The sequence below is a fragment of the Dermacentor silvarum genome, chromosome 1 (genome assembly GCF_013339745.2).
Source record: "Dermacentor silvarum isolate Dsil-2018 chromosome 1, BIME_Dsil_1.4, whole genome shotgun sequence".
In the NCBI taxonomy this organism is placed as follows: domain Eukaryota; kingdom Metazoa; phylum Arthropoda; class Arachnida; order Ixodida; family Ixodidae; genus Dermacentor; species Dermacentor silvarum.
Window position 1 is genome coordinate 188,262,196 of NC_051154.1, and position 285,508 is coordinate 188,547,703.

A 285,508-nucleotide genomic window follows, 5' to 3' on the forward strand; every position below is an offset into this window, starting at 1 on the left:
TGAGAATGTATGTTACAACAAAACATTCATTCTCTTTGCAGCTTGTCTAAATGGAGAAAGAAAATGAAACATTCAAAACTTTGTCCTCTGCTGTGGGCAGATAACCTTGCCAAAGCCATTTTCAAACAATCCAAGAGAGTAATAAAGACGGATCGTGTGAAATATGTTTATTTGCATTAGCTGATAAGAACACTAGTAAAATGCTAATGTTCTTTCATTGCTGAAAAAAGCTTGGCTCTATAGTAATCTCCTCAAATGGTCTACATTGCCACACTAGTTCACATCATAATGTATGTGAGCATGACACGTACATTACGTGGCATGCATAAATCGAATGGATTAGTGCAGCAGTACTGAAGCCTTGTCTGTTGCGGACAGCCAAGGCCTCATGAACCTTTCACACATTGACAATTTTTCTTTATAGTGAGAAAGCATTTATAGTGTTTTGGTGCATTTCTTGCACCAAGTTCCTCAAATACAAGCCAAGAATGGCACCTAAGTAAATGCAACAAGTGATGGCAAGAAAAGCATGCAGGATGGGGAGCAAGAGGCACAAAACTTGGCAGCCTTGCAGCTTCAAAATGTGAATGCAGTGGTATACAGCATTTGTCAAACTTCCCTAAGTTCACACAGAACCACAGGCAATTATGTACACTGCAGGCCAGCCTAACAGAGCTCAGTGAGAAAGCATCACGTTCATTTGCAGCCCACCACCCCATACAATTTGTTGCTACAGTTAATAAATAAGTTCAAGCATACAACACACCACTTGCTTGGTCATAGCACAAAGAAGATGCACATGCTCCACAGTCTCTGGCTCTAATTTCCAAGTGAAAAGGTTGTATTAAACACAAACTGCAGCTAACAATGTTCACCACCGGCAACAAATGCGAAGTGCCAGAACTTGGGCGTCCCAGCATCCATGGCTTTTCATCACAAATAAGGAAGGTATAAATCTAGTTCTTCCCAAACACAATTTTTTACACCATGAATTGAGAACAAACACAGTTTGTGCACTTTCATGCACATTGACATGACAGTCACTCGGGAAGTAGAAAGGCTATGTCTATCACCAAAGTTAGCAACAAGATCACATTTCTTGGTCCACATCATTCAATGCAGCACTCTTCATTGTTCTTGGCTTATTCAATAAAAAGGGAACCGTTGACATATGAGCATAAGCGAGCTGTTGCATGGACATGGACTGGTCTCACTGCCTGTTAGCAACTAAAAAAAATGGGACAACTTCATGGGCTTGGGTACTTCAATTTCAATAATGTGAAACCATTTCATGATTTCGATCAAGGCGGGAAGATAAAACTGAATTTTCGCATCAACTGTGCTTTCACAAAGTTGCCCTACGGCACCAGTTAAGTTATCTACACACTTTTATTTAGTTGTTAAGAGGTGGTGAAACTAGTCCACATCCATGCAGCAGCTCATTTATGCTCATATGGCCCCCCAGTGGTGTTTGCAAATTTTTTCTAGATGAACCAACCAAGCAGTGATGCCAAGTGTTACATTGAACAATGCTGATAAAAAAATGCTATTTTGTAGCAAAACTAGAGAGCAAACTAAGGGTAAGCATGAAATATTTTTGAAATTAAAACAAAGATGCAGATCACAATTTTCTATTGTTCCTGCTCAAGAAGCATGTTTCTCTAGTACTAGTTGCTCAAACAGGAAGGCTCGTCTGCCATTTCTCCATTATCAGGGGGCTTGTCTGGCAGCAGTTCAGAGCCCTCAACATATTAGAGAATGTGTTACCCTTGCAATTTTCTGGCACACTGAAGAAAAACTCGAGTGCTTCTACATGCGTGAGCTATTTCTCAGATTAAGAAATGAAAGTACACCTGGCCATATTTTCATTGAGCATATAAAGAAAAGAAAATGTACCTAGTCTTTTCTTGTGCATGCTGTAATGCAAGGAAAAAGTATTTTAGTCAAAAGACAGTTTATTTATCTCAACTAGAGCTAGAGAAGCGCTTGGAAGAAGCAGCCCAGGAGAAAAATAAACATTCAGTAGAAGATTCCACTTCACAGATCAAGAAAAGTTCGAATATGTTCCCAGGAACTGTGCAGAAAAATATTGACAAGCATAACAGCAATTATATTTTACAGTGGCAGCACAGTGAAGCTGACCTGAGAAGTGGGAAGCGCAGGTTACACTGTGACAAACTGTTCAATAGAGGTTCCGAAGCAACAGTTTCACATGTCGCATCCATAGGCAACATCAAGAATAAGAGTGCCACAGTTCTTTACTTCTGTTACAGCAGAAAAACAAATTTTTTAGGGATCTATGAAACAATAATTTTACATTTTATCACTATAGACTGCTTTTGTATATAATGCAGCATTATAACTTGTAGAAAACTAATTGGTATTTCCAAATACGTAGGTTGCAAGGAAAAATAATAAATAGATAAATGTTTGCGAAGCCAACATTTTTATGGCCGTTTGAAAAAGATACTATAAAAATTGATATATCTACAAAAAAACCTGATGTAAAAATTAATTCAGAATAAATACATTTCACAGATAAATGTTCCAAGAACACTTCTAAAAAAAAAAACAGTCAGCACAGGAACTGTTCTTTTAGTACGAAACACAAAAAGGTTAGTCTTTCCCATGGCCATGCCATGGAGTGAAGCAGTTCCTCTACTCTGTAGGTTAAAGGGCCCCTCACCAGGTATAGTCATTTTGAACTGGAGCACAGTGCATACAAAACGCGCTGCGAAAAGAGATGAAATTTCAAACCAAATGCCCTGCGCCCTTCTCCTCGCCGGGCGCCGCACTCCAAGCCAGAGAGTCAACGTCAATCACACAAGTGCGCCTACGTAGTTCGCAGTACTGCGACGTCACTCACAGTGGCACGTGACAGAATTAAAGGCAACAACAGTTATTTTTTTGATCTGTTGCTTCAATAGACGAATTAAAGTTTAGAGAAATAATAAAACCTACAAATTGAATGTCTGCTTGTCTTTGTTTTACTTCCCATGGTAGCAAGAGAGATGTACTTCCATTTCGTCTGCTTGTTCCCATGTTGTGTAATTGTGTGCGCAGGGAATAAAACTGTCATTTTCTATCGTGTTCCAGCGCGCGATCATGCTTGGTGATCCACTTGTGCCTGCCTCACTGTTGGGTGTTATCGTGCACACCACGCACAATCATGCGCTGTGTGAAATGAGACAAATGCAACAGCTTACGCACGAGACCATCGCCAGAAGTGCGCCGTGCAGCAAAAAAGCAAGAAAAAAAAAAGGCAGGACCTGTGACATATGCCTCATGCGATCCTTCAGCTCCTGTATGGGAGAATGCAGGGAGGGAATTTTACTTGAATTTTACGTGGAGAGAGTGTCTATGTCTATGCTGGTGGTAACGCTCGCCTCCTGAAATCATGGGTTCATAGCACTTAAAATCTTTCTATCTTGGCTATTAATGAACCACTTTGCAAAATTCTTGCAGTAGGACTTTTTGCAGCAAAAATTCTTGCAGAAGAACTTTTTAAAAATTCCTGCAGTCTAACTGCAGGAATTAACTGCAGGGCACGTAACAACTTCCAGCGTATAACCAAAATTTGCTATGTGGGCTGGTGAAGGGCCCTTTAAAGGTAGACAGTGCATTTCTGATTGTAAACATTTGTTTTTTGATAGACTTTGCTCCAGACAATAGATCTTGCCTTACTGCCTCTTGTACATCTTCCTGGGTTATTATTGATGACCTGGCACTGGTTTTAGAGCAAAAAGGTCTTCATGATCTTCTCTGTTAGGGCTTAGCAGCTGCTGCAGGAGCTCAATTCTCAACAACTAGCCGATGTTGGGGTTTTATGAAACTGCAGATGTACTAAACATCATAAAAATGCCCAGTTCTGCATGTTAGACATGTGGCAGACCTTTCGAAATGTGCTTGAGAGGAATAAAATGGTTAGAGTCGAAACCTAAACTTACTGGTGGAGAGCTACCGACATTTACTTCGAATTACCACCCTTCAGCGATGCGAGATTGTTAATCGGACCATGTACAGTGTAGACCTCTTATAACGTAAGTCGCCGGAGTCGTGAATATCCGCACTATAAGCGGTACCGCACTATAACCAACAATTTTCAAGGCCCGCACATATGCAAGACATGCACCGAGCCGCCACGCGTATGCGACAGTTGAGCATTGCGGCTAGAACGTTTGCATTCAATTTACAGTCGAATCTCGTTAATTCGAACCAAATCATGCGGCGGCGCCTCCGACCGGCTTTGCTCCGGCACCGCCACAGAGTAAAAGCTTAGGAGAAACCCCTCAATGTTGCGCACGAACAAAACAAAAAAAAAAGAAAGAAAAACCGCGGCGGAAATTTCACCCTCTTTCAAATGGCAAGGTCACCGATTCTGCGTTGTGCCGGAACATGCGTGTACGTGCCAACGTCTCAGCCACGCTACCGTAGCCACGCGTAGAAAATGGCAGTGAACCCTTCTTTCTCCTTTATGCTTCCTCTATTTTCTAGTCACGTGCTGACCTTGCACGCTGCGACTACAGCGCAGAGCGAAGCAGCGGCGCTGTCCCAGGCCGGCCAACGAAACTGTCCACGCTGGCAAATGCCCGCTTCCCGATAACGGCAGAAAACGAAACTTCGGGGAGCTGGCGCCGGGCCGGCTGGAGCGGCGGCGCCTGCACGGAGGCGGGCGCGCACGGTGACAGTCGAAAGTGAGAGAGCTACGAGGCGAGGGCGAGGGGAGCCACCAAAGTGGCGGAGTTGCCGAGGCGAAATCTGCTTCCCTGCCGCCCTGCTCCCTCACATTCCATGGTTACCACGGTCTCCGCGTGCGCCCTTCGCCGTGTCATGCCGGCGTCGCCCGCTCCCTGAAGTTTCATTTACTGCCATTATCGCGAAGCGAGTGTTGGCCGGCGTTGGCTCGCTATGCGCGCCGTGATATTTCACGACTTGCACTCAAGATTCTGGTTTCAGCCTCACTGGCTGTTCATTCGCACCACGTGCCCTTCTCCTCCACTTCGGGCGTCTCTCTTTCTTCCTCGAGCACTCCTTGGGGCGCCCGTTTGAGGGGAGCATTCACCGTCTCCGCTGACTTCCGTACTCTCAGACAGCCGCACTGTAACCGGTATTTCGTTTCCCGCAACTGCACTATAAGCGATACGTGTATACATGGAGTGCTATGGGGAAATTAACGGGTGTCTGAAAAGACCGCACTATATCCTGTCCTGCACTATAAGAGGTTACGTTATAAGTGGTCTATACTGTATTGTCGTTTTAAGACTTACTGTTGATCTGCTGATGCTCTGATCACTAAAATTCAACACTGAGGGGCCATAGTCACAAGCTGCACGCAACTATTTTTTTTTTTCTAGGAAGTGGCGAAGGGCAAAATTTTGTCAAACACATTTAAAAGGTGCGCCAAAAATCACAGAAAAAAAAAACATTCTTAAAGCCCTTTTCCTTGACTACTTAATGAATATCGCTATGTATCTGAGAAACTATTTCAACATGCTGAAATTAGCGGTCGAAATCGTCAATCACCGGTGATAAGATTCGAATAGGCAGGGTAACGAAAGAGCTAAGTAAACCAAAAACATATACGAGTGGTAAAATACAGTTAAAAATCTGCTGCAGCTAAAAACATCGAACATCATTGAGCAAGTAATATCTCTGGTTCTCGACTGACATAGCAGCTTCACAGGTCTGTGCAATGCCACTTGGCTTCACACAGTTTTCCGTCATAGCTATATGAATGTCCAAAATGGTTAAAACTAAAAGCATTTCTCTGTTAAACATTTATATTGTTTATGCAACAGAAGCTAAAACAAGTGGCTTATTGTTCCACTATTTTGTACAGAACTACAGTATAGACCGCTTATAACGTAACCGTTTATAGTGCAGGACCGGATATAATACGGCCTTTTCAGACTCCCGTTAATTTTCCCATAGCACTCTATGTATATGCGTATCGCTTATAGTGCAGTTGCGGGACACGAAATACCAGTAACAGCGCGGCTGCCTGAAAGTTCGGCAGTCAACCTAGACGGCAAATGCTCCCCTCAAGCCACAAATACCATATTTATTCGAATTTAACGCACACTTTTTCCCCGATAAAACAGGTCCAGAAATTGCATGCATGTTAGAATCGAGTACGCCTCTAAATCTGTGTTACCATATAGCCGTCGGCATTTCAATATGGCCGCCTCGCACGCGCGTCGAGCGTAGCTACCGTAGCTTCCTCCATGTGCTGCAGTACACGTGCTTAGGCAATAGTCTGCCGTCTGTCTTCACGTTCTCTGCGTCTGCTCTATCAGCATGAAGTACCGAGTTCATCATGATGCCGCATTTAAAAGGAAAGTGATCATGTGTTCGGAAACAGACGGAAATCGGGCCCCATCACGGGCGTTCGGAGAATCCGAAACTTGCGTTCGGGACTGGCGCAAACAGAAGGAGAGGATTTTCGCCAGCAAAGCAATGCGGAACGGTTTCAGTGGACCGAAGCAGGACGTAATCTGCGACGATCCACTTCGGCGATACGATCGCCTTGGCCCTATCTTGAAAGCAATCTGCGACGGGAAAAGTCCACCGCGCGCCGTGTTTTCGCAGCTTATAGGTCACGTTGAAGGGAGAGGCATGATAGCACGAAAGTCAATTCACTAGTCACGCTTCGTCACTCGAGCGTTTTGACAGTTCGTTTCCGTTGTCAACGAGCGAGATGTGTTCATCTTTGCTTGTGCGCGCGTGACACTGTGCTTTAGTAAGCGAATACGGAACCTTGAGCACGGTAACAGCGACGGCAGAAATGCGCCTGGAGTATCCATTATCGCAATAAAATACTTGTTTTGGTTATAGTGCGGTACCGCTTATAGTGCGGATATTCGCGACTCCGGCGACTTACGTTATAAGTGGTCTACACTGTAGCTCTCCAAAATGCCAAATATGGGTGGTTAGCCCCTAAAAATGTTTTTGTTTGTCATACTTTGTCATTTTGCATTGTGTGATACAATTTTTTTTGCACCTGATGTACCCTTATGTGTTACCTTAGTTGTATAAATGTTGACACTGTACCATGACTTGTGCCATTGTTTTTTTGTTTTTTTTTTACGCTCTCTTCTCTGCTGTGAAAGATAATATTTTCTCGAAATGTTTCGAAGTGCAATATTGTGTAATGTACATCGGCCTGCGTGCCGAACTGTAATAGGAGCAGAGGTCTTTTGTCAGGCTATGTAGCCTTTAGCCTCTGCTTCCGTTCCTGTAAGCAGGCAGGACAAATAAACTTCAAACTTCAAGTGCCTGTACTAGTGCAGAAAGTACACCAAAATCGAGGAGATTGCATTCGTCAGTGTGTGAATAGTAGAGTTGGTTGTGCATAGTGGGGAAGTTTAAAAACATTTCCATGCACTCTAAAAACATTCATACACATTGTACACTGTTCTTGAACCCTCCCTTCATAGGTCCTAACAGCATTGCAGTTATGAGTATTAAAAACTGCTTGCCAAGCTAATACATGGCAATAATTGTGCAGGCATAGCCAATAGTGCCAAAGCAGGTGCAACTGCTTTGAAACACAACTGCAAGAATACAGCTCCCTGAGAGCTAAAACTGGAAAAAAATACTTAAATGGTCTGTAGTCTCATATACACACTTAGTTTAAAAATATACAGTACTAAACGACTTGTGCAGGTGTGGTACAAAAGAACTACTTTTTAGCAACTCAAGATAGCATGCGTCAATGCCTGCCAGTACCTATGAATCTGGGCTGTAAACATGACCACAGAGCAGTACACAGCACAAGTGGTCAGTCAATATTTGGTTGAGCCTTGTAGCTAACTTCGACTGCTGGCACGCAATTTAAAATCACCAAGATGCCTGGTCGCAACCTTTCAACCTATTCAAAGTCTCTGAATGCACAGGCCCACACAAAGGTTTTTGGGCACGCCCAAAGATTTGCTTTCACCAGTAGTGTGCCTCGTGCTGTGGAAGTCTTACAACACCGACTCCACCTCCAAGACGCCTGTAGTTCATACTTCCGCAGAGTTTCCACTGGTTCTGTTCAGGGTCGTACACTTCAATTGTCTTCAGGTATGTGGTGCCGTCGAATCCACCCACAGCATAAAGAAGTCCATTCACTACTGCCAGTCCAACCTGCAAAAGTACCACATCATATGGTGTAGGGGCTGTATAGTTTCTATGGCTCCTACAATGTCTGAACAATAACAGTGGTACACAGAGGTCAGTACCAGAACTGTGAGCAAAACACTTAGTGTTGCTATAAACAAGAAGCAGTTCATAAAGTAAATGCAAGAGGCACATCTTGCAAGATCTTGAAATGTTTCAAAGCACACAAGGCTGAGAAAGTGCTAGGGTGCCACTATCATGGCCTTTCTATCCAACAACAGTATTTCAGCTCATCTGAAAGCATCACAGTTTTGTGGATGCCTCTTGCATTCCACAAGTCGTATAAGGTGCTAATCTGGATACACTCATGCAATTTATGAGAGGGAACATGGGATTGCGGAGCTCTTGATACAGTAAAATTCATACTTGCAAACAACCTTCTGCGACTATGCAGGCTAAGCTACAGAACCGAAGCACACATGTAAGACAGCTGCTGAATATAGTCCCGAGTTTGATTGCAGCTCTTAAAGTAATAAACATAAAATGTCATTTAATATACTTCTAGTACCGTATTTACTCGATTGTAACGCGCCCTCGATTGTAACGCGCACCCGTTTTCCGTGACCAAATAAAAACCTTTTATACAGAAATACAACTTTCCCTCATTTGGAAAAACAAAGATTTACTACCAATGCACTCAAATTGCGATGAATAAAAATAAGTCACAGTTTCGCCAGAAAGGCGAAGCATCGATTGCGATAGCAAATCAAATTAGTAGACCAAATTAGTAGACCGCTATACAAAGTAAGAATAGCAGTTTGATCGGCCGTATAAACTTTCAAACATTCGCATACTAAATAAATTAACAAGCACGGTATCACGTGCGCACAAGCAAACATGAACACATCTTGCTCGTTGACCACAGAAACTCGCTGTCAAAACGCAGGAGTGACGAAGCGCGGCGAGCAAATTGACCTTCGTGCTAGCACGCCTCTCACTTCAACGCAGGTCGACCTATAAGCGGCGAAAACACAGCGCGCGGCAGACTCTCCCCCGAAGGCAATTGTATCACCGAAGTGGATCGTCGCGGAATACACCCTCTGCTTCAGTCCACTGAAACCCTTCCACGTTGCTTTGCTGGCGAAAATCCTCTCCTTTTTGTGCCAGTGCCACACGCAAATTTCGGATTCTCCGAATGCCCGTAATATGGCCCGATTTTCGTCTGTCACCGCACACATGATCACTTTCCTTTTAAATGCGGCCTCATGATGAACTCAGCACTTCATGCTGATAGAGCAGACGCAGAAAACGGGAAGGGAAGACAGATGGTAGACTACTGCGTAAACACACGTACTGCAGCACATGGAGGAAGCTGCGGCAGCTAGGCTAGAGTGTAGCACACTCGAAGCGCGTGCGAGGCGGCCATTTTGAAATGCCGACGGCTATATGGTAACGCAGATTTAGGGTCGTACTAGATTCTAACGCGCACGCAATTTTTCAACCTGTTTTATTGGAAAAAAAGTGCGTGTTAGATTCGAGCAAATACGGTATTTGTGTAAAAATTATATGCTACTGTTCGCTTTTTTTTTTGGCTTAAACGCAATGTTGCTAAAATAACTTGCGCATCCAAAAATGAGTCTCAATGAGTAAGACTCATTGCAGCACCACTCCCTCCTGCCTAACGATGAATTTGCCGTTGTTCTCGGGGTGTGCATTACATTCACAACATATTAATGAAACCACAGGCCTTTCCATCCAACCTCTACCATAAACTCTTAAGTGATAACTTACTTTTGAAGGACGCATCGCAATTTCCAGCGTGACTAGGCCTAGTGACACTTGTCGCCATGAAAACATGCGTTGAGATATAGCCGTATTCCAATGTGCAAGTTCTTTTTTTTGGTCTAAAAACATTTGAAACTATTGCGGAAGTTTTTGATAAGAGCTTTGATATCCACCATGGTAGCTTAGGGGCTATGGTGTTGTGCTGCTGAGCTCGACGTCGTGGCTTTGAGCCTGGCCGCGGCAGCCGCATATCGATAGGGGGAATTGCAAATGCTTCTGTACATAGATTTAGGTGCACGTTACCAACCCTACTATGGTATGCCCCATAATATTGTAGTTTTGGCATGGAAAATCCCAGAAAAGCTTCAACTTTTGGTCACAGTGACATTAAGTGGAGAAACCAAAACTGAAAGTGACATCAGACTACTTGGTGCTCTAACACAAGTGCAGAACCTTCGTTCCCATAGCCTTGCCTTGACACAGAAGTTGTCTAGACTTTCTTTTATTTTTTTTATTGACAGTATGGGTAGTGCTGCCATGAGACTATGACTGTTTGAAATTGGCACACACTCTGCACAAGAGTGTTCTGCTAAGCTTGCTGTCTGCAGCACGGTGCAGCTGTGATAAATCTGTTCGATCGCCATGATGGGTGCTCAGTGAAAAAAATTTTCCTTTAAGCACAGTGAACTTTAAATGAGTGACAGAGGTGGCTAAAGATACAAACGGTCTAACTTTTTACATGAGTATGTCTATAAAAATATTACAATGTGTAGTGGCCGCGAGAAGGCCACTACGTACAGGCAAGGGCGAGCAGCGAGCGCAGCTCCGAAAACCGGTTGCACCCCGCGCCCCCGTGTCCTCCACTCTCCACCAATGGTGACGAGTGGAAAGGGCAAGCAGCCCCAAGGGCGGCTGAAGCAAAAGAAAAAGAAAATCGGTTGATAGTTGAGATTCACGTCGTCGAGACGTCTCTCTCTCTCTGCTCTACGCGTACTCGCGTCCCAACAGTGGTGACCCGAACGAGGCTTAACGACAACCACATATCGACGCCATGGAGACTACAGCTGACGCACCAGCCATCTCCGCCGTCGACGCTAAGCTACCACCATTTTGGACAGCCGACCCAGAACTCTGGTTCCTGCAAGTGGAATCGCAATTTGCCGCCCGACGCATTACTGCCGACCAGACAAAGTACCACCACGTGGTCGGCAGCCTTCCACCTACAACAGCGAGCGAAGTACGATATCTACTGGTCGCTCCACCTACAGTGAGCGCGTACACAACGCTCAAGCAACTGCTCATCAGCCGCCTCACGCCATCAGAGCCTCAGCAACTGAAACAGCTGCTACACGGCGCTGAGCTCGACGACCAGACCCCTAGCCAATTGTTGCGCCACATGCAACAGCTGCTCGGCACGACGACCACCGACGTGGACAGCAGGCTGCTTCGCGAGCTCTTCCTGCAATGGTTCCCCACAAACGTGCAGATGGTCCTCGCCTTGGCTGCCGACAAACAGCTTCCTCAGCTCGCCGAACTCGCCGACTTAGTAACGGCAGTGGCTTCGCCATCCATCGCGGCAGCGCAAACATACATGGGAATCCACACATCTACCAACGAGCTGCAGGACATAAGGGAGCAGATCTCTCACCTCGCCGACACCGTAGCAGCCATACGGGACAGCAGCGCGTGCGCGGAGCACCAGCGTGCCGCAGCGCAACCCCAGCAACTGCGACAGAGAATCTGTTGGTACCACAGGAAGCACGGCAACGCGGCCTGCAAATGTATTCCACCTTGCGATCACACGGGAAACGACCGCAGCCGGCACTGAGGGCGACCAGTGTTCCGGATACCTCAGAGCGTTGTTATGATCGGCTTGGAACTCTGCATCTCAGTTGTGGGAAACCAAACCCGCGCACGTTCCCGTGTCGGTGCAATTATCTTCATCCCCAAGAGGCGGTTATGATCTTCCTGGAGACTGTACCTCTCAAATGTGGGAAACAAGCCCGAGCGCCTTTCCTGTGACGAGATAATCCCCTTCATCCCCGAGAAAGCGTCACACCTCTACGACCTGAGCAGACGCAAAAGGCGAGCTACCAAAGGAGAGGACCCGAGGGGGAGGAGGTCGTCAACTTGACCACCCGACAGAGGACTGACACTTCCACAAGTTCCCCAAAGGAGACATCGGCAACCACAAGACCACGAGGGGTTATTTAAGGCCGTCCTGGCCCCCGTGTTAAGCAGAACCGCTCGAGACTCGGATAGAGTCAAAACCATGTACCAATGAAGTGAATACAATCTTTTTTATTTTTAATCATCACGACGCCCGCCTTCATCGTCGTCTCCTGATTCTTGCAGTGACGACCCACCTCACCCAGTCGAGATTATATCAGCGTCGTCCTTCAGTGTTCTTTCTCATCGACCGTGACAGTGGCCTGCGATTCCTTGTGGACACCGGGCCTGAGGTGAGCATGGTGCCGGCTTTGTCAACAGAGCGCCGTGTCCCCAGTGCGTCTCCCCTTCAGGCGGTCAACAATACCACCATTGCCACTTACGGATATCGCTCGCTGCCACTGGATTTAGGTTTGAAGAAAACATTCCAATGGATTTTCATTGTGGCAGAGGTGAAATTCGCTATCCTGGGTGCAGACTTCCTTCTGCACTTTGGTCTTCTCGTCGATGTGCGCAACAGACGACTCCACGATCCCACGTCGCAAGCGACTGTGCAGGGCCACCCCTCAAAACACCCTCCGTTGAGTCCTACGCTGCTCGGGCCGGCCCGCGCCGAACATTTTTCTCGCATCCTGCACGAATTTCCTGAACTGACGAGGCAGCCACCAGCCGGCTCTGCGGCGAAGCACGCGGTATGCCACTACATCTCCACCAGCGGCCCGCCCGTGCAAGCGCGGCTTCGCCGTCTGTGCCCGGAGAAGTTGAAAGTCGCCCGGCAGGAATTCGACCCCATGCTGGAACTGGGGATCATCAGGCCCTCGTCGAGCCCCTGGGCATCGCCACTTCACATGGTCCCTAAGTCGACACCGGGAGACTGGCGCCCATGTGGAGACTACCGTGCGCTAAACCGGGTTACGACACCAGACAGGTACCCGGTACCGCATATCCATGACATCACGACGAGTCTGCACGGTGCTACCATCTTCTCAAAGATAGACCTAGTGTGGGCATACCATCAAATTCCCATTGCTCCGGAGGATGTCCCGAAGACAGCCATCGCGACGCCCTTCGGACTATTCGAGTTCCTTCAGATGCCATTCGGCCTCCAAAATGTGGGTCAGACTTTCCAGGGATTCATGGACGGCGCCTTACGCGGCCTCAACTTCTGCCACGCTTACCTTGATGATCTGTTAGTTGCAAGCGGCACACCAGAAGAGCATATAAGGCACCTGCGCATCGTTTTCCAGCGCTTAGTCGAGCACGGGGTAGTCGTGAACATAGCCAAATGCGAGCTTGGTGCACCTGAGCTGTCGTTCCTAGGACACGTAATTTCTAGCTCGGGCGTTCGGCCTCATTCCAGCAAGGTTGAAGCAGTGCAAGGATTCCCGCAGCCAAATACAAAGCGCCAGCTGCGAGAATTTCTGGGTTTAGTGAATTTCCACTGCGCCCAAATCCTCCAACCTCTTCACGACCTGCTGGCCACTTCAGGAAACTGCTCGAACACCCTTCCCTGGTATGATGAGCCAAGTGAAGCATTCTGCAAGATCAAGGACGCCCTGGCAAACGCCGCACTCCTCGCTTACCCTAGGCCCGGAATTCCGCAGTGTGTGATGGTCGATGTCTCTTACACAGCTGTCGGTGCTGTCTTACAGCAGCTCGTCTGGCGCCCGACATCGGTTTTCTCGAGGAAGCTAACCCCCCCTGAGCGCCGCTACAGTACTTTCGGGGGAGAACTGCTGGCCATGTACGCGGCCATCCGACATTTTCGCCACTTCCTGGAAGGCGTGGAATTCTTTGTCCTCATTGACCACAAGCCGCTTACATACGCCCTGCGTTCGCTAAGCTCCAACGGTGGCACGCACATAGCGCGGGAATAGCGCCACATGTCATATATATCTGAATTCACGACAGACATCCGCCACGTCAAGGGGGGCGACAACGAGGTGGCAGACGCCCTTTCCCGGAACCCTATAAAAGCCATTGTATCCACACAGCAGGTTGATCTCTCCACTTTGGCAGCAGCTCAATGTGAAGACGACGAGCTAAAGAGCCTGATGACCGCAACCACTGCCCTGAAGCTGCAGTGGCTGCCAATTCCCAGATCCCAAGACAGAATTTGCTGTGACATAAGTATCGGCAATGCTTGCCCGTTTGTGCCTTCCAATCTCCATCGCCACGTGTTTCAATCGCTGCATAGACTCTCTCATCCAGGGATTAGAGCCACACAGAGACTGGTGACGGCAAAGTTTGTCTGGCCATGCATTAATCGGGACGTCTGGCGCTGGGCACGTGAATGTGTAGCCTGCTAGCATTCCAAGATACAGCGACACACCTTGACAGCACAGGGAGCACTCCCAATCCCGGACTCCCGATTTGATCATGTTCACCTGGACATTGTTGGCCCACTACCACCCTGCCGTGGACAGACTTATCTGCTGACATGCGTGGATAGATTCACCCATTGGGGGCCATCCCTATCGTGGACATCACTGCTGAAACGGTTGCCAGTGCATTCCTGTACCATTGGGTTGCCCGCTTTGGGGTGCCTTCCACGATCACAATGGACCGTGGCCGGCAGTTCGAATCCGCCCTCTTCACTAGCATCACTCAGCTCATCGGTGCCACTCGCATATGTACAACAGCATACCATCCCATGAGTAATGGCATGGTGGAACGCTTTCACCGTCAGCTTAAGGCAGTGCTCAAAGCAACCGAAGAACATAGCTGGGTGGAGGCGCTCCCGCTCGTCTTTTTGGGCATACGGTCCACTCTAAAAGCAGACATTGGTTGCAGCGCCGCTGAGCTGGTCTGTGGCACGACACTCAGGCTGCCAGGAGAGTTCTTTGTGCACGGCTCAGACGAGACACCTACGGCTTCCAGTGGTTACGCACTTCGTCTACGCGATATGATGAGCAAACTTCGTGCTGTGCCCCCGCGGTATCCAGGGACGCGGGCTGTACATGTCGACCCGCGGCTCACATCGTGCCCATACGTGTTTGTGCGACATGACGCTGTTCGGTGGCCTCTTCAACCACCATATGATGGACCGTTTAAGGTCTTCCGCCGTGGGGACAAGCATGTCACAATCGATAAATGCAGCTGCCAAGAGGTTGTGTCGCTTGACCGTGTCAAGCCAGCACACATGGACAGTGACGCCGCCGCGGTGTCTCCGTCAAGAGAGCCCCCCACCTTCGCCAGGGCCCCCAGCTGCAGTGCAAGCTCCAGAGGTGCTCACGTGACGTACGCAAAGTGGACGGTGCTCAAGAGCCCCTATTCGCCTAGACCTTTGATCACTCCGTTCGGCAACTAACCACCATACCGGTTGCACTCCGTGTCCTCCACTCTCCACCAATGGTGACGAGTGGAAAGGGCGAGCAGCCCCAAGGGCGGCTGAAGCAAAATAAAAATAAAATCAGTTGACAGTTGGGATTCACGCCGTCGAGACGTCTCTCTCTCTCTCCGTCCCAACAAATGTATGAAACATTGAGCACCTTACATCAAGAGCAAGGAGTACGCTACAATGAGAACTGACCATCTGATAGGTAATCTAACTAATACAGTCCAGAAAACACATCAACACATCTCCGCCACCCCTCCGAAAAATCTTTTGACTGGATAATTTATTTAAGCAAATCTCCTGCTATACCATAAACACTGAAGTAATTCTAGTGACATAATAGGGTATGCTCATATTAGCAACGCTAGTGTGCAAATGCCTCTTGTCGCTACAGGTGCACTGTACTTGTAGCAGCAAGCTTGACAGACAACATGCGAGAAGGCGTTCCCTTATCATTATGTAGCCTATCATACAATGACTTCAGGTAGTGGTGCCATAGACAGTGCATAAGTTAGCAGAAACATAATCTACACATTGCCATATGCAAATCTCAAGCAACATCCAAAATTACTGACCCCAGAGCGCCGTGAAGTCATGGCCACGATTGGCTGCCACTGGTTCAACTGTGGATTGTAGCGTTCTGCGCTGCTGAGCTCTGTAGTGTCATCACGACCTCCAACAGCATAGATCATGTTGCTGTAAACAGCCGAGCCCAGATGCTTGCGCCTAGTGCCCATGGATGCCACAGAACTCCAGCGGTTGGTTCGTGGGTCATATCGCTCCACTGGAAAAAAAAAAGGACAAAATCCAAAATAGGGAAATGCAGAGAAACATTATTGACTTTCAACTGTGATGGCAGTAGCAGACCTGCCAACCTTAATATGTAAACAATGCTACTGTCTAAGACAAAGAATAAAATTTGGTGAGAAAAATTGTTTTTTACGTAAGACGTGTACTGTTTATTAGAAAAGAAATTAGCTGACTTTGTTCAATAGAGACGCTGTGAAAAGGCACGCTGCTCTATATTCGTAGCAAAAGTTATCAGCATCACAGAAAAAAAGAAATGTCGATGATATCAATTTATGAAATATCCATGTACTGGCAGCCGAAATATCACCTGCTGTTTCACTAGGGACACTGCTGCAGTAGGTCCAAATAATAAAAGTGGTTGCAAAAGTTAGGCTCTGAAAATTCACTCGATGACTGTATTTGCATTCTGTTGAAATCAGTTCTGCCCTGAATAGGCCGCGAATGAAAAATTGTCAAATTATTGGCGTCAATACAATTGGAAGCGACCTCTGGAAATAGAGTATTTTACGATAAAATCATAGAAGTTGGCAAGTCTGCACAACCAAAAATCCTTGTTTAAAGGCAGGTTTACTAGCTCCCAGCTTTAACACAAAATTGCTATGGAGTGTCAACTTCCATTAAACTTAATAGAAGTTCACTGATGCCAGTATACGCTCTTAATTTACCAAATTTCACAGTGCTGTATTGCCAGCACCATGATGATTCATGTGCTGTGGGGGTCTTCCCCAACCCGTAGCGTGTATAATCGCAGCTACGTAGGGTTCGGGCGACTAAGGCAACAAGTGAGTCAACTCAACAACGTTTATTGCTGTGGGAAATAAAACACACTTGCAGAGGTAAGTCCGCTCTGTATAATAAGTAATAAAATAGGCTTGCCTCGTCGCATGTGGTAGTCACGCAAACGAGGTCACTCACGGGTTGCAGCGGGTATATCCGTATGGGCAGGTAGGTGTAGCGAGGTCAGAGCGGCCCGGGGGTCTCTCTCGCGCTCTTTTATACCTTTTTACCTTTTCGCAAGGGGAATGTCCTCCTCGCCCGTTGGATACTTTCCCTCTTCCTGCGCGGGCACACGCGTTGCGAGAGGCGAGAACCGGGAGAGGGCAAAGTGCATCTCTCCTATGTTCACCCGGCTCCCACGTCCACCGCACTATAAGCGGTACCGCACTATAACCAAAGCAACAATTTTCAAGGCCCGCACATATGCAAAACATGTGCACCAAGCCGCCTCGCGTATACGACAGTCGAGGAATGCGGCTAGAATGTTTGCATTCAATTTACCAGTTGAATCTCGTTAATTCGAACCAAATCACGCGGTGCGCCTCCGACCGGCATTGCTCCGGCACCGCCATAGAGTAAAAGCTTAGGAGAGACCCCTCAATGTCGCGCGAACAAAAAAAAAAAAAAAAAAAGGACGCGGCGGAAATTTCACGCTCTCTCAGATGGCAAGGTCGCCGATTCTGCGTTGCGCCGGAACATGCGTGTACGTGCCGACGTCTCAGCCACGCGTAGAAAATGGCAGTGAACCCTTCTTTCTCCTTTATGCTTCCTCTACTTTCTAGTCACGGGTTGACTTTGCATGTTGCGGCTACGGCGCAGAGGGAAGCAGCGGTGCTGTCCCAGGACGGCCAACAAAACTGCCCACGCCGGCAAACGCCCGCTTCCCGATAACGACAGAAAACGAAACTTCGGGGAGCTGGCGCCGGGCCGTCTGGAGCGGCGGCGCCTGCACGGCGGCGGGCGCGCACGGTGACAGTCGAAAGTGAGGGAGCCACGAGGGACGGCGAGGGGAGCCACCGAAGCGGCGGAGTTACCGAGGCGAAATCCGCTTCCCTGCCGCCCTCCTCCCTCACATTCCACGGTCTCCGCGTGCGCCCTTTGCCGTGCCGTGCTGGCGCCGCCCGCTCCCTGTAGTTTCGTTTACTGCCGTTATCGTAAAGCGAGCGTTGGCCGGTGCTGGCAGTTTCGTGGCCATCGCTCGCTATACGCGCCGTGACATTTCACGACTCGCACTCAAAATTCTGGTTTCAGCCTCACTGGCTGTTCGTTCGCACCATGTGCCCTTCTCCTCCACTTCATCTCTCTTTCTTCCTCGAGCACTCCTTGGGGCGCCCGTTTGAGGGGAGCGTTCGCTAACTCCGCTGACTTCCGTACTCCCAGGCAGCCGCACTGTAACCGGTATTTTTTACGTGTATACATGGAGTGCTATGGGAAAATTAACGGGAGTTTGAAAAGACCGCACTATATCCGGTCCTGCACTATAAGCGGTTACGTTATAAGTGGTCTATACTGTATAATGAAGTTGTACTTGCAACGAAAAACTGTTAAATCGTCAATTTCGTTTATTTGAGGTTTTAAAGCTTCAGCAGTAAGAACAACTTCACAAATTCCTAGAGCATTCTTGGTGGATAATATCTTGTCAGTAAGCACTTATAAACAAATCGCCATAAGTTTGGGCCATAGTAGTGCGGTTATAAGTGCCACTGCGTGTGGTGCAGATCGCACCGAGAGCAATGCATTGGCGTGGCTCATGGCATCCGAGATTTGCATGTGTTTTATCACGCCAGCACCTTAAATCTTTTTTTTCTTTTTAATACCATGACTTACTGCCTTTAGTGCTCGCAGCCCTCATCAGATGGTGGCCACAAATTAAAAATAGAAGTGTAAAGGATACAGATATTCGTCCTGAGAAAAAAAAAAGTCAGTTTCGTGAAAGGCCGAGTATTGATGACAATAGCAAAGTCAACTATATGAAGTAAGGTTTGTAGTAACGATGTCACGTGCGCTCAAGCAAACATGAACATATCTCACTTGACGACCACGTACTTGCTGTCACAATGTGAGCCCCTCCCACCTAGCGTGTGCTTGACCACATTCTGCGCGTTCACCTTCTCCCCACCCCCCTTGCAGATGAAATCGTCCCCTCTAGTATTCCTCTGAGCGCTCCGCACTGCCCTACGCCCCATAGCGTCCATCAGTTCTTCACCGAAGTGACAAATGGCACAGCGGTGTTTCCTGCATACCGAGCCCTGGTGCGCATGCTTTCACTACGTCTTTGCCGCTCAAATTTTTTATGTGGTAGGACAATTTAAATAACTTTTGCCTTGGCCAACAATTCTAGTTTTTTGCTAGATTTACTAACTATACAGGCTCATAGCACATGCTTGAAATCAATGAAAACTTCATTAAATCGAAACCGTGTCACGAAATTACTTTGTTAAATTGTGAAAAAAAAAAATACATGGTTTACAATGGAACTAAGATCTGGAAATGAAAATTTGTATGAACTGTTAGGGCGAGTACAACTCATGCATGAGAGATGGGGTTAAAATAAAATGTTCTGTAAATTAAGTGCCAGTAGCGCAGAATTAAAGTGGTTTTATGGGCATGTATACAGTGTGCAATCATAAGAACGCAGATCACAGAAACTCATTTTTAAGCCCAATGTGCAATGAACAGCAGTAGGTATAAAGCAGCACTGCAATATCTTACCCGTGTTGAGTGGAGATGTGCCATCTGAGCCACCCATGGCATAAAGATAACTGCCCAACACTGCCACAGCCACCCCAAGCCTCTTGGTGCTCATAGGTGCCACTTTGGCCCATCGATTTGTCTGTGGGTCATACCTGTAATCAGATTGCAGTGTCTTCACAGTACGCCTTGCCATCATGTGTAACAATGAAGCAACAAAGAACAAAGGCAGTAAATGTTAGCACTATATAGAACAACTCACAGAATCTTCCAATTCTAGTACGCATCCTAAGTTTATGCAGAATAGGATCAGATACATCAGCAAAATGCACTTGGCTGTCATTTCATTTAGAGAATACAATGCCAGAATACATATGACCCACATTAAAAGTCAATTACCTGGCACAAATAATATGCTTGTTGCCCCAGGAACCACACACACTTTCTTTTTCAATGCTTGTTTTCCCACTAAATGATTTAGCAATGTTTCAATAATGATACGCGGCACAGCCACACCGAAGTTTGCTCAGCCATAAGCAGGGCTGCAAAGAAATTTCACTGTATGGTGAGCTGGCTTGACAGACTTGGGACATCAGAAGCAGAGGTACAACAAAGAAGGTACCGAGATGAGCTGGTAGGGCCAAGTGTTATACTGATATGCTAATACCTTAATCGTTACCATACTTGTGCACGTGAGCACAGCTCCTCAAAGAAGTTTTCTCGTTTGTGCAACACAGGGGACATTTATCATTTGTCCGCAGTTCTAGACTTATTGGTACTATATGCACTACAAGGCTTGTAGATAGTGTCTGAATGAGTAACAGCATGGTGTTGTTGGCCTCACTGGTTTTTCAAGACAGTGGTATCCTTCATAGAAAGTAGCTGGTTGGTCCACATTGCAAGAGAAGATAAGAAGCATGCAGGTGCACAGTTTTTTTAGGCAGTGAATATGAACTGGAGTGCTGGTCTGATGAATGGTAGAAGGAATATCTGAATGCTGGCAAATGGGAGGCTCGTTATGATATTATGAGTCTATGAAGCTGCAAAGATTTGTTTTAACTTTAGAAGCTGTGGTTAGAAATGTAAAGGCAAATGGTATCACATGGTAAAGCCCAACACTTCTGATTTTATTATTTATTGACATTTGGTAAGTTGTCATGAACATATGACAATCAAAGGCAGATGAAGAGCAGTTGCAAATAAACGATTCAGGCTTTCTAGCTAGATTATCAACTATATCAGTAATGAAAGGGTTAACAGGCCACAATCACTCACGAAACATACTCATGGAGCATATGAGAGTGTTATGAAATGTTACCAAATGAAACTCAGTTGTGCAGCATCTGATAAAACATCTGGGGCTGCATTACTACTAACAAACAAACGTTTGTTCTTGAATGTCCAGTTTGCATTGTACCATATTTACTCGTATAATGAACCGATTTTTTTTCAGGAAAATTTGCGTAAAGTTAGGGGGTGCGTTCATTGTGCAAGATAAAACTTTGAGCGATTTCTTTTCGTGGCCACCTCTAAAAAGGAGACACGCGGTACGATCGGCATTCGATACAGCATCTGACGGACCAGAATGGCAGCCGGACCTGAAGTGCTTTGCCTTGTCGTAATGCCAGATCAGATGCCGGGTGTGCGACAAAAATAGGAGACACACAGTGCAATTTGGCTATGGTTACGGGTTATGGTCCGATACAGCATCCGACGCTTCAGAATGGCAGCCAGATTCGAGATGTTCGCAGGCATCCGATCTGGCGCTACAGCACGACAAAACGCCTCAGATCCGGCTGCTGTTACGGCACGTTGAACGCCTTATCGAACGCCGAATTGCACTGTGTGTCTCCTACTTCACAGCAGTAAGTTCGGGGTGCGATCATTACGCGAGAAAAAATAAATAAAAACACTGATAGAAAAAGTGGGGGTTGCATTCATTACATGAGTGTGTTAATTATGCAAGTAAATATGGTAACTTCTAAGACATCAATAACATGTCTGATGCGACTTATAATTCAATCAGATTGCGAGTTGGTGAGTGGCAATTCATCTCCTAACAGCGAAAGCTGGTTGATATGTATGTCCGAGTCTGATGCATCTGAATGTGCACATCCGTTCACGTCACCAGGGGGGGGAGTCAAAACACCCCTTCCTTTCCTCTTCCAACAGAACAGAAAGTTTCAAAAGGCGAGTGCCAATTTTCCTTATCAGCAATCAGAAAGAGCCACATGCATGAAAGGTAATTAAAGGTTCAATGCGAATGCAAGTCGAGGGATAGTAGTGGTCCAAAGGGGGTGTTGTCATGGGGAAGTCCTCTCTCCCATGCACACAAACAAAACGTCTTCGCCCTCGCGCCAAGAACAAATAGGAGAAAGGTGCGGCTTACTACGCGTCTGCATCAGCTTGCGTCCAATTGCGGAAAAAGTGACTACATATGTGCTTGTTGGAAGAAAAAAAGAGGAATGTGCTGGCAGCACTGGTGATGGCCAACACCTGAACATTGGCCAGAAAGGGGGGGATGGTGCAATGAAGAGGGAACAGAATTGGAGACAGCAGAGTGGGAACAAAAATGTACAGAGGGTCCATTTCCAATAATTACAGTATTTACAATAGTGAATATTATTGTAATTTACTGGGACATTTTGCCTCCCATGCAAGGGACACACCGGCTAGTTGGCATGAATAGGGCGAGCAGACAATTAAGAGAGCCCATTTCAAGACGCGCAAGCTGACGGGCCATTTCGTCTAGTAAGATTTCAGAAATTTTGGGGGCCTTAGCTTTGTTCACGGCCGGTGTAGAGCATTTTCAAAGTGAACACACAAGTTCACCTGCGTCGCCACTCCCCCCAGGCGTGTATACCTATGACAGGCCCATAGTGATTATGGGAGCGGAGAGAGAGAAAAACTTTATTAAAGAGAAAATCTACAGGCTTGCAAAAAGCTGTCTGAAGCAGCCGCATATTTTTCCTTCTTTAAAGAATGATGACTTTATCATTCTCTGGGGAATGACCACCTTTGCTTTGTGCCTGTCACCAGTTACACACACAAAGTACACCACTGATGAGGTCCTCAGTGGATAAGAAATACACAGCCTGACGTTGCTGCTTGTAAAGATATGTGCTGCTTGGAACCATATTTGAGGAGTGGACAGAGAGGCGATGAACAAAAAATCTTCAGCAGTAGAAACCCCCCTCCCCTGAATATAATGTTTAGGACTGCTATGTTTAGGACCACACTCCTTGCGCAAATGGGCACAAAAAGTGTGCCGCTTTCAGAGAGAAAAGAAGGAGAAAGGTGGTGTTGCCTGGCACCTGTAATAGACAGAACATTGTGGCCACGGTGTGCCTCTACCTCATTTCGAATCGTGTTAACTATAGACGAGGCAACCTAAAGTTTGCCCGCGCGGCACCAACGCCGATTGCTCCCCTGGCGGAAGGATGGAAGTGTCGAAGGTCGTCGCTGGGCCAGTGCACGCCCGTGTTCTCTACGGCACAAGCGATCGTGTGCATTCTTTTCGTGACGGCGAGCGCGACCTCATCAACCAGGAAAGGTGGCATGCGATACTGCTGTGTTGTTGATTGCCACAACAGCCTCGAAAGGTCGAAAGCCGCCCATGAAGTCCTACAGCATTCCAGGGAGGTGGTACGAGAAGAAGATGACAAGCGTGGATAACTGCAGTGCGCGGAGTCAAGTAAGTCACGTACTTTTGCATTTGCGTGCAATATCACGGCCACTCGATAAAAACGCAATAGTACTGTGCCTGTATTTAGCGCATGGCCGTTTGTTTAGACGTGTCACGTAGTTGAATCGTACGGTGACATCCGCCGTGTTAGCTTAGCGGTAAATGCATACGTGCTGCGCTGCTAAGCTCGACGACGCGAGCTCGATTCCCGGCCACCGTGTACTTTGATTTTTGTGCACGTTAAAGAACCCCCGGTGGTCAAAATTATTCCCGAGACCCTCCATTACAGCATGCCCCATAATGATAGTGGCTTTGGCACCTAAAACCCCCGAATTTAATTGATTGTACTGCTCGTTCACTCGCGATCGGCAAGGACGAGCACAAGAGAATGATATCCCTTTTCCAAACGCTGCAACTTAAATTGTCAGTTGTGCAAGCAAGTTAGCAACAAAAGGGTCCGCGCGCTACTTGTCTTTTACGTGGTGGCAATCCGTATTTAGTGCAAGCTGCGGCCATCGCGTGCGTCGGTAAGCGGCAGATCAGAAAGCAGCAGCCCGAGACATGCGCGTTATGTTTGTTGCCTGGCCATGCTTTCTAGGTTCACAATATCCAAGCATGCTTTAAGGGGGGACGTGGCTTTAAAAATCAACTTCCTGATTTCTTCATGGATTTTGATGAAAATTGGCACAAATGTTTAGAATGTCTCCCTGATACTTCCATAAAAGTTTCAGAGTGATACCTTGAGAACATTTTATTGAGCAGAATTTTTCTCTCTTGAACTTTCTGGAGGGCCTGGGGAGCTTAAAAAACATGATGGAAGGCTCGTTGAGTATTGACTGCATAGCTCAATGCGTGCTGGAGGTCGTGGCAGTCTTACTTTTTTTTTTTCACAGCCCAAATTTTTTAGATAGTCATTTTTCAAGTTACCTTCGCACCAAGCACACTTTCGGGGTGAACGAATTGCCTAGGCACACCATAAATTTATAAAAAGTCAAGATAAAAATGCAAGACTGTCTCGACCTGCACTGTAGTCCAAGGAACGTGAAAAAAAAAAAAAAACAGAATCAAAATAGGCTAAACGGTAATGAAGAAATCAGCTCCAGAAACTGAGCAGAAAGGCGAAAAGACAGTTTTGAGAAAACGGCTCTCAAAGTTTCAACTTCTCTTTAGTTCTCTAAAACACACCAAATTTGTAATCTTTGATGTGTTTTGTGATGTGGGGCTTGGACATGTGGCCTGTGGTCTGCTGTGCCTTCGTTCTGCGTTTTTCATGTTTGTATGGCATTCTTTACTGCTGCTCTACAAAGAGCATGGTGCCTGGGTTTCAAACCAAGTGAGGTGCAGAACTATGTGGGTATAAATATACAGTAGTACTAGCATTGTACCTGCAGACTGGCTCATTGATAGCAGTCTCTAGTACAGTCAGTGAGGCATTGTTTTCTTTTGGTAGAATCGACCATGGTACTGAATGAAGGCTCTCAGCAGCGTTTTGGATCATCTTCCATTGACAATGGCTATGGAGGTTAGGAGAGCCACTGATAGATAGGCAGCAATGCAGCTGCTAGGTGCTTTCCAGCCTGTACTTTTTTTTTTTTTTTATGATGCCTCACTTCTGCAGCCAGGTGTCTGTGCCAGCTCAAGTGGCCTAGTGAACAGAGCATATGATGAGGTTCTCCTTATGAAGGGGTGGTATTATAGGTATTGGTACGAGATATCGTGGCAATACGATAATAGAGTCGGCGCGCTATGTGCTAAGTTGCGGGTCTGAGGTGCCGATGTGCGAAATGCCTGGTTGCGGGTCCAAAGAATAGACGCTCGGTGAGCTCAATCGCGCAGTCCGAGGTGCCGACTCGCGAAATGCCTAGCCGCGGGCTCGAGGAGTCGACGCTCGAGGTGCCGATGCGCGAAGTGCCTAGCCGCGGGTCCGAGGAGTCGACACTCGATGAGCGATGTGCCGACGCGCGAAATGCCTAGCCGCGGGCTCTGGGAGTCGACGCTCGCGATGTCTACGCGCGAAGTGCTGAGCCGCGGGTCCGAGGAGTCGACATTCGATGAGCGATGTGCCGACGCGTGAAATGCGTAGCCGTGGGCTCGAGTAGTCGATGCTCGATGTGCTTAGTTGCGCAGTCGGAGGTGCCGATGCACGAAATGCTTAGGCAAGGATCCGAGAATTCCGCGAGTCAGAAGCGCCTACGCGCGAAAGGCTTAGCCTCATGTCCGATGATTCCGTGCCCAAAGCTTAGTTGCGAAGTCCGCGTCGCCGATGCTCGGAATGCCTAGCCACGGGTCTGAGACGTCCACAAAAAGTGGGATCGGCCACGCTACTGCGATGTCCGCGTAGCGCCCGTTTTAACACTCGTCGAGATTAAGGAACGCGAGGAGACCGCAACCAACGCCTCCAACAAGCGGTGCAGACGACGCCATCACGGAGCGAGCACCGGACCAATGGCGAACCGCGCTGGAGTCACGTGGCGGGTGCGGCCAATCGGTGACTCCGGCACGACCTTCAATCATTTGCTTTTTGTGTGCTCGTTTCTGTATGGAGGAGATAGCTGAAGCGGCAAATTTGAAGATGGAGAAATGCGCTTTTCAACGAGACCAAGATGGCGGCGCTCGGCTACGCCATTCCAGAGATATCGTGGCTTGAAAAACGCGGTTCTTAAGCGATTTCCGCGAAATTTTTCGGCACCTTGGCTGATATAACAATTTTTTTAGAGCACTTCTACATGGTTTTCAGGGATGATATTTTGGAATCGGATAGAATAAGAGTTGTAGAAACTGAAAATTTGATTTTCAAAAAATCGATTTTTTTTAGCCATTTTTCGCAATGCGAAAGCGTTGTCCCCCCTTAACCCTTTGCGGTCCGAAACTTTTACCCACTTTCCGGCTGTTCCGGTCTGAAACTATTTTGCCAGTTTGTGGCGCCGCTAACAAAACCACCAACTGTGGAAGAAAAACTCACAGGATATATATTTTTTTCTCTTGCATTCTGCAGGCAACACCTCTACGTATATTTGAGCAGCGTGTGATACCGCTCGAAGCATTCTCCTGGGTGCAGGCCAGGGTTGTTACTGCAGGTTTTTTGGAAAAACACAGTTTCCCTGCTGCCTCCGTTTGTTTATCGATCGGTACAAGCGGCACAGTCCTTGCTGCTTCGGCCTGGGAACTTGTAGACGAAATGGCTCCTCCGATCTAGCCTTTCCTCGCACTCCTTCCGCGCAGACGGGCCTCGATTTTTGGCTCTAGCCCTTACGTCGCCCACCAGCTGTAGGATGAGGTTGCGGCGGTACTGCAGGTGTCGCTGTTCTTTCTCAGCATGATTCGGCAGCTGTGTGCGCCTCAAAATAAAGTGATTGACAATGGAAACCCCTAGAAGCTTTCACTAAATGCACCACCGTAAAATGCATGCGGTGAAAATGTGGTCATGCTTCTCAGCGAACCGCGCAAACGTGCGGTTGCGCGCGGAAGTGAGAACGCTCTGGTATCTAGAAGCCGTGCTGAACATTGTGCTGCAGCCTAGTGCAAAGAGAAGTAAACTTCAACAAACAAAGTTTATTTATCCCTCAAAAGATGGCGCATCATGTATACAGAGAATGCGCACGAATCACAGTGAGAAAAACCGCGAAATTTAACCCCCGAACACCCTTGTCGGGCGGTGCCCGACAGCGGACCGCTACGGCCGTGTTGCATTGTCGGGCCCTGCCGGACAACGGACTGCAAAGGGTTAAAGTAATTGCCATTTTGCACATTCTTCCACCCTTCCTGCCAAAAATCTTCGTTGCGTGTAGTAGCCGGCCATCGGTGTGGCGGGGCGTTCGCCCGATGAGAAAGTAGATTTGCTTTGATGAGGTATGTATTGCTAATTCTTGCGCTCGTGCTATGGTCCCAAGATAATCGCCAGTTACCGTGATCTGGGTTCATTTCACGGAGCAGTTTGTACGAGCGATTTCTCATGAGCAGTGAAAAGATACCTTGCTCACTAATGCAATGAGTTGCCATGACTAACATCTGCATTGAATAAGGCAGGATATACATTAAATATTTATACAGCATGATATAAAGCATTATGCGCATATGTAGTACTTACATCGTTAATTTTATTGGCTTATTGGTGCCTAATGCATGTGTTCTTTCTGTGCTGACAGTGCTGATGCCACTCATTGGGAGCAAAAATAAGAGCAACCGTGTGTGTGCACCCAGCTGCCAACGAAACCAACGACAATCGTCACCGTCTCTGCACATCTCTGCAAGCATGAATGACCGCTTTGTAACTGCACCAAAGAGAAATAAAAGTGACTAAATTACTGAACTCGGTGTGTACCTCTAACTCGATGTCGTATACAATCTTGTTGGACCCCTCCGACACGCACTTGGCTTTCACTGTCACATCACCGCCCACAATTTGTTCCAACGCCACACATGTGTGGAAGCAGACGCTCCCCTTTCTTCAGGTTGCCGCCACGAAAAAAGCTGTCGGCGTCGGCAACCTTCTTGAAACCGCATTGCAGTCTTTGCATCGCTGTTCAGCAAGCACGCGATCTGCCTCCGTAGAAAACGGAGCGCCGTGAGCATGAGCAGCGATTTATGCGTGAGCACATTTACACATTAGGGGCGCTGTCAGGAGGCGCAGCAGCGCCTTCTGGCGATCGTTTTCTCGTCTATATAACTATTGAGGGCGATCAGCGCTACAAGTTACACACACAGAGAAAGAGGGGACGAGCGCGTGCTTAAAACTTGGGGGCATTGTTGCTCCCCACCAGGCCTTCATGTCGTCGAAGAGCTTCTCATTTCTGGTACTTGACCGAATCGTTGACCAGACAGCACTGCACGGAAGAAAAGGATTCCGAAAATATTGCGACTTGCCTGTCTAGAAAACGCATAAACCCCCCCTTCCCCCCCCCCTTTTTTTTCTTTCCCTTGCCTTTGCCTTTCATTACGTAAATAAACTTGAGAAGAGTTCCAGTTAATTTTGGGCTTCAATGCAAAAAGCGACATTTTGTTAAGAACCTAACTGGAACGCCAATGCATTTCTCCGCAAAGTTCGGAATTAACATCTCGAAACTGGTGTCATCCCGAGAATTCGTTCCAAGTGGATCCGCCTTGCGAACTCCACGGCTACAATTTGTAAATTGCAATATGGGCCATCAGGTAATTAGTTCAAAACTTAATTAGTAAATTTTTGTTAATTAAGCAATTGTGCATTTCAATTTCTTGTGCATGTAATGTCCGCCTCTTCGAATAGACCAGCTCATGAACTAGAATTGTGCTATCTGCCACTGGCAACCTTTAAGAATTTTTGAAAGTGTTCGCTGAAACACCCTGTGTGTGCGTGTGTGTGCGTGCGTGCGTGAGAGAGAGAGATAGAAAGGGGAGGAGGAGATAGAAAGGGAGAGAGATAGGGGGTGAAGGAGGGGAAGGAGTGGTAGTGGCCTATGAAACCCTCCCCCTCCCCCCCCAAATAAATTTTTGGCTACACCACTGTGTACATCCTTACGTTTTAAGGAACAGTGGTGAGTTCTTGCTTCCTTGTATGTTGCTTTCCTTCATACTATCCTACCTAATGACCCATTGTCTTACTGGTCTCATAAATGTACACAAACAGGCTCTACGAATACACCTTGTATGCGTGAAAGTTACTCAGAAGCAGTAAACAAATAAGAATGAAAATGTTGCTCAGCAAACTATCATCACATGTTTGGCGCACTCATAAATTTTATCAAAATGTGTCATGCAAACAGGTCGAAGTAGAACACGCACCTTTCAACAAAATTGAGACATGAGACACCATCTTGACCTCCCACAGCATATAAGTAACCATCAAGTACAGCCACTCCGACACTTGTACGGCAGGAGCTTGTCGGGGCAACATCACTTGACCACTGATTTGTTTGGGGATCATACCTACACCAAAGTTGAAATGATGTATTAGCAGGATACAAGTAGAGCTCTCAATATAAATAACAGTGTAAATGACAAACCATGATCGCTTTTCATTCATGCCCAAAGGGCCTGTCAAATATACTCTCAGCATAAATCCAAATGCAAACAAGTCAAATTACTAGCTCTGAATGCATTTCTGCACTTCCAGGTTTGCTTACATTTATGACAGTGGTTTGTTCTAGGCTCCTAAATGTATCTAGACTGCAACATGTCTGCTGGCTACACAGTGACTGCACATTGCACTCTTAAGTAATTACACATAAAGAAAGTGTCCTGGGGCCGTATTTTGTAAGGGTTCTTTCCCTTCAATTCTATTCACTTCATGTTATCTGTCATGCCAAGTGGCCAACCTCTGCAACAATGGCAGCACAGTGGTGTGTGAACCAATAACAAAGCTGGTGGGTTTCCAAGACGTATCCACTTGAAATGAATCTCCAGGATGAGACCAATTTAAGATACTATTTCCCAAAGTGTAGAACAAAAAACATGGACGGTCTGGTTACTATTGTGCATTAATGCATAAATGAGCGTTTTGGTATATAAGGGGAACAACAGTGCATTTTTAAAGCGAGTTTAATGGCACATACCTCCAAATTGGTATGATTCTAGAAATTCATTTCAAGTGGATACACCTTGCAAGCTCACCGGCTACAATTCGTAAATTGCAATATGTGTCATAAAGTAATTATAAGTTAATTAGTGGATTTTTTAAATTATTTGAATATGTGTTTCGATTTTGCGGGCAAGTAATGTCCGCCTCTCTAAAGAACCCAGCTCAAGGATTAGAATTATGTCTGCAACAGGCAATTTTTAAGAATTTCGGAAAACTTAAAAATGATCATCCTGTGTGGCATAGCACTATGCACTCCAGTGCTGAAAAAAAATATCACATACATGAGAGTTAACAATATTAATATACAGCAGCCAATTTGGTTATAACCTGACAAGCAGTAGTTGTTAAAAAGTAAGAAAATCGGCATATATCATCTTCTTCTTCTTTCTGGGGTTTTACGTGCCAAAACCAGTTCTGATTATGACGCACGCTGTAGTGGAGGGCTCCGGATTAATTTTGACCACCTGGGGTTCTTTAACGTGCACTACAACGCAAGCACACGGGCGTTTTTGCATTTCGTCTCCATCGAAATGCGGCCACCGCGGCCGGGATTCGATCCCGCGATCTTGTGCTCAGCAGCGCAACGCCTTAGCTGACTGAGCCATCCCGGCGGGTCGGCATATATCAAAGCTTATACATTATATCATGGGCGATGTGGATGGCGCTAGAAAGGGGCTCGCATGGCATTTAGTTTCTTCCTGGCTTGTACAGTTATAGAGCAGTGGTCTGTGCACATGCTATACAGGACTTTAAAAGGTTTACAGGGTGTATTATTTTATTGTTAACAGAATTTTAAAGAATAAGCCGTCGCAAGTAGCACAATTCTACTCCTTGAGCTAGGTTACACCCAGAGGCAGACATTGCTTGCACGAGAAATCAAAGTGAATATTTGACTAATTACTTCACGCATAAATTTCAATTTCCGAATTGTAGCCAGTTACTTCTAAAGTCATATCTACTTAGAACGAATTCTGAGGATGACACCAATTTTGAGATTTGCATTACCAAAGGTTGCGAGAAAATACATTGGCCTTTCAGCAATTTCTGAGCTTCAATACACAAAAAGGCATTTTGTTAAAAAAGTCAACGGAACAACAGCGCATTTTTAAAGGGGCCTTGAAACACTATTTTCCGAAGTCGAGAAATGCATTTGAAGTTAAAACAGACTATTTCAGAAATACTTTGCAGCAAAAAGTACTTCAATGCGTTCAAAGTACTTCAATGCGTTCAGTAGAAACGGAAGTAATCGCAATCACAGATCAGCTTTGATCCCCATCGCGGTGCTCGCGCTCCTTCTTAAATGCCTTTAACTGCGAAGGCTATGGTGCAGAGGGGCGGTGCCCACAACACTGCCTACTGAACATCACCGTAGCGCAGTTCAAATTTGACGCCGTAGCAACTAATTTTATATGTAAGTACTGGCTGCAGTAATAGAAATAGCACTATTTCTAGGTCAACATCAGCACAGGCACATTGTTGCATTATGTAACATTGCTTTGAGAAAACCAAGTATCTTTTCATACACACTGGAATAAAAAGCACAGTATTCTCTGTTCATAATTTTGTAATGATTCATTAGCATGCAATTTGCCAATGCTACAAATTATGCATTTCATTGTGCATACAAGCAACAAAAGCAATACAAGTGCTTTTTCTGTTCACTTTTTGTCCGTTATAGGTCACCATGATAAGCACAGATAATACAACAAACATGAAAATTCTAACCGTTCGATGCTGTTAAGATATGACTGGCCATCATGACCACCAACAGCATAAAGAAGGTCATTCAACACTGCAACACCAACACCACACCGACGTTTGCTCATGGGTGCCACCATTCGCCACTCGTTAGCCTGAGGATCATAGCGTTCCACACTGGCAATAGCATCGCCACTGCACCATCCACCCACTGAAAGAAAATAAAAAATTTATTTAAGTAGCCAAAATAACTTCTAAGTGCTTCGTGTACTAAAGCAAAAGAAAGCGTACAACACATAATTTCTAACCAACACAATGGGCTACTTTAAACTCGAATCTACACAAACTGATTTACAAAGTCTCAATTATATCAGATCACTGGTAATCAAATCAATAAAACATTTGAGTGATGTTGTTAACAAAGATAAGTCTTGACTACATGGTAATACAGACAGAACTACTTAACTCTGCACCAATGGAAGCACAGCCTGAGGTACAGCCCATTAGTTACCATAGCAAAGCACCAGCTGAGCAACAAAGGTATCAATGAACCCATGCAATTATAATACTGCTTATACTGCTCTTCTAAAGTTACTTGACCATATATTTAATTTATGTATAGTGCAACCAGGATAAATGAAATAGTGCAACCAGGATAAATGAAGAACATGTACTGCCCATAACGTTCAGAAAACACACTCTTACTCGTCTTATGAGGCGGAGACAAAATAAGGTTACGACAGAGGAACGAAGACAGAGCTAGAGTGAGTGAGATACTTTTACAAAGTAATTGCTGAAAAGAAGATCCTGTAACTTAGCAAGCCTGCGCTCAAGCAAGTGCAGCTTTGCACAGTGATAGACACTGAATGATCACCAAAAATGCTGCTATGGTTCACGGCACTGTCTTTGTCAAGTTTATAAGCTGCTGTGCCAGAGTGGTCTAACACATGAGCGGTGGCACTATGTTCAACAGCAGTACAGTTATATATGATAAAGAGGGTGCCTTTCACCCTCATCCTATTGCTTAAAGCCCAGTTGCACTGGCTGTACCACATAAGCAAGAATACTGGTAAGAGACAAGCCCTCAAGCAGAGTTAGCCTCACAAAAGATGGCAGCAATGACCTTCACATCTGTCACATGGCGTATGTGTCACAGTTCATCGAGTTCACAGATGTTAAAAAAGATACCACAAGGACATGAAGTCAGCACTGTCCATAAACTAGTGGTAGACAGAATTTTATTAACCAGTGGCTGCCAACAGCCTAGTGGCCTATGCGACAGCAGACTACATCAGACATATTTTGTGCACATCAGAAGAATAAACAAAACTGGAAAGAAAAAAATAACACAATAAAGATATCAATAGCAAGAGTGCAATGCACAATCGTACCACAAAGACAATCATAGGAAAGAACATATTTCGCCCATCACAATTGTTCCTAGTCACTGCCAACAAGACACCTTCATAATTTGAATGCTGCAATGAACCAGCGCAAACAGCTTGTGCGTTACCGCACAACTTTACCAGTCAGAACATATGACTAATTCCTTACTAAAGTGGATATTTGTACTTTCCAAGTTTCCAACAGAAAGTTATTTTTGGTAACCTGCTGATATAAAAGCCAAATGCAACAAAATTCCACACAGCTGCAAAAGCCTAAGATAAAAAAAAAAAAGGTTTTCTGCAAAATTTCCCATACTGTCAAAGGAAGTTCAAGTGAATGCACCACAGAAAGCTAAAAAAATCACGTTTGTGATATTACAACTGAAAAATAACGTTAAATAAAATAATGAAGGAAGTGGGGCAGACCCCAGACCCTCTCCGACCCTGTCTGAGGTGTCTGCTAGTTCACAAACAGAGCAAGTGTTTGTTTTGTGTTCACAATGTTTTTCAGATTATTGGTGGTGATAAGTGCTAACTAGTAGCACAATGGGCTTTGTAGATACAATATATTATCTGAATATGCACCATTAAGTGCTAAGTGACGGAACTTGTTCACATTTTTGATGACGTTATCACTGCTCAATGCTTTTCTGGTCATACCAGTGCTTCTTTCTTTCCTAGCAGGCAAATGCAGCTTCTGCATCAATGTGAGCTGCTCTCACCAGCACACCTAAGTAGCCATGTCTGGCTCTACAGACCATATCTGCCTTGCGCCACATAACACCAGGTACTGGCAGCATCTACTAAAGGGCTATTTAAATGCTATTAAAGAACTACATGATTATAAGCTCGATAGATCTGTCACATGAATGCCTCGATAGCTACTATGCTAAAGTGTTCAAGTGCAATAAAAGACACAGATGCGCTGAGTTGTCACACAGAAGTGCTTGTGTGTCCACACCCTTCATCAATGTCTCTTATTGCGCTTAAACGTCTTAGCATGTGTCACCAACAAAGTTAAACCTCTAGGTTCATACTTTAAACATGTGGGGATTGAGGGAGGCGCTGGCGCCATTGCGCGGGCTTCACCTGTTCTGCCGTCCCCTCACCTATCCCCGCCCGCTCCCAACTGGTTCCAGCGGTGGCGCTCCACACGCGGTGGCTCGCGGTGAGGGCGGGGGGGCGCTGACCTCACTGCGCGGCCGCTCTTCGGCTGCTAGTTACTGAGCGTGGCTCTCTTATCTCCAGGACCAGCGCAGGGTACATACATGCTTTCCTCTCGTCCGCTGACACCTTTTTGACTAGGACTTGAGCTCGCACACGGTGCCTTTGCCCATGCGGGGAGTGCGTACTTGGGCTGATCCCTTTCCCGACGCTAAGCCGACGAGCGGTGCCTAGTGCTCGCGTGAGGTCGTACCACGCCGAGCCGCACTTGCCGAAAGCCCAAGCCAAAGGAGATTGCCCGAGCTCTCGCGAGTTGACCCATTGGTTATCGCCAGAGCAAGTACCATAACCGCCGGGACTTTTCCCAGCGGCGTGTCCCAGCTTGAGCCTATGCTCTTGCAGCGACGTGCTATAGACGCCCGTTTCTGTATTTTCGCCCTTGGTGCGGGACCCCTTTGGTTCCCCGCCCCGACTTTACAATGCTAGTCGGTACAGCGGGGGCGTGGCACTGCGGGTCTCATGACTTCCGCTTGGAGGGACCGCCAGTAGTTTGTGTGCAGGCGCGCGTACAAATGGGTGCGAGAGAGAAAATCTGGGGGCTTTTGCTCCTTGAATTCTGACTTTGCCTAGGTACTACGGCGAAGAACTTTCTTTGGTCCTTTTGTACAACTGTGGCTGCTGTTAAGGGATCGATGCTATAACTAAATAAACGCATCACTGTTTTGATGATCCAAATATAATCTCACTATCAGGGAGGGAGCAGTCTACCTGACTGGAGCAGTATTTTATTTATTTGGGGTGTTGCGGAGCGCAGCGTAGCAACACCCCAACTGACGCTTCGCGTCAGCGCCCGGCACCACGGCTTCCGCCACGGCACCGGGGCACAAACGAGAGCAGTGTCCGCTTGCGCAGACAGAGCCACCTACAGGGTGCTAAATGTGTTTTAACTGAACACGTAGAAGTGCTTTCGTTCACGTGAATCTCCTGAACGGTGCACTACAGTATGCACTGATGACAAATACATGAGCATGGAGTGCTTTAGAATTAAAGTTATCTGATTCGTCCTCAATCTCACAGGTTCAATGATCCCCTCGCGACTATCGCACGATTTCCTATGTTACCGTTGGACCAAAAAGACGCAACAAACTCACCAGAAACATCGTAGGAGCACAAGAGCAAAATATGTGCACAGCGTCATCAACACAAATGCACATGCTGGCTAGCCTAGGGACAAATGCATATAAAACGAGCAAACTAAGTTTTCCGCCGTAGTACCTAGGCAAAGTCAGATATGCAAGGAGCAAAAGCCCCCCGATTTTCTCTCTCGCACCCGCTTGTATTTGCACCTGCGCACAAACTATACTGGCGGTCCCTCCAAAGACCGTCTCGTTCAAAAGCCTACATGCCACACCACTACTACTGCACGGCTTTTCGCCACTAGAACAAACGCTAGAATAATAAAGCGCGGGCGGCGTGGCCCAGACACCGCCAGACATACAACGCGTCTTGTAAAAAGTCCCTAAATGATTCGGTCCCTAGGCACCTAGGAGCTGCGCTTGGCAAGGTCGCTTTGTCGCTGAGTCTCCATGATTGCCATGGCAACACGTGTTAAGCGGAAGTCACGGGACCTGCAGTGCCACGTGCCCGCTGTACCTACTAGCAATTGTAAAGTCGCTTCCCCGCCACGCGGGCGTTTGTGCAGTGCTGGTGCCAACGGCTGACACGGACGGCCCTGTGGCTTGTTAAGCTTGAACCCGCGGTGGTTGGTCTAAAAAAAAAGTATGGGGTTTTACGTGCCAAAACCAGTTCTGATTATGAGGCACGCCGTAGTGGGGGACTCCGGAAATTTGGACTACCTGGGGTTCTTTATCGTGCACCTAAATTTAAGTACACGGGTGTTTTCGCATCTTGCCCCCATCGAAATGCAGCCGCTGTGGCTGGGATTCGATCCCGCGACCTCGTGCTCAGCAGCTCAAGCGGTGGTTGGTCTCCTGTGAGACACGAATAACCCACAAACAACAGCATGAAAACTGCACTGGACGAAAAGAAGGCAAGACGGACAAAGCATTGATTTTCAGCACTTTGTCAGTCTTGTCTTCGTCCATCAAAACTCTGCTATCAGTAATAGGACAAGGGTGAGAGACGCATTCTCATTGTCTGTAAACATGCCTCCGGTGAGTGCTGGTGAGCACAGCCCAGCTGCTTTGGTAAAAGCCCACTCCAGCCATGTTCACAGTGGCCTGCAGGCTTTTGCAGATAGGACATAAATGCAACAATGGCCATGAAGAATGATGTAGTACATATAACCAACAAGGCATTGAGCAATGTAGTCAGGGTTAATTTCAACTGAAAAAGTAATGCTTTTAACAAAAAAAGAAAAGAGGAAGAAAGAAAATATAACCAAAATACAAGTTCTTTTGCAGAATTTAAAAAAAAAGAAAAACACGAAAGCTTTACCTGCAAAGAGGACTTCACCTCTACGCACAGGCTTCCTAGGCCTAGTGCGTGGGCCCTGCATGAGTGGCCTTTCCTGGGGCAGCAACAGGTAATTCTTGGCTTCATCCACCAAGTCGCGACACACTTCATCGCTTTTAATGAGAAGGTCTGAGCCCACTGTGCCCACAAGAAATTTTGGGCTGAGCAAAGGGAGCCGAACATGCTGAAGCACCTGCAAGAATTTGTAGTGCCAGTTTAGCGCCACTATTCTACAGGTTGCATCAACGCCTAAACAGCACACAGCACTTTTTATTTTATCAACCTTAAAAGCAGATTTTGTGCTTACTGCAGCTTCATTCTTACTGACATTTCCCAACAAGAAGCATCTCTTGGTCTACATGTTCGATAATAAGTTTGGCACCTTTTCGTGTCTGGTCTACCCAGAAGAAAATGAAAAAGCATCACAAGCACCCTTTGTCATCAGAAAAGCAAGTTGTTGCAGAGATGTGGACTGGTTTTGCTGCCTGCCAGCAACTAAGAGTCCCGACGAGTCAGGCAAACAATGATACCAAGTGTTCTATTGAACAACGCAGACCGAAAAATACAACCTCATAAAATTTCAGTGGAAACAAGACACAGGGAAGTGTAAAATATGTTGTTTAAATAAGAACGCAGGTCACTGTACATGGCTTAATCTCATGATCGACGCTGAAGAGTGCCCTATCAGGTGTACTACTTAGAAACCAACTTGTTTTGCTAGGTATAAAGCCAAATGCTTTTGTGCGCATGCATAGACTAAAGTAACTCCTCTGACTATTTAATTATCAAGTTAGCACTAAAGATGCATTCACACTGGTAATTGACACCGGTCGCACGACCAAGGACAACACAAGACTAGAGATGTTCACACTGGCAAGCATTACCTATGAGGTGCCACCTCGGATGGGTTGTTAGTGCTGTTATGCCTGTTCATGTCGAAGTATTTTGCACCTTCATGATTAAACAGCATGAAAGAAAGCACGGGTCACCAACAGAGACATGTCTGCTTGCATCTTGTTCACCTCCTGTAGGCAAAAATTTTTGGAATTCACACCATCTTGCTGTGCTCGAATTTGTGTTTGTTTCAAACGTGCTTGCCTCGCTTCATTTCACTTCTGTTATTCTCTGGCTCTTGCCACATACAGTAGAACCTCGTTATTACAATCTTCACAGGAACCGGAAAATAAAGCGTATCCATCCCAAAGTCGTATCATCCAACGTATTATCCAACCAAATGATATATTGGGGGGGGGGGGGGGGGGACCACTTATCCCGAAACACGTATTAATTGTATCAAAGAGGTTCCACTGTATTTTGAAGATGATCTTACTGCACTGTCTTAAAATGTACCATGATGGTGTCAGTGTTGCAAGGGACAGACAGACAAAGAACTTTATTGGTGGTCCTGAGGAACCACTTTAGGGAGTGAGCAGCTCTGGCTGCTCACTGCCTTGCAAAGAAAGAGCAGCAGTGGTGGAGCATCTCTGTTCTCGGGAAGTTGTATGTAAAGTGTTAGCACATTCCAATATCCTCTTCCAACACACTGCTGACTGGTTTAGCTGTTTTGAAGCTTAGGTCACAGAGCTGAAAAATTGAGAAGAGAGCTACTGTAAAAAAAGCGTTGCTTTTCAACCAAAGTAACCAATTGCTACCATCACTTTGTGACCAAGCTGGGCATGCGACTTGTGCAACTCACCAGTGTGAATGCCTCAAGTATCGAATGCGTGGAACATATTTTTACCATGTGTTCAGTGTGGCACTGGCTTATCTTGGAGTGCCCCGTTTACATTACAGAATGACCACAGTATATTTTCAGGTGAAATGTGTTCGGTCTGGTAACCAGCTGAAGTGAATACATTGGATACCCCTAAACACCCCATTGTGTAAATTTTGAACGTAATATAGTGTCCTAATCACGTCGCAGGAGGCTGATGCATCAACACTACATAATGCCACGCTGAAAATGTGCTGGAAATATTTTTCATGCTGTTGTTATTTGAGTGTTTTGAACTAAGAAAATTCTGAGAAGAAAAAGTTTACGGAAAAACCATATGCAAAACTTTAAAAAAATTGTGTGTGTGTGTGTGTGTGGGGCAGGTGAAGGGGTATCAACACAACTTAAAAAGGCCACACCATAGCATACAAAGTGAAGTACAGAAATGCAAGTGAAGTAAATATATAATTTGATATTTAAAGTAGAAACAAAGAGGCAATGTAATTTTAAGCTGCAAATGTGATGCAAGCAAAAAATAAATGCCATCACCAGAGCCTATTAATTCTTGGAATTTGGCACAGACCTCCTTCCAATGCAGTGTATGTATGGCAACAGGCTACTCTAATCAGCAACCTCATAAGAAATGAATGACGTATTTTAAGACAAAACATGTTGCCTCCTTCACTCTGTTGGCAACATATTCGGAATGCGACACACAAGGTACAAGGAAAGAAGCAATGACACAGCGCTTGTGCTGCCACTTCTTTCCTAATCCCTTGTGTGTCATGCTGCCAATTTGTTGTTATAGAATACCAACTCGTCCAGCATTCCCTCACTTTGTTAGGATGATTACTGTGCGAAACCACAATGGGAAATATAATAATGCACATGGAAAGGGTGGTAGTGGAAAAAGTTTGGGGTGAATTATTTAATTGCTGCACCAGCAGTGTGCCATGAAATAAACTGTGCAGTTCCATTCTACACAAATTTTGTGATGTTTATGTCTGATAGAGGCATCGGAAGATGGGGTGGTAGAGTAGGCAATGATTGCGCTACTAATCTTGAGGGGCAACTGTTGCTGCAAACATTCAGGTCAGACAGTGCAGAAGCAGCTGATCCTCTGTACTACTACATTTATGAAATGCTTTCAACACCCTCAGTGCTTATGTTGAAGCCAGGACAGAATAAACATAACATGCATTTGAAACAAGTTTTCAGATGTCAACCATGTAATAGTAACAAAGTGCATGTTTTCAACTTGTATAAAATATTTCTTTAATGTTGAAAATAGTTTTCTTTAACGCTTCAAATACCGAAAAGCACCGCCTATTACATTTTTTTTTTTTCATATGAATATCACACAAAAATGCCTGAACAGAAGAATGTGTAACTTTGCAGTGTTTTAGGCATTGGCTTAAGTTAAAATGATTTATTTAATTTCAGTGCATGGAGAAGAAGAAGAGAGAGCATGTAAGGAACCCTACATGTAAGGGCAGAATGGAAGACGGGGAGACTGGATGGTGGGGAGACAGGCAGCCCATCTATTGTCACCTCCCTCCCTCCCCCCCCCCCCGACACACACATTTGCTTTGCCCATGGTGCCAAACACACAGCTGACTGAAATTTAACTATCTGCAATTACTGTCATTTTTGTCTTCATGTAAAGGCTGGGTAACTACATTCTGTTTGAAATGCGTCAGTATGATAGAAAACATTACAAAGTTCAAACAAATACTGCCAGTGATGGGTTTGTTGACTATTTTGTCGGATAACTTCAGGAAATAAAGGGGTATTCATACCAGGGAGAAATCTCTCTGCTGCGAGGATAATGCACCACGTGACCACTATGCCACACCTTCAAGCGGTGCGGCCCCTCGGAGCTTCCCGTGGGGATGGGCGTGTGTTTGCTTGGGAGCTACAAATGCTCCCCCATCCCGGGGAGGGAAAAGTGCCCAGCCTTTTCAGCGGCAGCGCATGATCTTGGTGCTTGCGGGGGGAGGGAGAGGATGTTCGCGGGAAGCGACGTCATGAATGATTCCTTCCCTGATCCCCGGGAGAAGTCCCTCGCATGAACACTAGCTAACATGTTGAACACAATGCCAAGCCATGGTGGTCACTTTTCAACTGAAAGTTGGCACGTAGACCAAGTGAAATAATTTACCAGTACACAAGCATTTTTGTGGTTTCGCTTTCAGGCATTCGCGAACTGCTCATTGAGTACACAACATTACAGAACGATAATAAAGCTAAATTGAAGCAGCATAATGGGACAAAAAAAAAAAAAAACATGCACGCATGCATACACAACTGGCCTAGTGCCGTTTTGCATGCTTTCTGTCCTTAATCCCATTGTGCTGCTTCAATTTACTTTCAACATGAATAGACTTGTGAAACTGACAAGCTGATAACCCATATCTAAGCCCTTCTTGTACATCAAAAGCCTATGTTCCTTAACTGCTCTTTGTCTTTTCTTGACCTTTTCTCAAGTGAAAAAGTCCTGGTGCGAAAGGAAGAGCAAGAACATTGACTGCCCTTCTATGCCTAAAATACCTTACCTTTATGTCAAAGTTCACAAGGCCCTTTAGTTTACTTTTCTGTATCTCTTATTGAGCTATAAAAATGAATTAGCAAATGCTTATTAGTGTTTATAACACATGGTTAGTGAGCAGATAACAGCTTTCTGCAGGATGAAATGCCTTCTCGTTGATTTAAGAGAGACAATAAATGCAATGACTGCATTGATCTAGACTGTTGCACTAGTCTTCTTGAAAGCTTGAAAAAGCTGTTTTATGTGAATTATGCAAAGTGATAACTTTAGCACAAAGAAAATTGTGACCAAAGGAGCCTAACAATTCCACAATTCAAGTTGCTGATAAGAAATGGGAAAATTTACATGGGATCCTATGCAATGTAGGTGACCTTGGAGGTCATGCTGGGTTCTGCCACTAGCTTTGAGACAGCGCCCCAGCAAAGTGGCACCAAGCTTCCACAAATAGCACTGACAGAACTATTTGTGGGAAGATCTAGCACTATTAAGGTTTGTTACAAATTTCAATAAAATTGGCCAAACTAAGTTACCTTCTGTGTTGTAAGTGTAATATCCCCCCCCCGAGTGGTTGACAAAAAATGAGCAATTATATATGGAATATTTATTGGGGCTGTTACTATATTTTCAAGGTGGCAATCACGATCTTGCCCTATGTTTACATCATTTTCCCACTTACGAAAGCTCTATTGCAGACAAAGGTGACGCTTTGAACATCTCGTGTCACTAATCTACCATTCTTGCTTGACTAAATGTATTAGTGTCCCTTTAAATGCAATTTCTAGCCTAGTTAGTAGCTTAAAACATTAGGCAGATTGAAGAATGGCAAATTAATACTTTCAGCCTCACCTGTCCCAAGTTCTGTCTCCTTTCTGTAACATTGTATTTTACCCAAGACATGACTGCTGAGAAAACCTGTTCTTCACTGCGGACGTTGAGTTCATCGCTGGATATTATGTCTACCAACTGGTTGACTGGTAAAAGAAGGAATTCTTCACTTTCCATCACCTGCAACATAAAACAATGCACAGGTAAATACAGTATAAAAATAAAATCAAACTTGCAGTGAGACATTCTAACAGTAACACTGCAGAGATTGCAGTGAGACAATCTAGCAGTAAGCTTAGAAAATAAAGGGCATAAAAATTTCAAGGAAGTATATGTATGGCTCTTTTTCAATTTTTTTTTTAGGAAATCCTAGAATTTATCAGAGAAATCCAAGACCCATCAGTTAAGGGCACCAAGTGCTCTCATAAGTATACAAATCAACATCTAAGATAAGCATATATGCTAATGCTACAAATCCAAAGGAGAGGACTTGTTGCAGGATTACACAGCAAGTATTCTAAATGCACATGCCTCCATAATCCTGTGTGTGTAAGATATCATAAATAGGCATGCTTCAGTACACCCAAGTCCAGTGCAAAAAGAGGTAACAGCGACTGAATGCTGAACTTGGTAGCCTGGTATGACACATGTTAGTAAAGACAGGCCACTCTGCTCCAGCTTTTCTGAAGCACCATAGTTGCATCCCTCAATTTTATTCAAATAGTTCTTGAGAAGGAATACCAAATCCTATCCACCCTTTTCCTTCACAAGCACAACACTGCACTGCACCAATAGTGCCACAGCACCATGTGCCACCTGCTCCCTGTCATCCGTTTCTTATACTATACTGTACAAATAGATAGTACAATGCAAGTATGCTCACGTATCTACTCTTCCCTGTATTTCATCTTTTTTGTTTGTGTGAACAGATTAAAGAAAACATGTTCACAAGCCTCTATAAAATAAGGGGAATGCTATGACAAGGCCTGCTTCCAACAGCTTAATAACTATATTCACATTTACACATGCACATTTTCTTTGTTGTCAAGACCGATTTCATCCCTGCTCTGTCCCAGACAGCTAAGTTGTTTCCCATTAAATGCCATATGAAAATATAGACATGGCTACTCTATTTATAGCCTACAAGGAAGTGGAATGGTTCCAGTTATTACAACTACAGAACACAGCTTTATAATATTAGTATGAAAGAACAAGCATAAGACTGAGCTCCTTCCATCAATATACTGAGAGTGAAGCATATTTGAGAACAAATGCCTTACTGAAGAAAAGCGGTCACGCCTTTCGTGAAAAACAATGTGTTTGTACCAAACTTTGTACACATGTCACCAAGTCTCTACTACTCGAATTCATTCAATCGCACTACTATGCTCAACGATGGCTTCGATACAGCCCCATGACCTCCTGCAGACCTCGATAAGGTGGTCCTTTTGGCAGTTGGTCATTGCATCGAAAATGGAGTCTTTGGCACTCGGTGAGTTTTCTAGTTGGACTCTCTTTCAACTAAAGCCCACATATAATAGTCCATCGAGTTTAAGCCCAGAGACATGGGGAGGGGGGTACATTATAGGAGTGACGTGGTCATGGAAATTTTGGACATCCAATCTTAACATCATTGAAGCCATGAGTGCAGGTCTTATTGTAAGACATGTGGTCATCCTTAGGTGACATGCTCAATCCAAAGCTGCTTACAGAACTTCAACATGTTTAGCAGGACTGAGGCCTTGAGGTAAGAAGTGGAGCGACATGATGTGATTCTTGCAGCTGACAATTCCCAAGACCATGACAGATTACGGAAACTTGGTTTTCGTAAGTGGAAAATTTCGTGGGGCTAGAACAAAGCGATCTGGCAAATTTTTTTCTCTTCTCCACTTAATCTTGCAAAAAGCTATTTTCATCTCAAATAACTAAAGCATGTCTTGCTCATCAGGGTGCTTGAGCTTACTCAGCAGGAAAACTTTGTCCTCTCAATCACGAGCTGCCCTCCTTTCATGTTGTAATGTTGTAGGACTTGTAGTGGATGTCTTTTTCCTGATGGCATGCATATCAAATCTAACTTTTTTTTGCAAAACTGTTCTCATTGATTTAGTGGGGTGGTACTTGATGATCTTGTGATATTACTTGACTGACAAAGTCACCTGTCCTGACTATCCCCTTGTTGGCAATGCCCTTTTGGCCACAGAAGGCAGATGGCCTTCCGAGTTGAGCAGCCGTTTTTCACTTCAAAAACAAATGATCTTGCCACATTTAGGAATGCTGCAATTTCCAAATTTATGTAGTCGGTGGCAAGTATGATGAACAGAGCATGCCTTCTCATTTCCTGCTTGGTGCTGGAGGCTGCCATCTTAATGTGAATAGATAGGATGATATACAAAGGCTGTTGAAGCCCGTGGGGGTCTGAATCCCCACAAGCCAATCCAAGAGCAATAGACAAATGTATGCATTTCACAGAGTTAATGGTGCAACAAATGTGTTGTGTTTTTGAATACCTGCTGCACCCAGTAAACTATACACAGTACAGTAAGCGACATGCACAAACTTACAATTCTCCTTGCACGTTTTTACAAGTTATGAGAACTTATAAAACACGGTGCTTCGTAAACGACTGTTTAACGTCTGAAAGCTACACCTGGGTTTTGGGGGATTTCATGATGGAGAGCTCTGAAGTAATTTTAAACACCTCGACTTCTTTTTTTCTTCTTTCTTTCTGGGGTTTTACGTGCCAAAACCAGTGCTGATTATGAGGCACGCCGTAGTGGAGGGCTCCGGATTAATTTTGACCACCTGGGGTTCTTTAACGTGCACTACAACGCAAGCACACAGGCGTTTTTGCATTTCGCCTCCATCGAAATGCGGCCACCGCGGCCGGGATTCGATCCCGCGATCTCGTGCTCGGCAGCGCAACGCCTTAGCTGACTAAGCCACCGCGGCGGGTAACACCTAGAGTTCATCAATGTGCATTAAAATCATGCTACATGGGTATTCTTGCACCACTCTCCAATTTGAATGGGGTCACTACAGCCTGTAATCAAAGCTTTGACCTCATTTTCATTAGCCAAACACCACCAAGTCATTGTAGCTAAAGGGACACTAGATACAACTTTGTATTTCATTTTACTGCTTCCAAAAAGTTGAATTTTATGGGCTCTATGTTCGTTCAAACAAATCTTTGTTATAAACACAGGTTCAAGAAAGCTCATTTGTGCTTTTTATGCTCCCAGTGACGCAAGGATAGCACCCAATTGTGAGCAAAGTGCTGACGATATCACAATATGTGTTACCGCAGCCACGGGGAGCCTTTGTCTTAGCTTTATGTTAGCTTAGCTAGGTAGCATTGCTGAAAATGGAGATGGATAAGGCAATGCCTGCATGCGAAGTACTCAGCACATGGCCTCTTCCTTGAAAAGTTTGCCCCAAGTGCACACAAGAGCCAGAGACCGAGTGTGGTTTCTGCATACTCCAGCAGCTCACGAACTATTTTAATCTAGCATGCACAAATAGAGGCTACAGTTATCATCCCTCCATGCCATGGCTCAACACACAATTTAGAATTCAATAACGATGTTTGCCACCACTGACCAGTTAATGCTTCTATCAGCTTTGAATCCCGGTGTCTCTGGAAGGTCGACGTTCCCTACAGTTCTCGTCAGATGGATTGCATTACATTACAATGTGCCGAGTTATTTCCAGATAAAAAATATTTGCTCTTATGATGTTTTTGTCCTCAGGCAGCCAGCTTGGGCCTCAAAAAGCAAGGCGCTGCTTTCTGTGCTATCATAAAAATTTTCTTTCTTGATTTCTTATTTGCCATCTATGTAAAACTTCATGAACAGTTTTTCTTTCCATTGTTACTGTCTCCGTTTCTGTCACTTTCTTTTTGCTGACTGCAGGTTGCATACTTGTACAGTCGGCGTCATCCTTTTGTAGAGCGAGGGAACGGTGGCCTCTGGGGTGCTCCGGAGGCCGCCAGTGACTTCTAACACTAGCTTCTGGGTCCGACATCTAACGGTAGCTGCTGGGCACGTTTGGGCCCAGCAATTACCGTGAGACGTCACTGGTTTCCCCCTTATTGTTGAAAAAGTTTCCGCAAAATATTTTGCTTTTCGTTGATTATGCTTATTCTCAATGTGTTGTGCACATTTTGATAGAAAATAAACATTGTTTTCGCATATTTATATGTGCCGTCCTTAAAGGGTTACCATCCACAAATGCTGGATTGCATGTAACTTTTCTCAGCCATTTAGTAACTGTAAACTGAGGTTTCATAAAGTAAGAATTTTGCAGATCATATGCTAAGCCACACTTCCATTAAACTGCATGCATGATAAGGGTATAGTGGCCACAAGCAAGAAACCATAAACATGCCTCTTGAAAGTTGTGTTGTGTAAACTTGTCCGCTATACGCAGAAGTTCACGACACGAATGTGTGTCAGCAAATGCACGGATGCCAAGGCAGTTGGTTGGGTCCAGTTGCCTTTTGAGAAACTCGCAGCAGACATCCTGTATCTCTGCCATTTGCAAGAGGCAGGCCGCTGGCAGCAGCATCTGCACGTTGCCTTCCTCCACCACAATGTGTGATGTGTAAGCAAAGTCCATGAGCAGCTCCATTGCGTGTTCATCTATATCTCGTATTGTCACCTAGATGAAAAGAGTGAGGACATGAGCACAATGAAGCCGTCACTAAATGCAGTAAAGTTAAGCATATGAGAATTCTTAACTGCTTCTATTCAGGAGAACACAATCAGAAATAGGTTGTAGCAATTCGACCATGAGCATACTACTTTAAATACTACACCGAACAGTTGCCAAAACCAATAGCACTTCCGTCAAAGCAACTTGAAAGAATTGCAAAATATTGCAATGAAGAATGAACAACCACTAATTGTGTTGATTTCTCAACATAAAATAGATATACAAACTAGTAACAAATGCAATTAATTTAGCCTGGCCAACTTAGACGGGAACAAAATTTTGTTGGATCTGCGAGCGCATGCCGAACTGCATTCTTGTGCCCTCTGACGATGCAAACTCCTGGATTTGAGACATGGAATAGTACATGTGCATCCTTTGTGCTCCTGTGCCTGCAAATTTGCCCACTTCTGGAGAGAGTGTTGCCAGAATCGCGAAAGCTGCAGAAGACGCTTGGCGCCAAACGATGCCGAAAATAAAACTGCCGTGGCACGGTTATGTCACATGCCGTGGCACGGTTATGTATGACATATTTAATGCCTGAACTGTTTGCACAGATGTGCCTTTGGCTGTCATTTTGACTTGTGACCTGCGGTAACATATAGTTTCTTGCCAATATTCATGGTGCTTGGGCAACAATGCAAATCCAGGACATGGGACAAAGTAACACACGACAAGGACAAGTGATGACTGCAAACTGGTGTGGTTTTTCGTGAATGGCACCGTTAATATCCTGAAAATAAACCAAACAAGAAAAGGTAGAAGCAAAGTAAAAAAAAAATCACATGATTGCCATTACCCCTCATGCATGCTTGGTTTTCCAAAGCATCAATTCGTTGTCAGAAAAAGCTAGTAATCTTCTCGCATCTATAGCATCTCGTCTCAAGTTACTTTTCCATGATTTTTTTTTCTGTGGACTGGCCCATGTAAGAGGAAGTTGTTAAGTACATCTGCGTGTTCTCTTACACAATGTGTCTTTTCCCCCAAAAAATGCAATGCACAGCCCGCTTACAGAAAGACCTATATTCAATGGTCAATCAACAGTCCCCCCCCCCCTCATGTGAAGTGCGAAAAAACAGCCTCTCCAGCAGTTGCCAAGGCACATGCATTGATGAGTGGACTGCAGCACATAAGCTGCGCTGTCACGTGCCAGAACCGCTGAACACCAAGCGTTATCTTGCGCAGTGCTTGATATTCTGACAGCATGCTGTTTGCAAAAGTTCAATTGGCAGGCATGTGGGCACAAAAAGGCACACATGCGCTGTGCCATGCCTCGAAGCCAAGAGCACAAGAACGCAATTAGGGACGCGTCCATTGGCAGCAATGAAATACTTATGCTTAGAATGGGCTGCATATAAAAATATAAAATGAATTAATTCATAACAAATAATCTTGGAGATTAAGAACATGCAACTACAAAGACCAAGTCCTTTAACCTCCCTCCTCTAGTATACTTTTAACTTTACACGTCGTAAGGGCAGCTGGTTAATGAATTGAGACGAGTATAGCATTTTTAGTTTAGCACTTAAGGTGTTTCGCGCAATATATGGCTGTGAACGTCCTGTTGCATTTTCAGGGCAAGCCGTTTTCTCCATAAACAGCACTTGGATAGCAAAATACTTCTGCCCCATATTGAACGTTTACAAGCGAGCTTGAAACACGATGCGTGATCGATTTAACTGGCCGTGTAGCAGCGCTCAATCTGCGTTGAGCGTGTCGTACATTGGTTCAAACACGGTTGAAAGTATTTGTGCGGCAGGGATATAGGTCTTCAGATGTCGTATTCTGATGAGTGCAAGTCACCTTGAAGGCACATTTATGTAGATTGACAATTCTACCCATTGCACATGTGTTGCATAGGTAACGAAACCGCAACCCTTACCTCAGTCTGCCGACTTTCCGCCAATTCGCCGGTGAACATTGCGTGAAAATATGGGCTGCATGCCGACAGCACTATTCGGTGAGCGAAGATCTTCCGGTTTCCCACAAGCAAAACAACGTCGCAAAGCTCTCGATGCAGCCGGAGCAGATTGATGGCTTCGAGCGTGTGCCTAGAATGCTTTTCGGAAGTATACTCCAGCCTCGCGGGCGACGTTGAACTGTCCAGATCCGTGTGCAGTATTTCGCCCATGGTGCTTCGAAAGCAACGAATATCGTTCATATTCCTCAGGTCTTACATCGCACAGCGCACCCCTCCGTAGCCCTTTTGGCGTTCATTCGGTAACTTGAAAGCACATCAAATGAAACCACGTCATATATAGTTCCTACGCCCGAAAGGCTTTCCTTTCAGGAATATAGTTCCTACGCCAACCTCGCTAGGACGGTGGCCAAACAAGAGCAATAGGTCAACGCCTCAGACTTCCGGTGCCCCGAACCACAGGCTGACACCTGACACAAAAGCTGTACCACATTGGCTGTACGTCCACACCTTGACAAAAAGAAAGCTCGCGAGAGAAATCAGATAAATTTATACTTCGTCGGCCAATAAAACAGCTGTCGCGACATCACTCACGTAAGTTAAAACACACGCACGACCATTACATTTGCTGGCAAGAAAACCAAAACCATAGAACTACAAAACCAGCAAAACACAGGTTGCCAATCGCTCCAGTTTGCAAGTTCGTAAATATAAATTTAAAAAATTAAGTGAAAGATATAAATAACCTTTTACTGCGTAAAAAAAGATATAAAATAAGTGCTTCTTACAAGGCTTTTTGATCATGTGTCATCATAAAGTAAGTTTGTGAAGCTAGTGTCATCAAGCGGCGCATGCGAAAACAAAAAGTAGAACCAAAAAAGCGCGGCGCCAGACTGAGAGCGTCGTTGCACGGCCGGTGCTGCGGATTGACCTCGCCGAGTGTCGCCATTTTTCGGTGATCAATACCGGTGGGTATCTCACGTTCGCCCTCGAAAGTAAGTTTGCGCTATTTGAGAAGATGTTCTGGGAGCTTGCGTGAAAAATAACGTGTCCCTCTGTAGTAGTGATTTGACAAGTATTGGTAGCGTGAAGCAGTAGTGTAGTTTGTAGAGGTGATAGCAGTGCGGCTGGCAACGCCCTGATCGGAGATGTTGAGCTCGAGCATCCGCATTAAAAACCTGGCTTGTTGTGCTAAAATAATACTAGTGATGGCTTGGCCACGCGGCAAGCTTTTCAGAAGTATTACTTGATCTGTTTTCCTGTGCGGGTAAGGTGCTGGGGTGTGTCAAATCCACGAGGACTCGCTGCAGTGACCTTACTCGCAAGTTGCAGAGCTGTAGCTGAGCGAAGCTTCGCTCTTGGCGCTCCATTTTGTGAATCCTTATTTCTTGTAACTGTGTTTAGTTCTCTTATGAGTAGCCTTAAGGAGCTTTAGAGACGGAGAAATTAACAGCTGGTGGAGGTAAAAGATTAGTTTGGCAGCGTGGAGGGGCTATTTTGTGCCGCAACCATGTAACGGGTCGTGGCCGGTCTTCCGGGATCGTGGTTGGGTGCTCTGCAACTTACCCGAGGCGGAAATGCGGTCTTTGTGACCACGCTGTAGTTTATCCGTTTTTAATTCAATAGCAGAATTTCTTTTTCTTTTTTACACGGTCTGTTCTCTTTGAAGTAAGGTCTAATGGTAGCAAGTCTTGCGGAATGCATTAATCGCTTGCACCATCGCACACGGTGCGGTGTTTGGGGTGTGTCTTTGAAATTACTCATCCGCTTGGTTTGAGAGCTTGCGCGTAGATTTATGACCGTCTGATTTAGTTGCTAATGTGTACAACTAGCACTGTATGGTTTCCAAAGTATTTTCGTATCGGCAATCGACCACATAACTTATCGATGGAAAGTAGAGCGGATGCCGCAGCTTATCGCAGTCTTAACCAGCACAAGGCTTTATTTTCAATTTTATTGGTTTTGAATTTATTTTCTGTGATGTGTATAACGTAGGTTGAATACCTTATTCGGTTTTCTCCGCGATAAGGCCAGAGATAAAGCGATCGGTAGAAAACCCGCTGTAGATCTGAACTCTGGCCGCCGTCAGGAATGTCGCCGATGGGAGTATCCTCCCCAGCCTTCTCTCTCGTGGGTGTGTCAGTGCAGTCGTCGCGTATTCTGCGGTTGCCGGTGTAGGCGCACGCGGACAGATTAGGTATAACTTGCACAAATGTGTGTTTCAACTGAAGTATGAGAGCTGGTGCTTGTCTGCGTTTTAATGTCTTCCAACTACTGCATTTTCCAATCAAAGGATTGTGGTGGGAGTTGTGTGTTAAGAGGAAGTTTTACCTCTGAAGCTCCATGAGAATGGAGAAGTTATTTTGTTCAGCATTCACAGAACGAATTTGTTGAATTATTGCATTTAAAAGAAAATTTTTGCAAACATAATTTTGCGGAAGCTGTATCACATTGTATCATACTGTATCATATTGCATCACATTTCGCCACTTTAGATTATCTAATGGATATAGTTTACTGAATTGATATATTTTTGATTCGGAGTCAGTTATTAAACTTTTGCTTAATTTTCTGAAACTTTACCAACTATCGGCAATTTTGAAAATGATTTGATGTCCCAAATAGGAATTCTGCTTCCAGAAGTTGGTAACATACAACTTTCTCTTAAATGCAACAAATTTCATTCAAATCGGTTCAACGGCTGTCTAATGATAGCATTTCTGCAATTAACATGTACATAAACAGGGAAATCAGTTGACTTTGAGCTAAACTGTTCTCTTAAGTTTTCGCAACACAATTGACTAATTCAGCACCAACATATAGCATGATTTACACTTTATGGCCTCAAAATAAAGTTGCTGAGATAAGGTGGGGTTTTGGGGATGGTGATCAATTGTACAGGCCTTGTAACTGTTGATGAGCACTTGAATGCATAATGTACACATTAGTAACAGTTAAAGCTTTACTCGTGAGCAGCATTGGGAGAAGTGAGAAGCAAGCTTGTGAAATTACTTCACTTAATGAGCTCTTGATTTCTCTCAACTGTCCTCATTTTCATTGCATTGTGATGACCCCAGATCTGTCAGCATTCCTTCGTGCGATGCCTGCAGTTAATATAATGTACAAGTGATTTTAGAGGCTAGGTTTAATGGGGGGAGGGGGGGGGGCAAACAACTAATAAAAATGTTGCCATAGCTTACTTGGTAATTCACAGCATACGGCAGCACACGGGGATTGTGGCTTGTGCACCAATGGTTTTCGTCTTGTCTTTTCACTTTATCTCTGTTCTGAACAATATGAATAGGTCACTGCGATTAAAACAATCAGCTCTGCTGTGCATTTCTTGGTATGCATATTATTAGCCAGGACCCGTTACTATACAACTTATCAGCTTCATTTGCCAGTGCTAGTGGTTCTGCACATGTTGAAGGCGACATGCTCAAGCATTTATTCGATTTACAGCACGTCAGGCATTTCACTAGGCTAACATCTCAAGCTCTCGCAAGCATTGTTACTAATAATTGTCATGTCTCTACAGTATGTGCCCATATAATTTAATACTGTTAGTTGTGGCATGCTGGCACTGATATCAATACCACTGGTTGCAGCAAGCAACATTTGGGCACCTGTGTTCACTAAACTTGAAAACGTAGCTGAGCACGACTTTACATGCTGTGGAATGATAACTGTGGAAAAATGACTACTAAAAACATCATTAGGCTTGTTCAAAAATGCCTCAGTTTCACATTCGAGCTTGCGAGTCCTAATTTTCTGGCGTATTTTCTGCTTTAATATACTATGTTTAGTGTTGTAGGGAAGATAACCGATGGACTATTAGTTAAAGAATGGGTTCCAAGAGAAGGGAAGCACAGTCGAGGACGGCAGAAAACTAAGTGGGGTGATGAAATTGCGAAATTTGCAGATAGAAACTATGGTGTGCTTAATGATCAGATCGTGGTTTTGGCACTTAAGAGGAAGCTTTAGCTTGGGTGCTCCTATCTAAATACGAGTAAAAGGAGATTCATTTTTCTCAGCAACCACTGCACGAAATTTGATGAGGTTTGTTGCATTTAAAAGAAAAACTTAAAATCTAGTGACTATTCGTTTCGAAATTTTGATTTAGGTCATCAATTTTTGATTAAAAATTGACAAAATTTTCTGAAAACGAAACTATCAAGTTAAACACTCTGTAAATCAGCAATGAGAAATGATATCAGAATTCTGTGAATTGCATCTAATAGTACATCTAAAGCAGACAAAATCGATGTGTTACACATGAATCTCAAAAATTTAGTAATATGAAAATACACTGTTTGCAGAACCCTTGTACACAATGTACCAAATTCATGTAAGATATAAATTGACATTGAATTTGTCCGATTTAAATGATGTAATGGATGCTGTTTACAGAACCGTGATATCTGTCCTTGATGCAGAGCTATTAATTTGTAAACTTCATGCTTCTGTTTTTTTTTTTTTTTTTTTGAACTTTCAAATTAAAAAAAATTCTTTAAAAAATATTCAGGCCATAAAACGAAATTCCGCTTCCAACAGTCACTAGAATTTAACGTTATCTTTTAAATGCAACTAATTTCATTAAAATCAGTCCAGGGGTTATCTCAGAAAAGCGTTTCTGCATTAAGTTTCCCCTAAATGCATTTTACATGTATTTGAATTGGCCGCGTCAGAGATGGGCCCTAGCTGAAGCTTTGTCTTAAAACCCCAGAATTTACTTTTTATTTTTATTTCAACCTCGATTTTACAAAGCCCCTTTTTATGAATTTACAAATCTTATAAATTTTGATTCTCCATTCGTATTTCATAGACTTAATATATATTTTCAAACTCAATTTTAAAAGTACCCCTAAGTCAATGCCAAAGAAATTTGCAAAAAGACATGGTAAGGTGTGTTTGCCGGTGAGTCGTGTGTGATGTAGGACCGCAAGACCCTTTATATAAACACAATCTGAACCTGCAAATCCAATCATATCTGATTAAGCAGCACTTTCTTGCATTGGGCTGTGTTTATTGCTGTTCGCCTGCATGACTTGCTGCTTTGTGAGCATGTCTTGCCATAAAAATAGAGTGAACCACCTAAGAAAAAGTGAAAGCAGTAGAAAAGTATGATTATTCTCACCGTGATGGGCAAATTGAAGAAGTGTGTTGTGGTTGTAGAGCACGAAATTGCGTTGAGTAGTTGTCTGATAATTATGAAAGGTAAGTATGCAATCCTTGAATCTAGTTCAGCTGCATGTGCACCAAAGAAGTCGCTCAGGACCGCTCCGCATTAAAAACTAGAAGCTCAGACATATGTTTAAGAAACCTTTCATTTGGTGGGGAAGTGTTTCAGCAAAAAGCACATTCATTGTTGGGCGGTGATGAGCTCGGGGCAAGTTCTGGTTGGCTGACACAGTTTACAAAGTAGCATGGGATTATGTGCGAACTAGTAGTGGGCAAATATTAACTTTTTTTAATACTAACAGTAAGTATCGAATATTGAATCAAATGTCAAATGGTCAAGCAGACACATTTATTTACAGCAGTAATATTTATTTCGGTATAATTAGGTACTATGCGTTTACTGATTAGTGAAAGAAAAACATGTAATTATCAAGGACAGTTAAGATCAGATTTAAACACAAGATTGTTAATTGTCATTAAAATAACTGCACTAATAGTCTCTCAACATCTTTAGGGCCGGATTTCAAACAAGCTTTCCAAGAATGAATGGCTGCTGTATGATAAGCTTTCCAAAAACGCTAAATAAATGGTTGGCAAAAAAAAGATCAGGAGTTGGGAAAAGGCTGCTGAAGGACTTGTGTGCTGTAGACACATGTAAAATGGTCCATTGCAAGGAAAACATCACTGGTTGTAGTGTAAGAGGTAAAACTGCTACGTGCATGACTAGACTGGCAAAAACACTAAATGACCGATTACAAGGAAAAATAGTGGGTTGTTATGTGGGCTTCCGCCGCGAAACTGAAAACAAAGCTTGCATTACCCATTTCTGCATTGCTTCAAAAACTTTTGTCATTGTTTAACTTCTGATGATTGCGATTGCGATACAAATAGTGTGTAATATTTGATTTGTATTTAAAAATATACGCCCACCCCTACTGCTAACCCATTTGTGGCAAGATGAGCAATGTGAACAGGCTTGCAACAGGCACCGGTTGATGGAGATGGTAACTTTTCGTTTTACGATTTTACAAACTAATGCGGGGTCCCGTGATTAGTAAAATGAGGTTGAACTGTATTGGAGAAGTAGCAACCTGAAAAAAAAAATTATAATAAATAAATAAAAAAAACTGTTTACTATTACAAATGGGTTCTGCTAGCTTTGATTAAAATATAATTTTAATTGTTTCGACAGGTGACACACCTGATATTTTTAATACTTGCACCAATACTACTTGTACCTATGACACCATATAGTTGCACCAATAAAATCCAGTACTGTTTACTTGGAAAACGTTCTGAACAGTTTTTTGTTTTTCTTTTCTGTATTTGTGGTGGGCACTGTTCGCTGCTCATGCCTTGCACTTGTCTTTATGGTATGACACCTAATGGGGTCAGACTGTTGTCCGTACTACCAACAAATAAATCAAGCTATGTTTCCTCTTCTTAAGTATAAATACATCTCTTGCACATCTTTTTTTTTTCTATTTTTAAAAAACTTGTAGGACCTTGAAGAAAGGGAACCGAGGGGCCCGATTTTTAATAAGCATATCATAATGAGCCAACAAACAATAACACCAAGGACAACATAGGGGAAAATTACTTGTACTTTATAGTTGATTTAAAGAAATGATAAATTAATTAAAATGGATGAAAAAACAACTGTCCGCAGGTGGGGAACGAACCCACGTCTTCGCATTACGCGTGCGATGCTCTCACCATTGAGCTACCGCGGAACCGTTTTCCCATCCACTTTCTGGGGTATTTATGTTTTTACAACTAGAACTAACCCTGGGAGTGTTAGCCAGCCTGGTTTGTGAGTGGTGGCGCTGGCTAACACTCCCAGGGTTAGTTCTAGTTGTAAAAACATAAATACCCCAGAAAGTGGATGGGAAAACGGTTCCGCGGTAGCTCAATGGTGAGAGCATCGCACGCGTAATGCGAAGACGTGGGTTCTTTCCCCACCTGCGGACAGTTGTTTTTTCATCCATTTTCATTAATTTATCATTTCTTTAAATCAATTATTAAGTACAAGTAATTTCCCCCTATGTTGTCCTTGGTGTTATTGTTTGTTGGCTCATTATGATATGCTTGTAGGACCTTGCGTTTCAAATTTTACGTCATGAGCTTCTGTACTTTGGAAAGAAAAAGCCACTTAAGCTAAACGCATGCTTGTAGTCACTACAGTCTTGTTGCCTTGATGGAAACTGGATAGATGATTCCAGTCCAATTTTCAAATATCATTTGGCTAAGATTATTCAGTGATACTGTGCCTTTAAAGTTTTTGAAGTTTTATTGCTTATAAAAGACTACTTGAGAATAATTATTGTAAATAATCTTATTTTCACATAAATATTGAGGAGTTTGATGTATGTGAATTGAATTTTTAAAACGCATCAGGCTTCTAGTGAATGCCATTATTATGCTTTTCTTAGAACTGTCATGATTTTGCTTGATAGAAAACATTGCTTACTGATGGTCAAATTGAATGCAAAACTTCCTTTCATAGTGCATTCTGTGCCCAAGCTGTGGGACCTGCAGTGTCCTTGCAGCTTCTCAAATTTGGCAGTGGCAGTGTTTTAATGTACTTCAGTCTTTCTTCATGCAGGAATAGTCTACAAGAATTAGCAAGCTTGTCATTTATCTGAACAAAAACAAGGTAACTGGGCTTGGCTAGACATTGCCATGATTAACGACATCACAGGTGTCAAGGTGGTGTCACCAGCTGTCGTCCACTTTGTTGTTTTTTGACTCAAATAATGTCTGCTCTTGCTAAATATTGTCTTGTTGCTATTCCAGACGTCCAGTCTACCTAGCTTGCCTAACTAAATATTTTGACTCTAGTGTCCCTTTAAGCGCAATGTGCTCTTCACTTTACCAAAGGCACTTGTTACTTTCCATCAGTAGCTGTTGCAAGACAAGCCTTGCTCACTTTTCTAGTGAATGGCATTATTCTGCTTTTCAGGTGATCCCCTGGCAGGCTGAAGCCACCAGACGCAGGGAGCCATGGATGTCCAACCAAGGGACATCAAGATTTTGGAAACGGTGGATGACATCCAGGAGAGGCGTGAGCAGGTCCTGGGTCGTTATTCCCAGTTCAAAAGTGAGGCCCGCCACAAAAGGGATCGACTCGAGGAGTCTCGCCGCTTCCAGTACTTCAAGCGCGATGCTGACGAGCTCGAGTCTTGGATTCACGAGAAACTGCAGGCAGCCTCGGACGAGAGCTACAAGGATGCAACAAATCTTCAGGTTGGCATCTGGACATGGCATACTGAGCGTTGTAGTATTACATAACGTGAGCACTTAATTCCAGCATCAATGCAGTTTACAGCCTGAAGTGAAAAACACAGTTGCTCCTTGGTAAAATAAAGTTGTTTGTTAAGAACAGCTAGCTACTGCATAAATTCTACATTTGTCATGCAGGTAGGTTAAAGGGTTGTGCTGGAGGCATGAATATTGAAACTCTTTGGACTATCGAAAAAGTCATAAAGGCTCCTCAAGTCACTTCAGCTGTAGCAATGTGCCTTGAATTTCTTGTAATCTGCTAATACATGACGCATTGTTCTGAAAAAAAGTCATAAAGGCTCCTCAAGTCACTTCAGCTGTAGCAATGTGCCTTGAATTTCTTGTAATCTGCTAATACATGACACATTGTTGTGAATTAGTTTTGAAAGTTTGTGCAAGACAGCCATAGGCAGAAGGCATATCTCACAGTTGTCATAATGCTAGGATTGTATCCCATGTTTCCAATTTTTAATCTGCTACAGCTGCACAGATCTGTTCAGTCTCATCATTTGGCAACTTTGCTAAACCGAGTTTCACACCTATTGTCATAATTTTTGCTTTGTATCGCCACTAGAGACAGTGCTACTGTCAACATGGCGTTCTAGGTAGAATCACAAGATGATGGCTTGTTTGCGACATGCCTTACAGTGGGAGCAAGTAACGAAAAAATGTCTGTTGTAAAGCTACATTCTAACTGCATTTGTTTGTTTCTTGATTCCATTGATCATGACTCATTTGTCGCTTGGAGGTTTGTACCAGGCCTGCTTGTCAACTGCCGTCCGGTTCAAGCTTGAGGAAACAATGGCCGACAACCACGTGTACACTTTACAAGCATTTATTATGCTTGCAACTAGTACTTTGAGCAGCCAGTTAGCTATATTTAACTTCACTGAAGAACTTTCGAAGACATTACGGTTGGTAAAGAGGGGTTCCAGACTTACCGACTGGGGTGCTGGTGGCCGCGGCAACTGCCACGGCAGAAACATGGCTAACCATGCACACAGAATTGGGAGCGGTGGCGGTAGTGGTAGTAAAAAACCATTTATTGAAAAGAGGACGAGCTTTCAAGCTTGTTGAGTTTCTTAGCTCGCCATTGGGTAGGCTTCTTAGTCCACAAGGTCTGCAGCAGCAATTGCCTGCTGTGCCTGCCCTACCAGCCGGAGCTGGTTGTGCGGATCTGAGCCGGTCAGCGCTACTTCCCACTGGTCAGGGGTGGGCTTGAGAATGGGCAGCAGGTTGGATGTATGTGTGCATGCCCACACTGTGTCATACAAGGAGGTGTATTCATCACAGTGAGGACATCTATAAGAGTATAGAGTGCGATGGATAGCATGGTACATATAGCTAAGGTGGGGATGAGTATTAGTCTGAAGTTTTAGCCAGGCCACAGCCTCTTAGTGTTTTGTGTGGGGGTGGTAGGGTACGATGAGTTAAATGATATTGCTGTAAGAGATGAGCATGGGTAAGTGGTAAAGGTTCCAGGTAAGTCTCGGCCAAGATCTCTATCTGCAGTGCCCAGTTGACGTGTGCTCAGGCGCAGGCACGTGCCTGCTGATTGCCGCATAGACTCGTCACCCACCGGAGTCCATAGGAAGACAATAGAGAGGGTTAGTGTTTGTAGTGAGTTGAGTATGTGGTGAGGTTTGTTAGAAATCTTGCTGCTGGTGTAGTTGCAGCATGCTGCTTGGGAGTCCGAAAAATAACGCAGTCCCATTGCGGCTGAGCCACTAAAGCTACCGCAATGGCAGCCTCCTCCATTTCCGTGATGGATGTATTTCATACTGTGGCTGCAACAATTTCTTTCCCCCACCATCTACTACGCTCATCGTGTGTGCTGAGAGTAGAGAAATGGTAGCAGCATACACATGGAGGGAGTTGGGGTGGGCTCTGTATTCGTGAGTGAAAGCTAGTGCTCTAGCTTGTCTTCGACCAGCATGATGTGTGGGTTGCATTTTTCTTGGCATGGGTGGGATATGCATTTGACTGCAGAGATGAGGTGCAATCTTGAGGGGCGTGATGGATGTATTTCATACTGTGGCTGCAACTATTTCTTTCCCCCACCATCTACTACGCTCATCGTGTGTGCTGAGAGTGGAGAAATGGTAGCAGCATCCACGTGGAGGGAGTTGGGGTGGGCTCCGTGTTCGTGAGTGAAAGCTAGTGCTCTAGCTTGTCTTCGACCAGCATGATGTGTGGGTTGCGTTTTTGTTGGCATGGGTGGGATATGCATTTGACTACAGAGATGAGGTGTAATCTTGAGAGGGGCGTGATGGATGTATTTCATACTGTGGCTGCAACTATTTCTTTCCCCCACCATCTACTACGCTCATCGTGTGTGCTGAGAGTGGAGAAATGGTAGCAGCATCCACGTGGAGAGAGTTGGGGTGGGCTCTGTATTCATGAGTGAAAGCTAGTGCTCTAGCTTGTCTTCGACCAGCATGATGTGTGGGTTGCATTTTTCTTGGCATGGGTGGGATATGCATTTGACTGCAGAAATGAGGTGTAATCTTGAGAGGGGCGTGATGGATGTATTTCATACTGTGGCTGCTACTATTTCTTTCCCCCACCATCTACTACGCTCATCGTGTGTGCTGAGAGTGGAGAAATGGTAGCAGCATACACGTGGAGGGAGTTGGGGTGGGCTCTGTATTCGTGAGTGAAAGCTAGTGCTCTAGCTTGTCTTCGACCAGCATGATGTGTGGGTTGCATTTTTCTTGGCATGGGTGGGATATGCATTTGACTACAGAGATGAGGTGTAATCTTGAGAGGGGCGTGATGGATGTATTTCATACTGTGGCTGCAACTATTTCTTTCCCCCACCATCTACTACGCTCATCGTGTGTGCTGAGAGTGGAGAAATGGTAGCAGCATCCACGTGGAGAGAGTTGGGGTGGGCTCTGTATTCATGAGTGAAAGCTAGTGCTCTAGCTTGTCTTCGACCAGCATGATGTGTGGGTTGCATTTTTCTTGGCATGGGTGGGATATGCATTTGACTGCAGAAATGAGGTGTAATCTTGAGGGGCGTGATGGATGTATTTCATACTGTGGCTGCAACTATTTCTTTCCCCCACCATCTACTACGCTCATCGTGTGTGCTGAGAGTGGAGAAATGGTAGCAGCATCCACGTGGAGGGAGTTGGGGTGGGCTCCGTGTTCGTGAGTGAAAGCTAGTGCTCTAGCTTGTCTTCGACCAGCATGATGTGTGGGTTGCGTTTTTGTTGGCATGGGTGGGATATGCATTTGACTACAGAGATGAGGTGTAATCTTGAGAGGGGCGTGATGGATGTATTTCATACTGTGGCTGCAACTATTTCTTTCCCCCACCATCTACTACGCTCATCGTGTGTGCTGAGAGTGGAGAAATGGTAGCAGCATCCACGTGGAGAGAGTTGGGGTGGGCTCTGTATTCATGAGTGAAAGCTAGTGCTCTAGCTTGTCTTCGACCAGCATGATGTGTGGGTTGCATTTTTCTTGGCGTGGGTGGGATATGCATTTGACTGCAGAGATGAGGTGTAATCTTGAGGGGCGTGATGGATGCATTTCATACTGTGGCTGCAACAATTTCTTTCCCCCACCATCTACTACGCTCATCGTGTGTGCTGAGAGTGGAGAAATGGTAGCAGCATCCACGTGGAGGGAGTTGGGGTGGGCTCCGTGTTCGTGAGTGAAAGCTAGTGCTCTAGCTTGTCTTCGACCAGCATGATGTGTGGGTTGCATTTTTCTTGGCATGGGTGGGATATGCATTTGACTGCAGAGATGAGGTGTAATCTTGAGGGGCGTGATGGATGTATTTCATACTGTGGCTGCAACTATTTCTTTCCCCCACCATCTACTACGCTCATCGTGTGTGCTGAAAGTGGAGAAATGGTAGCAGCATCCACGTGGAGGGAGTTGGGGTGGGCTCCGTGTTCGTGAGTGAAAGCTAGTGCTCTAGCTTGTCTTCGACCAGCATGATGTGTGGGTTGCATTTTTCTTGGCATGGGTGGGATATGCATTTGACTGCAGAGATGAGGTGCAATCTTGAGAGGGGCTTCAGAAATGTGTAGAGGATATCTTAGTTGAAGGATGTGTCGTCCGGTGGTGGATTGTTGTAGTCTCCTTTTTATTAACAAGGTGAGCCTAAATAAGTTCTTGGGCAGTATTCTGAACTCTAAGCACTTCTAGTCGGAATGTTGCCATTCTGGGTGGCAGTCAAAGTGCCTGCTTGTAGGCTGTTCGCAAGAGTATGTTGAAGTCGTTGAGATATACTGTCCTCACTGGGAGATAGGGGATGGAATATACAAGGCGACTGATCGTGAGGACTTGCATGAGTCTTGGGATGTCATCCTTCTTTAGGCCATGCTTCCTGTTGGTGATGCGACAGACCATGCGAAGGACTTGCATAATGAAGTGTTGTGGGCATTGGAGAGTATGGCCCGCTCCACCAGCGGTCTGCATGTGCAGGCCAAGGATACGGAGTTTGTTCACCAGGGGGATTTGGTTGGTGCCTATGTGGAGTGTAATATCAGTTGGTATCGGGCTTACTTTTCCTCGCAGTTTGCACATTAGGATAAGGAGTTCCAATTTTTTCTGGGTCGCACTGTAGTCCACTGGGCATGGCATAGTTCTGTACACTGTTGACAGCATGTTGTAAGGCATCTTGTTGTGCACCCACGGAGCCACCATTTGTCCATATAGTAATGTCATCCGCATAAAGGGCATGTTTGATGCCTTGGATGGCATTTAGTTGGGGTAGTAGTCCATTCATGGGGATATTCAAGAGTACTGGTGAAAGCACTGCGCCTTGCAGTGTGCCCTTGTTGGCTGTGCAGACAAATGGCGTCCGCAAGTTGTTAGGGCCGATGGTAGCTGTACGGTTGGTAAGGGAGTCCTTGATATAGTTATACGTGGTGTTCTCTGCAGTTGGTGTTGCTCAGATTCTCTAGAATGATATGGTGTGCCATCTTGTCAAAATATCCCTTGTGATCTAAGGCAAGAATGGCTTTTGGGTTATTGGGTGTGACGGGGTCGAGGACTTCACGTAGATGAATTAATTGGTGGTGGGGGCGTGGAATGTTTTGGGGGTTGTGGTTGTGGGAAGGCAGCATTCTGCCCAGCTTGCCTCGGGGGCCCCAGCCGTGGGCGTTGGTCAAAGTGCATTAGCAGTTTCTGGGAGCAGCTGTTGAGCATGTCTTTTCTCAATGAGTGCTGGTGGTGTTCAGCAGCAGTGGGAACTTCTGTGCTCGCTGCTTGCTGGGTATCAAAAAGACTGGCGACATTGGGTGGATCTCGCATGGCTTGCCTAGCTAGCCTGCTTGAAGTATTTGTTGCAAGTGCAGTAAATGCTTTCCAAGTGTGACGTGATTGTTGACCATTGTTCCCTCGAACTGGAGCTGAACCATGATTGTCAAGCAGGGGTGCCGAAACCGCTGTGCACAAAGCGCTGAGGTGTAGTGCTGTCTATGACAGTGTCCAACATGAAGCGTTGGTATAGGAAATACTGTATAACCAAAGCCAGTGTTTCACAAATACTCAAGACTATACTATGTTTCATACATAGCAGGCAGCACTGCAGAAGCTATGCTAGTAGTGCGATCATAGGGGTCTCACTTCATGTGTTTCGCAGTGCAGTTTTTGATCTGGATTTTTTCTACGAAAGAACTACTTCATATATTACGACTACAACTTGTAGATGCAAGTTTGTCAAATTTACATATTTGTGCGTCTTTGTGCTTCCAGTATGTGGCGTACTATGTTTTGGTCGCGAGTGCAAAGAATGCACTGTGGCCGCTGGTTGCAGAAACAGTTCGTTGCACTTGTTCAGTGATAAATAAGGTCAGACCTTCGATGTATTTCATGGGATGAATGTAATATTTTACGACATTATAGTATCAGAATTAAGTTTCGTAAGGCGTGCCTTTATTTTTCTTTCGTATGTGGCACACTATTTTTTGGTCGTGGCCGCGAACAGCGAGGGCAGTCTGTCTAGCCTTCGTAGCATTGACTGCTATGTGTGAAATGGAGTATAGATGCCATAATAAGCTAGGTTATTCAAGCTGGTAATTATCTTTTCACTATAGTTTGAGGAAACTCTTCCATGTGAATACTTCGCATAAAAGTTAAAAGCTAACGTGTAGTACATGATATAAAGTTAACGCATGTGCATTAGCATTACTGCGCGTTATGCAGCTGACAGAAGTTCACTTGCAAAGATTAATAAGAATTAAAAGCAGTTGAAGTATTTCTTTGCTTGTATTAGTTACTATCGCTGATCTTTTGAGCATGGCCTGTCCATCTTATAAGCCCATTGCAAATTTAGTGGCATAAAATTGGTGGGTGGCTGTTATGGCTCATGAATTCAAGATGCGCTATTATCTACAGTGTCTGTAAAGAGAATAATGGTGCTAAGAAAATACAATAATTCATCATTGTGATGCGCTTTATTTGGCAGAGCCCTTTTATAGACTAGCCACAAAAGATATTTGCCTTTATAAATCTGTGAGCCCCCTTTCTCACTTGCAGCACACTGAGCACTTTCAATTCATAAGTATTGCACATCGCCCTTGTATACACAGCCGTTTTATCATGAATCAATATAAACTAAATTCTGCTTTCAGTTCTGTCACCTGTTGCATGCTAAAAACCCAAAGTCGTGGCTGGTGCTACAAGAAAAAAGCTTTATTAAATGTCTAGTTCAGTCATCTTTGTGGATATCCCGCTCCAAGCTTCATTACTCGCAATTTGTCGAAACTATTGACCACTTAAACTGTGTGGCAAGTGCTTGTTGTCACTTTCACTACCACTGCAATGAAATGACTTCTAGATGTGCAAACAATGCGCATTTATTTCACATTGCAATAGTGGTCACCTCCTTTCCACAGAAGCTAGAAATTCATGGGGCTGCACTGCTCCAACAGTTTGTAGATGCTGCACTCTGTCGACTCAATGCGTGCAATGCACAGAGTGTTTGCACTGTTTATAACAGGCAATTGAGTAGTGAGCCATGTAATGGTTGCAAAAAAACTTGCAAATGTTTGAGAAAGCTGCTACCCCTGTGTGATCAAATTGAGTTCACGGTGTGTAGACTCAGCATCCTACCTACTGAGCTTTGTTCTAGTGTCCAATTTGTCACTATAATGTTAAACTGAATGCAGAATGGAAGGTAAAGAGAAGCTGTTAAGACTTGGACAGTACTGTCGCAAGTTTTTTCTGCAGTGGATGCTGAAATGTCTTCTAACATGCGTAAATTCACTAGGGTAGTTGTGCTTTGGTACAAAATAAATGTTGAAGATTTAGGTAAACCTGACGAACCTCATGATTGACTTAACTGCCTGATAGGTGTGACCCTGCTTCCTATGTGCACGGAAAATGTGGTTGCTGATAACTGCTTAGTGTTGTCTGGACAGTAGTTTCCTCATGCTATAGCAAGTGTATGTGAAGCAGTGCTCAAGGTGGTGCAAACCATTGGGTGGCTTATCTTTCTAACGTCTTTACAAAGATGTTGCTGAATGCTACCTAATGTTGCCTGAGTAGTAGCTGCCTCATTTTATAGCTAATATATATATCTAAAGCAGTGCATTAGGTAGCACCAACAGCATACTTATTGTCTACAATGTGTAATGCACTGTCCCTAATAATCAGTCTCTGTCTAAAACAGACTTTGCAACAGAGTTGGAACAATGTGTAATGCACTGTTCCTAGTAATCGGTCCCTGTCTGCCAAAGCAAAGTCATTCTGAAGCACAGGGCATTAGGTATAGATGTCAAATATTCATTGTATTCTTGTGAAGCCGAGTATTCAGTTGCTTTCTTTTTTGCAGGCGAAAATTCAGAAGCATCAAGCTTTCGAAGCAGAAGTTGCTGCTCATGGCAACGCCATCGTGGTACTCGACAATACAGGAATGGAAATGATTGGCTATGGTCATTTCGAATCGGAAAAGATCAAGGTATGATATGCTTTACAAAGAGTCAGTGATATGCATTATAACAGACATGTTTGCAACAGAGTTGTAAAAGTCGCCTGTTCTATGTTCTAAATATACTGGGGGTCATGGGAGTGTAATAACCTGTCTACCAAGCACTGTGTTGGTCTAAATAGGCCAATTCCTTTAAACCATGCTTTGTTTCTTATGGCCTGCTCAATGTAAGTTTCTGAGCTGTTATCGTTGTTTGGAAGTGCCTTGCAGGTATAAAATTTTATTTGCAAAAGACCTTTCTTTTTTCTTTGTATCAGTATGCTTCTACACTTAAATATCTGGGCCAACATGCTGCAGAATTTCAAAAGGCGATAGTCGAATCCCCCTACAACGAATGCCGCTACAATGAAAGTTCTGCCACAACGAAGATTTTCCGATTATCCCCGTCAGCTGCCCATAGAAAGTAATAAAAAAAAAAGTCCCTTCATAACGAAGGCATTTTATTCGGTATTTCCGCTTCAACGAACTTTTCGAGAACGAAACTGGGACTGAATTGAAATTGGAACTGCCGAGTAGTCAAAATAGAAGGCCCTTCCAAAGCTGTGACGATCGTATGTCCGCTTGAACGAGGTTTTCGGGAACGAAATCAAATTCAAAGTACCGATTTAAGCCACCGCAATCCATAGCCACGCGCGGTCATCACGCGCCTGCGTGAGACTGCAGGGGATTGCCGCAATCGCTGCTGTTTTCTTTGGTCTGTGTCCGGTCGAAATGGCTACAGCAATGAAGAAGCGTAAATTTCACTCTCTCGAGGAGAAGGCACATATGATAGCTGAGGCAGAAATCGGAAGGAAAATATGTTTTACCCGAAAGGCGAAGCATCGATTGCGATAGCAGATTAGTAGACACCTATACGAACTAAGGATAGTAGTTTTATTGGTCGTATAAACTTGTAAACATTCGCTAACTAAATTACCAAACACGGTGACACGCGCGCACAGGTAAACATGAACACATCTCTCTCGATGACTGCGGAAACCCGGTGTCGACACGCTGGAGTGAGAAGGCGCGGCAGCGGCGAATTGACCTCCGTGCCATCTCTCGCTTCACTGCGAACTAAACGTCGAAAGCCCAATGCACACGACTCTATTGGCACTAGTTGCACTTTGTCCACGTTTCAGATGGCTTTGAAGATGCGGGCCCACGCGGGCGCTCAATTTGTGCACGTCGCAGATTGCTTTCAAGATAGTGCCCGAGCGGCCGCGCCGCAGCCGTTGTCAACAAGATGCTAACATCTCGTCATCTGGAAAAAATGACAATCCGCCAGACCAGGGGTTCTCAAAGTGGGTTCCGCGGAACCTACGGGTTCCGCAGGCCCCTGCTCGGGGTTCCGCGAGCCACTGATAAATTTTCCCTGGTCCCGCTCTCGACAAGTGTCTAAAACGGCGAACACGAGGTGCGCTTGATCGAAAGAACCTCCATTATCCATGCCCGAGTGTCAAAAAGCACATCACAGTGCGTAACAGCAACGCGCGAACTGTGCAATAAATACGCAAGCAGCTTTTAGCCACCCAACCTCTGAGAACGGGCAGCGCGCCTAAGCTTTCACACTTGAATCTCGGAGGCCGTAGCTTACCACCATGCGCGTTTCTCCTAATTGTAGATAGTGTCGGTGCCGATAGTGTGCGCACTGACGTATACGTTAGAGGGAAAAAAAAAATGCGCGGAGCTCCGCAAATGCGCGCCGCAGAAGAACAAGAACGACGTAGCGTCCAACCGAAACGAATCGGCGTAGTCCGCATCGCCGTGGTCCTCAGCGGCGATCGTAAGCGGCACGTGACTGACAGCAACGCCGAAGCGCTTCGTGCCTAACATTTAAAGCCTTTATTCTTGCGTTTATCGCGGCGCGCAACACCGCGTTGGCGGCGAAGTGCGTAGTCGCTATCTCTAATCGCGTCGATAGCCACCGCAGTTTCGTCCGCCGCGGTTGCGGCAAATAGCAGTTTCGTTTTCACTCGATGCGCGCATCGGCTGCGTGCCTTCACAACTGCGCAGTCGCCTCCCATGGCAGCGTCGATAGCGACCGGCCGCAGTTTCGTCCGCACTTCTTGCAGTGAACGGTAGTTTCGTTTTGACTTTGTGCGTGTGTCAGCCGCCTGCCTTCTGAACCGTAATGTCGCTGTCCATGATCGTCGATAGCGGCCGCGGTTGTTTCGCTTTGATTCAGTGCAAAGCTGTCGAAGATAAAAAGCACCAGCTACATCGCGATGGACGGACAATTTGTTGGCGAGCAGCTGAGTGGCGAAAAAATAATCGAGATGTGCGCCCGTTGGTGTGCAATGCGCGTCTCAGATGAAAACGCGCGCCGCGAAGGATGTCGCGAGGCCTTCGCCGCTGCTAGCGCTAATCAGTCATGATATGAAGAGAATTTCAGCTTCCGCACTGGTATTGTGCTAAATAGAAACAAGATTTGACGATTCATTGAGTAAATAGAAGCGCGATGACGTAGTGAAGTATTTGTTTATTGTTTTCTTGATACCCTCGTTAACTCGACATTCGGTTAATTCGGGGGGGGGGGGGGGGTTCCTTGGCACTTTATGGAGCTTAGCAGGGTTCCGTGGGATGACTGTACTTGAGAACCCCTGCGCTAGACACACAGACTCCGGTGACTGCTTTGAAAGTAATGGATCATTTTCACCTCATCAGAAAAGTTATCAGAACCCACGACAATGGCATTGTGATTGCTCTTTTAACGGACTGTGAGACCTGCGTAACGCCTTTGCTTGCCGTGAAGCGTAAGAAATCCAGGCTGACCGACTTCTAGAAATAAAACTTCCAGTAAGCACAAGCTTGCCAACTTTGTCATAAATATGCAGTGAAATTGTGATAATTCAAACCACCTCATTGCGGCGGTGCATGTGCCGCAAAACGAGTGTTTTGTGATTAGCCGGGCACGCGCGTTGAGTTAGGTGTCGGCCGCAATGTACGAAAAATGTAACAGCGGCGAGAAACGCATCCTCTCATGAAGTTCGCACTTTATCGACTGCCTTCGGTACGTCTCGCCCTTTGCCCCCATGTCATCACGAATATTTCCCGGACGATGGTTTCGGCTTCGTTCGCGGCTTTGCCGTTTGGCGTACGTACATGCCAATTTCACGTCAACGAAGTTCCGCCACAAAATTTTTCGCGTGTCCCGTGAATTTCGTCGTAGCGGGACTCGACTGTACAGTTACCAACCAATAATTTGGACATGTTTGATTATTTGAACAGGTCCATGTCACCGCCATTAATGTATAAGGATGACCGAAATTTCGGGACACCTTGCAGCATGCTGTGCGATCATTCGCAATCCAACTGTATGACTGCATGCTAATTTTGCCGCCTACTTGAGCAGAAATAGCAATATTTTTGTTTTCCTCAGAGCTGAAGTTAGTGAAGGCTAGTTGGTCTATACTCCGTCTCGGAACTCGTTTGTAGCACTGCCAAAGGTACGAGGCATACACAGGCAGTATCCTTGCGCAGTGGTATGTAGTTCTGGGTGCAACTGTCTGATTGATGGCGGGATTAGAAAGTTTTGTTTTTGCTTCGTACATAATACCTTACAGCGATACATATGACGTGTCAGAACCTTTGCGCATGTACTTGGTGTACCGCGAATTACTGTGGTGGTTACTGCTGGTAACCTTAATAGCCACCCTAACCGGGATTATGTAGCAACATGTCGGCGCTCATACAGCGTAGACTGCCTGCTTCGATCCGAATACGCACTTGTTACTGGTTCTCCGCCCTGAGAGCAAGAAATAAGTGGTAAAATTTGTCATCACTTAGTCTCGTCTCACGCCGAGGGCAAAGCATTAGGGATGTTTTGTCGTAATTATTGAGATCAGCTGTTCGTTTTGATGGTGCTATGACTACGGAGGCATCGCAAGTCATAAAAGGGTTTTGATAACTAGTTCACAGATGGCGCCACCGCATTAGAGCTGGTGATGCATTGACTATGCAGAACGCTGTAAGGGCCTAATTGTTCACTGCATCATTTCTTGCTCCACTCTAGTACAGTTAAACCTGGATATAACAAAATTGACAAATTCCCGGAAAACTTCGTTCTAAAGAGGATTTCGTTATATGCAGGTTCGGCTCGAAAATTCGAAAAATAAACGTTTACCGTATTCACTCGATTCTAACGCGCCCTCAAATGTAACGCGCACCCGTTTTCCGTTTTCGTCGAAGCACTCATCCTCGGAATGTCACACCAGGTACCGGATGCGTGGACGCGTGTCGTTTTGCACAAGCGCGAGGCATCGGATACGAAGAGCGAGCGTCACGATGGCGTCGTAGCGTCGTATAGTGTTAAACGTCGTATATAGTAGAACCTCGCTGTTACGTTCCCGGGGGCTGCGTTTTCCCGGCTGTAAGTCGTTTTTGACCGGTCCCGGCACAGCTCCCTTAGAACTCAATGCATTGGTAACCCCGCTGTTGCGTCGCAGCTGTATGACCGTTCCCGCATCATGCGTTGCGAACTGCCTTCCCGCGCTGGCCCGAGCGGCCATTTTGACTTTTCATGTCGCTTGGTGGCTTGACGATGGCATTGGCCGCCCAAAGTGCCGGGAGCGACAACTATGACGTATTTTTGGTTTCCGCCAGCAAAAGTATGGCCCTTGAGATCCGTATTTGCTATATAAAGATGGTGTCCATGACGTGTTGTGGCTCTAAAATTGGTTTTGGCTCATAGATATTCCGTATATAAGGGTACGGCCACGCTAGCGGCAAAAAACGCGCGGTCATGCAGCGAGCGGCAAGTTGCCACCCGTCAGCGGTCAGCGCCTTGCCGCGAGGCCACCGTGGCACGCGCGTCTCTCCGAACGGGCGAGCAACACCGCGAGCGCTCGTTGCTTCATGCGAGAGACCATGGAGGTAAAGCTTTATTGCGATAGCAATTATATGGACACTTCCACCGGATTTCTGCCGTCGCCGTGAGGTTCCGTATAGATAAAATCTTCGCCGCGCGCCGTATGCCCGAGCGGAAGCGTGCGGGGACGCACGCTGTCACGGAGAGCGAACGCACTCAATCTTCCACGCGCAAGCAAGGAAGCGGGAAGCGAGCGCCGGAGGGAGCGGGGGGCGCATTTCTACTCTGCCAACAACCGCGCTCGTCGCTCGCTCGCACCGTCTCTTATCTCCACACGGCTCTGACCTTTATGCACTGTGCATTCGCCGCTCAGTTTCCGTTGAAGCGATAGACCGCACGTACCTTCGCCCGCTGCGGCGTATATGCGCTTGCTGCCAGCGTTTTCACAGTCGTTGTCTGCAGTCATTCAGTGTGATCTATTCATGTTTGTGCGCGCTCACACGACAGTTAGTAATATTCGGGCCACATTTTCCAACGCGCGTTACACATGCAATGCTGCCCGGATCGGCAGTGCAGCGCTACAGGTGTGTCCCTTCGCACGCGCTGCCCACGGGCAGCGCTTCTCATCAACACCACCGTTTCACACGCGCCTTCTCGTGGTCATCAAATCTCTTCATGTCGGTCTACTTACGCCGCAGCACACATGCTTACTTAATCAGCTCATTTTTACTACAATTCATATTGCTACCAAAGCCGCTCACCTTACTTCGTATGACATTGCTGTGTTGCTATCGCATTCATTGCTTCACCCTTAGGGCGAAACTGTGACATTTTTTTTTTCCTTCCTCCATGCGAGAGACGACGATCGTCGATTGAAAACCCGGCGCGGACCGGCGTCGTTCCGGTTGTGATGGCTCCGTGACGTCACCCTTGTCGCTCTTGATTGGTTCTTCATCTCGCGGCACGCGGCATTTGCCGCAGAACCATTTCGCGCGGCACGCCGCAAGACCCCCGATTCCTGCCGCTTTTGCTGCGTGTCTTTGCCGCCAGCGTGGCCGTACCCTAAAGTCCAAGGGCGATAACGCAGTCGCCGCGCGCCGTATGCTGTATGTGCGAGTGAAAACATGCGAGGGGAGCCGACGAACGCGTCTAAATCTCGCGCGCGCAAGAAAAGCAGGGAGGAAGCCCGCCTTCTTCCGTTGCGCTCGAGGGAGCGAGGGGGGAGAGATAGCGGGGCGGCACGCGGTCCCGCAGGCCGTATCTTGAAAGCGATCTGCGTTGAGGCAGTCTAGCAGAGTAGGTGCGTCGGCGGCTCGTAACTTTCTGCGTGCTGTGTGTTCTCGGCGCTCAGTTTGCGTTGAAGCGATAGACAGCACGAAGGTCACTTCGCTCGCTTCTCCAGCGGCGCTTCCACACGCCGCCAGCGTTTGACAGCGCGCGCTCATCAAGTCTGATGTGCCACAGCGTGTACCAGCGCGTCGGCAACATCAGCTGAAAAAGGAGAGAGTGCCGGCTTGGCGGTCTAGGCCAGCTGCAGCAAGCGGCAGGATCAGATTTGAATGAAGGGAGGGGGAAAGGTCACGCCCGCGGCGACAAGATCGCCGGGTCGAGGGATGCAGGACCGCCTCGCACACGCACGCACGCACACGTGCGCTCGCTTCGCATTCCATCGCGGCGGAGAAGGTGCTTCCGGTTGCTGCTCGCGCAAAAATGACAAAATTTGGGGCGAAGTCTTTAGATGGTCGGAGGGGAAAATTCGTTATATCGAGGGGGTCTCCCGCTGCCACTTCGTTACGTAGAGGTCTCAAATACATGTGCTTCTATGGAGTAACGGCGGGGAATCGAAAAACTTCGTTATATCCAGGAATTCGTTATATGGAGGTTCGTTATAAGCAGGTTTAACTGTATGGTATGAGATGACGGTGGCTAGCAAACGCCATAGACGCCTAGCAGATGATGTGGCACGGGTGAACATATATAAGGGCATTTGCCCTTATTACTGGCCAAGGAGGCGACAAGGAACTGCTGAGAAAGCATATAGATGAAGCAAAGCCTAACTGTCGCATTCATGAGAATGTAGCTTTTGGTTACAACGCCAAAACATTCATTGCGCCAATCCACCAATCATGGAGCATGTATCGACAGGATGGCAAGCAGACGTTGTGGCGCTGATGAACACATTTCGAGGGGCATTTGGCCATCCTATTCGCTAAAGCGTCCTGCAGGTTCCACAATGCTGAAACCGCAGGACAAGCCAGGCCACTAAGTCGTAAAGGCCGCATTGACGATTTTGCGATTTGTTGTGCCAGTTTTGCTACACGTGTCCAGCATTCTTAATTTACGTGTGAAATAGCGACACAGCCCTGGGCGACTTCAAGCAGTTGCAAGTGGCACCGACTCCACCGTCAATGTCTGCACCGACGAAGGCGGCGAGGAAAGTGCCAATTATTATTGCAAAGAGACGTGCGATCATTCCGCCATCACAGTGCAGTCTACTTTTGTTATGTTGTCAGGGGATGAAGATTCGGTGTGTGCATTGACTGTAATTTTGTTGCTCTTGTGGCAACAGCATGTCGAGATATGTGCCTCAATTCTGTAGCGATGCCTTCCGCTCGATTCTATGCCACTTTTATCATCCACTGTTCATGGCCGGCTGATTCCATTAACGCCGGCTTGGTGACTACTGATGAAGCGCGAAAAGTGGGAGAAGGAATTGCACAAGAATGAATTTGAACCACCAAATTTTGCATTTTGGACGCATTAAAAACTCAAGGCAGCGATGCAGCCTACTGCGTGCCAGCAGATTTAAATCTGCATCAGCCAATAGGAGCACTTCCTGTATGTGTGGCAACAGCAACAAATCGCGATGCCAGTTTTTCCTCTTCTCGCTTGCTTCTTTTGCTTTTAGTTTTGCACGGCAAAACTTGATGCTATGGTACCAAAATGTTGGTGTTTCGTCACTGGAAAGCCGCAGGCCACGCGATTCCTGTTGGAGTCACTTCCTAAAGCTTGATTTTCTACCTAGTTAGTTTTGACAGCACACTAGAACAGTGGGATTTTCAAATTCTGCTTTAGGTTTTTTACTAATTCCACATGTGATCAATGAACACCTGGGAATTGCAAAAAGGAAAGAAAATCAGTCATTTTGGTCAAATCCATCATTTTAATTGCGGAGTCTCCCTTCAAAGGGTTGGGCGGTCATTAGGAATGCTATACACAAAATGTGGCAGGAATTCAATCAATCAATCAAGTTTACTTATCTCAAGAAGAGAAAGCAGGTAATGGGGAAAACCCTGCGTAAATTGCAGCTTGACTAACGCCGGCCTCCTAAGGTACAATTTGGCAGTGGGCAGCACTTGCATAAGTACAAGGTGGTGTGCAGTAAATGCATTCACTGCATAAAGAACACAAAAAGTGAGAAGAAAAATATAAGACCATGTAATTCAGCAAGAAAACATACAGGTGTGATAAAGGTTTAGCTAAATAATTACAAAGTTTTCGTTACAAAAAGAGAAGAAAAAATACAATGGCAAGAAACTGAGATGCAGACCAAAAACGGAAAAGAATTAAAGAATCACACTGCCAAAGGATATGCACATCTTGATAGTGAATTTGGGAATAAAAGAGCACGAAGACAGAATCATCCATGTCTTTCTTGTGATAAGAAATCAATGGAAAAGAAACGTGCGGATGCAGTTTATTGGTTTAGTCCAATAGAAATTGGTGTGTTTAATAGAGCAGCAATGTGATCTGATACCAATTGTCGCCCGTAATTTGTATGAAAAAAATGTTCTATCCAAATGTCTGTATTTGTTGTTTTACCTAAACCATCGCGCACTAACCTATAATACAAGCTCATGTAACTATCTCTTTAGTAATGTGGATCTCTACATACACGCCAGGTGACATGAGTAAATATATTCAACTGACATTATTTCGTATTCGAAAAAATATGAAGTGTGTTCTCTAGAATAAATATTTGCTATAGCACGAGTAGCATATTTTTGACATATCTTCAGCTTATTGATGTTTTCGTTTTAAGTGGTTGCCCATGCTAAGTGAGGATAATTTAATGTAGGTAGAAACTGAGTTATACACTGTTAGTGTCACAATAGTGGTAAAGACATGTCAGTGTCTGTGTAATATTCCCGTGGTTCTATTTAGCTTACTGTAAATGATCTCAAGATGTTTGTGCCAAAGTAAATTTTCTGAAAATATTGCTCCTAGTGTTTTGAACTTACCTAAAATTATAATTTGCTCATCATTTATGCTTAGTGCGAGAGATTATGGCTTGCCTTTCGTTGGAATTAATTCTTAAACAGTTTCTTTCACGCCAGTTAGAAATTTCGCAAATTTGCGAAATTAATGACTGTTCAGATTTGTGCCCCTGAAAAAAAAGTCTGGTATCGTTGGCGTATGCAATTAATTTCACGTTTTCAGAAGTAGATAAAGTATCATTCATATAAGAGTTGAGGCCCAAGAATGCTCTCTTGTGGCAGACACTGTGAGGGATAAATTTAATTTTTGAGTTTAAGGGGAAACGTGGGTCCTAAAACTACTAGCTTTGTTAATTTTGGTGTGAATTGGATTATATTTAACAGTATTGTTGGGGTTTTACTGCTGATTGCAAATATCTAATTAGATATTGTATATCTAAACTAGAACAAAAGATACCAAGTTTTTCATACTGAAATTCAGTTGATTTCTTACGAGACTTTAAAAAAAAAATTCACTTTGTCAAAAGCAATGTATATGACCAGAATGCCGGAGAGTTGTTCTAGCCGGTGATGGCTAATTTTATTGTTCTCAGTGCACTTATAATGTGAAAAAGCAGATGTAAACTTGATTTCAATATTTTGCTAATATGCATTTATAATTTCTGGCAATTAGAATTTAGCAAACAACTTTAGAAATACATAAATAGCATCACCGACTAGATCCATTCAATACGAATATATTGATGCCAGACTTTTTGCTGGTACTTAGAAAGAACATGTGAAAATGCTCCGTGAGGCAGTGTGTGATGTTCAAAAAAAATGAAACTGAGAAAAACGAATCCGAACTTTCAGTTCACTGTAACTTTTATTGGCCTTGCAATATGGCATTATGAATTGCATCAACATGTAGCCCTGTTTTTTAGCAACAAGTTCATGACATATGTGGCCACTGTGCAAAAATAACGCTGAGATATTTGTTGTAACATAATGCATAGTCGTTACCAGCAATGTGAGAAAGCTAGCACCACCCACTTTCTCTTTTAGATCGTTGAAGAGGAGGCACACAAATGGCATCCCTGTGCAAATAAAATTGCGCAGACTTCATGGCCACAACAAAATATGTCCTTTGTACAAAGTTCATGGCCACAACATGCAATCTGGATGAAATCCCAGAGGTGGCAGCCACATTTCTATGGAGGCGAAATGCAAAAAAAAGTTCCTGTACTTGCGTTGTAGTGCATGCCAAGTGGTCAAAATTAATCCAGAATCATATCAGGGGTTTTAGGCACGTAACATCCCAGAATTCATTCACACAATTGTGCAGGGCCTATGGTAGCCCAGGGCCTATGGTAGCCCAGGGCCTATGGTAGCCCAGGGCCTATGGTAGCCCAGGGCCTATGGTAGCCCAGGGCCTATGGTAGCCCAGGGCCTATGGTAGCCCAGGGCCTATGGTAGCCCAGGGCCTATGGTAGCCCAGGGCCTATGGTAGCCCAGGGCCTATGGTAGCCCAGGGCCTATGGTAGCCCAGGGCCTATGGTAGCCCAGGGCCTATGGTAGCCCAGGGCTGTAGGCAGTCTGTTGCTGGTTTTTGCGTCTTTGCAAGCCTGCTTGTATGTCTAAATACTAAGACCAATACTGGAGATAAGGCTACAAGAATTTGTTGGCATGGCCCCATATTCCATGTTGGTCAAGCTTAGCTAAAAGTACAATATGGTGAATGCTGTCAAATGCTTTTGTGAGATCTACATATATGCCTAAAATTACCTCTTTTGCATCAAGAGCCGCACTCATGAACTGCTTTTGCGTTAATAAGGCTAGTTCTGTTAATTATGCCTTCAGGAAGCTGTACTGTGCTTTGGAAACAGGCGGGCGTTAGTCTGAAAAAGTGTACAGTTTCTTGTGCATAATTTTTTTCGCAGACCTTTGAAAAAAACAGTAAGATGGAAATTGGCCTGGAAATTATATACATCATTTTTGGCACAACCCTTGTGGATTGCTATCGCCTTTGCAAGCTGCATTTACATAGCACTATTATTCACCACATTATTAAAATAGGCTTGATAATAAATACTCTTCAGTTTGGAAAGTTCAAAGAAAAAGTAGGCAATATATTGAATGACACTGTGGTCTGACTGTTGCGTGTAAAGGAATATTAGGCTCAATTGTTTGTGACAGCATTGTATTGTGACTAAGCAGGCTGATTTACCATTTTAAATAAACCCGCTGTGGTGGTGTATTGACTTTGGCATTGCGCTGCTAAGCTCGAGAGCCTCGGGATAGAATCACGGCCGTCGCGGCCGCATTTCGATAGGGGCGAAATGCAAAAACGCCTGTGTACTGTACATTGGGTACATGTTAAAAAAACCCCATGGGGTTAAAATTAATCTGGAGTCCCCCATTACGGTGTGCCTCATAATTGTATGGGGGTTTTGGCATGTAAAACCCCAAAATTTAATTTCAATTTACCATTTCAAAGAAAGCTTAAAAAAAAAAGCTTAGTCTAGTGTGAAGGGCTGGGCTAGAATTTGTTGTCGAATACATGAATTTGTGCTACAAGAAGTTCGAGGTAGAGTTCGTGAAGGTTCCATAACAGTTGTGATCAGCTAAAGCTATGGCACTACAAGGATAGTTTACATGCCGGGGATCGTTGGATTAAACTTCAGTGCACAAAACGTACTTGGTAGAATTTGTGCAGTGCTGAGTGTTCCTCCATTGAAGCTGCAACAGACAGAGCTGTGCTGATTGTGAAAGACTTGTAACTTACTGACATGCAAAGGTCTCACATGTTCTGCATAACTTAAATGTGCAGCCTATAGTATCTGCTCATTGTGCTGCATGGAGAACGGTCATGGGAAGAGCAGATGTTCACTGCTTTTTTTTTTTTTCCCTAATGTGCTAGCAATGCCTTGATGAGCTTCATCGGCTCTGGGAGCTTCTCCTGAGAAAATTGGCAGACAAGGGACAGAAGCTGCAGCAAGCATTGGTATTGGTCCAGTTTCTGCGCCATTGTGACGAAGTCATGTTCTGGATCAACGACAAGGTGAGTGTGTGTACCATGTGTGCTGCACTATTCCCCTGTAGTGTTTGTTTTTCTGATGGCCTGAATATTTAATTGAAAGCCCAGACTACAAATACGCTTGCCAGCTCACCGCTATTCGCTTGCTGTGCCTCGCGAGGAATGGCGATTAACATCTACAATGGCAGTATGGGCTCACTTCTGGATAGGCATCTTGGCAACATTGCTTCGTATGGAGCTTATAATATACAGTCGAACCCACTTATAACGATCTATTGGTTATAATGACCACATTTCAGTGCATTTACGATTTTCAGACCCTCCCTATGGAAACTTTTCCAGATATAACGAATGTTTTTTAAACTGCCATACTGCTACAATGAACAGTTCGAACCCGGTTGTGGTAAAAAGAGGGCACATGCGAAGTGCCAAAGCACGGAAGTGCAACCACATTGGGCGCACGCAGCGAGCGCACCCTGCTCCAGTCTAACCGCGACGATGATGCGGCCTTCGAAATGAGCGAAGAAGGTCAGGCATGGTCAAGCATTTTCAAGGCACGCCTCCAGGGTGTGGGTGTGCCGCGTGCAGTATAAACAGCATAAACAAATGGCGCGTGCACTGGTGCGATATCGGATGCCACGACGACATCACTCTCATTTTTGTGCAATTGTCTGGGCTGAACCATGTGCATTACACCTGTTTCAATGTTTCGGAACAACCATCTACACTCCTAAAGAAAAAAAAAGTTCACACTCTTTGGGACTTATCTTGTCCCGCAACGATATTTGTCATCTACCTTGCTCGCATTTTCTTTCTTTAATGCTGCAAGCCTGATACTTCCAGGTCACGAATTACATGCTCGTTATCAGCGTGACATAGCATTTTCGACAAGAAAGTAGTCAGCGCAGTGTTTCAAGAAAGGATATGAAAAGCAAGGCAGAAGGTGATTGTTTTTGTGAGACAAGATAAGCTCCAAATGGTGCAGTTTTAAAAAATTATCTTTCCACTGTGGGAACAACGGCCGCTCAAGCGTTCCTGTCGAGACGGCCATAGTCGGCCATAAGGGTGCACGACGTGCTGCCGCTACGCAATGTTGCAAAGGGTTGGCAGTTACTACGCTAGTTATCAAGAGATCACGGTTCGGCGGCGCTTTGTTTACGCGTTTGCAGATTGCTGATAACGGTTCGCGGTGACGTTTTACCTTTCGAACATCGCATTTTTTTTTTACCGAAGCAACATGGCATTACGATCTGAGACCATGATGTCCGGGACCTTCGTAGACTTGCAGCATGCCGCAGTAGTTTTCAAAGTTTACCCTTCTGGATAACTAGAACGCTTCGCTTTCATGTGCAGAATACATTCATGTCCCGCTGGTAGTAAAATATATCGCAAGCTCTCGAATAAAAAATGCCGGTTGCGCTTGCAGTTTCGAAATGACAAGTGATCGGAACCGGCCGTCGTTTTGAATGAGCTACACGACACCGCATTTCGTTCTTTAGATAATCGTTTTCTAACGGAAGTTTGCAGCTAGATGCGGAAACGCACCGGGAACAGAAATGACACTGAAAATCTGGTTTTTGAACCAAAGTGCTGCCGAATTGTAACTGCTGATGCCAGCTTCAGTTCAGTTAATTTTTGAGTGTATTTAAGGGAGAGTCCATATATAAGGAACTACTGATATAAAGACCATTTTTCGCGGAACTATCGAGTTATTTATAAATGGGTTCGACTGTATAATGCTTCTAAATGTTTGGCCAATTAAATGTATAAATTTTTTAACTCAGCATAAAAAGAAAGAGTGCTTCCACACATGCATAAATTCAGCTAATGAACAAAAACGTTGGTCTGCACCACACTGCAGCTACGTAGCTGCCGCTATGTAGGTGAGTCGCCACATTACCCTGGTGAGCCTTCTTGCCGGGGAGACACTCCAACAGCTGCGATTGATCTGTCAGTTACACGGCTTCAGGCATGGGGTGGCATGGGCCAGCATGAGCACTTGTCTCTTACTGGCTCGGGTGTCCACTCATGGATGTGTTCTTGTGCTCATGAGCCATCTTGCATTGCCCATGGATGCACATGGTGTGTAGACACTAGTGCATGCTGGGCCAAACATGCGTAGCCTAGGCCTAACTTTCAAGAATGAAATGGGTAGAGTGAAATTATTCACCGCAGTAAAGCTGAATATCACTAACACTTTAGAAATGTGAGTTGGCTTGAAAAGGCAATTTAAACTTAGTTTCTGCTTAGGAGTGTAGCTGTAGTTCAACAGCGCTTGCACTCATGCAAGTGCCAGTCCAGGTCGTTTCTGTGTTCCTTTCCTGTCTCCATTTTTATTGCGCTGCACAAGCTTTGTACCATTCTTTCAGTTGTGTTTGCTGATAAAGAGCACCATAATAGGGACGTTATTGTTGCTGAATTTGCTTGTTGTTTCTGTACCTGATTGGGCTTTCTGCAGGAAACGTTCGTGATGGCTGATGAGTTCGGTCAGGACTTGGAGCACGTTGAAGTCCTTCAACGCAAGTTTGACGAATTCCAAAAGGTGCTGTGTGTGTTTCTTGCAAATTATTTGTCTATTGTTCTCTTCACATGTCTCCTTGTGATATTAATTTCTCAATGCAAGATACGCATTAAAAAAAATTTTTTTTTAGGACATGGCCAGCCAGGAGTTCAGAGTGACTGAAGTGAACGAACAGGCGGAGAAGCTGATCAACGATGACCACCCCGAACGAGAAACGATCAGAAAAAGGCGAGAGGTAGGAATGTCTGTAAAACAGATTTTACTTGCACTTGAATTGTGAAAGATGGATTTTATGAGATGTTAGCTTTTTGTTACAGTGGTAGTTCGTCTGTTCAGATTTAATGCATCATTTTTTGAGACAGTACTGCAATTGCTCCAGTGAGCTATTAATTAATTGATAGTTTAGGCTGTCATGTGTGCTGATATTAAGTATTTGATTTCAAAGATGTTTTTTTTTTTTTCAATTGCGTAGCTTGCATTAGTGGCGCAAGGCTAAAGAAACAGCAGAGCTGATCAGCACCTAGGTGGTCCTGGCCTTACGGGTTATGCTTTTCTGGAATTTATTGATTCTTGATCGATTATCGATTACCTATTGATTGGCTATCGATTGGCTATCACAAGGTATTGGCCACATATTTGGGCTCGGCTAAGCACTACCAAATCATCCCCAGCATTTTTTTTCCGGAATTTATTGATTATTGATCGATTATCGATTAGCTGTCTATTGGCTATCACAAGGATTTGGCCACGTATTTGGGCTAGGCTAAGCACTACCAAGTCATCCTAAAGACTTTCTGGAATTTATTGATTATTGATCTATTATTGATTAGCTATTGGCTATCACGAGGTGTTGGCCACGTATTTGGGCTAAGCTAAGTACTACCAAGTCATCCCCAGCATTTCCCGGAATTTATTGATTATTGATAGATTATCGATTAGCTATTGATTGGCTATCGCAAGGTGAAGCGAGGCACAGCTGTGCGCAGTGACGGCTAGGCGAGTATTTGCAAACGCTACGCGGGGAAACGAAAAGCTTAAACAGTGCTGTTAAAACTGGTGGAAAACTTTGCTTGCCAAGGGTTTATATTTGAGCTCAGATCTGCAGAATCTGAACAATATCGCAGGGTATTTTTAATGTGTAAAATTATGGTAATGTAAGTCCCAATTGAATGGATACTTGAAGCACTAGAAGCAAGCTTCATTACACAGGTTAGTACTACAGGTGACTTTCGTTAATTTGACCCTGACAGGACCAATGAAATTGAGTTATCTGCCATGTCGAATGAAACAAGATGCAGATAAAACACAAAAACAATCGTGGATTCATTTGGCAGTATTTGCTCGATTCTAACACGCCCTCGAATCAAACGCACGCCCACTTTGTGTGTGTTTAAAGTAGAAAACTCGTGTAGAAATGACATTAAAGCTGCTAAACAGAGCAGAAATCTAATATGTACCCGATTTTTCTAGCAAGCAAAATGGGCAAGGGTCTAATTCCCAAGTCAGATGAGCAAATTTAGTGACACTTCGAGCAAGTGCACTTCGCCTCGCTGAGTGCCACTTCGGTGGTGTGTGCTAGACAGCAAAACGAAGTGTAATTCGGGATTGATGACAATGAGGATCTATGAAGCCATAGAGGTTGATATGATTCTCAGCAATATAAGTTTTAGTACAAAAAACAAACTGCTTTGTGCAAGAAATATTGTAATTCTATTAACACATCTATTTGTTTTGAGCCAATACAAGCAAGAAACATATTCAAAATCCACTGGGTCAAAATGGCAGAATCTGCCTAAAATGAACTTTTCAAGCTTTTTTTGGCTTCACTGGTGTCACGAAGACACTCAAAACATTTGCAAGGAGCATTCAGTTATTTATTCTTCAAGCATTGCTATCGAGGCTACACACTTGACACAGTGAAGTGAGTTCCTTAAACACACACACTGGCAAGTGCACTCCACAGCAAGTGTCACTCAACCTTTTCGTCTGACAGCCTGCAAGTGACACTAACGGTGAAGTGCACTCGCTCCAAGTGCCACTAAATTTGCCTGTCTGACTGGGGTAAAATATGCATTGCACGGCTGCCGGTTTCCTAAAGTCAGCTTCTCCGCACAGTTTTATTTAAGTCAGCTTCACCACAGTACAGCCATGTTATGCAGTAAAGCATACAAGCCGCAATCTCGGTTTTGGTTTCATATCTGATTGCACCACGCAGGCATTTTCGTCTCAATTTTCTTGGTAAAAAAAATATGCGCATTAGAATCGGGTAAATACTATTATCAAACATTATGAGCTACCGTTATTGCTTCAAAATCTTCCTTGCGCAGGCCGAAAATAGGCGTTCCTATGGGAGATGACAGGGTTCAACGCATTTGCTGTCTTCTAAGCTCCGCAAAGACATAGTATCGCTAAAGGAGTCACAATATGAGTCGGGCACATTCATGCTGACTAGTCAAGTTTTAATTATCCAGCAAAAGCCAATTTTAGGATCGAAATCGCAAAAGTCTGGGTTACATGGGTTCCAGCCACGATCTTTGATCGGGATCAAATCAAATGGAGCCTAATAAACCTTAAGTCTACTGTATATAGAGGGTGCTGCTTTTAGGTAAGCTTTCTAAAAGTTAAGAAGAAAAAAATTTCCTGCTGTCACTGTCCAGTAAGGATTAGCTTTCATTGGGAATTTTGCATATTTTTATACAGATGTTCTCCCTGACAGAAGCAATCTGGCACATGCAAGACTTCAAAAGTGTGTAGAACAAACTTAAATAAAACATCGTAATTGATATAGTGTCTATGCAGCATGTGCACATAGCTCAGGTACTCTGGCACTACGAAGTGTTTATCATAGTTGCTGCGGTCAGACCAATATTCCTGATATTATGGTGCTAATAGCAGTGCACATCTTCACTCTGCAGCTGCCTCTAGTGTGCTCCTCCCACAGTTTTCCTTTTGTCTGCCAAAGCCCTTTTATCACATGCTTTCAGAGCCTTCATGTAGCTAATAACCCCAACTGGGATGATTGTAACAGTAGCAGTCTAAAAAGGCATGTCTTCCAGAGGAGTGGCACAGTTTATCAATTGGGACGGTGGATGAGAGTTAATTGTAAGCATGCAGTGTTTATACACTTTTACAATACTCTGTGCAAAATTATACCTTCTGTACTTTCAACAAGTTTACTATTGATACATAACATTTGTCTTTGTCATAAGAAAGCAACTGTGTAGCTGTACTCCAATGAGCCATGTATCGAGACTTCTCTTTGGAGAATGGTCAAGTCATGTGTAAGGTTACATGCAGCATTAGCATTCTTGAATACAGCTTTTAATTGTGAACAAATGATTTTTCAGTGCTTATATCAATGCTTGTAGGCAATACTAATTTGCTTGTTGTGTTCAAGATTGTCTTGGTTTCTTTCTATTATTATTATTACAGCGAAGCTGTATATCGCTAGGTTCTGACCAAAAGTGCATGCGTCGACAGAGTGTAGAAAAAAGTCACTTAAAAAAATTTAATCCACAGTAGCCTATGTATGCAAGTTCCTTAACATAAGTGTCAAAATCAGTGATGGATGACCATTATGTCAGTCTACTCACTAATCCACCCTTTAAGGTGGATGGAGGATTAGGGTATTAAGGTGTATTAAGACGGATGAGGGTTGAATAAGGTGGATTAGGGTGCATTAAGGTCGACTAAAGAGCAAAAAGGACTAGAGTGTATTAAGGTCGATTAAGGTGTATTAAGGAGGATTATGGTTGATTAAAGAGGATTAAGGTGTCTTTTGTCTTGATGCTTTAATTGCATATACAGGGTGTTTAAAGAAATGTATCCAAAAATGGCAAAAATTAGAGAAATACAATATTTGCACGCTACCTTCGGCATTACCTTTTCTGTCGCAGCAGATATCTTAAGATGAGTACCGACATATAATTATGGTAGTAATTATAAAAATTTAAATTAACTTTTTAACCAGGGGAAACAGGCGGTAGGGTCAAATGGGAGAATTGAAGTCCTTCCTGCGAATAGCCCATAGCTGCTTTGAAATTTCTAAACAGCAGCCGCTGGCAATTTTTGCAGCCTGACGAAAAATGGCCAATTTAATTGGCGAAACCGACACGCCAAAGAGCACACTTGCCATACCCAGGGTGCGTACAGGTCCTTGAAAACCCTTGAAATTGAAGAGTGCATTTTCAAGGCCCTTGAAAGTCCTGGAATTTTTTTCCTTCCTTGAAAATCCTTGAATTTCGTGAGCAATGAACTTGACGTTGCGACCTCCTTTCTGTGGTATATCGGTGTCGATCTGACAAACTCCCCATTTCAGAAACAATACGCTGGCGCGAGCACACATGGTTCCGTTTTGCAGAACTGTGCAGAAAAAAATAAAAGGCTTCGCTGCGTCAAATTGGGAACGGAGCGAGATACCCGTGCCGCGCTTCAATGATGGCTCGGCCTGGCACACTGCTTTCCTCACCCTATCGTTTATTTCACTCCTCGCCCGTCGTTCTGCCTTGTCCCACTTATACTCTTGTGCGCGAGATGAAGCTAAAGAGAGCTACCGTATACACTCGTGTAAGGGCCGCACGTTTTTTCCGTGATTTTGATTGGGTGCGGCCCTTCCACGGAAATGTGAAATTTTTGTTCAATTTTCGAATGACGTATGGAAAAACCGCCATATATACCTAATGATCGGATATCTGGCATCTAGCTGCGGACATCCTCGCTAGATGTCTTCATCGGTATCGCTGCTCGGGCTCGGCTCCTCGCCACTGCTCGGGTCATCCTAACGTTCATGTATCTAATCGTCCTCAGTGCCGTCCATGGCATTGGAAATCCCGGTGACCTTAAAACTCTTCACACTAATGTCCGTGGACACCGCCCTCCTTAGTCGTCTGGTTTATATTTTCTCGTATGAGCTTCTGCAAGACGAGCCTTCACGCGCTCTGCGAGGCACGTCGGCAGACGGCACACGAGTGTGCCGTTTGTTGGCGTGATATTTTTTTATTTTTTTTTTTTTCAAAATTTGGACTGCGAAGTTGGGGGGAGCGGGGCCCTTACAAGAGCGCGGCCCGTAGTCAAGTTTATACGATATACGGTATAGTGGAGCAACTTAACCACTGATGCTCAGTGCCTTTGAATGGAGGTTTGTTATAATATTTATGATAATATATGTACAATAACAGTCGATTTAATCAAGGATGGAAGAGATATAATTGAAAAGCTTGCGGCCCTTTATACGCAATGCCTCACAACTTCAAGTGTACCAGAGAGCTGGAAGAATGCCAACATTATACTAATCCATAAGAAGGGAGATGTTAAAGAATTGAGGAATTATAGACCCATTAGCTTGCTTTCAGTATTGTATAAAATATTCACCAAGATAATTTTCAATAGAATCAGGGCAACACTTGACTTCAGCCAACCAAGAGAACAGGCTGGCTTCAGGAAGGGATATTTTACGATGGATCATATCCATGTCATCAATCAGGTAATCGAGAAATCTGTGGAGTACAATCAACCTCTCTATATGGCTTTCATAGATTATGAAAAGGCATTTGATTCGGTAGAGATACCAGCAGTCATAGAGGCATTGCGTAATCAAGGAGTACAGGAGGCATACGTGAATATCTTGGCAAACATCTACAAGGATTCCAAGCTACCTTGGTTCTCCACAAGAAAAGTAGAAAGTTACCTATCAAGAAAGGGATCAGGCTAGGAGACGCAATCTCTCCAATGCATGATTAGAAGAAGTATTCAAGCTATTTGACTGTGAAGGCTTAGGAGTGAGGATCGACGACGAATATCTCGGCAACCTTCGGTTTGCAGATGACATTGTCCTATTCAGCAACAATGGGGACGAATTACGAAAAATGATTGAGGACCTTACCCGAGAAAGTGTAAGAGTGGGGTTGAAGATTAATATGCAGAAGACAAAGATAATGTTCAATAGCCTAGCCTGGCAAGGAAAAAAGAATTCAGGATCGCCAGTCAGCCTCTAGAGTCTGTAAAGGAGTACGTTTATCTGGGTCAATTACTCACAGGGGACATAAGAATAAAATTGGGTTGGAGTGCATACGGCAGGCAATCCCAAATTCTGACTGGGAGCTTACCACTGTCGTTGAAAAGAAAAGTGTACAATCATGCATTCTACCGGTACTAACATATGGAGCAGAAACTTGGAGGTTAACAAATAATTTCGAGAACAAGTTAAGGACCGCACAAACAGCGATGGAACGAAAAATGTTAGGCCTAACGTTAAGAGACAGGAAGAGAGCGGTGTGGATCAGAGAACGAACGGGGATAGCCAATATTCTAGTTGACATTAAGCGGAAGAAATGGAGCTCGGCAGGCCATGTAATGCGTAGGATGGATAACCAACCGGTGGACCATTAGGGTTACAGAATGGATACCAAGAGAAGGGAAATGCAGTCGAGGTCGGCAGAAAACCAGATGGGATGATGAAGTTAGGAAATTTGCAGGTGCAAGTTGGAATACGCTAGCGCAAGACAGGGGTAATTGGAGATCGCAGGGAGAGGCCTTCTTCCTGCAGTGGACAAAAAAAATAGGCTGATGATGATGATGTGCGGTAACATTATCGTTTTTTCCGGTCTATAATTCGCACCTTTGTATAACACGCACCACCCTCAAAACGGCAGTTTTTTAGAGTATATAAGTCGCATCGGTGTATAAGACGCACCTATTCTTTCGGTAATCGAATTAAAAAGTTTGTGATGTTTCGCTCCGTGAATGTGGGTTACACGCAAGCGCATGGGTGCCATATACTTCCACTCCAGGCGCATTTCTGCCGTCGTCGTTGCTGCGATGTTCCGTATAAAGTCCAAGGGCGATAACATCGTCCCCGCGCGCCATATGCTGTATGTGCGAGTGAAAGCGGGCAACTGTGAGCCGAATTGCGCAGAAAGGAGGAAAGCGGGAAGGCAGCCCGGGAGGGAGGAAGGGAGGCTGCCTGTACTCTCGTAGTAACTGCATAGTTTGCGCAGCGGCGCACGCTGTATCTTATCTGCAGATGTGACGACTTCGGGGTAGATCGACTTGTAGTCGGCCTACTGCCGTTTGCGTTGCTGCTCCATCCTCGCATGGCGCTCGGGAACTTGATCACGAGAACCCGGCACCTCGATAGTGCGCACAGAACTCATATCAATTAAGTCAACCAGCACGCTTCGCATGGCCATAACATCGGATTCGATTTTGACGGCAGCTTTTCCGGAAAAAAACGTACCTAGGTCGCACTGTTCTATAAGCTATAAGCAACCGAAGAAAAATTCAGAAAAAAAAACTGCGTCTTATACACCGGAAAGTACGGTATGCTGAATGTTTTGGAAATATTTGATGAACCAACCCAGCTAATACTACAGAAGCCTGAGCAGCTGCTGTGAGTGCTCGTTGTGTTAACTTTTATAATGCGGAATTGGAATATCCATCTATTTGTTATAATATAATGGATGGTGTAGCAAGACTACACTGAATGGTTTGGAAATGTTCGATAAACTTGCCCAGTTAATACTGGAGAAGTCAGAGTAGCTGTTGGGAGCATTCATTGGTATTGTTTTGAACTTGCAAAGTGATCCAGGCTAGACATTATTAACGTCATTGGGATATACAGTTATTTATTGTACCGTATTTTCCGGATTACAAGTCGCACTTTTGTATAAGACGCACCCCTCTATTTAAGCATGTTTTCATGAAAAAATTCATACATAAGTCGCACCCTAGTATAAGACGCACCCCTTTTCCGCACGATCAGCACAACTAACCGTGACGCGGCATGCACTCCGTTTCAGATGCAATGTACTTACCTATTCCGGATCAACCGAATCCCCCTAACGCGTCAGTCAAGGTGCCACAAGTTACGGCAAGAATGCAGTTAATTCTTGTAAGCAGCAAAAAAGATTTATTATACATTGCGCGTTATTCAAAACCGTCAAAGGCCTCGTCCTCCGATGCGCTGTCGAACAGTTCGGCCACTTCACTAGGCAGGGCTGCAGAGACATCGTCATCTTCAGAGTTGCTGCTGTCACAATCGCTAGCAGGCGCTGAAGCAACAAGGCCAGCTTTTTGAAAGCCTGCAGTTATCGTCGACACAGAAAGGGTAGCCCACGCTTCGTCGACCCACTTTGCCACCTCGCCATACGTCGCGTGTCTCATGCGTCCAGTGGCCGTAAAGCTATGTTCGCCCTCAGTCATCCAACTTTCCCACAAACGCCGCAGTACAGCTTTGAAGCTGCGGTTGACGGAGATGTCTAAAGGCTGCAGAATCTTCGTCATACCACCTGGAATGACTGCAGGCGTGCAGTTGACAGCCTTTACCTTCCGCAGTGTTGAGTCGGTAATATGCGCACGCATACTATCCATGACGAGCAGACTTTTTTTTACATGGAAAAAGCCGTCTGGTCGTTTAACAAAACACCTGTCAAGCCAAATGCTCATCATGCTTTCGTCCATCCATCCCTTTTCATTCGCTTGGATGAGGACACCTGAAGGGAAGCTGTCCTTTGGCAGTGTCTTCCGCTTAAATATGAGCATCGGTGGCAGTTTGGTTCCGTCGGCGCAGCATGCAAGGACAACCGTAAAATGCGATTTTTCATGTCCTGTTGTTCGCAGCAGCACCGACTTGTCACCCTTTTCCGCAACAGTTCGTCCCATCGGAATATCAAATGTCAATGGAATTTCGTCCATGTTGACAATGTGCTTCTCCGCGATCTCATTTTCCTCCACTTGCTTCTTCACGAACGCCTTGAAGTTATCCAACTTTTCGGCGAAGTCTTCGGGCAGCTTTTGGCAAAGCGTTGTGCGCGCTCTGATGCTCAAATAGTTGCGCCTCATAAATCTGAAGCACCAAGAAGTTCCACCGGCAAAACCAACAGCTCCCATCTCTTGAGCCCACGTGCACGCTTTCAGGCGCAACTGCACAGTTGACAATCCCCTGCCTTCCGCACGTTGTTCTAATACCCACGCGCGCAGGCGGGCTTCGTTCAGGCCATCGGGCTTTCAATCCTCGGTCAGCTTTCTTCGTGCTTCTCATAGCCCTCAGCTTCTCCTCCGACTTGCGCCAGTCGCGCACCATCTTTTCACTCACACCAAAGTGTCGCCCAGCGGCACGGTTACCATTTTCAAGCGCAAACTCAACCGCTGTCAACTTGAACTTTGCTGTGTAGCTCTTGCGCGATTGCCGAGGCGGCATGGTGGAACCAGAGAAACGAATACGCACTTGTGAAACGAGCCGCACAAAGCGAAGATGGCGACAGAACAGCCACAGACCGCACACACACGATGGGCAAAGAATGGCAAAGAATGGCAAAGAACATACTAAAAAGGCCAAAATAATATTAAAACAAAAAGAAAAATAACTTCGTGGCTCGCAAGTACGAAATTTATTGGTTGTTTTAGTAGCTTGTGCGAAGTACAGCAGCCATTACCCGGCGACCCCCTCGCCTCCCCCCTTTTATTTTTCAGTTGCGTTCGGTGTTTTGCGACCTGAATCTTCTTGTTCTGGCTTCAACTGCTCACTCAACAACCTGACATTCGTTGCCGCAATTTAAAAAAAAATAAGGAAACAATTTCGAGAGTGAAAGGGGAAAAAAAGATATATAAGTCGCACCTTTGTATAAGTCGCACCAAAGAAAAACTCAGAAAAAAACCGCGTCTTATACTCCGGAAAATACGGTAATTGCAATAAAATTGGTCATTTTTGGAAATGCTAGAGTAAAGAAATCATACTTTGGATGCCGCTTTGAGTCCTTGAAAAACCTGTTACAGGTCCTGGAAAGTCCTGAAATATCCTTGAATTTTTGCCTTGGAAACCTGTACGAACCCTGCACACCCTTCGAAAAACCCGAAACAGCCAGAATGACGACACTGTTTCCCTCACACTGCGGGGCGGGGATGAGCGAGCGTGATTATGAATGATCGATCTAGGTACTATGCTTTGTCGGTGTGCGGACTGCGCTTGCCATGCGCTGCCACGAAGCGAAATGAATCGATGGTTGAAAACGACGCTTGCTCATCCCCGCCCTGCAATTTTAATTTCCAATTTCTATTTTTAAAATTTTAAGTTAGTTTTAATTCCTATAATTACTGCCGTAATTATGTCTGTACTCGTCTTAAAATGATATCGGCTGCGACAGAAAAAGTAATGCCGAAGGTAGCACACAAATATCGCATTTCTTGAAACAGGGTGTCCCAGCTAATAGTAGCCAATGTTTTAAAAATGACGGAGTGTGCTAGGAGGCTTAAATCAACTCAGTGGTGTTGAGGATTGCGGGTCCTAGTCTGCGGTATTTTTTTTTCGTTTTGCAAAGTCAAATAATTGATATATACTAATTGCTTAACTTTTTAAATATTGGCTTCACCAAGAAAGTGGCTATACGAAAGTTGATCACATTTAAAAATGGCTGACTGAATTGTTTGCAACTAAGTACCATGATGGAGCTTCATGTAATTGCCTTTAAAGAAAGCTGCAAAATACAAAAACAAGCGCATCATAGCACCACTATTTCAGTGCTTCCAGACGACCGATCAAGGAACTAAATCCGCATATCTGTACAACAGTTCCAGGACAGGCTTGGCATTTCCGGTGCCGCAAGGTACGCACCAGCAACTCTCGCTAGCAAGATAGGATAGCGAACGAATAGAAGAACATGACAATTGCATTTTTCTCCCGATCAAAGAGTTTTGCCCTCAACATTTACTCAAGCCAAAACTTCCTTATTATTTTTATTTATTTATATTTTTTCTTGCCTTGTGTGTTCGAGTTCATTCCACAAGTGGAGCGAATGAAATGTTTATGCCACGTCACCTCGAAGCCCGACACACCTTCATCACCGCCACTCGCTGTGTGTGCCCGATCGCGACAGGGCACGCGAGTGAGTCTCGAAAAAAAGCATGCAAACAATGTCCTTTACTGGTCGGTCGTCTGGGGGCGCTGAAATAGTGGCGCTATCACGCGCTTGTTTTTGTATTTCGCGAGCTTTCTTTAAGGGCAATTATAAGAAACTCCATCAATGGTACTTAGTTGCAAACACTTCAGTCGGACATTTTTAAATGTGATCTACAACTTTCGTATCGGCACTTTCTTGGTGAAGCCAATATTTTAAAAGTTAGGCAATTAGTTTATACTAATTAATTGACTTTGCAAAACGAAAAAAATACCGCAGACTAGAACACACGATCCTCAACACCACTGAGTTGATTTGAGCCTCCTAGCACACTCCGTCGTTTTTTAAACATTGGCTCCATTTAGCTGGGACACCCTTATCTAGTCATACGTATATGCAATTTCGTCATTTTAGAAAAACGCATAACAGCTTCGCTGGTCGTCGTCTTTCAGAGTGTAAGGGCACTAAGTTTTTCATTGCTTTTCTAGAACTTTCAAGGCACATTTGTTCATAGCTTTTCAGTACTTCGTGCCTCAAGCTGTACAAAGTGCAGTATTCATGTATTAAAACTGCATGTTCTACCATCGCTTCCAGGAGCTAAATGAGGCTTGGAACAAATTGAAGTCCCTCACTTTGCTGCGGCAGGAGAGGCTGTTTGGCGCGCACGAGATCCAGCGCTTCAACAGGTCAGTGCGTTGTCTCATGTTAATTGTGAAGAAATACTACAGGGAATTTGCATTTGTATGTTTCTTTTGTACAATGAAAAATCTTAAAATTTATGAGACTTAATGACTCAAAATTGCACAGTGGGCTCTAAAGGATGCTTTAGTGTAGAGCTCTCGAATAATTTTGGCCACCTGGGGTTTTGTTAATGTGCACCAAAAACATGACTCACAAGTATTTTTACGTTCAGCCCACATTGCGATACATCCACCGTGAACCCTCAAACCTGCTACCTCATGCTCAGCACTAAAGCACCATACCTGTTGAGCCACCACTGTAGGGGTTACAGCAGTTAAAAATCTTATACTGTCTATTTCGGGTATATCTAACCCTGATATATCGAATTATTGTTTATATGGAACAGTTGCAAGATCGCCTTGGAAATCCCATGTGCAAAAGTATACCACTATGCTACGAATATGTCGACCTCCCGTTTACCGCACATTTGATATATCGAACGCTGACCTGTGCTGCGCCCCTGCAAGTGCACTTCTCCTAATGACACTGCAACCACTCCTTATGTCATTGGAAATATTAATGCCAACAAAACGACACTGTTTTCACAGATGCAGTCAAACAAGGCATTGAATCTGACGGGCAGCATACCACGGCTTTGCTTTAGTAAGCTTCATCGCAGCACAGTCGTGTAATGCGGTGAAGCATACTAATAAAGGAAAGAGCCAATTGCCGTGCAGTGAAACATACTACCTGCAGCCAATTGTTATCGAAAAGATTGTGGGTCACACTGCTTCAAGATTGTAAAAAGCTTCCCGGTCCGATACGCGCATTCTAGAAAGCATGGATGGCACTCGATCTTTTCACTCAGTGGCTCTGGGCATGGGATGCTGAACTGGAGATATTTGCACTGCCAGGTTTGTCTTGTAGAGTTTCCGCGAACACTGTTTTAGTGTTCCGTGAGCAGCCAAAACGACTCTGACTGAAACCCCCACTTAGACAGCTTTTTCAATTACAGTTTAGATTTAAATTAACAAAACTCATGCAAGACTCATCGTTGTGCGATTTGCGGGCCCACAGTCCACGCTGATGGCAATTCATTCACGCTCGCAGAGTTGCACCTGAGTAGGAATGAACTCGGATGTTCAGCAAGCTGAAAGCCACTTTCAACTCTAGCAGCATAGGCATAGGCCTGGTCGCCTCATTGCCGGCATATGATAATTGGCAGTTTAAACGGCGCATTGTATGGACACGCGGGCCAGCCTTGTTCATGCACTATGTGCAGTACAAGTGCACTGAATGTGCACTTGTACTGCACATAGTGACCCAGCGCATGTTCATACAGGCTAGTCTGCTTCCGCACTGTGTCTATTTCTACCTTGATACTTCCACGCGAGCGAGGCGCACCACAGTTTCTCTGCCAGCTGATGCGAGATTTTATGGTTAACGTTGTGATCCGTTAATGACCATTCAGCAATGTGAGCGACCCCCGACATTCGTGTGAGGGGAGTAAATTTTTGATAAGCTTCAGATAGGCATAGTTTATAGTTAAACATCAATATAACGAAATTCTCGATATAACGTTAAATTGTTATAATTTCTTGTACATAGAAAACTATGTATTTTGAACCTCCATATAACAGTGTGTTTGGACATGCACTGGCCATGGTTGCTTAGTGACTTGGGCGTTGCGCTGCTAAGCACAAGGTTGCAGTATCAAATTACGGCCACTGTGGCTGCATTTCGATAGGGGCAAAATGCTAAAGCGCCCGTGTACCGTGCATTGGGTATGCGTAAAAGAACCCCAGGTGATTGAAATTAATCCAGAGTTCCCTACTACAGCATGCCTCATAATCAGATCTTGGCAATGGCACGTAAAACCCCAGAATTTTCTTTTTTGTTTATGCAAGATTTTAATATAATGAAATTTCACTGCCACCACGAAAAAATACTGAGACAATAAATGGAAAATTCCGCGGATGCAAATGGTCAAATGGTTGAATTATTTACAGCTGCTTGGGAATGCACCTCTCAAATCGCACACCTTATGACCAAGAGCTACCGCAAAAGCGGAGCAGTGTAATGTTTTGTATAAAGTTTAAGTGCAATTAAGATCCTATCGCACACTACAGCTGTATGCCTAGAGCAAGTGTTAGAGTGAAAACCAAGAAAGATGGTGGCTTGATGAGCACGGTCTTCCCGCACAAGCAGGAAATTGGGGGCTAAGGGAGCGAGCTTGCGAATAGTGTGATCATGCACGCTCGAGTGCAGGGAGATTGGCAGTTGACGCGAAAACGTGACTAGCTTCGCTTTTTACCACCGATTTTAAGATATTGTCTGCATGGCATGAAACCGTATCTTTCGTTGCCGACTTTCCAATTCAACAAAGTGATTTTTTTTCTCATTCAAATATACCTTTTCTGATTGCCCGATAAATAGGAACTTGCGGACCCTTCCGTGTAAGAAAATTTCATCAGCAACTGTACTTATTTGCATAAAAGATCCAATTTTACTATAATGAAATTTCAATATTAGGAAGCAAATTGCCGATTTTACTGACTTTGTTATATCGAAGTTCAACTGCATTTGGAATTATTGATACATTGAACTATTTCGCTATCCGCTTTGAGTTGATATATCAGAGATTGACTGGATCGTCAGTTTCCTAATGTACTTAGCACCACTTCCACTGTGGCTCTTGGAACTTCATGTTTATCTCTTATCTGGAAGAGGTGCAAATACTATTACTTTAGAGTGTTTTCGCTTTAATTATCTTGATTTCTCATTGTGCAAATGTTGATGCTTGCAGAGATGCTGACGAGACAATTACATGGATAACCGAGAAAGATGTAGTGCTGTCATCTGATGATTATGGCCGGGACCTGGTGAGCGTGCAGACTCTCCAGCGCAAGCATGAGGGCATCGAGAGAGACCTTGCTGCCTTGGAAGACAAGGTATGATTGATGCATCTTTTTGAATAAAAGTCATAGGGTGTAGTAAATACAGTCAACGTCCAATTTTTGAGTCTTTCTAGGGGCGGCAAAAATGTCTGAAAAAAAACAGGCGGTCCGAAAAAATGAATGCATGCCTTTTATTGCCCCCAAGGGCTGAACTCTCCACAGGCACCTCCGAAATAGCTCTGAAGGCCTGCTAGTACACTTATTAGGTGTATTACACTTATTAGGTGTACTGTGACAGGATTGAGGGGATGCATGCGTGCATAATTGAGCAATACATATTGTGTCCTGTGACCCTGGATGACAAAGCCAAAGTCGGCGCCATTGCTGACAGTGTCGAATTTTTTCAGACACACGGCACCGAACAGCAGGAAGCTTAGTAGCAAATTTCGAAGCAGCTAGGCCTAGCGTTGCCGCCGTAGGTACGGCTGTCTGCAGATGGGTGTGCGAGAGCACTTGGTACCGTACAACGAAGCAGCTAGGCCCAGCGTTGCTGTGGTGGCTATGGCTGCCAGCGGGTCGGTGTGCGCGAGTGCTTGGTAGTGAACGTCGAAGCAGCTAGGCTTAGCGCTGCCACGGCCGGGCTGCTACTGCTGACAGCGGATTGGCGTGTGAGAGCGCTGGTTCTAGGCGGCGAGATAATAATAATGGGGGTGGTAGTGGCTTTGATTAATGCCATTTCGGATCTGCAGTTATGGCAAAAGAAGTAAAAAAAATCGGACAGCGAAGGGTTTTAGCATACAAAATTTCAGACATTCTTATGCATTGGCTCTAGGGGTACACGTGACGGTGCAACGAAGGTGTCTGAATTATCGGGTATATCTGAAAAATCTGTCGTTGACTGTACTGAAAGCTGCAGATTTCTGTTTTTCTTCTCAATTAGTTTGAAGTGCCTGGTGCAAGTGGCATCACATTTATTATAGGTGATGACCTTGGGCCAAGAAGCTGACAGGCTCTGCAGCATACACAGTGACCATGGGAATCAGATAAGGGGAAAACATGCTGAAATCATGGCCACTTGGGAGATGCTCAAGAGAAAGGCAAGTGAAGCCTCTGCTTGCTCACTGAAACTGTGCTTTTTGCCTGTTAACTTGTTCTTTGCATGCCTTTAGAATTTGCACTTAACTGGTAGTAAATAGGAGTCAAAGTGTAACATACTTTGCTGCTTTTTGCAAAGTAGCAACATTAATGACTTGCTTTAGACAAAGTATGGTACAATGAAGCTTTACACAGTAAAATTTTGCTATTGTGAACTCATACTTGCTGCGAAAAACTTCACTAAAAATTGCTTCACAAGTTCCTAGAATAGCTGTGGTGGACAGCATATTCTTGGTAAAAATTTATGAATATCGCGCAGGAAACTAGAACCTAGAAATTATTTTTTATTCAATTTGGATGAGGTGAGAAAAGGGAGAATTCAGACTGTGAATTGTTGATGAATGCAGTGCTTAGATTTGTTGCAAGCAGGCAGCTGGATGCTTTCTATCACTGTAATGTTTTTCTAGCTGGAAACCTGGGGCAGTTGTACGTCTCCATTCTAAGGCTTGCAATAAAAAAAAATTTGTTGAGGCTTTAGGATTCACTCTCAAGACATTATGACTGCAAATAAAGGGCAAGACTAGTAATACAGAACGCAGTTGTATTCACACATTCTGTATTAGCATACTGATTACAAACTGCTCAATGTGCCTGTTCTGTCCCATCATTGTGAGGTTCATTTTAGTTCTGACTGTTTTGTATAGAAAAAATTTTCATTTTCCCTCTAACGTTGATTGAGATGCAGTGTTTTGTGTATTTTTTGTACTTCTGCTGTGCCACCCTATTGTTTGCTATGTCAGCCTCAATTGTTACATTTTTTCTAGGCCCAAGAAAGACGGCGACGTCTGGACGAGTCTTACCTGCTGCACCGTTTTCTGGCAGATTTCAGAGACCTTGTGTCATGGATTCATGACATGAATGCCATTATTTCAGCAGATGAATTGGCTAAGGATGTTGCTGGTGCGGAAGCCTTGCTGGAACGTCACCAGGAGCACAAGGTGCTCTGTGCTTTTTAATATTTTATGGTCTTCTTTCAAAGTGGAGCATATGAAGAGCTTCATGGCCAGTGTCAACGTTACATGTGCTGTGTGGTTTCAGGGTGAAATTGATGCCAGAGAGGACAGCTTCCGTTCAACTGCTGAAGCTGGGCAGATCCTGCTAGACCAGAAACACTATGCTGTTGATGAGGTAAAAGAGAAGGTAAGTAAAATTTTTTACCTTATTTACATATTGCTGCTGCTTTTGTGTCTGTTTTATATATCTTGCCGATTGCCTCGTGTAGGTTTCATGTGCATTGGGCTTCAAAGGTTTGAGCTAGTAATATATTGTCATATTTTCTGGATTGTAACTTGCGCCTTTGTATAAGTTGTACCCTCCACTTTTCACTAGTTTCGAAGAAAAAATTGGCATATAAGTCGCACCGGTATATAAGATGCACCTATATTTATTCGGTCGGCATAATGAAACTATGCACGCATGTACTTAATGAAATGCCGAACTTGCCCATTTCATGGCACTAAATTTCTGTAAACTAATTTTTATGAGCTGCAAATTCTTGCAGAAAAAAAATTTTCAACACTCCTCTTCGGCGCAGTAAACCAATATTTATTCCACCTAACTGGAAGCCATCGAAGGCATTGAACAGACATGCTGTAGTTATTCGGAGAAACTAGAGCACATGTCTTTAGAGCAAGTGCACTTACTCTCAGTGCCCATTGCTGTGTTGGAAATACTTAATAATGCTGCGTGAGAAACGCCGAGATCACGTAAACGAAATTTTACAGCTAAATCATGTAGGCTGCACATGAACACTAGTGGCAAACATGCCCTGGCAATACCAGGCAGAGGCAATGGATTTTATGACAGAGAAGCTCACGGCAAAGCCATGACAGGAGAATACTGGTGGCAAGCATGCTGTAAGAACAGGCTGCAGGTTATCACAGTCTCTTGAGACCTGACAGAAAGAGAGACCGCAATAACGCTCAGCCTGTTCTTACCGCATGCTTGATGCCAGTGCTGGTTATAACAATGTAATTTTCATGGTACTTGAATGTTGTTATAAGTGGGTTCGACTGTATAAGACTCACTGGCGAAAAATATTTAAGGTGAAAACGCAACTTATGCACCAGGAAATACAGTACCTGTAGATTAGTTCGCAGAATTGCACAAGATTTTGGATGAGGCAGCAGTGTGGTTCCCGTTTGCTGTTGAAATTGTAGCATGATTGACCTGATGTGTGTTGGTCTCCCAAACTAAGTTGTATTCTTCACTTCCTACATGCAGTTGGGTGTCCTGGAAAATGAGAAGAGTGTCCTCTTGGCTCTTTGGGAAGAGCGGCGCATCTTATATGAGCAGTGTATGGATCTGCAGCTGTTTTACCGGGACACAGAGCAAGCAGACACATGGATGGCTAAGCAGGAGGCCTTCCTTGCCAACCAAGACCTTGGGGACTCTCTTGATTCGGTTGAAGCTTTGTTGAAGAAGCACGAAGATTTTGAAAAATCTCTCAATGCACAGGAGGAGAAAATCAAGGTTTGGCATGCCTTCCTGTATTTGTGTCCTATTGATGTTACACATATGCATATTTTTACATGGTCACTAGAACAATCTGGAGCAGTACTAATTAGCCAACCTAGAGCATGGTAAGGTGGGTTGAAAAAGACTTATTGGCCGGCCTTTCTGTTTTCCTTCAGGCGTTGGACGAGTTTGCAACCAAGCTCATTGAAGGGCAGCATTATGCCGCAGATGATGTTGCTCAGAGGAGAGCTGCTGTAAGTGTTTCATTGTTATTTTTGATGAAACTTTGTGGATATGGAAAGCTGTCATGTTGTATTCTCTAGCATTTTTAACCGCAAACTGCTTCTCTGTACTGTTTTCGTTTCATAGCTTTTGGAGCGAAGGAATGCGTTGCTTGAGCGCTCTCACACTCGCCATACCATGCTGGAGGAGTCGTATCGTCTGCAGCAGTTTGAGCGGGACTGCGATGAGACTAAGGGTTGGATCAATGAGAAGCTCAAGATTGCCATGGATGAAAGCTATCTGGTAAGATGCGATTCCCTGCTCCATGGTACACCAATTTCATACCCATGTGTTGGTTTTCCCTCATGGTACAGAAATTCAGGCTTGCAAAACACACTCTAGCACGAGAAAAACAACACAAATCCCGACTATCAACTGAAAGGTTGCACAGTTGATAGTCAATGTTTGTGTTGTCCTTCCCATTCTTGTGTCCGTGTTTTGCTGCCTGCATTTATGTACAATGCATGGAATCGGTGAACTGTTTATGAATTCTAAATTGGAAGTGGGAGAAAATGATGACGAAGAACCAGCTTCTATATAGCATGAAATGTCTGCTAAATCAACAACAAAAATAAAAACCCTGCAGGGGCTGAGGAGCAGTACACATTTTTTAAAATAAAAAAAAAAACTGCATTCGAAGGGTTACAGGGGAGGGGTACTTACATTTTTTCAACTAATAATTTCTTGCGTTAAATGAAATGCCTAGACCTTTAAACCCTGAAAAAAATTGACAAGCCTCGGACCGCCGTTAATAATTTCATATAACAGCTTTTCTGCACCCAGTTTTGGTTTCGTTTCCAGAATGATACTGTGTCATGACGCCATGACACAGTGTGTGTGGGAGCAGGATATTGTGACTTTGGCCCTGGTACTGGCTCGCTCAGTCGCCTCATATGCTGCCACTCAATGTAAGAGCAGCATAGCAGATGACCAAGAAAGCCGGAGCGAGTATCAAAACGCCGCAGTGTCTTGCCTGTCATGTGACCACGTAGTACTGTGTCGTGACGTCACGACACAGTATCCTCCAGGGAAGCGAAATCGAAACTGACTATGGAAAACCTATTACAGTCGAATCTCGATAATTCGAACTCGAAGGGGCCCGAAAGTTTGTTCGAATTAAAAGAAGTTCGAATTAACGGAAGGACATATTTTTGAAGTATTCGAGCACCATAGCACGATGAACGAACGGTGCGAGTCGGGAAATTTCGCGCCGCGCAAGCGCATAGCGAGTTGCGCCCACGCCGGCCAACGCTCGGTTCCCGATAACGGCAGAAAACGAAACTTCAGGGAGCGGACGGCGCCGACATGGCGACGGGTGCGCACGCGTAGACCGTCGAAGGTGAGAGAGGATGGCGGCAGTAAAGCGGATTTGGCGCCGCTTCGGTGGCTCACCTCGCCCTCTTTCTCAAGTCCCTCACAGCTCCCTCACCTTCGACTGTCTCCGTGCGCGTCCGCTGGCACCACCGGTACAGCCGGTTCGGCGCAGATTAGCCTCTTTGAAGTTTCGTTTTCTGCCGTTATCGGGAAGCGAGCGTTTGCCGGCGTGGGTGCTGACGCCGCCGGTACGGCCAGCTTAGGGCACGGCCATGCTAGCGGCAAAAAACGCGCGCGTCATGCCGCGTCAAGTTGCCGCGCGTCAACGCCTTGCCACGAGGCCACCGTGGCATGCGCATCTCGCCGTGCGGCAGCGCGATAAGAACTCCCGCGCTGCGCGAGCGCTCGTTGTTTCATGCGAGAGACGACGATCGTCGATTAAAAACCCGGCGCGGACCTCCGGCAGCACTCCGGTTGTGATGGCTCCGTGATGTCACCCTCGTCGCTCTTGATTGGTTCTTCATCTCGCGGCACGCGGCATTTGCCGCAGAAATGGGTCTCGAACCCATTTCGCGCGGCACGCCGCAAAACCCCCGATTCCTGCCGCTTTTGCCGCACGTGGCATGACGCGTTTCTGCCGCGCGTTTTTGCCGCTAGCGTGGCTATACCCTTAGGCCACTCCCTGAAGTTTAGTTTTCTGCTGTTATCGGGAAGCGAGTGTTTGCCGGCGTGGGGCTGTTCGTTGGCCGGACTGGGCCTCCGCTGCTGCGTGAAGAGGTCTCTCCTAAGCTTTTGCTCTATGGCGGTGTCGGAGCAATGCCGGTCGGAGGCGCCGCCGCGTTATTCGGCGCGCTGCTGAGAGCATTGTAGGTCCGCAGTATGTTCGAATTAACCATCGCAAATGCTTTCGCGTTCGAATTACCGAGCGTTTTCGCCCATTGAAATACACATAACTTTGACGGGACCAGAGCGTCAGTTCGAATTAAGCGTGTTCGAATTAACGAAATTCGACTGTATATTATTTACGGAACTCTGAGGCTTCTCACTATATTTTCTAGGATATAAATCTCTAGGTCCCTAATTTAAGGTAAAAAAAAATGAAAAGTCAAAAATGTGTCAGTAAGAAACAATTTGGAAATTACCACTGCTGTTGCCCATGCTTACTTTTGTGAGCATTGTTACAGAAATAAGTTATTGCTCAAACATGTTATGATTGGGCATGCATCCTGCTGAAATGTATTACAAATGTTACTTGTACCCATTGACAGCATTGTTTCAGTAGCATGACCTAGTGCAAAAAAAAAAAAAATATGCATTTTTTAACCTCGGCTTGTAATTATGTATAGTTTAAAACTTGGTCATGCAATGTAACTTGGGCATGTGACAAGTTTGCTTGTTTTTCTGTATTCTTCATTAGCATCTTCGTTAAATCCTTTCAGGATCCCACCAACCTCAATGGGAAAGTTCAGAAGCACCAGAACTTTATTCAGGAGCTGAACGCCAACAGAAGTCGTGTGGAGGACATCACAAGTACTGGACAGGAGCTGGTTGATGCGAACCACTATGCATCAGACCGTATCAGGTTGTTGCTTTGAGCAGTTTCACACTAGCTTGCGTTGTCTGTTATGCCACAAACCTGTAATTCATTCTTGTGCCTTCCTCTGCCAACTTTGCTGCTGATAAGCTGGCTTGGCGATTGTCCTCATTTTGTTTTAAACTCAAGTGATCATGCACTTTGACTGCTAAGAATATGAACTACGGTATTGTCAGATATCCACTGCAAAAAAAAAGTATGGTCACACATGAGAGCTTTGAACTGTAGCCTGTGTTTCACCATTGGTTGAATTTAAGCTATTGATGCACTGCCTGTGATCCTTGGTATTTATTGCATATTTCTGCAGAGTGTTAATTTATATTTCATTTGTGCTGCTTCTTTAGCTATGGCACCAGAATTCATGGGCCTCATCAAGTAGGCCGAATTTCGCAAGAGATGCAGGAAATATGAGAAATTTTTCTATTTATTGGAGCCTAGAAGTTGATGCATGTCTCTGTCGTCACAAACATGTCGCCACCAAAACGTTTCCTCCAAAATACTTTCTCCAAAGCTTTATCACAAGTTCCTTGGAATTAAAAAAATCTTTCATATACTATTTATGTTTACAGAAGCATTCACCGTATTTATATCCATCCGCAGTTTGCTTTGCAGATTTCTAAAGGGTTAATTTTAACTACCGTATTTACTCGAATCTAGGCCGACTCCGATTCTAAGCCGACACCCCAAAAGTTCGAAGCCAGAAAAAAAAAAAAACTTACCTCGAATGTAGGCCGAACAAAAAAGCGAGGACAGCATTCGCAAAATGAAACGGCATTTATTACCGTATTTATTCGAATCTAGGCTGATAGTTTTTTGCAAATAATCACATCCGAAACTCTAGGGTCGGCTTAGATTCGAGGATTTTAAAAAATGCGCCAATTTTTAACTGAAACTGATCAATACGGTGCATAGTTAGCGCCATCTAGAAAAGTCAGTATCGCAGCCGCTACTAGCCGCGCCAGTAGCCAACTGAAGTACACGAGCGGCGTCGCCATTTTGACCTGCGTCGTATCGGTAGTATCGGTATGGTGCAGCATCGGCGCGCGGTGTGGCGTTATCGTAATGGCACCAAATGGGCGATGCCACTATAGTGCCGCTTTCTAAACGAATACTGTATTTACTCGAATCTAACGCGCACTTTCAACACCACCCTAAATCTGCGTCGGCATTTCAAAATGGCCGCCTCGCACGTGCGTCGAGCCTAACTACCGTAGCATGCGGAAGCTTCCTCCGTGTGCTGCAGTACACGTGCTTAGGCAATAGTCTACCGTCTGTCTTCACGTTCTCAGCGTCTGCTCTATCTATAAGCATGAAGTACCGAGTTCATCATGATGCCGCATTTAAAAGCAAAGTGATCATCTGTGCGGAGACGGACGGAAATCGGGCCGCATCACGGGCGTTCGGAGAATCCAAAACTTGCGAGCGGGACTGGCGCAAACAGAAGGAGAGGATTTTCGCCAGCAAAGCAATGCGGAACGGTTTCAGTGGACCGAAGCAGGACGTAATCTGCGACGATCCACTCCGGCGATACGATCGCCTTGGCCCTATCTTGAAAGCAATCTGCGACGGGTAAAGTCCGCCGCGCGCCGTGTTTTCGCCGCGTTAAAGCGAGACGCATGCTAGCACGAAGGCGCGCTCCGTCTCCAGCGTTCTGACAGTTCGTTTCCGCAGTCAACGAGCGAGATGTGTTCATGTTTGCTTGTGCGCGCGTGACACCGTGCTTGTTAATAGCGGTCTACTAATTTGCTATCGCATTCGATGCATCGCCTTTCAGGCGAAACTGCGACTTTTTTTTATTCATCGCAACTTCAGTGCATCGGGAGGAAATCTATTTTTCCAAATGACAGAAAGTTGTATTTCTGTTTGAAAGCATGAGGTGCGTGGCACTGTAAAGGACTTTTTTTTTCCTCCCGGAAAACGGGTGCGCGTTACAATCGAATAAATACGGTAGTTGTGTTAGCCGTAGAGGCATCGTCAAACGTTCAAGCCAGGCGGAACTTCGGCATCGGTCTGTCATTGGAGGGGGCCACGGGAGATGATTTTTGCGTTCGCCGCAACGTGCGCTCCTTCCAAAAATGCAGCATCTCTAATGCGCTGGATGGTACTGAATATAGCGCACTGTTTGAAGATGTCAGCAGTAAGGAAGATAGCAACGAGGCTAGCAGCGATGGTGACATAGAATGAGCTCGGCATGTTCAAATTTAATAAATGTTTCATTTTGCGAATGCTGTCCTAGCTTTTTCGTTCGGCCTACATTCGAGGTAAGTTTTTTTTTTTTTTTTTTTTTTTTTTTCTGACTTCAAACTTTTGGGGGGTCGGCTTAGAATCGGAGTCGGCCTAGATTTGAGTAAATACGGTAAATACGAACATGCCGAGCTCATTCTACGTCACTGTCGCTGCTAGCTTCGTCGCTATATTCCATCTTCAAACAGTGCACTATTTTCAGTACCATCAAGCGCATTAGAGATGCTGCACTTTTGAAGGAGCGCACAATCAATGTTTGCCATCCTCATTGCGGCGCACGCAAAAAGCATCTCCCGTGGCCCCCTCCAACGGCGGACATTTTTCTTATCGAGTTTCGTATATGATTATTTGAAAAATACTATCAGCCTAGATTCGAATAAATACGGTATAAGGGCTCCATGCTTTCAATGTTTTTGTTGCACACAGAATCATTAAACTAAAATCTTGTTTAGTCTTACATGTAGAAGTTACAAGGTAGCTTCTGAAATCTATGAAGTAAGCCAGTAAAATGCAAATAGATGAAAGCTACCAGCCTGAAAATATCTGACGACGTACATTGCCTTTCTGTTCATAGTGTTACTGTACTGTCAAGAAACCTTGTTGGATGCACATATTATGGCTACTTCTCTACCACTGCACTTCAAGGCAGCCCTGCAACACTTTTATAAAATGTGACTAGTATTAAAGGGCATCACTTCCGTGATCTTGTCCTACAATGGTTTTGGATACGTCTTTTATTACCAATTCAGTTATCTATTAATGCTGCGGCCATGTCCTTGCAGCCTTCTCCTCTATTTTGTTGTTCCTACTGCACCCGAAGCTGCACACTGCAGCAGCATGGAATGATGCCCACCACAAGTTGCCTATCACTGCACCGAGCTTTCGTATTGCCATGGCTAGGATATCATGTAGCATGAACCTCCATCGCATTGCCTGATCTCTGAGGCCATGATATTAGTACAGGGTTACCATTCTCTGCCACATATGTTGCTACTGCCCCACCAGTGATAAGACTTAGCTGCCCTTGCTTTTGCTGGAATACCTGACAAGTCCTGACATTTTTTGAAATCTACCTGTAGTGATTGTGCTTATGCTTGTGTAGGAGTGAGGAAAAAAGTGGCAGGTGTACAATTGACGGAAAGGGCGTGCAGCCCTTTCCATGTGCAGGAGTAATTATTTGGCTCATATTCATGGTAGTATTGCCTAGCAGCTATGCAAGTTTGTTAACCATGATAAAAAAAAAGGGGGTTGCGAGGACCCTTCAATTGTTTGCACACAGCCCACTTCTTCCTTAGTTTTTTGCATTTTGTAATCATGCAAACTGGGGTGTGTTTCTAGAATTGAAGATATCTTTTTAGCACATGAACACTCACATTGTTAGATTAAATGTTAGGATAAACCACTGGTGTTTGGAATAGTGGTGTTTTCTTGTATAGTACCTGGTGCTAGAAACTGAAGAATTATGTTGCAAGCCACTTAGGTACTGTAGTTCTCTTGTTACGATCGGTTTGGCTACATCTAAAGGTTTGGGCATGTAAGAGAGAACCTAACGTAAACTTTTCATGTGTTATCTGTATCGGAAATTTACAATACACAGAAAAGAAAGATAAATTTCCACAAATTCTAGGTGCAAAGCCTGAAATTTACATTTGCAGACCGTAGTAGTATACATGACAAGCCTTCTACTCATTTTGGTGATGAAAGCAGGTGTAAACATTTAACATTGACTTTTAAAATGTGGTGCTCAAGGTACAAAAATGCTGCAGGCCACAGGGCTCCCTTTGTGCCACTGTTTGTTATGTGTGCAGCAAGAGCTAGGAAATTGTTCTGTAATTGCTGTGCATTTCAATGATGGTGTGTTTTTGTAGCCATGTATCAGAGTACAAATTGAGCATTCCTGTCTCATCACAGCCAGCGCATGGAAGAAATCATTACCCTGTGGCAGTCTCTGAGCAAGGCTGCGGACACCAAGGGAACGAAGCTGAGTGAGGCTTCAGCTCAACAGCAGTTCAACAGAGGAGTTGAAGACATTGAGCTTTGGCTGTCCGAGGTTGAAGGACAACTTATGTCCGAAGACTGTGGCAAGGTACTATAATTAAACAGCTCCATGTGACCATCTTGCGTGTACAGTTAAACCTCGATATAACAAAATCCTTGTTATAACGAAGTACAGTGGAACCTTGATTATACGGCCTGTGGTCATGCGACGACCCGCATTTTACGATGGATTGGTTTGGTCCCGGCAAAACGCCCATAGAAAAAATGTATTAAAAATCTCGATTATAAGACACAATTTTAAGCCGGCCCCGCCTCGTACGACGCCTTCCTCGATACTGTACGAAAAAAAAACCTAAGCAGACGCAGGCTGGTGCGTGAGCGCAGTGCAGCCGGCTGATAACGGGTGTGCCACACCCTATTTACCAAATTTAATGTGACCGTGATTGTAATGCGAGGGGCGGCTTTCCAGTCACGCGAAATAATAAAAATAAAACCGCGAATGTAACGCGAGATGAACGGAAGAGGAAATGGTTCCTTTATTCAAGAAACTGCATTTCTGAAACTAGTTCTTCACACATCATCATCGTCATCTGAAGAGGAGACGGGAGCTTTCCTTGGGCAGTATTCTCGGGCGATCACTTTCGTAGTTAGTTTCACTGTCATGAAATTTCGCGTGACTCAGTACTGAAAGCATCCCCACCAGGTGTTTCTGGTGCTGTCCTAAGCACGCTATCAGCGCCAAGAGCACTGTCGGCCATATACTTCGAGGGCTTCAGGGCCGGGACTAGCAGTCTCACAAAAGCGAAGCTATCACCAAAAGTGATCGCCCGAGAATCAAGTCATCTTTCGTGCCAGCGAGCTTGTTTGAGATACAAGTACTTCTTAAAAGACCGCACAAACATTTCATTCGGGGTCAGTACCAAGCCGCTTGTTCCACAGAGCCTTTCTGACTGGCCTCACATTTAAAGAGGGCCTGCCGCTAGTCCCGTCATCCATAAATTGTCGACTCGTTGACATCGAGACACTGAGTCGCGGCTGACTTTTCCAGCTCCTCGGCCATCAAAATTGCTTGTCTCTCGAAGCAGCCGTCATGCCGAATGTACTGTGTCGCCATAACATTGCAAATGAGCAGAGTTCAACCGTAAAAGGCCATAGGGTATTGTGATATTGTAACCTGTCACAAGCACAGCGAAGACAGCGTCGATTCCAATCAAAAAGATCAGACTTCGATCGACTTGTCTATGGATCAGATCGAGACGTAAAGTTACTGGTTGCCAACGTAGCACTAGAAATCACTATTTAGAGCATTTGTTTTAAAATGGACAATTTTGCCGTTATTCAAATGTAACGCGAGGGTTGAGTTCAAGCAACGAAACTGAGGAAAAATATGTTCATTACAATCAATAAATACGATAATTTTTTCATAATTTAACTTCCTTGGAGCACTGCAGGTGTGTACCGCGGGCTTATTCAGGCAGTCTGTACCTGTTTTTTGGGCAAGACTGAGCGTCACTGCCTATATTCTTCGTTTTTGGATTATACGACGGTTTTGCACGGTCCCCTGAAAGTTGTATAATCGGGATTCCACTGTATTTTACTTTTTATAACTTCATGTCCACAGAACATAATGTATTTTTAACCTTAATATAACAAAGCATGTTTATCCGCAATTTCAATAGAGCGAAATTTCACTGCAGCCGCAAAGTAAGATCGAGGCTTATTAATAAATTGAAACTGCGGTGGGTGCCAGGTAAAATGGTTGAATTACATGCGGTTGTTTCCTAATGCATCTTTCAAATCGTGCTCCGCGTGTAAGATAGTGGCTGCCAAAGAAGGCAGCTGCTCCACTTCAGCAGCTACAAATTTAGCTGGTCGTGTCCTCCGAGATGCGCCAGCAGACTTTGGACGCCATAAGCTGGTGAGTATGGCGTCCATCAGAGGCAACAGGTGGCACACGTGTTGGTCCATCGTATGCATATCGTGTACTCTATGCAGCATAGTTCAGTATTCTGTGCGTGCCTTGCGTCAGCATCCAATTTGGGGTTTTATAGGAACACTCCAGGGGCATGATCATGCGATTCTCGTGATTCATAACAAATGTAACACAGGAGGGGACTTTGATGTGTGGGAAAGTTTCTTTAGAAATCGTTTCTATTATAGACAGTTTTGTTGAGATGCTGCTGTCCTGCGAGTGAGTGAGGTCAAAGCAGAAGTTACTATCAATTCATGTTATGGGAGTTTCATATTTGGGATATGCTGCTAATGTGGGGCTGACATTTTACTCAGTTTTTAGTTGTCAGGGCTTTTTGTTTATATAGTACAATATACAATGAAGAATATGCAGTGTACAATGATCTTTTGCTTATGGACAGCAGACACAGGTTGCTGGTAGCATATTTTATTTTATGCTAAAGGGGATATGTATCCAAAGATTTCCCTATGGAAACTTACGGGAATGCAGCAATGTGCAGTGACTGACGGCTTTGGTATTTTCTTTTAGGACCTTACAAGTGTTCAGAACCTTCTGAAGAAGCATGCACTTCTGGAAACTGATGTCGCTTCTCATTCCGTGAGTAGCTTATATTTCAACTTGGACTTTCCATCTATCTTTCATACCAAAAACCTTCTTTTGCTTTTCAGCCTCCTTGTAGAATGCAAGTATTTGTTTTGAAAGCTATATTATATTGCATATGGGCGTCTTTACCTCCCGTGTTGCAGACTTGATTTAGCTTTTGAGCATTGCAGTCATCAGTTTTCGGGCAGAGGCTTTCCGAGTCTGCTGCTCAATATGTCAGTGAGCCTGCAGACTCATTTTGCATTGCCAAATGCCAAATTAACATTCCTGTGCACAGCAATTGGAGAATTTTGGGATGCCCATGGATGACTGTGCATTTTTGTCTTCAGAATAAAGATAACATGGAACAAATATCGGATTAGTGGCCCGAGATTTCACTCATTAACTTTTCAACCGGAGCTGCTTTCCGCCATAAGATTGTTCTGTTTCAGAGAGCAATACTGCCTTCCGCTTGAGCAACGTGTTCCTTGTCCAGGCATTTGCACTGCCAGATGCACATGATGCACTTTCATAACACTTCAGACGTCGCGAACGACTGATCATATGGGCAAGATGGCGCCCCTGTGTCTTTGTTTAGAAAATTGATTAGAAGCACGACGTCATAGCCAACTTTATCCAAAGTGGACGATGGACCTTAACCCTTTACCTAATGCATTATTTTCAAAGAAAGGTTCTTGGAATAATGCCTTTTCTAAAGTTAAGTAAAATCGGCCCACCTAGGCAAGTACAAAATTTTTTTTAAATTAACATTTCTATTTGGAGAACAGACTAAGAAAACCCGCAGTGGTGGCTTAGTGGCTATGGCGTTGCGCTGCTAAGCACAAGGTTGTGGGTTTGGTTCCCGGCCGTAGCGGCTGCATTTTAACGAAGGCAAAATGCAAAAACGCTCATTTAATGTGCATTGCGTGAACCCCAGGTGGTCAAAATGAATTCCGAGTCCCCCAATATGGCGTGCCTCATATACCGTATTTACTCGAATCTAGGCCAACTCCGATTCTAAACCGACCCCCCAAAAGTTCGAAGTCAGAAAAAAAAAAAAAAACTTACCTCGAATGTAGGCCGAACGAAAAAGCGAGGACAGCATTCGCAAAATAAAACAGCATTTATTAAATTTGAACATGCCGAGCTCATTCTATGTCACCATCGCTGCTAGCCTCGTCGCTATCTTCCTTACTGCTGACATCTTCAAACAGTGCTCTATATTCAGTACCATCAAGCGCATTAGAGATGCTGCATTTTTGGAAGGAGCGCACGATCAATGTTCCTGGGTAAATGTCATTCTCGTTGCGGCGCACGCAAAAAGCATCTCCCGTGGCCCCCTCCAACGACAGACCGATGCCGAAGTTCCGCGCGGCTTTAACGTTTGACGATGCCTCTACGGCTAGCACAACTACCGTATTTACTCGATTCTCACGCTCACCTCGATTATAACGCGCACCCGTTTTCCGTGAGGAAAAAAAAAGTCCTTTACAGTACCGCGCACCTCATGCTTTCAAACGGAAATACAACTTTCTGTCATTTGGAAAAATAAATTTCCTCTTGATGCACTGAAGTTGCGATGAATAAAAAAAGTCGCAGTTTCGCCTGAAAAGCGATGCATCGAATGCGATAGCAAATTAGTAGACCGCTATTAACAAGCACGGTGTCACGCGCGCACAAGCAAACATGAACACATCTCGCTCGTTGACTGCGGAAACGAACTGTCAGAACGCTGGAGACGGAGCGCGCCTTCGTGCTAGCATGCGTCTCGCTTTAACGCGGCGAAAACACGGCGCGCAGCGGACTTTACCCGTCGCAGATTGCTTTCAAGATAGGGCCAAGGCAATTGTATTGCCGAAGTGGATCGTCGCAGATTACGTCCTGCTTCAGTCCACTGAAACAGTTCCGCGTTGCTTTGCTGGCGAAAATCCTCTCCTTCTGTTTGCGCCAGTCCCGCTCGCAAGTTTCGGATTCTCCGAACGCCCGTGATTCGGCCCGATTTCCGTCCGTCTCCGCACAGATGATCACTTTCCTTTTAAATGCGGCATCATGATGAACTCGGTACTTCATGCTGATAGATAGAGCAGACGCTGAGAATGTGAGGACAGACGGTAGACTATTGCCTAAGCACGTGTACTGCAGCACACGGAGGAAGCTTCCGCATGCTACGGTAGCTAGGCTCGACGCGCGTGGGAGGCGGCCATTCTGAAATGCCGACGCAGATTTAGGGTCGTGTTGAAAGTGCGCGTTAGATTCGAGTAAATACAGTAATCGTTTAGAAAGCGGCACTATAGTGGCATCGCCCATTTGGTGCCATTACGATAACGTCGCACCGCGCGCCGATGCTGCACCATACCGATACAACCGATACAACGCAGGTCAAAATGGCGACGTCGCTCGTTTACTTCAGTTGGCTACTGGCGCGGCTAGTAGCGGCTGCGATATTAACTTTTCTAGATGGCGCTAACTATGCACCGTATTTATCAGGTTCAGTTAAAAACTGGGGCGTTTTTTTAAATCCTCGAATCTAAGCCGACCCTAGAGTTTCGTATGTGATTATTTGAAAAAAACTATCGGCCTAGATTCGAATAAATACGGTAATCAGATTGTGGATTTGGCATGTAATACACCAAAATTTAATTTTTAATTTAATATACCAAGAAAATAATGTGTTCATGCAAAAAAGAATGTTGGCTTCACTGCATGGCTTGTCAGTATTTTGAGTGTTGTTGAAGGAAAGTATCTACAAAAACTTTTGGAACAAAATTTCCTGTTGTCAATTCATTGCAGATCACTAGGCTGTCATCTGCACCTCGTTTATGCTGGAAGGCTTGAGTTTGTGCTATACCTTGTTTTGAAGTATATTACAAAAAGTGCCTCTTCAGTCTTGGCATCACACTCAGGTTTCCTTTCTTTTACGTTTAGTTGTCATTTTATTCTATTTCAACACATAGAGCAGCATTTTGTAAATCTTTAGCATTTATATATGTGGCAGGGATGTAACTTGAGAAGCAATGAATCACGCTGCTAGGTTGTCCGACTTACTCAGAAAATTTTCCACCATGAAAAATGATACTGACCAAGGATGACGCCATTCCTGTTTTCAGCATTGAAAATAACGTTTAATGCATTTTATAGTGCCATCTATTAATTTTTAAAAAAAGCATACCTAGATGCATGGAGCGAGTCTTTAGTAGCAGAAATGAGAGCTGACCGTATGAGCTCAGCTTGTCTGTGGTGAGTAAAGGGTCAAGCTGCAGCTGCACAAGGTGATTCTAAGGGAGTTTCATGAGTATGCAACTGTGCATGCCATAGACGTAGACTGCACATACAGTATAGAGAACTTATAACGTAACCGCGTATAGTGCAGGACCGGATATAGTACGGTCTTTTCAGACTCCCGTTAATTTTCCCATAACACTCCATGTATACGCATACCGCTTACAGTGCAGCTGCGTGCGGCGAAATACAGGTTATAATGCGGCTTCCGCGGGAAAATCTCGCAGACAAGGGCGGCAGCGAGCACGCTTCTTAACGTGGTGCGCCCATCGATGGGAGAGGAGATCAACGAGGGCGATGCGGAGGAGGAGCACGAGACGAGGAGCACGAATCCAAGGGCGATGAAATCGTCGCCGCGCGCCGTATGTGCGAGTGAAAGCACAGCGGAGAGCAAACGTGACTTCTATCGCGCGAAAGGCCGTGGGGGTATGGGACGGACGGACGGACGGACGGACGGAGGGGGAGGGAGGGGGGGCGACGCGGTACTGCGTCATCAAATGCGTATCCTGCAACCGGTCCAAGGGGAACTGGCGACACAATCTCCCATGCGAAAGGAGCAAAGTGGGAAGGCAGCACGGGAGGGAGGGAGGGAGGGGTGTGGATTCTACTCTGCCAACAAATGCGTTCTTTTACTTTGCGCCTGTGCCGGCTGTCGGTGTTCTCGTGCGCACCGTATCATGAAAGCCATCTCCACACGGCTCTGACCTTTGTATGCGCTGTGCTTACGCCGCTCAGTTTTCGTTGAAGCGATAGACCGCACGAACCTTCGCTTGCTGCGGCGGCCGTGTTTTGACAGTGGTTGTCTGCGGTCGTCGAGTCTATTCATGTTTGCTTGTGTGCGTTGACACCACGCTTGTTAATTCAGTTAGTAAGCGAATGTGTCAAGTTTATGCAGCCGATAAAACTACTATCCCTACTCTTTATAGCTCTCTACTAATTTGCTATCGTAATTGATGCTTCGCCTTTCGGGCGAAACTGAGACTTTTTTTTTATTATTACTTTGTCTTCTTCATGCAAAGATCGTGGGTACTTGGACATTAACCTTTCAACGTTCGTAAATTTAAATGGATGCAAAACTCCCGAGTTGCACGTTTAGATTCTGGGATACGCGCAGCTGCTTGGTCTACATGTTTTTTTGCATACGTGCAGGGCTTGAAAATCGTTGTTTTGGTTATAGTGTGGTACCGCTTATAGTGCAGATATTCACGACTCCGGTTACTTACGTTATAAGCGATCTACACTGCATATGTTGCCTCGGTTAATTAGATCAAGCCGTATAATTTCGACACTCATTTCTCAAGAAAAGCAAAAGGCCAACTTATATGTGGCACTATACAGCAGTAATTTTAGCACAACGATATTTCAGTGGTGGATTTGAATTATTAAACTAGCTCCAGTTTTAAAGATGTTTGTTTCAAAATTCTATGACATATCTTGCTGTTCTACACAGTTCTGTCCCACAGTGCTTCAGAAACGTTTTCTGAAAATATGCTACCTGGAATGATAATGCATCTTGCTGCAAATATGGAGAGCATATCTCGAAAGTGGTGCTTCTTTGAGGATTCCTATTTTGTTTGCATGCCTCAAGCACTGACTGGCTTAATTCCACAGTTGCAACAAGCACTTCTAGTTGCCCATATTGTGTCGGATTTCACTTTTATAGTGCAGCACACTATGGAGAATCAGAAGTTGGGATGCTTTTCTGAAACCTTTGTTCTCCACCAGGTTTTGTTTAGCACAGGCAACTCAATTATGGGTTGTTTTGGTTGGCTTGGTTGGTCTTTATTTATGAGGCACTGTTGTACATGGAATTCTCATACTTAAGCTTTTTGTAGAGCATCTTAGTTGCAGTAGCTCCATCGGTAGATGCACCTTATCCTTGGTGAAAATTGTTTTTGTTAAGAAGATAGACATAATAAGCTTATTTATTAGTTATTGCAGAAGTGTTGCATATGGTATCTGTGTGTGCAGGATCGTGTGGATGGCGTGATGATCCAGGCACAGCAGTTTGCAGACAAGGGCCACTTCGATGCACCAGCCATCATGGCCAAAAAGGCAGCCCTTGTGGACCGATACAATGCACTGCAGGCACCCATGGCGACGCGACGCCAGAAGCTGCAAGACTCCTTGCGCGTGCAGCAACTGTTCCGTGATATTGAAGATGAAGAAGCCTGGATTCGCGAGAAAGAGCCCATTGCTGCTTCCACTAATAGAGGTACCTTCTGTAAAATATAAATTGACTTTTGTGAATCGTGTGCCAAGAACTTGCCCACTAGCCGCTGTGGTGGATCAGTGACTATGGTGTTGCACTGCACAAGTTTGACGGTTTGATTCTCGACCAAGGAAGCTGCGTTCCAAAGGGGACTACTGGAATGCGAAAGTTCTCATTTTCTGTGCTTTGGGTGTACCACCCAGCTGGCAAAAATTAATCTGGAGCCCACCGCTGCAACACGCTTCATAGCCTACCAGTGCAGCTTCAGGACGTTAAACCCCACAATTTAATTTTAACTAGCCTACTTTGTTGTTTGTTGCTGATCTTGGTGTGTGCTGGCTACTCTAACATGTGGCAAAGGGTTAGGTCAGAATAAAGAAAACTCTCACTGTAAAAGATTTTAAAGCAGAATGCAGAAATTGTTAAGGATGCAGTGTTGGAATCGGCCGTTTGAATTCAGTATGAATTGCATTTGGCAATCATAGCATTCTAGTATGTCCCAGTATCCTCATAAGGATTGGTAATGCCTACGCATGGGTGTCCTTGTAATGCCTACGCATGGGCAAATATGTTCGCCCCATGCTGTGACACCATCGCCTAGTCGTTCACGTGTACGGTCACGCGAACGGTGGTGCGTTCGAACGATCCGTGTTCGTCCATACCGGTGACCGGTGTCCTGCTCTTAGCCTCGCGAGATGGTCCCGCGAAACGTTCGTGCCTGTTGGTTGCCGATCCCAAGCCAAAGAGGAACAGCCTTCTCCCTTTTGCGCCCGCGTAACCCCCCGCCGTCAGGTGGCGTTAGCAGCGCAACATAGCGCCATCTCTTGTAATACGCTGCAACTGCGCCGCCCTGAAGCTATGCAGCGAAGCCGGATTACAGGAGACGGGAGCCATGCGGGGAAAACATCAGGGGACGCGTGAGAGTCGCGCATCCCCACATATGTGATAGGCAAGCAGTAACTTGAAGTGTTTCACATGTTGCAGAGAATATGGAGTGGGCCAGTTGTGATGCAGGCATCTTTAAGAGCTACTACATACCGAACACAGTCTTGACTGGTCCAGCAATTGTGTTAAGGCTTTTTTCCCGAGAATTAGTGTACTGATGGGCCCCCAAAGAGGGGAAGAAAGAGGAAAGTGTGGCGTCGGAAGAAATTAGCTTGCTGGGGCTGGCTGCGCAACATGATGTTCATTGGCATTGAGTTGTGCTCTCTAAAGGGCTGCAGAAAATAGTGCCTCTTTCTCTCCACAATCTCTCACATGCTCCCTCCTAGATTGTTTCTTCGTCCATGATATCCTGGCTTGATTTGAATTGCTTCATATTGTTTGACCATATGAAGGTGTTTAAGCTTTCATTTACTGCAAAGCCATATTATTGTGTTAAGGCAAGATCTAAATGTTTCTTCCAGGACGTGACTTGATTGGAGTGCAGAACCTTATCAAGAAGCACCAGGCAGTGCTTGCAGAAATCAACAATCATGAGAACCGCGTTCGCAGTGTCTGTGAGGCCGGGGAGAACATGGTGGCGGATGGTCACTTTGCACATGATGAGATTAACAAGCGGATTCAGAACCTCAGTGAAAAATGGCAGCAACTCAAAGTGAGTCTTTCAGACCTGTTGTGTAGTTTCCTACAATAGTGAATATAATGTCGTTAAAGGAAACTGTTTGCTGATAAGTTTTTTTACTAAATAGCCATACAAATCCAGTATATTAAGGGTCTGTACAATATCCTCACATCATGCATTTTCTTAATGTGGTGATATAGCAGAGGTGGTTAGCTTTGGCATTGTAGTGTGCTGTATAATGAAGCCATAATTACTACCATTGAGCTCAGTGTGCATCCAAGTTATAAGATAAGCTTTCTTCTTGTTCACGCTGTGTGACAATAGTGGAATTCAGATTACATTGCGATATGTAACCCTCTAAATCTCTGAAATCATTACGTGTAATCATGCATGTTTCTGAGTATTCTTGCACTTATGCACAGATGGCATATATCCAGCATAGGCAGTGTATTTTTCTTGCTAGTAAAGTATATGTGCTGTGTGTGATAGCTTGGTTAAATAGAAATTTATGCAAAATTTATTTACTAAGTCGAGGGAAATAATGCTTCACTTTTAATGGGAGCATTCTAAGGGAAGTAATAATTTGCTGTCCATAGAGTGATGTTTGGTTGTACAATAATTAATATTCTAGTGTGCCTTTCTTGTATACAGTAGACTTCAGTTGATTCGACTCCAGTTCATTCGATCTCGACTGAAGATCCCGGCCGGCGCCCATGCATTTCTGTAGGCCCAAACTTTAGTTATTTCGATCCAAAAATTGGCTTTTGCCAAATAATTCAAACTTGGCCAGTCATCTCGCACTGACCTGAGCCCATAGTGACCCTAATAGCGATCTCCTTACTGGCAGCTTCTATCTCGACAGAGCTTAGGGGACAGTGAATGTGTTGAACACACATAATCTCATGTCAAACGTCTATTTTCGGCCTGCCCTGGGAGCATTTGCAAAGTATAACGGTAGCTTACAATGTCTGATTACGGTATTTGTCCGTTTCTAATGAGGAATTTTTTTTTTTTTTTTGCCCACAAAAATTTTACGAAAATCGCATTCGTGGCATTCATATGCTTTGCCGCATAACATGGCTGTATTGCGGCGAAGCTTACTTTAGGAAACCTGCTGCCACTGTACAACGCATATTAGCCCTTGCTCTCCCCCCCCCCCCCTTTTTTTTAAATGTTTTTTCTCGATTTTTTTAATAATAGGCTATTTGATATTCGCTTGGAGAGCTGTTGTAATATTTGTGTTTTTGTAAGTGTTAGTAGCAAACGGTTGCGAGATGTTTACTAATAATCAGTAAGACACGATTTTTAAAATAAAATAAGAAATCGCCGCTCCTTCCACTCAGTGAAGATGGTCCAACAGTGAAGCTGTGTTAGTTACACGGAGTGTTACACCATGCAAGGCAAACTTTGTAAGCAGTCTATATTGTAAATCTTTTGTTTCACCATTCGTTTACCTCATTTTCACTTTTGCGTGCTTCGTGTGGTGACCATGTTTAGGAGTGCTTTTTGTGATTCTGTTTTTGTGTGTGTTTTGTCGTGCTTTTTTTTTTCGTGTGCAAGTTGTGCTGCCCCTTTTTTGCATGCCAGTAATAAGAGTAAGCGATGAGCCCGTTCACGAGCCAACTCTTGCTGACTCTCGCGGTAGGCAGATTCATCCTCAGGAGTATGCACTACTCGTGGTCTTCCCATAGTTGTAGCTGGGATGGAATGTGCGGAACCACTAATCCAAAGCTACTGATATACAACTGTAGCAGCATTTCCCTGCGTTAAGCGCGAATGTGGGAAAACGTGGACAGTGTTGGCAGCAGCTCTGCACGTTGCCTCGTTGGTGCTGCTACACAACCAACGCTAACGCGAATGCCTCTCGCACCCCACTCCTCTGTTGGCCTCCATTTTTCCTACACCGCCATTGGAGACTTATGTCAATCCCCTCCCCTTTCTCCTTTTCATGTGCACCCTCTCGCAGCATTGTCACAGGGGGAAAGGGTTCACTCCAACCACTTTCCTCCTGTTGAGCTCTTTTCCTCTCCTCTCCCGCTAGGTCACGTGGCCCTTTTTTAGTGATGTCCAACATCGATGGCACAGGGTCCGCATAAACAGCTTCGCTGTAATAGACTTGCACGTTAAGCAAAATTGTATAAATATTGTAGTGGCAGCTTTCAAATCATATTAATTGTAGTCATTTTTTAACAACGGGCAAAAGAAACTGAGCAACAAGCTCCAGATACGCCGGTATACGCCAGCGCCATCTTTGCCAATCATGGCGCCCCGGTTGCCGGCACTCTTATCTCACCAACGTCTTGCCCAGACACTGAGCTAGAAAAACCAGTTTCGGATTTTTTAAAATTTCTCATAACCTTGATAATTGCTCACAAACTTATATTGGCGAGAAAACTCATAAACACCATTTTAAAACATTTAAACCACAGTATTTGAAAGAAAGCAATAAGATGAGTGAATGACGTCAACATTGTCAAATGTATTCGAATAAATGTCATACTTGAATTAATTGTGGTCTCATTCTCACAAATTGGTCCACTCAATTATTGCACGTTTCCAATAGTTATCCTGCATGCCACTTGGCAGCGAAGATTTTTGAATGGCAACTATTCTATATTCGATTCGAAAACATTCGGCCAAAATCACTGTTCACTTCGAATTCGCTTCGAACTCAAAAAGTCCACTATTCGCACAACCCTATACGTTAGTTTCCTACTTTGGACACACAGAAAGTGGGTACACATTTGATTCAGGGGCATTTTAAATCAGGAAAGTACTGCTGAAGGAATCAGTGGTGTTTTGACATTGTTACTGCGTCATGTTTAATTTGACCCGCCGGGTAATTCAGTTAATTTTGTTCGTTCCATCAGGGTCGAATTAACGAAAGTCGACTGTATTTCAATTCTGATCTTGACATCTCAAAATGCAACCCTGCTTGAAGCTAATCGCACTGTGACTTGCTTAGAGTACCTTTCTTCTCTTCCTCATCCAGCCTTTGTTTTTGCATGGAAGGCATTTTCTGGACTTTTTGTTGTGTTCTGCCACTTGCAGATAGGTACTCATTCATGTGATTTGTCTGTAAGCTACCTTTTGCATTTTCATGTACATCATGCAGAATCCAAAATGCATGACATTAGTGCTTTTGATACCGTTGCAAAAATGTTCCAATTTCCAATGTTGTATTGTCTCTTTTGTTCTTTTGCAGGACAAGGCCTTGCAACGGAAACGTGATCTGGAAGACTCGCTCCAGGCTCACCAATATTTCGCTGATGCCAACGAAGCAGAGTCATGGATGAAAGAGAAAGAGCCCATTGTTGGCAGCCAGGACTATGGCAAGGATGAGGACTCTGCTGAGGTCAGCTTCTGTTTGTAAACACTGTCCTAGTGTTTGCTGAGCTTCACAAAAGGGAAAATTTTTCATCCACCTTAGTATAGCATGAAACTGCAAAAGTAACCCTTATGGGGTTCTTAAAAAGCTTTGCAGTTGAAGGATTTTTGTCCTGCAGGGACTCAGTCCAGGGACCAAAGGACTTTGAGTTGTCGATTAGTTTGACTTCATTCTGCCATCTGCTGGCCTCCTGGTTTGGGAATTGAACCTGAAACCAACACCTCTTACAGTTGCTTACTCTACCATCTGCGCTAACCAGAAGTGTGAAGGAGAAACCTGTGTAGGTTTCCTTTGTAGCTTCATGCTACTGTCAGGTGGATGACAATTTTTCCCTTTCAAGTTGTAGCAAAGTGTCATGTCTGGTTTTCGACCTCATTCTTGTGATGGATGTTTATTTTTATTTTTTTAACATAGCCTGAAAGATTAGTTTCCACCGCAATCTGTAGAGCAGGGGTTCTCAAGCACGTTCATTCCAGGGAAACCTGCTAAGCTCCATAAAGTGCCAAGGAACACCCCCCCTCCCGAATTAACTGAATTAAAATGTCCTAATTAACTGAATTTTGAATTATCGAGGGTATCAAAAAAAACAATAAGCAAATGCACCCCCCATATTTACTCAATGCATCAGCAAATCTTGTTTCTATTTAGCACAAGACCAGTGCGGAAGCTGAAATTCTCATCTCATGTCTCATGACTGATTAGTGCTAGCAGTGGCAAAGGCCTCGCGACATCCTTCGTGGCGCACGTCATCTACGACGCACTTTGCACTAACGCGCGCACATTCCGATTATTTTTTCGCCAGTCAGCTGCTCGTCAACAAATTCCGTTCATCGCGATGTAGCCAGTGCTCTTCATCTTCGACATCTTTGCACTGAGTCAAAGCGAATCTACTGCTTGCCGCAAGCACTGCGGATGAAACCGTGGCAACTGTCGACGCAATCATGGACGGCGACCTTGCGGTTCAGAAGGCAGGCGGCCGACGCAGGCACTAAGTCAAACTAACGAAACTACCACTCGCTGCAAGAAATGCGGACGAAACCGCTGTCTCTATTGACGACTATGTAGTTGTGAAAGCACGCAGCTGACGCACGCACCGAGTGAAAACAAAACTACTATTTGCCACAACTGCTGTGGACGAAACTGAGGTGGTTATCGACATGACCATAGATGGCGACTACGCACTCATGAAGGTATGCGGCGAGCCGCCAACGGGTGTTACGCGCGGCGATAAACGCAAGAATAAAGGCTTTAAGGGCACAATTAGGCACAAAGTGCTCCAGCGTTGCTGTCAGTCACGTGCTGCGTACAATTGCCGCTGAGGACCATGGCGATGCAGCCTGCGCCACTTTGTTTCGGTTGGACACTAGCGCCGTTTTTGCTCTTCTGCAGCATGCATTTAAAAAAAAAAACTTTATTCCTCTAACGCATACGTCAGTGCGCACACTATCGGCACCTACCCTATCTACAAATAGGAGAAATGCGCATGGTGATAAGTTACGGCCTCCGAGATTCAAGTGCAAAAGCTTAGGCGCGCTGCCCGTTCTCAGAGGTTGGGTGGCTACAAGCTGCTAGCGTATTTATTGCGCAGGTCTGGCGTTGCTGTTATGCACTGTGATGTACTTTTTGACATTCGGGCATGGGTAATGGAGGTTCTTTGGATCAAGCGCACCTCGTGTTCGCCGTTTTAGTCACTTGTCGAGCGCGGGTCCAGGGAAAATTTATCATTGGCTAGCGGAACTCCGAGGAACCCACTTTGAGAACCCATGCTGTAGAGTAAAATTTGTTTGTTTTTTTGTACACGGCTATGCTTTTCTCTGAATTTTTATAAAGCACAATGTGCATACTTAGGTGGTAATTTAAGCCAGTACAGTCGAACAAACCTCTTATAATGATACCAGTTTTAACATTATATCGGATATAACAATGAGCAGCTGGGACGCTATAATGTAAAATCATTCCACAGTGCTTTGATTCCAAACTCCTGACGTCAAATTTACGTAACCACCAATGCAAGCATTGGGCAGTGACCCGCAGCGTGGTCTGAACAACCCAGTCAAACTCTCTCCTCGTTTATAGGAGGTCACCTTTTTCGCTTTCAAAACCAATAACATTCTCTACACTCATTGGTTTTTCTTATCTAATTGCCTGACAAGAGGCGAGGAGGGCGCTCTAGTGGAGAGGGTGCCAGCACAGTAAAAATAGATAACCGCATGGAGAGGGTGGTGCTGGCTCCTCCGATTGGTCCACTTCGCCTTACTTAGCTTGCGGTGGCTGGTCGAAAATCGCGGCGGCATGCAACGGAAGGAAAAGAATGCCGCTAAAATGGATCCTCAGCAAGGAAGAGTTGGCAGAGCAATGTCGTATGCATGCCGAAAGGGCTCGATGACGTTTTACTGCCACGCAAAAAGATTTATCATGCGCAAATAAATACATGCTCACCGGCAGGTGCGAGTAGCGAGGGCCTGAGCGATCGGCGGGCAGCCATATTCTATTCCTTTCGGAACGGGGCAGTCTGTGGCTATTCAGAAAATTTTTCAGTTTGTTCTGCATATTAATGCATTTTTCTCGTGTACACGTCACTTTGACGGGGTGAGTTTTCGTGGTTTTGTGAGGTCGCGTGACAGACAGGCGAAGTGGGCATAGCCAGAAAACATTGGACCAATAGCAGAGGGCTAATGGTGAAAAGGCGTCGAATCAGGAATGATTATTTTTCTTTTGTGCGGTTTAATCATGCATAATCAGTGTGTACACGTTATATCAGATGGAGAGCTATCGCAGTTTTCGTGGCGTCGCATGAGACAGGCGAAGTTGGGAGTGGCCCAAAAATGTTTTGACCAATCGTGGATGCCGATTGCAGAAATTAGAATCGACACAGTTTGGAATCATTTTACGTTATAGCGGCCCTGATGCACAGTCAACTTTTGTATGTGTTCTATGGCAAAATAAACTGCTTACTACAATGCTCCCATGCTGCGTTATCTATAACAATTACATCTGGCTGCTGGGTGTGTGTGTGGCAAAAAAAAAAGATAAATCCTTGAAAAAAATGTGAGCCACCACTCTTCGCCTGCATGCCTCACACCTTCCCCACACCCGCCTTTGTGCCGCATACTATGCACGGCGGTGCAATTAGGAAGTGAGAGAGGGTGTTGCATATCAGTTTTTGCTTTTCGAAGTTGACTGCTGTTTCTGTGCTGTGCCTAAAGGTAAATGAGCATTCATAAAGTGCATATGTATCCCACAAAAAGTGTGTGCTCAGGGCAGAGTTGTCTTTTACAGCGAATAGCTTTCTTTGGCTATATTCTGTTTGTGTGGCAGGTGGTTGGCGGTAAGAATTTCACCACTGATGCGAAGGGTGCAGGCTCTCATTTAACCCGAGTTTGGGGTTGTGCTCATCGCAAACATTAAATACATCAGATTAAAGGGGCCCTGAACCACTTTTTATTGAAGTGGAGGAATGCGTTTGAAAGTAAATTAAGCTATTTCAGAAATACTTTGCCACAAAAAGTACTTCAATGCGTTCAGCAGAAGCAGAGTTACCGTAAAAACCCACGTATAATACGGACCCGCATATAATACGAGGTGTTATTTGGGGATAGCAATAACGAAAAAAAGTTTTCACCCGCATATAATGCGAGCGAGGAAAACCCACAGAAAGCATTGAGAATCTAATCTCGTTAACTCGAACACGCTTAATTCGAACTGACGCTGTGGTCCCGTCAAAGTTATGTGTATTGCTATGGGCAAAAACGCCCGGTAATTCGAATGCGAAAGCATTTCCGACGGTTAATTCGAACATACGGTGCACCGACAATGCCCTCAGCAGCGCTCCGAATCACGCGGCGGCGCCTCCGACCGGCATTGCTCCGACACCGCCATAGAGCAAAAGCTTAGGGTAGACCCCTCAACGCCACGCGGAGAAAAAGAAAACAAAGGAAAAAAAAAACGTGCAGCGGTAATTTCACTCTCAAATAGCAAGGTCACCGTTTCACTGTCCCGCCGGAACACGCTTGTACGAGCCAACGTCTCGGCCAACTTCCCGACAACGGCAGACAACAAAACTTCAGGGAAAGGGCTAAGTTGGCGCCGCGCGGACGAGAGCGGCGGCGGCGGCAGGCGCGCGCGGAGCCAGTCGAAGGTGGGGGGAGCTACGATGGAGTTGAGAGGGATGGCGAGGGTAGCCACTGCCACCGAAGCGACGGCGTTGCCAAGGCCAAATGCGCTTATCTGCCGCTGTTACAACTTTGCAACTGGGATGTCATCCCAGCCGTGAACGCTGCCCCCGGTGACGCCCAAGTGCCGCCCTGCGGCGCTATTTCCAATGGCCTCGGTAGCTAAAATAACTTTCCTTTTAAAGGCAGCTGGGTACTACTTTCGCGGTCCCGACATCGTGCGAGATAACTAGCGAACGTGCCGATTCTTAGCGTGGTCAAAATGGCGCGTTAAAAGCAGCAGCAGCCTACCGACGCCACCGCAAGATGACGCATACTCCGCTACGAGTCCTGATGATGATAGCAGTGAGCAAAAACGAACCCGAAACTGCAAATTTTAGGCTGAAAACTTTGGGATCCGCATATAATACGAGGCAGAAATTTTCCATGGTAAAATTGAGAAAAAAACCTCGTATTATACGCGGGTTTTTACGGTATTAGCAATCAAACATCTCTACGCAGTGCTGTGAATGCTACGATGGAGCGGGGCATTCCCACGACGCTCCATCTACTGAACGTTTTCGGATTTTGACACTTGCGGACGCACCAAACGCGGTTTGTCCTCGGCAAGCCGCAGTGCGCTCAGCCAGTGGACTTGTCACGGCACCCCGTGGTATCTACGCTAGGTAGTAGACCGCAGCTACATGCAACAGTAGTGCGTATGCGCAGCATTTTTTTTGTGCACGACAGGGCTTGAGTGCGTGCTCGCGCTCGTATGCTCCAGTCAGGCCATGCTTCGTGGTGCAGACTGGCCTTGTCCTTCACCAGCTTAATCGACGGATAGTAGCCACATCCAACCTGTGTATTTTGAAGCGCCATCAATAGCTCAATGCGAAGTGAAGTTTGCCAATGTGTATAACCAGGAGTGGCCAGGAGTGAGCGCGCGCTAACAAGTGTGCATGTCGTCTGACCCTAACTTTCGCGTGGTTCGAGGCTAATTGAGTGTTCAAAAACAGTTGAAATTAGCGGGACCCAACGGCTATGACACCGATAAGCGGGATGGCCAAAGTTTAATTCCTGTGTGGGCGGCCAAGCGTGAGCAGACAATAGTCGGCTTCTACCGGAAGTGCGAATTCTTATTGAAATTCGAAAGCAGATTTTCGCTTACTTCAGCCTGTTTATTAAACTTCGTCAATAAATATACACAGTAACAGTAGGAAGAAGTGCACTGATCCAAACACCGTTCTCGATTGATGTCAGCTATTGGCCAACAGCAGCCACGTATGGGAGTCTACTGTATTATGAAATTAAGCGTCCAGAAAAGAGTGAGCAGTTTTTCTTGAAAAGAGCATTTGAGAAAAAGTCGACCGCAAAACTTGGCTGAGATGTTCACAGCAGCGTATGCTATCCGTGGACTTTTTTCACCAAGCCCAAGGGGTGGCAGGACCCCTTTAAAGAACTTTTGATGATAACATAGTTCTCACAAACTTATGAGTTGTAGATATGGAAATTGCAAAGGCAAAATAAACATTCAGGGCTATTTCGATGAATGTGAAGATAACCAATAGGCGACAATGGGAAAGTAGAACTTTGCTCCTTTGAAGACGTGCCTTGGTAACATCCTTGTGCGTATAAGTGAATAGCTGGGCTTCTGCACGTGCTGGAGCACTGTCTCATGATAGTTTTGGGACTTTAAGGTTTAGATGCTGTGGTGGCGCGCTCGAAAAGGATTGCCCTTCTCTTCTTCCACCGCCCTCTCCCCCTGTGGTTGTTGTAGGAGAGGGCGCTGGCACCACAACTGTACTGGCTAATAGTTCTGTTCTCTATAGAATTACGCAATGGAACAAACACAAATGTCCTCACTGCAAAAAGTATATACCTTCAAGTACGTCATTCCTCTAATAAAGTGAATAGCTTTCTCAATGCGTTTGGTCATCCGCTGACATTGACAATCGTCGTTGATGGTTTCCGCACAGTTTTCTTAACGCTAGCTATTTTCCCACCCTCATATTTTGGTGTTGTGTATGTGGTATTTTTACGAACTTGATGTTCGCAGGTTGGCAGGTATGCTGGTGTTTAAAGAGAGTAAATTTTTTATTTGCTTGTTCCTTGTCCTTGTTTTTCTCTCAGGCCCTTCTGAAAAAGCATGAAGCCTTGATGGCTGACTTGGATGCATTTGGCAACTCCGTGGAGGCCTTGAAAGAACAGGCTCAGCTGTGCAGGGTAAGAACATGGCTGATCTTTAATATAATAATCTAATATCCCTGTGTTTGACACAGGGACATAATACAATGTCCCTGTGTTTGACTAGTCTAAAACCTTGTAGTATGCTTTTCGTAAGACCACAGGAATAGAATGGACTAGTTCAGAAAATTTGCTTTGTTGGTATGCTTACATTGCTTTAAGTGGTAATTATTAGGAGGGTGCAAATACCGAATAGTAGATTTTGAATCAAATATCGAATCGAAACAAGAAATAAAATGCCAAATATCAAATATCAGAATTTTTTACAAAATTTAATGCTTACAAAATTATTTTGGCCATGGAAATACGGTGCTGCACATTCTCCCAAGTCTCTTAGTATTGTGTAACAAAAATCTGCATTGCATAACAAGAAAGTATCACGCAATGCTGGCACAGTTAAAAGCAGGCACCGTCCGCGCCATTTCATTGTCAGGTTCGGCGGGATTTGCCACCTGTCAAAGATTCTACAATCTGCAGGGTCACGGCAAGATCGTGCAACGCCAATACGCCTATCGACGGTTCTTCGCTTTATGAAATACACACTGCTAATGTTGCTGCTCCCTCTGTTCATGTGGAGTTATCATTTCGATTGGTCCTGTCAACCTGGACGAAACTTGTACCGACAGAGGTTGACACGGTGCTGTTCTACGAATTGCGGCGTTCGGGCACTGTGTGCGTGATCCCCGCATCGGGCCGACGTCAGGGAGCACTAGCAGTGACAGTCCACTACAGCGTCAGCCGAGGCAACCCATCAGTCGGCGGTCCCTTTGCAGCAAAAACGAAGTGAAACGCTCGCTTGGGCGGCATCGAGCACGAGGTGCCCTGTGGCACTAGCGACTTGGCACTGCGTGGGTCTCTGCACCAAATATAACGAATAGTAGATACTCGATTCACAAATTGAATTATTTGAATGTTCACTATTCGATTCGGTGATATTTGATATTCGCACACATAGCAGCGAAAAAGATATTTAGCATAATTAGTAATTATGCCAAATAACTTTTTTGCTGCTATGATTTTCTGGAACTCTATTTTCACTTGCACAACATCATCCTCTAGTTTAGGCACTTATAAAAGATTTTCTCATTTTTAATTTGTGACTGTAGTCAGGTTAGTGATAATTATTTGAATTCTGTGATGTTAATTTGTGCACCATAGTTGTACGTAACACCAAATATATGTCTGCTCTTTTCCCGTTTAGTATCTATTGTCAGTCTGATTTTTCGGAAATGTGCTTAAAATCGGGCAGTCCGGGGTGGCTTTAGTTAATGCCGCTTGGACCTGTTGTAACGGCAAAAAGTCCAACAAATCAGACGGCGAAGGGTTTCAGCATCCAGAAATTTCAGACGTCCTTGTACATTAACTCTATGGGGTACGTGGCAGTGCCGCAAAGGCGTCCAAATTGTCAGGCATAATGTCTGAAAAATCTGTCATTGACTGTTGTCTTGCTTTTTTTTTTTCATTACATTTGCTTTGTCATTACATTGTACTCCACTTACAATTTTTTCACATGAAGTCTTCTTACAGCCTAGTGCTTTGAGACTGCTTTTGTATGTTGTGAATGTTCATTGTTACAATTGTATGAATGAACTGAAATATCGTTGTGAGTACGTTGCTTCAGTGATGTATAAAACATATTAGTGCGGTTCTACTGTACTTGGAGTCTTTATGATAGTAAATCATTTATGTGTGTAAGTATTATATATTCTATTGAAGATGTACCGTAAGAATAGGGGATTTCCTTACCACCAAAACCATCCTTTAAGGGGTCCTGAAGGTTGATGCACTTTTTTGAAATCCAACATGTTCAAATAAGTGCTGTACCTGTTAAGGAATATCTTGCAGAAAGAATTTTTTCAAAGGGCCTAAATGATCAAGGTATGAAGAGTGCAATGTTTACTTATCCTATACTCAACTCATACGTCCTTTGGGGTAGTATCAGTAACCATGCCCCACCTATGGTGTCTAAGTCGCCAAGCTTCAACTTTTTTTTTTTCCACATCGCACTTATGCTAACCTCTACTCCAGGTTATCGCGAGCAGCACCAGCTGAAATGCTGAGAGTGGGAGCTACACTGTAGTATTGCTCCCACTGGTCCAGGCGTAGTGCCCTATAAAAATTATTAGAGAGAACTCTGGTGCTAGTGTCTACAGGAGCTGCAAGTATTGAGTATGGAAATTATACGTTGGAAAACAACTTTTTGTTGTTTGGGATGGGGGTCTCTTGCAGCAGCAAGAAGCCCCTATTGTAGATCAAGCAGGAAAGGAGTTTGTGATGGCCTTGTACGACTACACTGAGAAGAGTCCCCGGGAGGTGTCCATGAAGAAGAATGATGTGCTGGCATTACTGAACAGCAACAACAAGGTTAGTAGGTCCGATTCAGTGTAGTGTAACTAGGAGCCTACAAGCAGTTTGGGCTATTAGTAGTGTAGCTCTGTTATATTTCATTCAATGTTTTGGCTGGGGACTGGTTGGAATGTCTAATTAAAAGTTTACGAGCCAGTAGGAACCACTCATTAATATCACTGTGTTCATTTTTTCGTTAAATTTGGCACGGTAGCCTAGTGGCTATGGCGTTGCACTGCTGAGCTCGAGTTTGCAGGTTCGTTCCCGGCAGGGGCATTTTTCATTGCACCTTTCAGGCACCAATGCCAGCTAGCTGAATTACTACCAATAGAACATGCTGATGGGTGCTAATGAATCGAGGAAGTTTGACTCACCGCGACAGGATAATGAGCAAATATGCTTGCCCCCATGCTGGGCACCAGCGCGTAATCATTTGTGCGTACAGTCATGCGAATGGTTTCACATTCCAACAATCGAGTTTGTCCATCCCGGTGCACCGCTCCAAAGCCTTTCTCGGGACGGTCCCGCGAAGCATGTCGGCAAGTGAAACGTCCGCGCAGCTAGCCATCCCCTAGCCAAAGAGGAATAGCCTACTCCCTTGCGCCTGAGTGACCCTGCCGTCAGGTGGCGTTAGCAGTGCAATACTCGCGCCATCTCTCGTACTATGCTGCAAGTACATTGACTGCCGGCAGCGCTTAGCTGTGAGGAGAAGCCGGATTACAGGAGATGTGGGAGGCATGTGGGGAAAACAGCATAAGGGGCCACAAGAGTCGATTTTCCCCACATGCTAAGGACAAGATCACGGATTTAATTTCCGGCCACGGTGGCCGCATTTTCATTGAGGCAAAATGCAAAAATGCTGTGTACTTGGATTTAGGTGCACATTAAAGCACCCCAGGTGGTCAAGATTGTCATGACAAATGGGCTATAAATTTTTTTTTCTATTCAATTCAATTGTATTGATAAGCAAATTAGTACACAAACAGTAGTATACAGGAAGGGGTCCCAAAGTAAAAACTGCAGGCGGGTCCCCCCCCCTCCCCCCTAATCTTGCAATGTTGCAAGGTTACAAGATTACAAAGATGCAGTGAGAAGACGGTGCTAAAGGGGCTCTACAAACCCTTATTGGAGGAGTGTTTGGTGTTAAATGGCATCACCTCGAGGATTGTTCAAATGAAAGTTCGTGAATGCTCCTTGTTTGAGTGAAACTATCGGCAATCAAGTGCTGCCCCTGCCAAGCCTTCGAGGCATTTCCTTTTCATTGTCCACACTGCACTCAAAGCTTCACTAATGCCACTAAATATGGAGTGGTTCCTGCCATGCTTCGCCTATAATTGTGCTACGCTGTGGCATTGTCTGTAGCCTTGGAGATAGGGCAGGACACAATCTCTGGGGCCATGTTATTGGCACAGTGTTGTCATTCTCAGCCACCAGATGGCACAACCATGTTGTCAGTTATTTATTTTTGTTTATTTACACTCTGCTGTTCCTATTGGCATATTTTGGTTCACTTTGCACACAGAACATAGTTGCTATCATTAAGGTGATGATCTAAAAACCAAATTTTTGTGTTTGTTTCACTCAACAAGGGAGAACATAGCCCACTAAGGCACATCTAAACCTTTCTACAAATTAGGAATGGCCAGCATTGTGAATGACAATAGTACCTTGGCCCCTCTACCTGCACAGAATACTAGCTGTTAAAGGTGTCGTAGCATGCAAATGTACAGGATAGACAAAAAGTAACCTTTAGCAACAGTACCGTTTTTTGCGTTGGAGGAAGCTGCACAACTTTAGCAGGCAACTTTCACTCAAGGCTGGAAGTGGCAGCCTGAAGTATTACATTGTGATTTTCAGGGCTATAGACATATTTGGTTAGTGAAGTAGAATTGAGCAATAAAAACATAGATTTAGCTTTTGTCTGAAGCACCTCTTAGCCATGTCTTCTTAAGAAATTTGTCCAATACTAGTAGTGTCTTGGCCATGTCCGTACTATGTCCGTTTAATTTAGCATTCACTGGCTATTCTGTTCTGTAGATGTATTGTTTGTGACTGAAAGTTCCAGCAAATAAACGGCCTTAAATGGCATTAATTAGAATCAGTGCAGATAAAGTTGTTTAATTTTGCTCATGCACTGCTTTTTTGTCATTTTGAAGGTGTTTGCAGGTTTTACACCTGAGATGAGAACAGGCTGTTATGCTGTGGTACGTGGAGGGTTTACTTTTGCTAACAATAAACCCTTAATGTATCTTCAACATAACAGCCTGCTCTCGTACCAGTACCAGCTTTTGATCTGAATGCGTTGCGATACAACTTTCTTTTTTTTTTTTCCCTCCAGATTTTTTTATTGCTCATTTTTAAAATGTTCAACTTAGTTCCTGCTTTCCGAGAAAACTAGCACACCCGGATTAATGCCTGCTTACATACGTAGATCCTGTTCCGTATTTTCCACCCCTACTTTTCCTTATTCTTATTTTTTAACACTTCGACGTCCCTCACCCTACTCTACACACCAGGTTATTATCCTCCTCCTACTCCATTGAGGGTGGGGCAGAGTATGCTGCAGTATGTAAATGCTGCGAAGGAAATCAGTTGGTGCCTTGACGAAGACAAAGCCCCTTTGTCAAAAAGTTGGCTTCAGCAACATTTTGTTGTTGAACCACTGTTAATGACTTCAAGCCTCGATCTTTCTGTGAACCTTTCCTATTTGAAATTTGTAGTGGTAGTACAGTGTAGACTGCTTATAACGTGAGTCGCCGCAGTTGCGAATATCCGCACTATAAGCGGTACCGCACTATAACCAAAGCAACAATTTTCAAGGCCCGCACATATGCAAAACATGTGCACCGAGCCGCCACGCATATGCGACAGTCGAGGAATGCAGCTAGAACGTTTGCATTCAATTTACAGTCATATCTCATTAATTCGAACCAAATCACGCGGCGGTGCCTCCAACCGGCATTACGTGCCGACGTCTCAGCCACGCTACCGTAGCCACGCGTAGAAAATGGCAGTGAACGGCCTTCTTTCTCCTTTATGCTTGCTCTACTTTCTAGTCACGGGTTGACTTTGCACGCTGCGGCTACGGCGCAGAGGGAAGCAGCGGCGCTGTCCCAATCTGGCCAACGAAACTGCCCACGCCGGCAAACGCCCGCTTCCCGATAACGGTAGAAAACGAAACTTTGGGGAGCTGGCGCTGGGCCGGCTGGAGCGGCGGCACCTGCACGGCGGCGGGCGCGCACGATGACAGTCGAAAGTGAGGGAGCTACGAGGGAGGGCGAGGGGAGCCACTGAAGCGGCGGAGTTGCCGAGGCGAAATCCGCTTCCCTGCCGCCCTCCTCCCTCACATTCCAGGGTCTCCGCGTGCGCCCTTTGCCGTGATATTTCACGACTCGCACTAAAAATTCTGATTTCAGCCTCACTGGCTGTTCGTTCGCACCACGTGCCCTTCTCCTCCATTTCGTCTCTCTTCCTCGAGCACTCCTTGGGGCGCCCGTTTGAGGGGAGCGTTCGCCGTCTCCGCTGACTTCCGTACATCCAGGCAGCCGCACTGTAAGCGGTATTTCGTTTCCCGCAACTGCACTATAAGCGATACGTGTATACATAGAGTGCTAAGGGAAAATTAACGAGAGTCTGTAAAGACTGCACTATATCCGGTCCTGCACTATAAGCGGGTACGTTATAAATGGTCTATACTCAGGGTGCGCACAGGTCCTTGAAATCCTTGAAAAACCTTTAAAATTGAAAGTTCCGTTTTCAAGGCCTTGAAAGTCCTGGAATTTCTTTTGCGTCCTTGTAAACCCTTGAATTGGGGTTTTCACGGGGTCCCACAGTGCGACTCGCTTTATATGGCGGTTGAGGGTGGTCCCGGCAAACTTCATTGCTTTCCGCAACGCCGGGACGGCCAAGTCAAACTTCCTGCTCGAGGAAGAAGCGAGCGCGCGTCCGTCGCGCACTTTTTTGTTTTTTCCCCTCTGGTTTGCTTCGACTTCGGGGTTGGCCAAAAGCCATAAGTTGCTGGCCACAATGAGGCTAGAGCGTCTCGACCTCCTCGGGAAAAATACAAATTGTGCCATCATGCTTATTTGTAAGGAAAAAGCAGTTACATTAATCTTAACAGTTGAATTTGGTAGTATTTCACTTTTTGGGGGGGTTCGCCTTGGGCTGGATTTATTGGCAACCCACTAAAAACAGGTACAGCCTCATAGCCTGAGCGATGTCTGTTGGCCACATTGTGCTTTGTTTATCTGCGTGCGCGCTCCGGTGTCGTCGACGCTTTGTTCGCTTTTTTCTCCCATTGCGGTTGTGGTGCGCATGGTTCAGAATAATGCCTGGGAAATGTAAATTCCAAAGCGCCTGGCTCAGCAACGACGATTACAAACTTTAGGTTGCGCCGGATACATCGGACCCCCACCGCGCGAAAATTTGAGGAGCCTTAGCAGGCTGGATGAGTTTTTTCATGACCTCCTGAGCTTCAATCCCTCCTACAAAGAGCTGTGGAAAGCAGTCAGGCTGTTGCTTCTTTTGAGCCATAGGCAAGCAACTGTCGAACGTGGGGGTTCAGCGTCAACCGCCAGATCTCCGTAGAGAATCTGAAAGGTTTGTCATACATTTCACAGCATATCATGTGTGACGCAGAGGACAGGGCAGGTGGAATTTTGAATGTTCCTATTACAAAAGAACTCAGAATAGCTGTGTCCGCAGTGAGGCAGCATTACGGTGCACACTTGGAATCGGAAAAGAAACGGTACCAGGAAAACTCAAAGCAGACAAAAAGGCGCACAATCATGGAAGAAGTTGGAGGGTTGCAGACGAAGAAAAAGAAGCTTGAGGCAATCGTTGCCGATTTAACGGCCTTTGCAGATGGATATGCAGAAAAAAAGACTGAGAGAACCGGTGACATCTCGCACGTGGTGAAATCAAACAACTTGAGAAAGACTGCAAAAGCGAAGGCTGAAGAACTCGGCAGCATTAAGACGCAAATAGAAAAGAAACTGAAAGACCTGCCCTGAGCTTCAGAATTTCATCTAGCCGAATGAAACTCTACGTGCACTAAGTCAAATAACTTTCCTTTGTTCTGTACAATAAAATGTAACGTGTGTGAACTACCGTATTAAATATTAAAATTTTTTGAAAGGTCCTTGAAAAGTCCTTGAATTTTTTTCTTGGAAACCTGTACGTACCCTGATACTGTACTAGGAATTTTTTTCTTACTATGTGCATAAATTGTTACCGGATTTTTTATATATAATCAGTCGGTGGTAAATGTCATATTTCCTCATGTAAGGGTGTTTATCATACACAAGTCGGAGTTATGCAGAATTGCCAACACTATGTACTGCACTGCAACTGTTACACAGAATACACAGTTGCTGACTACTCATTAAAAATTTTTATATAGTATACTAAGAGTGTTTCAATAGTGAATTTAAAAAAGAAATTTGATTATTCAAGAAAAAATGACCTTCAATATACCAGTACCAAATATTTTGTCATTTCTTAGCGAAGTGAAATATAGTTTTTGTGGAGTTCGTATGGTAAAAAAGACTTATTTACATTATTTGACACATGCACGTCAATTTTCAGTACATATCTTTTTCCGATCCTGCGTTCCTTAGTATCGTTTCATATCTTACGGACCATAACTATATTTGGCAGCTGTATTTTGTGGTGCTGACTGTTGTAAAATGTGTGCCATGACACTTTTGTGGGAAGCCAGCGCATGCGTTCCTGTTAAATTGAGTGCAGATGATAAATTTGGAGTGGCTTGTTTATATGCAGGACTGGTGGAAGGTGGAGGTGAACGACCGGCAGGGCTTTGTGCCAGCAGCCTATGTGAAGAAGGTCGAGGCTGGCTTGTCGGCAAGCCAGCAGCACCTGGCAGAAGGCAACAGCATCGGTGCACGCCAAGCACAGATTGAAGCGCAGTATGGCAACCTGATGGCCCTGGGTCGCAGCCGCTGCGACAAGCTGGCTGAATCCTTGCGTGCCTACCAGCTGGTGCGAGAGGCTGCCGAGCTCGCCCAGTGGATCAAGGACAAGGTATTTTTTTTTACGAGCTCAGTGCAGAGATAATGTCTGATTTTGTCTTTCAGCTGCAGATTTATTCCTGGCTCTTAGTTTATTTTTGCAGGATGCCAGTTCCACATAGGTGACCTGTATTGTGCTGTCACATATGTTGTTGCTTCTGTTGTCCCAGTCTTAATGTGGATTGAATAACTTAGTGGCAAAAAGGGGCTAGAAAGAAAAGAGCAAGCTATTGCTTTGTACAATCATTGCTCTGTACTTCAGGTAATTCTCATAGCTAGCCACCTGCACTAGCATAAGCAGTTAGATAAACGTGGGCATTTGTGGGCACATCTTTGTTCTTGTGGAGTACCATGGAAAGTATGTGGCCAGTTTTTTTCTGCAAACGAAAGAAAATTATTCACATTCACAAAGTTAACTTCACAAACACCTTCAAAAGTTTGGTACTCACTTGTGCAGTTATTTGACTACATGGTTCTTTGCTGCAAAAAGCTTGTTTTCTTAATACAGTAAACATTCATTTATTCAAATCCTACTAATTTGATTTTTCAATTAATTCGATCCCCATCAATGTTCCCAGCTGGCACCCATACATTTCTGTGGATCAAACCATCCTTTCTTTTAAATCTTGAAATTGGCTCTCACCAGATAATTCAAACTCGACTGGTTGGTACGGATGCACGTGATTCAAATGGTGACCAATAATGGCTGCAGTGTTTATCTTGGCGGTGCTAAGGCATAGTAATTGCATTGGAAGACGCATTTTTTTTTCTGCTGAAAACGCCTATTTTCGACCTGCCCTGGGAACGTCTTCAAGCAGAAACGGCAGCTCGCAATGAATGATTACCGTATTTACCCGATACTAATGTACATCTTTTTTTCAATAAAATTTGTCCAATACTGTTTGCCTGTGTGGTGCAGTGGGATATGAAGCCGAAACTGAATTCGCAACAGCCTACTGTTAAGAGACAGCGCTATTGCCCTTGTCATCAAAACATGGAAACAGAACAAGTTCTTGTGTAGGATGGCAGCAATTATGCAGAACTTTCAGTCTTTGATATCAAAAGCTCATTCAAAAGATAGGCTAGTTTACGGGATAGGCTAGTAGAAACGGGCATATCGCATGTTTTAGGCATCCCAGAGAATTGCATGCGTCGCAGGGCAGACTAGCGAAGTGGTTAGTGTAGGCATAATTCACCATCCACCTATGCAATTATTGCGTAGTCATTCAATAAATGAATTATTAAACGCAGAGTGGAGTGTACAAAGGATGACATGTTGTGATTCATATTCAGCGGCAAAGTGCTGTCTGAGGGGGACAACAATGGACATTAGATCTAAATAAATTTCCATTTTGTGAAGGTAAACTTGGTGAGAATTGCATGCTTGATTTTTCTTGTTAAAAAATATGAGGGTTTGCATTATATTCTTTCTCTAGGAGCTTTTATTTCATTTCTACATTGTCATTAGGATCTCTAATGCCATTTCTGTATTGGTGATCTACGCTGAACCTGTAAAAACTGGGTGCACATTGGATTCGGGGCCTTTTCAGAACTGGGTAAATAGTGCCAAATGAGCAATAATGTGTCTGGGTATTTCTTTTTTTTTTTTTCTGACTCTTCTTTAATTCGATTCACTGGATAATTCGATCAATCGCATCAGTCCCGTCAAGGTCGAATTAATGGAATTTGACTGTACTTGTATAAACACATGTTTTTGTAGCTTTAATTTTCTCTAGTTGACCTGCTTTCAAGAGTGAAGTGTGAAAGTGTTAGAGATTGGCCTTTGATGTCATAGGCTATCATAGGCAGTACTGTTCAGACTTCAAATACGATTGGTTCTGTAGCAGAGCAAATGAGGCCTGGAGAGAAGTCTGAAATGACCTTTCAGAATGCTGTTTTAAACTTTGTGTGCTCATTATGCGTCTGAATACTCCTTGCTCTATTCTTGTACTCTTCTTGTCCCAATCAAAAAAGTGTGAAGTGTCGTCTTTGTGACATTTGGCAAAGCATGGTACCCAACCATTTTTTCAATAACTTACCCTTATTCTTGTACTCTTCTTGTCCCAATTAAACAAGTGTGAAGTGTCGTCTTTGTGACATTTGGCAAAGCATGGTACCCAACCATTTTTTCAATAACTTACCCTGAAGAGGCAGACTGATAAGGCAGATTTGTAAATACTGTTTGAACTTACAGATAGTAGCTTACACTTGGTTTCAGAATGTTTCTTCTTTTAATTTTGTCTTGATGAAAATGGGCATTGTTTGAATGCAGGAGCAAGTTGCTCAAGTTCAAGAAGTTGGTGAAGATCTTGAACAGGTAGAGGTTCTGCAGAAGAAGTTTGATGACTTCATGTCGGACCTCAAAGGCAATGAGGTGCGGTTGGGAGAGATGAACAACATTGCCAATAAGCTTATGACCTTGGGCCAGACGGAAGCTGCTGTCAAGATTCAGACACAAATCGAGGTAAGCCTCTTTCAGAGATCGGTATCACAATCATTCTGTTGCACTGAGGCTGTTCAACAACAAAAAAAAGCTTTTGTCTTCTTTCGTCTGTGTTGCATTGCTCTATGTACTATGTAATTTCAGTTGTATTTATATGACTGTAAATTAGCACACAAATGTGTGAAAATAACAGCTTACCACAAAGATAACCTTACTAGTACTGAAGTCTCCTGTTACACATCCCAATGCTATCTTTGCTATTTCATTGTTTGGGTTGGCGTAGATCTAGCCTCCTGGCTGAATGCCTGCCTTGGCTGCAGGAGGTCATCATGAGCTGAACACCCCTTGCTTACTTCAGCTTTATGAATTTTTCTTCCCCCCTCCCCCTTTTTTGAAAGGGGGGGGGGGATAATCCCTTGAGCCTCAGTACTTCAGCCAGCAGCTGTCTAAGGGGGAGAGGCATGCTCTTAGTGCTTTGGGAGCCTGTTGTTGATAGAAAAGCGTGTGTTAATGGCAAGCTTGTTATTGCAGGACCTGAACCAGAAGTGGCAGCACCTACAGGAGGTGACACAGGAGCGCGCTCAGCAACTAGGCTCTGCCCATGAAGTGCAGCGCTTTCACCGTGATGTGGATGAGACGAAGGACTGGATCCAAGAAAAGGATGAGGCCTTGCTTGCAGACGACTGTGGCAATGATCTTCGCAGTGTCCAGACCCTTCAGCGCAAGCATGAGGGCCTCGAGCGAGACTTGACTGCTCTGGGAGATAGAGTGAGTTACTGAGCCTTCCCGTTTCCACAAGATTGTACAATGCAGCTCTAGCAATTGGCTAGTCTTGTTCAGTGCTGTAATGAAAGCATAAAATGTTTTTTCCTATCTTGTACAGCTTTCATTACTCACTACATGAGAGTACAAGACTAGCGTTTTGCTTGCAATGCAGCAAGTTACATTTTAATGCAGAAGCATTAGATTGCTCATGAAGTGAAAAATTTGGCAGCATCCCCGAAGGGTGGTACAAAAAAGTCACGTGCTCACAGCTGATGAACGGCAGGCATGTGCCGCGTGGGCACTGGGCTCCTTGAAGCACCAACAGGTTGCGCTAGCCTATGCGGCGGCGGCGGTGCAGGGGACAGAAAAAAAAAACAGAAAGGTCATCTTCACTCGTAGTGTTCGCTGCAAGCCTTTCCTTTCTCAGTCTGTCGCTGTGCCCGACACCTTTGGACGTCCACGCAAGTACGCAAGTGAGGCCGAGGTGTCATCGGAGAGACATCGCAATGCTTTCGCATTTATCCATGTCGGGATACCTAAGTGCCCTTGAAGTTTTTTGTGTATGTTGTCTTTTAGGTGCCATTTTAACGATTTTACTCAATAAAATGAAACTGTATTCATTGTAAATGGCCCTAAACAGGCTTATATCACGTGCAGTCAGCAGGTGAGAATCTCCAAGTGTTATAGCACTTAAAAAACATGCTCTCACACAGGCAATTTATCCAAGTTTTTTGTCCACGGTCTCACTGAGCATTTATCCTCACACTTGCATGTGCCTAGCCTCCACAACTTCCTGCAGAAATTCAAATGGATCAGAGCCCTATGTCAAAGCAGTATTGCCTGTTTTTGCTTTGCAATCACTCAACACTCAAAATCATGGTGTCTTCGTATACCAACTTGCAAAGGAGTGCCTTGCAGCCAGGGGTGTCTGGTTAAAAATTCACATTGCAGAAAACTCGTGACATTTGCGGGCAGTTAAGTGACTGGTTTGGTGGCACCGCCAGGAAGTGCAGGTACAAAATTTTAAAGCTTGGAGCCACCTTTTCAACATAGCAACAGTTGTGTACTTATTGTCTAAAATTGTGAATTTGGAGAATTGGGTGGGGAAGTAAGAATCCGTGGGCGGGCAGCTTTTGGAAATTACAACTGTACAGCTTTCTTCTGTTTCTTGTAGATTCACCAATTAGATGACACAGCAGCACGCTTGGTGAACACGCACCCAGAGTCTACGGAAGCCATGATTACCAAGAAGCAGGAGATCATTCAGGAGTGGACCCGGCTGACTGCCAAGGCCAAGGCACGCAAGGAGAAGCTGCTCGACTCCTACGACCTCCAGCGGTTTCTTGCTGACTACAGGTGTAGTAGCTCGTCATTCTGACGTACCGTATTTACTCGATTGTAACGCGCCCTCGATTGTAACGCGCACCCATTTTCCGTGACCGAAAAAAAAAAAAAAAATTCCTTTACAGTACCGCACACCTCACGCTTTCATGCAGAAATACAACCTTCTCTCATTTGAAAAGACAGATTTACTCCCAATGCACTAAAGTTACTATGACTAAAAAAAAGTCAGTTCGGCCTGAAAGGCGAAGCATCGATTGCGATAGCAAATTAGTAGGCAGCTATATGAAGAATAGCAGTTTTATCGGCCGTGTAAACTTGCAAACATTCGCATACTCACTAAATTAACAAGCACGGTATCACACGCACAAGCAAACATGAACGCATCTCACTCATTGACCGTGGCAACTCGCTGTCAAAACGCTGGAGTGAGGAAGCACGGCAGCAGCAGCGAGCGAATTGACCTTCGTGCTGCCCTTCACTTCAACGCGAACAAGTGGTGAAAATACAGTCCACTTGAATCTATCGGCACACTCACTCTGCCCCATCGCAAATCGCTTTCAAGGTAGGACCCGCGCGGCCGCACCATACTCAGAAGCTGCTGGAGTAGAACCATAATGTAATACAGTCGAGTCCCGCTACAACGAAATTCACGGGACATGCAAAAAATTGCCTTGTGGAGGAACTTCGTTGACGCGAAACTATTATGTATATACGTACGCCAAACAACAAAGCCGCGAACGAAACCGAAACCATCGTCCGGGAAATCTTCGCGATGGTGTGGGGCAGAGGTTGAGACGTGCCGAAGGCAATCAATAACATGTCAACTTCACAAGAGAATGCATTTGGCGCCGCTGTTACAGCATTTTTCGTACATTGCGGCCGACGACTAACTCAACGCCCGTGCCCGACCGATCGCAAAACACTCATTTTGCGGCACATGCACCGTCGTAATGAAGCGGTTTGAAATGTGCATATTTAGGACAAAGTCTGCAAACTTGGCAAGCTTGCGCTTACCGGAAGTTTTATTTCCAGAAGTCGTTCAGCCTGGATTTCTTATCACGGCAAGCAAAGGCGTAACGCAGGTTTCACAGTCCGTTAAAAGAGCCATCGCAATGCCATTGTCGTGGGTTCTGATAACTTTTCTGATGAGGTGAAAAGGATCCATTACTTTCAAAGCAGTCACCGGAGTCTGTGTTTCTAGCGGATTGTCATTTTTTCCAGACGACGAGACGTTAGCATCTTGTTGACAACAACGGCTGTGGCGCGGCCGCTCGGGCGCTATCTTGAAATCAATCTGCGACGTGCATAAAGTGAGTGCCCGTGCGGGCCTCATCTTCAAAGCGATCTGCGATGTGGACAAAGTGCAACTAGTGCCGGTAGAGTCGTTTGCGCTGTGCTTTCGACGTTTAGTTCGCGTTGACGCGAGAGACGGCATGGAGGTCAATTCGCTCTCTGCTATTGCCGTGCCTTCTCATTCCAGCGTGTTGACACAGAGTTTCCGCGGTCATCGAGCGAGATGTTTTCATGTTTACCTGTGCGCACGTGACACCGTGCTTGGCAATTCAGTTCACAAGTGAATGTTTACAAGTTTATACGGCCAATAAAACTACGATCCTTAGTTCGTGTAGCTGTCTACTAATCTGATATCACAATCGATGCTTCGCCTTTCGAGCGAAATAGCAAACTTTTTTCCTTCCGCTTTCTGCCTCAGCTATCGTATGTGTCTTCACGAGAGAGCGAAATTTACGCTTCATTGGCGTGACCATTTCGACCGGACACACATACCACAGAAAACGGCAGCGATTGTGGTGATCCCGTGCGGTCTTGCGCAGGCATGTGATGACCACGCGTGGCTATGAATTGCAGTGGCGTAAATCGGTACTTTGAACTTGATTTCGTTGGCGAAAACCTCGTTCAAGCGGACAGACGATCGTCGCAGCGTTGGAAGGGTCTTATAATTTGACTACTCGACAGTTCCAACTTAGTTCAGTCCCAGTTTCGTTCTCAAAAAGTTCGTTGAAGCGGAAATACCGAATAAAACACATTCGTTATGGAGAGACTTTTTTTGTATTATTTTTTTTGGACAGCTGACGGGGAATCATAAAATCTTCGTTGTGGCGGAAATTTCGTTGTAGCGGCATTCGTTGTAGGGGGATTCGACTGTATAGTAATATGTTACTCTATGGTAGAATCCACTCCCTACCCTCTCTGGTGCCTTGCGCCCAACAGAAGACGGTGCGCTTCCTCCCCGCTTTCCTCCCTTGCACGCGCGAGATTGAGCCGCCGACCCTCGCACACTTTCAGTCGCACATACGGCATGCGGCAATGTTGTTATCGCCTCTGTACTTTATACGGAACATCATGGCAAAGGCAGAAATGTGCCTGGAGTGTCCATATAATTGCTATCCCAATAAAAACAAATTGGAATAGTTTTACGTGATATCAGCCAAGAGTTGATTGCGGCTCTCTAGTTCTTAAAGATTGTTACCGCGTCGATTGGACCGCATAATTTGAGAACATGTGCTATCGTCATGAACATAGGCGCGGGATATATAGTTCGATCGTAGTGCTACCAATGTTTTCGGCTTTACAGGAAGCATGCACTGTGCCGCCGCTCGGCCCACTTCCAAAATCTAGTACGCTATAGCTACAAAGCGCGTTTCTACTACGCGCTTTGTGTTGGTTTATTCATTGTTTCGTCGTGGTTTCCAAGTGCATTTCCATGTTCAATATTCCATTATTTCACCCAAATTCCAGATTGGCCTGCTCCAAACTGCTTCAAAATTAAATTTTATTTGTTCCAAGTAGCTCCAAAAATAGCTCCAGAATGGCTTTGGGCAGTCCCACCCCTGATGGACTTGCACTTGACAAGCTGTATAGGTACTCGCAGTCAGGGTGTTGGAACGAAATGTTTTTCATACCGGTTTTAGTTTCGTTCCACTGAAAAAAGTTCCATTCCGGTTCTGTTCCGGAACGAAAAAAAAAAAACGCTCGGTTACGATTTATAACTGTTTTGGTTCGCATGCGAAAATTTTTGAAGCAAAGTAACGATAAAAACATAGTATTAATTTTTCTCAAAGTGAATTCTGAGATCATATGTTAGTTTTGCCTAGTTTTATTATATTACTTACTTCCGATACACTGTTGACTAATATCGTTATTTACTTATGTCTGTATTATTATTTATCATTTTTGCAATTGTACTCATTCAGCTACCGTTCTTGCCATTGTAACTTTTATGTTAACCATGAACAGGAGGTCCCAATTCAGTTTTTACTATGGGACCTCCTTCTGTATACCTCTATCTGCAAAACCTTTTTGTGAATTAATAAAAAATTTGATTGATTGATTGATTGATTGATTGATTGATTGATTCTCAGTGCCTTGAGTCAAGGCACTGAGCATGATCTCAAACGCAGCACGTCATCGAGTGTAGTCGCCGTAATTCGAGACCACTGTCAAACTCAAACAGACACAAACGAAAGATAAAGCTTTGGTAACAAAGCATTGTGCCCGTAGAAAACGAAACGATAAGCTCTTAGTGCACATGCCCCAAGTTTTGCTACGATGCCGATCGGCAAGTGCACTGAGCGGCAGGCTCAAATTAGTGGAGACCTCAACCGGCTATCACTCGCAGTATGCCTGCCTGAGATACGCACTAATTCTGACAATTGCCTGACGTCGGTTGTTTCGGATTGCTGACTTTTCCCTTGAACCGAAACCCGATCAAACATTTTGGTTTCACTCCGAAACAAAATATGTCTCGGTTACGTTTTTGTTCCGCTCAAAAATATCGTTTTGTTTCGTTTTTCGTTCCGTTCTGACACACTGCTCACAGGTACTTTGCAAGTGTATTGCATTGTATACTTCAGATGCATTTTTTTTTTATTAACTCAGGCAGGACCTATAATTTATATAATTGCCAGCACTTCTAGAACTGCTCACTAAGACGCACATTTTGTATTATGCTTTCCTTGTATGATAGGCTGGTCAAAGTGTGAGCTAGAAATTGGGTTAAGATTGGTTGGTAAAAATATGGCTTGAGATGATGTTAATCTGTAGAGGCAGTATTGTTTACGAATGTGAGCCTTTTAAAATTGGTAGAAAACTGCTGAGTGCCTCTGCACAAAAGCACTTCTGGCTTATATGTTTGGGCTTTACATTTGCAGAGACCTGACATCATGGATCAACAGCATGATGGCTTTAGTGTCCTCTGACGAGTTGGCAAATGATGTGACTGGTGCTGAAGCGCTCTTGGAACGACATCTGGTGAGTTCTGCATTTACCAGCTCCAAGGGAGCAACTACGAACGAACGAACTTTTCACTGAGACATGCCATCTAAGGAACCTGTAGGTTAATTCATTGCCTTGATTGCATTCAGTATTTCTTACTTTCGTGGGCTATTGTATCAAGGTGAGCTGTTCTTCAGCATACATGTGTGATGGAGTTGGGCTTTTTTTTCTTCTTTATTCAATGACGTAGCATTTATAGCAAGATTTCTGTACAACTCTTGTGTAACTACCATAAAAAAGCCATGGAAAGGTCTTTTGAACTCTTGCAAGCGCCTGCAAGAAATACTCATCATTGTGCTTTATATTGATGCTTCCTGGCTGGTACAGAATACTGTGGCGCTGAATGCCCCTTGGGCTATAACAGTTACCTGCCAACTGCCTGCAAACTGACTTATTAATAACTGGGGTTTCATAGACATGGCCAGAAGATTCTTTTTGAAAGCATCTGCTCTGACCACAGATGCTGTCACTTAGAAGCTTGTGGCAAATACTGCGGGACCTTTCTTCTTTGCTTATAATTCAAGCAATACATGGCCAATTCTTCAAGTTGTGTTTGTGACTTTCTGTTCATTGTCATGACACAAGAGGCTTGTCAACGGTCATAAAGAGCTATTTTCGTTTGTGTGCTGCTTACGTGAATTTCTAAAATTTGTAGTACAGTGCAGTCCACTTATAACGATATCAAGAAGAACAAAAAATCTGATCGTTATAACTGATCATCGCTATATCTGGACTACCATTAAAAAAAAAACTAATATATTTTTGAAATCCCGAAACCAAATTTGCCACGTGCGGTAAAAAATCGACGTTGTAGAAAGTAGGCTGAGAAAAACAAAACGTTTATTTATACTTCTAAATAGCGTCTCAATCGTTAGGCGCACTGAGATAGAAATTTGCACTTGCTTTCGCAGAAGTTTCGGATTCACAACCTGTGTGCATCGCGTCCAGCTGCTGCGCGAACACTGGCGGCTGTAATTTACCATGCGTGAAATCAATGAGCGACTTGATCGATGACATTGCACTTTGGTTGAAGATCGGCACTTTGGTTGAACATCGGGGTCGGTGTCAATGACAGGCCATTGTCAGTCTCATTGTCACTGCCGCTGCTGTCGTCGCCTCTGTCGCACAACGCCGCCGTCTGTCGGGGCAACAATCGCCCCGGCGGAGATCACTTCGCAGAACGAGGCAGCACTACCTGCACTTAGAAACTCCTCCATCGAAGCACCACCTGTTTCATCGTCAGTAGCAACGTGCTCCTAGAGTTCGGTAATGTCAGCGGCTTCCACCGTGTTAGTTTCACCCATGAGGGTTTCGTCCTGGCACACAAAGCCCACCTTTTCCGTTGATCGGCATGGCCACTGCCTCTAGCCTTCATGATCGTGGCGCTCCCGGTTTTCATAATCGTCAATATCATTGACTGGGCAAGCTCATACTTCTTCGAGTCTTGCTAAATTTGCAGCTTCGTCTTGAGAGACACAGATTGGCGCTTTGTCGGCGCACCTCCCGCTCCTTCCGCGGCGAAATTTCCGCGCTCGCTGGGAGATTGTAAAGGCAGCGTAGGCCATGCAGGCGCTGCTCGCTTATCACTTTCTTCCCCCCCTCTCCTCTGAACGCTTGCACGACCACCGGCAACGTGGACGCGAAGCAGCTGGCGCCATCTTGTGCACGATGCGCCAACTTGCGGTGCTCTCTGTGGCTTTCGTTCGCAATCGGCACGCGGGCAGGATGCGCTGCGCGGTAATGGCGGCAAATACGAACTCGCGTAGGCAAACTTTTGCCCCGTCTTAAGAACAGGCAACTTAGGAATGCAAATTTCACAATTATTGTGCATGAAAAATGCTGCCCAGAAGTAAGATTTTGATCGTTATGTCCGATATACGGTGAATAATATATCGTTTATATGGTTTTTTTCTCATAGCCCTAATGCATATGTTGATACTCTTAGGTCGACTCATTGTTATAACCGATATATCGTTATATGTGGTATCGTTATATGTGGACTGCACTGTATTAACGTATTATTTAGTTTTCTGTTAGTGTAGCATTTCTAAGCAAAACTGTGCTGCTTTTGTTTGTTGATTGCTCTTGTTTGCAGGACTTTGGAGGTGTGCAGTGCTTTTGTTGGTTCATGTCCCACAGCGACGTTCCTATTGCCTTACTGTTCTTTCTTTTTTGTCAAATTCTTTTATTCTTTTTTTTTTCGTATTCGTCACGTCGTTTTCTCTCTCACGACAGACGTACCGCTCTGAAATAGACGCCCGGTATGGCATACCTCAGGTACATCCACTGCTCTCTCCAGCATTCTCCGCAGAGGGTGAAATTTTTCACAAGGAGTGCCTTTTCGATGTGCTTACTGACCCTCTTGTACTTAAGTTCATTGTCGTGCTCTCTGCAGGATGGGCTGTCCCATTGCTTTTCCTATTAAAGGCTGTGCTAAATTTGTCTCTCCGCTGTGGCTTTTGTTCCCCAGAGTTCCTTTCTTTGTTTATTCCTAATGTGTGCGTGTGTGTATGTCAGCTTTCCTTTATTACTGTGTTTGCGGCCGTAGTGTGCTTTACTTACTACTCTTGGCTCAAGTTGTGTTCTGCCACTGCGTTGAACTCGCGGTCATGTGCTGCATGAAAACTGGCCGGCCCAACTGGAAATCTGCTGAGCACCACGTCATCAGCTGCAGAAGTGATATCTTTCTGTGGAGATTTTTGTATACCGTTGATCTTGCTTTGGAAAAAGCATGGTCGTGTAACATCTCCTACCCTTGTTTTTCTTACCACTAATTTGTAGCACAAAATATTGCTGTGTGGAAAAGCTAATGAGTCATTCCATTATTGGATCATGCCCAACTTTTCAGTCTGTACTAGATTAGCTCTATTTCGCATTGTGCCATAACATTTGTTTAGGTCATATCTTCGTCTTTTTGCTTCGGTGCACCCCATTTTGTTACAAAAGCTGTAAGCTGCTAGTAGTGTTGGCTGAATGCTTGAGTAGCCAATTTAATAGTGCCAATGCTTCAAATGCCTTACCCCCATATTCTTAAATGTTCTGCCAACTTGATGCTCCATTTTATAGAATGTAAATGGCAGTGCTGGTCTTCGACTGAAGTTGCCACTGTGCTTCAATAATGCACCGTGGCATTTGCTGAATTTAGTGATCATGCTCGGAAGCTGCTGGAACGGCCCCTGTAGTGGATTCATGTTTCTCAAATAACTTCATAATTAGAATTGCTTGGGAGTGTCATTTGTGTGCAGTGTCTACTTTGGTCCAGATGCAGCGCTGTCCTACATAGGAGTCTGAGCTTAAGGCCCGTTTGTGAATGCGGGGGTTACTCTCGAAAGGGATGTTTGTGTTTTGTATTATTAGTGTGCCATGCTTGGAGACAATGCTACTAAGCTAGGTGTTCCATGCATCAGATTTGCATGAACTTCTTGTTTGTAGCTTTTGAAGTAGGAACACTGCAACATTTCTTGCAGCACTTTTTTCAGTTTACTTCTGTAACATACTCCGTAGATTCAGGACATTATCTGTTAATGTTTCTTTTTCTGCTGCTGCTTTTATTGTCAGTTAACATTTTAACCAAAGTGGCATGTTTGTTGTCTGGCTTTGTACCACATCTGCACTGCTGGCAGTGTTCACAGCCCTTCCGAGTCTGCACAGCATGACTGGAGTTGTGCCATTTTGCACTGCATTTATGCTGTCAAAACCACCGTGAAACACCTCAGGGTGCTTGCCTCTAAATGCACCTTTTGAAGGACTTTAATTGTGCATTTTTCTTTGTTCTACAAACATCCTAAATGTTTTTATTTCTTTGCACCATTGTGTGTAAATTAACAAGTCACACAAGGTCACATAGTTTTTCCTGTTTTAAATGAGTATCTACAGTCTGGTTTTATATAGCCATGACAATTCTTTAGCTTTGTATGTTAGCTATGGTTTTTCACACCATAATTATAACATAGATAGACAATTGGCATAAAACTTCAATATGTTGCAGTGTTGCAGTACAAATGTACCTGCTGACTTGAAATGGCCTATATTCTTATTTCTTTGTTTTAGAAAATGATTTTTAATGTGGCATCCTTTTTGGAAAAATTGTTATCACACTGCAAACCTCTTACCATTATTAGTATCAAACATTTAAAGCACATGAATCCTTCAGAAGGTGTATTTTGTAACATGCTTTTCTTGTGACATTAACTTTTATATCTGGATATTGCACAAGTTGTGCTTCGAATTTGATGTGTACACAATGTTGAACAAAAATTTTATAGCCATTTTGCAGTTGTATTTTATTTGAATAATTTGACTGACCTTGGCAAAACAAGCTGTTTTCTTTTTGAGACCTAGGCTTGCTTAATGTTTGTTTTATATACACAAAAAGCTGTTTTTTCCGGCCTTTGTATTGGAATAGCAGAGCCCAATTGCCCCGCTCTCGTTATGGAAGTGTGTAATCCAGTTGGGTGTTTGGGGAGACACTAACAGTAAATAAGTCCAGCTAAAGTCATAGATTGTGTTCCTGAAAAATCTCGGTATTTCTGTGCCAAAAGCTGGATTAGTTGAAGATTGCACATCTCTTCAGCTATGCCTTTTAAATCTTTCATAAATGGTGCACATGTACATAGCCTATTCTACATCAACACATTGCAGGTATCCTGCACTGCACAGATGGTCTTGGAGCTCATGCTCTGCTACCCGGGATTGATCAGAGGGCAGTGCAAAAAAAAAAAAAGGCAACACACTCCCACAACTAGTGTTTACAGACCAGGGCCAGTATTTTGTAGCGATGCCTTTAATGTCATAATGTCTTTTCGCACTTATCCTGCTTTGTCAGTGGTCGGAGCAACGGTCCGCTCGCGTTATCAACGTTGATATCGTGAGCGGACCGTCGCTCTGACCACTGACCAAGCGCGATAAGCGCGAAAAGGCATTATTACTTTAAAGGCATCGCTACAAAATACCGGACCAGTGCTAAAAGCTTGAGTGCATCCTTCTGTGGGAGAATCCGATATAATTGGCAAACTGCATTTGCATCATTCAAATGCAGTGCAATCTGCTTTTTACTGTGCTGTGCAGTTATGAAGTCAGAACTTCGCCATCTCTGTAAAACCATGTCACATAGCATTGCAATTCTGATACAGTAGACTTTCATTAATTAGATTTTTGTTTAATTCGATCCCAACTGAAGGTCCTGGCCAGTGCTCATACATTTCTAAGGGCCCATACTTTCGTTATTTTGAGCCTAAAATTGGCCTTCGCTGGATATTTCAAACTTGGCTAGTCATCACACACGTGGCTCGACCCCAGTGGTGACTGCAGTAGTGGCAGCATCCGTCTTGGCAGCACTTAAGGTACAGGGAATGCGTTGAACACACACATGTCATCTCCCGTCGAAAATGCCTATTTTCGGCCTGCCCTAGGAAGATTTTCAAGCAGTGACCGTAGCTTACAATGTCTGAGTACAGTATTTATCTGATTCTAATAGGTGCCTCCCCCCCCCCCCCCCCCCCCCAGAAAATTGGGCTGAAAATTGCCTGCACTGTGTAATCTGATCAGAAACCAAAACTGCCTCCACTACGTTCGTACGTTTTACCGCAAGATACAGCTGTATTGCGGCGAAGCTGACTTTAAGAATCAGTGCAGTTAAGCTAACTTTAGAGAACTGGCCACCATTGTGCAACACGTATATATTTCTTGCTAAAAAAATCTGGTGCGTGCTAAATTTCTTTGTTTAGGAGCTTTAATGTAATTTCTACGGCAATTTTCTACTTTGAACACATAGAACGTTGGCAGGGCATATTAGACTCTGTCAAATATTGCCGAATGAATGGGTGGTGTGTTGGCATTTGCGCATCTTGTTGGTTTCGACCCTCCGGATAATTCGATCAATTTCGTTTCCCATCAGGGTCGAAATAACGGAAGTCAACTGTATAGTATGTTGACGCCAATATATTCGATTGACCTTTCTTGTTCTTTAAAAAAAAATATTCAAAATTTTTATTAACAATATTCAAAAAATTAAATTTATGCTATTTGACAACTAATTTGTACATATGATAAGGCCAGCAGAAGTTAAGCAGGGTTGTTATTCATTACTGGATCAAGATCATGCTTTGTAGAATCATTTATATTGGCATATCCACTGAGATGTATCCCCACTTTTGAAACTCATTCAGCCAGAACGTGTAGTTAAGTTTCTGCAGGAATGCAAAGTCTGCTTTAGAGTCCTTGATTCTGACCCAGGTTTGATCCAATGATCGATTAACCTTTCCAGGCCTTTATTGGCTGGCTGGAGGACGGAGACCCATTCTGAGTGACTAGGTGTAATTTTCAATTAATTAAAAGTAAGATGATTGGGAATACATTCATTAGTTAAAATCAATTATTTTTTGCATGATTGTGTGAGACATGGAGTAAGACAGCTCACAGTTTGTGCTGCTGCCTGGTTGCGAATAAGTAGCGCGATTAATAACTGAAAATAACATTCTTGCGAGGACTGACAATGTTAGCCATTATTAAGGGTGAGCTTTCTTGGATATCAATTCTAAGGAATGTCATGAACATGCATTGCAAGCCAAAGCATGAATAAGTAGGGTTATTTTACTGCTAAGCAGTCATGAACTCGGAAGCAGGCTACCTGTGTAATACCGCGCGCTAACATGTTTGCTGTAGGCGAATAGATGACTGGTGTCAGCAGGAGCTATGTTGGCCAGGGTTGGTTTCGCATTTTAAAGTGCAACTGCTCTGTAAATGCAGAATGAGTCATGTTTGTTAGTCTTTTCATTTACAGAAGCTCTGTTATGGGCAACAGTGGCACATTTGTTTTGGAACACTTATCTCCAACTATGACTTTAGTTGGACTTAATTTTTGCCGTATATGTCCCTATAAAACATTAATGAACTTTAGGATTGCTTTTCTTGTGATTTTTCACACTAGCACGTTTTGTTGTTGCAAAAAGTAGTTTGTGTAGTTACTACATGTACTTTTGTTGTTTGTCTGACTAAACTATTACTGCAGCATCTGATGGAAACAATATTTCTGCAGGAGCACCGCACCGAAATAGATGCTCGTGCCGGAACTTTCCAGGCCTTCGAGATGTTTGGACAACAACTGCTTCAGAATGGCCACTATGCCAGTGTTGAGATTCAGCAGAAACTTGACATGATGACTGAAGCTCGTAAGGAATTAGAAAAGTAAGTAGTGCCTCCAGATGGGCTTGCCTTTTGTTTTACAGAGAGGTTGTAGCAGTCGGTCACAAGCATTTCTCATTAGAGCAGAGCTTGATTACATGCACATACAGTGAATGACCAATTTTTCGTGCATGCCTGATAATTCAGACACTTCGTGTTACCACCAGGTGCCCCATAGAGTCAGTGTATAAGTACGTCTGAAATTTTGGACCCTGAAACCCTTCGTCGTCCAATTTTTCAAACTTTTTGTAGGAACTGCAGGTCCAAAACGGCATTAATCGAAGCCACCACACTGCCATTTCTATTATATCACAGCCTCAAACCAACACTCTTGCATGCCAATCTGCTGGAAACTGTAGCCAGCCGTAACCACCGCTGCCATCGTACGCTCTGCAATGCTAGGCTTAGCTGCTTAAACGTTTGCTACCAAGCTTCCAGCTTTTTGGTGCTGTGTTTTTCATTGAAAGGATTCGCTGCTGTCAGCATGATGTTAACTCTGCCATCATCTTCGCCAGTGGCTTCGAAGCACGGGAAGTACAGCAAGGGTCTAAGAAATTATTGTATAGTGCCGTTTACCAAAAGTCAGCTTTGCCCCAATACAGTAATGTTACGCGGTCAAGCATACGCAATGTATTGCGGTGAAACATGTATAGTGGAAAGGGGCTACTGTCATGGGACATTCTATGTGCTCCTTTATTATACTTGTGTGCACCCACCATCTCCTTTCACAGTACGAGCACTGAGACCCCTAATAATTGTACTGGCATGCCTTTAAAGCAGTTATTTTGCATGTGACTGGAGATTTGAGGACAGTACAAGGCATGCTTTTTTTGGTTTCGCGGCCCCTAGGGAGTCCGAAAAATAAGACGTGTGTGTTGAACGGGTCATAAAATAATGGCAGGGGTGCCCAGCCATAAAATTTATATGCATGTAAAATTGATGTAGCTTATTAGCTTCCACAGTATTCATCGGAACTTAAGTCAGAAAAATTTCTCCTTTTATTGTGCACTTATACCAACAAAAACACTTTTTGGCAACAGTACTATCTGGCAAGCTTGCATCAGTTATGTGTGGTACATTGCGTGACATGAGTGCAGTGTGCAGAGGAAATTAAGCATATATGTTTGGAAGCCTTCTGATGACATTTTTTTATTGGTCACCTGCTGGGCATTGCTAATGGCTGCTTTGTCCTAATTCTCACTTTGCCAGAAGTGTGCTAATAAAAGCAAGGCCACGGTACTGCACCAAGAAAATTACTAAATAACGGTCCTGATGTATTAGTAGATGGCTCATTTTTATGTCTTGTGTCTAATCCTTGTCAAGAGGAATGAAGACGAGTTTTGTACTTTTCTTGTTTAGAGCTTGGATTGCACGGCGAGTTAAGGTTGACCAGTGTCTGGATCTCCAGCTCTTTTATCGGGATTGTGAGCAAGCTGAGAATTGGATGGCCAGCCGTGAAGCCTTCTTGGGATCCGATGATATGGGTGGAGACAATGTGGAAGCCCTGATCAAAAAACATGAAGACTTTGATAAGGCCATCAGTGCACAGGTGAGGTTCTGCTCACTGCTAAGAATAGAACTGCAATGACATTGGAGGGATGCTCAAGCTTCTGTGTGTGTTAGCTTTTTATCTTTGCGCTCATAATGTTCACACATGGTGGCATTCGCATTTTTCATTCTTGTCACAGCTGTAGGAAAGTAAGCCAGTTGCTGACAGAAATGAAAATTTTTTTAAGCATCTGTTTTGGTACTAAGAAAGAATCTGAATTATACACATATTAGTCAGTTTTGCTGCTTCACCTGTTATGCGATAATTGGATACTTGTATAACATCCAGATAGTTTTTAAAGCCCTTCAACTTGATGGTGTGGCTTCATAGTATTTTACTGCCAATATGAGGCACAATCCAAAGCTCCTGCTTGCAAGTATTTTCAACTTGATTTTTTTTATTTTTTTTGCACATATCACACTGCATAGTGGCCTTGCTATGTAGTATTTGCAAGAACAAAATGAAACAGAAAAATGTGAAAAAAGAATGTACAGTGCTAAAACATTCAAATAAGGAGTATTCAAAAACTACTACAATGCGTTTTTTTCCAGGTTCACTTGAATTCGTAACAGCAGCCTAATTCAGAATCCAAAAGATACACTTGGGACTACTCCATGTTTAAAAACCAGCTGCAGAGCTGTTGCATGTCCCACTTCCATGTAATTAAATGCAAAAGATGTTGTTGTGCGTTGCTATTCATTACTGTTCATTGCTCTGCACATTTCAATTTTTGAGCACTGTACATATGACTAAGAAAGTTATGCGAGTTTGGAAGCACTTTTTTCCTCCTGGCCTTGGCATACACTTTGGAAAATGAGGTGTGCACTGAATTATCACTGCATACTGTGCCATTCAAATCCAGGATGCCCACATTGCCCATAAAGAAATGGTTTTCATGACTCCAGCAATTCTTGAAACTTTCAGCTGACATTACATAAGCTTAGCTGACTTGCGAAATATACTTGTCTTTGTGGATGTTTATGGGTGTACAACAAAGCATTTGAAATGTATTTTAGGAGGAGAAAATAGCTGCTCTGGCTGCTCTTGCTGACAAGCTGGTGAGTTCTGACCATTATGCAGCCAATGACATCAAGGACAAGAAAGATCAGGTGCTGAACAGGTAAATGGCCTTTGTCTTCAAAAACCGTTAGCAATTTAACTCCGTCATTTAAAAGCCAGCAGTACATTAGTGCGCTCTGCAATGTGCAGTTGTGCCAGCTATTGAGGGTTCACTGTCTGCTTCAGGTGCATACAAGAAAATCTACCTTTGCACTGTAGCCTCTCTCTCTCTCTCTCTCTCTCTCTCTCTCTCTCTCTCTCTCTCTCTCTCTCTCTTGTGTGTGTGTGTGTGTGTGTGTGTGTGTGTGTGTGTGTGTGTGTGTGTGTGTGTGTGTGTGTGTGTGTTTAATCGTTTATTCTGATCTATGGGATCCATCAGACTGAAATCGTACTGTCCCCATTTCAATATAAAGTTTTCTCACATCTTGTGCATTGTCATTTCATACAAAGCTCCCTCTTATATCTTTAAAGAAGTGCCGTGTATTCTTGTGCAAGGAACTACACCTCATGTTTCGGGTGCTTTGGTAATGATCTGCACATTTGCCTTGCCACTGCACTATAGATGGACACTTCACATGCAGTGCAATGTTTGTGCAAGCATCAAAGCTCTGCTTCACATTTGGACAGTGCACATGACTGAAGATTCAGAAAATAAAATTGCAGTCTACTTGAAGCCTTCTGTTATTTGACAGTTCAGATGTCCCAGTGGGGAGGCAAAAAGTGAATGAATGTGTTGCTGTACTCTTTGTGACAAAAGCTACCTTGTATATAAAGTTGCAATACACTCTTAGTGCTTTAAACCTTAATATTTGTGCATCATAAAATTCACTACTGATATCTTTTTGCAGATGGAAGCACCTCAAGGAAGCCTTGATTGAGAAGCGATCCAAGCTTGGAGAGTCTCAGACCCTGCAGCAGTTCAGCAGAGATGCTGATGAGATCGAAAACTGGATTGCAGAGAAACTGCAAATGGCAATGGATGAATCCTACAAAGACCCAGCTAACATTCAGGTGAGCTTTGAGCCTTGCATACAGTGGTAGGTAACGACAACAAAAAGCAAAGCATATATGATGCTTACTAATGGTTACATCTGTTGCTACAGAGGCACTTCCTAGTAAGAGAGAATTAAGGGTAGGATTTACAATTTTGAAGGAAATAGTGGGGAACATCTGTGGATTTTTCAGCAGTAATGAAAAGGTAGGTAAATAGGTTCTACAGGTCCACAAGTACAAATTAAAGGTAGTACCAGCCTAGGCACTGTCTAGCCATGATGAATAAGTAAAAAGGTTCTATCGAAGCATTCAGTCAGAAGTGAGAAAGCTCAAAACGCAGTGTACTGTAGTCATGGGCAGTTTCATTGCAAACTTAGGGAGAAGGTAGCCTCAAGGCTGGGCACTTTGCAGCTACGGTATTCATTCTAGAAAAAGTAGAGGTTGTAGCACAAGGATGTGAAGTTGGGCTAAATGGCATGTGGCAAGTCCACCCCAGCCATAGCGCTACCAACTCCCCGACAAAAGGATAGCCTGAAAGTAGGTAGTGTGAAATTGGAGATGGAAAATCTGCCTGTTTTATCCCAAACTGTTAGAAGAACAAGCATTGCGATTTCCCAATATTGGAAAAGGCCTTGTGACCTTCACAGTGTGACAAAGGTGGCACTGTGGTAATCACATCTTCATCCAAAAATAGTGTGCTTTAACAACCAGGCACTTCTGATTATCTCACTGGAAGAAAGCTTGCTGCCCCTATTTAGCATTTTAGCACTAGCAGGTAAGAACAAAAGGGAGAAGCAGACTCCATGGGGCACTTAATTTCACCCGTTTTTTCTTTGGAAGTTTGAGCACACATATACCATACATAATACAGTAAAAGCTCGTTAATTCGACCCTCGTTAATTCGGAAAATCGGTTAATTCAGACACGTCCTTTGGTCCCGGCAGGTGTATGCATTATTTAATGCAATGAAACTTGTTAATTCGGATGTATCTGGCCGCACATTGGTTAATTCGGACAACTCTCGGAGCTCGGCGAGCGCAAAGCACCGCAAATGTGCGACGCAAACGAGCCATAATGGCGTTAGCGTCCACCGAAGCGAAGCGACGGAGTTTGCATCACCATAGCCATCAGTGGAAATCGCACGGGAATGACAGCAACGCCAGAACGCTTCGTGCCTATTTGAGCCTTTAAAGCTTTTCTTCTTGCATTTGCCAGCGCGCATAGCACCGTATTGGCCGCGTACCTTCACAGCTGCGTAGTCGCCATCCATGATCGCGTTGATAGCGGCCGCGGTTTCGTCCGTAGCAGTTGCGGCAAAAAGTAGTTTCGTTTTGACTCGGTATGCACATCGGCCGCGGGCCTTCATAGCCGAGTAGTCGCCATCCATGATCGCGCCGATAACGACCGCAGTTTCGTCCGCAGTGGCAGCAAACTGTAGTTTCGTTTTGACTAGATGCGTGCGTCGACCACGCACCTTCCAAACCGCAAGGTCACCGTGCATGATCGCGTTGACAGCGGTCGCGGTTGCGGCAAACATTAGTTTCGTTTTTACTCAGTGCAAAGCTGTCGAGGATGTGGGTTCTCACACATGCTCTTGGGACAAAGGAACGATAACACAGTAGTGCAAACAATCAAAAGGGCATTTATTGCACCTCTCGTACACTAATGCACACTAGCCGAATTACAACCAATAGGAACATTCACATGGGCGCGCGACAAATCAAGGAAGTCCGACTCACCGCGACACGATAGCGAGCGAATATGTTCGCCCCATGCTATGACACCATAGCCTAGTCGTTCACGTGTACAGTCACGCGAACGGTGGCGCGCTCGAACGATCCGTGTTCGTCCATACCGGTGTCCTGCTCTTGCCTCGCGCGGCGGTCGCGCGAAGCGGGCCGGCGCACACGCGAAGCGTTCGTGCGTGTTGGCCGCCGATCCCAAGCCCAAGAGAGAGCGCCTTCGAGACCTTTTTCTCTCAATTCACCCCGCCGTTCGGTGGCGTTAGCGTCGCGGCACTCGCGCCATCTCTCGCAATGCGCCGCAACTTCGCCGCCGTAAAGCTACGCGGCGAAGCCGTATTACGGGAGCCATGCGGGGAAAACATCAGGGGACGCGTGAGAGTCGCGCATCCCCACAAGGATGAAAAGCACTGTTGACATCGCAATGGGCGGCGACCCGGCGACATTGGCGAAAACATAATCCGGATGTGCACGCACTAGTGAAAAGCGCGTCTCAGATGAAGACGCGCGCCGCAGCCGCGCTGTGAAGGAAGTCGCGAGACCCTTGCCGCTGCGAACTCTAATCAGTCACGAGATGACGAGAATTGCAGCTTCCGCATTGCGTTTGTGCAAAATAGAAACAGAATTTGCCGTTTCATACTGTAAATAAGAATGTGTTGACGTAGTAAGCATTTGTTTGTTTTCTTGATACCTTCGATAATTCTTTCTGATACCTTTGGTAATTCGACATTCGGTTAATTCGGCCATTTTTTTTCGGTCCCGTGAAATCCGAATTAAACAGCTTTTACTGTAGCATCACTCCTGCTCAAAACATCATTCCAGTACCGTTCTAGCAGGCGCCATAGGGTATGTGGAACATCTTGTGCTGTCTGCTGAGAGTGTATGGGCACTAAGGTACAGAAAACATAACCAAATACACAAGTGATATCTAGTCACTCATTTCTAAGCTTACATGCCTAAGTTATGATATAGCTAGTGGAGGTCCTGTGATCTAATCTTGCAATGGAGCTCTCTCCCTATTTATAGTGGACCCACTGTGGTCAAAGGTGGTAGGTGCAAATTGGCATCCCTCTGTCTTGCTGCCAGAGTCTCTTCACGCCATTTCTGGACCCTACGTGTAGAACGCGGGGGCGCCATAGCCGAGCGACCGTCCAATTTTTGCAACAAATTGCACACTTGTAAGCCTTTTAACTCCTGACTAGCACAGGTTTGAGTGTGAATTGTACCTACTATGGCTGAGAGAGCTCTCTCATATGTGACTACTCCCACTCAGATCGACAAATGTGCTGCCGAGCTATGCCTCTGAACGTCGAGCAAAAGGCCAAGTTTAACTCCGATTGCATAATGTGTTTTGCAACAGCACCACCATCTGTGCACGCGATTCCATGCATGATTAAGTAATGGCTTCTTTCCTCTATACAACAATACCAAAATAAAGCGCATGGGTAGTACGGTTGCAAAGGTATCGGCAATAATAGTATTACAGTCGAATCTCGTTAATTCGAACATGCTTAATTCGTACTTGTTGTTTATTCGAACTGACACTGTGGTCCCTTTAAAGTTGTGTATTCCAATGGGTGAAAACGCCCAGTAATTCGAACGCGCAAGCATGTGCAATGGTTAATTCGAACATTCCGCACTCCAACAATGCTCTTAGCAGCATGCGAAATCACTCGGCGAGCAGCGCCTCCCACCAGCATTGCTCTGACGCCCCCCCCCCCATAGAAGAAAAGCTTAACGACGCGCGTGAAAAAAGAAGAAAAAGAGAACTTTTGGGAGTTGTCAAAGTATGCATAAGCATTGTAGCACTTACTCATCTTCACGTAGCCCGGTGTAATTATCAGTGTTACGACTCTTGATTTGACCAGTACAAACTACAGCGCTGCTGCAGCGCGAACTGGTGTGGACGGCGGCACAAGGTGCATTGATAACGCAAGCAAAGTACTGCAGGTAGCGGTGCCATGTCCGCTAATGACATTCCAATCATAAGGTGTTATCGCTCTTTAGCGCCTTGTCCATCCATGTCGAACCATTATGAACTGTGATCAAAGGACTCCGGTGGCGGCACAGACCGATTAAACATACCCTGGCACCGCCACGCGGATCGTATCTTGAAAGCGATCTGCGAAGCGGAGAGTGCCAACTGCTGATAGCTCCGCGCACTGTGTTTTCGCCGCTTCGTTTGCGTTGAAGCGCCAGGCAGCGCAAAGGTAAAGTCGCTTGCTGCTGCGAACCCGTATCTTGAAAGCGGTCATCTTACAGGTTGGGCAGACGGACGAACACGCGGACAGTTTCCTTGTTGGGTAACTATAAAAATGCCTACGCATTTAAATACCTCTCAAATATCAAGGTCGCCATTTCTGCGTTACGCCGCAATGCCCCAGCCACATTTTTTTATTTCAGTTAACTACTTTACCTCACGTATTGCTGTTTGGGAAGTGTAACCGGTCAGTTTTCAAGATGTATTCGCTTAAAATGAATTTCCAGTAGGACACCGATTTTGAGATATTATTTCTTGAAGTGTGGGATGAAATACATGGGCGTCCCAGTTACTTTTGTGCTTTGATGCATGAAAGAGCATTTTGGTAAAAAGTGGAACAGTGACGGCGAGTTTGATGGCACATATCTCCAAATTGGTGTTATTCTTGAAATTCATTCCAAGTGGATATGCCTTGCAAACTCACCGGCTACGATTAATAAATTGCAGTATGTGCTGTGAGGTAATTAAGAAGCTAATTAGTTGAAATAGTGTTTCAATTATTTATTTTTTTTGCGAGTAATGTGTGCCTCTGAAAAATCCAGCCTGGCAACATATTACCTGCAACAGGCATTTTTTTTTTTTTTTTGATTCTGTAAAACCTAAAATGATCACCCATATATCAACAGTCACATAACTTCCACATTCAGGGAGAGCTTTCAAGGGGTAAGAAAATTACCTCACGGCCCACAAACCCACAGGGCTGAGCTGCCAATAAATGCAGCAGTGCCATCATAACATATTTATGTGGTTGGTCGTTTTCTCATCATGAGTGTTTTTTTGTTCTTTGTCCGATGCAGAGCAAACACAAGAAGCACCAAGCATTTGAAGCAGAGCTGGCTGCCAATGCTGACCGTATCCAAGCAGTTCTTGCCATGGGTCAAAACCTCATTGACAAGCGCAAGTGTGCTGGCTCTGAAGATGCAGTGCAAGCCCGCCTTGGTTCTATTGCGGACCAATGGGAACACTTGACGACGAAGTCATCGGAGAAGAGCATGAAGCTCAAGGAGGCCAACAAGCAGAGAACATTCAATGCTGCTGTCAAGGACATTGACTTCTGGCTTGGAGAGGTAAATATCATTAAGGTGGAAGTGTGCTTGCAAGTACTATTGTAGCCTTTTAAAGATCGAAAATTTTTGCTTGATTTATAATTTTGTTTGATATCAGTTACAAATTACAAATGTTTACTGTTTTGAAGATGCCTTACAAACAATGGTGACTGCAACTTATTTGGAAAAACTGTGGGAAATAGTGCTGATAAGTATTAACTCCATATTACAGTGAAACCTCGTTGATACGATCCTTCATAATATGTTTTTCTGGATGATACATTTTTTTCCCCCGATAATACGATTTAGTTGGATAATACCTTGGATGATACGATTTTCGGATGATACGCCTTGTTTTCCAGTTCCCGTGAAGATTGTATCAGCGAGATTCCAATGGACTTCATTACTATGTGGCATCATTTATGCATTTCGTATGTTTACTAAAGATATTAATTACAAAAATTAGTGTAGTTTTGGTATTAGCTAACATCGCTCTACATTTGTGCCCACTTCGAGTAATCCGGCTGATGTAAATGAATTGCAATGTCTACCACAGGGGATCTTTAAAAATCATTTTTGAAAGGTCTTGAAACACACAAGCATGTGCACAAAAAGTGAAAGAACAGAAAACAGATAGGACAGTGCTGCAACTTCACTTTTTTTTTTTTTCTAGCTTTTTTTGTGTGTGTGCTCTTTCGCTTCCGGGTCTTTCAAAAATGAATATCAACCAACTTGCCTGACTCGCCGGCGAGTCTTGATGGATCTTTACGAAGTTTGTTTCTATTAAATTAGCCATTTGACATTGCCTGTCTCGCGATTGCTGTTAGAAAAAAAAAAAGAAATGTGTGTTTTTACATGAGCTTTGAATACTCATTTAAAACATTTTAATATATGCACATTGTATCTTTAATTTGCATCCTGTGAATGGGGCTTCACATGGTTTGAACTTTCTTTTTGCACTTATGAAGAGTGTCCAAATATTTGTGATTTAAATTGCCTTTAATGTTTTCAAAATGTGCTGGGGAAAGGTGGAGGACGTATTTGAATGTGCACAGTGCATTAAGGCTTCGTGCAGATGAAATTCTCTCTGGTCACTACAAAATGGTGTATGCAGGCATTCTTAGTTGCATGCATTGATTAATGCCTGCTATTGTACTGTAGGTGGAGTCATTGCTGAAAAGCGAGGACAGTGGCAAAGACCTAGCATCAGTGCAGAACCTGACCAAAAAACACCAGTTGGTTGAAGCAGACATCTTAGCCCATGAAGACAGGGTCAAGGACCTGAATGCGCTTGCGGACTCTTTGGTTGAATCTGGCCAGTTCCATTCGGGACCTATCCAAGAAAAGCGGTCATCAATCAATGAACGCTATGAGCGGTTGCGCACATTGGCTGCCTACCGCCGCTCCCAGCTGCATGAGGCTAATACCCTGCACCAATTCTTCCGCGATATCGCAGATGAAGAGTCCTGGATCAAGTACGTTATTTGGGCATGATCTTGTGCTCCTTCAATGGCTTTTAAAGTGATTGCTGTTATCGACTCTCCCTTGGCTTGAAATTGTGTAGGGCGTAGGGTGATAATAGCAAATGTGATTAGGTGCCAAGGTTTGTGCGCACAGAGGGATGTCACGGGGTCCACGCAGATCAATGACAAGGTTGTCACAATGTTTATCAATCTTGCATGGAGGTTATTATAGTTACATAAGGTTCCTGTAAGGCATTGCAACAGTGATAATCCATTTTAATCATGTATGAGGCCACTATCGTAGCTGCACAAAAGTACCTTGTCATGTGGTTCGTTAAATTGTGCACCTTTCTCAGGAGTTCAGAAAAAATTAGCCTGCAATAGATATCATCTAAACAAAACTGTTCAGATGCTTCTCAATATATTATTTGACTTATGCATTTACATTTTACATTTACATTTAAATCAGTGCTTAGATAATGTTTACTAATTGTAATTAATAAAAAGACTCTTCAAGAAAAAGTGAGTCGCTCAAGATAACAGTGAACAAAATTATGTTGGTTGTGCTTGCGTAGCATGCACCTGCTTTTCCTTGTGTTAAGGTTTGACACAAATTAGGTTAAACACTTTGTATGTGTAGAATAGGGATGTTATTGCCTCTTAAGGTTTTGATTCAACTTTTTTTTATTTTCTTTGCCACTGCTCAAAAGTATAGATTCAGGAGCATCTTTTACATTGTGTCTATTAATCATCTTTGCTTGGTGCATACTTGTTACTTAGCTGATTTTGTATCTAAATTGAAGCATGTGGGTCAAGCATAGCGTAGTGGTTCTCGAGACCGTGTTAGGCTGTTGGTGTGCGTAATCTGGTGCACTGCTGCATGCACTCCAGTGCAAACCAAGCATTGCATGCAAGAAACGCTGTATGCCCAAGTCATCAAAGAAGAGGTTTACTATACCCATTTTCTGGTGACACCAGAACCAATTCCCAATACCGGGCAGCACTGCAAGTGCTAGGCACCACTTTTAGGTTTAAGTTTAGCGAGTGCAGAGGTGTCCAGTAATGCACTTTGTGCTATACTGGACATCTCTGTGCTTGCTCTTTTGGCTGCACTGTGTACAACTGGATGAGCAGGGGCTCGATTCCTATCAACAATGGTTCAGTGGGAACTGCCCACTGTACCTACAGGGTTGAGCAACAGATGAGTGACAGCCCAGCCATCAGTCACCCTGTCCTGCCACGGGAGGAAAGGGAAGAGGGTCAGTAGCAGAATAGATGAATACCTGCTCGAAGACCACGAAGCGCACCACCATCCTTACCCGGGGAAGACATAGGGGGGATGTGGCATCAGAAATTAGTTTTCTTTATTTACATATTTTAATGTCAAAGGTAGCATGATGTGTACTACCAATGCAAAATGTTCTCAGCAGGCAGGATCTTCGAGAAACCTGAATTTTTTAAAGACTGCATGGTAGCGGGAACTTGAAGTAGCGCATGAACTACTATGGTGCAGTCAACATTCTTCTAACCCTTTCACAGATGCATGCCTAAACCACATGGAAATAAGAGTGCTGTTGTAAAGTCTATGCTTTCAAACTTTTGGAACCAATAATTAATTTATAATGAGAATACAACACAGGAAATACAGTAGCAGTTCTTGCAATTTTACTGCCATTTCTGCATGATTGTTTTCAGCTCACATTCGGTGCTCTGCTTTCATGTTGCAACTGGGCGATTCCACGAGAGATCAACACGGGTCCAAAACTTCATATTTTAGATTTCATTAAATATTTTATATTTTGTGCGCATATCACTTGGTAGTACGAAAGTGAACTTGCCTTCTTTGACAAATGGATACTTTAGGAAAAAAAAACATCGAAATTCTTCAGGTGGCAGGCGCCATTTTCATGCACCGGGCATTCTCGCAAATTCACAACAATGTGAAATACAAAATATTACGGCTACAAAGAATGCATTTTCTTGTGTAAAACGTATACGTAAAGAAGAGTCAGCAAGCGTTGTTTGAGGCTTCTGTGCAAAACGGAAGTGTTTTAGAAAAAATTCTTAGTTTGCTACTCTTTTCGAAATTTGCGATATTTACGAATTTTTATCTACTAAACTAATGCATTTAGCCGTTTGAAATTTGGTGGGCTATGAGACCTTAACCTGTTTAACGATTGTATTGAATATTGTTACAGTAGCACAAATTTCTATTTTTACAGTTTGCATCAAATGTGAAGTTTTGACGAAAAGGAACACTATTTAAAAATCAAAATAAAAAAAAACCATCGTTAATTTTTCTCAAAATTTCGTAAACAGCTGTCCACAGACACTGGAAAAAGAACATTAAAAAACATGTTGCATTATTTTGTTTTTAATGACAATATATGTGGTAGAAATGAGCGCTTCGCCGGGATGCAGCAAGGTGCTAAGAAATAGGGGCATCAGGGTAAAAAGAACGTCCATTAGCCTCTGACTTGCCTAAACTTGGCCATGATTGCAACACAAGGGTAATTTTACCCTTATGGTTAATACTTATGCATAAATTACCGTTTAGTACAATACTCATTCTCTTGAATGTGAGTAAAGATACGTCAACAGAGCAACCTTTACATGGCGCATTTTATTTAACAAGTGTGCGTAGCTTGCAACGCAGATAATTGCAGATTTAACGGTGAACTACCTGTGCATGTACACAAGTAACAAAATTTACGGCAGGTAAGTCTCGAAAAGTCTCGTGTTGGTTAGGGCTGATTTAGCTGGCAGCTAGTGCCAGCGGTTGCTGTCTTCTACCGCCTCTTTAAAAAGTGGGTTGAACAGGTGGTAAAAGAGGCGCGACACTTCCTCTCTCCGAAACTTGTGTGTTTTGGAAAACATTACCTGTTCCGCACACTCTTAAGGAAATTGTCGTCTGTGCTAAGCCTCAAGTAGAGCGTTTATGTTTTTATTGAAGTATTGGCAGGCACAGATGAACTGTTTCGCATTAACAGGGAGGGGGGGGTGTTCGCGCAACTAGTTCTTACTCTATCAAACAGGGTATACCTTCGGCGTGACGGATTCCTTAAACCACTCCTGGATGGTGAGGTGATATTCAAAGTGCTGAGAAGTCTTTACATAAGGGGTGATTCATTTCCACTCTTAATTTTTAATCTGCTGCATCATTGCCTGCAAGTCCAACATGTGGCGGTATCCACTGAAACTTGAGAATGAAATGCCTATTGCTGAGCTCCTTAGCTAACATCAATGACTGTCGGCCGAACTTGCTGCCATACAATGCACGGGATAATTGTTGGAGCACCGCTGGCAAATCTGAAAGGATGATAGCGGGCTGAGAACGCGTCCTCAGTTTACAAAGCGCTGCAGTAATGGCGGCTATTTCCACATTTTCAATAAGACCAACAGATCCAGAGGGCCAGATCACACAGATCTGATGAAGCAAATCTAATAAAGCTTGCTCTTAAGAGGAAGCTTTAGCTCGGGCCCAACTTCGATGCCGCCTATTCAAATACATGTAAAACGCAGAAACGATTTTCTGATATAACCACTGGGCCGATTTTACTTAAATTTGTTGCACATGATAGAGAAAGGTAAATTCTAGTGACTGTCGGACACAAAATGTCGATTTCTGGCCTGCATTATTTAACTAGAATTTTCAAGCATTGGTAAGTTTGAAAAAAATAGAAGCACGAAGTTTACAAATTCGTAGCTCTGCACCTATATAAAAGATATCGCAGACCTGTGAAGGGCATCTATTAGAGCATTCAAAGCAGACAAAATTGATATGCCAATTTATTTCTTACGTGAATTTGTTACATTGTTTACAAGGACTTTGCACAAGTTCTACACACAAAATAGTAGTTTATTTTAAAGCCATGTAGAATATAGCAATTTTGCACACTTTAGATTTACTATTCGGTGCAGTTTACAAGATTCTGACATCATGTTTCATTGCTGAGTTAGAGTTGTAAATTTGATAGTTTCGTTTTCTGAAGCTCTGCTATTTTGTCAATTTCATTAAACAGTTGACGACTTCAATAAAAAAATCGCAACCAACAGCCACTGGAGTTTCACTTTTCTTTTAACTGCAGCAAACGTCATCAAATGTGGTGCAGTGGTTGCCGAGAAAAACGAATTGTCGTTTTACATGTATTTAGATAGGAGCACCCAAGCTAAAGCTTCCTCTTAAGGCGGCGGCCACACCGCCAGCAAGTTTCAACGTATTTCGCTTTACCACTGTTTGCCACCGCCTCCCACGGACCCACTCCCCATTCTACTACACTCTACCAACTCGTTCAAATAAGACGATTTTTAGAAGAGCATCATCTGAAAGCACTAACAAAATATGGGCGCGAATGATGGCCCAGTAGCACAATTTACGTCGGAAAGTTAGGCATTCGAGAACTGCGTGCTTGCAATCATAATACTAGTTTACCAAAACTGCCCTTGTGTTGCAATCATGGCCAAGTTTAGGCAAGTCAGAGGCTAATGGACGTTCTTTTTACCCTGATGCCCCTATTTCTTAGCACCTTGCTGCATCCCGGCGAAGCGCTCATATCTACCACATATATTGTCATTAAAAACAAAATAATGCAACATGTTTTTTAATGTTCTTTTTCCAGTGTCTGTGGACAGCTGTTTACGAAATTTTGAGAAAAATTAACGATGGGTTTTTTTTTTTTATTTTGATTTTTAAATAGTGTTCCTTTTCGTCAAAACTTCACATTTGATGCAAACTGTAAAAATAGAAATTTGTGCTACTGTAACAATATTCAATACAATCGTTAAACAGGTTAAGGTCTCATAGCCCACCAAATTTCAAACGGCTAAATGCATTAGTTTAGTAGATAAAAATTCATAAATATAGCAAATTTTGAAAAGTGTAGCAAATTAAGAATTTTTTCTAAAACACTTCCGTTTTGTTTGCACAGAAGCCTCAAACAACGCTTGCTGACTCTTCTTTACGTATACGTTTTACACAAGAAAATGCATTCTTTGTAGCCATAATATTTTGTATTTCACATTGTTGTGAATTTGCGAGAATGCCCGGTGCATGAAAATGGCGCCTGCCACCTGAAGAATTTCGATGTTTTTTTTTTTTTTTTCCTAAAGTATCCATTTGTCAAAGAAGGCAAGTTCACTTTCGTACTACCGAGTGATATGCGCACAAAATATAAAATATTGAATGAAATCTAAAACATGAATTTTTGGACCCGTGTTGATCTCTCGTGGAATCACCCAACTGTGCATGTAATAGCTGTAGAAAGTCGTAGGATGTGTTTTGAAAACGTGACCCCAAGTTATATGGCATGGTGGTTTCAATTAACTTATTTTTCAAGACAGTCCTTCTTTGCGAGTTTCTGTGATCTTCCATAACACCGATTAAATAGCTTTTGCACATTGAACAACTGCAAGGGTACTTGGCATGTGTTGGTGTGTCGAATTAGTAAAGATGAGAGCAGGTGTTCCGTTATGCAGTGAATAAGCTTGTCTGTTTCCTTATTTTAGAGAAAAGAAGCTGTTGGTGGGCTCGGATGACTATGGCAGAGACCTGACTGGAGTGCAAAACCTGAGGAAAAAGCACAAGCGCTTAGATTCTGAGCTTGGCGCCCATGAGCCAGCTATTCAGGCTGTCCAGGAAGCTGGCCACAAACTTATGGCAGAGTCTAACTTGGGTGTGCCTGAGATTGAACAGCGTTTACAGGCCCTAGAACTCTCATGGCGTGAATTGAAGCAGGTAGGTCATTTGTACCTCTCGTGACTGGAGATATCAGGTTCTAACATTTTAGGTTTTTAGAGAATATCAGTGTTAAAGCGAGGTCAGCTACTGCTGATTAGTTTCTGTGTCACGATGCCTTTGGTAAAATTTGAAGCCTGGGGGTTCTTGCAATATTGGTATATGGTGTACAGTGAAGCCAACTTGTTGCAGTGTCAGTTACGTTTGCAGAGCATAGATAACATCCATGGCCACTGACACATGAATTTGATCAGTATGCAGAGAAGGGAGGAACAGAACTATTCCCACTCAAAAAAAAAAAAAAAACTTTACTGTGCGAGTCTGTTGTAAATACCCCTACATTCCCTACCCCCTTATGAAAAGATATGCTTATACTCATTAAACCTTATGATGCCAGGCACTTTGAGTGCACAGTTTGTAAATTTATTTAGTCACGAGGGTTGCAATGTGGGCTTGTTGGTAACCCATCTTGGAGGGTTTACGGTAGCGCGATTAAAAGACAAGAAGACACACAGGGACACACACAGTGCCGTGTGTGTCCCTGTGTCTTTTTTTGTCCTGTCTTTTAATCGCGCTACTTCAAACCCTCCTAGATTACAGTTGAATGTAAGAGGAAATTCAGGTTGGTACAATTTACAAGCACAGTCTGTTGGACATGTTGTAGTGTGATAGGTACCTGAACTTGTGCTTCATGCTTATTGCTGTGGATAGGTACAATTTTTAGGGATGCTGAAAAGTGTGAACTAAGTGAAACGCTTAAGTAGGCCTTTCTAATTGAGTTGAGATGTCAGCATAGGCCACATCCTAGGATTCAGCTTAAGTATGGACAGTCTGCAGTCAAATTTATGGCAAGTCCACTTGTAGAAAGTTGGGTATAATGAACATGAACAATTCATTAGTCATACACAAATTTGTGTGTGCTAAATTGTCAATGTGAAGAGGCTTTCTGGCAGCCTGCAAGAAGTTAAACAAAATTTCGTCGTAAGTAGTGCAAATGAAAGATTTCATAAACCTGTGACTGGTGTTTGCTCTAATTAACCTGGTATTATTGTGCACACTCTCTTGTCGTATCTTTTGGTTCTATTTATTATTTGACAGAGATACAGCAAAGGCCGTTTCTAGTATAAGTCACCGGTGTTGCGAATTTCCACACTGTAAGTTGTAGCATACATAACTGAAACATTTTTCAAAGGTTGTGCACATGCAAAACGTGTAGACCATGCAGCTGTGCGTGTGCGGGAATCAAAGCTTACAACTGGGATGTGCCCTCACTTTCGTTGACGAGGTGGCTCCTCCGTATTCCAAGTGCTGTACAGCCACTGCAAAGCATTTCGTTGACTCTACACCATACCGCAACTGTGGCTGCCGACTCCCAACGAACTGCACTAATTAGGCCTAGCCAGCAGGAGTATAGGGCAGCATGCTGTCGCTGGAAACTAGTCTTTGTTAAATTTTTGTACCAGTAAACGAATACATGAAGATTTAGCACGAGATCACGCGCACAGGCTGCACTGACGGCAGCATGTTTGAAGCGGAGTTCATGGGTGATCAGCAGGCATTTACCACAAACATGTATTGGAAATGTTTGTATGTGCGCATACTGGTAGGAATGGTGGAAGCTTGCATGAAGAAAACATTCTAAACTGATGAACTTGCAGAACGCAGTTTAATCTGACAACGTTGAAGAGTCAAGGTCGCATGCACAATATCTACACTTCACAACGACACGCATCACAATGAGCCGACGCAAAATGCACTTGCTTCCTCAACTGATTTTTGCTGGAATTGTAAAAAAATTAAATTCTTTCTACCGTCGCAATGAGTTTTTCTGACCTGCCCAATAATTCAGAGATTTTTGCGGCCCCGTCCATGTCTGAAAAAATCAGTCGGCAACTGTGTCTACATTCTGCTTACAAGCGAAGAGCCAAACAGCAACAAAGCGCGCACGTTTGCTGCGGACCTCGCACTGCTGACGCAAGGCCGGAGCGAAAGACTTCTCTGTCACCAAGGCAATCTCCACACGCCCGCTGAGCCAACACGCTGCCGCCGCGTTAACTCTTTCCCTACCATGGGGAAAATAGGTGTTTTTTGTAGGTTACACCAGATTTTTTTTTTCTGGAAGAACTACTGCACTCAATATTTTATGTAATACATAAACAAAAAGCAGAATGAATGCACTTTTCACGCATAAAAGTTTTATTAATGCGATATACGTCATAAAAAAGGTATGAATTGCCAAAATCAAGATTGTGGGATAAAATTGAACAAAGTTTGTGAAGACATGCTTGTATCTACTAGGAAAAAAACTGAAGTTATGAGATGTACGAAATGTACTGCCGTCTAATAGGCACTATTACCAAAAAAAAATCAATTTTTCGTTGAACAGGTATTCCACTACAAAAATTTAACTGCAAGCACTACAATTTGGCGTGCCGGGCTGCGGCCGCTAATGTTCCGGGCTGGTTTGCATCGTCGTCGTTTTCAGACTCAGTCCGATGAAAAGTATGCATCCTCTGACCCGCGGCTGCTCGATGCATCGATGAGATTAGCCGCAGAGGCAGCGGAATTGTGAGAAAGCGTGCGCGTCACGTCTGGAGCCGGACATTTTTGCGTTCTGCTTTGACGATCTCAAAACTTCAGAGCGCGCTTATTAATCGTCACCTGGGGGGAAAAGCGAACTGTTTAGAAAGCAAAAATTCACGTCTGATAGCGCAGTGTGTCTGTGAGCGGCGCGGAGGGCCTCGAAAGCAGAGTTTCAAATCAATAGCGGGCTAACGATGCCCAATGGGCGCGGTACGTGAAGATTTAACGGGCTTGCAGCCCATTATCACATCGACCCACGGCGAATTTTCGTTACGAGCATGCTGCTTAGACCACTAGGCCTATTGGGGCTGCTTTGTCAGATGTCTGCAACTCAAGTTATGGTTTGGCGCCGAATCGACGCAGTTGTATTCGCTTCGGCCTTGTGACGCTCAGACAGCTGACAAACCACCTCGCCAACAAAAACGAGTGCATGAATGACAGCAACGTTGTTTGCGGCTGCTACCTTTGCCTACCATACCTCTCGTACCAGACGCCGTTCGTAGTCTCACAACGATCTCCTTGTATCTTTGACAAACCCTTCACAAGACGAGCTTTAGATTTATACAGCTGTTGCGAAGATGTCATATGACTAATGCGCCGACTGTCTAGCTACAGATCCATTTGCACCATTGCTTACGGTCAGCGGGGAGGCCCCCGCCCCTCCCTCCATTTTTTGAGGAGCTTGACGCCCCCTCGGCAGGACAACTGTAGTACTGCGGCAACCATTCATCAAGCACTTGAGGGGCTTTTATTACCAGTAGTGCCTTGTGTGGGGCAATTCAAACTTCATTTTTCGATTAATGATTTAATCGCACTTAATCGGTTCATGTGGCATGAGCACAAACAGGAAAGCAGGTATAGTCGTACTGCTGCGTGCATTTTCCTGAGGCACTGCACGTGACGGTCACCACCCTTGTTCAACTAAGATTCTTGGCGCAGCATACTGTTTCGTGAGCCACGTGTGCATGAAGCTGCCTGCTCGTGAATTAGGAAAGGTTCACCTTGGTTTCTTTAGGTTACCAGTTAATTTTTATTCATTTAGTTGTGCATTATGAGTGCTGTGTTATACCAAAGACGCATGCATTTTATCCACTTTTGTAGGTAAGTGGGTACGAAACCATAAAATATATTGTTGTAATGCCTGAGGTCAATGAAGCAAGGCAACTAATGTTCTGCGTTGCAGCTAGACTTATTTGGTTTGAGTTTGCATATCTTTAACCCTTTACCTCCACAGTTATTTTTTAGAAAAACGTTTCACAATGCTTCAAGAAATTTGCTATCTCTTGATTGTAAACTAAAATGATCTGAAAGACAGCAGTCTAGTTATTTTTGCTTGTCGCGCTAAATATATAGGGTGCCCCAGGTGACGTTAGCTAAGCAGTTAAAGGCTGGCGACCAAACACTGTAGGACGTGTTTGGTCTTTGACGTGTTTCACTACCCGCCGCGGTGGCTCAGTCAGCTAAGGCATTGCGCTGCTGAGCACGCGGTCGCGGGATCGAATCCCCGGCCGCGGCAGCCGCATTTCGATGGAGGCAAAATCCAAAAACGCCCGTGTGCTTGCGTTGTAGTGCACGTTAAAAAACCCCAGGTGGTCAAAATTAATCTGGAGCCCTCCACTACGGTGTGCCTCATAATCAGAACTGGTTTTGGCACGTAAAACCCCGGAAAGAAGTGTTTCACTGCCGAATTCTGTGATTCAACGCTTCACTGGTGTACACACACACACGCACGCATGTGCACACAGACACAGACGCACACACACATACTTAATATTAAATCAATATTCGATTTGAAATCTACTATTCAGTATTCACACACCTGTTTTATGTGTTATTGTAGCTTGCATCTGACTTAGTAACATTTGTAAGCATCGGTCGCATGCCAACTTGCACAATTCTTTTCCTTTGGCCTGCTGTAAACTTAGATGGCCGGTGACCGTGGCCATAAGCTGGACGAGTCGCTGGTGTATCAGCAGTTCCTTGCTAAGGTGGAAGAGGAGGAGGCGTGGATTACTGAAAAACAACAGCTCCTCTCTGTAGAAGACTGTGGAGACACCATGGCTGCTGTACAGGTCAGTGGACTCTAGTACAGTTTGCCAATCACAGGGGACCTTTCACTGTTGATTACTCTTCCATTTTGTAATTTGTTCTTGATAAGTTGTCTAAATTGCATTAACCGCAGCAGTTGGCTTGCCTAAGTAACCTTTTCTTTTTTTTTTATCCATTCTGCAATTTTGCTTGCATGCATGTTGTGAGCAAGTCATCTTAAGAATTGCGAAATTTGCGGGTACTTTTGCAAAAGGTTACCTGAACTTCCTTGCTTATCCATGTGTGGGAGCGCAATATTATGTAAGTACTAGGCATTTGCAAACATGGGATTGTTACCTTTACTTACGTACTAAAAATTAACTGTCATAGGTGCTCACTAATGTCTTTTCCCAAAAAAATTAAAATGTTACATCAGATGTCAGTGAAGGGCCCAAAAAGACTGTTCAGATCAAACCTGTCACATTGTGTCTGCATAATATAAAAGTTGGAGATGTGCACACAGGTTTTATGGGACCAACCTTACTACAGTTAAACCTGGATATAACGAAATTGACAAATTCCTGAAAATCTTTGTTATAAAGAGAATTTCGTTATTTGCAGGTTCGGCGCGAAAATTCGAAAAAGAAACTCTTACCGTATTTTACTCGATTCTAACGCGCCCTCGATTGGAACGCGCACCCGTTTTCATCGAAGCACTCATCCTTGGGTAGCGGGCGGCGTTGTACTGTACTCTGGCATCAACTGCGTACTGCGCGGTGGCAGGCGGTCGCGCGGGCCGTATCTTGAAAGCGATCTGCGTTTGGGCAGAGTCTAGGCAGTGGCGGCTCGTAGCTTTGTGCGTGCTGTGCGTTCTCGGCGCTCAGTTTGCGTTGAAGCGATAGACAACAACACGAAGGTCACTTCGCTCGCTTCTGCAGCGGCGCTTCCACACGCAGCGAGCGTTTGACAGCGCGTGTCCGCGCTCATCGAGTGTGATGTATCACAGCGTCTGCCAGCACGTTGGCAACATCAACTGGAAAAGGGGAGTACCGGCTTGGCAGGCTAGGCCAGCTGCAGCAAGCAGCAGGATCAGGTTTGAGAAAGGAGGGGGAAAGGTCACGCCCGCAGCGGCGAGATCGCTGGGTTGAGGGATGCAGGCCCACCTCGCATACGCTCGCACGCACGCACATGTGCGCTCACTTCGCAGTCCGTCGCGGCGGAGAAGGTGCTTCCGGTTGCTGCTCGCGCAAAAATGAGAAAATTTGGGGCGAAATCTGTAGGTTGTCGGCGGGAAAAATTTGTTATATCGAGGGGGTCTCCTGCTGCCACTTCGTTACGTAGAGGTCTCAAATACATGTGCTTCTATGGAGTAACGGCGGGGAATAGAAAAACTTCGTTATATCCAGGAATTCGTTATATGGAGGTTCGTTATAAGCAGGTTTAACTGTAGTTGTGGCATACTGAGACCATATTGGTTCCCCTTGCTTTGAAGGTGAAATAAGGGTTTTCTGGGGTGGCTTTTTTTAGTGGCTTTTCAATTGGCTCTTCATCCTAGCCTCCGCTAAGTGGGGTCATCACATGGTTCAGAGGACATGTTGTACAGGCTCTTGTTTCAGTGATTGCTCTCTTGCACATTTTGCTGCAGGGGTTGCTGAAGAAGCATGAGGCATTTGAGGCAGACTTTGCAGTGCACAGAGAGAGATGTGGAGACACGGTGGCAGCTGGTCAAGGCCTAGTTCAGAAGGGAAATCACCACAAGGAGAGCATCCAGCAGCGGCTGGACCAGCTAGTACAGAGGCTCGATGCCTTGGAGGCAAGTGCCGCCCGTCGTCGAGCCAAGCTCCAGGACAATTCAGCCTACCTGCAGTTCATGTGGAAGGCCGATGTCGTCGAGAGCTGGATTGGTAAGCCGTTGCCATCGTGTACCACATTTCTCCATGACACTATACAGTCACACCACTGTTTAGTGAAGTGTTGCATGTAGCAAAGAATTTTTATAGATCCAGGTTATGTTTTAACAACACAAATAATTGAAATATTGTGCCTTCAATGTTAAACTGTTATTCATTTTATTTATGCTTTAGGCTGTTTGACACTGTGCACAGGAAGTCCTTTTGGACTCGTCCTCTGGTCCCAGCAGGCGTATGCATTATTTAATTTAATCAAACTCTCGTTAATTCGGACGTATTTGGCCACACATTCCTTAATTCGGACAACTCTCGGACCTCTGCGAGCACGAAGCGCCGCGAAAGAGCAAGAATGGCGGCAGCGAAAAACCGAAACGAAGTGGCAGAGTCTGCATCGTTTTGGCATTGTTTCGTATTGTTTTGGCAGAGTCCACATCACGTCGATAGTGATTGTGGTTTCGTCTGCAGTTATTGCAGCAAACAGTAGTTTCATTTTGACTGCATGCGTCGGCCGCATGCCTTCAGAAACGCCAAGGTCGCTGTCTATAATCGCATCGATAGTGGCTGCAGTTGACTCAGTGTAAGGCTGTCGAGGATGGAGAGCTACATTGCGATATATACATACAGACTATCTGTTGGTGACCAGCTGACTGGCGAAAAAATAATCTGGATGTGCACGCGGTAATGAAAAACATGTCTCAGATGAAAGCACGCGTCGTGGCTGCGCTGCAAAAAAAGTCGCGAGGCCTTCGCCATTGCGAGAGCCAATCAGTCACATGATGAGATTTGCAGCTTCCACACTTCTATTGTGCAGACTAGAAACAGGATTTGCTCATTCATAAGCGTGTTGACATATTCTGCATTTTTTCTTTGTTTTCTTGATACCCTCGATAATTTGGAAATTTTTTTTCGTTCCTGTGAAATCCGAATTAACGAGGTTCTACTGTATATACTAGTTAACATTGTTAATTGAATTTATGGTGTACATTTAATAGGAAATTTTGGGACAGTTTAATCCTAAGTCAAGTTCATTTCATTTGATTTTTCGACAAGTCTTGTCCCTAAAAATAACAGTCCTTAAACTTGTCACTCAGTGTCGCTTATTGTGCATGCTGAAGCTGAAATGTCAGCAGATTCACCCCAGAGTGCTACAACTTCGTTGTACATTGCATGCCATTCTGAAAGTAGGGCAATGATATTTGATCTGTAGCTTGGCAGAGTGATGAAATGACTATGCAGAAAGCTGCACTACTCCGGAGTACATCTTTGCGCTGAGGTTTCTGCCTCAGAATGCAAAATTAACTGCTCAGAGTAGCAGACTTAGGGATGAAAGTATCAGGAGATTAATGAGGTGGTCTTTTCATACCAAAGACATTTCAAATTTCTGTAAAATGTGTTTAAAGGTGAAAATAACCTTTCTGCAACTTTCACAGCCGACAAAGAAGCCCACGTGCGCTCCGAAGACTTTGGTCGGGACCTCTCATCTGTGCAAACTCTGCTTACAAAACAGGTATGCTACCCACTTATAGTAGCTGCATGTGTATTAAGAACCTGTTATTGTTCATAGTGGACTGCAGTTGTCAATGTAGCAAATAAATGCAATGGGGTATCTCCAAGTAAAAAAAAAAGGGATATTAATGATGTGCACTGTTCCACATTTTGGGGCACGCATTTTGTACTTAAAACAGGTAGCGCCACCAGCACAGTATTTTCTGCAGCCTGTGAAAAAAGGAAGGTTAGATAGTTTTGAGGGTATTCGTAGTCCGTGCTTAATTTTGCACCTCAAACAGTTTCTATAGCCATGTACAAACAAGCCCGACAGCAGACGTTCCTGAACGTGGCGTGGGGAAGAAAAACACAACTGCACACGCCATAGTGTTTCACAGGAATTTCATTTTGTGTTAAGACATGACATTTACACAATTAGTGATAGGTGTGAACAGGAATTTTGCTTGAAATAACCATCTCGTGCCGTTATTTGTTCAAATATAGAGTTTTTCTTCATTAATGGGGGGGCCCCGGGGGTCTGCCACCATGACCGGACCCAAAATGCAGTTCGAACTATCCCTCTGTTGAAGTTTTGCCAGTTAGAAATATCAGGACTTCACTGTATCTGATAAACACTAGTAAGCGCGGAACACAGCAGTTTCTTTTGCGCCCTCTGAAGTTGGTTCTATGACAATTATAAGGCAGTTAAATAATACAGCAGGAATTGATCCAAAAAGGACCAGTGTAAAAATTTCAATCATTTACTCTATTGCTCCAAATTTGCAACACCAAAAATGTCCTTTTTTCCCTGTTAGCCTGCTGCAAAAAAACTGCTCTAAAAGCTTCTCCAGCAGTTGCATTCCTGTGCACATTAGAACAGCCGTGCAACACTTTTTGAACATTGTCAATAAATGTTTTTTGCACCAGTAAATAAATCTGCTTACTCGCTAGACAATGCTTTCATGAAATCTGAGCCACGCATTCTTCTTTGTACCGTATTTTCCGTACTATTAGTCGTACCCCTGAGTTTTGAAGAAAAAGTCGGTATACATTCGCCGACGGATTTTTCGGACTCCAAAAATTCGGAATTCTTGGGTATTCCGGACTTGATAAATGCACCGTCAGGGTTCCCATAGAGCTAATGCATTCTCGCAACCAATTTTTCGGATGAAAAGAAGCCCCAAAGTGATTTTCTTGACTGAATCGCTCGTTCCAAGCCACGCACTTGATCTTGGAGGCCACCATGTCGGATTTTCCGTTGGCTTGGCCACGCTTGGTTTCCAGTGGCCCGCTCTATAGCCTCCAAGATTGGGAGGCACACGCTATCAATAGGTGACGCTATCAAAAGAGCGAAAGATTCTGGGATGCGCCGTCTGCTCGCTGTTTCCGGTTCGAGGAAGCGCTGCTGCCGCCACCGCTTCGCCGTTGAAGCCTATTGATGCACTTGCAGTCCGGCTTTGTCACACTCAAAGATTACCCGGTTGCAGGCGCCTAGCAAAACCATGGTCGGCTGTTGAGCCATTGGCTGCTCAAATTCAAGCGTTGACTCATGTAGCTACTGCTTTGCGCCGTCCCTTGCCGAGTCAGCTGTGCACAAGCATCAGAGGCATGGCTGCCACTGCCAAAACTGAACCATCAGTGAACAAAAAGAAACTGAACGTTAGTCAGTGGCACTTAATTATCAGGCGGCAATGAGCTAGCTGTGTAAGGGCAGACACGGAATGATTCCCCAAGATATTTATTTCTCTAAGATTGACTCAAGCAACAGTAACTGTTTCAGTACTCGCATGCACATATAGAGGTATTATGAAACATGGTTTTACGGCCCAAATTTAAATGGGACACAGCGAGATACATACATAATACTCGTAACCAACTAGCCCACCTTAGTTCCTTGAACACAGATAGAGATAATGCGCAGTCGTAATATGTCGGCGATACGGCCATTTCCCCATCTTGTTGACAAAAAAGCGAAAACTTCTGACTACATACCACTTCAAATGAACCTCGAGTTTGGACCGAGAAATGCCGTTGACAGCGCGCAGTTTTCATACATTTTCAGCACTTCATTTTCTAATTACGCTAGCGGCGCTGTTACTGACGATATCAGTTGATAAATTATCGAATAAAGATAAATTTTCCATCTGTCTGACTGACCTGCAGGCAGTACAGTCAGTGATGGTGCGTCCAAGCAGCGGCAAATGTCGTTGAGCTAAACCTGGCAGAAACAAAAAAGGCTGCCGAAACGAAAACCAGAGTTCGTTTATGAATAAAAGCGTATCCTTGCCTTTCTTGGCTAGTCATTGTCGCGCCTAGAGTGAACTGAAACCTAGCAATCAGCTGCATGAATGGTACGACATTGCTAGTCGACAAAGCGGACAGAAAGCTTCGCACGAGTGACAGTTGAAACCGTGTACAAAAACACGTGCGCCGGGCATGCCGCCGATGCCGCCGCGTTGTCCGTCGAATCGGAAGCTGCTAGCAGACGATGCGCCCCACAATTCCCTGCGATTGCTCATTTTACGGGTCACCTCTAGAGAGCGTGCGCCATCCTCAAGTCTCAGGCATAGAAAGACTGGAAAACAGCGAATTAGGTTTTGACTTATCCTACATGCGTAATGGACAAATGGTGCAACAGAAGATCCCTGGACTGATGTACGCAGACGACATTGTGCTACTAGCGGACAATAAAAAAGATTTACAGATACTTGCGAATATCTGTGGGAACGCAGCGACAAATCTAGGCCTTAAGTTTAGCACAGAGAAATCAGGGATTATGATCCTTAATGAGCACACGAGTAACTTCGTGGTGTTAATTCAACAGCAAGTAATACCCATAGTGAAGCAATATAAGTACCTCGGCGTACACATAAACGAAGGAAAGAATTACTCAAGCAACCACCAAGATAATCTGAAAATAAAGGGGAAGCGGAATGCAGCATTAATGAAACACAGAGCACTGTGGGGCCACAATAAGTATGAGGTGGTGCGTGGAATCTGGAAAGGAGTAATGGTGCCAGCGCTAACATTCGCAAATGCCATTATATGCTTAAAATCGGATATATTGGCGGGTTTGGAAGTTAACCAAAGATCAGTAGGCCGGTTGGCTTTGGGAGCACACGGTAATACGACAAATGAGGCAGTGCATGGAGACATGGGTTGGGCCTCTTTTGAAGTCAGAGAAGCACAAAGCAAAATTAGTTTTGAAGAAAGGCTCAGGAACATGGATGAAAATAAATGGGCGGCTAAAGTGCACAAGTATCTCTACATGAAAAGCGTGGACACAGAATGGAGGAAGAGGTCAAGGAAGTTGGCAACCAAGTACAGGATAATCGAAACTGTAAATAGACAACCGGGGTCATCAGAAAGAAAGTGAGAGAAATAGAGACCGTGAATTGGATGCAAAGAATGGAAACGAAAAGGACAATGGAGATTTACAAGAATGAGAAGAAAGAAATTAGAAGGGAAAATCTGTACGATAACACAAAGGGCAGTGCCTTGCTATTTGAGGCTCGAGCCGGTTGCCTAAGGACGAAAACATATCGGAACAAATATTCGGAACTAGATGAGACATGTGTATGCTGCAGTAAAGATCCAGAGACCACTCAGCACATCCTAATGGAATGCGACGGGATCCACCCAGCGAGAACCGTAGGTAACGTGCAACTCCCAGAAGCGCTTGGGTTTAAAGTGGAAGGAAACATAAACAGATCAGCCGTAGAGATCAGCTAGAGACGATTAGAGTACTGGTGGAAAAAAAGTAGGGAAAAGATGGATGCGACCTGATCTCTTAAAATCATAGGCAGCGGTACAAGGTAAATTTTTGAAAAAGAAAAATAATGATAGGTATACAAAAATGCTAGATAAAGAACATGTATAGTATACCTGATTAAATCAAGCAGGCTAGGTGACTATTTGTCGCCGCCCCGTTTCAAAGGGGATGCCAATAAATCATCATCATCATCATCTCGGAGGCCATGCCTGCACTCTAGGGGATGGCGCTTTTTCTTTTATCTTTCTTTTTTTGGTCAGCACTATCGTCATAATCACTTTGCGGGGTCTGGTTTAAAGTTTCGATTGCTATTTTGCACGTGGTGTGTGTGTGCCTCTCGGAGACATCACATCTTTGTGTGTGTTTGTGCGGCTTCAAATTTGTGTGATCGGCGCCACCACCTTTGCCTTCGCGAGAGCCAAGTGGCGCGAAGTGACTGGGCTCGTTGCTTCAATCTCCATGGCAATCTCCGCTAACTGAGATTGGGAACCACCCTTCCCATCTGTGGACGCGCATTCTACGTGCGGCGCAATCATGCTGACGAAGGGGCGCATTTCACCGCCACTTACAAAAACCCAGACTGAGCACACCCAGAAAGAGAAAGAAAAAATGCTTCTAGAAGTGAACAAAAATGGCAGAACCACCTCAGAGCTTGCCAACTTTGTGCTGCTGTGCATATCCGAGTGGAGAGAACGGAGAATGTACGGGTACATCAGTGACATAGCGAGACAGAAACACAAAAACGTATCAGTACATCAGCGACACTGAAAGGGTTAACTCAGTTGGCAGGATGAAAACGCTTGATGAAAAAAAATTGTGGCACCCTTTTCTTATTTATTGTCAGTTACGTGAGTTTAACCTTTTCTTTAAGAAAACTTCACTATGAGCAAACTAGTACAGTAAAACCTCGATAATTCGAACTCGGTTAATTCGAAATTTCGGTTAATTCGGAGAATTTGAGCGGTCCCGTCATTCTCAATGCAAATTCTACCGGATAATTTGAATGGCCCGCGTGGCTCTATTTGGATAATTGGAAGTTTCCGGCTTGTAGCAATGTGCGGCGGTTAGGTTAGGGCTGCTCCGTACAGTCGCCAACCGATTTTCCGAGCTCGTGGGGACTGAAAAATAGTCCGAAAAACTCGTTAGGCCGAAAAAAAGAAAATTATTAGTGCGGCTTTAAAAAAAACGCTAATAATGCCCTGCCTCATACTACGCTTAGAAGGGATCGACTTGCTTGGATTTGCGCAGCAGTGACGTCGTCTCCGTGTACAGTCGACACGAACGTCACCGCGTTGGCGATCTCCGCCAACGGAGTTCGCTATGGAGATCCAAGAAACGAGCTTCGCACCGCTTAGCTCTCACGAAGGCACAGGAGGTAGCGCCGATCACTGAGACATGGGTATCCGAGACACCTGCTCAATGTACATGCCGTGTTCAAAATAGTAACCGAAACTTTACAGATAAAAAAAAAAACTCTCTGAATTAACAAGCGTGGACTCACCGCTCTCCATGAAAGCGCGCGTCACCCGCGCTGTCACTCGCACATGCAGCGGGCGCGCGGCAATAAAAAAAAACAAAAAAAAACATCCCACAATAAATGGTTACGATAGTGCTGAGCGCATATACTAGAAGGGAAAAAGTGCAGTACTCTGGACCGTTTTGTCAGCCAAGTAAGAGCAGCCATTGCCTCCGAGACGGGAGGATGGCGCGAGCTCTCTATTGATAGCGCGCGCCTTCCAATCTTGGAGGCTATACAGCGAGCCACTGGAATCCAAGCCAGTGCAAAATCCAACATGGCAGCCTCCAAGATTGGGTAGTGTGGCTCGGAAAGAGCGATTTAGTCCGGAAAATTGAACTTTGGGGTCTCAATTCGTCCGAAAAATTGGCTGCGAAAATGCATGAACTCAATGGGAACCTTGATGGTGCATTTTTGAAGTCCGGAATATCCAGCAAGTCCAAATTTTTGGAGTCAAACACCCCCACGCCCGCTTTCGCGGCAGTTATCGATTCCGTGAACATCGTCCGCAACTTTGTTGAGTGCAGTGTGGGTGATATTTGTATGCTACGTGCTGTGAGCCAGCTGGAGAGCATGACACTAGGGGCGGCGAACTACCGCGCCAAGTAATTCCGCATCAGTGATTATTTGAGTAATCTTTCTCGGATATGGAAAATAAAGGTGGTTTCTTTTTGTGGCAAGTTCTTGCTTGTTTTCTTTTTTTTATTTATTCATTTCGGTTAATTCGAAAATCCACTTAATTCGAAGAATTTTCGTGGTCCGGCGACCTTCGAATTATCGAGGTTTTACTGTATGTGTGACCTCCAATCACAGAGGTACCCATATGAGAGAGACAAAGCTGAGTACCACTGCACTAGCTACACGGCGAGCCCTAGGAGCTAAGCTCTGTCACCAGTCACATCACTGTTAATGCAAGGTTCAGTTCCTTTCAGGACACACGGTTTCTTTTACTCGTTAAAATATATATAAATATTGGTCGCGCCAGTGGGAATGGTTTTATGCATATATGCTGCACCAACAAAAATTTGGGAAAAAACTGCAACTTGTAGTCTGGCAAATACGGTACTTTCAGTGGGGAGCCTACAGTTTCATTAGACATTCTACTCTTTCCTTCAACTTCCTAATACTGCTACCACTTTCCATGTCTATTTCTATGAACCTATGTGATTGCCATTGGCTGGATTTTTTAGACACAACAGTGAAGCAGGACCTCTGGCAGAATTAAACGATCAGAAATTTTGTCATTGTGAGCCATTGACTGGTAGCATAGGATGATACTGCAGCACCAGTACTGTGGTCTCCAATATCAGGGGGTGCAAAAGAGGTTGCTCCACCCAATTTTAAGCTCGTGCCGCTAACATAAGTTCAGTGTGATTACCATATTTATTTGCATAATGATTGCACATCCCCCCATTGCTTTCCAATCAAGAAGTGCGTTCGTTCTTTTCCTCGCATAATGATCACACCCAGAACTTGCTGCCGTGAAGTAGGAGACACACAGTACAATTCGGCGTCCAATACGGCGGCCAATGGGCCGTATCGGTTGCCTGGTGTGTGACAAAAGTAGGAGACGCACATTATGATTCGGCGTCCAATACGGTGTCCAACGCACTGAAACGGCATCTGGATCCGAGGCGTTTTGCCATGCCGTAGTTCCGAATCAGACGCCTGGTGTACAACAAATGTAGGAGACTCGAATTACGATTTGGTGTCCCATACAGCAGCCAGATCTAAGGTGTTTTGCCATGCCATAGCATCGAATCGGACACCCAATGTGTGACAAAAGTAGCAGGCACTTCATACGATTCGGCGTCCAATAACGGCGTCCAACGCACCAAAACTGCAGCCAGATCCAAGGCGGTTTGCCGTGCCATAGCGCCGAATTGGACACCCGACATGCGACAAAAGTAGCAGGCACTTTATACGATTCGGCGTCCAATAACGGCGTCCGAAGCACTGAAACGGCAGCCAGATCCAAGGCGTTTTGCCATGCTGTAGCGCCAAATCGGACGCCGTATTGAACGCTGCATCGTACCGTGTCTCCCGTAGTTTTGTTGCATGCCAGGCATCCAATCAGGCACCAGTGCCAGATTTCTGGGTAGGGTGAGCCAGTGCTCCCAAATTTGAAGGTCGAGTTCTGGTGTTATTGAGTGAGGACAAACATGCTTTTTTGGAGCACAGGGGACTATGGAAACCATGTCATATTATATATATATATATATATATATATATATATATATATATATATATGAAAAAAAGTCCCGTACAGCTATCACGTTTCTTACTCGTATGTGTACAGTGTATATTTTCACAACGAAAATTCAGTACAACTTGGATTTTTTTTCTTAGGAAACCTTTGATGCTGGCTTGGGAGCTTTTGAGCAAGAAGGCATTCAGAGTATAACACAGCTCAAAGACCAACTTGTTGCTGCTAATCATGATCAGACAGCAGCCATAATGAGGCGACATGATGATGTGCTTACTCGGTAAGTCTTGCACAAAAAGCATAATGTCTAAGATACAATTTAACCTTAAAGGGCATTTCTTATTTTCTATTTAGCCTAATTCCCCCTATTCCTCCCCCCTTGCCCTCTGTAAATGTTGCCCCATTCTCCATGTATGATGCACATTCAAGTACTCCAATAAAGTCCAAAGCAGCAGTTTGCTTTGTTTGTATTGTTTGCATATGGTAGCATATTTTAGCTGAAATATTTAATGGTAGGATAAGGCAAAATATGAGGTCCTGTAACATTATTTCAGCTCTAATAATTGATAGCTTTCATACCAGTGCATCATTTTTAACTTCATTGCAGTAGGGATATAGTGAATGCTACAAAGAAATTGTACCTACATTGTGATTGTTAGTTTCAGTCAGTGGTAGAATTGCTCAAGGTTTATAGGTAGGGGAAGGAGATTTTTAGCATTTTTAAAGGTGTAGGCTGTATTATCTTCAGTTCAGAGTGCACTTATTCTGCTAAGCCGTTCATCATCTGTTTTTGACCATTTTTCAAGCTGTTTTTCATCTTCAGTACATATTCAGTAACCAGATGACTCAAATTTTCAGCTGGAATAATTTACTGGCAGCTTCAAATGCCCGTAAGCTTCGCCTGCTGCACATGTTGGACCAGTTCAAGCAAGTAAGTTCACCACTTTTACTGGGCTTTTTCGTTCCTGGATTGCCAAAAAGTATTTTTTCTTATGTCAAATACGATTTTCTTTTCCCTTCTATCTTTCCAGATTGAAGACCTCTTCCTCACATTTGCCAAGAAGGCATCCGCCTTCAACAGCTGGTTTGAGAATGCTGAGGAAGACTTGACTGACCCTGTGCGGTGCAACTCTGTGGAAGAGATTCGTGCCTTGCGAGAGGCTCATGCACAGTTTCAGAACTCCTTGGGCTCAGCACAGGCAGATTTTGAAGCCCTTGCTGCCCTGGACCGACAAATAAAGAGCTTCAATGTTGGACCAAACCCTTACACATGGTTCACCATGGAGGCTTTGGAGGATACGTGGCGTAACCTACAGAAGATCATCAAGGTCAGTTTAAGTGTCTCTCATGATTTCGATTTGTTGCTAGACAATTACCAAGTGTGAAAGAATAGCTGCACAGTCAGGAGTGTTCCGAAAATTTAAGGAGAAGCACTTCTGAGTGTGCATGTGTGATATCATCCTTGAGCACGCGCAGATGAGAAAGTGGCGTGCCGGGCTCACTGATCTCTACTCAGTAGCCGGCCTTGACGAAGTCGTAGCGCGGACACACGCCACATGTAGTGCAGTTCTGCTACGTCAGCGAAAGTGGACACTCATATAATCTAGCATGTGGTGCATTCTGCCTGACTGGCGGCATTCATCGTTCATCGTGGTGTGACTGGTTCAGGAATAGAACATGTCCTATCTCACGCCCCAGCCGCTAGACCAGAGTGCATCGCATGCTAGCTTGGCTGGCCAGCAATTTGCTGGCCTACAGTTCGGGTGCACTGAAGAGAGCGCGCTGAGTTTGCACCTTTGCCAAACGAAAAAGCACTCGCTCGCTGCAGTCTTGTGTACATGAGCTGCAGCAACAGCCGATCGCCATGCTACTGTGGGTCACGTTCAACATGTCGAACAATACAGGGGGAATCTTTGCCAATTCTGGCGTCTCCAACGTGGCGTCTTCCAACTTCGCTGGCCGCTGCCTGTCACGCTGAAAATGCCAGACTATAACTTGTCCCTGAGAGATTCGTAACGGCAACATGTCGCCATATTGAAACACAGCTGTCGACGCTAAGTAGAGCAAACTTAAAACACGCTGAGGCTGCGCGTGTTCAATGGGCCAATGAGAGTGCCGAGGCGCACGATCGAATCAGGCGTACACGTCCTGACCAGTGAAGTTTGAATTATCTGGCAAAGGCAAAACGTCCGATCAAAATAATGAACGTTTGGGCCCGTAGAAATGTATTGGTGCCGGCCAGGATCTTTGCTAACCTTTGCTTGCTTCACATATATGAACACTTAGTCCTCATTCCACACAGGAACGTGATATCGAGCTTTCAAAGGAGGCCCAGCGCCAAGAAGACAATGACCACCTTCGTAGAGAGTTTGCCAAGCATGCTAATGCATTACACCAGTGGCTTACAGACACACGGTAAGTATTTTTAAATATTTCATTGCAGAGCGCTTTTATCTCTGTCAGTCTCTAACGTGTACTTTCTCTTTTACATGATTTCCCAATACACAGGATGTGGCTGCTAGATGGGTAAGTTTTTTCCCAAAATTGCTATTGCTCTCAGGAGTGCTGACACTCGAAGTTGTGTGCTCTTTGAGCTATACTGTAATGTAGACATGCAATTAAACTTTGGAGTGCTGAAGGTATGCATGGATTTGTAGCTGGCAGGGGCAGTTTATGCCCGTAAGCCATGCATAACTGCAGAAGTTTGTACTGGTTTCTGTTTTTCCAAGTTGTGATGGCATTCAAGTTTGCCAATTAATGTCGACAGTAATTAAAAGAAAAAGTGCTTGCAGGCATTTATTGACCCTTTTTTGCGGATCGATTTATTTTAACGAAACGAGATGGCACTTTCGGCAGCGCATTGCACGTGGCCTCAGCGACAGCACACGAATACAAAACCATTACCGCTTCTACCTTGCTTCTGTGCGATCAGCTGTTGGAAATGCAATTGAGTTGTCGCTAATGCACTGTGCTCCAATCATGCTGGATTGTATCATGTGGATTGAAGACTTGTGCAGTAGTTGGCTGCAAGAATAGTAGCTGGCGTATTAAGGAATGGAATGAATCTGTGTGGCCAAGTTCGCAGACCACTGCTGCAACTGTCCGTATGTGTTAACAGCACTTTGAGATGTACAGCTTTCCTCGAGGATACAGAAATTTGCTCATCCGCCAGCGTCGTATCGCTAACCTTCAAAGAAAGGGCTTCAGCCCCGGAACGTTCGCAAGAATGAGTACCGTTCATTAAAGAATGAGAAAGGAAGTAGTGCCGCTTCCTGTCAGTTTCGCGCACTGTATCTGCACACATCTACCCCAACTGGCACAGAAACTTAAGCCCATTCTATCACCAACGTGTCAAGATTATGTGAATTTGCGCGCATATATGCGCACTATATACGAACAATAAATGGCGGACTACACTGATAGGGCACGAATGGCCGAACCTGAATGTTTTGTGACAGTCCACAAGAGTGAGTTACTAGTGATAATACATCTTTGCTACAAGGTATTACAATGTACAAAACAGTTACGTTTCAAGCCTTGTGCACAGCAAGAACAAATTTATCGGAACTGAGCACACCTGCGAGTGATTAGGCAGAAAATAATCAGTGACTGCACCGAGGAACTTTACTGAGTCGGAAACGTGACAAGCTGCTGCTTCAAAATGTTTGCCAAATAAAGAATGAAGAGCAAAACACTAATCCTGATTCAATTCAGAAGCGGAAAGTTTGGATAGCTTGAAATACATATTTAGCCCCACATTTAGAACAAGCACCGTATACGCTGCTCGTGCCATTTGGACATAGCTTAACCAGCTCCGAAAGCACTTTTGTCTTTTCTCTGAAGCTGTGGCCAAAGCTTCGTGTCGTCCACCTAGTCACCGTCTACAATATCTCCCGAAACCGAGATTTGCGACGCTGCACTGGCATAATACACATCCGTTGTAAACACGGAGGCAGTTGAGGCAAGCAGTTGACGCATCACCATGTGATCAAACATGGCAGCACCCACGGGATCACCGCGAAAAGGGTCAATAAAACATGCCTGTATGGTTTTAACTTTAATCATTGCTTGAAAGATGACCATTTTTGGGTCTCGCTAAACAGGCTAGAAATATTGCTTAAGATGTTTCTTTGATACTTTCTTTCAGTTTAGCACTTGCTTTTCACGAACAAAGCATTTTTGTGTTTATAGCTGAAAATTTTAATACTTTGTGCACTTTGTTTGCGCGTGTGTGTGTGTGTGTGTGTGTGTGTGTGTGTGTGTGTGTGTGTGTGTGTGCGCGCGCGCGTGCGTGCGTGCGGCTCATTTTTCTTAAACACATACGTACTTAAAGTTTTTCATTTTCAGCATCTTTTGGGCATATTTACATGTTATTAATAATGTCTGTTATGCATTTCTATATTGCCTTTTTTACTGAACATTTAAAAACACTGAAACATCACTAAAATGATGCATGTTTGTACCACTTCTTGCAGGTCTTCAATGATGGAAGGATCGGGTTCACTGGAAGCACAGCTGGAAGCAACAAAGGTCAGATGTTGGGTAGAAGCTGCCTGTTGAAAAAAGGTCAATAGTCAGTTCTCTGGTCAGGTAGCACATTAGCAAAAGTCTTTTTGAAACCCATTACAGTTACAAAACATTTCTTGACATGATTAGTAGGAGCTTGGTATATCAGTGGTCTGAATGCATTTCCTGGGCCCTTTCAGCGTAAGGCTGCTGAGGTTCGTGGCAAACGTGGTGACCTGAAGCGCATTGAGGACCTGGGAGCTCTGCTAGAGGAGCAGCTGATTCTTGACAACCGGTACACCGAGCACGGCACCGTGGGACTGGCCCAGCAGTGGGACCAGCTTGACCAGCTTGGAATGCGCATGCAGCACAACCTGGAGCAGCAAATACAAGCGAGGTGCGCTGTTGCTTGCTCTAGCTTTAGGAGGGGGTGTCATTTGCCTGAGCTTGACAGATGGCAGAGCTAATGACATAAAAGCACTTTGGATTGCTCAGCTTTGTTCCTGCACATTTGGTGAGCTTAGTGTGTCTTGCTTAGGTTGTTCAAAGATTATTTAAATAAGGCAGAGTTGTTGACATTTTGATATTATGCAAAATATACATTTCTGTTATCCCACTTTTATGTTTTCTCATGTGAGCATCCCTTTTTTTTTTTTTCACATTTGTTTAGAAATCAAAGTGGTGTTACAGAAGATGCCCTCAAGGAGTTCAGCATGATGTTCAAGTGAGTAGCAGTTTTTTTTTTAGTGCTCTAATTTCCCTGCTGTCATAGTTTAGAATTATGCAGACATTTTGCACTGCCGTGTTGCAAATTTTATTGGCACTTGAGGCTGCATGCCTTTTGAGTGTGATGTTCCTACTTATAGCTTTCTGATTTTTTTTAGTTTGAACTAACCACAAGTCCTGCAAAGTTGTGCAGAACTTAATGTGTAGAACAACTCATTAAATAAAATATACAGTTAAACCTTGATATAACGAACTTCAGTATAACGAAATTCTCGATATAACGAAGTATTTACTTTTTCACAACCTCTTGACCATAGAACACTGTGTATTTAGAACCTCAATATAACGAAGTGTGTTTATACGAAAGTTCAATATAACGAAATTCCACTGCAGCTGGTGCGGTGGTGCGCGTCTCGATTTCTGACGCGCGTCTCGGCTGTGGCTGCGCGTGGCTGTAAGCACAGCTGAGTGCATACGCAGCCGCCCACCTTTTTAGATGTTAGACATAATCTGCCGCGTGTGCAAAGAGTGGGCATGCTGAGACGGCGTGACATCATGTAAGCTGTTTTTCCATGTGTTTAGTATTGGAGGTTGCGTAATCTCGGAATTTTGGAGACCCGTTGAAAGGAGAGCCAGCCGAAGCATTCACTCCCCTTTGCCAGCGCTTTTCATGATAGCATCATCCCAGTGCGGGCGACGCTATCGGCCGCAGGGGTGGAGTGTACGCGAAAGCGTGGCTGGCTTCGCTTAATTCGCACCACCGATGTGAAGATATCGTCGACGTGGGGTGAAACCATATCATTCGTCAGACTCCCAAACCCAACAAAATGAATCGTTTTCTTATACAAATTTGCTTTTTTCGATTGCCCGATAATTCAGAAAACTTTGGGCATGTAAGAAAAATCGATCGGCGACTGTACTTATTTGCATAAAAGGTCGAATTTCAATACAACGAAATTTCGATATAATGAAGCAAATTGCTGATTTTACCGACCTCGCTATATCGAGGTTTAACTATAAATAGGTTCTGCTACTGATAATTCAAACTACACCTGTGAGCCAAAGTATACGGACCACAGGCTCACCAAAAAAACTTAATTTCTTCGTACTTCAGACACACGAACCAAAATTGACGACTTCACTGGAATGTTCGCAATGCCAAGCTTCGACTGCAGTCCTCAATTTCAAGTTGCATTTGCAGGTGGAGAAAAAAATCAGCTTTATTGAGGAATCCCTGTTCCATATACTTCTGCTCAGGGGAGTACATTGCTTTGTGCCTGCTGAAATAGGTGCACATTACCTGGGTGGCCAAAATTAACCCGGAGTCCTCCTGCACTACAGCACCCCTCATGACCACTGTTCAGTATCGTGGGTTTAACATCACAATTGAATTTTGATGGATGCTTTTCTGAGCTAGCAATATGTGGCACAGGGGACGTTAAGTAGCTATGAGCAATCTCGGGAACACCAGGCCTCTTGTGCAGCCATCTCACAAGAAGGTGGAGACAAAGCACGAGTGGTAGCAAATCACCAGTCTGCTCAACGCCTTTTTGAATGTTTTCATCAATGGCTGATCCAGCAAAGCAGCAGTTTCAATTCGGGCAATGGTTTGAGAGAGCTGCAGAAAATTAAGCATATCTTTTTGTGAACTCTGGTGGCGTTTTTGGCACAAGCATTGAGTTTGCACTGATTGCATGTGGTTGTTGCCAATTCATCGGGCAGACCCACGTACAGGGCAGCTGATCTACTTCAGCATTATCAATTTTATTTAGTAATGTTTCCCTCTTAATAAAACAGGTATGAACAGTGGGCCTACTTTAGTCTGCTTGAGTGGCATTTTTGACACAAGTAGTGAAAACATGTCAGCCTCTCAGCAATACAAATATTAATGGATGGAGTCACTCTACCAGGAGGAAGGGGGGTGATGTTAGGCCAAAATGAGGCACCTGCAAAGTGTGCAGGGGGGGAAATTCTGGCATGTCAGGCATAGTAGCACTGAACATTGCACATCTCCTCACTTTTGAAAGAGCAAAACATATTCCCTCCTGGTATCATGACAGTCGTTGCTTTCTGATAGGAAGAAAATTAATGTCACAAAATGGGGGATTTTGCAGGCAGTCCCTGATTCAGGCAGGCAGTCCCTACCAAATGCAAATTTTTCCTTGACTTCATTAGTTTTAATTTTATTTCATTCAAACTTTTTGACATCACGGTAAAATTCAAATAAACTGGCTTTTAACAGCGGAGCTGTTTAAGCCGGTTGGCCCGTGTAGCGTGGACCAGAAACTGCGCCTGGCGATGATGTCACCGTGGGTTGCCTAGCAACCACTTGGCACAGCTGCGCCCGCATCGCCTAGCAACCACATGTGCCTCGCTTCGTCTAGACATGTCAGTGCTTTGCCAGGCCGTGTCTTGAAGCGCGTCGTGCAGCCAAGCGAGAACAGGCGTCGTTGAGTCGAAGATCCCGAGTTACGACAACGCGAGAGTCTGCGTTTGAGTATCCAGCGTCGTCGGGATAGCGACCCTGGCTGTAGCTTGGTCGATCACAAGCTCCGCTGTTTGCTTCAGCCTTGCACCTAGTGCGAGCTGCGCTCTTTTTTTTTTTTTTTCTTAAATGCGAAATTATAACTTAAATATCTCAACATTTTTCATATTTAACTTTACATTTCACAGTGTAACAGTAGGCTCTTGTTACAAATTTGTTCAGTATGCGAACAATGTGTACCAGATTTGGAAATACTATTAACTATGTTAAAGGGACACTAAAGGCAAATACTAAGTCAACTTGGACTGTTTAAATACCCTTCCAGAAACCTTGTAACACTTGTTTCGTGCCAAGAAAAGACTTAGTTTGCAATAAAACTACATCTGAAGGGTCTTTATCGCAATTCAAATCTCCCGCCACCCAACCGGGGGAGTGGGGACATTGCATACGTTGTCGGTGAGTAAAACGGCGCCCTAATAACGGCGGTGCAGTTTTTCGCACAAACGCAAATGCGCGGCCATGGAGAAGACAAGACGGAGCGGTGGATTCACCGCTGCACCTGCTTTTGGTCAACTGGCCTGCCATCGTTCAGGCATCCCGCAACATCACATGGAAGTGGAATTATCTGCTACTTTCAGTTTGTGCGAGTTTCGCGAGCAAGCAAAACTAGCGCAGCACTACGCGATAATGAAACTACTGAAATGCAACAGCATGTGCGGCAATTGATTCGAGAGAGAATGAAATGTTTCGAATGCCCGCATCGTTGCCAAGGGTAATGTCAATAAGTTTTTTTTTTTTTTTTCTAAAAATGAAATAGTACTGGACAAATAGCATTTTCTTTCGTCTTATAATGCATATACATTGATGTTTTTATAACGAGTGGTGAGTACTAGTCACAAAATTTAATTGAGTGCCTTCATCATAGGGCAAGTACTTCAGTGTCCCGGGGGAGTCTCTAATCGTGCCCTGCATTTACATCAATTTCTCGATTACTAGTGCTCTGTTCGCGATAATATTGACTCCTTAGTGATTCTCGAGCACTAATTTATCACTTTAGCTTGACTTTATATTTTCCTTTAGTGTCCCTTGAAGTTTCATATAATTTGGCTGTATACTTCAATTTCTGAAGTATATTCACTAGCCCGTAGAAAGTACGATGAAAGAAAAGTTCGAGTATGGTTTTGCACGACTGCCAGACCATTGTGGCCATTGCACTAGGCCAACTCCTGTACCATACAGTGCATTTGCAGTGACAAGTGCAAAGGGAAAGCCTCTGAAGGAAAGATTGCATGCTTGTGGTTTGAATCAAAATTGCCACAAAAGGTTATATTGTACTGCATTTTACTGCCTGTTATTTAGGCTTTAAAAGAATGCTTAATTTGACCCACAACGGATGGATACATGCAGGCACTTTGACAAAGACAAGAGTGGACGGTTGAACCATGTGGAGTTCAAGTCATGTTTACGTGCTTTGGGCTACGACCTGCCCATGGTGGAAGAGGGCCAGCCAGACCCCGAGTTTGAGGCCATCCTTGACCAGGTGGATCCCAACAGAGATGGCCAAGTCTCTCTCCAGGAATACATGGCGTTTATGATCTCAAGAGAAACTGAGAATGTGCGGTCCTCTGAGGAGATTGAGAATGCCTTCCGTGCCATCACCTCTGGCGAGCGGCCATATGTCACTGCCGACGAGCTCTACGCAGTGAGTTTTTTCCGTCTGTTTTCCTTCTACCTCCAGCTAAAGATTTAGTGTTTAGAAGTGTTCACACTTCCATGTTCTGACAGAGACGGACACTGACAGACAAGGAACTGACAGAAGGCGTTTTTTTTCTGTGGTACATGTTCATTTCCTGCACAGTCGCAATGTAGGCAACACAAATTTCACAATGCATTCTGTATTAAAACCTCAATTAAAAGGAATTGCCCTGGCAAATGATATCTACTGCAGCAACTTCGTTATTGCCAAGCAGCATGTTGATATTAAAGAGATACTAAAGAGCAAGACTAAATAGATTTAGATGGTGAAGTATTCTTCCAGAAGTCCATTTTTATTTATTCCGCAGAAACATTTTGGTTCGTATTAGAGAAATAAAAGGCTGATGCTGTTATTTTATTTCTTGTATTAAAAACCACAGCACTGATACATCAGTGCAGTGTCAGACTTCAGGGTACTTTTCCGTGTCAGTCGTTTTTGTGCACAAAAAGTTATTTGAGCCCTTGGTTTCTTTAGAATGTAATGTAATCCTTGTTTATCAATAACTTATTATCTAGTCCCCAGCAGACGCTGCCAAAATTCATGACATGGAGAGCTAATGTTGAAGCTTCTAGGTGGTGTTGCCACCAGTCTTTTTACATCTTTTCTGGTGTACCAAATCTCCGCACTTGTAAGACCGACCCTTTTGATGTCCCAGAAGTGCAATTTACTGATACAGCTTAGTATTCCTCTGTAGGGTCCCTTTAATGGACCTCTCTGCACATTCTCCCCCAAGTTAGCTTTCCTGCTTCTATACTTTCACTGACGCATACATCCGAATCTCGATGTAAAGTGGAGTCTGCTTGCAGTAGAAAACTCATTAAATTGGAGGTTTCCATTCCTGCATTAAAAGCTAGCTATACAGCCAAAGTTACAGAATAAAAGTGTGTGTGAGACCACAGCTGCATGTAGTCCTGAGTTTGATTGCTGCTCTTGAAACAACAAAATGTGATTTCATATGTTTGCTTTCAGCATTTGCTAAAAAACTATATGCTGGTGTTTGTCTTTGGTTGACACCTAAATATGGTAAAAATCTGTGCACTCAAAAACAAGTTTCTCAGGAACTATGGTGACGCCTGTCCCTCCCGCCTAACCATGAATTTGCTGTCGCTCTCAAGCTGTGCATTACGTACACCACAGACAAATGACACTACGAGCTGTTCGTCTCCCATTTATACTCCGTTCCATACATAGCAGTCAATGCTGTGGAAGCTACGCAAGAAGTTCGGTCAAGAAAAGTTATCACTCCGCGTGTTCCGTCCATGCTCCGCTGTGCGCCAACAGCGTTCGCTCGCGTGAGCATGCACATGGAGCTCCTCGCGACGGGTTGCAAATAAAAAAAACGCAAAAAGAACCGCAAAAAAAAAAATGATCTAAAACAACGCATTAGCAGCCGTATACCACAGTGTGGTTGTTTCTAAGGATTAAGACTTGTTTCATTCAATACTGAGCCCATATAAAAAAAACTGTTGCGCACAATTGCGGTCAAAAAACATCGAACTATATCCAAGTGAGAACGAAGGCACTGCAAGAAGTCTCTCTAGCTTCCGAAGCGTTCACTGCTATGTATGAAACGGAGTATAGCCTCAACCACAAAGTCTGAGCAATAAAACATTCTTTAAGGTTTCATTACGAATTTCCAGCGACACTTGTTGGACCTAGCAAGATCTAGTACAACTTGTTGCCGTGAAACGTCATATTTGAACATGCCTCGTTTTCTCAAGTAATCTATTTTTTTCCCCTCGAGGCAAGGGATATCAAAGAATTAGTGTAACATTATATCTTGTTGTCTTTTTTACAGTTTGAAGTGGGCAAAACTTCCGTATTTATTCGATTATAAGGCGGTCACGATTATAAGGCGAGGGGCCAGTTGAAGGACCCAAGGAAAAGAACTCGCTAATATAAGGCAATATAGAGTAGCCGACGGATTATTCAGACTCGGCAGGGATTGCTCAAAATACTGAATTACTAACACAGCCAAAATGCAAAATGGCGACCATTTTGCAAGATTAAACTCATCCTGACTACCGTATTTACTCGCGTAATGAAAACACCCCCAAATTGGTCATAAAAAATGGGACTTTTTTTTTTTTTTTCCCTTTCGTAATGAACGCACCCCCAACTTTGCTACTGTGCGGTCCCACGATTGAACGGCCATGCTATTGTTTTTCGGAGAGACTACAATGTTTTATTCTCGCACGTCTGTTTAAAGCAAGCGCATTTAATCTCGGTGCCCGTGCATGGCAAAGCCATGACGAGGGAACACTGGCGGGAAGCATGTGGTAAGTACAGGCTGCGCATTATCACGGTCACTTGGGACCTGATGGAAGCAGCGACTGCCCGGCGGCCGCATTTCGATGGAGGCGAAATGCAAAAACGCTCGTGTGCTTGCGTTGTAGTGCACGTTAAAGAACCCCAGGTGGTCAAAATTAATCCGGAGCCCTCCACTACGGTGTGCCTCATAATCAGAACTGGTTTTGGCACGTAAAACCCGAGAAAGAAAGAAAAAGAAAACGCTCAGCCTGCTCTTACCGCATGCTTTCCGCCTGCGCCGGAGCAAAGGCACCAAGCAGGCTCAAGAGAGAAAGAGGCAACTGGCTCTGTGCAACAGTACTTAACGCAGTTTATGGACTCTACTTTGACTTAAAATGAGAGCATGTGCGCGCGGTGCGCGGCAGGTAGTGGTGCTTGGGAGAGGCCAAGTGAAGGAGGGGCGGCCGGCACATGGTCGGCGTAGTCTGTTGCTCGTTTTTCTGCCTGCATTTGGTTTCGCCGTGTTCGATGGGCCCATAGTCGAGTTATATGCCTGCTGTAGGACGGAGTTTATCTGCTCACAAAGCAGAAACGCTGATCAGATACTGATAAACTCAGACATGCCGATGAGCAAGACGGTCGAGCAAAGAGACGCACACAGCGTGCTTGTCAAGACAGTTGCCGAAAAGCAGCACTTCAAGGTGACGCTTCCGATAACGGCAGACAGCCGGAATTGGCTGCGAGGATGAACTGTTGAGGAACCACAATCTGGATGAACCGGCCGGCAACCTGGAACACAGGTCTGGTGGTTTTGATGCATGGTGAAGGGCAATAAATATTCTGTTATGGTTTGAAATAGCTTACGTCTATTTTTACTGCAAAAATAAGTTATCTAATGCATTTTTAAATAATTGCGGTCTGTTTTCAATTTTTGCTGTTTCGAAAAAGTTCCCATAAAATTTACCCCGCATAATAAACGCACCCCCCAACTTTGCTTCAATTTTTTTTAGAAAAAAAAAGTGCGTTCATTACGCGAGTATATGCGGTACTTAGATGTGTAACACACATACAGATACTCTGCCCCCTTGGCTTTGCCTGTGGAGCCACAAAACGTTGTCTGCAACTATGAAACCATACATGTAGCATCTTCTCTGGCAAAACTTTTATTTCCCATCAACACAAAAAAAATGATGGAGGGGTTGGGAATATAAGCGACAATACGCTTGACGGAGTTTCCATTCTAACAATATCCCTATAAGAAACTACCAATAATTACAAGATCAAAAGCAATAGGACATGCCATAGAGATAGCATTGAGAGCAAAGCTTTGGTGCGGACCACACCTAGTGGTAGCAGTCTCTGTCAAATAGCAATATGCGTACACATGTATTGTCCTCATCGCAGTCAAGCAATGCTAGGCTGCCATTTTGTATTTATGACCGCAATGTCATTTTCAATATTCGTTTGCGATAACAATGTGGACAGAGCAACATGGTGCAACAACACAGACAAGTGAATTCATTTTGTCTTCACTTCGTCAGCTCACTTTCATTTGGAATTTCTGTTCCGAGTGGCTACCGACACTTTCAGGAGCATATCTAAAAGCATGATTAGTGCTTGTGGATAGGCTCCTGAACAGTGCCCGTCACTGAATGGTCTGTGTTAATCGCTGCTCACCAGAAATATTTTCACATTGAAGAGTACATGCAAATGATAAATTTTGTCATCTGATGCTTTTCCTTTAGCCATCACAAATGCTCAAGGTACATGCATGCAGTGAGAGCGGACTCCATTAAATCAACACTGTGGAGTTTACAATGGGTTTACAATTGGAAAATGAGAATTTGTTTAATTGCAGGATATGTAAAATCAGTGTTTAAATATGTAGGTTTGAATTAAAGAACATGCTGAAGGCGGGATAATGACTCCAAATGGAATGTACTAGCATGGTTTTTGTTCATTTACACATGGCATATATGTCAAACAACATAGTTTTTTTTTCTCATTTACAGAACCTTACCAAGGACATGGCCGACTACTGTGTGTCCCGTATGAAACCCTATGTGGATCCAAAGAGTGGCAGATCCATCTCCGGCGCCTATGACTATATCGAGTTCACCCGCACTTTGTTCCAGAACTAAGCACTGCCTTTTATGTGTTTCCCACATTTGTCTTTAGATGGAGCTGTGCTTCTGATTATGCTAGCAACAAGCTCTGGCCTAGAGTACAGAAGACAGAATAAAAATACCTGCCTCAACTGCCTTTTTAAAGACTGTTTCACAGAAAGTTCATTCAGCTTCTTATTTGTTCTTATTTCTCTACAGGGTTCACCAGATGTGTAAACCATTTTTTTTATATATATATATTATGAAAGCAGCTTTTTCACTAGTATAGTGTCAGGTCCTAGGTGTACTGCATATATTTCTTTTTTTAGTTGCATAGGTGGGTACTGTGCTTTTATTTTGCTTTTTAAACCTTTTAATTTCATGCCGCATTTTGGAAAGTGGTGACATGCTTGTGGCTCTGGCAGCTATCAGAAGTAGCATTATCTGTTGGTATTTATGTGTAACAGGCCTTTAATAAAGCAAGCTATGTTTTATTGGAAGATGTGTAGCATTTTCATTATTTAAGAGTTGTAGAAGATTATTTGGTGGCTGAAATGTAATGTTTGTTGCAAATACTTACTATAGTCGGAGACAACCTAGGAATTGCAAGGTTATGTGTGCACTGTCGAACTAAAACAAAATTTGCATAGATGCGCCAGCCAATTAGATTCGCTCATCTCCCTGACACCAAGCGGTTTCACGTGTTTGAAACAAGTTTTTTCTGCGTAAAGATCGGCCTTTGTGTCACTGGTTTCAAGGTGAAACCTGAACGTCTAGGCATTTTTTATAGGTGATTCTGATGTTACTGCTCAGCCAAAGGCAATATTTTAGCTTGAAACAACTAGCTTTTATTTTCTAATTAGCCTAGCATTTACATTAGCTGGCCAAAGTCATAAAGCTGTGGGCAGACTCCAGCTTGTTCAGCTCTTTCAGAGGTGAAGAGCAGGTGCATTGCGTTTTTGTGGGTGGAGCTGCTTTGTAATTTTGAAGTTGTCACCGACTATAGAGCCACTAAAAAGGCCCAAAGGGCCCTGCAGTGCTTTTTGGGGCAGTGCCGATTATGATCAGCACAACTTTTTGATGTTGTATGAAGGCAAAGAGAGGGAGGGGGATCAAATTTGCTCAATGAGCAATTATTGAACCAAAGAATTTTGTAATACAAATGTATAGGTGTTCCCATCCCGTATTTTGGCACCTTCCATCACCAATTGCACCCTTCCAGTGATGTAATGGTTGCAGCCAATACAAGAAGATTGCCATGCGTATAGTGGAAGTTCACTCACTATGATTGCATGTTTTTGTTTTATAACAATCGAGTGGAGCAAGCCCACTCCACTGGAATGTTTAAAAGTGAGAGCAAAAATGACCTTTTTTAACTGCTTAACACTTTCTTGTCCGCACCTATTCCCATCACTAGCTCGCTATCGACGGTTGCGAATTCATATTTCACCGCTTTCCGAATGCTTTCGGACAACTAGCGCCATTAATTGGGTTATTAAGTAACTATGTAAACAGTTTGTTTTCTTTTTTTGCCGCACCTCTTTTTCTTTTTTCCACCGCAAAGGGGCGAGGTCAGCACACTCGTAGTTTCCAAGATGGCGCCGCTCATGCATGGAAATGTCGTGTTTTTAGTCTCCAGTGCATCTGCGTACGAGTTTTCGGACTTCCCGGACGCGAGTTTGTTTACACTCTGACGCCGGCTTGCGTGCTTGTTCGTGCCCTTCGTTTAAGCATATGGCTCTATTTCTAACAATCTATTTGATTTCCCAATCTTTTCTTTTCAGTCTTGCCGAGTGTTCTCTATGAGATAACTGCAGGGGGTCATCGTCTAAGCCCATAACGACTGGCAAAATGAATCGCACGTGGAGTACATTGTTATGAAATGCTCAAACCTGCACATACCTTCATAAAACTATAGCAAGCTTACGTTACCAACGGTGTTAAAAGTGTCGCTTTTCTAGCCAAGTTGGCAATTCCGTGCACTCTATATCGGAAACAAATGCACGGCTGCTGTTGCTGTTTTGGGTGCTTAGATTCGTCTCACGGGTATACAGCAAGCTCATTACACCAACTAAATAATGCAAGCAAGTCAGCATGGGCAAGCGAAGCATTTCATTAGCCGTGCACTGTCACGCTAGTCTGGAGCAAAAACTTCACGCATATGCAAATCATCCCATATCGCAGCGACATCGTAAACATGTCCACTGTCCTATTGTGTCTTTACTTTCTGGGTGCTGTCACCACAAAAATAGTTCTATTTTACGGGCATCAACCGAAAATCGCAGCCCCGTACCCTCTGTCATCCGCTTCTCCTATGTCGTCACCTAATTCGTCACCTAATTCGTCACATAGGGGTGCCACTGAAGGCTATAGCCTAGAGTTACTCTATATGCTACCAAAGGTAGCTAATAAAGCTCATAAAGCGGCGACCAGTATAGTGCGCGCACACATACACTGCTATGAGGCGCTGCAGTAGTGAACGATGATGACAGGACTAACGGAAGACGACGGTCGCCGATAGACGCGCGCACGGGCTTCATATTGTATGCCTGTCTTCTGCCCGTTGTATATATCTTGTAAATATATTGTCAAGTCTTTTCTCCCCGTGACATTTTGGTGGAGGTGCGGGTTTTTCCAGTATCAAGACAGATTTACCCAGCAGACGCTCCTTGGCTGCATCTACAATGCCAGCTCAAGGCAGGGACAAGAATGCTTCGGGCAGGTCACCAACCATGCCTCAACCAACTGCTGCCGACCGCCCCGTCGTCTTCACACAACTGCGTGACCCAGGTACTTTTTCTGGCTCTGACAACACAGACATCAAAGATCGGCTTCAACTGTACGAACGGGTGGACACTATCAACAACTGGGACCCGACTCTGATGCTAGCGAACATTATATTTTACCTGACGGGCACGGCACAAGTGTGGTTTCTGAACCACGAACAGGAAATTACGAGCTGGAAGCTATGTAAGCAAAAGCTCATCGATCTGTTCGGCAAGCCCATCGGACGCTGTCATGCTGCGCAGAAAGACCTTGCATGCCGAGCTCAGACTTGCCCCCAGTCCTATGTGACATACATTCAGGACGTGCTCGCACTTTGTCGCAGTCTATGACAATATGCCAGAAGCGGAAAAGGTTGCTCATATCCTCAACGGTATTGCAGATGATGCGTTTACACTCCTGGTTTTTAAGAACTCATCCACAGTGCAAGACATCAATGAATGCCGACGCTTTGAAGAAGCAAAAAGTCACCGCATTACTCCGAACTTTACCAGTCTTCCGAACAAGGCTGCGACGTTTTCCTGTGAGGACCTTCGTCTGCCACCCGTTCCACCCTATCCTGCTGCATCCGACAATATTGTGCGCATCATTCGCCGCGAGATTGAAGCTGCCTCCCCAGTTCCCTTTCAGGTGCGTACCCCCGACGGGTCCCATGCAGCCATTTCCCTTATCCAGTCCATTGTGCGTGTCCTTGTGTATGCTAGCCGTCTTCTGTCACCAGCCGAACGTAATTACGTACTCGATCAATGAACGTGAATGCCTTGCCCTTGTTTGGGCGAGGCAAATTTCGCCCCTACCTGTATAGACAGCCTTTCACGGTTATCACTGATCACCATGCCCTATGCTAGCTTTCGTCCTTAAAAGATCCAGCTGGACGTCTCGGTCGGTGGGCTCTACGGCTCCAAGAGTACTTTCACAGTCGTGTATAAGACAGGCCAACTCCATGAGGACGCCGATTGCTTGTCACGTCATCCCGTAGACCCAGCAGACCTTCTTGAGACCGGCGAGTCAACTTGCGTCCTCACGCTTACTGTCTTTGGCGACATCGCCGATGAGCAACAGCCTGACCTGACGGACCTGACCAGTTCCCCCTCTGCGTATGTTTATGCTGCAAGATGACAAATTGTACCATTTGAGCCCCCCGGCGATCCGTAGCCCCCCCTCTGCTCCTAAAGTGTCATTACTGGAGTTCTGTTACCCACATAATTTGAGGATTCTTTTGCGTTCACTTTTGTTGTTGCTAAAAGCTTACAGCATCATTGTTGGCGCAGACGTGCACGGCTTTTAATATATAGTTTGCACGTGACGTCATATCAGCTGCCTGCCCCGACCGTCCGCCATCGCTAGGCACCTCGCTACTAGCCGCTGGCCCGCTGCGTTTGTGTTCGGCGTTCGCTTGCACGTGTCAGCGCCGCATGTTTGCCGTCGTGAATGCTTTGCGATGGCAAAAGTCAGGAGCCCTGAATTTTGCCCTTCCTACATGGACGAGCTTGTTGCGCCGACGCGGGCTCGCCACAAAGTTGGCGACATCGCGTCGTGAACGAAATGAAGGCTTACAAATCGCTGAAGGCGCATAATTACTTCACGAGCTGTTGGGTGAGAAAGGTTGCAGCGAAGCGCCTGTCGTCGGGTCCATCGTCCTAGGCGAGGTGAGTCAATGAAAGCATATGTTCCTTGGCGTGCGGCAGAGAAAACTCTCAGTATTTTTTCTGCTGCTCCATTTAGGGACAGCTTTCTTGCCACAAAGGTTCACCTATATGCACTTCTTCCCCAGTCTTCAAAACGTGTGTTCGCTTCTTTCTGCGAGTTACAGTTCGGTGCATGTCCGTGCATGTGAATTTTGTTGCGTTAAATAGAAGTAGCCCATTATATTGAAAGCATGCAGACATTCAAATATTGCTTAGCATATATATCGCTAAGCGAAGCACACATACCAAGAAATGACGATGTCAGTTTGCAGGCCGTTAAAAAAACAAAATTGGGGGTTTTCCGTGCTAAAATCGCGATCTAATTATGAAACACGCGGCAGTGGAGGGTTCCGGGATAATTTTGACCGCCCGGAGTTCCTTAAGGTGCACTACAGCACAAGTACACAGGCGTTTTTCAGAGCGGTAAAAGCGACCATGCGTGTGCGAGCAGGCGGTCACCAACCAGTATACGGGGGCTTTCGCTGCCGCCCTTTTACGATCATGCGTGATGTGCAGTGTTTTGGCGTGTTATATACTCGCCCGAAACAAAGTGACGACACGCACGTTGTTCAGGTCCTTTCGATTTATCCGGGAAAGCCACAGGCACCAACGTTTCGCCGACAGCATTCTTCTACGTTCGCACTGCCAGGTTATTACTTTTGGTGCATACCTAGGCCCGGTTCTGCGTAGCTCGGCTTCGCGGCAGTGGTACTTCTTGCGCGGCAACCGAAAATCGCGCAGATTGGCATTATCACGACGCGAGAAGGAACTTCGGATCAACAACGCGTCAGCGCGCGCAGCCTGCTCCAGCACGCTTCCGCAGGCGCGCAGGTGCCTAAAGGTGGCGGACAGGCTCGCTGACCGGTGCGGAAGTGACGCGCGTGCAAACTATGTATTAATACTTTCGCTTAATTTCGGCAAATCCTGACATTAGAAGGACAAGAACATTAGAAGCATCAGCGGTGAAACTAGGTGGAGTGATGAAGTTAGGAAATTCGCAGGCGCAAGTTGGAATCGGGTAGCGCAAGACAGGGGTCGAAGGAAGGCAACTTCACGCCTGAGTGAAGAGCAGAGAGCGGATGACGAAATAAGGAAGAAAGAACTAAGGGACAAACAAAAGGTGGCTGTAATTCCCTACTTTCATAGGGTTTCCCACAACCTAAAAAAGGTAGGGCAATGGTCGGGTGTAAATGTTGTTTTTACTGCACCTAACAAACTTTTGAGTTTGAGTGGGCTGAGCTGTCCTACGAGGAAGCGGAAGCCAGTTTGCGCTACTGCACATAAGGGACCTTTTGTCACATGCACCCGGAACGTAGTGTATAAGAAGTACTACGTGGGCCAGACGGGCAGATGTTTAAACGTGCGTCTGGCGGAGCATAATAACAAAGTAGAGAGTACCGCAATAGACGGGCACCTGGCTGCCCACTGTAGAAAATGTGACGCGAAGGAACCATATGCTACCCTCTCTTAAAACAAACTGTTGTTGTGTATCGCCACAGGAATAAGGTGACGAGGGAAATTGTCGAAGCAGCAGAGATAGCTAGAGGAGGTGATGATTGTGTTAGCACGCCGTCTATTCTTTTATCGAAGAAATAGCTTGAACTTTTTGGCATAGTAGCCACATGACTGTTTTTCCTTTTCTTCTTTCCTTCAGAGCGTATTTTGCAGTGCCTTTCCCAGTGAGTATATACATGCTTACCAGCTGCAATAAAGCAATTGTTGAAAGTTAGCGCTCGTCCCGTGTTCTTCCTCGTCCTTGTGTTGTTTTAGCGCTATGTATCCCAGTTGAAATTACAGGGATAATTGGAGATCGCAAGGAGAGGCCTTCGTCCTGCAGTGGACACAAATATAGGCTGATGATGATTTAAATATATACACAGGACGAAGTTTATTATATTTTTTAAAGAGAAGGAGGTAACCAACTAAATCGATAGCCTACGCCTAGAGAATGAATATGTTGATGTATGTTCACCTCACTTCAAATTTGCGTGCCTTTTGACCCTGAAAAAAAGCGGCAGACTTCAGTGTTCCCTTCAACTACTAGGCACTGTATTTCAGCAGAGTCTTCTATCAACGGCGTGTGAAAAGCACGTGAGTGATATGTATCTCAGTATTTATTCTCTTTCCAGTAGGAAATGCTAACGACTGGCGACAAAAGAAAAAAAAGCTCTTCTAATTATTTACAACATTTACGCATTAGGGATGGAAACATCGCCTCTTGCATGCAGTGGCCATAAATACGGGTGTTTCAGCAAACACTTTCAAAAACTTTTTAAAGGTTGCGTGTGGCAGAAAGCACAATTTAGTTCATGAGCTGGTCTACTCGAAGAGTCGGACATTACTTGCACAAAAAATTGAAATGCATAATTAATCGACTAATCAACAAAAATTCACCAATTAGGTTAACATATTAACTTATGGCCCTTGTTGCAATTTACAAATTCTAGCCGTGGAGTTCGCAAGGCGGATGCACTAGGAACCGATTCTCGGGATGGCACCAGTTTCGAGATATTCCCGAACATTGCGGAGACATGCATTGGCGTTCCAGTTACTTTTGTGCTAAACGGCCGTGGTTGTTTAGTACTAAGGCTATGGTGTTGGACTGCTAAGCATGAGGTCGCTGGATCAAATCACGGCCACGGCGGCTGCATTTCGATGAGGCGAAATGCTAGGACACCCGTATACTTAGATTAGGTGCACGTTAAAGAACCCCAGGTGGTCTAAATTATTCCAGAGGCCTCCACTACGGCGTGCCTCATAATCAGATCGTGGTTTTGGCACGTAAAATCCCATAATTTGTTCTTTTCATACTTTTGTAATTTGATGCACAAAACGACGTTTTGTTGAGAAAGTGACTGGCACGCCAATGTATTTCTCCGCTAAGTTAGAGAATTAGACACTGGTGTCAGCCTGAGAATTAGTTCCAAGTGGATCGCAACCTCCACGGCTAGAATTTCTAAATTGCAACATGGGCCATAATGTAATTAGCTAATAACTTCATTAGTTAATTTTGTTAATTAGTCGATTATGCTTTTCAATTTTTTGTGCAAGTAATGTCCGCCTTTTCGAGTAGACGAGCTCATGAACTAGAATTGTGATATCTGCCACAGGCAACCTTTAAAAATTTTTGAAAGTGTTTTCTGAAACACTTTGCATATAGAATTCACTCGGTAGCCGAAATGATGCCAAGCCGGATTCACTCGAAATCAGAATAAATGGAAGTCTAGAAGCCATGCGCAGCAGCGCTTCTACTGGGAGTACTAAAAAAAAAAAAAAAAAAAAGAGTGCAGTTTGACCGGGAAGGCGAAGCAGTATTAGTGATAGCGAAGTAGAAGACAATTACACGAAGGAAGATTATTACCGTGTAAATCCGTGTAAGGATCGCACCCGTGCACGGTGTAAGATATATACTCTTTAGGTGGGGACACTTCTCGGCTTGCTTGCTAGACGCGGTCGACCAGATAAGGTAGCAATGGCGCGCGTTTATCGGGCCGGTCACGGCAGCGGATACCTATCGGCAGAACGACGCAACTTCAGTTAGAACCACGGTGTAAGAATAAGCAAGAGAGGTGCTGACACTCCCCACAACGCGCGCGAAAGCGCCGCCCGCTCGTGTCCAGATTATGTTCGGCTCGATTACAGCTCGGTCGGCACCGTCGTAGAGGGCGCTGCGGAATGCGGTCCCAGCCAGTTTTACTAGTGGTCCCAGCCTCGGCGGCAAGGCGCGTGCTGCCGCTGCTTCTTCCTGCTTGCATGTGCGGCCGCGCTGTTTTGAAGGCACGCTTTTTGTTCGCGTGCGTTTCATGAGCTTGTGCTTGGGTACTGTCGCCACGGGCCCTCGTCAAAGCTGGCAGCGGCCTTCTGAGGGGCGTTTGAAATGGCTAGAAAGTGCTTCGTTCCGAACTACAATTCTGGATACCGCACTTGAGCGGAGCGTGTGCCTTTATTCAAAGCGCCGTACGCAGCGGTCGTCTAGAGCAGTGGCGCCGTGCAAATCTGAGGGCAGACCGAACTCTAATGCCTACCGGCCATGTCTGCGCCAACCCTTTTTCAGAGGATACGATATCGACGGCATATTACGCGGAGCTCGATAAAAGGGTGCTACTTGATGCGCCAAAGAGCCGTGTTCTGTCTGCAAATGCAGTTCCCACCTTATTTCCGAACTGCTCAAAGAACCTCACATGGTCAAATAAACCTCGAAAGCCGCTGCGGAAGAGATAACCTCCTGTGAGCCACAGCAGTTTGTGCAAATTTCGCTGCATGTACAAGATACATACTGGGTGGCTTAACTATCATGCACCAAGATTTTAAAATATGCAAATGTCACGTAGCTGGACAGAACCAAGGTAATGTTATCTGCCGTCGCTTGGAGATACTCAGATTATATTTTTTTGCATTCCGCCTATTTACATAATTATTTTCATAATTGATTAATCAACTTTTCTAATGCTACAATTGGATAAAAAGTGTGAACGAGAGAATTGTACAGCAACATGGAAAACTCCTGATACAGCTTTCTTTTGCTCAATACGTGATACATAAAAGTGTTTTCCGAGCGTGTAAGAAACCCGCGAATACACGCAAAATTGCCGCGCGACTGGCGCACGGTAAACGGTATGGGTCGTTTAGCGTTCTGCGCATGCGCATTTCGATCCCGCTATTCCGGTACGCCTGCTATTCCGGTAACCACGCTAAACTAAAACTGTCTATTGTTTGGCCCTGTGGTGCTAGAGAGATTATAGTTGGAAAGGGCGAAGGATTGGGTTAAAGTGCAGCGCGATAACTGTCTCTCAATAGAGGACACCTCAACCGCGCTGCACAGGGGGATGGGGACTGAAAGAAAAGAGAAGGGAAAGAGGTCGCAGGAGCGGAAGCAGCAGCAGCAGCATCATCTAAGGCACCGCAGGCGCGTGGGGTTTACGTCGCACACTGTCGGAAACGAGAACAGGTCGTAAGGGAAAAAAAAAATAAAAAATAATAATAAAAAATAACAACAACCCTGTGGTGCGTACTCGCGGTGTACCACACCGCGGGAGTCAAAGGAAGCAGCTGCAGCATCACTTTGACGTTGCTCTTGATGACGTGTAATGCTTCCACTGTGACAACTGGGATTTGGTTTCCGGGTCGTACCCGTACACTCAAGACTCGTCACCAGTGATTATGGTGTTCATGAAGTCGGGGTCACTGTTTGCGGAATCCAGCATGTCCTGTGAGACTTCAACACGAAGTTGCTTTTGCTCCACCGTGAGCAGCTTCGGCACGAATTTCGCCGCAACTCTCTTCATGGCCAAACCTTTGGTCATAATGGAATGTGCAGAAAAAGTGCTGATGCTCACCTCTTCCACAATTTGTCGGATAGTCACACGACGGTCCCGCATCACCACAGCGTTCACTTCGGCAATGACCTAGTCATTTCGGCATGTTGATGGCCGACCGGAGCGTGGCTCACTCTCCACCGATGTGCGGCCGTCTTTAAACCGGCTGTACCACTCCTTAATCTGTGTGCTGCTCATAGCATCGTTACCGAAAGCCGTCTGAATCTTCCGAATGGTTTCCACTTGACTGTCGCCCAGTTTCTGGCAACATATTTGATGCAGTAGCGCTGCTCCAGTCGCTCCGTCATTTTCCTTGCAATAATAAAAAAAAAAAAAAAAAAAAAGAAAAAAAAAAAAAAAAAACCGACGAGAGCACTGCGCACTACCTCACTTAAACGCCGCGTCCCAGCCAGGGCTAGGTCAGCTGGTATACCCCCCGGGTACAGTGTACTAGAAGGGGGCAGTGGGCTTACTCTGCCGCTGCTCTGACGCAGTCAGCGTCGCATCCAAGAGGTGGCGCCGCTGGCAACTTCAATGGAAGCTTTGCTTGCAGAAGCTTTGATTTTCCTTGCGTTTCTGACGGTTTCAGTTCGAAGCAGTTCACACTCTTATTTGTTTTTAATTTTGGCATACTTGACAGTCCTTACATATCTTTAGCAAGCACTATATTTGTTTAGGCCACATGATATTTGCCATAATAGTACCTTGTGGAAAAGGAAGACGGCTACTCTTGGGCTTATGTGGAAGGGGCCTTCAAATTTTTCGAATTATCGGGCAATCGTAAAAAAAATTGAAAGAAAATTTTGAATGAAAGGGACGGTGACCAAATATACGGTTTCATGCCGTGTCGACCTAATGTAAAATTTTGTCAGACAGAAAACAGTGCGCACATACTACCCAGCTGGGCTAAAAAAAAAAAAAATCAGGCATGCTAACCAGGTTTGTGCCTTTGCTTAGCCAAAATGAATTTGTATATATGGCTTAAATATTTCATTGTTGCACTTTAGTTGTTCCTTGCTTCACAGTAGCCTTCTGCGTTTATTATTAACCATCATTACGCTGGCACACATTTATTAAGTCAAATCAGGTTGATGTTTTCCATAAAGAAATGGAGGGAGGCCTGAACAAAAAGTGAAAACTAGTTCACTTGACAATTAGGCTCAGGCCTGTGCTTATGTACAGCTATATAAGGGTAAGCAAAATGAAAATAACAGGGCTGTTGCTGACACAATTAAAGCTTTTATTTGCAAGTACAGCAAGCCATTGTTTCATGCACTTCAACTCATAAGCAATGGTTCAACTTCAGCAGCTTGGTCCTCTGCCGCTTTCCTGCCTTGTCACAGTTAATTTCTTTGACATAAAAATGCAGACGTGTGACAATGTAAAAACTAATTATTTTAGCTGTGAGGCTAAGAGTGTGCACATTGCAGCCAACTTCGCGGGGAAGCTTACTCTTAACAACTGCCAGCATGTCCATAACGCTGTCAGAGTGTGGCTCACTCTGACAGAAGCATTCTGTGAAAAGGTCCTCTAGCTTTTTCACGAAGAAGTACAGCTGAATGGAGGGATAAAGGAGGCCTCCTCGGTCTCAGAAGTTTGTTAGCCGGGCATGAAAACTTTCGCCTGGTGGCGTCATAGTAAGCAGCTTTATGCATTCTTGGCATTTTGTGCTGGAATTGACAATATACTCCCGCGCAACATAGCCCGCAATGTGTTAAGTGAGTCTCGAGTCGCTTCTGGCCACGTGCTGGTTATGGTCGTTTGAAACCCGCAGGCCCGTGCAATGTTGGGGCACCACGTTTTGTGTGGCCTCTGTGGCAGTAGCGCTAGCAGCAGTGTGACTGCACTCATTTCGGTCACATGATGCTTCGAGATAGTCAACTTCCAGTAAGGAGCCCAGTGTACCTTCCTCGCAGTTTCCTTCGCTAACTGACCTAACTAGACCATAAAAAGAAAGACAATTCAGTGATCAGGAACTGCGGTGGACATGAGCACAAAACGTGGCTCGAAATGGAGCTTGCATACTGCGCTCGTGTCGTCCAGGGGCTTGTCAGCTCTGTGGAGGTTTTTTTCCCACTCTTCCCGCCTATTTTTATCCTTCGGGACGCCAAACAAGGACAACTTCGGCCCATCCTTCACATAAGCATAGCCTGTTTGGCACCCAGGCGCGTAACAGTGATTTTGCCGATGCCGCGGCATGGCTCAGTTACTGCAAGGCATACTAATCTCTTGAAGGCTATGTGCGAAAAAAAAGACGTCCACAAAAAAACAAAAACAAATAAACAAAAAAAAACAACGCAGCTCTGCAACTCCAACGAATATGATCGGGCACTGGGCGGGCACTGGGCAGCTGCGCCGTCGCACCCACGCTCCATTGAAACTGACGCCAGCGCCGCCGCTCGGGCTATCGGAGAAGCTCATATCTGTGACATTCGTGGAGCCGCCGCATCGCATAGCCTCCGCCGGAGAGTAAGCCCACTGCCCCCTTCTAGTACACTGTACCCCGGGCACGGTGTAAGAAGATAGGTGTTCCGACGGCGCGCCCGCGCTGGGGCGAGAGAGCGGCCACTTCGTGTGACCGGAAGTGAGCGCCGCCGCTAGATGCAGCACGGGTTCAGGAGGCCTTAGAGAAGCGGCGCAACAGTGAATAATTTACGACCTCCGTCAGCATTTAAACACCCATACCCAAAGATATCCAATTTTTCGTTATTTAGACGCCAAATCCTGAGCAGGTAAAATGTTTCATGCCACTTACAGTCAAAATACCGTCATTTCGAACACGAGAAAGACGCGTCGTCTGCTCGGGCAGACGGCGCGCTGCGCTTACCGCTGCTCGCCGCGTCGGAGTCAATCGGAATGTCGGCAGAAACATAAAGGGACGTTCCTCCAACCAAGTAGAGTCGTTTTAAGCAAGCGAACGACATATATTCATCGAAATAAAGCACTTCTGCCGCGCGTGCCCATAAAAGCGCCAGCAAAGCGAGCGAAAAATGGCCCACAGAACATGTACTGCCCCTTGCTGCAGCAACGTGCGTAGAGTCACACTAAGTGGCCGCGCCTCGCGCCGCCGTCGGATCACCTTCCTTTTTACACCGTGCCCCCGGGTAAACGATGTTTGCGTCACTAGCGCCAATTTGTCCCCTGGTGTTTGGTAGGCCAAACTGTAAAACCAATAAACAATAAAATAATTGCTGATGCTGCTATGGCAACGCTTTTGTTGATGAGAGAGGAGGAAACGCCGAGCTGCTTGTCGTCTGCTATGCGCTCGACGAGCGCGCGACCGCTTTGTGAGCCGCAAGCGGAAAAGAGCACCGCTTGCATCTTTTTTAGATTGTGTTGCTGCTGCATATACTGTTTTCTACAGCTTTCGGTCGCTAATTTTCTCGGACGTTGAGCACGTCCACGAAACATTTGTTAGGAAATATTTCTCAGTTAAAATGCACGCGAGCTAGCAAGCTCGAAGCGTGACAATTTTGTTTGAGCAAGAAAATTGAGTAGTCGGAAAATGTGGTGTATTCACTGATTTTATTAGCAACGTATTGCAAACGATACAACTCAATACATACCACAATAGCACAGAGCTGTGTAATTCGTACAGTAAATACAAATGTTGGCATCTGTATTGGTTACACAAACATAAGAGAAGTCTTCACACAATTCATCGTATATAGATTATCGCTGCAGGGGTCACCACGTTCATTGGCTGTACACAGTACAATTCACCACAAACGAAGGTTCATAGTAACACGTTCGTGAATAATGAACTGATCATGCAGAGCAGGTGACGAGGACGTTGAGCCCAACATTGCCAGCTCCTTTTTCTTTTTCCATCTTCTGGAAATAAGGGGGAAATGAGCAGCATTTTAGGTCACATGTTTTAAACAAGTCTCAGCACTTTTTTCGCAAAATGGCGCTTCCAACTTATGCCGGTCAGCTTCGATTGTGTATCTTTGCATGACTTCAACTAAAAATATTCCTCTAAGAAACATAAAGCTTTGCTCAAAGTTGCATTGCTATTGTACAATTACGTAACATGTTTAGCATTGGTGTTGTCTCATTAGCTGGCTAGGAACATTGTAGTATTGCAGTTTCTTTTTTTTAATTTACTTTCGCTTTACCATTGCCTACACAGCCCACAAGAGGTAATTAAGTCAAAATAATTTAAAAGCTGCTCTGCGCCGGCACGCGCACACCTGCTCCTGTAAAATTTCTACTATACAACGAAAATTATGGAGATCGTTGCAGCGTGTACCCAAGACTTAGCTTCGTCGTATTGAATTGTGCGATTTTACGTACCACGATGCGTGCGTGAGACACGCCGTAATAACCGACTGCGAAATATTTCGACCATCGGCGGCGTGCGTTAACTTCGGCCCTATCGAAACTCAAAATTGAGTTTCTGCGACCTCGTGTTTCAAAGTGTAACGCCATGTCCGATAAGCGACAACGGCGGGCGACAGATATGCCGCTTACAGCAAGGCCAAGTGGGCTGCGTCTTCTTACGAGCGTGAATTCTGTCGTTGTGAAAAGAAGATATTCGCATCTTTCGCTGCGTCAGGAAGCTGGAAAATATTCGCAGCGTTAGCTACACCAGCAGTTTGGAACACCCTTTACCACGCATGATCATCGAATATTAAGTAAAAACGAAAAGAACGCAATTCCCTGGAGCACGCGCAACAAATTTCGCGGCGTAACGTCACACGAAGCCGTAGCAGACATGAAAAAAGAAAGAAAGAAGCGCTCCGTGCTGTTTACTTTTGCGCCGTATCTTGCATACTAGTTCTACACAAAGCAAGAATGCACGCCGCCTGCCTTAATGCCCAAAATCAACAAGTCGGCCTTTGCATACCTACAACCTGGACGACGCTCTTTTGGCCGGCAGGGTGGTCTTGAGCCGAACCAGCCGTGGCTTCTGTGGCTTCTGCCCGGGAGGGTCCTGGAAGATAGGGTAGAAATCGGTCTCGGTTAAGGAGGTAGCGAAGGAAGGCAGTTGTACATTAAGCTGGTTGCATGAAATCCAATGTAAAGGACACACCTTGAACTCATGCTTAAATATGGAACGTGAATTACCCGCCGGGGTGGCTTAGTCAGCTAAGGCGTTGCGCTGCTGAGCCCGAGGTCGCGGGATCGAATCCCGGCCCCGGCGGCCGCATTTCGATGGAGGCGAAATGCAAAAACGCCCGTGTGCTTGCGTTGTAGTGCACGTTAAAGAACCCCAGGTGGTCGAAATTATTCCGGAGCCCTCCACTACGGCGTGCCTCATAATCAGAACTGGTTTTGGCACGTAAAACCCCAGAAAGAAGAAGAAGGAACGTGAATTATGTATCAAGCGATAAGGCGCGTGAAAACGAACTACAAATGCGCACACATTCGCAACCGCTAATAAATTGTTTTTCTTACCCTCGTCGATCGGGGACCCCACTTCCACTGCAGCAGTGGGAACAGCCGTCCACAGGAGTCGTGTTTTGGCAGGGTCGGCGTAGGCATTTTCAGCGAAGTGGTCCGAGCAGAGGCGGTAGCCGTTGTACATTTGCTCCCGTGCGAGTCCCTCAAGATCTGCTCTTTGGGCGTAATTCCGCCATACGTCACACCTAGAAAATGAAACAGGTACCACCATGAATATCAATAAACAACACATAAAAGCGACACTAATATATAGAGTGCTAAAAAGCGAGAAAATATGTCACGAGTTCAAAAGTGAAGCGAAGCTCGCCCTTAGCGCAGGTAACATGAACTTCTCGTGACACGGAATGTAAGCAGTCGCTCGTACGTAATTATTTTGGGGGCTTCTTTCTTAAACATTCAAATGTGGTAATGTCACCCCAAGGAACTGCTCGTCGGAATGCTCTGAAGCCGAGCCAGTTCGTCGAATAAGCGCGTTCGGCGAACATATATATACTTTGCAAGATTTCTTCGCGAAGAAAAAAAATGCAGGTCCACCGCTAAAAAAACCAATACCGAAGCGAAATTTCCGTTTGAGCGTCAGCTGGCATCAACCGGCTCACCAGAAACTGTCCACAAGTAGCTTTACATGCTTACAACGTTACTGAAAAATGCGCAGTGCCAGGAAAAAGAATGACTGTAAAGCAAGGGCAGAAATGTTTCGGTTCGCTCTGTGGCCGTTTTGATAAGCACAGCACATGATTCTTCGTACCGAAAAAAAGTGTGCTTACCTTTCGTCCGCTGGGAAGCGGAAAAATTTGGCTGCGCTGTTCCTTCCCGAGTTGCGGCACCAAAGAGCAGCACAACACGCCTTGTGTCCTGTGCCTAGTTTCGCCGACATTTTCAGATGTTCGCACTCACAAACACCAAAATTGTCGCTTTCCTGCAATTCTAAAAAGTTTCACACGTGGACAGCGAAAAGGGCTGGAGCAGACGAACGGAATGGCAGCAGACGAGATAAGAGCGAGAGCGCCGCCCTTCGGCGCAACGAAGGCCGAGTCTGGATAAATATATAGGGTGTTAAAAAAACGAAAATGGCCAAGGACATATTTTTTTCAACACATAATTGCATAACTTAACTTTATTCATGCGTAGGTTGGAAAGGTAGGGCCACACATGCAAAAGTTGCTGAATTTTCGCTTCCTACCAAAACAATGGCGGACGCTTTATTTCAGATACCGAAACTAGTCGAAGTGTCCGGCCCCTGTCCCAGCGACTGACGCTATCGGCAGGAGGGGGGGGGGGGGGGGGCAATTCTCGCATGCGCACGAAGGTTCAAGGTCGGCTGATGCAAGCGCGCTTGTTTCATATCCATCAGGTGTCCGTAAAAAAAAAAAAAAAAAAAAATAAGGCCGGATTCTTTTCTAACAGACGTCGTATTTGTCAATGAGAAACACTTTCATCAACGCCGATAAGAAACTTATTATTGCGACAGCAATTATATGGACACTCCAGGCGTATTTCCGCCGTCGTCGTAGCCGTGACGTTCCGTATAAAGTCCAATGCGATAACACTGTGGCCGCGCGCCGTATGCTGTGTGTGCGAGTGAAAGCGCGCGAGGGTAAGCCGAGGATGGCGGCTCGATCTCGCGCGTGCGAGGGAGGAATACGGGTAGGAAGCGCGCATCTTTCACCGTGCGCAAGGCACCGGCGGCGGTTGCGTATGGCGCGGCTGAGCGCGGCCACGCAGGCCCTAGCTTGAAAGCAATCAGCCATGGGGGCAGAGTCTAGGTGGTGGTAAACATTTATTGTTCGTGAGCCTTATGTAACAAAACTACTTGTGAGGGGGCTCAGGAGCGCGTAGGGTGGCCGGGAGTTTGTGGCCCTCGGCGACCCTCAAAGCCCAGTCCACCAGCCGTATTTGGTCGGCTGGGTTGGAGCTAGACACCGCGGTCTCCCATCCCTCGACGTCGGTGAGTTGCCACTCAGAGGGCGACTGGAGCTCAGGGCATATGAACATTATGTGCTGAAAGTTGGCTCTAGGTGCGCCGCAGAGCGTACATTCCTGTCGATATAAACCTGGATGAACCAGGGCGAGAAAAGCTGGAGAGAGGAAGGTTTGTGCCTGGAGCTGGCGCCAGGTAGTTTGCTGAAATTTGGTTAAGGAATTGTGTGGGGCAAGATATGTTAACCGCATCTCGCGGTAGTGGAGAGTGATCTCTTGATATGCTACCAATATGTCTCAGGCGTTACCCACGTCATCGGACGGCGTGGCTCGGTTGACGGCTACTCGAGCGACGGAATGGGCCATCTCGGTGCCTGGATGCCCCGCGTGCGCGGGCACCCAGATGAGCGTAATTGGTCTGAGGGGGGTCTGACGATTGAGAATTTTCCTTGCCGGTTCATGAACTCGGCCTTTGGAGTAGTTGCGGATTGCAGTTTTGGAGTCGCTAAGAATAATCTAGGCAGCAGTGGTGGATACGGCCAGAGCTATGGCAGCCTCCTCCGCCTCTAGGGACGTGCGTGCCTGTATTGTGGCTGCTGTGGTGTAATGAAGCTGTTGTGACACTACACTAACAGCATAGGCCGGTTTGTGTGGGCAGCTAGCGGCGTCGACACACACCGTGAGACAGTCGTGGTGGTGTTGCTTGTAGAGGGTTTTTGCCCTGGCCTGCCTGCGCGCCTCGTGAGGCATGGAGTGCATGTTTTTAGGCAGGGGGAGGTAGTGAGGCAGTTCTGTATGTCTAATGGTAAGGAACGTGTCTGATCTTCCTCGGAGGTCGGGCTTAGTCCTAGTTTTTCCAGGATGTACCGTCCTGTGGTGGTAGATGACAACCTCTCGATTTGGGCTGTGCGGTGAGCTTCCGTGAGCTCATCTAGTGTGTTATGTGCCCCCATGTGAACTAGGCGCTCATTTGGCGTGTGCCTGAGGAGGTTAAGCGCTGTCTTATACGCTTGGCGTATAAGGGCTTCCACTTTTTCCTTTTCCGCCCTGGTGAGATGTAAATATGGGAGCGAGTATACTACTCTGCACATGACAAAGGCCTGCACTAACCTTCTCAGGTCATGCTCTCGCATCCCATTGTGTCTATTGGCTATTCGCCTGATCATGCGCATAGTGGGGTGTACTTTGGTGGTGAGAGTGGTTATGGTCGCCGTGTGTTTGCCGTTGTTCTGCATGACCATGCCAAGCACTCGTAGCTTTGTGACCTCTGGAATGGAGCACGTCCTCATGTGGATACGGATGCTTGGGGCTGTAGTTGGGTCTGTGCGACTCTTCGGAGGGTGGAGAACAAGAAGTTCCGACTTGGTGGGGGAGCATGCGAGGCCTATTGCCGCAGCCCGCTCCGCGACCACATCGGCCCCTACTTGTAAGGTAACCTCCATGTCGCCTGTGTTGCCTGTGGTGGTCCACAAGGTAATATCGTCTGCGTACAGGGAGTGCGAGAGGTTGGGAATGTTCGCCAGCTGTCTGGCCATGCGAATGAGAGTGAGATTGAAGAGGAGTGGCGACAGCACTGATCCTTGCGGTGTGCCTCTGCTACCTAGCTGGAGCTTATTTGTTGTCAGCTCTCCCACAGTCAGGACCGCAGTCCTGGCCTGTAGGAAAGCTGTGACATAGGCGTGAGTTCTCCCGCCTACGTGTACATCGGATAAGGCCTTCAGCACTGCGGTATGTTCCACATTGTCAAAAGCCTTAGTGAGGTCAAGTGCTAGTATGGCTCTTGTGCGTTTCGCATGCCGGGGGTGCAGGACTTCTTCAGAGAGCTGAAGCATGACGTCTTGCGTGAATAGATGCCCACGGAAGCCAATCATTGTGTGAGGGAAGAGATTATGCGTTTGCATATGGTGTTGCAGTCTTTCTAGTATGACATGTTCGAAGAGCTTACCGAGACATCAGATGAGTGAAATCGGCCGTAGATTTTTGAAATCTAGCAGCTTACCTGGCTTGGAAATAAATGTGATCTTTGCATGAGTCCACTGTGGTGGGATAGTTCCTGCGGCCCAGTGCGAGTTAAAGAGTTGTGTGATCGCCTGTATCGATCTGTCATCAAGGTTTCGAAGAGCTTTGTTGGTGATCTTATCCTTCCCTGGGGCAGATGTTGTTCTGAGCTTATGTAAGGCTGCCCGGACTTCCCAGACAGTGATGTCTGCATCCAGGTCTGGGTTGTCCTGGCCGATATAAGGAGGTAAGGGGACCCTTGTGCTGTCCGCCAGATATTGGGTTTGCAGAAAGTCCAGCAGTGCTTGGTCTTCCGCTGGGTTGTTGTGAAGCAACCGCGAAATACTCTTGCGCTGTTGGATCTTGTTGTTTTCGGGGTTTAGCAGGCATGCAACAAGCGATATCATTACACACATGTTCAATTTTAATCTTTTATTCCAACTCGTACTCGAGCCTATCTGACTTCGGTTCTAGATCTATTTTTAATCAGGGACCATTTTTCAGAGTCCCTTCAACATAACTAGTGGAAGGCTTGTCTGACCATAACATATAGTTTCGTGCTCCTTGCTATATCCGAATCTGGGGCCAGATTCACAAAGCTTTTCTTTCGTAAGTGCTCTTTGTCATTGGCCGGCCGCCTTAGATAATAATGCCTTGCATACGGATTGGCTGAAATTCTTTCTTACGAACAATTCTAGCTTAAGAAGTTTTCGTGAATTCGGGCCCTGCTTCGTACAGACGGCCCACAGAAACGAGTGCTCGCATTTAACAGAGCCGACGACGCTGCTATCTTGACACATCTTGCTCATGAAGATCCGAATTTTTGCGAATTTCCTCAGACGAATTAACACTAGTCGATAAACATGGTGTGAAAAATATTTATCAATTTTGTTAGGCACTGCATAGATGCGTTCATTCTGAAGGTTAAAAACTATGAGAATGTACAACCAATACATTTCGCGTGAAATAATCTATATGAAACGCAAATTAAAGCGGCCTAGAATGACCAGAAACGCACATTTATATAGTAATATTGTCTCGCAAGCCTCATTGCTAACGAAATAAGGGCCACGATTTTGTAGCGATGCCTTCCGCTCGATTCTATGCCACTTTTATCATCCCTCGTTCACGGCCGCCTGGCCCCATTGATAACGCGTGCGGAACGTCGCTCTGACCACTGACGAAACACGAACAGCACGAAAAAGTAATAGCATCGGGGAAAAAAAAGCATCGCTACAAATTCACGCCCCCAGGGCTGTGTTTAGGGCCGCGATATTACCCACGAACGGGGGTCTCTCAAGTTAGTTCGTGATGTTCTCATATTACTTCCTAGCCTTCCTCTCAGCTGATTTCTCACAGCTTCTTTGCACACTGGAGTCTCTCACCGTCTTTACACACTCAGTCGGTATTTCAAGGACGGCTGCTGACAATTTTGGTGACCTGAAAGCTGACACGGCAAATTTTTGTCTCCCTAGGAGCGCTGTCCCACGGCTACCTATCGAACTGGCGCCGCGGCGAGTCGTCATGTGTTCGTCACCGTCAAGGTCACTTAGCCGCTGAACGTGGCGGCCAGGTTGAAAAAAAAAAAAGGGGGGGGGGGGGGGAGGATGGGGTTCGACGACGCAGGAAACGCACAGACGCGGCCACCCGCCGCGCGTTGAGCCACGTACACGACCAGATTTGCAACTCGACACCTATTAGCGCAGCCGTCCAGCGCGAGTGAGAGTCGGCGGCGCCGAGCTGTAGCGCGCTCCTCATCTGGTGGCAGTTAACACCTGTCTGCACGCGGCCTGCAGGCGTGGTGCTGTTGACCGTCGCGGCGCCGGATAGGCGCGCTCCATACGCTGTTGTAGTCGGCACACAAAGCATGGCTTAAGGGCGGCTCCGCGTAGCGTATTGTGGAAAAACGGCTGGGAGTAATAGAGACCTTCCTCTGGCGATTGTGAATGTTTGTCGTGCCGCTTCATGCCCCATGGGTGGCCGGGTCCCTGGCCCATTCCGCGCGGGGTTTATAGTTTGAGAGACAATGGCGCAAAGTAAACTACATCGGTAAGTCACGGACATCACGCAGCTACACATACGTCTTTCTGTCGTCGCTAGTTTGCGCCATTGATTTTAATTTAAGGTTGCACCTAGCAGCTGAGGCTACACTCACTTCGTTCGTAAGGTCTGTTTGCGCATGCCAGGCCCTTCGCTATACAGATCGTCCAGTTCCCGTCATTACGTAGCGTTCTCATGTTCGAAAGAGAACCTGTAAATTCTGTCTCGGATTAGAGTCTTTTCCCCTCGCATTCCGAGCCGAGACAGGAATAAATGTGTCACAAAACGGGCAGATTTCAGGAAGCACTCTCCTTTGAAGATGCGCTGACGAGTACTATTAGCGAACAAAAAGCTTTGTCAACTCTCAGTGCTTTCGTACGAGAGACCTATTTGTCATTGGCCGGCACACTTCGCTAATATTAAGACCGCCATCACGATTGACCAGCGCCAGTCCTTTAACGAACCGCTTTATCGTATACTAACTGCCTTGTGAACATGTCCTGATCCGCTCGTGCGTGGACTGTATACTCAAAAGGATCGTTCATTGCTTGCTTGATCCGGTGATTCGTCTTACTCGGCGTTTTATTGTGGATTCACAAGATGGGCCCGATTTTTTATTCGGTCCACGGCCTTCTTCAAGAAGCGTGATGTAGCTCACCGGCACCGAATCACGACGCGATCTATAGCTCGTCGTGTGAATCCACCTAGAATCACAAAATTGGAGTCAGACAAACTTAATGAACTACAGTTAACAGTTCGTTATATTCAATTCTGTTGAATGCCTTATTTATCTTTCTATAAAAGAAAGGAGCAGTCACAAAGAGCTACTACAGTGAGTAGCTTTTCGAACGAATACGCCTCTTTGTTGCTGTATAAAATATCACAATATTCCATTACTGTATAGAGCAGCAGCTCCTAAAGTAAACAGGGCAGATGGATCGTGTATGAATAATTAAAATAATTAAATAAAGAATTGAGGCCCCAGCAACGCAAGAGCCAGAACTGACACACCAGCAACGCAAGACCCAGAATGGCTGAATGAAATGTCGACGTTGAATGAAATATTAACGTTAAGATTAGAAAATAAGGGTCGTTTAGCTTTCGCCCAAAACAGCGGAGCTAAGTTATAGTGTTTAATACTGTTTGTCAATACGTACCAGAAACGTAATAAGAAAGAAGCGTTTTTTTCTGTGAATAGTTGTTAGTTTAGGCACAAGACTGTCCAGATGCTCGAATCACATTTCGCTCGCGTTAGTATAGCAGGCTGATAGCGAAATATTGCAACCTGGAGTGCAGTTTGTGGGAGTTCGAGCGCTGGCAGTACAGATTGCGCGCACAGTGGCATCTCGGAGAACATCCACGTCACTCGCCTCTCGCCTGGTCGGGGTGGCGGCGAGTCATAAAATGTTGGCCGGCACCCCCGCCCTTGATAGGTCAGTCGGCTGCCCCATTAGCTATAGATTTTTGGCGGGATTTGAGCCCTTGCTTGCGCGTCGCGCGAGACAGACGGGACCGGGAAAGACCACATCGAGGAATGAATGAATGAATGAATGAATGAATGAATGAATGAATGAAACTTTATTTGAAGAAGTCGGAAGGTGCGTATACGTGTTCCTCTCTGTCGGCGGCGGCCCTTCATCCGCCGACGGTTAACTGTAGACAATTGTTTTGTAATGAAACCCATCATAATAAAATGTGATGTTCTTTCTCGAGAGCAGCGTGCGCGGTCTCGTCTTTCCCTAGCTGGGACCGGCTGGGCGCGTGCGCGCAGCTGCGCGTCGGCTCGGCATACGGAGCGGCCGGAGCAGGCGCTCGAACCCTCAATGGTTGTTCGGCGCGTGATCAGAGCACGCGCGCTTTGGGCGCACTGTGTGGGACCACAGGCTGGATGTGCGAAAATTCTGACAATGAAAAAACAGAGGGGGCCAATTTATGCTTGCGGTGACGTATGATGGGATATGCGAAAATAGCACAAGTTGTTTCTCCAGAATGAATGTGTTGAAATTGGTTGAGCCATGCCCACACAGAAGGGTCTCGGCGTTTGTGAGCATTTGCGGAAAGGGTGAAATTAAGGACACCACCTGCGCAAGTGCATGGACATACGTCCATGCCTTTGCCAGGCGTTGAAAGGTGCGGCCATAGCTAACATGGTTCCGTCGATACTATAGAGCGGCGTTAGCGAACGTCTGCTAGTTTTCTATTGATTTCTTTTAAAGGCGCAGCCAATGTACACGACGTTACACTGGCGCTCTCGCTGTTGTGTCTGCGTGAATACTAAACACCTTATGAAAGCGGTGCCGTTTCAGCGCCTTTGTGGACAGAAAACGTTTCCTAAACACATACAAGCAAATCTACATAGCGCATATAGCAAGCATACCGTAGAGCGCCGTTACAACGCATTGAAACATTTTCAACACCTTAAATTAACGCGACAAAGTTAAGTCGTTGTACTCATCTTGCCATGCAGTTGAATTCGAGTTAAACATATGACGACGTGTAGCCGAAGTTACTATATTTTACTTTACCAGTCAGGGGCCGAATTAACGAAGCTTTTTGTTCGTAAGTGCGATCTGCCATGGACCGGACGCCTTCGCTATATAACGCCACGATTAGTTTGCATCAGCTCTTACCTACATTTTTAGCGTAAGAACGTCTCTTTATCAACATAAGCCCATGTGTTCTAATCACTGCACTATATGGCAGTTCCCTTGAAGCGATGGATTATACAACTCACTCCAGGATAGATCGTAAGAGGAAATCGTTTGTGGCGGAATTGGAAACTATCACTACTGAACGATGGTATCGGAATGCGGAAGCCCAACGTAAACGTTTAGCGTCGGATCGAGACTCGCAAACAACGTCAGGCTCGCTTACAAAGTTCGGCTGAAGCTGAAGCTTCTTCGTATGCAGTTAAGATACCTCATCTTGGGCCCGCATTAAAAAAAAAAAAAAAAAAAGAAACAAGCTCTTTGGCTAGCATTCTTCGTAAGAGTAAATTCTAGACAATTCAGATGCTTGTCATATTGTCAGCGGAGGTCAACCAGTGGAAAAAAATGTACGAACAAAAAGCTTTGTGAATTCGGCCCCTGATCTCTTGAAGTACCACCAGATTTCGCGCTTTCTCGTTTTACAAAATGAACAGGAAATCACGATTTCGTTATACAGTAAGATATCGCGTTCTCGCGAAATTCTTTGCATTTGTGCGAAACATTTTCGCGCAACACTCACTTCGCGCATCAGTGCACGGCCGCAGCACTCATCGCGGCTCCGCCATTACGCGTCGTTTGCGCTCGAATGCGTCAAGTCACATTATTATTATTATTATTATTATTATTATTATTATTATTATTATTATTATTATTATTATTATTATTATTATTATTATTATTATTATTATTATTATTGTTTTATATTTTCAATAGGGCTCGAGTTCCTTCCCTCATTGTAAAAAAAAAGGATAATGAAAGATTTATATAGGGCATCCGCAAGCTCTGATAGTGATTTATTTTGCTGCGATCTGTGATGAACTGATGAGGCACGGATTTGTTAGCGGATGTAACGCAGCCGATCCACAACACGACATCCTTATTGGATCTTGCTCGTCTACGTAAATCTAAGCGAGTTCGTAAATGGATTGCATATAGAGGCGCAAATCTTTGGGCAAATATTATGGTATTTATCTCGCACGTTGAAGACCTAACTGCATTCGCTGTCCTCATCCTGTCCTCGCCGTTTTCATATTTGCTGTTTAGAGCCCCTATTAAAAAAAAAAAACCACACGCTAGAATTGTTCGGAACAGAAAATTTCAGCCAATCATAATGCTGGACATATTAGCAGAGCGGCCCACCATTGACAACGAGGACTTACTAATGAAAGCATTTGTCAATTCGGCCCCTGATTCTAATTTTTTTTTTTTTAGTCCAGCAACGAATGGTCACGAATGTGCGCGCTGCCCCCCCCCCCCCCCCCCAAAAAAAAAAAAAAAAAAAGGAACTGAAAAAAAAAAAACATAACCGAAAATTCTCACGCACCAAGGTTGGGACAGTTGACACGAACCGACCCTTATACGTACATATTACATGTTCGTCAATTCTTGATGATTGGCCTTATAATGTTAAGAGAATACACACCAAATCGTATTTTATCTCCGTGTCATTTTCCTTGCTTCGTTTCTAGATTTTCCTTTTCGAAGATGCGTCAACATCTCAAAGTTATTTAATTTTATAACAATTTTGAGCTCCCACCTTCAATGATCGAGACAGAAAGCAAGGAGATGTAAAGGTATAGGAGGTCAACCATGGCAAGCACCGCTTTTTGGCCCTGTGGCTGCCCATAAAACATAGACCACGTGCTAAGTCGACCTGTACCGTGGTGTATGCGATGGTGAGATGCATATACGGTATACGTAAAGACGCTAGGAGAGTGTTATTACCGCACCCTGTAGCGTTTGAAGGGCTTTGCCATAACATATGCCTCAAAGTTGGTCGTATGATGGCATGGAAAGTCTACCAGAATACGCAAAATCAACTTAAGCTATGCAAATAATAGTTGTCCCCGATGGTGCTTCAGAAACGACTCTTGAGCCAGTTTTTGTATACCGCGGGTGACCGGCGAGGATGCAAAATAAGCGCAAGAGTCGGAAAGCGCTTCTTTTCCCCAATTTTTGTAAATTGTCGGGGAAAACTGAGCATGTGACCTATTCCGCAAAAGACGGCTACTGATTATTGTAAATTGTGTCCTAAAATGAGATCCCGCCCACAAATAAATTAAGTATGAAGCACGAATTTAAAATAGCCTTTATAAAAAAAAAACGATTGCTTCCCGATTGTCTATCCTAAAGTGCATCACGAATTTTTACCCACGAATTTTAACAGTATACAATAATAAAATCAGTAAACAAAAGGCGCTACGTGAGCTGGGGCGCTATAACGTAAAGCTATTCCAAACTGTTTTGATTCCAATTTCTGCAATCAGCCCACCACGATTGGTCAAAACATTTTCGGGCCACTCCCAACTTAGCCTGTCTGTCACGCGACGTCACGAAAACCGCGATAGCTCCCCATCTGATATAAGGTGTACACACTGATTATGCATGATTAAACCGCACAAAAGAAAAATAATTATTCCTGATTCGACGCCTTTTCACCATTAGCCCTCTGCTTTGGTCCAATGTTTTCGGGCTGCGCCCACTTCGCCTGTCTGTCACGCGACCTCACAAAACCGCGAAAACTCACCGCGTCAAAGTGATGTGTACGCGAAAAAAAAATGAAACTTTGAACAAAACTGAAAAATGAACAAAACTGACAATTTTTCTGAATAGCCAGAGACTGCTCCGGTCCGCAAGGAATAGAAGATGGCTGCCCGCCGATCGCTCAGGGCCTCGCTACTCGCACCTGCCGGTGAACATGTATTCTTTTGCGCATGATAAACCTTTTTGCGTGGCAGTAAAACGTTATCGAGCCCTTTCGGCACGTATATACGACATGGCTCTGCCAACTCTTCCTTGCTGAGGATCCGTTTTAGCGGCATTCTTATCCTTCCGTTGCACGCCGCCGCGATTTTAGACCAGCCACCGCAAGCTAAGTAAGGCGAAGCGGACCGATCGGAGAAGCCGGCACCACCCTCTTCATGCGGTTATCTATTTTCACTGTGCTGGCTCGGCGCCATCAAAACCCGCTCCACTAGAGCGTGCTCCTCGCCTCTTGCCAGCCAATTAGATAACAAACACCTCTCAGTGCAGGCAATGTTATTCGTTTTGAAAGCGAACAAAGGTGACCTCCTATAAACGAGGAGAGTGTTTGATTGGGTTGTTCAGATAACGCTGTGGGTCACCTCCCGATGCTTGCGTTGGTGGTTACGTAAATTTGACGTCGGGAGATTGGAATAAAAACAGTTTGGAATAGTTTTACGTTATAGCACCCCTGGTCATCAGCCACTTGTTGACTTTAAAATGAGGAGCCAAATTGGTAAAGCTTTTCGTCTGTAAGAACTATTTGCCATTGGTCGGCGGCCTTCGCTAATAATATGTCCAACATGACGATTGGCTGTCAACTCGTCTGACGAACAGTTCTAAAGAAAAAAACCTTAACTTTGCACTCGGCCGCGCAACGCTTGAAACAACGAAGCTGGGCGATTGTAGCCCAGCATTTTCCGGAAGTGCGTGCGAACTTTTCATCTTATTACTCATGATGATGATAATTTCTTCTCGCGCGTTTCGGACTTACGGCCGTCACTGCGCGTTGCATAGCGCAGCTTGCAACATCGACACCGCGTTCCAATGCCGACACCGCGTTCCAGCAGACCCGCTCCGTGAATGCGTCTCTCTCTTTCTCTCGCTCTCATAGCGCGCAAAACCTCTTCTTCACGTAGCAGAACACAAGCGTGCGAACGCGCCAGCTGTGGACGAAGACGACGACACTCGAACGCAATCATATGGTTCGCATAAATTTGCATGTTCTGCAAGCGTGGATGTATAGCCTAGAGGTTACGACGCTCGCTTTGGGACCGGGGGTACGCGGGTTTGAATCCCGCCGCAGCAAGTTTCTTTTCTTTCTTGGTAGTTTCTTGATACGCACCACAAATTACGACTGACTTAAACAGCTTCGCTGTTAAAAAAAGACTTTTTTGCGAATACGGGCCCAGGAGACGACCAGGAGAGATAGGTTACGGACACGCGAGGCAAAAACGTGAGAAGAAGTAATGCAAGCGCAGAACAATTGGCAGGATCGCACGTAATTGTACTATTTCGATGGCACACCAAGTATAGTGCACATCTGAGAAACAACCTTCGGCGCAACATTCCACTTAAAATCCTCCTCACCGATTCAAATGTGTCCACCGATGACGTAAATTCCGTTACAAGTATTGACGGAAAGTTGGCAGGAGACTTGGCAGAGGAGCGCCCGCACAAAAGAGTCTTGCGCCGAGATGCACACCCAGTGCACCAACTGACCTATTCCTCGAAAGGATTACGGTTCTTCGGCTATTAGGCTTCCTACGCAGTATACAGTACGGAAGCGGAGAGACAGCACGTCGACTGGCACACAGAATAAAGGTGCCTCGGGGAGAGACCGCTCGCTCGTCGAGTGAGCAGGAAGGGTTGAGAAGGGAAGCAGTGGGGACTAAGTGAGAACAGGCCGTAGTTTAGCCGGTCATTTGGGAGGATAAGAGCACGGCTTCTGTAGCCGCGTTTGTCGCCTTTGCGGGGCTATAGACACACAGGGCGACTGCGTGTGTGGTGCTGATCAGGTTGCTGTTGTGATACCTTACCTGGAAACGATCAGGGTGCCGCTGCGAGACGAGCGGGTGGGGTGGGCTCCTATGGCCACAAAGACGCACAACAGCAGCTCGACACTGCGGTGGGCAGCTGAACACGTGTTTTCAAAAACACTATCACTTTCGACGGCCTTCCTCGGAAGTGTCATGTTTCTTGACGAAAGTAAAGCGTATCAGGTGCTTTACACGTGCGGATGGAGAAGAAGATGGCCTTTTTTTATTATTCCATGCAATTTACTAAGGCTACATAGCTGGTGGAATTGATTAAGGCATCGTAAATAATAAAAAAGCGCCATCATTTTTTGCGGTTTCTAATTTACTTCTTTGGACACCCGTGTGTTGTTCGTTCCGGATTACAATTAACTAATTAATCCATTCATTTAAGAATACTGCTGCTCTCATGAGATATCATCACAGGGAAGGGGGTACAGCAAATGTATAAAAAGCAGATCCCAATGAAATAACAACAACTCATCATAAACTGGTAGGGAGAGAGAGAGAGAGAGAGTGTGTGTGTGTGTGTGTGGGGGGGGGGGGGTGGATAGTATAAAAGAAAGGCAGGGAATTGAACAATGATATATTGATGCAGTAACAATATAAAATACTAGTTATGCAATTGTGTATAATAATTCAATCATTGACCGTTCATAGAACAGTCATGGCCCCGCGACATAACATAAGCAGAGATATTTCAATACATTACAAGAATACAAAATAAAAAACTCTCATAGCAGTACAAACACTCCGCAGTAGACTAAAATATGATCTAGCAGGAGTTATAGCTTCAAGAAACTGACAGATCCTCACGCTTCATTCGAGTCACACATCCTATAATTCGATCATTACCTGTAGACATCCGGGCGAATACCTCATGGTCATCTCTGAGTCATTATGACATGATCTACTGCTCCTCTTAACCTTCCGTGGAAGAGTCAGCAACGTCGGCTATGGTCAACCAAGAGAACAGTACAACGACTGCTTTTTATTTGTTGCTCTTAAACACGACAAATACGCACCCCAGCTATCGCTAATACCATGCAGCTATCGTCAGTGGGCACGTCGGCTGGTCGTCGGTCAAGTTCATCATGAATCCCTTGCTACTTTTCATGCAGATGCTTCTGTTTTCGACGACATGGACGGCCGGTGCAACGGATGAAACCCAGTGTCTAATCGTCCCTGTGCGTCTTGACGGAGGCTGCGCAGACGAACTTTCGTACCAGATTGACACCACCATCTCGACACCGCCCTCTTCTACGTCATCATCTGCTCCGTATAAAAGAAGCCCGCGCTTGAATTTCTTTAGTGGGCACGTTGGCTGGTCGTCGGTCAAGTTCATCATGAATCCCTTGCTACTTTTCATGCAGATGCTTCTGTTTTCGACGACATGGACGGCCGGTGCAACGGATGAAACCCAGTGTCTAATCGTCCCTGTGCGTCTTGACGGAGGCTGCGCAGACGAACTTTCGTACCAGATTGACACCACCATCTCGACACCGCCCTCTTCTACGTCATCATCTGCTCCGTATAAAAGAAGCCCGCGCTTGAATTTCTTTAGTGGGCACGTCGGCTGGTCGTCGGTCAAGTTCATCATGAATCCCTTGCTACTTTTTATGCAGGTTAGTAATAATCACTCTTCTATTAGATCTAGTGACCGTTGCTTAATCCAGCTGGCGTGCCCTCACAGCCTAAGTTCATTGCATTCGTATGTGCTGAATGTTGTACTATCCTTACTAGCACTTTGCGGTGACGTAGAACTTAACCCGGGACCCGGTACTGAGGAATTGCTTCGACAGCTTCTGGAGGGCCAAAAGACCATGCAGAAAAGGTTGGACGCAATCGAATCAAAGCTTAAAAAGGTTGAAGCATCCGCATCAACCATTAAGGAATTTGGTACTAAAATCACTGAATTAGAGAAGACTGTTCTTAGCTTCGAAAAAAAAACTGACCGATCTGGAAGACAGAAGTCGGCGTAACAATCTGCTGATATTTGGCCTTCCTGAAAATGTTGATGAATCCCCGGCATCACTTTCCGACAGTGTTGTTCAAGACTTATTTGAAATCGCGCTAGGTGTGCATATCACTTCCGTAGAAAGAATTCACAGATTTGGAAGGAAACAAGCAAACAAACCACGTCCAGTAGTCTTGAAACTGATTGACTATCGCGAGAAAATCGCTATACTAAAAAACTGTTACAAACTGCAAGGGCAAAATGTTTCAATATCGGAGGACTTCTCAGCTATGACTAGATCGATTAGAAAGAAGCTGTGGGAGAGTACCGCTAACGAAAGAAGAGAGGGTAAGAGGGTAAAACTTCTTCATGACAAAGTAAAAGTTGACAGCGACATGTTTCAATGGGATAGCAGTCAAAATAAAATAGTTCCACTTAGCGAGCACAACCGCAGGCCCAAGCGCGTACGTTGAAATTGTGATGGTCCCAAAAAGACATTTCGGTGCCTCAATATCAATGCTCGTAGCGTCGTACATAAACTAACCGAATTGGAAAGCGTTGCTATTGCCCATAAGCCACATATTATAGTGGTAACTGAAACCTGGCTACATCGAGATATAAACGATTCGGAAATAACACCCCAAGGCTACAGCATCTTTCGTCATGATAGAGATAGTAGGGGAGGCGGCGTTGCAATACTAATCAACGAATCATTACGCGCATCCAGATTACCAGATATACCGGACATAGAAAGTATTACAGTTAAAGTATTTCTCGATGAATTTCATTTAGTTGTCGTGGGATTTTACCGCCCCCCCCCCCCCCCCCCCGCCCGAATTGCGACAATGCATTTGTAGAAAAGCTCAATGAATTTTTGTGTTCAATACATTTTCGTTCTTGTAGTTTATTACTAACAGGTGACTTTAACTTTCCATCAATAAATTGGTCTGATTTTCCTGAGGCTCTGGCTAGCAATTCCCAATTGTTTGTTGATGTGCTGCTCTTGCACAATCTAACACAACTCGTTAAGGAACCTACCCGTATTCATAATGATAGTCAATCTATTTTGGATCTTTTTATCGTTAATAACAAATTGCTTTGTCGAAATCCTTCTGTGCAGGTGTTTGAAGGTATATCAGATCATAAGATAGTAAGTTTAACAATGGAAGTGTGTTTCAATTCAAAACTCGAGAAAAAGGAAACAATAATTCCTATGTTTGCGAGCGCTAACGACATTGAAATATTAGATGCTCTAGACAGTTCATTTTCCATTTTCACAACTCTGTGCGACACCGGCAATACCTCCGTTGAACAGCTATGGTGTTTTTTTTAAGGACTTGGTGTTGCGATGCATAAATAACTTTGTTCCGAAAAAACGGAGGATAGTGCGGAACTTGAAGCCATGGATGACAAAAGATATCGCGCGTATTGGACGTAAACTTAAGAAAGCTCGTCAAAATCAGAAGCAGCGCCCTTCGCGGACAAATGCAGACAAGATTTACGAGTTGCGCGTTTTACTAAAAAACCATATAAAATAAGCAAAAGACCACTTCCAAAATGTGCGCATGAAAAACTTCTTGATGTCATCACCAGGCAAATTTTGGCGTTATCTAACACCACAGCAAAAATCAGTGCCTCGTCTTTGCATAAACGATTCACTCATAGATGACAACTTCGAAGTTGCGTATGCGCTAAACGAGTATTTCAGCTCGGTTTTTACACAAGATGACGGTACCACCCCTGGTTTTGCCTCTTTCTAAGAATTGCCGCCCATTGACGATATACGTGTTCATGAAGAAGATGTACTAGCACTTCTTTTAAACCTTGATGTAAAGAAGTCACCGGGAATTAATAAAATACCCAATGCTTTTTTAGTACGGTACGCATTATGGTGTGCAAAATATCTGAGTTTACTATTTACTAAGTCACTGTCTCACGCCGAGCTCCCGAGCGATTGGAAATATGCAATAATTACACCAATACCTAAAGCAGATAACCGTTCAGCTCCATCGTCTTACAGACCGATATCAATTCTCAGCGGATCCGTAAAAATGCTAGAGCACATCGTATGCAAGCATATCACAAAGTTCGTGGGAAAACACAGTTTAATTAACAACCTGCAACACGGTTTCCGTCATGGTAAATCTACAGTAACGCAACTCCTTCTAACAATGCATGATCTCGCCGCAGCCTTAGACAGAAATAATCAAGTTGATATTATTTTTCTTGACTTCGAAAAAGCGTTCGACCGGGTACCTCACAAAAAAACTATTGATTAAACTACGTCCAATACTACAAAATGAGTCCTTGCTTGCATGGATTGAATCATACCTTTCGTGCAGATGCCAGAGTGTAAATATCCGCGGCACTAGTTCTACTCCGGTGAAGTCCGGTATTCCTCAAGGGTCTGTTTTGGGCCCTCTTTTGTTTTTGCTCTTCATAAACGACATTGCCGAGAACATCCCTGTTACAATTCGACTTTTCGCAGATGACTGCGTACTGTATCAAGAAATTTCTTGCGAAAAAGATCAGGCTTTATTGAACGATACACTGACAAAACTAGACGAGTGGTGCTCCACGTGGCAAATGTCTCTGAATAACCAAAAGACTGTGGCGATGACAGTAACCCGAAAAAAACAACCCTTAAATTTCACATACAACCTAGCCGGGCACCTCTTGAGTATAGTCCATAGCTATAAATACTTAGGAGTAATCATTACGTCTGACCTGCGGTGGAATGAGCACGTAGCGTATGTAGAAAAAAGGGCACTGAAACAGTTGGGCTTTCTTAGACGATCATTGGGCAATTCTACGCCTGAGATACGACTTATAGCATACAAAGCATTTATCCGACCAATATTAGAATATGCGGCATCTGTATGGGACCCTTGGACAGACACTAACATTGTGCAGTTGGAGAGTGTACAAAGGAAGTCAGCCAGGTTTATATTCAATCGCTACAGTTGGCAAATATCACCATCCGCGCTTCTACAAGATGCCCAGCTAGAGCAACTCAAAACGCGGCGGTATCACGAGAGGCTCAAACTTCTCTACCTATTATACAATGACATTTTACAAATTGACCAAAACACGCTCATCGAACGTCTAACCTTTCGCACTACACGTTCTTACCACCCCAGAAAAATCGCTGAATGCTCATGCAAAACAAAAACCTTTAAAAACTCATTCTTTCCTCGCACTATCTCCGACTGGAATGCACTGCCTGCAGATGTGGTCACGAGTCCAACAATTGATGTATTTTTGAGTACACTTCGAGGTTTTGAAATGTAAACTTTCTATTAATACTGCTTCACAGGGTATTCAGTAAATCTATTACTGCATAGCCTCGTGTTCTTGCACATGTTCTTGCGTCACTCCATTTGATCATTCCCATATGTAGTCCTCGTGTTGTTCATACCTGCATTTTTATTTTACCTACATGGTTTATTCAATCTTAAACCGCAATTGGCGTGTTTTTTTCTCTTTCTTTTTTGTGAGGGTTTGTGTTGTAGAACTCATATACTCAAATGTGTCATTAGTGTTTTTCAAAGATTGTGTTTCAAAACTTGTGCTGCTCTTTCTTTCTTGTATTTAACGTGTATATTCCTCAAAGTGTACGTGACAGCAAATTCTTGTGTTCTTATGCTTGTATTGGATTTTCACGTATGTTCTGTCACGCAATCTTTTTCTTTCTTTTGTTACACTACTCTGAAATGTATTTGATACCCACTCCTGCCTAAGGCCTGAACTACAGGCCGGCAGTACTTAAATAAATAAATAAATAAATATAGAACTCACTACAGGCTGATCATACTTGTCGCTTTGCCTCTGTTTTCTCACCAATTGAATCGAGTGAAATCCTGGCCCCACCAACTAACGACAGCGTTGAGTAAGATATAATCATTGATAACGATGACAATTGGGTCTCTTCTTGAGCGTTTAGATCCGGCAAAAGCAGGAAGGCCGGGTAGTTTGACAGGTGTCTCTCTGAAACGTTGTGCGGCCGCTCGTGCCACCTTTCATCAATATAATCTACCCGAAGTCATTGACCACAGGCTACCTTCAAAACGAATAGCAGATGGCATGCGTTCCAATGCATGAATCTGTAGCACCGAAATTAGGCCCGTATTAACAATAAAGTTACTACGCTCACAACTGTTCGTAAGAGCTGACGCCGGTCAATCCTGAGGTCGGACGTATTGTTAGCGAAAGCGGCCGGCGTGTATATGGCAAAGAGCACTTAAGAAGGAAAAGCTTTGAGAACAAAAAGCTTTGAGAATTTTCTATTCTTTTGGCCCTTTTTCATTGGCTGGCAGGACGCCACTTGTACGTTATCGCCGGTATGAATATGCTGGACAGGGCAAATGGGCCTGTAATTGGAAACGTCCGTGGTGCTTCCAGATTTTTGTAATGCAATAATTATAGCTATTTTGTAAAAGATGAAGTGGTTCACTCACTTTTCTGGGCGTATATGTTGAGAAATATATTCTGTGCTGAACGTTTCCGTTGAGCGCTGATGTATAGTCATCTTGCGGGAGGCACATATTGAAAGTCTAGAAGGCACAGCGCCTTAGCAACCGCGCTTGAACGCGATTGGCTGAAACGCCACCGGCGAGACTCTGACCTCACGCCGTGAGGATTATTGCTATTGCGTGTCGCCCACGATAGGTTAGGTTAAGGTTAGGTTAGGTAAGGGTAGATAGGTTAGCGCAAAATGTTCTAGGTGGCGCGGCGCACTCTCACAGTGGTTGGAAAGGGCGTCAAGCGTTGCTGGCGGCGTTTCAGCCAATCGCGTTCAGGCGCGGTTGCTAAGGCGCTGTGCCTTCTAGATTTTCAACATATGCTTCCGGCGCAGCTGGCTGCGGCTGTTTAGTTAGCTAGTCCTTGTTTTTTTTTGCAATTTCCTTAGGCGCTTAACTTTGCATTTATAGTGTGGCCTAGAGCACTGCACGGGCCGATTTTTCCAGCCCGGGCCCGGTCCGGGCCCGTTTTTACGTTGGGCGGCCCGCCCGAGTCCGATCAAAACTTTTATGGCGAGTCCCGGGCCCGGCCCGGGCCCGGAAATAATCTACGTTACCCGCCCGGCCCGGCCCGCCACCCCTTTACCTTAGGCCCGAGCCCGGCCCGAGCCCGACTCGAAACCGGCCCGAACCCGGCCCGAGACCGAAAAATAAGGTTTTTCACAGTTGAGACGCCCGAGAATAACTCGCTGCACGTTACATGCACACCACCAGAAAGTCCGAGCCCGGCCCGGGCCCGCGTCAAAAAAACCGAGCCCGGCCCGGGCCCGAGTCAAAAAAAGTTGCAGTGGCTTAGCTCGGCTATGCCAGGATATACGTAGCGTTAGCAAAGGTTCAGCTGATTATTCTTAGTTTATTCTTAAGATTATTTTTAAGATAAGATTATTCCTATGAGTCAAGCTTCTCCGTTCTTCTGCGCTGTTGAGCAGCATTTGCGCTCCCCTTCTCCATGGCTATACCACACTGGCAAACGCCAGTCAGAAGCGCAGCGGCTCCAGCGCAGTGTCAGACGGCGACTGCACAGCGAGCGCGCGCCGGCGCCAGTGCGTCTACCACGGCTACGACGTCACTCCTCTGGAATGCGCGTCGGCACCTCTCGCGCACTCGGCGGAGTGCGCGAGAGGTGCCGGCTCCGGTGGCTCCGGTGCGCAAGCCGTGTGACATCACTGATCCTTGCGCATGCGCAGCACGGCTCTTGATGTGCCGCGCGAAACGGGCTTGGCTAGGCCAGTGTAGCTAACGCTACAAAAGCACACGCCGTACCCGAGCCCGGCCCGAGCCCGTGAAAAAACTGTGCTATCCGGCCCGGCCCGGCCCACGGGCCGGGCCGGGCTCGGGCTTTCGGGTAAGCCCGAGCCCGTGCAGTGCTCTAGACTGTGGCCGTCATCCAGGGTTATCTTTCTACTTTTCCTTCTTTATTTTTTAATTGTTTCTGTTACACATAGTTATTTATACAGAAAGTGACAATGTCTTTAAATCCAAGCCTTAATCAGGGGCGTACCCAGATGTGTGTGTGTGTGTGTGTGGGGGGGGGGGGGGGGCACGCCGGGCACGTGCCCCCACTCCCAATCTCGAAGTTACAGTGCTGCATGCTGAATAATATGCCCAATTATGCTCATGCCATCGGCATTGGTAAAATCACCCTATCAGAGAGCGAGTGGTGAGGAAGGCAGGGAGGTTAACCAGATGTTAGAATCCGGCTTGCTACCCTGCACTGGGGTAGGAAAATAGGGTTTAGAGAAAGGACATAGAGGGAGTGAGAAAGAAAAAAAAAACGCACACGCTGGAAGAGCGTTCTAATCAGAGTCGTTCAGATAGGCCGGTGGCTCGCCGTAAAGCACATCCTACAGAATAAACAACCAGCCTCCATCATATATACAGACTCCCTCAGTGCAGTGACTGCGTTGTCATCAGGTAAAAAGCATAAAAATCCAATAACTAATTTCCTTCTAAAATGTCTCATGTCGGCTCACAAATATAAACTTAAAATCACACTGTGATGGGTACCGGGGCACTGCAACATAGCTGGAAATGAGGTAGCTGACAGACTTGCGCAGTCAGCTGCTCTCCGTAATACTATTGACATAGATAATATACCCTACGAGGACCTCAGGCCACAGATTAGAAACAGAATCCGTAGGCAATGGCAAGAAGAATGGGATGGAGCAATTGAAAACAAACTGCACACAATAAAGCCATTAATAGGAAGATATGCTACCGAGAAACGCGACAGACATAAAGAGGTTGCACTATGCAGGCTTAGAATAGGACACACACATGCAACACACTCACATCTGCTAAACAGTTCTCCAGCACCGCACTGTCCAAAATGTGGTGATCGACTGTCCATCATTCATGTTCTAATCATGTGCAAGAGGCTAGAACCAGATAGGAGACGTCACTTCCCAGAACTGTACAGAAACCAAATACCTCCGCACCCGTCCTTCTTTCTCGGCGACTACCAAATGTTTTCATTAAAAAGAGTTTTTAAGTTTTTAGCGAGTGTAGGCTTCCTACGTGCGATTTCATATTTCCATTGAGCTCAGCCTTGTCTCATTCCTGAGGAAATGGCTGAGATTTTTTATCTCACATGTCAGGCACTCCGCACTCCTTGTCCTGACAAGGACTGTTGCTGAGGCTGCGTGACCTTGTAAATGTCGTACGCTTTGCCCATAATCATTAAATGTAACCATTACTCAATTATTTTAGGCCCTATACACCAATGTTTCTTACCCTTCTCTTTTACTGCCCACTAACCTGAGTCGACCATCAACCTTGTGTTTGGCGCTCTTTGGCCACAGTTGCCCTTGCGCCATAAAAATCTATCACTAACTAGGCCGGTGGCTCGCGCGTAAAGAACGTGCTGGGCCAGGAGGCATGAGCCTAGCAGGAGGCCCGGACTTATGCTTTAGTTCCTGCTAATAATAGTTCGGTGCTAATAAATGTTATTTCTCTCTCTCTCTCTCTTCTGTGACGTTAAGTCCAGTCTGTGGTGGAGTATTCTTTCTTCCGACAGAGGCCGGTCGTCCAATTGGTTGAACGCGTTGTTAAGAGATTGTCTCTGTGCACTGTACTGCGGGCAGTCGCACAAAATGCGTTGAATCGATTCTTCATTGCCGCAGTGGTCACAGGCTGCGCTGTCGGCCATTTCCTATGCGGAACGCATAGGCGTTGGTAAACGCAACGCCCAACAACAATCGGCACAAAAGGGTTGCGTCTCCTCGGCGAAGCCTTGATGGTATTCGAAGGCTTATGGTTGGGTCCAGAGAGCATAAGCAAGCATGCCTGAAGTGCGACTCATTCCATTGTGACCTTGTGCATTGACGAGCAAGCACGCGGAGCTTCCGTGCAGCGTCAGTCCTAGAAAGTGGTATGGGTCGTAGGTGATTTTCTTTATGTGCTGTGCGGGCAGCTTAATCGGCCCGTTCATTGTCGATAATTCCGCGGTGACTTGGAAGCCACTGAAAAGTTATTCCATGCCCTCAGTTAGATTGTGTATTGCTTCGGCAATCTCAAAGACCAGCTGCTCGTGCGGACCGCCGCGTAAAGGTGATAGTAGAGACTGCAGAGCCGCCTTTGAGTCACAGAAAATCGTCCATTTGTGTGTCACTTGATCACTAATGAATTGGAGCGCGGTACAAAGCGCTGCGAGCTCTGCTGCCGTCGATGTTGTGACGTGAGACGTCTTGAATTACCCTATCAAAATTTTATATGACACATGTGCCACCTCGTATAAACGCATGTTTCAAATGTGAAAAACATGAAACATATGTGCTCATATGTGATTATTGTGTACATGGCTTAGTGTCATGATATTTTTCGATAGGGCATGGTACTTCGTGCCTGCAAATGTGTTACTGCCCTACCAATACATTTAGTACAAAAGATAAGACATGCCGTCCATGACTACGAATGGGAAGCGGTCGGAATACGGAGTCCACAAAATATGTATATATATTTGGTGACTAATGACCGCATGTGCGAGTGGGTTGAGTTACTATTTGGCATGGAACAAATATCAACATTTATGTCTATGACACTTTTGAAACAGGCCGATTGAGACTGCATAATGTTTGCCAGTTTGTCTTCATGCATAATAATCAGTAATATTAGCCTATAATGCATTTTCTCGCAGAGAGAAAGAAAGAAGCTCTTTATTTGAGGTCAGATATTTTTGCCGGCCTGAATATTACCGCATATGGAGTGGGATTAACAGGTTCCGGGCAGAGTAAAAAAAAATGTCAGTAAGCTTGATAATGACATTTAGAGGTGACACGATGGCGAAAAATTCAGGCCTTTCTATGCCATGATGTGAACCTTGTTTAAAGCTTTCCAATTAGGCCAATTTCTGAGAGGTATCGACACAATTATTCCAAAGCCCGCCTCTGTTTTCAAGGCCAGGGCATAGGCTCTAAAATGCCCTGTAACATTAGCAATGCGTGACAGCTACAGATCGTGTCCATTTGGCGCTCAAGACAAAACTTCTCGTTGCAATACGTGGGGCAATCAAATATATATGTTGCACTGTCTCTAAACTGCCACATTTATCACTGTAGGGATCAGTGGTTCACCCAATGCGACACATATAATTAACTGTGCGTTCATTCGATGTCACAAAGAGTTGTACAGTGTTCCGATGATGTCAATATCAGCCGAGGGGCTTCCATAGACACAACCCACGAGGATTCAAGATGAGCCGAAAAGAAGCTTACAAAGGAATGTGTGCTCTCGACTCTGCAGTCGCTGCTATAATAAAGGTTATTTCATCTGTCGCTGCCGGATATATGTTATGTAGCAACGGGAATGAAAAAGAAAATGATTTCCAAAGCAATTTCCTCGAAGTTTCAGCGTACTAACATGTCCAACAGTCGGCACTGTAAGTGTTTGATACAATTGATATTCCTACTTTTATCGTCGACGTAAGCAAAAATCATTGCGCACTTTCTGCGGCTCGCACATTGCTGTGTTCCCGTAAAAAAAAAATAATGGAAAATAAGCTTTTTCAGGAAAGAACACATATTTCCACAGGAAATTATTTCTTTTTATCCAGCTGAAATAGGAGTATTATTACACACACGACTTGCCGCTGCCCCTGACATTAGGATTCGCTAATCTTCAGAGTAGCGGGTATATAAAAAAGAGCCTACAGCAATGTTTATTTATTTTTATTTACAGTACTGCAGCTCTCTGGATGAAAACCAAGTAGGTGGGCGAAATAGAAATGCATGACATATGATGGCAACAGAAAGTGAATACAAAATATATATATATATATATGTATATATATATATATATATGCACGTACGGGTACAACCACGCAAGTCAGAAAAAAGAAAACAAGAAAAAAAAAGACATGGTACAACTGGAATACTGACGAGTTAAAGTACAAGTTAAAAACGGTTTAAGAAAGAAGAGCTTCCGCAATGCAATTGAAGTAATCTTAGATATGTCAGTGTTCCAAGAGAGGTCAGAGGTTACGCTTATACCCACGTATTTATGATCGGATTATGTTCGGAAAATAAAGGCAAGACCCGTCGACCGTTCACCCGTCGTGGCGGCGTAGTGGCTTTGGCGTAGCACTGCTAAGCCCGAGGACGCGGAATCAAATCCCGGCTGCGGCGGCCGCATTTCGATGGGGTGAAATGCAGAAACGGCCGTGCATTCCGTGCATTGGTTGTACGTTAAAGAACTCCAAGTGGTCGAAATTATTCCGGAGTCTCCCACTACGGCGTGCCCCACAATCAGATCGTGGTTTTGGCGCGTAAAACCCCACGAGTTTTTTAATTAAAGAGCGACCGTGTAACAGATGCCTGCTTTGCATTGTTTCCCCCAAGCTCTGGACAGTAACGCATGCGTGCGCGTGTATGTGCACGCGTGTCTTACAATATGGTCGCGCATAACAACGATCCGCCAAGTGTCAAGTCACTGAGCCGGCAGTGACACAACGTGATTCTCGTACAAAAGGGGCGTCGGGCGGAGGAGTACGGCGACTCGATTGTGCATGGCGGCACAGCGCGCGCGGGTCCAATATCAAAAGCGCGCGCACCGCATTGTTCCTCTCGGCGACGCGCGCGCGCGCGCGACACCTCTTCCCCCGTCTTGCGAGAGGGAAATGAGGACTGTCGTAGAGGGATACCGTTCCCAGGGACGCGAGGAGCCCTCTCCTTTTGTACGTTCGTCTGGTGCGAAGACCACCCAACGCCACCTAAGCACGTTGATGCCCACAGGCGAAGCGGAGACCTGCTCTTCGGCGCTGTTTCCGGCTGTCTCTTGGCTGGTTCAGTTGCTTCCAGATGCGTCAGCCGGCGAGGACAACCTGTGTGTCGCGGTTCCGCCTGAGCCAATGTGGCGCCGCGGACCTGTTGACTCGGCTGTGTAATCCCAAGGGCGGATCATTTGCGCGTCGGGTCTTCGAAGGTGCTGCGCGAGTTCGAGCTGAAGCGGCGGTGGAACGTCCGAGTCATGGGAGTCATAACTTACGTGCTCTCGATACTCACCTTCCTCGTGCTCAACACAACCGCCTCCTGGTAAGCATAGCATTCCTTTTTTTTTTTTTTCAACGGTCTAGAGACGTGTGCTACAGCGTGCTCTGTTTTCGTGTTTGTTCAGGTGGTTGAGCTTTAGCGGCTGATGCAGCGAAAATAACGGTATTGAAAAGGCGCCAGTGGTATAAGAAATCAAGTCCAACGAAAATTCGCATATTTGCTTTCGATGGAAAAGAACGGTCTCGGTGAAAGCGTAAAGTTTTACTCATGCTGGCGGCAGCACGGAATTTGATTGCAAAAACCCTTTCGGCACATATACGGAGACGTGTGGGTATGACAAATAATGTTTATCGATTAGCCAGTATTTCATGGCTTAATCGAAAAAAGGAAGAAACCGTCTAAAAGCGGTTTATCCGGAGCCTAAAATTTCCTCTATTTTTCCGGAGCCTAAACTTTCTCTAGAGCAGCTATGAGGGTGAGAGTTCAGTGCTGACTGACGAGACATGTCAGTTTAGCATATGCCATAGAAGAGAGTCCAAACGTAAGCAGTTTGGTTATGGAAGCCGATTATGTCAATCCACGCAGCATTGTACGTGCTCCGGCTAAGCATTTTAACTTGTGCTCTCGTTTTTTCTTTCGTTTTTTTCTTTTGTATTATAGTGCATACTTTTATTATTACTATTATTTTTTGCGGTTCTTGATGAAGAAATTATGAAACAAGAACCTTAGCGATGTATCCGCTCTCTCGCGCTTAAAAGATGTAACACGCGCTCTGTTCTCTTCTTCGCTCAACTCAGACGGCTGCCCCACAGTACCCCTCACAGCTTGTTTCGTGCTATCAACTCAGATAACGCTCCACAAATTCTCATATTGGAGCGCATTATGCGGTGCGCGATTCACTACCATGAAGCGTTCCGGCCAACGTTCCAAGTGCGCACGCACGTCTTTTTCAGAGCTTGCGCACGTGGAATCTCGAGGAGTCGATCACTGTAGCAGATGGGAGCCTGAATTTACAAAACTTCTGTGCCCGTATTCCCAAAAACCGTTCTAACGCTGAAATTGTTCGGCTCCAGTCAATCAGGATGTCGGACATAATATTAGCAAAGGAGGCTCGCCAATGAATGGGAAACAGCACTTGTCAGTTATTTCTCGCCTTCGATAATGATATGCGAACTATCACTCTTTAACGGCGCCTGTATTCTTACGAAGCACTCTATAGCGTATGAATTGCCTTGTAAGCATCGCGATGTCTTAGCATGTGGTCCCACCTGGTTCCATAATTGCACGTGCACGTGGCTTGGCGCGTGCCCCAGGCCACGTGCTCGTGTGAAGTTAGACGTTGCCGGTGCAGATCCCGCAAACCGTTTGCGATCCATGTTTAAAAGCTTTATAAAAATGAATAAAAGTTCTTATATAACCTCACACACTGGTTCTCACGTCTTTCATGATGATGTAATGGGCGAATTTTCACGGAAGAGTCATGAACCTCCGGAGCTTCGCCCACTCATCATCATTCACCCCGTGGATATGCTGTGAAATTTTTTTATCAGTATCGTGCACGTAGCTCGGCGCGTGCCCCAGGCCACGTGCTCGTGTGAAGTTAGACGTTGCCGGTGCAGATCCCGGTAACCGTTTGCTATCCATGTTTAAAAGCTTTATATTGGCATTCCGGCTTCGACTTAGTGACATAAGTTGGTGGGGCCGAATGTTCAGTATCTAAAGCATTTTCGTAAAACAGAATTGCGTTGTAGAAAGGTGGTCTTTCGTTGAAAAGGTAGGCATGCACGTAGTTATTTAGTGCGATGCCACCGTCTTGTTTGAACCGCGCACGTTTACGTGTGCACATGTAAATCGCGCCAACATGTGTTGTGGCATGGTTGTGTCAAGATTAGTAAAGATTGCGACGACCCCTTTTCATCGTGTAATGCACAATGCTCAGTGTATTATGTCAATTTCGCTTGCATCTTTTGTTGTTATTTCAGATTATATACTCGTCATCTGATTGCCCCATTTCTGTATTGTAGTATACATATAAGGGAATTTTCAACTGAACGTCCCGCTGTGATTAGCACTCTTATATTCCAATTCTTTCGGCTACGTCTTTCTACGATATACTTTTAGACGTGCAGTCAAAGCGCTTACGCATTGCACGCGTTTTTTTATTCCATGACCTATACACAGGGTGTTTCACTTGACTTTGGCCAAACTTTAAAGATATGCAAATGGCTACGTAGCTGGACTAAGTAATGTTGTTTGCCGTCGCTTGGAGATACTCAGATGATTTTTTTTTGCATTCTGCCTAATTACATAATTAGTCTTAATTAATTAATCAACTACTCAAATATTATAATTACTTTAAAAGTGTCCATGAGAACATTGTAGAGCAGCATGAAGAACTCCCGATACAGCTTTCTGGTGACCGATACGTGCTACATAAAAGTGTTTTTCCGAGCGTCAAAGATGCCCGCAAATACACGCAAAATTGCCGCGCGACTGGCCGCTCGAGGCACTTTGCGGGTATTCGCGGGCATTTTTGTATGTTGCGGGCAGAGACACCGCCAGGGCACAAGGTGATCAACAGTGGACTCTCGCACGCTGAACTTAAGCTCCATGTATATGGTGATAAATAAATGTTTTTCCTCCTCCTCCTCGCGGCCGCTGCATATTAGGGTCGGTGCTGCTGCCACACGGCCAAGGTTGTCAAACTGCCATACATGCAACGTGTGTATTCTTCGTTCTACGCTTTTAACACTTGGTTTACGCGTTCCATGATTACTGAAATACCGACTCTGTTTAGTTCTACTACGCTGCCGAACTGAACGTTAGCCAGTTCAGTGAGAGCACAGCGCAAATATCTTTACAACCGGGATGAAGATAAATATTCGGAATACGGGCAGCTAAACTTGTCGAGGCGACTAAAACAATTTTGGACGTATACGGAAGGAATATAAATCATGCGCATGTGCGCGTTGGTGACGTCACAGGCTCCAGTAATGGGTCGGCGCCTCTTCTCAGGTTATCGCTCAGGCTTTCGATGATTATTTTTATTCTGTTTATTCCCTTTCGACGCCAACTGTGACGGACATGTGCGATATTACATTTGTTGGTGAAAACCTACTTGTCAGTAGGGTGACATCATCAGCTGTGAAGGCAGCTATGTGGTCACAGAAGCCGAAAACTTCTTTAGCATTAGACAGTGTCCCACATTTTGTCGTAAAGATTTGTGCGTGGTTGTTTTCGGAGCCTCTTGCGCATGTTTTGAATTTACCTTTAAAGCGGAAGCTATTGCCGGAACTGTAAAATTGCCGTTGTCGTTACGGTGCATATGCCTGGTGACAGTGACAAAGTAGAGAACCACATACCGGTATCACCTCCTTAGTAGTTTAAAGCAAGCGCTTGTCCTTTTCTTTCGAACACTTACATTAACTGCAGTAACACATGGATTTATGCGTGGGCGATCTACACAAACCAACCTCCTGTCTTTTCTAAATGATGTTGCACCGGTTGTTGCGGGACGGGGTTCAGGTAGACTGTGTTTACTTTGATTTTTCAAAAGCTTTTGTATGATTTTTCATACGTCTTTCGTACAAAAGCTAAAAATGTACGACGCTAGGGATTCTCTTTGCTTCTTTAAGGACTATAGCTGTATCGAAGTAGAACAATTGTTCGTGTATGGGGATGTTTACCCGAATCATATACATGGTGTTTCTACGAAGATTAAGTGATATTATAGAATAGCTGTTCTGAAATAAAATGACGGTTTCTTCGGAGACATGCGGTCAGGACTATAGCTGTATCGAAGTAGAAAAATTGTTCGTGTATGGGAATGTTTACCTGAATCATATACATGGTGTTTCTACGAAGATTCAGTGATATTATAGAATAGCAGTTCTGAAATTTCTTCGGAGACATGCGGTCAGGACTATAGCTGTATCGAAGTAGAAAAATTGTTCGTGTATGGGAATGTTTACCTGAATCATATACATGGTGTTTCTACGAAGACTAAGTAATATTATAGAATAGCTGTTCTGAAATAAAATGACGGTTTCTTCGGAGACATGCGGTCAGCGTCGCCGAACATGGGGTGACAGGCGATACGTGGTAACTAGTGGGTAATGAACAAAAATCAATTAATTAACTTTTAAACATTTTAGTTTCAGCGGGCTCATCGTAATTGGGAAATGGAAGCAAACTCTTCTTAGAACCCATATCAACCTTTTCATCTAGAAAAATGCGCTTACGCGCGGAACTGCGACACGACTAATTTCGGCTATTAGAGCGCGCGAAACTGAAGCTGGGAGGCTGCAGCGAACGCCCCTCGAAGCGACGTGCTGCTTACGTCACCTAACGGCTGGTAACCAATGCGCTGCGAGTCTGCGACAGCGCGGAGCACAGAGCCGCAGCGCACTAGCTGCCCGCTGCTGGGTGGCGTAAGCAGAACCAGAACGTCGCTTCGAGGGGCGCGGCGAGGCTGGACCTCGGCCGAAACGTCGACATTAAATGTTCTGGCTTTTCTACGTGCGCCTGCACTTCTTTTATTAAACACAGGATCCGAAGAACTATATGCTACCTTCATATATATATATTGCACGCTTCATCTATTTAACGATACCTTCCGTCGTGCCAATATGTTGCCGCATACCCTGGATGGCTCTCATTTTTGTCTTACACCCGACAGCCAGTTACCTCCGCTAAGTGGCATTTCTGTCAGGATATTCTGTCATTGTATTCGAATTCACTTTTTGTACCATTTGGTAATGTAATCTAAATGAAGCGGTAAAATATTGTATGCAGAATTAAAGCGCAAGGGATTGAGCGTAACTTATTACCTGCCGTGGTTCCTCAGTGGTTATAGGTGTTGGGCTGGTGAGCACGAGATCGCGGGATCGAATCCCGGCCGTGGCGGCCGCATTTCGACGGAGGCGAAATGCAAAAACGCCCGTGTGCTTGCGTTGTAGTGCACGTTAAAGAACCCCAGGTGGTCAAAATTAATTCGGAGCTCTCCACTACGGCGTGCCTCAAATCAGAACTGGTTTTGGCACGTAAAATCCCACAAAGAGAACTTATTCCTGTTATTTTATTATCTTGCAGGTCCCTGGAGAACCATGTGCTGTCTGGATCAAGGGTACGTTGCACGCCGATATCACGATGCTTTTGAATTCCATAACGAGCGTTCTAATTGTCTTGTTTTGTAGTCTTGTGCGCATGCTTTACTCTCCAGACAGATACTAGTTTCGGTACTTGGGACACGTTTGTGCGGTGACGAAGAGGCTTGGTTTTTAACTAATCATTCAAATAGGTCAATGTGTGCAGATCCCATCACATGTGTACAGAATTAGGGAATGGTGCTCTCCGAAGTGCGTTTGCGCCGTCTACCAAAGGCGAATGGAATTCGCGATAGCTTGGCTATAGTAAAGCTGCTACCACACGGGGCGTATCTGCGACGTATTTCCTGCTCTGCGTCGCGCAGCGTGACGTTTATATAGTACTTTGTAGGTTGGCTCGTCCATGTGACGTTGCGTGCTGACTACGCTGTAGTCCCGTCCGCAATGAGTTCCATGTCTTCAACGGTTAAAGAGGGTACTCAATCCATGGCACGCATATTGACCACAATACGAGCGGCACTACCGCGCGGCTTAATTTGTCATCAAGGCGCCGACGCCTGACGACGCGCTACCAAATATATGCTTGAACAGGTGCTGCATGGGTAATCGCGATAGAGAACATTCAGCCAGCGGTCGATAATGAACAGTTCTTGCGAAAGAAAATCCTTCTCTAAAGATCAGCCACTATGTTTATATATATAATTATCGTACTCATGTAGGAAAATCTATATAAAATATGCGCTCATTCATGTGATACGACAAAACTGTATGCTCTGGCAGCGACGTTCTAGCGGTGCGATCTTTCTTTTTTTTAATGAAGAATAGACAAACTGAGTAGCAAGTACAGTAATGGATATCTGAAGCACATAAGGTTGAACAGTGTTTTTTTTTTTCAAACTTATGTTAAACTTCAAGAATGACCAAATATACCCTGAATTTATGCACATACCTTCAATTTAATTATTCAACATTAATTACAATATGTTATTTTAAAAGAAGCGTACCATATAAAAACTGGGTGCTTACACGCCGTAGCTTGTTCGACAGATTTGCGACACATGAGCCCGTATTCGAAAAAAAAAAAAACTTCTCTTGCGTGACAGGATTTTCTCATTGGTCAGCGTTCGAGCGACAGCCGGTCATGATAGCGATCACCGTGATAACGAGACGACCATCCTTGCAGTAGCCAATGCACTTGCGTAAGATAAACTTCATGAATATGGGTCAATTTTCTGTTACTTTTTCTAACGCAATAATAGCCTGTAGCATGCACAGTGAATGCGGACATGTGGGCCTGTATTGAAATGCTTACGCTATAACTGTTCGTATACGAGCAAGTTCCAGCCGATCGTCAGGTTGGACATATGTTTAGAAAAGGCGGCTTACCAATGGCAAAAAGCACTTACGAACGTAAAGCTTTAGGAATTCAGTCCGCATTCCCGCCCAGCATATATAAGTTTTAAAGCACGTAGTTGGGCTTTGCGGCAGCATGTGATCTGTAATGTGTGCCCGTTATCTATCTATACGTGTTTTAAGTGTTATTTACGGATTGCTGAGAAGCATACCCCGCAGCAGCGGTGCGTTCCCTATCTTGCATACAACACCACTTGTTAGTTTTAAAAAAAGAGAGGGGGGGGGAGAGGGAGAGAATGCTGCATTCTCTGAGAATGCTGCATTCAAGTCCAGACAGAGAGAGCCAGAAAGTATGCCATCCGCCAGATACAAGCACAAACCAGAGGGCTTGACGACCACCTTGGTTGCCAAACGTTGTCGCCTGCCCGCGAGTATGCTCCCCGCTGGGACAAAGACTAGCGGATTGTCCCTTGACGTCCGCTCGGGAGCCCTTCACTTGGACCCGTGCGCAGTTCCCACTTTGAATCCTGCGGATATTGTTGGCCATAACACCATAATTTAGGGCTTACACTTCTTCTAGGAAGCTCAAGCTTTTTTTTTTTTCCTTCTCTGCAGTGAACCATGTTTTCGCATTATCCGTCAACCTCACACCACGAGGAAATTGTTGCGGAAACATTCTTTCGCGCTTTTTGTCCCTAAATCTTTGCTCGAGGCTTCTAAAGAGAAACGAAAGAAAAGAAGAAAAAGTAAAGAAAAAAAAACACAACGTTTCACAAAGTGTGGGTCGTTTCTTTCCTTTCTCTTTTGCACGGACGAATAATGACAATGCTCGTCGTATATACCTCGCATAAATAACCACTGTTTCACAGGTTGGACGCGCGTCGCTGGGAACCATTGGCAGCGGAATGCGGCAAGCACTAGACGAATGTCAATCCCAGTTCAAGTGGGACCGTTGGACCTGCCCGGAAAGTTCATTCAACATCGTCTCCAAGCACGGAAAACTTCCAGGTTCGTTTGCCATGCAGTTTAAACCGCTGCTTACATGCCCTGCATCCAACCAGATTTAAACTGTATGGCGCAATCATGAAATATGTGCAAGAAAAGCCTCGTGCGAATGTTAATCAACTTCCAGACCCGAGCAGCACTTGAGTCAGTTTGTAGGCATATCGCCAAAGGCGAGTGCTACTCGTTCAAGCAGCGGTTCTCTTGGCCTTACTAGAATTAACGAACGGCGTTCGTCAGAACATTTTAGCGCGCGCGGGGATTAATATTTTGTGACTTACACTCAGATTGAAGTATACATATTTTTTTTCGAATCAGGACATCACGTGCTATATTTGGCGCAGCAGGAAAAATAAGGAAGCTTTATGCATTTCTTCAGGGAGGTTTTGGTAGTTAAATGGTTAATAGGGGGGGGGGGGGAGATAGAGGGAGTGGAAAGGACGGGAGGTTAACCAGGAAGCAAACTCCGGTTTGCTACCCTGCACGTGTGTTGGGGAAAGAAGGGAGGAGGAGAGAGAAACAGAAAAAAAAAGGAGAAACAGCAACAAAATACAAGATGTCGTTCACTGAGTCCTGTAGATCGCAAAAAAGCATAATAAAGATATAGGGTCATGTCTACTTTGGAGGATTGTCTCTTGTCAGCCGTCGAACGTTTTGAAAATAAAATTGTACCACGTAACCTGCACGCGGCATATATTAAGGAGTAAAATTGGGCACGCTATAGTACTTGCGCTTTACTTAACATCAGTGACTGTTGTCTCTGTCGCTCGTGCATTGAGGCAAAAACGTGCCAATTTAGTGGCATCTAATTAGTACTTCAACCTGTGCGAAACGGAAGCCACGTCATCGGGCTAAAAATGTGACTGTATTTCCTGGTGAAACAGACTCCGTCATTACAAATCAGGGCACAAAAAAATTCATGCGGCTGGCCTCGGCATGGTTCCTGAGGGCTTAAAACATGTTCCGTGTCACGGCTGCCGTAGCCTGTAGGAGAGACAATCCCTGAAGGCGCCCTGCATTTGCAGAACATGCTAGAGGCACATAAAGAAATTTAATTTTTTTTCTATTGTACTTGGGATGAAAGAAGGTAGCATGATCAGACTAGTTCAGGCCTTCGTAATTAGCCGAATAACGTACGTGGCACCATACCTCAATTGGCACGTTGCGGAGAAGACAAAGATGGAATGCTTAATCAGAAAGGCTTACAAACAGGCAATAGGGCTACCGATCAACACAAGCACGAACAGGTTACTGGATCTAGGTCTACATAATACGCTGGGGGAATTGATAGAGGCACAGAACATAGCGCAATACGAACGTCTTTCCAAGAGCAGGACGGGCAGGTACATATTAGAAAAGTTAGGCATCGGGTATCACGCTCAACACGGCATCAAAGTCGACGTACCCAGCAGCCTCAGGGACAAGCTGGTCATCCCTCCGCTACCAAAGAACATGCACCCGGAATACCACAGGGGTAGAAGAGAAAAGAGAGCGCAGGACGTACAGAGGAAGTACGGCAAATGTGAAGACGCGGTGTTCGTGGACGCGGCCAGGTACGCGCGCAGGCGCGCCTTCACGGCCGCGGTGGTAGATCACGAGAACACTTGCAAAACTAGTGTCACGGTACACACGGTGCACGCGGAAACAGCGGAGGAGGTAGCCATCGCGCTAGCGGTGGCCACCACCGAGGCCGAAGTGATCATCAGCGACTCCCAGACGGCAATTCGCAACTACGCCAACGGCCGCATCTCCCCCGAGGCGTTACGAATACTACTCGCGGGCAAAACCGAGAATAAAGAAGTTTACATCGTATGGGCACCCGCCCACACCACATCACTCGCCGGCAACGAGGCGGCTCGAGGGCTTACGGACCGAGCCGCCAACCACACTACCGCCGCCTCGGCCACGACGTCTGGTGAGGGGTGGGAGTGGGAGGATCGCCTGACGAGTTTTAGAGATATAACGCAACACTACAGACTGGCGAGGTGCAAATTTCCGCCACCACACCAGAAACTGAACAAGAGACAGGCGGTCGCATGGCGACAGCTGCAGACAAGAACGTTTGTAAACCCGGTGATCTTGAATCTCTGTTACCCAGAGCTTTATTCGTCCAACCAATGCAAGTTTTGTGAGGCCAGGGCAACCCTGGAACACATGTTATGGGAGTGCAAACAGGGGGGGGGGGGTTCCAGACGGGGACGCAGCCTCGAGCCGAACGCGCTGGGAGACTACGCTGCTCAGCTCCGCCCTCGAAGACCAACTCTGGGCCGTCCGGCGGGCCGAGGAAGCCGCCAGAGCTCAAGGGCTCCTGGCCGACACCTAGGCAGGGGTATTCGCCCAAATCCCCGAATAACTCGCCGGATTATAAATAAAGTTAACATTCATTTATTTTTGTACTTGTTTTCCCTATTGTTTCCTTTGTTCGTAGAACACAAAAAAAAAAAAAAACTGTGTAATTCAGGCCAGCGCACTGCCCGGTCCCGCTCAAAAGTATCATTGTTTTGGCGGGCTGACGAAATACTCTATTTGTATATTCTATATTTCATCGAAGAAAGGAAGAAAGCGGTGCTCGAGCGTTGAGTTGCGGGACATACTTGGCTCGTGGAGAAGCTCCAACTGCACAATGCGTGCAACGATAGCGCTTGCCTGGGCCCGTACTCTTGCACGAGCATTGTTCATAAGAACAAATTCCAGCCAATTCTGATGCTGGGCATATTAGCGAAGGCGGCCAGCTACTACTGGCAAAGTGCACTTAAGAACGAAAAGCTTCGTGAATTCGGCCCCTGATTTTTGCAAAGTTTGTACATAAGTTAATGAGACTTATAAACAGCTTGTGCGCCTGCGTATGTATTTAGTTTGTGCATTTATGCGGTCACTATGTATGTCACAAAAAAAAAATGGCGTGCCAAAACCACGATCTGGTTATGAGGCACGCTGACTGCGGAATAATTTGAACCACCTAAGGTTCTGCAACGTATACACCTAAATCTAAGTACACGGGTGTTTTTGCATTTCGCCCCCATCGAAACGCGGCTGCCGTGGCCGGGGATGATTCGATCCCGCGACCTCATGCTTAGCAGTCCAACACCATAGGCACTAAACAACCACGGCGGGTGTATATCATAATTATCACCCAGCACCTGGAGTGGCATGCCAGGCCATCAGCCAGGCTAGCATGTCCAGCTGATCATTAAAATCATCATCGTCTGTCTCGCGGAATGGTAAAAGAAAAAATTTGGCTTTCTACTAGCCCATGCCGTCGCAGTAACTGAAACTTTATTGAAAAAGAGCAACAACGTTGTTATTACTGAACGCACAGCCCTTATTAAACCAACGTGACTCACGGTATCGCGGTGGCTGCGTCGCACTTCTTGCCGAGAATGAGCGCACGCTTAACACGCTGTCGTACGTTACCTTTGGTTCTCCATACAATGTGTGTGTGTGTGCGTGTGTGTGTGTGCGCGCGCTTCGACCACTTAAAAAAAATGTATCCCGAAATTTATTTGATTTACATCACTGCAGGTGAATTACCTGCCAAGTCGGGCGTCATTTGCAAGAAAAACCTAATAAATCTATTAATTAAATAAACGTATTACATCAATTAACTTTGTCGTTGTAAACCTTACGGTACATGTTTATATTGAAAAGTTGAATGGAATAGTCAGCAAATTCTAGTTTCTAGTTTCTACTTTTCAAGCTGGACATGCAGATCGAAAAAACTGTCGTAATATTATTCGTTAAGCACGCGGGACCGCCAAGTGCGGCTCGCAGCCCATCCCCCTGTAACGTTGTGGGACGGCGTTCCACCCATTTGATTCTTTAAACACCACTGATCTTTAACGCTGTGCACTCAAAAATTACTAGCGCTGTGGATACTATCTTAAGATTCAATTATTCTATTTCAAGCGGTCATGTTCTTATCCTCATCCAGCACAAGGAGGAGTGCTTCCGCTGGGAATGTTCATCTGTTCCGTGCTAATAATACTCATGGGGAAAGATGACTGCAGTTTGTGGGCGCACTTAAGGCTTGGAATAATATGTCCAGAACTGGAGAACGGCACAAAACGTTACTTCGAAGACAATACAAATAAATAAATAAATAAATAAATAAATAAATAAATAAATAAATAAATAAATAAATAAATAAATAAATAAATACATAAATAAATAAATAATAATAAATAATAATAAATAAATAAATAAATAAATAAATAAATAAATAAATAAAATGTTCCTTTAGAAAATTGCACAGGTTTGCGGCGCCAATTCCAACCTATTAGGTGAATGTCATCTACTTAAAATTTCAAGATCGCCTTTTTCTTATCTTGTATCGACCGCTTATTGTTCTTCGTTTGTTTGTAATTGGCCTTTGTTGTTTCGATGCACTGTGCCCTTGTACCCGGTTTTATTCACATGTCTGTTTGCTATATGCTAAATATTGTTAGCGTTGTTTTGCCTACATGTAAATGACTTCAAACTTTAGTTTATGGCTACGGCTACAAAACAGTGATGTATGTAATTGCAAAAAAAAGACCTTCTAGAATGATCAAATTCGAATACCAGTTAACTCCTGCTCACTTTTATTGCGCTAAAGTTCATATTTGTTTGCTCAGCATTCTCTTCCTATAAAGAAAGTACTTTTTTTTTTCTTGGTACAAAACATGACACAATACGGCTCGGCTGGCACGATATGACCTCATAGGGGGCAGGTTTAGCGCGCTTCTACGCGGCTTCCTGGCACTAAAAATAATAATAAATAAAAAACAAGCATTACACAGCGACTCTATGAGGCATAATATGCCCAAAGAGAAACGAGATGATGCTGCTGGAAAACGTGGAGCGAGGCGCGAAGCGTCGGCGAAATTAAAGTACATCTGTGACGTCACGAGCCACTCTCTGTGTAGTAATTAAAAAAAAAAAGGCCACAAGAAATTTTCGTTCACCCAATAACGCTTGTATGCCGGGCTGTCTTCGTCTGGCTAGGTTTACCGAAAGCTTCATTTCTTATCAGGTTGCACTTTTCAGGTTGAAAATAGTCGTAAAGCTAGTTCTGGAAGTGCATTCTTATTTATACGTACAAGAGTATGGATGGCTTGCACTGACGTCATTGTAGCCGCCATGTTGGTGCACCGACACGACGATAAGCTGAGTCCGTAACGTCACGTGAAGGCTTTCAATAAGATGGATTGGACTGAAGTGCTCGTAGTCGCCATGTTGGTGCCCCGACACGGTGATAAGGTGGGTGCGTGACGTCACGTGAAAGCTATCAATACGTCGAGGATGCTGACAGTGTCACGGGCTGTAAGCTGACATGTACCTCCCGAGGAAAAATAGCGTACAAATTATGAACGTACCCAACCTCTGTATGTTGCATTTGTGCAGGTGCAACCTATCCTCCGCATGTGCGTCTTAGACCTAACTCGTGGAGTATACATTGAAGCGTTCTAAGAGCTACTGGTACTGGAGCGTGCTACTCTCTATGCAGCGACCCGAGAGTCTGCTTTCGTGGTCGCCATGGTGAGCGCAGGCATCACACACATGTTCGCCAGGAACTGCAGCCGAGGCCAAAAGAGCTGCAGATGCGACGACAGGCCTCGCAAGACTGAACCCGGTGAGCAATATGTTTACAGTGAGCGAGACGATTAACGCCATTCGCCAATTCAGAACGGTCTATGGCATATCTCACAGTGAAATAACTTTGTTTGAAGTTGCACTGTTTCCGTCATATCCTCCTTACGTTCCCTCCTCCAGCGCGAACAGTCAGTAAGAAAAGGAGTACTGTTTGTTCTTACGTGTAACACCGATATATTATAGTTCAGCATTGTGTAGACGTGACAGCGCCAAAGACACCACCTGCTCGTCGAGTATGGCAACCGCAGCCTTTTGCACTTGCTCCCTGCAGCTTAAATTATGTAACTGTAACGGCAAGCACCGCGAAAAAAAAATACAAAAAAATACGTGGGTACAATGACGTCGGATAGCCTGCCTCGGCAAGGCGACCTTCTCGACGCCGTCCAGAAAAGGGCTTGAGTACGGTGGCTGGACATTTCAAGGCAAGATGTTTGATTTGCGAGAGCTGTAACCGGAAAGGGGGGGGGGGGGGGGGGGTTCTTAATCGTCCTGCGCCACGCTCTCCGCCATTCTTGGCAGCAGTCGAGACGGCTATAGAAATTACCGTTTCCTATCACGTGGCGAAAGCTCCTTTCCTATGAGCCTTCCTTCACATTTTTGTAAGTAGGATCCAGAACTGTCACGTGACGCTCCTTTTTAGTTATTGCCCTTCCTCCATGCCAGCCTCGAACACAGCGCTGCCCACAGCGCTTCTTTTGTCTAATGAATTACCGGAAGGTGTGTTCGAAAATGCTAGCGCAGATGGCGACAGCTTGTCACGTTCTTATCAACTATAATGCGCTAGAAATTGCGCAACTCTCCTCTTCGAAAATGTTAAAAACTACCTTGGTGATGATTATGTCGCTACCGATACATTTACGCCAGCAGGTAGGTGCAATGCAGTCGGTAATTGCGAAAGGCGGCAATGAATGCCGGAGTCCACTTCGCACAAACATCGTCGCCGGCGCTGCTCCTATCGTTTACACATGTCTATGTCTCTACTTTAGTGCCTCTACGCTATGTTAAATAATTAATTTTTGTAAGTGAAGCGTTTTCGTTTGGTTAACCGACAGTGTTTTTGAGATGCTAATAGGTCAATATATAGATAAGGTCAAAAGTACGTTCCGCTGCTCCCCGACTTGCGTCTTATTCATTGTCTGGGAGGCGCAACTGTCGTCTTCACCTACTGCCGCCACCTTCGTTGCTTTTTGCCATCAGAGATAAGACGCCATAGACGCATTTACGTTTCGAAAATAACTGGACATTATATACAAGTATATAGAGACAGTTATGTACAAGTTAACATTGGATGTTGACGCATCCAACTCGCCCCCCTGTCAGATTACAAAGGACCCACGAAGTGGGCCCGCCATCAATATGCTAAAGTTTATTGTAAAATATATATCATCATCCGTTACGCTGTTCTCGGGGCCCCTCTCACCCAGCGCATACAGACTGGAGGGTGGCTTTCTTTGGAGCAGCAGTCCTAAACCTGACAAAGAAATAGCCAGGGGGCTGTTTTCGCGCTTTACAACGCTGGCTCCAAAGAGTCCTTCGAGCAGTCGTCATACGACGTGGCGCTTTTCGGGTCGTTCTTAAATGCGCTCGCTGGCATGCACCCGCTGCACATGGAAGAGTTGCGACTTCGTCTTCTTGCGAGAGAGACGAGAAAAACACGCACAAAGCACAGCACACTTAATTGCGCGAAATTCCCTGCTAAAACTTTGCTCTCGATCCTTTCCCTTCACGAGATAGAGAATATTACTTTTGCGGACGGCACTATTTTTGCGAGAATGCGAGTGCGTCAGGGCGCCATCACTCCCTATACGGAGATGAAACCACAGCTCGGATCGGATCCTATAGCTATAAGACCGCCGGCAGCGGAGTCGCCTTACCCGTGAAAACGGCGGTGCAAAAAGCCTCCCACGTATGCAAGCTACTATAGATGGAGAACGAACTGGTTAGCAGCTTCACTAGGCAGTGGGTTCAGATGCTGGACGGAACACAATTCAAATCGTGACAAACGGAATAGTGTGGTTATTAAAGCGAAGCCTTCTTTGCTTCTTCCTTCGACTTTCCCACTGATATATACCGCCGCCGCCGCCGCCGCCTTGCCAAATAGCTCACACGTTCACACACAGGACAGCATTCCGATCTTTACTACTGCTACACAGGTACTGGCTACTGGCCTTGCTTTCTACGGAATTGCGCAGTGATGCAAGAAATTGTACCTAAATATCCTCATTGCGACAAATATACATCATTAAGAGCAGAATTATTATATTAAAGCAAACCCTTCTATATCTTTCCCGCAGTGTGGTGCGTCTGCGTGGGTCGTCTCTCGCCGAGTAAAATGCAGCTTACTTTTGCACTATCTCCAAGATCGACTCACTCTTGTCGGTGCGCCGACCCTGGATTCAGTGTCATAGTAAAGCAGGCCGATCCCGGAGACAGTATAATGCACGGTCACGTGGTGGGGGTCCTTGCGTCTTGCTTTCTTGCCTGGCAGGCACGTGTAATTGCTACGGTGCAAAACGCTGTGGAGAATATAATCATTTGCATAGCATTTAATTAACCGCTTCGCGGAAGCCACTTCTCACAAATTCCAACACGATGTTTTTTTTTTTTTAAGTGCTCTAGTAAGTTGACACTGGAAAAGCGAATGAAACGGATGATCGCGCTGTCCACAGGTCGGTCAGAGCTTTGAAAATGCTGAAGGAGTGACAGCCTTGTAGTGAAACTGGAGTGACTGGTACGCGAAGCGCCACATGAAAGATGCGTGCCGCGCCTCTTAAAGTCAGCTGTGTCGAGTTTGCGTGCCGGTCGTGGTTGAATAGGAATTCAGGTACACTTGGTGGTAATATAGTGAAAGACCTCTCTTTCCAGAACGACGGTAAGCTTTCTTGAGTGGTAGAAAACAATTAGAAGTGTTTCCATGCTTCCTGCGCAGATTCAAGTTGGTCCTGGGGAGGTTGCAGCGCCGATATCAAGTACGCAGGGGACTTTTCGCGCCGGCTCCTTGTCGGCAAGGTTGAAGCTATCAGAGACCTAAATGCCGCGATGAATAGGCACAACAACAATGTCGGAAGAGCGGTAAGTGCCCGATTGGGACATAATCGTGACTGGGACGCAACCTGTGCTGTGTGGTTCTGCATTTGTATAGAAGCAACTCATTCGCTTTGTTTTGTTTTGATTTTAAATATTAAACATTCAGCACCATACAGTCTCACTTAAAGTTCAGGCGCACGCGTGTTAGGGAGGCGAAAAAGTGGACGAAATTTTCTATATGTACCGATGGTTCGATACACAAAAGAAAGAAAATAGTCAAAATTGTTGTAGGGATTCGAAAGGCTAAGACAAATTATTAGCACAGAGTAATGACTGTAGGGTCGCGTTGTCTTCATGTTTCTGTCTCAGAAACTCGTACCCAGAGGCATCGTTCGCACTGCTCTTACTCAGATGCAAGCACATACAAGTCGTAGTATTTGGTGGTGGTATCTGTATAGTAGGGATACGATGAAGATTGTATATGATTGATTCGAAGAAGTCACAAGACGTACGAAGTGACTCGAAGATGGTAATATTTACAAGATCTTTCGAGATTACTTAAAAATTCAAGAAACAAAAAAAACTAGTCTCCGCGACTCTTTAAGAACGATTCCCTGTCGACAGAGTCGAAAGTGCGAAGCGCTCCTTACGCGAGATGCGAACGAGACGATGGAACTGACCGCGGCCGACGAAGCCGATGCTACGTTGTACCGCAGTACAGATAAGAACTACTTTTCGCAACCCGGCGGTAATTATGGCGCTTGTAGAAAAAAAACTCATTTCTCATTGAAAGTCTAAACATTAAATATGCATAAACATTGAAAGGCTAAATTTTCGGCCTCAGTGAATCTCCTGTCAAGTAAAAGAAAATGTCGCAGTTTCGCCCGAAATGCGAAACATCGATTACGATAGCAAATTAAATTATGGGGTTTTACGTGACAAAACCACAATCTGATTATGAGGCACGCCGTAGTGGGGGACTCCGGAAATGTGAATCACCTGGGGTTCTTTAACGTGCACCTAAATCTAAGCACACAGGTGTCCTCTGCATTTAGTCCCCATCCAAATGCGGCCGCCGTGGCCGGGATTCGATCCCGCGACCTCGTGCTCAGGAGCCCAACGCCATGACCACTGAGTAACCACGGTGGGTACGATAGCAAATTAGTAGACAACTATACGAACTAAGGATAGTAATTTTATCGGCCGTATAAACTTGTAAACATTCGCTTACTAACTAAATTTACAAGCACGGTGTAACGCGTGTACAGGTAAACATGAACATATCTCGCTCGATGACCGCGAAAACTTGCTGTCAAAATGCTGGAGTGAGGAGGCGCGGCAGCGAGCGAATAGACCTTCGTGCCATCTCTTGCTTCATCGCGAAAAAAACGTCGAAAGCACAGCGCATACGAAGCTACTTGCACTATAGTTGCACTTTGTCCACATCGCAAATCGCTTTGAAGATGAGGCCCGCCCTGGCACGCACTTTTTCCACGTCGCAAATCGCTGTCAAGAAACGGCGCCCGCGCGGCCGCGCCGTGAGCACCCGCCGTCGGTGTAGAACGCACCCCCCCCCCCCCCTTTCTCGCATCCCACCCGTGCCTCGCGCACGACAGAAGAAGCGCGCTTCCGCCTCGCCTTTCTCCTGCGCGCGCGCGAGATCGAGCCGCGATCGTCGGCTGACCCTTGCAAGCTTTCACTCGCACATACAGTGTACGGCGCGCGGCGATGATTTTACCGTCTTTGGACTTTATACGGAACCTCACAGCGAAGTCCACGGCTACGAGCACGGCGACGGAAGAAGTGCGCTTGCAGTGTCCATATAATTGCTATCGCAATAAAAAGAAGAAATAAAAATGTTCTGTTAACTAGGTAAACTGCACAAGCTAATTGCACCTACCTACCTTGCAGCGGGCTTGTGGTGACGTAGTGACGTAGTGATTCAGTCGCACATGCGCAGCAGAGTTTTGGATCTCGCGATCATCTTGCGCTAGCTGATTACAACTGCGGAACTAAAGCCAGTCCGCGCTCAACGCATGTGCCATCCCGAGTACGCAAAGTCGAGCGATTGCATTGGCGTTCCTCTCATTCCTTCCCACAAAGGCTTCCTCAAGCCCCTGCAACACAAAAAAATATGTGGAGAAAGAACATATTTTGTAGAATACCTTGAAACTGCTGGTATTCTAGTGATTCCCACCAAATAGACATGGATTGAGCACTGATCGGTTTCAATTCCCCAGTTGCAGCACTTAGTGTCGCAATGTCAAATTTTAATTTAAATAATGCACTTTATGAAAAATATCTCACTGTTTATTACTTCCGCCAGTGCGATTGGTGCATTGCCGAAAAGATAACCTACTTTGCTGTACTACTCTTCCCTGAAACGCCTGTACTCACCGAGTGTTATACATCAGCCAGTCCAACGTAGTGCATTCCTTGAAGGCTGGCTTCTTCACAATAAGAGCCTGTGTGAGGAGAAGCGCGCTTCTTAGTGTTAACCGCGAACGTTATCGCGCAAGCAATAGACGTTGCTCTAAATAAATAAATGAATAAATAAACAAATAAAGCCAGGACCTGATCATAAGCATCCTTGACACTGAGGAGGCCCATGATTAGGCACGCTTACATTTAAGCTGCCATCTGAAAAAAAAAAAATCAGGTTTTGTTGCTACCATTGTTTGCGAAAGGAAATGAGGAGAAATTAAATTCTGTTGTATCATTTAGTTGTTTTGAGGGCAAGCTGCAACGTCCAGTCGAACGCGAGTATGGAGCGAAACGAGAGTGCCTAGGCGCCCCGGTGTTCTCGGGAGGTACCAGGTGAAAATGATTTTAGGCTGCATTACTAAGCCGTGTTCATTGGATAGCAAAGGTCTAAAATCTGGCAGCCTTGATCCCTCGATGTGGCATACGATGGCTTATTGGCCAGTTTTCTGCCACTATCGCGTACTACGTAGGTGGCGCCCGCGGTTAAAATGATGTTCTATATACATACGCCGCCATGGTCTTGAGTGGCGCTGGCTAACACTCCCAGGCTTAGGTTTAGTACACGCACACAAATACCTAAGAAAGTGACCAGAGGGACAGTTATCGCACGCGTAATGCGGAAGATGTAGGTTCGGCTCCCACCGAGAGGCAGGTTGCCTTTTCTTCCACTTTCATTTCTATTGTCATATAATGAGAATAGAAATGACGAATACATGGCGAATTTAACACTCATAATTATTTCGCCATTTCAATTTTAAAAAGTTAACTTCCCCTAGACTCTCCTTAGTTTTATTGTCTGTTGGCGTCATATGGTTCGCAATTGGTTGTGAGACCTTTAAAATATCGCGAAATTTCTTGCAAATTCTGGGGGAAACGAAAAAAAAAAGACAAAAACAAAACGAGCTACGCAGAACATACGGTGCCACATGGATGCACTTGTCTTTGCAGGCGGTACGCAAGTCACTACTGCGCGCCTGCAAATGTCACGGCCCGTCGGGCACGTGCACCACGAAGACTTGCTGGTTGCAACCGGGCGAAATGTCTGCCGTCGGACGGAGGCTGCGGAAAGCGTACGACCGGGCCCACCTGGTGAACGTTAACCGCGGCGTGCCTAAATGGCCCGAGGCGAAAAGAGTTCTGGTTTACGCCGTACCGGCGGACAACTACTGCCTGCCGAACCGCAGCCTCGACACCACTGGCACCTTCGGCCGTGAGTGCTCACGGTAGGCACTGGTTTGGTGATCATTCAATTAGTTGAGAAGTTTACACGTTGCTTTCAGTGTCTTACAAAGGGCCTATACTTCTGTGCATCATTATGACTGCCGAATAAATACGGAGAGCTGAAATAGAAGAAACGGTTCGAGTGTTTTAACGATTTAGCGAATTTAGCCGAAGAGACGCGTAGGCACGAAGAAGTCCTTAAACACAGCCAAGGCGCCGGATGGAGGGCTTACATTTTCGATTATATAGGTCTCTTATTGTATCGTATAAGTGAAGATGCAATGGCAGGCCAAAACAAAGAATTAACAAGCCAGGACATACGCACGACTGCAGGCGTTTATACTCTACGCTATCTAAAAAAAATGGCTTGCCCTGCGACAGAGCTTTAATTCGTCACGTAAGCATCACGAAAATCAGCACAAAACCTTGTCTGGATGCCAAGTTCAGTAGTTACTCTTACAAACAATTGGTAATATTTTCAAGGTTGCCCTAAATGAAGCCCTTTGTCATCACGGGCAAAAGCTAGAAAGGCTGCTTAGCCTTTCTAGCTTTTGCCCGTGATTACATAGACGTTGTCGACGAATGATCTTTCTCTATCCGCAGTTGTCCTTCAGCGGTTCTTTAGAGAATATTTCGCGCATGTATTGTGACGGCACGTTTATTTTAATGCAGTAGCGTTATACCGATCAAAACTTGGCCGTCAGGGTTGCACCCTAGTTAACGCGGGACGGATGAGAGGGCCGTTCTAGGGGATAGTATATATGCTCAAAGACATGGGTGGGCTGATCCTGATACCAGTACACGACTGTGTCCTCGCATGGCTTTAAATGTGATAGCGTTGTGCAGATGAAAACTGCGACAATGTAGGGAGGTATGTCCTCAGCGGAGCAACTGGTGGGGTGAGAGCGAATGAATTATGTGACGTAGTGACGTAGCGAGGCACGTGACAGGAGAAGCGACGGCGGGCATAATGGCTTGCGCAACACATTTGATCTGCCCCATATACGTATATGTTATTGCCGTGTTCACTACCTCTGGCGTTGGAAACAGCATGCCCCGCTACGCACGCATATGCGCTTTTCTGAAAGAGCGTGTTTTCTGCGTGTGCGTGCCGGGAAAACCTTCAGTTTGCCCGGTGTCCGGTGATGTTCTGCAGGGATGTGTATTGATCCGCTTAATCAAATTGGCGTTGGCTCGCCTACCTGTGTGCGTCACCGTGAACAGGCCCTTCCCTGCGCGCGTAACTGCTATTTATGCGGACGATGTCACGCTATCTGCTCGCAGCCCCATCGCATGTGCTGTACGTGTGAGACGCTGCATTCAGTGCAAGCAGGATTTGGCCAGCCGCTACTTACATGGTGTAGGCCTGAGCATCTCTGCATCCAAGACCGAGGCCGTGGTAGTGCACTTCCGCGCGGCTGCATGCAGGAGTATTTCTCGCCTGTGCGTCGGCGACAACCAGTCGCCGTGGCAAACATCGGTCCATTACCTTAAGCCGAGGCTAAATCACCGCTTCTCCTTGAGCTATGGGGTCCCGACGTTGAATAAGGAGACGAGCTGAGCTCTGGGCGTCGTGTGCCGCATACTTGCTGCTTCCCCAAGTTTAGCGCTCGCATCTACGACGTCCTGGTTTCACCCACATTGTTGGCTTCCTGCATGCCCAAAGCTGTTAAGTGCACATTTTGCCATATCATCGGTCACCGAACAGCAGACGTCTGCCCCACAGCACGTGCGAAGGATGCGGCGCCCCAGTTCGTACAGTGTACCAACCCCCAGTACAGTCCCCGTGATTATGAGATGCGATGCATCAACTGCGGAGAAACCCACCGTTCCAGAAATTGCTATGCTGCACAGGGTGCACGGGAAGAGGAATTTAAGTAGATAGAAAGGGGAAAAGATTATTAGCGAAGCAAAAATCAGCGCGCAAACATTTACAACAGCACCCTCATTGGCACGTATCATCAAATAGTACGCTGAGCTTTCCTAATGGGAAACCAGTCTCATCCCATTCACGGCAAACTACATCAATAAACGACAAAATGACCCACAACAATGCATCCCTATGCAATGGGTACCAATTGGCGGCTCTACTCTGGCAGCACAGGAATCAGGGCCAGCTGTTAGCCCACATAGGTCCTACGTTTGATAACGTCGGCCCCGGCATTGTTGCCGTTTACAGCACTGCTTGGATAACAAGGATATGAAAACGCCCAGGCTCTATTCCGTGTAAACATTCCAGAGCCTTCTCTCTAGTGGACAGACCCATTTACAATTGCAAGAGTACTAGAAGAAATAGCTTCAAGCAAGCGACTCCTAATATTAGAGGGCTGGCACGGACAAGAAACAACTTTCCCAACTGACACCAAACTCCAAAACAAGCAAAGCTGCTGCCATATGGTGCCAGGCCCAAACACGCTGTCGATCCACACAAAACATCCTTTACTACATACCCGGAAAAGATGGCTCCCTCAAAAAGATTACATAGGCAGTTAACACGCGCTCTAATCAATCTTTACGACACTACCTAAAAGCCCACACACTTGAGAAGTGGCTGGCTGTTCCAACAAGAGCCAACGTGGCCGCGTTAGCGGAGCTTACCACGGCCTTAAGCTCCACCTATCAGAGGAGGCTGATCAACCCCAATTAGGAGACAGCACCATCATCAACGTCGCACCTTCCCCTCCGTCACATATCACCCCTAACCAGCCTCCCAATACCCAGTAGTCCGGGAAATGGGGCCGGAAGCCAATAAATGTTATTTGTCTCGATGTGGACCAGCGCAAGACCCGGCGGATATTATTGAGCCTCTGAAGAGCCTCACAGGTCGCTGGCACCCTTGCCGAGACCGGCACGTGGGCTCTCTTCTTGCGAACTTAAAAAAGTCGCAGTTTCGCCCGAAAGGCGAAGCGGCAATTGCGATAGCAAATTAGTAGAGAGCTATACGGAGTAAGATATTAGTTTTATCGGCTGTGTAAACTTGAACACATTCGTTTACTAACTGAATTAACAAGCATGGTGTCAGCGCGCACAAGCAAACATAAATAGATCCCACTCGACGACCGCAGACAACCGCTGTCAAAACGCTTGCGTGAGCAAGCGCAGCAGCAGCAGCGAGCGAATGTTCGTTCGGTCTATCGCTTCACCGGAAACTGAGCGACGAAAGCAGAGCGCATACAAAGCTATGAGCCGTCTGCAGATCGCTTTCAAAATACGATGCGGCGAGCGCCCGCACCGTCGCCAGTTCCCCCTGCGCCGTTAGTGCCGTCGCCCGCCCGCCCTCCCTCCCTCCCTCTTACCTCCCCACGGCCTTTCGCGCGACTGTCGCGTTTGCCCTCCGCCGTGCGTTCGCTCTCCTTGAAAGCGCGCGTCCCTCGCGCGCTTTCACTCGCACGTACAGCATACGGCGCGCAGCGACGATTTTATCGTCCTTTGACTTCGGAACCTCACGGCGACGACGAAGGCGACACCGATGGCAGAAATCCGCTTCGAGTGCCCATATAATTGCTATCGCAATAAAACAGAAGCTGCGCCACATCAAATTACTTCATCTCCCCGCCTATACGTGACCTACCGTGTACGCAATTGGGGTGCGCCCTAAAGCTATTCGAAAGCATTATCTAGGATATTCCACTATCCACGCAACATAGGCCCCTCCGAGTGTGCACCACGCTTCATGGTGTGTGCAAGTCACGTCCCACTGCGCACTTCAACAAGAGGACGCCGCGGCAATTCATGGAGAATTCGTGGGCAGACCCCACATCTATACAGATCTGGGTCTATCCTCCGTGACAGCGGGTATGCGGTTGCGGTTTGTGTTGTGCCGGCTCTCCGTGCACGATGCCTATCAGCACATCGCCTCATAAACCACGGCGAATTTGGCACCACTTTATCTGGCTAATTACTTTCTTGCCGATGAGCTTTCCATCACTCACCCGAGCTGCTATCCTGAGTTGCTCCAAACCAGCCCACGCCAAGCCCCCAGCGACGAGCTCCTGTTGTCAGCTCCTTTGCTCGCAAACTGCTGATTCACAACGAGCGCGGCTATGATGTCCTTCTCCAACGGTTCCCTTCTCACGTTGTAGTCCCTGGCTGACGAACTTGTCAGGAAGGCGCGTGACATCTCCGTGGCCCTCACTACAGATATAACGCCCTTCGACGGCGCGCGCCACATCATTAGCCGCACTTTCCATTAATAATCATCCGTACTCCAGTAATAATGAACCTTTTCCCACCAAATGAATCAAAATAGTTTCGAAAGAAAACTTCACACCTGTCGTGAACTGTTTAAGTATTTCTCTGTAGTGTCCCTTTAAGAAACTTGGATCCTCCGACTTATATTTATTTTATTTTTATGTTGCAACATTGGGCCCCAGCGACACCCCATAACCCCAGAAGGATTACCGATTATGGCCGGCTGCTTCACAGAGTTTTCCCAACTGCTCTCCTCTCCCCTGCGCGCGCACGCACGCAAGCACACACACACGCACGCAAGCACACACACACGCACACACGCACGCAAGCACACACACACACACACACACACACGCACACACGCACGCACACACACACACACACGCACGCACACACACACACGCACGCACACACACGCACACACACACATGCACACACACACACACACACACACACACACACACACACACACACACACACACACACACACACACACACACACACACATGCACGCACACACACCGCTACTCCCAATTCGGGGACGTGATGAGTCGCCTTTGTCTCGTCCGAAGCCACTCTGTTTTTTGGCGCGTTCTAACGGGTCGTATGAAATGTGCTGTTTTAATCATTTGTGGCGCTCTCGAGAAATTAAGGCTTCGCGTTGTAATTATGGAGTCGACAGCTACCTAAACAAGCAAAAAAAAAAAAGCGTGACACAAAAATGTGTCAGTACTCCTTTTTAAGAAAAAACTACGAATGACGCAACTAATCTTGGACTTGCAAAGCCGGAAACGTGTTGATCATGGTAATGTATTACAAGACAGTATTCGTCGCGCCATTTTATTACTTGCAGAAGGACTGGCAGCGGCGTGTCCCGGACGGAACGCGACAGCTGCAGCAACCTGTGCTACAACTGCGGCCATGGCGTCAGGCAGGTGGCGGTTACGAACAGGAGCTCGTGCAACTGCCGGTTTGTCTGGTGCTGCTCGGTCAAGTGCGACAGCTGCGACACCAGCGTGACAAAGTACTTCTGCCACTGAGCTACCTGCTTTGTCGCGCACCGCCCCGTGCGCACGCGCCCTGGGCTGTTGACTCCCAAAGTGCCACCATCGTGCTGCTCCTGCAACACCTGTGAACGCTGTTGCCCGTGCCACGGTGTGAATCTGCAGTACCGACCTTGGATCAGGGCGTGCCTTTGCCGTTTCGCTATCAGGTTCTTCGGAAGCTCGTCGGTAGTGCAACAAGACGGCTTCAAGCCTGGCATTCCTATCACAGCAGTAGCTGTTAGAAGACACACGGGTGATTCCGCGTGCGAACCAACGTACGACTAGTCGTACCAGGTACCACGTCCAACAAGTTTCCAAATGTCGGAGCTGTCATCTTTCTGACGCGCGGCGGGTCGCATCGGACGGCGCTTTGTATAGTGAACTATAGGGCACTGTAGCCTCGCACCTTGTGCCTTCTGCTTGTTATGGACTCATGTGGAATGTATGCGCGGTATCGCAAAAACCTCGCAAAAAGGAAAGAAAGACAGAAAGAAAGAGAGAGAGTTAGTGCATGGCGTTACTTTAATAATGTTGTGCTAATGGCGTTATATGTTTATTTATTCTCTTTTCCGTTGTGCAACCGCATCTGCATATTTGGTTTTTATATGTCTCCCGACTGACTTCTGCCGTTATAGATGACTTGATGTCGTTTCGTTGCTTGTGTGGAGTGGTAAAAGTACACCATCTTACGTGATGCACATATACTTTTGATTCTCACCAGAATATGAAAGAACCGCTCTCTGGCCTAATCATGCGCAATCTTTGTCAAGGATTTGCAAGCCACAGAGTGTATGACTGGGGACCTATCGTCAGACCACGTGCTGGAGCCCGTGTGGAACTTTCGTTTCTCTAAAAATAACATGAGATTGAAGTGACCAGTGATCCTCTTTTTTCCAGAGCTTCGGAGCCCCGGGCGTGTTATAAACGCCCTGCAACAGTGCCGGGTGACAGATGTTTACACTCGCGGAGTAGCTTCTAAACTTGACAAAAACTATGCAGTTGGGGAACGGAAACGCGAAAATGCAATTACCTTGCAGTGTGCATGGGCGCGCATCCTGGAATCGAGACGTGTGTGGTGCGCTGGCCCCACGCATACATCTCTTTCACCTAAGATACATGCCTAAAACTCGTCGGAATGGCAGGTGTTTCAGGTTTGCCGTAGTCCGGTTGCTTTGGTCCCCGCATGTTCCTGTCATCGAACAGATTAACAGTAATCCAGTGCACATTCGTATCGAGATTTCCTGCACATGTTTGCTCACTTGCCTGCATTCATTTGTGTAAGCTTCACAGTCATCTTAGTTCGCATGTTTGCTTTCTATTTCGGATACGTTGCAATAACATTGATGCTTGTCTCCTTGTAAAATATTGTAATTACCGCTCACGTTGATTCCGGTTAGTTTGTTAGAGCGATGTGTCGGACCGCCCAAGATGTAGGTTTTCTTTTTTTTTTTCTTTTTTTCCCGTAATAGTAATAAAGGGCTGGTTGCCGTTATGAACTCTGTGTGGATGGCCTTGTGTAGTTAATAAGCTCTCATGAAATGGTGAACATGTACAACGAAGACATCAATGTTTTATTTCCGCCCAGCGCTTTAACTACATCACCGCAGCATTTTATGCCGTTCTCCAGAAATGAACTGGTCACTGCGGTGGCGCTAATGCATGTGCTCTAGTGGCATTGCAGCAGCACATATATAGCATTTTCCCCCAATGTGACATTAGGTAAGCAGTGATAAGTAGTCGGGCATGATTTAAACCATACTTGCTTTTTAAAAGCATGACGGACATGTGAAAACAGACTTTAGTAGAGCGCAAAGTACCAGCTTTGCTGAACATTTCGTGCTTTCGTCACACACAAAACGATATTCGCCGATTTAGGTATAAAAAGTGACGGTTCAGAAATAGCATCAGTGAGTTCCAATGTCGGAAAACCGACCAAGTGCCCAGCGAAGCGCCACCGTTGACTTACCAACGCGAAGCGTCGACTGCCCGTAGTAGTGTGCTGCAGTGCTGACCTAATGGTCCCCTAGCTGATGTCATTGGAGCGCCGTTCGTCGTGCATCCATTGGTTGCGCAAGACGCGCGACTCGTTTTCGTACTTTCAGCGCGTGCAAAGGTTCGGGCGTTACATTATGGAAGTACACGCAAATTTTGCATAATGTGATGCATAGAAAGGAGTTTAGATGCCTAGAGAATAGGACCGATATTCGCAAAGGTCTCTTACGTAAGGTCATTTATTGATCTGCCGGTGTTCGGGCGCCCGCAAGTCATGATAACGATAGGCTTAATAATGGGATGGTCACCGCGGTTATGGCCAAATGCGGCGGCATTTCGCAAGAGAAATTTTGTGAATACAGATCCAGGTGTTTAGAAAGACCGCAATGCTTTTCATTTTAGGCACACTAAGAACACACTAAGCAGTGAAGACCTTGAAAGAAGAATACGCAAGGTTGAGTTTGGCTCGCGCAAGCGGGTTGACGAGGAAAACAACAACACACGCATCAAGGCGTACAGGCGCATAAACAATACGGGTGACGTCAGCGACGCCGACAACTGCGACGGCGGCGGCATGAACGTCAGCAATGGCTAACACCACACGCAGCGCCCACGAACACCTCGAGATCTGGCAGTGGAATTGTCGCTCTTTCAACAAGAAGGCAAGTTCGCTCCAGCTCTTCATCCAAAACCACCCATACCCCCCCGACGTCATCTGCCTTCAAGAGGTCGGGAACCAGCCCATCAAGCTACGGGGTTACTACGTAATTAGACACGTGGGATCACCAAAGGTTGCGGTTTTAGTTCACAAAACGGTGACGGCCGTGGGACAACATTATCAACATCATGATATTAATCACGTGCTAGTAGAAGTCCTCCCGCAGAAGAGGGGTAGACGTAGCACTTTCATTTTGAATTTTTACAGTCCGCCGAGGGCTCAAAAGGACGACTTCCGCAACATCATTCACGACAGCGCGAGAGCCGCTGGCTGCAACCAGCTGGTAGTGGTGGGAGATACGAACGCTAGACACATGGCTTGGGGCTACCAACAAGACACGCAGAAGGGGAGGTCGCTCATCGATGCGGTTGACCAAACGGGCCTCGAATTGATATCCAACCTCCTCCAACCAACCCGAGTAGGCAACAGTGTTAGTCGGGACATGTTTCCGGACCTGTCATTTGTAAGGGAATACTCATGGACGCACCTGGGCGAAACACTGGGCAGCGATCACTACATCCTCAGCATCTCGGTGTCCACCCCGAAACTCAAGAGAACAATTGGAGAAATTAGGCTCACGGACTGGGAGGCGTACAGGCAGTACTCCCCACCCGAAAGCGGTATAACGGACTTAGCGGAATGGATGCAGCTCCTCCGAGACGCCCACATCAAAATTTCGTCCATACCTGTATGGCCGGTCCTTCTATGTTGTCACCGATCACCACGCACTTTGCTGGTTGTCCTCCCTCAAGGATCCCTGCGGCCGCCTAGCCCGGTGGGCGCTGAGGCTCCAAGAGTACGACATCCGGGTTATCTACCGCTCAGGCAAGAAGCACGCCGATGCCGATGCTCTTTCGCGCTCGTCTGTCCACACCGACATTGTCAGTGTCTCCGCCCTAGACGACCCAGTTCCCCCATTCGTTTCTGTCGACATGGCTTTGGAGCAGCGCAAGGACTCCTGGATTTCATCTTTGATAGATTACATCTCAGATTCACCTGAACGCCCACCATCCCGAGCGCTACGCCGGCAAGCTTCGCACTTCGCCATCCGCGACGGCATCGTCTATCGCCGTAACTACAGTTCCGACGGCCGCAAATGACTGCTTGTAATACCCCGGCAGCTCCGCACTGATGTATGCGCCGCTTTCCACGCCGACCCTCAGTGTGCACACGCTGGTCTCTTTAAGACCTACACCAGACTACGTCATAGATTTTATTGGCGTGGTATGTACACATTTGTGCAAAAGTACATTCGCTCTTGCACGGAATGTCAACGCCGCAAGCCTGATCCTTGCCGCTCTTCTGGACCAATGCAACCTTTGCCGTGCCCTTCACGACCCTTTGACCGGGTTGGGATAGACCTATACGGGCCTCTGCCATACACAGCTGCTGGCAATCGCTGGGTCATTGTAGCTATAGACCACCTCACTAGGTATGCCGAAACGGCCGCTCTACCAGCCGCGACGGCTCGTGACGTTGCCTCCTTCCTGCTTCAACGCTTCGTTCTACGTCACGGCGCTCCCCGCGAACTACTGAGCGACCGAGGCCGCGTCTTTCTCGCCGATGTCCTTCAAGAACTTCTCACTGAATGCCGCATTATTCATCGCTGTACCACCGCATATCACCCGCAGACAAATGGATTGACAGAACGCTTTAACCGAACTCTTGGCGACATGCTTTCGATGTATGTCGCCTCCAACCACACCAACTGGGACCTCATCCTTCCCTATGTCACGTACGCCTACAATACGGCACCCCAGGCAACGACGGGCTTTTCTCCCTTCTTTCTTCTATATGGACGAGAACCGTCATTTCCCATTGACACTATTCTTCCTTACCGTCCCGACTTATCAGAGGGTACACCGGTTTCCGACGCCGCCCGGTACGCAGAAGAATGTCGGCAACTAGCTCGCTCCCTTACAACGCAAGAACAATCTCTACGGAAATTTCGTCATGACGACGAGAGCCCCCACACCCAGTTTTCGCCTGACGCTCTCGTTTGGTTGTGGGTGCCTCCTACTTCGACACCAGATGTCTCTTCCAAGTTTGTATCCCGATACCATGGACCCTACCGGGTTCTGCAGCAAACTTCTCCGGTGAACTACGTCATCGAACCTCTAACGCCCCCTACGGACCTGCGTCGCCGAGGCTGCGAAACTGTCCACGTCGATCGGCTCAAGCCGTATCACGAGCCCTTCGTCCTCACGACGCCTCCTGTGCGGCTCCGTCTTCAGCGAGGGTGGAAGATGTAAGGAAGAAGAAGTGCGTCGTGTAGAGCTCCGCAGCCGGATCGCCAGCGCTACTGAAGTGGGGCTCGGGCTCGACGCTGTTCCTTGTGCGCCTGGCTCAACCTACGCTGTTGTGTCTTCCTGTCGGCGTCCTTCGTGTCGTCCACAGCCATGTTAGACTTCCTTGTCATATAGCATAAATAAAATGACGAGGCAGGTGCACAGGGTGCTAGAAATGCCAGCGGGTCACGAGCAGGAGCAGGAGGCGCTGTCTCAACGAAGGCGGGCGTCACCGCCAACATAGATTGCTTCCCTGCATTCTCTCATACCGGAGCCGAGGGGTCGCGTGACGAATACGTCACGGGTCCCGCCTACATTTTTTTCCCTCTCTCTCGCGTTTTTGCTGAGTGGCTCACTTCTGGTGATGGTCTCGCGCGCAAGCTGTTGCGTTTGTCTCGTCACCGGGAGCAGAGACGGGGACATCCAAGACACGCTGCCGCAAGCCATCAACGAGGTTGTTGCATACGTAGAACCACGCGGTCTCGGTTGCTCCCCACAGAAATCGGAGCTCCTTCTATACGAGCCTACGTGGGGAGGTCGACGCCCAGACCCCCCCCCCCGAGATGCAACTCCACATGCATCAGCAACGCATACGTATACAGTGCCTAGCATCCGTATCCTTGGCTTACGCATCCAACAAAACGGCAGCAACATGGATATGCTCAAGCAATTAGATACTCATGTACACCGAACCACTCAATTCATTGCATGCATCGCAAATCGACATCATGGCATGAAAGAAAACAACGTGATTCGTCTGGTGACCACCTACGCCCTGAGCAGGATCACCTATGTCGCCCCGTACCTTCGCCTCAATGCGACTGACAAGCTCAAACTCAGCACCATGATCAAGAGGGCCTATAAGCAAGCCCTACATCTTCCCATCTACACCTCTAACGAGAAACTGCATGCCCTCGGCATTCACAACACCATAGACGAGCTTATTGAAGCTCAGCGTATTACCCAATACTAACGACTCGCCAACTCCACCACGGGCAGGCACATTCTACGCACCCTAGGCATAACCTACACCACCCAATTTGGACCAAAAGTACCCGTCCCTCCAAACATTCGCGCTCAGCTAGTTATCCCGCCAATACGTCATAATATACACCCATAACACAATCAGGAGTGACGTGCAGACACAGCTAAACAGCTACAAAAGCGCTACGACAAAGCCGCAGACGTAGCCTATACGTGGGCACCGCGAAATACCCCCACCAGAACGCCATGGCGGTCGCCGTAGTCGCGCGCTTGCAGTACCGCCTCGCCGCGACCGCATCAATACTCACCACTCAACCCAAAGAAGGAGAGGAAACGGCCATCGCTTTGGCCTATGCCTCTATATACCAATGCACAATGCATCATCAGCGATTCAAAAACGGCCATTCGCAACTACACAAGAGGACTCATAGCACCCCAAGCACCGAAGATACTATCCGGCACACCCCCCTCAAGGCAACGCCGCGTCCTTATCATCCTGGCCCCTGGTCACTTGGGTCTGGCTGGAAACGAAGCCACCCAAGATGCCTCTCGAGCTCTCGCACACCGGGCGCATCATCGTTCTCCTGTGTCTTCCGATCCTGACGAGCCCTCTGTTCTGCATCGCTGTCACGCGCGCGACTGAATTGTCACATTCAGAGAAATCCTCCCCCAATACCACAGGGAGCGGTTACGCTACCCCCCAGCACACAAAACACTGAATAAATCTCAATCCACCACTTGGCGACTACTTCAGACGCGAACTTTCCCAAACCCCGTGCTATACCACCGCATTTACCCCGATATATACATACTCCCCACTCTCCAATTTCTAGGACTCTGCAATATCATCAGCAATTTCGAGGACATAGTAAAAGCAGGCGGAAGAATTCTATACTGACCTGTACAGTTCCCAGAGCAGCCAAGCTACTTTCATTCGAAGTAGTGATGAACAGGATACAGTTCCTTTTATAACTATCGATTAAGTTAAAAGGGCCTTGCAAGACATGAACAGGAGAAAAGCTGCTGGAGAAGATAGAATAACAGTCGATTTAATCAAAGATGGAGGAGATATCCTGCTTAAAAAGCTTGCGGCTCTTTATACGCAATGCCTCACGACTTCAAGTGTACCAGAGAGCTGGAAGAACGCCAACGTTATACTAATCCATAAGAAGCGAGACGTTAAAGAATTGAAGAATTATAGACCCATTAGCTTGCTTTCAGTATTGTATTAAATATTCACCAAGATAATCTTCAATAGAATCAGCGCAACACTTGACTTGAGTCAACCAAGAGAACAGGCTGGCTTCAGGCAAGAATATTCTACGATGGATCATATCCATGTCATCAATCAGGTACTCGAGAAATCTGCGGAGTGCAATCAACCTCTCTATATGGCTTTCATACATTATGAAAAGGCATTTGATTCAGAGATATCAGCAGTCATAGAGGCATTGCGTAATCAAGGAGTACAGGAGGCATACGTGAATATCTTGGCAAATATCTATAAGGATTACAAGCTACTTTGGTTCTCCACAAGAAAAGTAGAAACTTACCTATCAAGAAAGGGGTCAGGCAAGGAGACACAATCTCTCCATTGCTATTCACTGCATGCTTAGAAGGAGTATTCAAGCTATTAGACTGGGAAGGCTTAGGAGTGAGAATCAACGACGACTATCTCAGCAACCTTCGGTTTGCAGATGACATTGTCCTATTCAGCAAAAATGGGGACGAATTACGAAAAATGATTCAGGACCTTAACCGAGAAAGTGTAAGAGTGGAATTGAAGATTAATATGCAGAAGACAAAGATAATGTTCAATAGCCTGGCAAAGAAAAAAGAATTCAGGATCGCCAGTCAGCCTCTAGAGTCTGTAAAGGAGTACGTTTATCTGGGTCAATTACTCACAGGGGACATAAGAATAAAATTGTGTTGGAGTGCATAAGGCAGGCAATACCAAATTCTGACTGGGAGCTTACCATTGTCGTTGAAAAGAAAGGTGTACAATCATTGCATTCCACCGGTACTAACATATGGAGCAGAAACTTGGAGGTTAACAAATAATTTCGAGAACAAATTAAGGACTGCACAAAGAGCGATGGAACGAAAAATGTTAGGCCTAACATTAAGAGACAGTAAGAGAGTGGTGTGGATCAGAGAGCAAACGGGGATAGCCGATATTCTAGTTGACATTAAGAGGAAAAAATGGAGCTGGGCAGGCCATGTAATGCGTAGGATGGATAGCCGGTGGACCATTAGAGAGAGCAAGCGAGAGAGGAAAGGCAGGGAGGTTAACCAGAAGTCAGTTTCCGGTTTGCTACCCTACACTGGGGTGGGGGATAAAGGGGTTGGAGACAGTGCAAAGAGAGAGAGAGCGAAAAAAAACAGAAAAAAAAACACAGGCATTGGTAACAAAGGAGGCGTTCCAGTCACAGACGTTCACACAGGCCAGTGGACTTCAGGAACCGCAGGAGCGCTTGCACGGCCTTCTGATGCGATGTTGAGTCGCGTCGACGTTGCAGAATTGTTTCTTCCGATAACGGCTGGTCATCCAACTGGTTCAGCACGACGGAGAGCGATTGTCTCTGCACACTGTATTGTGGGCACTGACAAAGAACATGACGAATCGTTTCCGCGTCTCCACAATTGTCACATGCTGCACTGTCGGCCATCCCTATGCGGAACGCGTAGGCATTGGTGAACGCGACGCCCAACCATAGCCTACACAGAAGGGTCGCATCTCTTCGGGGAAGTCTTGATGGAAGTCTAAGGCTTAAGGTTGGATCCAAGGTGTATAATCGGGCGTGCAGAAAATCTGGTTTATTCCAGTCTGATGAAGTGCATTGGCGTGCAAGCAGGCGGAGCATCCTTGCAGCATCTGTCCTAGACAGCGGGATCGATAGGCGGTTGTCTTGTTCATGAGCTGAACGAGCAGCTTGATCGGCACGTTCATTGCCAATAATTCCACAGTGACTTGGCAGCCACTGAAAGATTATTGCGTGTCCTTTTTCAGTCAGGTGGTGTATGGCCTCTGTGATTTCGAAAACCAGTTGTTCCTGTGGACCGCGCCGTAAGGCTGACAGTAAACTCTGCAGTGCCGTCTTAGAGTCGCAGAAAACGGACCATTTGTGTGCTGGTTCATCATTAATAAAATGTAATGCGACTCGAAGCGCTGCCAGTTCTGCTGCCGTCGACGTTGTCAAGTGAGATGTTTTCATCTTGATAGTGGTTGCTTTTTCTGGAATAACGACAGCGGCGGTAGAGCTGTTCTGCAAGACGGAACCGTCGGTGTATATGTGGGTGTAATTCCGGTACTTTTCATATAATAGGAGTAAGGTAAGCTGTTTAAGAGCCGGCGATGACATATCTGCTTTTTTCCGGACGCCAGGTACTGTCAGGATGATCGTTGGCTGAATGAGGCACCAAGGAGGAGTGGAAGGTCTCGCGGCAGGTGTGAAGCAAGATGGTATATAGCCTCACGTTGTGCGGATACCATTCGGCAGAACGAGGCGTGTGGTCTCTCCGCAGGTAGAGAGGCTAGATGGTGGCAAGGAGTCCGTGCAAGGTGCCTTACGTGCATTCTTATTGCTTCAACTGCAATGTGGGTCTTTATGAGGTGGTCTCTGGCGATTGCAATAGTTGCCGCCGTTGACGCACTTCGAGGAAGACCTAGACAAATCCGGAGCGCCTGGGCCTGCACACTTTGTATAGCACGTAGGCTTGTTGTACTTGCGTTAGTCAATGCTGGCAAGCTGTACCGCAAGAAGCCGAGAAAAAGTACTCTATATAATCGAAGCGTAGCGCTTGTCGACATTCCCCAGGTCTTTCCAGCGAAGAATTTCAAAAGGTGACAGACGCCTGTCAACCGTTTTTTCATGTACAATACATGGGGGCTCCATGAAACGTCTCTGTCAATTATGACACCCAGGAATTTATATGACCGTACAAATGGTATCATCTGACCATTGATTAACACACTGTAATGCGTCATAGGCTTACGCGTAAATGCCACAAGTGCACATTTGTCAGATAAAATCTCCAGGCCTTGATTTCGGAGATAGTGTGCAGTCTGAGTGGCAGCTTTTTGGAGCCTGGCGCGCAGCTGTAGGCGTGTCACTCCGGGCGCCCAAACACATATGTCGTCCGCGTACATTGATAATTTAACTGTGTTTGGAAGGTGATAAAGGAGACCAATCAGCGTAAGGTTAAACAACGTAGGGCTCAGTACGCCACCTTGGGGGACGCCACAGTAGGTGTAATGCAAAGAAGTGCGGCCGTCCTCGGTGCTCACAAAGAAAGATCGCATAGAGAGATAGCTATAAATCCATCGGAACATCCGACCACCGAGGCCTATCTCTTCGAGAGCGGCGAGGATGGCTTCATGTGTAATGTTGTCGTACGCACCTTTGACGTCGAGGAACAAAGACGCGCACAGACGTTTACACCCTTTTTGGTGCTGAACATAGGTAACCAGGTCGACGACATTATCAATCGACGAGCGGCCGCGTCGGAATCCTGCCATGGCATCTGGGTAGACGTTGTGGTATTCCAAGTACCACTCCAAGCGTCCGAGTATCATCCGCTCCATCACTTTGCCCACGCAGCTCGCCAATGCAATCGGGCGATACGAAGAAAGCTCCAACGGAGACTTTCCAGCCTTCAGTAGCGGAACTATGCGACTAGTCTTCCAGCTTGTGGGAAGTGTGCCAGCTCGCCAGGATTCATTATAGATTTCAAGAAGAACACTCCTCGCCCGCTCACCCAGATGACACAGAGCTCTGTAAGAAATTCCGTCAGGTCCGGGTGACGACGTGTGTCTGCACAAAGCTAGCGCCGCCTTGAGTTCATGGATTGAAAATGGAAGATCCATACGGGGGTCACGTGGTGGCGGGAAGCTGATGAAACGTGATAAGTTGTTGGAAGCTGTGTGCTGCCCGGATAATCTGGCACAGAAGTCTTCTGCGACATAAATATCTGGTCGTTGTTGGAAGAGGGCCAGAGCCTTGAATGGAGACTGTTGTACGGGTGGCGTCCTGAGCCCTCGCACCGTCCTCCATAAGTGCGATAGGGGCTTGCGAGGGTCCAACGATTCACAGAAAGCAGTCCAGCGTTGTGACTCTAGCTTATCTAACCGGCGCTGGATCTTCTTTTGTAGGCGTCTAGCGGTCCGTAGATCGTCCATTGACTTCGTGCGTCGGTATCTACGTTCGGCACGTCGCCGTATAGCTCGAAGTCGCTCTAATTCTACGTCAAATTCAGTGAATTTCGAAGAGCGCATTAGAGTACGTGTACTGTCTTGCACTGTGGTTTTGATTATTTCTTCCAAATTATGTAATAAATTACCTTGACATTGGTCTTCAATAACAGCCTGGAATTTGGGCCAGTCAACTCTTCGGATGGTATCACTTGATTTCGACGACGACAGTCCTCTGATCTTGACATATGTGGGAATATGGTCACTCCCGTGCGTTTCAATGTCCGTAAACCATCCTGTACGCCTGACGAGACTTCGTGATACGAAGGCCAAGTCAAGACAGCTGCTGTATGTGCAGCCGCGTAAAGAAGTAGGACTGCCGTCATTTAAAACCCAGAGCTCGCTGTCGGAGGCGAATGATACCAAGGCTCTGCCTTTCGCGTTGATTTTCGTACTTCCCCAGATTGTATGATGTGCGTTGAAGTCCCCGATGATAATCCATGGATCAGGCGTTGCTGACAGGATATCTCGTAATCTTTTGGAGTCAAATCTACTTGATGGTGATAGGTACGCACCAACAACAGTGACGGTAAGTCTTTTCTTCTTTACTGTTAAGCATACGTATTGGTTATCGTCACCATAACCTTGCTTTTTTCACCACTAGTTGATGACATAAATGATTCATAGCCGGATAGCCTGATTGAGTTCGATAAATTCGGCTCACAGATGATGATGATGGGAAACCTGTTGGCGTACACGAACCGTCGGAAATCGGCGATGCGCAATCGTAGTCCCCGGGCATTCCACTGGAAGATTGCTGCTTTTCGGACTTCTTCTCGAAAAGACAGCTGCTGGTGAGCCATGATTTACTCAAGGGCTGCAAGCACCGGAGTTAGTGTGTCCAGTACTTGCAGTGCACTTTTGGCTGACGTTGTGTGCATGTTGCTCAGCAACACGCGAATGGCATTCATTAAGGATCGCAGTAGCGATACCACTTGCTGATCTGTATGTCGCACCTCATCCGATGGAGCAGCTTGCTGTACTGCATGAGGCACTTGCTGCTGCTTATCAATAGGTCGTGTACTTGGAAGCGGTGGCCATTCATCTGTAGAGAGACGTCTCGTAGTTTTCTGTCGTCCTGTGTCAGCGTTTGCTGCGCTGGGAACTGCAGGTGACTTTGTTACTTGAAGAGGTAACGCATTTTTCGAAGCTGGCGCAGTCCTACGTGAGGACCGTCGGCGGCGGCGGCGTCTACGTCGCACTGTTTCAGCGGCCTCCTTGTGGGTGGAACTGTCCCGAACCATTTGTTTGAGCACAGAACATTCCTTCCTAATCTTGGGGCAGTCTTTGGATGAAGCACTGTGAGCGCCTTGACAGTTAGGGCACTTCAAAACAGTCGCATTACAGTTTTGTTCTGAGTGTGGCTCGGCGCATCGGGGACATATCGCTGAATTCGTGCAAACGCCCTTCACATGGCCGATCGTCTGGCAGTTATAACATTGCAGCGGTTTTGGAACAAATGGTCGAACCGGGTGGCGGAAGTGGCCAACCTTCACGTAGGAAGGAAGGCAATCACCCTTGAACGTTAATTTCACACAACGTGTCTTGCCAAGACGGCCAACGTGCACAATAACGTTGCTCTCACTTGCTGGTTTTATGAGCACTGGAAGGTCTGTGTCAGGGATCTCAATGTCAATGTCATAAATGACTCCTGCAATGATGGTACCATCCGCTGGGACAATGGATCGAACTCTTATGTTGCCCAGCTGCGTTATACGCTGCAGAGGGCTCAGCGCACTCGTGGTCATCACGTCGACGGCTAAGATGTTTTTCCGCGTGTTTATCCTCACATCCTTGATCTCGTTTGGTACAGTGTTCTCAAGAAACAAAGACAGTGCTTGCCTGTTGAGGACGCGCAGATTGTCTGTCGAGTGCTCTGGCACAAACAGGACGGTATGAGGCCATCGTTGAGGTGCAGTTTTTACGGTGAACGAACTTGACACCGAAGATGCATTGACGATCCTTCGCTTGGCTTTACGGTGCAAGACAGGTTCAAAGCCGTCTTGCGATGACTCGTCAGCAGATGCGGAGTACAGTTCAGTGTCCTCGCTGTCGCTAGATGTATTTCTGCGCTTCCTCGAAGCGATTCCCGTTGATGAACCGGAACCGGACGGGGCCTCGGGAGGTTGCACAGCCATCACCGCGAGATGTGGGGCGGCAGGCCCCACAAAACCAGTGAAAAGTCCAGAAAAGCAGAGAGACGGGCAGGTTGTGTTCCACAAAAGAAGCACTTTAGAGTTACAGAATGGATACCAAGAGAAGGGAAGCGCAGTCGAGGACCCCAGAAAACTAGGTGGGGTGATGAAGTTCGGAAACTTGCAGGCGCGAGTTGGAATTAGCTAGCGCAAGACAGGGGTAATTGGAGATCGCAGGAAGAGGCCTTCGTCCTGCAGTGGGCATAAATATAGGCTGATGATGATGATTATATTATTATTATTATTATTATTATTATTGTGATGATGATGATGATGATGATGATGATGATGATGATGATGATGATGATGATGATGATGATATCCCCACTCTTCAAAGCCTGCGAGGCCCGCGCTGACCTCGATCACATCATCTGGACATGCCCCAAAGCTTCATCCACCAACACCCACTGCACTAACACTACTCGCATCATAACTACGGCCGAGCAGAGGGAGACTTTGTTGCTCAGCTTGGACCCAGAAGAGCAGCTAGATTTGGGCCGTCCGGATGGCCGAAGACGCCGCCAGAAAGCAAGGACTGGCCGCCGTCTGAGGAAGGGGAGGACTGAGGGTTAGTCTCCCAACCCCCGCCGCATCCGGACCCCATCATGGACACAATAATTATAAAGTTTTATCTCTCTCTCTCTCTCTCTCTCTCTCTCTCTCGTTTTGCGCAGCGGACGATTTTGCGCGCTATGCACGAGAACATCTGATTAGCGGTATAAGTGGGTGCCACAGTCTTGAACATTGAGGCAGGCGTGAGAGGAGGAAAGAGCATGATCGCGGCGCTGGAACACGGTAGAAAATGACATAGTTTCTTTCACTGCGCACGCGACTGCACGACGTGGGAACAAGCAGACGAAACAGAAGTACATCTCTCTTACTACGGCAAGAAATATAACAAAAACACGCAGGCATTCGGCTTGTATGTTTTATTTCTCGAAACTTTAATTCGTCTATTGAAGCAACAGATTGAACAAATAACTGATGTTGCCTTGGATAATTATCGAAGTCACGTGTCACTATGAGCGACGTCACAGCTCTGCCATGCACGTATAGCGCACTTGCGCAATAGACATCGACTCTCCGGCTGGGTGCGCGGCGCCCGCGAGGAGATGGGCAAACGGCGTTTGGTTTGAAAGTTAAGCTCTTTCCACGTAGCGTAGGGACGTACTACTAAGCAAACACGATCGTTAGCGCTCATTTGTATGCACTGTGCATGTCAGCTCAAAATGACCAGACCTGGGGCGGAATCTTATAACGGTTCCGAATGCGAACCGTTCGCTTGCCCTCACGTGATTGGTCAGAATTGTGGTTGCGTCAGCGGCCGTCAGAGACAGCGGGGCGGTACCGCAAATTTTGAACACGTCACGCATCTGTCAATCATTTTCAAAGCGAACCCGTCGTCGGCCATGAGTGGAACCGTCGAACCGTCGCTTTGGGTTCCGTTGCTGTGGCTTGGCTGTTTGCTTGCGACCTTGGCCGCGCGCGCGGGCCGTGCCGCCTCGGAGACTCACGGGTGGTGCGCGCGTTTATTATCTCTAAGGTACGACTACATATATATGAAAACGTGGCGGCACCCCTCATTCTTTGCCTCGGGTTGCTCTCCGAGACCCGTCAACAACTGGAGGTGCTAGACGCGTTTTCAGAGCTGACATATAAGGAGTTCCGGCGTCATTATCGTCTGTCAAAGGGAACCGTCCGATGGCTGCGCGACGACATCATAGAATAAAGAACCAACTTTCAAAATTTCCGCACAACTGATGGTGATGTGGCTATTTCCTTTCCTATTCGAGTGGTTACAATATTTAACGCACGGATTACCACCTGGCGAGGAAAAGTTGAATAAATGGTAATATTATATTGCCTAATGTACAATAAAGGAATATGTCAACATGCGACGATACTTGAAAACTTTCAGGACAATATTGAAATAATAGTTTATATTTATTGAGCAAGAAGAAACATTCCGCAATTCCTCGATTAACTCGTCATATGACGACGTACACTTCAGAGGCGGCACCCTCTCGTTTATTGGTTGTGTCCTCCCCGTCTTCCACCTCCAGCTTGGGAGTGGCCCATTTAGTTACGTGAGCGGCGAAGCGAACCGGTTCGCATTCGGAACCGTTATAAGATTCCGCCCCTGGTGAGGGGCCCTTTAAAGCGCAACTATCACGCCATCAGCGGACGCCGATGAGAACTAAAACATAAGGAAAATGCAGATATAAAAGTGTATTTAACAGCAAGTTTCATTCCAAGAAAGATAATATATATGAAACAATCTCAATAAGGTTAGCCAGCGGTAAGTCGTTTGAATTTTGTGGCGGATGACTGCTTCGAATTCGGCACTTCTTGATTTGGGTGGTACCCATCAGTGCACCTGTACAACCTCATTCAGAACCTCGAGGACAGACTCACTGTTGCATTTAGCACTACACGACTGCACGCAAAAGCAGTCAAGAATTTCTTGCTTCTAGCAGCCAATGTGCCACAAATTGGCTGCAGGGAGAATTCCACTGCTCTGACAGAATTGGTGGCTAGATTTTGCTGTGTCACACGTGTTCACTTTTTGCTCAAAGGCTTGAACCAGTGTGCTACTCACAAGGAAGTCAAAAGGGTCAAGTCCTGTGTTTTGTAAAAATGTGTGCTCTGTGGTGACTGGTATTTGCAATAAACATGTATTAAGTCACCAGAGCTTGCACTTCTCGGATTTTTTACCACATTGTTGATATATTGCATTAGTAATATATTTCATTAACTTCTTACCTTTAAAGTCCTATCACAATCGCAAATATGTGACTAATGTGCGAGTGACACATCCAAGGTTGTTCCAACGCACTGGCCTTCCACGGTAATTCCTATGAACTACTTTCGGCACGGCATAGCGCATTAACCTCGGCAAGAAGTGGCCGCAAAAATCTTCACTGTATATCGGCTGCGTGGCCGGTGCTCGCTGTTTCTACGTGGAATGAGCGCACTGAAACACTTAATTAAATTCTCTCAGCATTTACAATGCTAAAAAATAATGCTAGTCAGCATCAAAAGCATTCAAGCGGAAAAACTAAGCGCGACCAAATCATTTGCTCGCCCGGAGGTATGCAGACGCCGCGAGTAACCACGGCGTCCTAAAACGGCGCCCCCGCCGGTAGCGCCGTCACGCGGCAGGAACGCGCTTTTGGGCCAGCCTTCGGAAGCCGGTCTTCACACCTCCCCATTCTAGCCACCCTAACGCCGGACCGGTGGTCTTTCGCCGGCGGAGCGCGCCGGTGAAAAAGTAGTGCCAGCGTCTGCATGCGCATGCGCGGTCTCCCTAGCAAGCTCGCCTCGCTCCCCAGTGCATGTAAATAGGTGTCGCCTTGCTCCAAAAGAATAGTGTTGAGTGCCTTTTAGCGTTGTCACAGGTACAGTGCCTAGAATGTAAGTATATTCTATAAGGCACTGTATCACAGGTGCAGATGCGGTCTCTAAAACGCTGTGTGCGCGCGTGTGCACGCGATGGAGCATAAGCGCTCGCGCTGTGCGCTAATGGATCGGCGCCTTTTAAAGCGAAAGGCTTAACAGGCTCATTAGTCGCGGAATGTGGCCATCGTCGACACCACCTGCGGTAGCAAAAATCAGAAAGCGGCATACTACACCTCTGCCGTTCAATAAAGCACGTAAAAGTGAATTGAGCACCAAGTAGCTAAAAATAATTAAGAGTAATTCAAGAGTCCGAAAGACTAATTAAAAGTAATTATGGTAATTCACAATACCAATACACGGACATCATACGACACCTTTATTAAAGCGTGCTAAAGTGAATTAATAAGGAACTAAGCATAATCACGATTAATTAAAATTAATTAAGGGTTACGAACAGTAATAGAGACTACTTAACATCAATTTGAGACTCCTTGATAAGACTGGCCACGCTAAATTAAGACTAATTAAGAGTCCCAAAGAGCAGTACATACTAATAAGGGTCAATTAGACTCCGTAACCGTAAGGAAACAATTAAACGGAATTACTACCAATTAATAGTTGTTTAATTAATTAACCAACATAAGCAAGTAATCGCAAATTAAATGACGTCAACGCATTAAAGCTTTCGCCGTCAAGCCTCAAAACCACTCCGGAAGTGGAAATACACGGATTGGGATGCGTTTAGACAGGTAAGAAAGGAACGTACCGAAAAGCCCGCTACACTAGAACAGTGGACGCACGAACTCAAGGAGGACGCCCTCAATGCGACCAAAGAAATAGAAACGGACGTCCAGACAATCGGGATGGATGCTAAGCTCGCGCTCACATGCTGGAAGCAAAAAGATCCATATTGCAGAGATGGCGTACCCAGAGACTCAATAGAAGACTCAGGAAAAAGATCGCACTACTGAACAAGGACATTGAGAACCACTGTGCGGTACTCTCCAACCCACAATGGGACGAAGTATGCGCAAGGGCCGATGGCAGCATGACATCGGGCAAAACCTGGAACCTGCTCAAACACCTTCTTAACAAGGGTCAAACCAAGAGCTCCCAGACCAAGGCGGCTGACAAGATAGCGAAACGCGACTTCAAAAACTCCAACGAGCAGGAATTTATGGCAAGACTTGCCGAAAGATACATGCCACTCTCGAGCAGCCACGAAAACGAGGCCGAGGCACCCGGTTCCCCGTACACGGGAGCGGACAACCCCGACCTCGACGAACCCTTCACCCTGGAAGAAATCAGGACCGTCCTTCAAAACCTGAACGGCACATCGGCCCCAGGTCCCGACGGTATTAGTAACAAGGCCCTTCGTAACTTGGACGAAGACTCCATCCGGTTCCTAGCGGATCGAATCAATCAGGTCTGGGATTCCGGCATGGTCCCGCCGGAATGGAAGCACGCCACTACGGTTCTCATCCCAAAGCCCAACAAGCCCTCGGGCGTCGAGAACCTTAGACCCATTTCGCTCACGTCGTGCGTGGGTAAGGCGGCGGAACACGCCGTTCAGAACAGAATCTCCAGATTCCTTGAAAACAAGGGACTGTTACCACACACCCTCATAGGATTTAGACCCGGTGTATCAACTCAATACACCATGATTTTAATGAAGCACCAAATCATTGATGACCCCATTAGAAACGCCAAGGCCATTCTCGGGTTGGATCTCGAGAAAGCGTTTGATAACATATCTCACCAATACATTGTGGACACCATTTCCGAACTCAACCTCGGAGCTAGATTCCACGCGTACGTCAAGTCATTCTTTGATAATAGGACGGCTACGCTCCGATTTGCCGCCCTCTCCACGGAGACACTCTCGCTGGGGAGCAAGGGCATCCCCCAAGGCTCGGTCATCTCCCCTATGCTTTTCAAGCTTGCCATGGCGGGACTTGCCGAGAAACTCGGACAGATCCATGGGCTCGAGCACACCATATATGCAGACGACATCACCATGTGGGTCTCCAAAGGAACCCCTGGTATGGTGCAGTACATCTTGCAAGAAGCAGTGAACACCGCAGAAGAATTTCTAATTCCCACAGGACTCAGATGCTCGCCTACCAAGTCGGAGCTGCTCGTACGCAGACCCACGCAGAAGGGCCGAAGGCCATATTCAACAGACTTCGATTACAATCAGGAAATTACCGTACGAACCAATTTGGGACACGCCATCCCGTGCGTCGACAAAATCAGAGTCTTGGGTATGATAGTAGAGACTAAAGACGTCAATGCCTCTACGGTTCAGAAGCTCATCACCAAGACCAACAACGCTATCGGGCTCATCAGAAGAATTGCCAATAGACACAGGGGCCTCAAGGAACATAATCTCGTCAAATTCATACACGCGTTCGTCACCTGTCACTTCGCATACGTTGTGGCAATGCTCAATTGGTCAAGATCCGAAAGAGACAGACTCAATTCCGCAAATCAGAAAGGTCACCAAGCAAGCCCTCGGCATTCCGACCAGCACCAGCAACGAGAAGCTGCGGCACCTGGGCATGCAAAACACCCTGGAAGAAATTGCCGAGGCCCAGCAGCGCGCCCAGCTTGCTAGGCTTTCGACGACGCCTCCCGGGCGCACGATCCTAGCGAAGCTAGGCTTTGCTCAAGGAAACATAGAAAAAGACTTTGCAGACCTCCCACGGGACATCCACGCTAAGATCACGGTCCGACCTATACCCAGAAACGTACACCCCGAAAACAACAGGGGCAGACGACAAGCGAGAGGACAATTCCTTCTTAACCAAGCCTTGGCAAACCGCGAACGCTTAGCTTTTGTGGACGCGGCGGCATACGCCGGAAACAAAGATTTCGCAGTGGCGGTGGTGGACAGCCGCGGATCCACAAGACATGCAGCAACGGTAATCGCAAGGAAGCCTGAACAGGCTGAACAGGTTGCGATCGCCGTTGCGCTGACCGACGACAATATTTCTCACATCTACAGCGACTCCATAGCCGCGATTAGAGCTTTTCAAAAGGGCACAGGTCTGCGCACAGGCTCTAAGAATTTTTACAAAAAAAGAGATTAAGCACCACGTCATATACTGGTTCCCAGCACACTTAGGACCAAAGATCGGCGACGTACACAACCTTAACGAGGCGGCACACGAGGCTGCGCGCGCGCTTACAGACCGCGCGGCTTCACCCGACCACTCGGAGAACAAGGACGCCCCCACTACATACAATGAAATCACTAAACACTACTACCTACAACGTAGAGAGTTTAGCACGCCACACCGCATGCTCACTCGAGCTCAAGCGGTTGCTCTCAGAATGCTACAAACAGACAAATACCCCATGCAAAAAGACTACACCACTACATGCCTGAGCTCTACGACAAGTCTTATTGCACCAATTGTAATACATCCCTTAACGTCTATCATTTACTCTGGCCGTACTCGCAAGCTCACATAAACTCCGAACCGGACAAGCGCAAGTTTGAAGAAGCAATCCGGAGCGAAGAACTCGCTCCCCAACTCTGGGCCGTCCAGCAGGTCCACGACGCCGCCAGGAAACTCAACCTCCCGGTTCCGTCGTGGGAGACGCCCGCTCCATGAGAGCCCCAAAGCTCTCGTGGCCTGCAGGACCTTTAATAAAGTTGATTTCCTTCCTTCCTTCGCCGTCAAAGTCGTCTTAGCAATAGATATGGGACCCCATAGCTAGCACTGAACGTTTCTTTTTTAAATTTTTCATATGCATTTAACTCACACAGCTGATCACCCCCTTGATTAGCAACGTATCACCACACTGAACGAAAAATTGAATGTTTGCGCCAACCAACGCAGACACGCGATCAAATGTTAGAATACTCCCTACTAAAGCTGTAGCGAAGCGGCCAGATTGCGTAAATAAATAGCGCACTGTGCGATGTTCATTGTGACTGCGAAGCATTGAAGATACCTTTATTATAGTGCCGCATGCATTAAATTAAACCCTGTGCATGAAACTGGCGTATTGGAATACGCCGTCTTATGTCATTTTGAAATCTTTTATTACTGCACGCAGTCATCCTTGTTAAAGGAGCCGTCGTGTTACAGTCAAAGTTCTGATCTTGTTCCCAAGTAGTAAATCGGCTCGGAATATAATGACTAAAATACATCGCGCAGCACGATAATCCGGTTGAAAAGTGCGCTACAGTGCTATTATAGGCGAGCCGTGGCGCTCGCCCACATGAAAGATAAGCTATGAATACATAGTTTCTTTAGGGGAAATAATTAACTCAGATATGCAAGACATTAGGTATAATTAAAAGTAGAGCATGGTGAACTCACTGGTCACCACTCAGTTATAAACGCTCATGGATTCCATCCACGCAAATTAAGCTATCCAGAAAGCATGACTATCTCTTAGAATGAATGCAGATTCCAACGAAAATACGCCACAAGGATTACGTGCGTTTAGAGATTACGCTGCATAGCGCGCGGGCACGCTGTAGCTTAAGTCCCTAAATATTTTTTGCTTTCTTTAAGTAGCGACAAGCTTTGAAGCACCGCCGACGAATCTCATTGGGCGACCCTCATTCCGGCAGCCATGTTCTTCCTAACGTTGCTCCCCCGCAATAACTTGCACGCTGCTGCGAGCAGCGTAGATAGCAGCGGCCGTTGACGGTCGCATGCTATCTAGGAAGATAATGGCGGCCGACGGAGTAGAGCCGCTATTCTGGACATTCCGCCATTTTCTTCGAAGTGTGACGTACGCGCGACGCTTACAAAATGGCGCCGATAGCCCCGATTTGGGGCTCTATTCTGGACACGCATGACGGCTCGCCATTATCCGCCATCTTGGCTGTCCAGAGGTCACTTGTTTTGAAATTTGTGCCGGGAAACGGAAATATTGCAAAATGCAATTTTGCGTTCTCGTCAGAATGACGAAACGTGACGTCCAGAATAGCGGCTTAGAGCCGCTATTCTGGACATTCCGTCATTTTCTTCGAGGCGTGACGTAGGCGTGACGCTTACAAAATGGCGCTGATTGCCCCGTTTTGCTTTCGTAACGATACGCAAATTTGACGTTTCGCCTAAGAAACTGTAATGTAGGCATTGAACCTAGCATTCTTGATAAAGGAAAACAGTTTTCCTCCCCAGTAAAAATAAAGCCGCTAGCTCAAAGCGCACGATTATTCCATCAAAACCGTTTCTCGCTTCCGTCGTCTGCATGCGCGCAGGCTGTCGTCTGCTTCATTGGATAGGATGCGTGTCCTCGGGAAACTGAATGAGTCATCGTATATCGGCGCCCACGCGCTTGCTTTCTACCTTGAGACAACACACGCGACCTACCAGTGATGATGAGCGCACGCTCTAGGCCGCGTTATCGCTATTTCGTGATCCGCAAGTGACTCAGCCCGACTCGTCTGGCTGAGAAGCGGCCGAATATCATCGATAGCATCGAATATCTCTATCACGCAAAGAACTACTTTACCTGAACGCGAATGCGCACTGAGAAACTGTGATTGTGCTCCCTGTATAAATTAGTGGCGTTCTTTTCTGATTAAACTTTGTTGGAAGTGGCGCCCTGTGTGTGTGTGCTCTCTCTTCGTCTGTCGTCGTTTTCGCGCCTTCACTTCAGATCATGCTTAACCAACACGCCCAACTATCCATCCTAACGTCGTATATTTCTTGTACATCGGGCTCTTCACTATGTGTCTCTTCGGACCCAAGCGCCACAGTTTCTTTGATCGCCGTCGCGACCTGCAAAGCACGCGCGCTCTCCTACTGCATTAGGCGTAAACTCCTACCGGAAGATGTGCGGCTTCTTTTCGGAGGCTTTAGCCCATCCGTCGGTCATGGCAACCGCATTTGCAAAATCCTCAAGTCCGAATGGTCAAGGCAGGCTCGCCTCTACCGAATTCACCTAGAAGCCCAACTGCACAACTTGTTAGGAGAAGATAGAGCGAAGCGGGCCTTCAGGGATTTCAACCGCCTCGCCAACCAGACGACTGAATTCCTCTGGCAGAGCACCCTGTCTCACCTACGTAGTTATCCTCGTCCAAAGAAGAAGAAACAAGACCCTGGGAACACAGTATTCACCGAAGGAAACGTCACGCTACCGGAGGACGTCAAAAACTGTCTCGCTCAAGGGCCGAAGTTTGCTGTGAAGCCGCCGACCACCGCTCCGGAGAAGCTTTCCCTGGTGCGAAAAGTGTCCAGTTTGGCTCCCGTGAGCGAGATGGATCGCTGCGTTTCCAGTGGTGTGGACGTTCTTATGCGAGACCAGTGTGACCCCGGCCGCCCCGCAATTAATCGTCTGGCATCGTACTTGAAGACGAACGCCTACTGCTTACTCCCATCGGACAAAGAAGGCGGCTTTGCCGTATTTCCACGAGAGTTATACAAGGTGAAGGCGTTGGAAGCCTTAAGTTCTGTCTTCCATTGTCACCATAATGTATCGCTCAATAAGTTGAAATGTGAAGCGAAGAAGATGTGCGAAAAAATGAACCTGTCAAAATTAGCTAGGGACATTAAAAACAGCAAAGTGCGCACACTCGAGGTCTTTTTCAGCGCCAAGACCCATAAAGATAACTGCCCTTTAAGAGTAATAGTGTCGGAGCGCAATACGTGGCAGAAGTGTTTAGCTGCCTTTCTGTTAGTAAGGCTCAAGCTTCTTACAGTAGACGACCCTTACCTCGTAAAGGATTCTACACAAGTAGTTGACTACCTGTCGAGGCAGCCAGTGATGGAATTAGAGGCCTTTTCCGTAGATCTGAAGGATCTATATTATAGCATGCCAAAAGCAGAATTGCTTCAGTGCGTCCAGGAAGGCATTGACAGTTATGGCTCCCTGGCATTTCAAAATGAAGCGGGTATTCCGGAAGACAAATTCCTGGCCATGCTCGAACTGTACCTGGCTTCCACCTATATTGAATGGGACAGTCGTTTGTACCTGCAAAAGAGCGGCGTTTGCATAGGTTCATGTTTAGCTCCGATCTTGAGCGACTTATTCTTAGCTCGCGCTGGCAGAACTATGTCTAGCAGTCTAGAGGGTAGCGGTGTTGTCAAAGTTTTTAGATTCGTTGACGACTTCCTAATTTGCGTAGATAAGAATTTCATTGACGCCGACTTGGTCGTTAGTCAAACATTGACAACCTTCAGGCAGACTTTGTCTCCCATAGAAGTGACCCACGAACTTTCGGTAGATTCCTCCATCAGGTTTTTAGATCTTAGATTGTTTTTAGCAAGTAACCACGTCTGTTGGCAGTACGAACCTTGGGCAAGTAAACCTCTGTTACCTTTTAGTTCCTCTCACTCAAAGCTAGTTAAACGAAGCATTGCTAACATGTGCCTGCTGAATGTTTTTAAGAAGTCCTGTTCACATCGAGCTGCAGCAAGTTTTCTCAAGCAGATCGACCGACTGGAAGAGGCAGGTTACCCACAGCCTGTTCTAGTTTCCGTAGCGGAAACAATCCTGAAGAAGTCCCGAACACGCCAACTGGACCAGGAACCACCTCGCGAAAAAGAAAAGGTAGCCGTCATACCTTACATACACCGCATGTCGCACAATTTGAAGAAGATTGCCAAGCGAGCTAACGTAAATGTCGTGTTTTCTGCCCCGTGCAAGCTTTCCAAGCTCTGTAGAATGACTAACCCTTTTTTCCGCAAGGCACCGGCCTGTGTCACAAAACATGACAACAAGTACGTAGATTGTCAGGCAGGAGTAGTTTACGAAATTCCTTTAGATTGCGGTAGAAAGTACGTGGGCCAAACCGAGCAGTGCCTGAATGACAGGCTGAGGCAGCACAATAACAAAGTCAACATTGGGAGAGAGGGCCACCTGGCAATTCACTGTAGAGACTGCAAATGTAAGCCAGACTTCTACGCCTGCGCTGTGGTTGCCAGAAGGCGTGACAAATGGGTTCGTTTAATAATTGAGGCCAAAAGGATCATTGAAGCAGGTGATAAGTGCGTAAGTGTTGCCTCAATATCTCTATCACGCAAAGAACTACTTTACCTGAACGCGAATGCGCACTGAGAAACTGTGATTGTGCTCCCTGTATAAATTAGTGGCGTTCTTTTCTGATTAAACTTTGTTGGAAGTGGCGCCCTGTGTGTGTGTGCTCTCTCTTCGTCTGTCGTCGTTTTCGCGCCTTCACTTCAGATCATGCTTAACCAACACGCCCAACTATCCATCTTAAAATCATCGATAGCGTTGCGCGCGCCACAGGTATCCGCTTGAGCGACGCAAACGCCGGCACTGCCATCTCTTGTGCACTTCGCTACTTACTCGTACTACAGCCACTGTACTCGTACCGCGAGAGGATAAAACCCCTCAAATTGAGGGGCTTTACGAGAGGAAACTTCAAGGCGCCGTCTTGCGTACATTTCTTTTTGTAAATTAAAAATTCACCGTTGTCATAGCCTTTGATGATGCGAAAAGTCATTAATATTTATTACAATACAAACGC

At 45.4% G+C, this 285,508-nt stretch overlaps 3 protein-coding genes across 6 annotated transcripts; 2 read left to right on the plus strand and 1 right to left on the minus strand.

The window, feature by feature from the left end:
• Window positions 1-7,045: 7,045 nt before the first annotated feature.
• On the minus strand, window positions 7,046-48,958 carry LOC119436538 (kelch-like protein diablo). Its single transcript, XM_037703408.2, has 9 exons — window positions 48,306-48,958; window positions 46,100-46,372; window positions 41,738-41,896; window positions 36,612-36,822; window positions 31,633-31,816; window positions 29,112-29,255; window positions 19,691-19,824; window positions 15,967-16,175; window positions 7,046-8,127 (listed from the first exon to the last, which is right to left on the minus strand). Exons 1-9 carry the CDS (start codon window positions 48,582-48,584, stop codon window positions 7,936-7,938), a joined length of 1,785 nt encoding a protein of 594 aa, XP_037559336.1. The 5' UTR covers window positions 48,585-48,958; the 3' UTR covers window positions 7,046-7,935.
• A 217-nt stretch (window positions 48,959-49,175) lies between these two features.
• LOC119436536 (spectrin alpha chain-like) lies at window positions 49,176-194,280 on the plus strand. Of its 4 annotated transcripts, none has more exons than XM_037703406.2 (48): window positions 49,176-49,309; window positions 56,485-56,768; window positions 64,603-64,728; window positions 76,664-76,804; window positions 79,239-79,322; window positions 79,432-79,536; window positions 90,785-90,876; window positions 93,678-93,822; window positions 94,749-94,865; window positions 95,688-95,861; window positions 95,962-96,063; window positions 97,147-97,395; window positions 97,557-97,634; window positions 97,750-97,905; window positions 100,416-100,558; window positions 104,726-104,900; window positions 107,313-107,381; window positions 112,617-112,860; window positions 114,264-114,454; window positions 117,627-117,776; window positions 124,091-124,183; window positions 126,434-126,568; window positions 132,332-132,592; window positions 134,852-135,043; window positions 135,554-135,790; window positions 136,962-137,143; window positions 141,301-141,400; window positions 143,660-143,701; window positions 148,461-148,609; window positions 149,966-150,155; window positions 151,172-151,275; window positions 152,063-152,225; window positions 157,007-157,276; window positions 158,417-158,730; window positions 164,224-164,452; window positions 168,961-169,107; window positions 170,709-170,967; window positions 172,404-172,480; window positions 180,096-180,232; window positions 180,811-180,883; window positions 180,984-181,280; window positions 182,255-182,367; window positions 182,461-182,478; window positions 184,428-184,482; window positions 184,659-184,855; window positions 185,129-185,182; window positions 189,077-189,371; window positions 193,688-194,280. In XM_037703406.2, the coding sequence occupies exons 2-48, from the start codon at window positions 56,526-56,528 to the stop codon at window positions 193,814-193,816; spliced, it is 7,296 nt and encodes a 2,431-aa protein (XP_037559334.1). In that variant the 5' UTR covers window positions 49,176-49,309; window positions 56,485-56,525; the 3' UTR covers window positions 193,817-194,280. The 4 variants fall into 4 exon arrangements, with proteins under 4 accessions (XP_037559334.1, XP_049514417.1, XP_049514421.1 ...); XM_037703405.2 differs by having other exon boundaries at window positions 49,216-49,336; XM_049658460.1 differs by lacking the exon at window positions 143,660-143,701.
• Window positions 194,281-242,444: 48,164 nt separating this feature from the next.
• Window positions 242,445-261,878, plus strand: LOC119436116 (protein Wnt-8b). Its single transcript, XM_049656316.1, has 5 exons — window positions 242,445-242,626; window positions 248,106-248,231; window positions 251,181-251,323; window positions 254,711-254,985; window positions 260,028-261,878. The coding sequence occupies exons 1-5, from the start codon at window positions 242,524-242,526 to the stop codon at window positions 260,212-260,214; spliced, it is 834 nt and encodes a 277-aa protein (XP_049512273.1). The 5' UTR covers window positions 242,445-242,523; the 3' UTR covers window positions 260,215-261,878.
• Window positions 261,879-285,508: the final 23,630 nt, after the last annotated feature.

What these genes read in the sequence shown, in the direction of transcription:
- LOC119436536 (XM_037703406.2), top strand. Translation starts at nt 56,526, where the DNA reads ATGGATGTCCAACCAAGGGACATCAAGATTTTGGAAACGGTGGATGAC. An exon ending in TCGAATCGGAAAAGATCAAG is followed by an intron (nt 64,729 to 76,663) that starts GTATGATATGCT and finishes CTAATGTGCTAG; the next exon opens with CAATGCCTTGATGAGCTTCA. An exon ending in CGCTCTTGGAACGACATCTG is followed by an intron (nt 141,401 to 143,659) that starts GTGAGTTCTGCA and finishes CTCTCACGACAG; the next exon opens with ACGTACCGCTCTGAAATAGA.
- LOC119436538 (XM_037703408.2), bottom strand. Translation starts at nt 48,584, where the DNA reads ATGAACGATATTCGTTGCTTTCGAAGCACCATGGGCGAAATACTGCAC. An exon ending in CGGAAAGTCGGCAGACTGAG is followed by an intron (nt 46,373 to 48,305) that starts GTAAGGGTTGCG and finishes CTTTTCATCTAG; the next exon opens with GTGACAATACGAGATATAGA. An exon ending in AGGTGAAGTCCTCTTTGCAG is followed by an intron (nt 31,817 to 36,611) that starts GTAAAGCTTTCG and finishes ATTTTCTTTCAG; the next exon opens with TGGGTGGATGGTGCAGTGGC.
- LOC119436116 (XM_049656316.1), top strand. Translation starts at nt 242,524, where the DNA reads ATGCGGCAAGCACTAGACGAATGTCAATCCCAGTTCAAGTGGGACCGT. An exon ending in CAAGCACGGAAAACTTCCAG is followed by an intron (nt 242,627 to 248,105) that starts GTTCGTTTGCCA and finishes CTCTCTATGCAG; the next exon opens with CGACCCGAGAGTCTGCTTTC. An exon ending in TTCGGCCGTGAGTGCTCACG is followed by an intron (nt 254,986 to 260,027) that starts GTAGGCACTGGT and finishes TATTACTTGCAG; the next exon opens with AAGGACTGGCAGCGGCGTGT.